This window comes from Tyto alba, unplaced genomic scaffold (genome assembly GCF_018691265.1).
Source record: "Tyto alba isolate M040663 unplaced genomic scaffold, T.alba_DEE_v4.0 Super-Scaffold_13, whole genome shotgun sequence".
NCBI lineage: Eukaryota > Metazoa > Chordata > Aves > Strigiformes > Tytonidae > Tyto > Tyto alba.
In genome coordinates, this window is record NW_024881275.1 from 26049261 (window position 1) to 26315291 (window position 266031).

At 38.1% G+C, this 266031-nt stretch overlaps 1 protein-coding gene across 2 annotated transcripts; it reads left to right on the forward strand.

Moving 5' to 3' along the window:
- Positions 1–15380: 15380 nt before the first annotated feature.
- On the forward strand, positions 15381–234143 carry EFNA5 (ephrin A5). 2 transcript variants are annotated; one of them, XM_042787895.1, is made up of 6 exons: positions 15381–15531; positions 16023–17350; positions 192371–192663; positions 224459–224524; positions 224911–224991; positions 229944–234143. In XM_042787895.1, the coding sequence occupies exons 2-6, from the start codon at positions 17226–17228 to the stop codon at positions 230063–230065; spliced, it is 687 nt and encodes a 228-aa protein (XP_042643829.1). In that variant the 5' UTR covers positions 15381–15531; positions 16023–17225; the 3' UTR covers positions 230066–234143. The 2 variants fall into 2 exon arrangements, with proteins under 2 accessions (XP_042643829.1, XP_042643828.1); XM_042787894.1 differs by lacking the exon at positions 15381–15531 and having other exon boundaries at positions 15551–17350.
- Positions 234144–266031: the final 31888 nt, after the last annotated feature.

Sequence of the window (266031 nt, forward strand, 5' to 3'; positions counted from 1 at the left end):
AACAAAAGGTTTGTCATGTCCAGTGTCTTGTCACAAGAATGTCACTGGGGACACTTCAAAAAAAGTGTCAGGAAAGGACAAGCAGAAAAAAATCCTGGGTGGAAAATGCATTCTGACTTCACTGTTAGAAGTACTTAGTTTAATGTATAGATCTCAAATGTATTTTTATTATACTATCTGCTTCTTGAAAATGGTGTGATATGGGCCTAACAGCCTATGACATCCTTGCTGTTTTCATTTCTGATGACTTCACTAGTGCATTAGCTAAAGTGCATATATCTTGACATAATTTTCCTCTCTCTGTGGAAATAACTGCCAAATCACTATGGGTCAAGTCACATCAACTGTAACTAATCAGCGAACTCCCACAATGGAAGAAGGTTCAGAGGGGATGGGCAAAGACGTGTGCTCATGAAGGTCAGGGAAGAACACAAGGGGTCACCACAGATGTTGTAAAGAAAGCTGAGCTTATCCCAACAAAAAGGAGACATAAGGGTGGCCTTTGGTTTAGATCAGTGTCTCTATCAGTTGAGTGGATCGACTAGTTGTGTAAATGGCCTTCCCTGAGTTAATCAGAAAGGTGTGAATGTCTCCCTAAACCAGTCAGACCAGCATGGGGGCGGTGTACAAGTGCCTCAGTCCAACATAGAGTATAAAAACTAAGCAATCAACAAAATTAACTTTGAACAAAGCAGCAGGCTTGAGCTGGCTTCAACCATATATTGTTTCCCAGAGACTTGGGGATGCCCAGCACCGTGATGGTGAGCATACAGGGACTGGTGACAGGAATCACATTTTTATTTGACTATATATTGCAATTGCTTTATTATCCTTGTGTTGTGATTTCAGCAAATTGCTATATTACTCCACCAAATCAAAATCTCAGACAACATTAAATATATTAAAATAAGTAAATTTGATATTGAAACATGAAAACTGTCATCTTGTGGATTATCTAAAAGAGCCTGGTCAGAAAGTATTGGACTCTAATGTCAGCCTAGTCCAATAAAACAGAGGCAAAACTAATTTTGATTATTTTAATTTGAAACATCTTCTAATTAAAGTCAAAGACATACATTGGAAGATTGTAAATCCTATGAAGAAAGAGCAATTTTTTGTGGATACAGCTAGCAAGGATGGTGCAAGATTAAAGTACGAGGAAATGTAGTTTGAATGTCAGAATAAAAATCTTCATGGTTAGATCTGCAATATTATGGAATAGCTTCTGAAGAGAAGGTGAAGTTTCAACACTTGGCACTTGAAACTCTACTGGCAAAATCACTAGTGACTACACCAGAGGAATTTTGTCCATCTCTGTCTTCATTTACTCTGCATGTAATTTATTTAAAATCTACTGTATATGATTACAATACATCTTCTTTCTAACTCTAATAAAAATCTTTGGTTTTGTTGTCATTCAAGTCTTTACCTTAAAAAAGGGACAAAGAAAGTCAGAAACATAATTTATGTTATTAAATGGGAAATGTACATATTTTCAGGTGGAAAAATTAGGTTACAGTGATCTAACTAATGCAGAATAAAAACACAGTTTACTCATTGTTCAGATGAGTATAATGATGGAGGTCCCAGAGGAACAGAGGAAGGAAATAGTTCTTTAGGATTGTTCTAGTCAGTTTGAAAGAAAGCAAAATGCAAGAAATGAGCAAAGAAATGTGGGGAAGAAAAAAAAACGGATATGTGAAAGAAATTCTTGCAAGATGCGGTTACTGCCTGGGGATCACAGAGTGCTAAAGCATGTAAAACTATAAAAATATGGTGCATAGAAAGGCTACTGACTCATACCTTCAGTCTCCCCAAAATTTTAAATCTATCCCTGCAATAGGAGAACACATAAAATTTTACATGCTACTTCTGTGAATAAAGAGTCTGATATTCCTACATATGATGCTTGAGCGGATGAAAATGTAGCAATGCATTCATTTATGCTACTCTTATATAACGCACAAGCAATGGAATAGAGAAAATGTTGGTAATTTTGTCAGACAAATAAGATTAAAGGCTTCTTTAAAAACCACTGATCTTCTCTTTAGGGTGAATAATCACGTGCTTATGAGGCTTCATTTATTTGATTCAACTTTACTCATAGAGGTAATGCAATAGTCAGAGGTGTGGGTAGAGAAATACTTATCTGTGAGAAGTGAGAGGATCTGTTACCTATATGTTGCTTGCTGAGTCCATCTGCGTCCAATTCTAGTATCCACACCAAAATATGCTGAAAATCATAATATTGTTCTGTGAAGAACTACAGAAATTAATGGAAAACTGAAAAGCAGGTTATTACTGACCTCCTAGAGTCACTCGGTCCAGTTTATCAAAGAGATTTTTCAGAGGGAAACATAAGCATCAACTAGAAGAGAAGATACAGAATGATAACAGAGCACTTATACATAGGAGACAAAGGCTAGATGAAATCAAAAGGGATAAAAGCTGTAGCTCTGTAAATTTAAACCAGTTGTGTAACAACTGGGTTTATAGTATCACCAGGTTACAGCTGTAGAGGGATATAAGATATCCCTCAAACTTTTAAAATCCAAGACTAGACATGATTTGAAGAGAGAGACTTCAGCAATGACATGAGCAAATGCAGTGAATTTATAGGGACTGTAGTATTTAAGGTCAGATGAATTATGTCCTTTCTGACATTTCAAATTCTGAGCCTAAAAGTAATTTTTTTTTTTTTAATTTAGTGCCTTTCATCCAAGGGATTTTAAGTGCTTAACAAACACTAATTAATCAATCCCCTCCACTCTTGTGAAAAGTATGTAATTATTACTAAACCTGCTTTGCAGATATGTAAGCTGTGGATCAGAGAGGTAAAAATGATTTGTCAAACATTGCGCAACAAGCAAATATCAGATCTGGACTGCTGGAAAATCTAGGTTGTGAGTACTCTTATAACTACGATAACTGTATTATATTCTGGACAGAAAAACATGCATTTTTTAATTTCTTAGCAGTCAGGTGACATTAACTAAGTATTTGCAATGGTAAAGAAACAATTCTGAACAGAGGAGGTGAGAGACTAGAGTGCCGATCTGTGAAGCTGAGAAGTTAGTCAAAAGATACCAACGAGAGAATACAGTTTATTTAACAAAATCAAAAGCAGCTGATGATTATAAAGTTTGGGGTGCACTGCTTTTTCTTTGTCTAAAAAGGACAGTGGAACACATTTGTAAAGACTTTGAAATGCACTATTTATTGAAGTTACTCACCACAGACAGCATGCTCTGACTTTCCACTCCCTGTCTGATTAAATACAGCTTGGTGCTGCCTGGTATCAGCATGCAGGTTGTTCATAAATCCTGGCCAGGATTATGCTTCATTAAACCGGACAACATTCTGATTTCACTCAAGTCAGTAGTAAAACTCATCCAGACTTCAGTCTTTAAATTTGTGTCACTCCAAACTCTCAGTCCAAATTAGAGTTTTCATTGTTATTACATTCTATTTCTCCCCTTATGCTTGCCTGGGGAGTAATTTCTCCCTCTTGTTTGCAGCATCCTATTAAATTGGCCCACGGAGAACCTGTGAAAATTGAATGGAAGCTCTAAGGCATGCCTTTCACGGTGTTTTCTCTGCAGCATACTTCCTGAGTTGAGGTTGGTCCTACTGCAGTTCCTAACAGAAGAGTATTTTGGGTACTGCTGGAGAACAAAGCCAATACAGCAGTACTCAACATTTCTGGTTTCTTAATGGGGTGGCTCCTACAGAGACCATGATACCATTAAGCAAGTCTTCTTGTTGACTATTCAAGAACAGCTGAGGAAAGCACACAAAAATGAACTGTAGGTTTCAGAACTACAGTATCGGAATGTTGTATTTGTGGGTAACAACCTGCAGAGCTATCAGTGATCTGTAATACACAGCCATCCCTAACTTCAGGGACTTACAGAAGTCTCAGATACAGACTTGAAGCTAGTCACAGCTACAGAAAAGTCACAGCTAAAGATTCCTAGAAAAGTACCAAACTCAAATGCCTTGGACCTCCCAGCAAAAAAACAGGAGAAGGCAAAACTCTTCTCTACATTCCTTTGTAAAATACATTTAAATTGACGAGTACTTAAACACAGCATTTCAGAATTTTTGTTACACTCATGCTTCAGGGTGGATTGTCAGTGTCCAGTGGTGATTCTTAGAAACATAAGAATATGACAGAGGAAAGGATCTCCTAGGACTGAGACATTAATTTAATGCCTTCTACTGTAGGCAACCTTGCTTCACATTACTGCTTGAATAACCATGGGCTAGTTCATCACTGCTACGTTGTTTTGACTTCTATGCCTGCTTGAATCATCTCCTGTTTGCATATAATGTCAAGTAAAAATGCTAATGTAAGAGTGAATGTAAAGCGTTATTTCATTCCAACTCACATTCAGCCTCATATATTTTCCCTAGTTTACAACCAGCTATATTTTTCATATATTCTTCTGCACTCTCCTTGACTAAGCAAGATCTATATTCGTACCTGCAGAATGTAACAAATCAGATAATTTTTTTATACTTTGGAGTGAAATTTGCAAGCTTTTGAAATCCATTAAAATACATACTGGCACAATATTCTGAGATTTAACACCATTGAGTTGCATATTGCAGATATTCTGTTTGGTGCTGTTAGGTTGCTTACTCACTGTAAGTGAAATCCAGATCTCACTGAAGTCCGTGAGGAATTTTCCCTCTATCTTTCTAAGAAGACCAGTTAAAAAACTCCAACTGTAAAAGGTCTAGGCCCATACATGTAGCTGAGAAGTTATTGGCAAGCAAGGCTGAATACTTTCAAACAATTGTTATTCGTATGCAGTACAAACAATGGTATATTGTGCACGTGGAAACTTTGTGCAAGTCTGAGACCTTTACTGCTTCTGTATCTTTTGATGTTAAACTGCCTTTTCTTTTAAAATGCATGTTACTAAATTACAGACAGCTTTTATAAATCAGTAACGAACACTAAGAAAAGCTAGAGAATATCAGGGTAATACAGCTGTCAAATATAACCTGACTTGCTTTTTAAGTGCAGTTGCTTAAATGAGCATAAGAAAAATAGATAAATACAGTAGATGAGGAGAAGGAGAAAGGACAGTAGAAGTATCCTAGGAAAACAATACAACAAAGCACTTGTTTTTTTTCAGTTCTCTAAAGGGCTGACATGCAGGGTACTGTTCTTTTTCAACTTGTTTTCTTTTTAAATGCTTCCAAATAGCTTTAATGTATTCCATCCATGCTTAGAGAAAATAATGAACTGATGAGCAGATGATACTTTGAAGGTATTAACTGACTGCTATGGAAGAAACTAGATCAACTCCAAACTAACCCAAAATCTTAGTGAACTTGTTATTTATAGGTCCTTTCCGAGAGAAAACCAATATAGTCAAAATTAAGTAGTCTTTCTTTGAAAATTGTAGTTATTTTGATAAACAGTCCTGTCTAAGCAACAAACACGAATGCCACAAACTCTAGTTCATTCACTTTCATGTCAGGTTTACAAGGATACTTGTGAGAATACTTCATAGTTAAAGTATGTCTTTCCTTGGGGATCACACAAGCATTTAATTTTTATTTTGGCATTAGGCCTATTGTGTTTATGAGGTTCTTTAGAGAAGTGGAATTGATGACCACAAAGGAAAAATTGAGTTACTTATTTTAAACCATGATTATAACCTTTCCAGATTTTCAGAAAAAATATGCTTTCTTCCAGATATGTATGTATAAAAAGGGACTTTGTTGCAAAAAAGCTTTAGTGTTCCATATTTAGCTTACCAATATAAACATGCATATCAGGCTTTATACTAAAGGGTTATTTATCATGCTATAATGATACCCTTTGCTGTTTTGCCCAGTTACACTAAATACCATGTGCTATACTTTCTTGATCTACAATGCACAGTGTTTTTGATGACAAGCATAAGTTTGCAGGTAAAACTTCAACTCAGTTGAATATTCTTTGATTTCTCACATAGGCTTTTCAATTATTGATGAAAATTTATTAGACAGTTTATTGTGATTTCTGATCTGTCACATGTCTGAATTTATACTACAGATACAAGAATACCTTAAATCCTAAAGCCCATGCACTACAGCATGATCTTACAGGTACAAGCCATACAAGAGAATCCCTGCTGTGGCATGTCTGTATGATACTGTCAGTACTGTGTTAAGTATGTTGCTCTAACCTTTTTCAGAAGGGACTTGCAAGACACTCTTTCTGACAATCTGAGTGGATTCTGGGCACAATCAGTTATATTTTATATGATATGCTAGTTTTGTTTTAATGTAACTCATGGAAAATTTAGGTGCTGTAGGCCTAATCCTCTTGAATTCAGTCCCATAAAAATCTAGGCATCCTTTACTGCACCAAAGATCACGAGAAATTAATGTGCCTAGTGTGTGACAGTCTCACCAGTGCCTTCCAGGAGCGGGATGTTTACCTGAGCACTACTGTACTTTAGTTGCAATGTTAGTGGTGCATTGTATTTGAATAAAGAAGATCTATTCTGCTGCTTGTTAGGTCATGTAGACAAATGTGCAATTTAACCTCGAGGATCTGTTAAAAGGGAAAATGTGACAAGAAATTACATGGCAAATTCCTCCTGATAAAGTTCTGATATTCTAATACATATTAAAGGAATGTCAAACTGGTCAAATCCTAGGTAACTTAGTAATAAAACCCCCACTGTGATGGTTGACTTCAGACATCAAGTGTCACATTCTAGTTTGATTTGTCTGGGGTTTTTTTCCCTTTCCCTTTTTTTTTTTTTTTTTTTCCCTCTAAAGTAAGGTTTAATAGTTACACAGAATTAATTGTTACTTCTATTAATTTGCTCGTAGAAGATGCAATGACATTTGCACAGCAGAAAATATCGTCACTCAAAATGAAAATATTTTTGCTGTCATAAGTGATAGCAGATCTGTTGGTTTCATCAGCAGTCTTTAGAGTAACATGATTTTCCACTCTGTTTCTGTCATATACCTATTGACAAAGGATTTCAGAAGTATAAAACAATTAGCATTTGTTTTCTTTTGTTTATGCAGAAACACTAAATTTTCTAATGCAAAGAATACACAGTAGATTTTACAATATATTAATAACCCCTTCTAATTAAGAAATCCGGCTATGGATTCTTTTCATGACTGTATTTCTACCCTTTTATGATTTACCAGTAATTGCTTAATTCTTGACTTTTGCATTTCCCCTCCACAACTGTAAGATTGTTTTACATTTCAGAACTGTTCTTTAGTCACCTGTTAGCTGGATTCCACTACCTCCGATGGTTTCTTCACTTTGAAATGGAAGTCTGATATAATTAGTTCTGAGAACACCTTTCCAATGTCAAATATAAGATGTATGCCTTTAGAGTGCATATGGCAAAGGTCCAAAATGAAGGACAGTAAAAGCAAATGATTGCCAAAAAGATGTGAAATTAATTTCATAACTGTACAAGCTTTCTGTAACTTCATTTTCAAAAAGTAATATTTTCATGAACAATTTTCATTAAGCAGTGCAAAGTCTGTACAAAAGCTAAGCTGAGATAGAACTCATATAAAAAAAATCATAATGAAACAAGGGGTATTATGAGTGCCAAAACAGCACTTTCTCTCATCTAAGTTTTTGACATTACGGTCTGAGAAAATAAAATTCTCATATTTTTTTTCACTAACAGCACAATGCTTTGAAAGGCTATGTCATGGCTGAAGATAAGGAGAAAAATTCACTTAGGACTGACACAAAGTAGACAATGTCATTCAAACTTCTGCAGTGTTTTCATAAATTAATTCTCTGCTACATCCACAGCAGTTTCACTGACAATGAGACTATAATCAAAGTCTTGCAAAATGAGCCTAAAAAATTTTAACCTTATTCCTTTTCTGCTTCTGGCTTTCCATGACAATTATCAGACTAGCATTTGTCAAGCTGACGTCTGTTTTGTTGGCATAGAGCACACACAGCAGCTAATTCTGCTGTGTTCTTGTTTGGCTGAGTCTAATCTACTGGAATTCAAGAGTCAGCCAAACTTGGTATACTGTATGTAATGGAAAAGGCTGCCTATGAAATCTACAACAGAAGAGCTATGTTAACAGACCTTTCTGATTTTGGAATAAAGAGGGTTAAGAAAATGTTCTCCTAGCCCCTTCTCTCATGCCACTGTCTTGAAGGTTGCAGTTTAGTTGCTTTCCAAAAGATCGTTGATAACTCTCCTCTTTCTATTGTGTATTGGAATTGACACAAAACACAGGACTGCACATGCCAGGTGCCCAGTCATGAATATGAGATCTGCTATTTAAAAAACACTCAGGGTTCATTCTTCAAACTCTACTCTGCAAATCATGCAGAAATGTATTTTTTAAATGAAAGGGTGGATTTTCTCTTAGTCACATGATTCTAAGAACTGGCTTTCTCATTAAAGACACTGTTGTAGTACAAACAGTATAGCTAAAGACACTGCAAGTGTCTTCCGCATTGCTTAAAGTAAATCAGCATTTCATCACTGAAACCTCTGAGATTTCTTTCATCTAACTAAGACTCTCCCAAGCACATAGCTGTGCACAGACTTCTCCAGAATTTGCTTGCTAATTAACTGTAATAATATCTATCAGTCTTGTTTCTGTTTGTTCTCTTAACCAGATAAGATTTTCTCCACAACACAAAGGACCTTGTTCTATTGATACAATATCCGTGGAACTCTTGTTCTACAAAGTAAACAGCACCAGTGGAGAAGCTACACCCAGTACCCACTGAGGCAACTTTTATGCCATGCCAACAGCCATTCTGAAGATCGCCATCTGCATGGACCATGTGTCATCCCTGGTACATAACAACTCGCTGTCAGGTCCGTTGCTTCTGCTGAGAAAGCAGCTCCTCTGCAAACGGCTCTCCAGCATGTAATGCACACAAAGCTTGCATTAGCAAAGGAGCTCTGAAGTTTCCTAAATGGAAGGACTATCTTGTGCCATTTAGCTAGCTTTGCATACAAACTTCTCAGAGCTGCCTTTAGACTATAAAACTCTACCTATTACTTATCAAGGCAAGTGCCTCCAGTGCTAACAGAGCAGAGTTGTAGCACGATCTGTAATAACCTACTTTGCAGCATTTTGGAGTTTTGTTTTGTTTTTTTTTTTTTTTTTCTTTTGATTCATTTTCACTAATATGAGTAATGTTGGTTGATGGGTGGTGCTGTGTGAGGAGGGAATGGTGTCAAAGTCTAAGACTTTGTTATGCACTAGAAGATACGCACAAGGAAGAACAGAGTTTTGCAACAGATAGGAACTGTTTATGATTTTATGGCTTATGATTCATATATGAAATGGGCAGCAAGAATAATGGTTGCAGTATTGAAAACTTAAATTGAAAATGATCCTGGATGTTGATTAAATTCTGAAAAGTGTTAAATGCTATCCTGGACATTTTTTTACTCTTGTAAAGTGTGTTATTAATAACAAAAATTAATAATCATGTTTACTACATAGGCCTTGAAGGCAATCAAGTACAGGATTTCCATCATGTTTCCAGATGATAACAGTAGTCCACCCCACCTTGACCTTTCTTCTAACTTGTTTGTCTTCACTTATCTGGACATAGACAGAAAAAAGCCCTGCTAGCTGTCCATCCCATGCAACAAGACTTTAAAAAGCAACAAACAAAGGACAGCATGCCCACAAACAAGACCAATTATTTGTCCATTAATCAATGTATTATTGAAAAACAAAGACCTCCACACACCTTCAAACACCTTTTCTTGTCATATATTATTTTTTATCCAGTTTTACCCACCAGTGTACCTCTCATTTTCTGTTGTTTTGCTTGTCTGTTGGTTTTTTAATCTCCTGTCTATTTTGAAAAGACTGCTTAAAAACAGGGTTTCTAAGCAAACACTGATTTTCTAGACCACTGGCTGCAGTTACTCAGTACAAAGAACGTATCCTGAAAAGCTAATTTACACCAAGAGGACTCTGAAAAAATGCAGTCTCAGCATGGGCATTTGAACAGCACGCAACACAAAATTTAATTTAAAAATATCACAAGGTCAAACAACATTATTATTTACCTTAACTGATTTCAATCCTGCCATGTCATCATAGGAGATGCACAGATGCTGAAATGAGAGCCTACTCATGTAACATAATCTATATAATGTGCATAGTGTATCTGCTCAATACAGAGCTTTTTGCAGAAGTGAATAGCAATCTTTGGGATAGCTATATTCATACTGTCCACTGTATCTGATTATATTTTTTTTTTTTATTGTCTTATATTTTGATTTTACAGTATTTATTCTTTCTTGTACCTACAAGCTTTAAGTACTTGTTTCCACACTGGTAATACCGAAATTGGAGCTTTTGTAAGATACGGGCTCTGAAATAAATTAAGATTGAGCAATAGCTTTCAAAAGTCTTTTCAAGAGATCTTTAAATTGATGTCTAATTTGGAGTGTGGAAGAACTGAAGCGGATGGCAAAAATGAAAGCTATACATTTATCCTGGGGCCATGGGTTCTCTTGCTTTGCCTTTATTCCTGGGCTATTTCAGTTATTCCTACTGACTCAATATTAATGACAAATCAGTGCAATGCGCTTTACTTTTTGTAAAGCCAGAAACTATACATAAGATCTTGACTGGGTAGAAACAAATGCTTTTATTTGGCCTTTCAAAACAACGGTATTAAAAATATTTTAACTTCACATAGACATAAATTTAGAGCTCATTAAAGTGTGCCAACAAACAAATTCCTCATAATTAGATGTTTAGCAAACATGAACAAAAGTATTTGTAAAGGCGAATAGAAACGTGAATGGCAACACACTATATTTAAATTACTACCTGTATATATGGACGAACATCACACTGAACTTCAAAGTGGATTCTTTTATTGTCTCAAGGGCTAGATAAATACCCTGCTTCCATTTATGTTTTTGAAAATCTCCTACCTTGCAATTCTTTTTGTTGCAAACTTTGAAAAAAAAAAAATCATAAAATGTCAATATGAAGCCAGGATATCTTTTGTTTTCTTCTGAAAGTTTTCTTCAATGTATTAAACTTCTGAAGTTTCCAGGCTAACATCCAAATAATTATGTGCTGAAGAGGTCTTACGTAATTTGTGAGCTGAAGCTCTTTTGACTGCTTAGCCAGATACATAGATTTTGAACTTACATGGAACTTTGAAATGGAAACAAAGCTGGTAACTAGATAATTTTCATTAAAAATAATAGCAAATTTTTAAGAACCGTATGCAAAAAGAAGTATGTACGAACTCTAGATGCAATAACAAGCCTGAAAATGCCTCTGGACAATATCCCCCCTGAAGCTGCCTAGAATTCATTACTGTATTTTGTGTTAAGCATTTTATTTTTTTATACAAGGATCTCAAAGTTACACCTTTGAACATCAAAAACATTAAGTTACTGAGCCTCAGTATATCACAGTACAAAGTAAGCATATATGTTTTCTCTGGTTGGTAGAGTGGAAAATGAGGGTTAGAGAAGTGAGGGAGTTGCCAGACAGTTTAATAAAATGAGTATCAAAAATCTTCATTTAATTCCTCTGTTCTAGTCAGCCAAAAATACTCACACACACAAGTAAATACTGGGACAGGTTTGTCTGCAGCCATTTCATTCTGTTCTCTTCCACAAGATTATTTCTTCCTCCTAGGACAAAAAAAAAAAAAAAAAAAAAATCAAAAAATCCTGTGTATGCAGTACATACACAGTCTCTCACAGGTAAAAATATCTGAGAGGGAAAAAATATCTTTAAGTTAGAGAAATCTCCTAGAAAGAAAGCTCTTATCTTACTCGAGAATATTTGCAATCAAACAATGAATACATTTCTCTATAAAGAATTCAGTGATTCTCTCTAACCATATTATTTATGCCTTTGGTACCTACTCCTGTCATATGGAAATTAGTCTGAGATTTTGTTTTGTATTACTCTTTGACAGTTTACAGTATCAGGGATTACAATAAAAGATGAGAGAATTTGTAATGATTAACCATTCTGTTCAGTTATTAATTTGAAACTGAGGTTGCTTCTAAGTAATTTTTCAGCAACATATTTATGGGATCAGAAAGCATGATGTTTTCAAGTCCTGAAAAACATATTCCTAGGGATACCACCAATAAACAAAAAGGCTGCATTTTTGTACAGTCCTTTTAACAAAACATCAAAGATGATTTAAACACAGACCAACCAGAGGATTATAGGTTTTTCTGCATGGCTACCTTTAATCAAATTCTACTGAAATGTTAACTCATGATGTAAAAATAAAAATTTTCATAAAATTTAGCCAAAAAGAGTTTTGAAATACAGCTGTATTCTTCATTGATTTGCAGTATTCATCTGTTTTTCCAGAAGAGTCTTTTCTTAATTCTCTGGATATGAACAAACGGAAAAAAACCCAAGTGATTTACTTGTTTAACTCATTTAAAGTCACTGGAGTTAACGTCAGAAAAAGCTGGATTGGGCCCTACTATCTAGTTTTACTTCTGAAGCACTACTCATATTTGTAAAAGATAAAAATAATACACAAAAGTAGATATATCTTTGTTATGTTCTGTGTTTCATAGGTGCTAAAGTATCTTTGAATGGCAAAGTAAGTTAGGTAAATTATTAAATTATTTTAACAATACTACCTACATTGTAACACCAGAAGTAATTTGTATCTGTTGAAGATACTAAGGATTGATGAACAACCATGGAAATACTATGTGTATTTTTAAGGGAAATCAGCAAAGAAAGGAAATCTACAGATTTATCCCTTTTCCCTGAGATAGTCTTGAACTGTGCTTAGTTCAATTATTTTGAGGTATGTGGTCAATTATAGTAACTGTAGCACAGCATATCAATAGACTGAAATTCTGTGCAACTACTGAGAAAGTACGTGCTGTACAGTGGATGTTAAGGACTCATTTATGCTGTGAAGCTGGAGATACAGAGGCAGCTACAGAGGCTTGTCAGAGGCAGTTTCAGACATTTACTGTGCATATGTACTATTATTTCTAAAAACTGTATTCAAAATAGTTTACCTGATGTTGAATCACTTTGCTAACAGTCTCTACCTTTCTGCCAAACGAAGGCTAATGCCAGAGGCCATTGGTATACAGAAGCAGTTTACAATTATGATATCAATAATTCTTTAATCATATAGTCCCAAAAATGGAGAGTGGACTAGAAGCTGTCATGCTTCTGGGTATAGGGTATTTGATGGGTTCATATGAATTGGTTATGATGTAACAAAAAGCTCACTTTCTGTTCATTAAAGTATTACTTTTTTGTTTTTTTCCCCACAGAATTTGCTTCTTGAATCCAAATTATTTATGTCTTTGTATTGTTTATCAACGAATAAGATACAGCCACCTACAGCTTGTTTGCTAAGTAAAGCAGGAAAAAAATATCTTCCTGCTACAGTTAGTCTTTTTTGGAGGTTTGTAGTTTTGGGTTTTTTTTTTTTTTTTTTTTTTTTTTTTTCCCTCTTAATAAGAGTTTGACTCTTTCCACAGCTTTGTGTGTGTTAAAGAAAACCCCAAATACTATAGTCCTGCAAGGATATTTTCTGTACTAGAATAAGCTCTGACTGCTAATAAGAGGTGCTTTAAGTTGTACAAACCAACCCCTCACCCCCTCACTCTTTCCCTATGGTGCTTCTCACAAGGCATGAACAAAGAAGAAAAAAAAAAAATCATGAAGCTTTCCTTATAAATGTAGCTGAGGAGATTCTTCAGAGGGGAAAAAAAAAAAAAGAAAAGGTTACTTATTCTTCTTCGTGTGATGGCAGTGATTTCCACACATCTGCCTGTACCAGAGTAAAAAGACTGAGGAAACATTGGATGTGCCCATTCCTATTCAAAAAACTCAGTTCAAAGATGGCAAAAAATCAGAAATGATGGGGATTTTTTTAATGAACAGGAATTAAAAAAGTTTGGGTTTATGGTGCCTGTTACATCTGGGGTATTTGGCTGATGTACTTTGTATCCTACCAAGACCAATCTACAGACATCAACATACTAAAAACAAGGCTGAAAGAGACCATGGGAAGACAAAATTTAGAGACGATTTTAGGCCTTTGATAATAAAGATTTGAAAACTGTACCGATCCATTGCTAGAAAGAAAAAAAAATAACAAAATCAAGGAATTCGAGGGCTTGTTTTTCACTTCAGTCGGCTCAATCACTTCCGAGGCGAGGGCAAAGAGCTCAAATTCCACCGTTCCCTGGCGAAAGGCAGGACACACCGGTGGTGCGACCGGTGGAGATCAACCTGGAACCTGCGTCCAGGCTGAGAAAATGCACACCGAAATCCCCAGAAAAAAAAAAAAAAACCAAAACAACAAAACCAAAAACAAACCAGAAGAAAGGCCGGGACAGCCCGGCCCCCTCCCGCGCGGCCCGGCGCCCCCGGTGTGAGGACGCGGGGCCTCGGCCCGCCCCGCCCGCGGCCCCCCTCACCCCCCGCCGCCCCTCCCGCCGCCGCTGGGGGGCGTCGGGGCGCTTCCGAACGGCGGCGGGGCGGCCGGCGCGGCGCGCCCCAGCCCAGGCCCGCGGGCCCCGGCGGCGGGCCGCCGTCACCCCGGCAACGCCGGCGGGAGCGCCCTCCCCCCCCGGAGGCGGCCCCGGACGCCCGCCCCGCCCCGCCCCGCCCCGCCCCGCCCGCGGGAGCCGCTCACCTGACCGCGCCGCGCGGTCCCGCCGCGGCCGGCGGCGCTTGGGTGACGGGGAGCGGCGCCTCGCTGCCGCCTCCTCCTCCTCGGGGCGGATGGTTTTTTGGCGGCGAAGCCCACCGGCCGCTTTGCCCTGGGCGGCAGGCGCTGCGGGAGGGGATGAAAGGCGAGGCAGCGCAGCGCAGCGCAGAGCGGGGCCCAGCCTCCTTCCCGGCCGCCCGCGTTTCGCTGGCTCACGCAACGCCCCAGCATACAGCTGCGGATTGCAGAGCGATGCAGCCGGTCCCGCCTTGCAGCCGGTGCAGCGCATCGCCCGCGGCGTGCGAGCCGAGCCCCGCCGCGGGGGAGAGTGGGGAAGGAGTTTTCTTTTACGGTTGAATTACTCGGCATACTGTTTTCCGTGGCAGACGGAAACTCATCCGTACACTGCGCGCGTAAACCCTTTCACAGCACCCGGCATTGAAACGGTTACACGTAGCAGTAAGGCTGCACAGGAACCACTCCGATGTCTCAGTAATTCAATTAGTCAGGTTTCCAGAAGGTGGGGTTGGGTATTTTTTTGTCATGGAGGAGGAGAAGCCTGGGACGACGCCTCCTTTCTCGCGTTGCAAGCCAATCAGGTCGAGGTGTTAAAAAAAAAAAAAAAAAAAAAAAAAAAAAAAAAAAAAAAGGCAATCTGTAAGCAAACAGCAGGCTGTGCCCTGACTGGCTGCGCCGGCAAATCCCCCCCTTTCCCAAGTAAACTGCATGCGAAAATCCCACATGATCAAGCAGCAGCGCCTGTGCTCCGAGCTGGCTGCCTGCAGCTCCTCCTCGCCTCATTCCTCACGCGCACCGGCGCCAGATCCCGCCTCGGACACACGCGTGTGCATGTATGTATGCCTGTGTACATCTATATACCGCGTATATATCTCTGCGGCTGCCTATCGCACACACGCATGCACAGAGGCAACCCAGCACGCCAGGCTCCTAGCTTTTCCAGGTTGCTGATGTCGGATTTACACGCAGTGAAGGGACCGGTCATTGCAAAAGGGGGCGTGACTGTTTAAAGATATTTTTTTTTTTCTCCCATAAAGCTTTTTTTTTTTTTTTTTCCCAAAACTGACTTTTGCCCCTCCAATCCTCGTCGCTCTTTACGATCCCTCCCTGCCTGCCGCTGCATTCAAGTTTATTTATTTGCGTGCTGGCGTGGTATATTTTTCCTTGCTGCTCTTGCTGCTGCTTCAGAGGGAAAAGGAGAGCAGCTGTTGGGCAAGACCGAGAAGAACTGGGTTTTTTTTCGATCTCGTGTAGTCATCTGAGGGGTGGATTCTTTTTCTCTCACCCCCTCCCTTCTCTTTCAAATTGTTCTGTCCTTCCGCAGAAGTTGATGTTCCCGGGACTGGACCCTGCTTTATCACAGAGTGGCTCCGGGAGGCTGAAGCTGGACATTTCCGCACCTCGCCGTATCTCTCCATTCGTTCCTCGAGCAGAACAGGCCAGCGAAGACCATCATCATCAGAGGAGTTTGCAGGCTTGATTTTCCACTTCTCCGAGGTTTTGCTTTTTTCCACGCCCTCTCATAAAACATTTTTTTTACTTCCATCTCCTTGGTTTCCACACCGCAATATTTCTTGGATTGGCCGTTCTTTTTTTCCTACCCCCCTCCCCCTTTTTTTTTTTTTCCCCTTGACTTTTTTTTTTTTTTTTTTTTTTTTTCCGCCTTTGCTGTTGTTCAGTCCTTGGTGCATCCACCGCCCAGGAACAGGAAGGACAAGAAAACCACTCCACAAAGTCTCCTTCAAGACACTGTGCTGCAGAACAGGCTCCTCAACTCCGTCAGCGCATCAAACAAACTCCTCGGGGCTTCTCCTTTCTCTCCTTTTTTTTTTTTTTTTTTTTTTTTTTTTTTTTTTTTTTTTTCCTCTCGTTTGCGGGCAGCGGAGGGCCGAGAAGGAAGACACAAACTTTGTACTTTAAGATCTGTTGGTACTTCTCGCCCCTCTCCCAGCCGGCGGCCTTTAATATACTGCCAGGACACCCCGCGGGCTTCCAGGGGGAAGATCTCCCTCCCCTCTACTCCCCTCTTCTCCCCACTCTCCCGCTCGCTCGCTCCCTCCGTCCCCGCCTCCCCCGACCCGCGGGGCCGCTCGCAGGGGGCGGAGGAGCGGCGCCCCTCGCCCTCCCGCCGCGCCGGCGGGCCGGTGTATGCCGTGCCGTGGGCTCCGCGCGGGACTCCCGGCGAATGAGCACCGCCCGCCGCCTGCCGCCGCCCGCCTCGGTCCCCACCTCCCCTTGCCGGGGTGAGGCTCCCTGAGGGACCGCGGATCGCGCCTCCCTGCCGGCTGCCTGTCTGCGGCGGCAGGCGCCTTGCGCTCGCTGCGGCGCGGCACGCCGCGGAGCCCACCCGCCTCTGCGCCTCGCTTTTTACTTATTGGACACCCCACCCCGCCCCCACCCCCCTCCCCGCGCCCCGGCTTGCTCCTGACTGCCCCCCACCCGTTTTTTTTTTTTTTTTTTTTTTTTTCCCTTCCCCCTTCCTTAATTTTTTCCGCATCCCGTCTCGCCGCGCCGCCGGCCGGGCGCGATGCCGCACGTGGAGATGCTGCTGGTGGCGGCCGCGGCGCTGTGGGTGTGCGTGCGCGGGCAGGAGCCCGGCGCCAAGGCGGTGGCCGACCGCTACGCCGTCTACTGGAACAGCACCAACCCCAGGTACGCGGGGCGGCCGCGGCCGCGCACCGGGCGGGGGGGGGGCGGGGAGCGGATCCGAGCGCTGGCGGCTCTGAACCAGCGCCTGCAGAAACTACGCCGGCTGCAAGACGGGATGGAAAACTTTTTTTTTTTTTTTTTTTTTTTTTCCGGGGAGGGTGGGGGTTAGGGTTACAGGCAGCGACGGTGAGGCGGTGGTATTTTTCTCCGCTTCCACCCCCCCGCCTCCCAATCCCCCTTTCCCAACGCTGCAGCACGCCAGCCGCTTCCCCGGGCTCGGCCGCCGCCGGTCTGCGGGCGCCGAATGGATGCGCCCCTGCTGCGGCGTGGGCGCCCCTCGCAGCGGGGCAGACCGCGCCTGCGGCCGAGCCTGCTCCAGGGGTTTCGGTGGGATGAGGGGGGCGCAGGTAGCGGCCCCCCGCTTCTGCTCTGGCGGGGTCTTGTGGCAGGCGGGGCGCGGCCCCGAGCCGCAGACCGGTAGCGGGGAGCCAGCCCCACGCAGGAAGGAGGGTGTGTGTGTGTGTGTGTGTGGAGGGTCTCCCTCCCCGGCGGGACGGAGCGGGGCGGCCGGCCCCGGCCTCGCGGCAGTCCCAGAAGGGATCGCTGGCGGGGGCGGCAGCGGCGGGGCGGCTTTCCCCCTGCCCGGCCGTGCCCTGCCCTGCCCGCCCGGCGGGGGGCTCTCCCGGGCAGGTAACCGTGAGGAAGCGGGGTAGGTAGGCAGTCCCAGGCCGGGGGGGTGCCGGTGCCGGTGCACCGGGGACGGGACGGCGAATCGCCGGTATCCCCGTCGGGGCTGAGCGGTGCGGACACAGCCTTCCCGCTCCCCTCGAGCCGAGGCGCGACAGAGGGTTTTAGACACTAGCCTTTGCATGCAGTTCAACGAGTCTTCTACTGGAAAGGAAGGTTTCATTTTATTTTTTGTCTGGAGTTTTCCCTCATGTTTAGTATCAGAAAATTCCAGCCCTGCTCAAAACGGTATCCATGTGTTTGGGTAAAGAGTCACCTAGGTATGAAATTTTTTGCCTTGTTAAAGTGCATGTAAGCAGACTTACTTTTTTTTTTTTTTTTTTTTTTTTTTTTAAACCAAAACTGTCAGGCTAGTCTAAATTTTGGGATATTTATCTTAGGTTATTTCATTTTTTATGCTTCTGATACTGTTTGGTTTGAGATTACCACATTGATTTTTGTCACAGGTCATGTTTTTTAATAGATACGTGTTCCCTGCAGACAACTCCTCTACTTGGTATTCCAGAGTGGCTGCAAAATAGGTGATGCAGAAGTTAACAGGCAGAATTTTCAAGTGCCCAGAGTTAGCTTGTCTGTCCACCACTTTAATACTGTGATCCTGGTAACAATGCCTCAGCTATGTATAGTTCGCACAAAAAGCTTGAGACAAAGAGGATTTATCTGAACTAATGATCATGCTTGGGAATGACGAGCATCTACAATTTTAGATCTCTACATTTTCCTCTTTTTACATGTGTTATTTGAAAAAAAATTGCTCAGAGTAAATAAGATGGAAAGTTACATCTCACATCACACATCAAAGAGCAGACATCCCCCAAAATTGCTTGCCTCTCAAAATAAGAGTTTTTACTGTTGTTAGGTAAAATGAAATGTAACTGCTGGGGGAAAAAATAAAAAGTAATATGCTCAAATCCCACTGGGCAGAAGGACGATTGTTGAAAGAAACAGGTTTGATTAAATGCACACGTTATTGTCATAACAGCTAAAATACTTAAAAAATAACCTTACGGTCAAGATTTTTCACTTCTGCACTCTTGTGTGTGATGAGTTTACACAATAACTGCACATAGGTAAAGATAGTTGAAAGTACAAGCAACACTCACCTTGTTGGTAGGTATTACGCACTGAACAGATTTGGAAGGATTCTAGCAAGTTTAACTATCTTTTTACTGTTTATGAAATCTTAGGCCAACATTAAACAGCAGCAGACTGCAAAGAAAACGTAGGGTTTTTATTCTTCCCAACACTAGAGGAAGAGTTAATTGCAGGTTTCTAAACCTTCCCTTTTAAAAACAAACATTTCTTGGTGTCTTAAAATATTCACTGTGCTCTCACAATGGAAGTAGCTATTTGGACATGTCGTGTTCGTCCATGAGTTAGAAATATGAGAGAGCAGGGTGCAGATGTATTTCTCCTTTGTTTTATACAGTGTGCCAGTTTTTGTATGCTTTCCAAGTTACACGATCATTACAGGAAAACAGGCAAACACCTGAATGGTAGGTGTAGGAGTCCCAAAGAAAAGAAGACACTTATGTTTTGAATTTGTTCCATCAGCATCTAAGCTGAAGGCAAAATTCACTTGAGTTATAAAAATTTTTAGAGCAGTTAACAATGGTGCAGGAGTAACTTCTCAATGATGTATCTGCTTTTTATACAAGTAGAAGTAAGTAGGGGTGCGTTCTTGGTGATAATTTGAAATTAAAAGACAAAATATGCTGTCATTCTTTAAATACAAATGTCACCATTGTGCTGTAGCTTACTTCTTCATTGTATTTATTCAGAATTAACAAACTGCTCTGGAACTAATTATTTCACTTTAAAAGTGAAATGTGGTTCATTTTGATAGTGAATAAAGGCACTCTAAAGATCTAATAAAAACTTTGAAAAATTTAATTATGATTGTACTTCCCTCACATACTGTGATATTTAGGTTTTTAGAATGAAACTCCAGCAATTTATTGAAATACATAAAGATCTCATCCTTATTAAATGACACCTTAGTAAATTGATGAGTGGCCCAACTGATAAGTGTTCCTGGTGTGAACAATATTTGGTAAATAAAAAGTCCTAATAGTCTATCAGCAAAATTCACATTACATTTGTTGATTAGTTGCTGGAACAGTTAAAAAATGTTCTGTATTCGTTATCGTTAGCATATATGAGTTGTGTATTCTTACAGAGACTAAACTTCTTATAAATGTTTTAAGTATTCCCGTGCCTTGTTTTCGTAATGTATTTAATTATCAGTGTCCATGAAGTATCATAAATGCTGTAGTCCAATTTCAGATGAGACTATGTTTGAGTATTAGGATTTTGAAGTATAATAAAATAAGGTTTTTTAATCCTTTTTTTGTGGATTGGAAATTAATCCTCATGTAAGCCTGAAAATGTGTTCTAATATTTTTGTTATTTATGTAGGCTTAGAATTAAGTGTACATAAATTCTAATTATCACCTTAAGGTGCATTAGTTTTTCAGCACTGTTTGCATATTTGTTCTTATATGGGACAGCAAAATATTATTGTCAAATAATATTATTCTGAATCCAAAACTTAAAATAGTTTGGGGAGTTCGTTTTGTAATGGAGCATATTAATTTAATCCTGATTACTAGTGTCCTTGTAATTAGAATTCAGACAAAATGTCATGTACCTGGACCAAATTTTGAAGCGGTTTGCTTGCTTAGTGCTTGCTACTGCTTTTAATCTTTTCAGAGTTCAATTCGAACTACTTGTAATTATGACTACATTCTTCTACTTGCAGGATTTTGCTTCAAGATTGTGATTTATATTTAGGTATTTCCCTGTAAGTTGTTTCAGCAGCAGGTTATGTAGCTTCATGAATTGTTACTATTTTCAAGGTGGTTAAAAATACTTGCATTTCAAGTCTAGTTCCAGTCATATACAGAGACCAAACCTTGTAGTCTCATGAAAGGAAATATTTTTTTATGAGGAGTGTTACTAGATTTGGCTGTATTTTATACAAGAAAATTGTGTATAAAGTTACATCCGCAAGAGAATTATTATAAAGACATAGGATGCTGATATATTTTCTGTTTGTGTATTTATGTGGATAATAAAATCAGGAAATCAGATGGTAATTAGAGAGTTTGGATACAGAAAAATCATTTCAGCTTCAACTGGTGAGTTCCCATAATTAATCTGGCTACCACAATTTGATAATATTGCTAGAGGGTTTTTTTTTAAGATAGATACTTGGAAGCAGTGAACAGAAGAATGAATGGATGCTTTCCAAAATTCTATACATGGACTAGAATTTCACAACCTGGATGTCTAAACTTAGGCGAATTTTATAGCTGAGTATTTATTTAGCCACTGATTTAGAAAAGCATCTAACTTCCCTGAAGTGCATACTGACACACTTAAGTTTTGTTATGGTTGTGTGAATGAATGGATGTGTACTTAAATGTTTCCCTGAACCAGCCAAGTGCATAGACTTAATTTTGAGAAGCTCTGACTGTGGCTGCTCATGCATGCTTGGCACTTTTCGGGAGTACGCTGGCTGGCTGGCTGAATGTCTGAGTATCCTACCATTCATTTATATGTGTTTGCAGATTTCACCAGGGCATGTTGGTTGTATGTGATGAGGTCATGTGTCTGTTCTTTGGTTTGGTTTGGCTTGTTTTCTATCTAGAAGTAGTTCTGCCTATGTAGAGATTAGGAATACCATACAAAAATGGTTGAAATAGGAAGAAGGCAGTTATGTGTGTTAGGAACAGCTAAGAACTTGGTGTAGAACAGGGTCAAAATCAAGACGTTCGCTCTGGTTTTGGTATTCCATATAATTTTTATATGTCAAGGGATGCATAAGAGCTCAAGTACTTGGGATACACACACACACGTATGTAGTATATATGTAACTATTTTGAAACAGCATAGCTTGTATTTTGAAAGCATTTTATCTAGCAGCTTGCTATGAGAACTGAAGAAATCTCTGACTGATTTATTGTAATTAAAAGATCAGCGGTAGAGCTTTCAATTATTTGCACCTAGTTTCTGTGCTTTTAATAGTTTCACTAACATCTTGTGTCTCCAGAAGAGTATTGCTATTTATTTTAAAAGTGGCTTTTTGAAACGGTTTGAAAAATTCTATGGAAAAACTTCACAAAAACCAGTAGTTTCTATGGCTTCCACCTTTATGTGAAAGGCACCTTGTAAAGTGGTACATGTTCTTCATGAAATGATGCTTATTAAATCCTTTCCAAATGTGCATAGTGAGGACACTTTGCTGCATTCTTTCTGCTAGCCCTGTATCCTTTTGGGAAGGCACAGATAAAGATGAACCTTCCTTTCTCTCCCCTGTTGCTATGATCCCAGCAATCTACTAGCTTCATGCTGGGCTGAGAAAATGAATGAATGCAATTAGTCTTTTAGGAGTCACGGTCTTTGTGTTCATATGGAGAGCAGTATGTAATATATATACATTCATATATGTGCAAATGCACGTATTTATTTGTGTAAGTGCAAATAGGTATGCATTTCCATGTATGTGTATGTATATTTAGGTATATATATGTATATACATATGCACGTATGTATCCATTTAAGTGTATCATTAGAAGGTGATGTGGTGTAGAGTGAATCATGAATGTTGTGTGAGGAAAAAACTCTGAAAATTAAATTTTTTAAGGGATGAACTCTGAAGTGTTTAGAAAATTAATAGCTTTACAAACTAATTCCCATGTCTCATCTTGCAGCTAAGATCTTTTGTTTTAAAATTAAAAATAATAATTTAAAAATACTTGTAGAACCTGTGTCTTAGTTCTTGGCCATCTTTCCACTATGCTGTTTCTTCACATGGTAGTAGTCCCTGGGTCAGTAGGTGGGCAGGTAGATAAGCAAGTACTCAGGCACACATATGTAAAATGGAACAGGTAAGATTACAGGGATGTGCTTTGAGAACATTTTGGGTTTCCTAGAGTACCTTGTTACTGCTTCTTCCTAAGCCAGTCTGTTGCTGGGGCAGAGTACTGCATTGCTGAAAGAAATTTTAAGAAAGCATGTAAAAGAAGACTGGTCATTTGGACCGCTTCAGAGAAGATGCTAACAAAGATGCAACCTTTCCTGGAGAAAGCATGAGGAAACAGTAGTTTGACCATAGCTGTGAGATGTACCTCTCTGGCTGTGGTTCACTGTTTTTCAGTTTTTTTAATGCAATTAGAAATACTTCGGAACAGAGATTTTCTTTGAATAATCACTCTTGGCTCTGCTATCCAGTTCTGAGCATTGTTTTTTAAAAAATATCTTTAGTCTCATGATTAATATTCCAGTGTTTCTGAATGGTGTCATTCACTGTTGAGAATAAAGGGCCTTGTTTTGTTTAAGTTTTTGTTGCACTTGTGCTTAAAATGTAGTCAGTTAGCAGCACATCAGTGTAATGAAATGGAAATGTTTGGTTTAAAATAAACAGACATGTTATTGAAATTGTTTTCTGGTGGTATTACAGTTATTGTGAGTAAGCCATACTGTAATGTACTTCAGAGAAGAAGAACAGAATCCTTCACACAGTAGAAGTCTTCCTTGCATTTTTGCATTCCTCCTATTCATTGTAGTCTCTACAAGCTAGATTACAGTTGAGCTCATTTAAAATGGTGGATTTTTTTTATCGTGTACAAACATATATAGAGGTCTGAAATCCTCATTTTTTAAGAAACTAAGCATAGATTGTTAATTACAAAACTGCAATTTCCCACTCCTACACATTTCTTTAAAATAATTTGTGTTAAAATCAAGTATTTGAAAACATATTTTAAAAGTATGCTGTTCGATGAGGATTGAGACTGTATTTCTCTTCTTTAGAAGGTTTCCAATAAAAGAAAAATATCCCCCTGATTTATATATATTTATTTTTAAAAAAATATTTTTTTTCTTTTTCAGCTGAGGAAATATCCTTCATATTTTACTGCTGACACGTTGATGAAAATACATTGTTAGATCCTAGTTTTATGAAAAAAAAAAGAGTTTGTTTATTTTTGACTGCTGCAATGTGTAGAGAGATTGTTTGATGCGCATGTTGTTAACTGGTATGCTAGGAGTTTTATGGCCATTTTTCTGTTTAAATGCATGACCAATAAAAATGCTGTCAAAAGAAAAATCAGCTAGTGAGAAGATACACAGTAGTTCTGTTAATTGGCAAGATCTGCTTGAATTGCTAATATCAAATTACAGCAAATTCTTCAGGTTCGTCAATTTTTTCAAAAAGCCTTGAAAATTACAGTTCTTATTGTCGCTTGCGTTATAATCTAGTGAAAGAGTTTACCTGTCTGTGCTGGTATATGGCATGGAAAAAAAGGATCTTAGTATGACAAAACCTTTAAGTACTGTACCAGTTAATTTGCACTTTTAAAATTTTCTTTTCTGTCATTAAGACAGCATATGTGGAACTATTCAACAGTAATACCTATAATAAAAAGAATTACTTCATGTTTATCACTGAGTAACTTTATATTTTTTGTTTTCATTGGACTCTCGAAGAACCACCTTACTTGATAAGCACCATTTTTAGTTTTTGATGACAGTAATTAAATGGTGCTAAAATATCTTCTTGTTCATTCTGAAAGATAAAATTTGGCCTTGTGACATTTAAAAGGATGAATATTTTGACAGAATGTATTTTGCGCTTTAATGAATGTTTGCTGTGTATCATTGACATTCTTTATGTGTTAAAGTAATATAATTTTTCCTCCCTGAAATTATTTTTTTTGCTTGGGGTTGGATGCTGGCCAGTGGTGGGCATATTCACGTTGTGTGAGTTGTTCATTGGTAGGAGTCCATTGCGGCCTTTCTCTATTGGGTAGCAAGGAAGCACTACCTTTTTGCTTTCATGGACTTCAAAGTAGCATTTTTCATATTTAAGTTACAGTTTAGAAGGACTTCCTTCTCTGTACAGACATTCAGATCACATTATATCACACAGAGAATTGCTAAGAAATATATATACATTTTTATTATAATGCTAGTACTGTACATAGGATTTTTTGTTTTAATTTTTACTTCACATTTGTTTTAATTTTGTAAAAAAATTTGAGTGGCTTATCTTAGTCCGTGCCTTTGAAACTGGAGCAGTTTCATCAAAACTAAACAAAAAAATGCCAAATCGCTCAATGTCTAGTATTTTGTTGTTTTGGTAGTGCTGTATGAATAAAATACAGATGCATTTTTTTGTTAGGAAGCAGAGAAAGGTAAGTATTTCACTTTAATGATAGATTTGATGATGATCTTTGTAGCACAGTTATCAGTTTGCGATGACAGTTGACCAGCATTAGGTAAAGACTACTATCAGCTTTAATGATGTTGGGTCCCCTGGAATTGTTAAAAGTTCTTCCAAAGAAATTTGCTAATTAATGTTGTTAATGAGCAGGAAAGCCAGCTGCAATGTAGTGGGGTTTTTGTTGTTGTTGTTTGTGTTTTTTTTGTTGTTGCTTGGTGGTTTGGTGTGGGTTTTTTTTTGTTTTTTTTTTTTTTTTTTGCTTGATGTCTAAGCAGATTTTAAAAAAATAGTTATGTATTCATTCAGGCAGTGCACTTGGTGAGCAGAAGTTAACAAAGTAGGAGCTATCAATCCTGCTCTCTTTCTTATTGTTTCCAGAAAAGAAGGAAATAAAGAGAGACTCTGGAATTTGAAAGTATTGACCTTCTGACATGCACACACAGCATGGTCATTGCACTGGCACACAGTGCCTTAAGCCACCATAATGGCAAACTGCATTTTTGAAGCTACTGATACGAGAGCCAGCTGGATGGGGGATGGACTGCCAACACTGATTCTGCAGCTATTTGCAAGTTACCACTTTAGGGCCAGACAGCTTCACTTTTATATTCCCAAATTTACCACTTAGGAATAATGTTGCTTTGTTCAGTTTAGCCAGGGATTTTTGACTGCTACATAGACTTAGAACCGTTTGGTCCAGAATTGTATGGTCATTCTTCATAGAGATCTGTTGCACAGAGTAATTTCATTCATGTGGTGGTGGGGGAGGGATGAGAAACAGTGAAGGGACATTCAGATAAAACATTCTTCCAGGAAAATGTGCATCCACATTATCTAGTCACTTTTTTTAAAGCTTTTTAAAGATACAGGCAGAGTCTTGGATCAGGTAATTAAAAGCTGATTCAGACCCATGTCTTCTGACTGCATACGGTCTCCAGGATAGGCTTTTGATGCATAGTCTGGAAAAGACCTAATATTTTATGTGCTGCAACAGCTCTTTCACCTGCTTTTTTTTTGTTTGTTTGTTTACAGTTATTGCTCTAGTATACTTACACATCTTTCTGCAGTTCTCTTGGGGCTTAGTTTATTAAAAATTAGTGATCCATCCCTAAGCGGGGTACAGTACAAATACTGGTACTCCCAAAGGGGAGTTTTTGTGCCAAACCAGAAGAAATAATAGGGATACAAAAGCTGCCAAAAAGCGTGTCTCCCAGTTGCTAATTAATCAGGCAAAGAAGCACCTCAACAACTACAGTTGAATGTGGGACAATTTAATGTAAATATCGAATAAATTATGTTAAGGAGGCATAGTATCTTTTTGTTTGTAGCTATGTATAATCTAAAAAAAGTGTCAACTACCTGCCAGAAGTGGTGAGGATTTCTTTTATATTGATGGCATTATCAGTGGATAGACCTCTTTCAAAAACCTCATGCTACTTTTGGACAAAAAAAAAAATACTATTTTGTGTATTTTTTCTATCTGTTTTTAAAGTGGTGGTTATTAATAATAATATATATAGACAAGAAGCAAAGCTATAGAACAGATACTTTTAAAAACGTATCTCAGATCTTGAGTAATGTGGCTTACAAGGTATGGGAGAAAAAGAACCATTGCTGTGAGTATCTGGTATCCAAAGCTGCCAGTCACTTCTGGCACAGCTCCCATCGTGGTCGCTGTGCCCATAATTAAATGCCTGTCATTAGTGTATTTTTCCATAACATTTACAATGGAAAAGGCGAGGGGTCTTTGCAGAGCTATGGCTGTTAGGGGAACAATAAAAACTAATTACACACTCTTCTGTCACCATTGTCAGCTCTGCTTTTGGGGGGAAAGAACATGGAAAGTGTGTGCCTAATAATTATATATATAAAGTTATATATATACAATACCCACTTGGGGAAACTCAGTCATGATGAAGTGACATTTACGTGGAAGTTTATTATTCCTGCATTCAAAAGATCTTAATTTCATGGTTGTATTTGTCCTTTCACTTATGTCCAAGTTGCATATACTTTTCTCTTTGCATTTCAGTCACTTTTGCCTTTCTTTCTGTCTTGCACACTTTCTGGTGAACTCAGCTTTCCAATAAAATTGTTGAGATCAAAGCCAGTATTTGCCTGCAATTATTAAGTGGATGCAAATCATTCTATCCATTGTATGCTTTTGCTTATGTCCTGCATAGTAAGCTGGATTAAAAAAAAAAAAAAAAGCTGAATGAAAGCAGCTAGTTTGCATGTTCACCTTTTTTTTCTGTTTTCAGCCCATAGTGTGCATCTTCAGTGAAATCAGGTTAAGATTTTGGAGTACTGCAGTAGTGGCTTTGGTGAAATGTGCACCAGTATCAATGAACAAATAATTCCAAATGTACATATAAGTGCATAATTGCAGAGTGAATTATCTTGAATGCTGTCTTTAAAGACATTGAAAGAGTGAAGTGTCTTCCTATTAATATTTACTATTTTTTTTTTTGTAGCCTATAAAATGAGTAATTTATTTAAGCAGGATTTTTAGCCCACTGATCTAAAAAATAATAGACCCTCCGAAGCAAAATTTTGAATATATTTAGGTACCTAAATTTGCAGAGAGGAGCCATGTGGGATTTTTGATTCTGCTTGGTGCCTTACTGTCTTAGATTTTCTTTCTGCTTTTTTACACCAGCAAGTTCTTTAAAACCTTTTAAAAAATGGTCCCTAAAGCTGATTAAGGAATGTAGTGTAAGTAAATATCGTAGGTTTTAAAAGTTGCTAAAATCAGTGGGAGCTGATAGTTTCCAATGAGGAATAGAAGTCCATCTATTTATTTGAATTGTATGCCTCAGTAGATGCTATGGGATCTAATGTTGTTGTTTTTTTGTTTGTTTGTTTGTTTGTTGTTTTTTTTAATACACCACCTTTTGATACTTTTTTTATTGCAGTATTTTCAGCAGTGTTCATATCCAACACTACTGAAGTAAAAAGATTCTCCCACAGACTTTCCCACTGCTTTGGATGGGAGTTGATTTAGGTCCTGTATTGATGATTTTATGATATGATTCATGAATAAGAGTTTCAGTAGTTAGGCTTGTCAATTTTTGTGAGGCTACACAACCTGTATTTGTGTGATTAGGTCCATATAAGTTGTAGACTGAGAGTTTTTGGACAGTTTTTGCGGAGTTTTAGTACCTCTACCTTTGGGAGGCCGAAGGTAAGAGTGAACCTGGTAGAAGGAGCAGTTGTGTTGCTGTCAGCAGTTTCAAAAGTGAGAATTGGGTTATCCTGATGCGGTTAGTAGGTAGGCATTAGTGAAACTGTGAGGTGTTGGTCAATTTATATAGTGGATGGCAGTTTCGTATGTGCCAAAAAAAAAAAAAAAAAAAAGATCATGTAGGTAAAATTGATCAAATGTAGTAGTACACCATTGAGACACTGGTTATGTATTGTCCAAAGCACTATATGCAATACATTGCTCTCTTTTAGATAAGATAATCCTTAAAGATGAGATAGATCTTGTGTATGCCTGAATAGGATAGAATGGTTTCTCTGAAATAATTAAAACACCGTATTCAGGAAAGAAGTCTCTATTTTCTAAAAAATAGAGTAATAGTCTTCTACAAAACAGAAGTCTCGATTTTGCTGGAGAATGCTACTTCTCCTTGCAAATGTAAACTTTTCAATATATAAATTGTGTAATTTATTACTTGTTTACCCAAGTGGTGAGCAGCCATTATTGTGTGGCATGTCACTGTATTTTGAGGCTGCTGGGAGAATGGGAAGGCAATTTTTATTGAAGTAATTTCATTTAATGGAGTACCAGATTTTAAATTTTTTTTTGATTTCCAGTGGACTTGCTGATGTCTGGTGGCTGTGAGATACAGTGTAATGAGAGGAAGACACATCTTGCAGGAAATGTGGCACATGTTTAATTTTGGAAGACACATGTTGATGAAATGAACAACTTCTTAAAATAGAGTATTGAAAAAAAAATCAAGTTCTAATTATTGAACTGTATCCATCATGTATACATTTGAAAATTGATCGTATTTTGTAGTCTTCATGTTGGCAGATGCAGTTGCAAAACATTGGGCCCAGTTTAACATTACTCATATGTATCCGTAGCAAGTTGCCTGCAAGGTTCCCAGAAATCTTTGAAAATTTTCTGTGAAGTTGATTTTTAAAATGTATTTCAGAAATGTCCTGTGAATGTTTAATAGCTTTTTATGTCAAGTTCACAAATGTTGTAAAGGAATGCATACACAATTGTATGAAAGAATTTATGTCTTAAACAGTCCTAAGACAAACTACCTTTGCAAAAAATGCTAGGAACACTTCCTGCAGAGAACATGATCATTTTTTAACATGCTTAATAGCATAATTCTCACTTTAAGAAGCGAAATTCAGATCAGTCTCTCAGAAGTTGTATTGTAGATAGGAACTTCACTAGCACAAATTCCATACATTTTTGAGGGTTTTGAGACTATAAAGAGATTCTTCATTAAAATAAAAACAATATAAAAAGAGAAAGTTCTTTGCAGTGTCTTTAATCAAGGTGGTATGAAATTTCTCATTAAGGTTAAGATTCACATTATCATAACAACTGACTGTGGGTGAATAAGGAAAATTAATTAGAGAGGTAGATCATACTTTTTTCTCATTGAATTATGTATATTCACTGCTTTCAAATTCAAAGCAAATATTTTTTTTGTATCTCAATTACATAAAACTTACCTGTGAGGAACACTTTATGAAGAGAATCTTCATATTCACCGTTTCTAGACCAAAGCATGGTAGTTAGCTTTAAAAAAAAAAAAAAAAAAAAAAAAAATTTAAGTGATTTACAGCATCACTTTAATATTACTTTTTCAGACCCTGTCTCTGACTGAATTACATTTTATAGCTTACTGTAAAAAGAAATCTCCATTTTCCATATTTCATACTAGCTGTCTTGATTTAGTGCTGATATAATGGCCTTCTTCAGAACAAAGCATTTGGAAGTTTCCTAAGCACTTTATTTCAGATGTAGAGTTTGGAGCTAATATATTATTATCGATGAAAGCAATTTTGCCTTTGTAACTTCTGTGAGTAAATCAGACCATTGCAGTGCCCAATTAGCACTTCTGTACTGTTTTTTTTCTTATGTATGACAGGAATGATTGCATCTTTGTGTTTGCGTAGTTAAGTTCTTCATAAAACTAGTACAGTGGATGACGATGAGTTGATTTTTAGATGAAAATTAGTATCAGGTAGGTTTGACCCAATCTTCATGAATTATCTGTTTTCTTTCATATTCTGCCCTACCGTTAAGACAAAATGTCCTCTGCTTTCCACACTGTATTGAAAATGTCAGAGACAAAGCAAGTCTTCGTAGTGTCTTAGTCCCAAAAGTATGGTGAGGTACCCAGGTGAAAAAGTTCTGTGGTTTTCAGTTAAATGTGGTAGAGATTAGTGCTGTTATTTGTGATTCCTGTTAGGGATATTATTTTTAATGGTTTTTGGTCCGAGAAACATTCCCACTTTTGTGAAAGAAAAGAATTTTTTTTTTTCCTTAAGATAAATTCATAGGTTTTAGAGACAATCTTTTCTGCACTCTACTTACTGTGGTCCACATCACTGCAGTAATGTTCTTATTTAAATAATATCTCAGAAGCAAGAATAGTGGTTAGACAAATACAGCATGTCAGTTTAGAAATTACTTGATTAATACAGAATATCCTGATTTATTATAATATGGTATTACTAATTACCTTTTTTTGCAGCATTCCATAATAGTTTGATCGGGAATAGACTGTAAGTAGAATTCTGCAATTTTATCTACCCTACGGAGGGTAAAAGATACCTTGTTAACATACTCTGACCAGATGCTGGGCTATATTTGCATGAAATTCCCATTGAGTTTACTGAATCACTGAGGATGTTATTGTATAAGTTGCAGTAATAGAGGAGAATGAAGTATCATCTGTTCAGTCGACAATACTTTATTGTGCCTCATTCTCTTTAATTTCTCTCAAAATTTCAAAAACTATTACTAATGCTAAACTATTTTTAAATATAAAGCATGGTTAAATCTCTAAAAATATTTACTGTGTGTTTTCATTTACCATTTCTGCAAAGCCCATTTTACTTTTTTATTTTGGTTGTTTTTTACTGAATGTTTTTTTCTTCATAACTTTGATTCCATCTTAGTTGCTGGTTTGGGCATGATAACATACTTATTTTTTTTATATATTAAAGTTTATTTATCCATATATTGATTAAAATTCTCACCCTGTATTTGGGGTTAGGAGAAGGTAATACAAAAGATAGGTAAGAGAGATTTGTTACGAACTGATTTTGGTACAAAGGAGGCTATACTTCCTTCCTTAGGACTGGAAAGCCTCATAACTTTGTTCTTTTGAATTCTGTTTGGGAAACAAGCATTTCTCTGTTACTCAGGAGTCTTACTTCTATTGCAGATGTGTTTGTGTTTTCCTTTAATTGTACTGGTTCTTTCTAGCTGTCTTTTGTTGCTTATAAGCTTTTCTGCATTCCCTTAAAATGAGAGGAGTGGAATTGGGAATCTCATCTGATGTTACCAAATTTTAAAAATCAAACAAATGCCATGGCAATAATGCAGTGTTCTGAAATAAAGCAACTCAAACAATCAAACCTGCATGCATCTGAAAATTGAACAAGTGAGGTGGAAAGTTGCATCCGTTCTGCTGTTGCATGCCCTTTAACCCCAGGGCTGACATTAAAAGTGTTTTTCAAAAGATCCTGACACATCTGATGCTAAAGCTATAATTTTTCCTGTTTTAACAGTGACTTGTCAGACTCTTTGACTCAAAACTTTCAGTGGAGTCTAACATGAGAAAACGTGTTCAGACAGGACTCCAACCACTCTAAACAAAAAATTATACATCTACCTGTCAGTTTGAGTAGGTAAATTATGATTGTCAATCCAGTTGTATTTCACTGTCAGAAATGTGGTTTTGGGAGGGTTTTTTTTGTATAATATGGATGCTTATGGAGAGTAAGGGAAGGAGCTGAAGAAGAAGCTGGGATGAGATTCCACAAATTACAACCTCAGTTTTCTACTAGGACGCTTCTTTTGATTTTGTTGGTTTTGCTTCAGTTCAGCAAGCTTCTGGAAATAGATGAATACTTCTACAGAATCATGATTACAATGCAAAAAAAAAATCCTGAGTTTTTAATACAAAGATGTTTATGTAAAAACTTCTAATTGTACTTCCATTGTGTGTGAAGTCATCCTTTTTTCTGGGCAGGTATTTACATTTTGCATACGAATTAGGTCCTTAACATTAAAAATGTAAATTCTTAACCCTTTTTCTATCTTTGTTCTCTTGATAAACTGATAGTGTGTTTTTTACTTCCATTTTTTAAACATCAGAAGTTTATACCTCTGCAAAAGCTGCATTGCTATAATCTATGGTCGTGCTATAATCTGTGGTCACGCTGTGACCTAGGTGTTGCAAAGGGAATGAGATCTTTAGGTAGTTGATGAGATTGGTTTCTTTGCATGCTTTGTTTGCTTGCGTCACTTCAAATGGATGTGCATATAGGAGCTATGTGATGTCTGATTTTTAAACTTTGCTAATTAGATTTACTTTCCTAATTATAAGTGGCTGATAACTCTTCAAACATAAATTGTGGTATTGTTCAGTGTCCTCTATATCTTTCATTTGCTTTTCCTTTTTTTCTTTTTGTCCTGTGACCATGAGTAGTTTCAATAAAACATTTTGGTTATAATCTGTTTCTCCCCTTATTTTTACCTTATTAGAATAAAATGAAGGAAGGTCTTGGGGTTCTCAACTAGTACATTCTGCTTGGAAGGAGCCATGAAACAGTGGCTTCAAACTGCAGTAAATATTGACTGGGTCTCTGAACTGAGCCTTGCTTAAAGCTCACTCTGAAGACTTGAAAGGCTCCTATTGTTCCTTCGAAGTCAGCACTCCATAGCCAAGGCTAAAGTATGCATGTGTTAGGAGAAGAAAGGCAGTGGGGGAAATTAAACAGTGAACACAGCTGAAGGCATAATTGCTCAGTGCAGAGGAAAGGGAAGACTCCGACAAAAATGGGGAAGGGACTGCCATGGGTTGCATAAAGCTTTGCAGAAGTGTAGTGTCCAACAGCATCCACCCTCTTTCTATGTGGGGTGCTAGATGAACGTAACTTTATCACCATTTAGGTAGGTTGTGGAGAAGAGGTACCAACTTTTTGCTTCAGGGGATGGTTCCTGCCAAGGATTCTGCAGTGAAGGTGGATTCTTGGGCAACTCTCACAGGCTCTAATCAGAGCAGCAGTGGATGAAGTATTCTGAAGAGTAACCACTGTTGTTCTGTTCCATGTAGCTGTTGTCTTGGTTGTGAAGGAAGACAAGATGCAGAGGACGTAGTTTAATTAGACCACCATTTTTTATTAATTCATTTGGGAACACAGCTTGGTAATAAAACACTGACTGCAGATTGTAGTGCTTTCCTTTGTCCAGTCCATTCTCATTGTAGAAGCTTCTGCCAGCCAGTGCCAGGTGGGTGATGGACCCTTGCTCTGAGGTAGGATGGGGAGCTGTTTCGCCTGTTTGTACCCTCATGTTCCCTGTGTTCCTTAGGAGTGTTTTTTCTAAGTTAATTTGAAATTCTCGTTTGCCAGGATATTTCACCTCTTTATAGGCTGAGCACTTGTGTTGACTGGGTGGGTAGTACAGCCTGCTACATTACGTTCTCCTGAACCGAATCTCTGTATGCATATAGATCCCTGACTTGATGCGATGAAAGTGAAATTCATCTCACTAGGTTTCCTAGCTCCCTCTCTCCCTTCCCACACAAGAAAAGCCTTCAGAGAAAAATGATTAGCAGTATACCTGCTGCCAGTCTTAAAAAAAAAAAAAAAAAAAAAATCTTTCCTGCTGATTCATTTTTGCTTCTGGCTGGGTGCTCCTTGAATGTGATGAGATGTGTCTCAGACATTTCACAATGGTCAGCTGCCCTCTTCCCTTTCTATTTTCTGTCAGTTATGTTCTGCATTCCCTCCTGTCCTTCAGTCTAGATGATGTAAGGAAACTTCAAAGGACCCCTGACCTCCTTTTCTTCCTATGCGAAAAAGAAAGCCTTGCTCTCTGCGTTTAAGATTACGGAAATGACAGTGTATCTATCTCATTATTGTAAAACATACTAGGATATTTTGAATATGAAAGGAGCTGTGTTAAAGGAAATTCTGTTTACTCTCCTCAGATGGGAATAGGATTGTCTTATTAGTGCACTGGTCCTTTATCTAGCAAGGAGAAGTGCTTGACACCATGCTAGTGATGTTTGCACTGTGCTTTGCTTGTATCCTCTAGCAGTGCTATAGCAGAAAGAAACCTGGTCTTCAGGGGTGTGGTAGAAGTTGAAACAGGGATGGGAATTACCTGAATTGTAAATATACTGTTGATAATAAAGTAGAGTGCCTTAAAGCTAGCAAAGGCGTTTTTCAAGCTTACAGAGAGCAATACTATTTCAAAGCCAGAAAAAAATGGCTCTTGATAAGTAGGTAACACATTATTATAAACAGCTGTGGAGCAATGTGATTGAATTTTAGTTAACCAGGATTTTCATTTCACTAGAGATAGTCAATTTGGTGTGTAGAAAACTTAAGAATATAAAATCTGTTAGGCTGAAGTAGGTTGCCTCTCCCCAGCAAACAATTTTTTCATTTTTTTTTCCCTAATGAGAAGAATAGTCTATGAAAATATTTTATGCTGATCGCCAGATCTTGTTCAAATTCCTGTATCTGTTGTGAAGACAGAAATGGGTATTTGAGGCATTCGTACTTGTGATACAGAAGAGGAAGGGTTATGATTTTTTTTCTACAGTGAACCTGTTCTCCACTGAACTAGTATTTTAAACACAACAGATTTATGTATTCTTTGTTTTCCGATTTTAACCATTACTTCTGTTTTATTCTGTGTTGAAGTTTAATCCAACGGTTTGAAAATATATATTACTGAAAACCACTGCATCACAAACACCAACTTGAAAAAGTTAAACATCATTAGAAGGAATTTTCGTATATGCCTCAAATGTAAAGCGGCTTTCAGTAAAGCCAGTATAAGGAAACAAGTAACCAGACTCTTGTCTGGGCCACTTCTCTTTCCATCCCTTTTTTAATATCCTCCTCATTTGTGTGTATGCCTCCCTTCCTCCTTCCTCAACTAACAGAACAATTTTAATATTATGATTGATATTTTACAGACAGGAAAATTCAGAGTTACTGCTTCATTCAGAACACTTCTCTATTACATTAGCTATAAGATTTTTATTCTAACCTTAAAGCCTGTATATATGAGAAGGTGTAAAATGCCTGCAATTTGGAAGGCTTTATCATTCAGATAAAAACCAACATATTGTACAAATTATCCCTCTTCTATTTTTAACACTTAGTGTAGAGTTGTTTCTTTGTCCTTGCCAAATGAACTGTTCTAAATGACACTCATTTGTGAATTGGCTGGCTTTTATTAAACAAGAATGACTAATCAAAATTGTAATGTATTTATGTGCCCTTTTTTTCAGTCTCATGCTAAAAAAATGAAAAATTGTGTTCCTTCACTATGGTAGTTGATATTTCAACTGTAACTGTGAGTTTTTTAGAAAGCTTATAAGTCTTGGTAGAAATATAATCTTACTTTTTTTTTTTTTTTGTCTCTGAATGTTGTGTTTGCCTGACAGCTCTATAATGCAGCTTTATTTTGTACGCTAACATTTTAACCAGCTGTTTCCCATTGTAGCAGAAGTCAGTTTGAAAAAAAGGTAGTTGTTGGTGCTTACCACTGTGCACTGAGTTACATCTGTTTTCTTCAAACTTTTTTGATGCTTTTATTCTCTAAGCATTTATCCAAATTTCAAATGAATACAATAACTGTACCACATTAATGCAAAATACTCTTCTTCATATGCAGCCATGCCTCCCTGTTTCTCTTAGAAGTTCTACATTTATCTTTGCTGTTTTATAATAACAAAATTTTATGATGGACAAATATTATCACAAAATTGAATGGGTTTATTGCAATCTTTTATTTTATAAAATCTGTTTCTACCAGTGTTTTCTTAGAAGGACTTAAAGAATTAAAATGTTACAAGAGCTGGGAAGAGTTGAATTTCTGCAATGCTCTTCTCAAGAAGAGTGTTTTATTTAGCAGTAAGCCTCTGCGAAGAACAAAATAAAATCATAGGAAGACCTGCTAGGCATGTCTCCGTGAAGACTGGACTAACTGATATGAGGGCAAACGTCAACATAGAATTACACTGCCTAGTGCACTGCTAACCATGTACACCTTTCATGTTGAAAAAGACCTGCTTGAGGACAAAGGGAAGAGAAACCCTCATCATCTGTGCAGGTACTGATCTTCAGTTAAGCTTTGTCATAATCAGTTTCCTGCTTTGATTGATGCAGACGGTTTCCTATGGCAGTGTGGCCTTTTGATGAATTAATTGAAATCACAAAACATGATAGCTGTTCTCCTAGAGCATGGAGATTGCGCCCAGCCAGTCCATTGCTTTACGTATATTAATCAGGCATGTGCACAACCTCCTAACTGAACACAGTTCATGTATCTTTGCCTCTGTGTTTTGGAATCAGAAAGGAGTTTAATTTTATGTTCTTCTGTATTTGTTTGTTAACCAGATTCTGCATTGACTTGTTCACTTGTGACTAATGAGAAATGTAAAGTTGAGGTTTAGCAGAGTTTAACTTGGCTTGATTAGACAGGATCAACAGCAAACAAGGGTACTGTAATTGGGCAACATAATTTTATTTCTTGACAATCCAATCCTGGGTTTCATTGTTATATTTTAACTGTAAAGAGAGGATAATTTAGGACATGGAATTCAGGACAATATATGGGGTGTATATTTTTATTATGATACGTTTCACTTATTCTTGAGAAGGATTACTGGAGTTGCTGCTTTTGCTCACACTGAGAATATGTGTATATATCCTGTATGTATATTTCATATTTCTGTTAAAAAAAACCCCAAACCAATTGTAACTTACACCAATGCAATAAAAGCAGTTCTTACCGAACTGTTATGATCAAGCCAGTTTCCTTCTATTTTTCTATATGCTTCACATTTGTGTGTATGCCTTACTTCCATATTTCTCATTTAACATAACATTTTTAATATTATGATTGGCATTTTACAGTCAGGAAAATTCTGGATGCATAAAAGAAAGTTCTTTTTGAAGCATTAAAATTAGCTTATTTATAGAGTAGAGTCCATAAGACGCACGGGCATTTTCTTTTGCATAATTGCTCATCCTATTGCAAAGTATTAGAATGGCTCTACCAAACAGGGCATAACAAAATATGAACCCAACAGGTTCCTGAAGGTCTGCATTGTAGTTCATAGTCTTTTTTCTGAGAGAACTAAAAGTTCAGAACAACACAGTTTTATATCTATAGTTTCTGTAAACAGAACAAAAAAATAATCTCTATGGATGTTAGATATGAGTCCAAATCATACTTAAAAAGCAGATGCCTGGAGAGGATACTCACTGGTTTGACACAAAGATTCTTAATAAGTCCACAGTAACTCTGCCTTGTGGAATTTCAAAATTTATGCATGTTTTGCAAGTTTTAGCAGGTAAGATTCATTATATCTGGTCTAGCACTCTGCTTTAATGGAGAATAAAGAAAATGATATAGACTCATATATGGACATATATGCATGTGAGTTACTCTTATTGGTCACATTTTTGAATGTCCTGAAATTCTGATCTAATATCTGTAAAAATACTTCGAACATGTTACTTAAGTGCTTGTATGATCAGACATCTCTCTAAATACAGGGACATTGTAGGATTTTAGAAAAGTATGAAATTGTGGGGGGCTGGTTTTATTTGTATTAATGAAGATACTGTGATGTTTGTGCTTAAAATAGTTTAAAGAAATTTGTAATTTGTTATAGGGTCTGTCATGAATAGTCAGGAAACAGGTAGAAGTGATTTGATATTTCAACCTGATCTTTTACTTGAGCAGTCAACCTCCAACGTACTGGGAAAAAATATTTATTTTCAGAAATTTATTTTGGAAATATCATACCTCAAAATACAAAATTGATCATTTTCAGCTAGAAAACAGATGTTATTTTGTCCTTAGGGCCCTAGATGATGAATTAACATTCATTCATAGTATTTAAAAAAATGAATATGTGTAATGGCTTTCAACTTTATTAATGAAGAAGTTTTAAATTCTGGCCTCCAGAATATTATTTAAAACCCTATTTAAGTTGTATCAGTTTTTGAAGATATGCAAATTGCACATTCAATTACAGCTTTGAGAGCATTTTGTACTAAAATACAGCAATTGACCAGCTCATATTTTTAATTTTCTACAGCCTCTGTTTTCCAGATAGGTGTTCAATAATGCCTTTTCAACAGCTTGTCTAAATAATTGCTGAAATGAGAGAAAGCTTTCATGTACGTGATGAATTATAAAACACACACACAAAAATCCCTGCACTGTGGAAGGGTTAAAGCTTTTCATGAAGGTTAATAGAAAATAAAGCAGTGTAGCAATGTAGTGTTTGTCTGCAGAATTTGAGCCAAGGTGTCTATTTATTTCTAATGGAGGATAACAACAAAGGATTTAAGAAGTCATCCCACCTATTGTCTCTAATACAAAAACCTTCCGCCTGCTTCTTTCAACTTGCTTCACCACTTCTGAAGAAGCAAAGGGCAGACTGCTGAATTTTTATTAATCAGCTTAACCTAATGAGTTGAAAAGACCTTTTCAGAATTACAGGGGGAGAGATATGCACATACAGAGAAAACAGTTTTGGAATGCTTTGACATGTAGAAATTTTCTTCATACCAGCTGAGAAAAGGGAGACCTCAGTTCTGCTTCTGGCTCCCTCACCTGCCTTCCTCATTTTGCTTTCCTACCTGTTTTTAGATCTTCTGTAAGCATATGTTCGTGAGGTGTTCCCTCCTTTACCCCTTTGGGAACAAGGAAAAGGAAGACTTAATGTGGGTTTGGGGTGGAGATACCTTTGGGAACTCGGGCAAGAAAGCCTAAGCTGATAAAAAGTGACTCTTCGGATGGGGGTCCTCTTTGGTTAACTTGCCTCTTCTAAATTCCCATTTTGCCTTCCCTCCCTTCCCCCACCTCCCTCTCCTTTTTTCTCTCTTGTCAAGCCCACTTCATAAACGGTAGCAGCTGGAGATCTTTTTAGTGGCATTTGGGGATTACTGCCCTTCAGGATTTTAATAAGCCCCACTGCCTGAAATGCCTATGAGGGTGCTCCCTGAGACAATTACTATTCAGGGCTGGGATTGAGGGCCCTTCATGGCCCAGATGGCCCAGGGGCTGCACACGGGCAGATAGCATTCCCCAAACAACAGATCACTGGAGCAAAGAGAGAGTGGGGGGTTTTTTGTGTGTAGTTTGTGGTTTGTTTGTGTTTTTTTTTTTTTTTTTTTTTTTTTTTTCTCGTCACGGGTTAGGATGAGGAGTGGGGAGAGGGAGAAAAGGAAGCGAATAAGGGGGTTCTATGACGTTGCAGCTAATCAAAACTAAGTTTGCTCATCCTCCTATACATAACTGGATTTAAATTGTGACCTCTTAAGAACCGCAATTTGAGGTTACATAACCCTATTCACTGTAAAGCAGCTCTTCTTTGTAATTTAAAAACACAATACCCCTGATTATGAGGAGTATTTGTTAGCTGCCCCCACAGGAAGAAATAACCTGCAAATAGCTAGAATGAGATCTCTTCTTACTTTAGTACTGGGAACAGAGTACAGAAAGTGCAGGCAGAACTGATTGGTAGTTGTGGATGTCTGGGAAAGTCTAGAAAATACATCTGATTAAGAGAGGGCAAATGTTTAGCCAGAAGGAATTACTCATTTAGGTTTGCTTCTACCTGCAGTATGCCATGGTTTCTAGACGAAGCACATGGAAATGAAGTGATGGTTTTCCGAAAAGACTTTTTCCTTGGATAAAATTTTAGCCACTGAAATAAGGGAAGTGCATAGTTTAAGAGAGAAGGTCTGGAGTGGTTTTTTGCAAGGAGCACTGCTTAGTGACTTAAGTGTTTGCAAAGCTAATTTCAACACAGCCACAGTTTTTGGGTCTTGCAGTCCTATGCAAAAAGTGGGAAATGTGGGTTTTTAGCTGAACAGCTGTTCTCTATCTGGATGGACAGACATGGACCTGCTGATGTCAGAAAAAACAATTTGTGCCTCTTCATATTGAAGTTAATATCTGTGATACAGAGCTCAGTTGCTGCCCGTTTGCTTTTGACTTCTACAATGAATACTTAATTTTTTAAAATCATATTTAATAAGAAAATAAAATGCATCATGCACCATAAAAGAGAGAAATTGCCTTAAATAAAAAGTATACAGCTGGACTGTTTTATGGCTGATTAGCTTGGATGAATGGGACTAATTCTATAGTTATTGATCTTGAGGTTTATTTTCCCATACCCCAGTAAGCTATAGCAAGTTAATTTGTGAAACTCCAATTTGTCGCTGAAACTCCAATTCACACTTTTAAAAGATTATTTGATTGAGAAAAATAATAGATAGGAATTGGTAGTAGAATCTTGCATGCTGATAATGTGTATGTAAACAGCTCTGCTTCATAAATGGTTGGCTTCAAAGAATTACACCAAATTAAAGTAGGATGATAAAGTCTTACTCTAGAACTGTGGTGATGTCTAGGGCACAGAGATAGGTGCTCCTGTTTGTTTTAACACTACTGAACTTCTTCCTCTGAACATTCAGGCTTCTCAAGTAGAGTAGCTGTGTTGAGGGATAGCACTGTGGTAAAGAAATAATTTGTAACAGAAATAGTAATACAGGAAACTTTACTTTCATTAGCCCCTTTGAAACTGATAAGCATGATTGCTTGGATATATTCCCATTATGAAACTGAATGATCAGCTTTTATTTGATCTCCTGCAGTCCCATCAGACCTTTTTTTCCTCTGCACTTGTGTTACTAGGATATCAAAAATAAATAAATTGTTTATAACTCAGAGAGGACTTGACTTAATAATGGATGTAGGTTGCTGATGTGTTAACAACTCTGGTATCAATGACCAAGTGATCCAAACAGTCCAGTGCTTATAGCAGTTTCTAAGTGTTACGGGTATTGAAACAAATTCTGCTTGCCACGTTTGATGGGTAGACTCATTGAAATAATTGGCATAATCATTGAAGTGGATAAGGTGAGTAAAATTTGTGCAGTTTTAAGAAATAAGTTTTACATATTGAGTCCTCAAATTCAGTGTGCATGAGAGACAGCATTATAAATTAGAATAATGTATTTAACGTTGAAACTTGAGTCTTCTATTCAATCTGAATTTATAAAACTGGAAAACTTCAGCTAGAGATTACTTGTGTATACATAAACAGTGCTTCAAACTCTGGTGTATGGTCTGACATTTCTGAGAACATACAGTGTATGTTCTGCTGCATTTCAGCTGTGGGTTGTAGAATGTGCAGTTTCATGCTGGACCATCTAGGCTTTTATTTTGATAATAGATGCATGTGTAATGTTACATATAATAGCAATTGTGCTCTTTAGGTACATCAGTATGATTCACTAATTGTCCTAGAATTGGGTGAATATGAGACTGGACTAACGGTTCCGTCACAAATCAGGCTAAAACTTTAGCTAGGATGTGCAGAACTATTTAGAAAAATGGTACAGTATTTGTTTGTGTGAATGTAATATTAGAGTTGCTTTATGGGGTCTTGGTTTTGATTATCATTTCAAATAATTTCAAGATATTTCCAGCTTTTGATATATGTGATTTATGTCAAAAATTATGTATTTTCAGAAGGACTTCTGGTCTGTAAGTTAGTGCCATGTGCATCTCTTCACCTCTGAGTATTGCTGCAATGTCCAAATATTGATCAAAATAAATATTGAAGATCCTATGTGATATTTCATGTATAAGACCTATGATTCCTCAGACCGTGTTCAATATCTAGGTTCCTTCTCAATGTTCAAGGTTTTGACAGATATTTTTGGTTTCTTATTTTTTTTCCTAATACTAGGATAGGTCTAATTTTTAGATCCATTAAGAGATTAATTTCACACTCATTGTTTTCTGTCAGGTTTCTTTGTTAATCGTAAAGCATGCAAGAGATATATCCAAAGACAGGACTTAAAGAACAGAGAACATATTTGAAGGCCTATTTCTAACATATAAAAGCATATAGTGCTGGAATATTTTTATTCCCTTTCCTCTATCTTCCAGCATGATGTGTCTGATTTTAGCCTTTTCAAATTTTTCTGTTTCACTGTCATCAGACCGTTTAGGCGCAGTAATGTACCTGACAGTGTCTGCTGCTGCCAGGTCTAGAAGCCTGATGGAGTCATGGAACAGCATTATAGTGGTTGTCATTCTAAATGTCATGGGCATTTAGCTAAGGGCTCCTACAGCCTGGATGGATTCTCTCTGGTTTTTGTTTTTAAAATGTGCAACCCTTAATTAGAATTTATGCATTTTTCCTGGTTAATAATATATGCCCTGAAGTAATTATATGATCCCAGTATCATAAAGGCAGGTGTGTAAAAATTTGTTTTCCTTCTATTTATCAACAGTGTTCACTGGCCTTCTGTGTGTTTTGTATTCCTGAATACTTGTAGAAATCATTGTAGAAATACTTCTAATAAGTTTTGATCAGCTGGATAAAATAAAAACAGTTAAAAGGTGGTTGATAGGTCATTATTATAATCTGTAGGTACTATTTATAAACATAACCATCAATTTTGAATCTCCTTCTAGTGGAAGTAATAGTTTAACATTCAAATGTAAATTATTTTATTTACATGTATTTCCTTCAACTATTGTTCTCTTAGCTACAGAATCACATTCTGTAAGTGATAAACTATTAAGTAATTTCACTTCAGAACTTCTAAAATTTTGGATTTACGTCTTACGTGTTTCATGAAGTCTGTGGTTTTAGATTTCTGTTAAAGGAGAAGGATGTTGCTGTCTAAATGGCTCCATGAGCAGATCCAGACCATACTGTTCAAAGTGCTGTCCCCAAGACAATCTGATACATTGTAAATGGCCAGTATTTTCATGTGTCCTTTAGTGAAATGAGATGGTAATGTTAGTCTCAGTACGTTGGAAAATTAAGGCAATCCTAAGAACATAGTGACATTTATCAGTCAATGGGAATTTTTTTAAAACATTCAATGCATAGTTTCCCATTTATATGTTAGGTTGGATATGTTAAATTAGCAGTGGTTTTTCCATTTCAGTAATTAAACCTATTTCCTCGTGAAAAAACATGAGAAAAATATTTTTTAATGACATGTACAGAGCTAGAGGGAAATACTGTTTTAGAGAATTCATCAGAGTAAAAGTACTCGGGTAACCAGTTGGGTCCTTGAAATTGAGTCTAGTTTTATGCATCAGTGAAAAAAAGGCACTTAGTTGGTGTTCATTCACTCCAAGTATCCCAAACACTGAACCGGAAAAAAGTGTTCAGAAGTGTCTGCACATCATTTCCTCACAACTTGTCGTGTCTCCCTGGTGTTTCTGGTTTTGTTGGATTATTAATCCGTGAAAGAAGAGATAAAGCATTTCATTGTAGTGAATTTGAGCATGCTCTGTGCTTTGGGCTGAATGGAATATTAAATGCTGTTTGTGATCTCACAGATGACTACGGCAGGCAGACTTTCGCATGGCGGGCAGCAGGGCGTGGGCTGATGTAGGGGCATCCATAGATTCCTGAATTTAGGAGACTTGTTCATGGTTGCTGGAAGTATTTCCTTCCCACATACAAGGACACTCCACCCACATGGTTTGAATTACTACTTCTAATTATTTTTGTAAGCATCTCTGCACCATATGTACTTGTTAATCCTTCCATTGACTGTGGCTACTTAAACAATTTCATAAACATAGTAAACATCACTAATTGTAGTGAACAATCTCATTCCCAGTTTAGCATTCCTGAAAGCATAGAACCTGCAAGATGTGCTCCTATGAATGAGAGGGCGTAAAAGTACTGCTCTCATTTTCATCAATAGAACAGACTAATTACAGGTGGGAAGGAGAGCAATAAATGTTATAGTCCACTTGGGAAAGTAAAATTCTTTGTGATACTGTGTAGTGGTTAAATTGTAAAGGGTTGAGCATATCATCAGTCTTTATTTCTCATTTTTTTGTAAATATGTATACTTTGCATACACACTTAGAGAATAGCGTGCTGTCATTACATATATAGCGAGATGGTCAGAGAAGGATTTCTACAGTGTTGACTAATGTTGTTAATACTGTGTAATACTACACAAATGGTAAATGTCCTATAGAGAGATGTTGTCCATGGCAATCCTTCTTGATTAAAATTACCTTACACACTGGCTCACTGCTGAGACCTTTCATCCCATGGATGGCTGGTTTTACAAGTTTGGCCTTATCTGTCAGCGTGCCTGTGTGGAACTGAACTGAAATATATCTGTGTTACTTAATGAGAAACTTTATCTTAAGTGTAGGGAAGTCTCCTACTATGAGGCTGTCAGCTACCTAAGCCCTAAAATCCATGATAATTACCGTGTCTATAAAATGCCCCTCGTTATGGCCCATAAAATGCTTGACTGCAAAGAACTGTGTGAAGATTGTGTGCTGTGTACCAGTGAGCATAAAATAAAACTACTAGGTTAAAAATAAATAAATAGACATTATACTTGGTTTCATTTGTATATTTTGTGATGATTTCCAAGTTGTCTGGCAGTGGTACAGCAACAGTTTCATGTATGCAGTCTTCACCACAGAGGAATTTAGTGGCACTCCTAGAGTCTGGTGTCCCCTTATACTCTGTTACAAATAAATATGCTGGCCCTAGGAGAAAATGGTACACAAGGAGTTAAGCAAGTCTATTTGCTGTCGATCAATACTGGAAAAAAAGATGCAGTAAGAACCTAGTAACCTTCCAAAGAAGCTGCTTTGAAATATTCATAGAAAATAAAGGTGCAAATTCTCCTCTTTATTTCAAGGGAACTTAGCAAAGATGCATCTAACAGGCGGAAATATGAGAACACTTTTCCTCAATTACCGATCGTTAGTTCGAAGTAAGTAATGAAATTGTTTCAGAAAATAACTGCATGATTATTTATTGACTTTGGCCACACTGATTTGCTAAATCATATGGATGCTATTAAGGTTTGCTGTTTTAAGCAACAACATCCACTGCCCTCTTCACCCCTCTCTTTCAATTGACATAGTCAAATCCCAACACAGTTTTTAAACCACTGTTTGAAAGATTGTGTATTTCAGTTATACATGTAATGGTTTCATATTTCTTAATTCTGTCCCCTTTGTCATCCCCACGCTTTGAATTTAAAGTTTTTCTGTGTAGCATGACCCTCAGCTCAGATATGAAACTATGAACTGTGTTACGGTATGTGTGCTTTTGGTTCAAAAGTTATTTAACTGGAGTGTACTATGTTTTTCAAGTGGAAACATTCCATGTATCCTGCATTACAATTTCAAATTATTAGTGGATTTTCAGAGCAAACAAAAAATGTAATTTAAAGCCATCTCTCTCAACTGCAGGTTTTTATAACAGTCCCCTGGTTGTTTTAAAATAGCATGTGTTAGAGCTGTCCCGTATCTTATTACTGTGAAGTCTGGTGACAGAAATGCTGAATCATGCAAAGGATATTATAAAAAACTCAGAGCATACTTAAACTAATCCAGATATTGAAAACTTGTTCCTTAGTCATTTTTATTTGAGGACAGCCCCATTTTGACCTTCTATGCATTTTGCAGGAGGTACCAGGTGCTTGATCTTTGTCTGTTTGTGAGATAGCTCTGAGTGCCATACTAAGAGCAAAATGAAACTCTCTGGAATAGGAGTTGTAAAATTTGTGGCAGCACCAGTGTACTGAATGGCCTAGCAGAGAAAAAATGGACTTTCCACGGTTAATAGCACAAAACAAAATTTTCTAATATACTGTTCCTTAAAAAGACAGGTTTCTCTTCCAGTCTTAAGTAGAATAAGTTTGCTTTATATCTGCCTTCTGTAACTTCAACATTTAATTCCCTGACTGAAACCACATTTTTAACCTTTCTTTTGGATGAGTTAGAGGTGAGGGAGTCTATGTACCAGAGATGTAAACAGAGCTCGCCAACTTCTCTGTACCATAGACTTTGAAACTTGCATCTTCTCACATGTGTGACTCTCAGTTTTCTAATTAAGAGACTTTTTTTAACCCTCTCTGTTGTTAGACCAACAGCAGCACTGCAGCAGGCCCTCCCCATCATCTGAATGGTAGAGTTGTCAGTATATTGAAAGGCTGAGCCTTCCCTATGAGTGCATTGCATCTGCCAGCCACATATCAGTGCGAAAAGAAATATGGCATGCAGGTGTTTAAATCATTTACATTCATAATTGGCCTTTATGTTACACTGCTGGGCCAAGCCTGTGTTATTCTAGTGCATAATTGATGGTGCTCAGTAGTGGAAAAGTTAGAAAAGCGAAAGTAATGTGATGCAAAAGTTGAGTGAGGCATCTCCAGCTGGCTCAGCCTGTCTGGAGAGGGCAGGGTAACGGGCTGGGATCAGGCACCATGCGAGGCTTGATTTGGCGTTTGAGCGGGAAAGGATTTCTTCAGCTGAGCCATGTGACTAACGAGGACTTGGAGGCTTTAGTAGTTTGTCGGAAACCACTTCCATAAAGTTTTCAGAGCAATTAGAAGTTTGTATTCTCAAAAAGGGGTAGTGTACCTTGAATCCTGCATGATTTTGGATGGTCTGATGACACGTGTCAGTGGATGGCAAAAGGGTCATAATGCCCTAGTCATTCTAGCACAGAGAATTGCATAACGAGGCATATTTAATAAAGACTGCAGACCCTGAGAAATTCTGATCATTTTATCATACACAGGAATCTCTCACACACAGAAGTAATCCAAAGACTGCCCTATTTTGGAATGACTTTTGTAATAGTCTGGCTATCTTGGATGCAAATTAGTAAAATATAGAATGCACCCAATTATTTGAAAATATCAATTATGTTCTTTCCAGAAGCCTCTGCTTATTTATAAAGCAAATTAATATCTCATTTCTAACATAAATACTGAAATATTTTGTGAAGAATGTATGTGACTTCGAAATATGAGCTCACTTTAAAGGTTCACTTCTGCCCTCCCCTCCCTTTGTTGGGCTTTTTTTTTTTTAATTTTAAGTCAGCAGTTTTATTTTTCTCTCTCCCTAGCATGCTACATATGTGCCTTGTATTGTAATGCACTTCACACCATGATATGACAGAGGAAGGATGGTTGTTTCTCCAGTATGAAAATAAATAATAGTTTTATTAAACAATAATGATAATTGGTTTGGACTTTGGCCTGTATCTAACTAAAGGTTAGTACTTTTATAATTAAAAGTTTAGTAGTAAATTATTTTGGAACAGCAGCAATTCCTTTGTTGCTAGTTTTCTAGATGAATGTCCTAATCACCAAAACCCCCCGCATTTCTTGGTTGTTAACCTTTAGGATGAAAAAGGATATTTCAATAGAAAAACAAGGAAGGTGGTCAGAGTCACAAGTTAGTCAGGAAGTTACTGTGGTTTGTGTTCTTGATCTCTAGGTACATTTGAATTTTTTTGTTGCAGTATTTGTCTTTGAGTCAACTAGTATTTAGCCACATGGTGCAGTTGCAAGTAGACCTCTTGTGTAACTGCCAACTAATAGTGCTAATGAGCAGGACTTTCTCCACTCTTGTGAAAACAAGGGCTGCAGCTTGTGTAAACACTACTGGTGTAGCTGAAATGAACATATTGTGACAAGGGACGCATGGCTGAAATAATGAAACATTTGTGCACCTCACTTTTATTTTGGTGGAAATTGATGCACTTCTAGTAATTGCAGCCCTTGACACAAACGCAGTGTTTTAACGCACTTGAACTGATTATATATTTTTATAATAAGAAGTAACACACTTTTCTGTGAATTTACATTCTGTGAATGACCACACACTATTTAACTAAATCTCTGCTTATCTTACATTCATACACAGAGGTAGTGCTCACACTGGCATTTGCATGATAAATGCTCACTCTGTTAACAATTCTTCAGGTGATAAAGTGTCTTAAAACTTTTATTACTATTTCTGAGCAGAGAAAATGAATGTTTTGTCCCCATTCATTGTTAAGAGTAGTGCAGAGATCCCAGTTCATATCATCCCTATGCTTTAATAAGCTTGTCTCATTAATATTTCCTATATTAATTCTGCCAAAAAGACCCAAACAAACAAACATCAAGAAAAGAAAAAAAGAAATTAAGGGAATCTTGCAAAGATTATTATGACAATAACAATGACAAAAAATGTACTAAATTATATTTCATATTGAATATGCAGCCTTGTAACATTTAATGAAGCAACACAAATCCTTACAGCTTCTTTGATGATGGTGCTATAAAATACCCTAATAAGCTATAAAGAAGGGAACCTGTGTCCTGTTGAAAATAATGACTGTAGCAAAGTCCCATACCACAACATCAGGGAGACAAAGCCAGAGAGAAAAGTAATTAGACACCGAGGAAGAAAAATCGTGAAGCAATCTTTGTCTGGCACTGCATTAACCAAGAGCTGTAAGGATGTGTTATTAAGAAGTACATTTTTTTCAATTAGAAAACATTCTGAAGAATGTTATTTTGTCAAAGTTATTTGCACACTGGAAATTACTTTTGTGTTCCCAAACAAGGCAACCAGTGTTTTCAGATAGGTACATACCATTTATATGTTTATATCTATTTGTATAGATACATGATCTTGTGTTTGAGTGTATATAACTGCTATACAGAATCACATTTTTTTAGACTCTATACCACAAGTATATGAATATCAGTGTCTAAATCAAGAATCCAACCTACCTTTGGCTTTGGAAAAGAATGAGGAAGAAAAGACTGTGGTATGAATTGGGTTCTGTTCTTCCTTGGCTTCCATCTTTTAATTCATTATTGAAAACATCTACTTTGAATAAAAAGATTTGTAGTCATCTAGGTGAATAAAGGATTTAGCACTGGCAGAAATTCACATCCCAGCTGCTGAGGCTTAATGGCAATGGTGACAGACTGAGTTTTAAAGGTTGTCAGGGAAGTTCTTTCATGCCAACACTTCAAAAATCCAGATGTGTAGTCTGCTTTGATAACATAAAATGCAGTTACCGTTTCTTGTGCATTATACATCTTAGTGAGTCAGCAAATATAAGTAGTTGCAATTTAAGAAGCTGGGTATTCAATCAGAAGTTCTTAAGATGGGATATATCAATCTATTAAACATCTTCAGGTATGGGCTACTAAAATATCTGGGTTTCTTAATGCATCATTTACATTACAGGACTTCAGTACTCCAAGGTTTTGTGTCTTATTTTGAGTTACCTCCTGTTTTGGGATACTTTTTGTAAGATAGCTATATATATATTATTTGTAATAGAAATTTGTACTTATGTATATATGTAATGTATATTTGTAAGATAGCTATATATTTAGTAGATATAAATATGTAAGGCTATGAAATTAAAGAGTATCCTTGCTCCTTCCCCAGAATAAAGAAGGGCTCTGTCCAGCCATGTGCCCTGTTAGACTGTAGGGAGAAAGCCCGCTCCTTTTGTTATAATTGTTAAATAGCACTAAGTTATAGTGAATCTTGTCTTGTAGATCTACATTTCTTATTGACCCAAAATTAAACTGTTAATCATAGAACCATAGAATCATTTACGTTGGAAAAGACCTTCAAGATCATCAAGTCCAATCCTGAACCTAACACTGCCAAGTCCACCACTAAACCGTGTCCCTGGGTGTCACATTTACGCGGCTTTTAAATATCGCAAGGGATGACGATTCAACCACCATCAGCCTGTTCCACTGCTTGACAACCCTTTAGGTGAAGAAATTTTTCATAATATCCAATCCAAATCTCCCCTGTTACAACTTGAGGCCATTTCCTCATGTGCTATTGCTTGTTACTTGGGAGAAGAGACCAACACTTACCTCGCTACAACCTCCTTTCAGGTAATCATAAGAGCGCAATAAGGTCTCCCCTCAGCCTCCTTTTCTCCATGCTAAACAACCCCAGTTCCCTCAGCTGCTCCTCATAAAACTTGTTCTCTAGACCTTTCATCAGCTTTGTTGCCCTTCTGTAGACACAATCCAGCACCTCAATATCTTTCTTGTAGTCAGGGGCCCGAAACTGAACACAGTATTCAAGGTGTGGGCTCACCAGTGCCAAGTACAGGGGGACAATCACTTCCCCAGTCCTGCTGGCCATACTGTTTCTGATACAAGCCAGGATGCTGTTGGCCTTCATGGCCATCTGGACACTATGCCAGCTTATATTCAGCCAGATGTTGACCAGCACCCCCAGGACCTTTTCTGCCCCCAAGCCTGTAGCGTTGCATAGGACTGTTGTGACCCAAATGCAGAACCTAGGACTTAGCCTTGTTGAACCTCACATAACTATCATCAGCCCATCGATCCAACCTGTCCAGGTCCTTCTTTAGAGCCTTTCTACCCTCAAGCAGATCAACACTCCTGCCAAACTTGGTGTCATTTACAGAGCTGTTGAGAGTAGACTTGATCTCCTCATCCAGATTGCCAGGACTGCTGATAAATGATGGAAAGTGGCTTGGTGAGCACTTCTTCTAGCTCTCTCAGTACCCTTGAGCAGATCTCCTATGGCCCCATACATAGACTTGTGTATGTCTAAGTGGTATAGCAGGTCACTAATCATGCTTACTACTTAGTAAATAGTAGCAGGCATTTATGAGTGGAGTTAACACTAGGGAATGTTGTGAAATCTTTCATTTTTGGTTTGGTTGGAGAGGTGTGCTTTGGGGTGGCTGGTGAGAGTCCAGCCTGAGACATGGTGGTAGATGGTTAATGAGCTGTCAAAAGGATGACAATTAAATCTTGGATCATGGGACCATCCAGGGTGGAAGGGACCTCAGGAGGTCTCTGGTGCTCTGAGGTGCCCCTGAAACCATCGCTGTTCCTGGTGGACCTGCCCAGCTCCCTTGACCTCTCTTCACAGGGCCTGTGCTGCTGCCATGATGGTCTCTGTAAAATCCAGCTTAACTCACTTCAGTCTAGGGCAATAATACATGAGAGAATTGCACATAATGTACATAAAACACAAGATCTTTTAGTGCTGTGCCCAGAGGGGTCTGTGCACTGTGTCCAAACCACCCATCTATTGCACTGAAGCAGGAGGCACTGAGGGTGTACTTCTAAGATGGTGTATCCACCTCCCAACACCATCTCAACTGCACCCAAGAAAGAAATTAACCCAGCATTGTCAGTCCTGCAGTTAGTCAGCTCACTGTGCAGGAGACGGAGGCTTCTAACAAGTGTTTTGCTCTTCTTAAATAAATTTAAATGTAATTTTTTATTTTAATCCTTGGGGTTGTTTTCAGTCTCTTTTATGAATTTTTCACATAATACTGCTTGGTGTAATCCACTTGCAGGTGTAAATCTCAAAATGTATTGATACCAAAAGTTTATTTGTTTGCTTGTATAGGTTTTGCTTGTTTGTTTTTGTTTTGTTTTGTTTGTGTGTGTCTGCCTGCTTTTGTGTGCTTCCTAGGTCAAAAAAAAAAAAAATTGAGACAGTAATTCCAGCAGCAGATTAAATTATGAAAGCTGCCAGTTGCTTTCGTGGCTACTTTTAAAACCATACTATTTATCTCAGAAACTTGTCTATGATGTGCATTTGAATAGGTACCTTATGTCACATGTAGTTTTTCTTTCTTTCTTTCTTGGTCCTTGTATTTTTTCTTTTTGTGTCCAACAATATAGTTCTGTGCTGATTCTGGAGAGAGGGGTGTCTTTAGGGGGAGGACAGATACATCAAAGTGTACAGACTGTTTCTAGGGAATTGCATATCTGGATCGTCTGGGTAATTCTGCAGAGTTTACCTGAATTCTTACTGGCCTTATTTATGACTTGTACTTGTGGAGACAACATAAATAGCTGGTGAAAAAAACATGCAGGGAATATCCTGCAGATAAATGGAGGAGCTTATCTTTTTTTTTTTTTTTTTTACTGGAGGAGGAAGAATTAGTGCATCCTTCAGGGACATAAAAGATTTTTCTGCCAGAGTAATTTATAGCATGGAATAAGTATTTTTTTGTAGCTGCCAAGTGTTTTTTTCAATGTTTTTGGAAGTAATAAGGCAAGATTACAAACTATAAATTATTGTAGTGGTAGCTGCTTACAAGCTTGCCCACCCATTCATGCTGCATAGGGCATAGTATTTTATGGAAAGTTATGTTTAATTTCACTTAATGAGTACTTAGGACTGAGTCCTCAGATGCTTTGATGGGCTGTTGAATTTACAAATGTCCTGCAGCTATAAATTACCAATAAAGATTAGTAGAAAGAGCACATTGCCATATATTTCACAGGATTTACTTAATGTCACAGTCCTTTCTTCTTTTTTTTTTTTTCCCCCCAAACTGGAGTCCCACAAATTGTGCAGCAGGTTATGCCCACCTCTGTGAGGATTGTTACTTCTACATTAAGGTTTAACTACTTTTTGATGTTTTGAATTTTTTTCTGTTTGTTTTTCTCATAAGTAATGAGCAGAAGGGTGTGTGTACGTTTTTTAACTCATGGACAACAAATGGGAATATGATAATTGCTGTAATTAATAATATGGCATAATAATTAAACAGATAAAAATACCTTTTCGCCTACAAAAGGAAGTCAGGTAATATTTTTTATTCTCAAATACTATTGAATGTTGCTTCTAACAAGAGAACATGCTAACCGAACTTAAAGGCTTAGGCAAGGAAATTATTTGTGTATTCAAGTAGCCATAATTCTTTGACTTCACTGTTACTGTTTTAAGCGTAAAGGGATTGTTTTCACTAGTCTGTGGATTTTGGAGTTGGGTCCAAAAATAATTTGCTTTGTATATTTAACTGAGGGGCAAATGCAGTTTTTTCCTTTTGAAACAGATTTTTTGTAAAATCTTTGAAGGGAACAGCTTGGGCAGCACATGAAATAATTCCATTTTTTTCTCCTCATTCTTTTCCAAATTTGTATGAAATAGCTATCAATCTCTAGAACGAATTGTTCTCCTTTATATATTCTTGGATTCAGTTGAGTTTTAGATAAATAAATCTGGATTATTTGATTACTTTTTATCTTTAACATGTCATGTTGTCCTCCCTTCATTTCCTAAAGGTAATCTTTCATTGCACTTGCTTTAATAAATGTGAAATCTGCGGGTAATAGATTACAACTAAAAATGGTACTGATTGATAACTATGTGTGAACATCTCACTTAGGCAATAATAAATGTGCTTTCCTAACAGTATTTTAAATAAGATACTTATTCAGAAATTGTTGATTATTTTTCTATAAATGTATATCTGAAAATGATAGCTCTGTAGTTTTGTATGACTAAGATTTTGTGGAGGGGGAAGACTGTTGTGGTTTTGTGTTTTTCAGGAGAGCTCAGTGTGCCTGTGAGGACTTTTTAAAAATATCGCTGTGTCTTTTGTAGGACAGTAGAAATTTGTTGGAATATGTTATATGTTATAAAATGTGAGAGCTTATTCATTTCTCAAGAAAACATTTATTGTCTTCAGGAGAACCTAAGAGAAAAAAGGCAAAAAAAGCAAAGCAATTTACCAAAAAAATTCTAGTTTGAAAGATATCCCATATATGGTTCATCCTCCTTCATTTAAATTAAATGAACATCAACATCATTTCTGATTTAAAGGACTGTTCTGGAAAGATGGTAGGTAATTTTTCAGAGCAGTTGTGTGGCACTTTTTTCACTTTATATGGGAAATGCAGCAAAATCCTTCAGCTTTACCTTCAAGTGCTGGGTTTTTTTGTTAGGTGGGAGGTAGTGGTGAATTCTTCTTTGTATCCAATGTTCATCTCGGGTTTTGACACTGAGATGTGAGATATATTTCAGATATATTTCAGAGTTTACTCAATCTGAGATTTGTTTCTTTTGATTGTTTGGACAGTTGGCCTGAGACAAATAGATATTACTGTGACTGATGTAGAATAGCAGTTGGGGAGCAGGACTACATGGCAAATTGTATGATGCCTGTCTTTGAAAATTGAAAAGGACACTTAGTATGTACCAAAGGAAACCTCAGAAAGGACAATATTTAAAAGTATTTGTAGATCAGTATGTTAAGATTGCTGGCAAGTTGGTAAGGTCCTTGAACTGTGAGCACCTCCAGATATTATGATGAATAGTTTGCTGAATAAACTATTGCAAATCACTTGAAATTCTCTCTGCTGGGAATCTCAACTGCAAAAACTGACATTAAAAGCAGAGCTATATACAGTTCTTGAGAACTGCTGCCAAATAATGACTTTAAAACCTGTATTTGTGTTCTGGTACCAGTAAAAGAGTGGGAAAATATGGTAAAGGAGATGAGTGAAGCCAGAAACCCGTTAAGGCTAATCTAAGCCTGGTAGATTTTTCTAAAGGCAGATAATTCTTTAGAAGCTGTTAATACAAGCCAGGTGGAGTAATATCTGAATATTCTGAAATCTGCAAGCTAGACACTAGACTTTGGCTCTTCATTTAGTTAAGTAAAACAAAAACAGAGTAATATCTGAATGTTCTGAAACGAGCACGCTGGACACCAGAATTTAGCTCTTCATTTAGTTAAGTAAAACAAGAACAAAAAAGACCGTTTTTTGACCTTTAGTTTTGGAGGGAGAGAACCTAAGGAGAGAGCTAACTGTATTTTCTCCTTCTTAAAGGTGCCATTTTCTGAAGTTCTGCTGTCCCAATTTGGACAACTATACTTCTCAGTGATTAGTCATTTCTGAAAGAGCATAGTTGAAGATTAACTAAGATATTATTAATGTCATTAACATACAGTCTTACATTTTAGAGCATTAGTGGTAGATTTTTACTTGAAAACGAACAATTCTGCCTTGTAGATAGTTTCACTTTTTAAAAAACTATCTGAACATCTCCTTACATTTTTTATTTTTGATTGTGGATAATTCAACATGTTATTAATTGGAGGTATCCACCCAGGGGAAGCCACACCGGTATTGATTGCACCTTTTGGAAAGTGAGAATTTAAATGTTGGGTATTGTAGAGCACCAAGTGTGGTATTTAAGGTCCAAAAATTGTGTCTGTTGAAGTATGGTTTTAGTATCTTCTTTAGAAGTATGAGAGGAGAAGTAGCAGTTTGCCACACTTACAGTTTGGTAAAGATCTAATCTTTTTTAATTCACTGCTTGTGAGTTATTATTTCTAATCACATGCTTGAACGACTCCAGCAAAATGACTCTGAAAAGGCTAGGAGTTAAATCTAAAATTGTAAGTATGTATTTTACCTGAAAATAGGGATCATCATGGAATGTGTTCTCAATCAGCACTTGACATTCATCTGAATATATAGCCTAAAAGAAAAAGAAAAAAAAAAAGGAAAAAAGTAAGTACTGTTCTATCCTTGGACAGTAGCAGTGTGTGAAAAACTGTGATTGAGCTCTGAGGATGAAAATGGAAGTCCTGGAGGGTACATAGAAATAATAAAATTGAGGCCCATAATGGTGTTTGTTCCAAAGTGTGGTGAATATTGCAAATGTACTATGAGAGGAAAATCAAGTGACCCTTTGGAATCTTTTCTCAGACTGCCAAGTCATTTTGAAGTTTCAGAAAGATACCTAAACATGAGCTAATGAAAGAACTGATTTTTAGACTAAAATGGGAATATATACAAATGTTACCAATGTTTGGAAGATTCACACTACAGTCTTGCCAAACTGTTTCTCAGATGAGATCTTAGACAGATGAGTGGTCTTGTTTTTTCCATGAGAGAAACTCCTGAGGAGGATCTTTTCAGTTGCTCCTAAATTGAAAGGAATTAGAGATCATTACACTGGAATAGTTAAAATGTAAATTACTTTATTTTCAGGAAGAACATGCAAGAGATATTTTTTTTTTGGTTTGGTTACTGTTTTTAAATAAGGGAAACGTAATGCTACTTGCAGATTCTCTTTTTACAGGTATTAGAGTTGTTTTTTTCCCTGTTCTTCAGACATTTGACTTTGTAGTTTTTGTTTTATCTCATAATGCAGATGGAGACTGAGGATTTTAAGATACTGATGGAGCTCCTTGTAGATTCAGCAATTTCTTGTTCTTTTACAATTTAATGATGAACAAAACAGTTTATGCCCCTGCAAAACTGCTGTGGAGTATCCAAGATGACAGAAGGAATTTGGCTTTTATAAAAAATGTGAACGTATTTGAAGCTGGTAACCACAATTAAGAACAAAATTGGCAAAGTGAATAATTTACAAGGCGTAACAATGAAAATCTTTTCTGTTTTCTTTTTAAGAGAAAAAGTTGGCAGCAAGTGTGGATAATAAATTATGAGATGTGTTATTTTGCAGTTTTTAAGCCCAACTCATGATCTTACTGATGTCAGTGGAAACAACTGCCATTGTCTTAAGAATTAAAATCAGAGGGATGATCTTTCTGAGAACAAAAATTGATTTAACCTCTCATAATTCCAGGTGTTGTTTTTGTTGGTGTTTTGTTTTGGTTTGTTTGTTTTTTAAGGCCAGTCACATATGCTCAATTTTTGCTTTGCTGATTACTGTTTCTGTGAGATGTAACAATTTAAAAGTGAGGTGATTTATAAAGAGGTATCAAATGTTTTGACTTGGTCGGAGTATTTGGTTTTCTTGCAGGTAGGGGATGCTGATGGAATGTTGAATCATAACAGCATTGTTTTACCTTTGCACATTGCTGGATGTTATAAATGAGAGTAAAATATGGTTTGTGTTAGTTAATGTGGTAGATGGTCCCATACTGGGAAGAGTATTTTAGTGAAGGTTGTCAGATAGTGACCACAGACAGGTGCTTGAGTGGCTGTGGGTTCTTCTGGGATCAAAAGGTTAGACAAACTGCCCCTAGGATTTGAACAGGGCAGTTGTTTCATGTCAGTTTAATTATCCTTATGTTTTGTGAGGCAGTCACTCAAGTGGTCTGGAAATATTAGGAAATTGGAGGCTTTCACAGGTTTCAGGGCAAAGTGGTGATTGGATTTGTTTGATATTTGTTCACTTTGTGATAGTCTTAATGCAAGTGGTGGGCTGTTAGAACCACAAGGCATGCTTAGTGCCAATACAAGATCTAATCGAGACACTATTATTCAGTGGGAAATGCCTTTCAGTCCAATTTTATTTATATGAATTTACTCTGCAACTCAGTAATCTCTGCTTGGGGTCATTACTTTGATTTTAACTTGGCAATTTAAGTCCTGAAGTGCTTCAAGTAAAAATATCCTTGAAAGAGTAATAAGTTTAAATAGCTCTGAATCAGTTGAAAATAGTTTTTTAATTTAGTTCAGGCTGGGAGCGCAAACTGTCAAGAAAGCAAGTAGATGGAGGAGGAAAAAAGAGATTAAGTATAAATAGTCACACTGTGCCATACAGTTAAAGAATTTCGAGATGGGGCAAACAGGTTAAATATACCCCTTTCTAGCATCCTGGTATTAATAAATAACTAGTGACAATAAATAAAATGTAATCGCCTAAATAATATTTACTTTAATACTTGGTGGTTTTGTGTGTTTGGCTTTGATTATTTTGATGGCATTACTAATACAGGAGATATAAAAATGTAACTACTGCTTTCTAAATTAACAATTTAGTTACTAAATGAGGGGAAAATATCTTAACATAAATAAAATAAAAATCTCTAGTAATTTCAGCCAACCCCATTGCTTTATAAAGCATTTGAGATTTTATTTTCATTAGCACTGAGAGGCACTTTGAAATGAGTAACTAGCAAATAAACAAACTGAGATAATTCAAGTTTATATCGTTGAGTTAATAAAACTAATAAAATCTCTACATTTCCCAAGATTTTCCATTATTACTATTTTTTTTTTTTTACTGCAGAAGAAAATTGTTAGGGTTATATAGTCTTAGACATCATGGAAATTTTCTTTACCAGTTTTATGTTCTTTTATGACTTGATGAAGAAAATGAGGCTTGTTTTGCAGCTCGTGAACAAGTAAAATGTGTCTTTTTAGTGGTTTCATCTGGGTGATTGTTTGGCTCCTCATTGTCTTTTGCCTGATGGTGTGTGCTTGAAGGTTTGTTTCTTCAGAAGCTTTCCCTCTAAGAGGATTCTGACAGAGTAGTGTAGATTTTACAGGATAGTAAACAGAAAGTTTCTTAGGAGCTTCTTTCCTTTACCAATTACTCCATGGTATTAATACCATGACTGATACAAATACCAGGAGTTGCAATTCCACATAAGGTGCCTAGTCAGTCAGTTTTGTACAGCATTGTGATTTGCTGTACTTTTGGCAGCTTTCCTCCTGTGCAGCTGCAGAAATGTTTAGATTTTTATTTTTTTAATAACTGCTTTAATCTCTGCCCCCATCTTCTTTCCCCTACATTGTTTTCAGGTTTGTGGTGGCTTTCCCTTCTTTCCCTTTTCCTTTCCTTTTCCCTTCATGCAGACTTGAAGTAAACTGAGGAAGGGGAAAGCTCTTATGTCAGTTAGAAATATGAAAGCCCGATTTAAGAGTATATTGATTGTTTTTCTAACAGAAGTTTAAAAGAAGCATTTTTTACCTTACCATGTGCCTTTCTTGTGCTTATTTGGATCGCTGCCCTGTAATATGCACTCTCTAGTAACAAGAAACCGTCTCTTTAACTAAACAAACACTCTGGGAATAGATCATATAATTTGGAAAGGTGACTTAAGGATTGTTCAGTAAGGTGTGATACTGAAGATACTTTATGAGAGGATATTTTGCATTATGCCAGCTAGCTTTTTCTCCCATATACAGTTATACTGTAATTTGCATTCATTACCTGATACAGTTATTAACTATGTGACACTTAAATCTCAGTAAACATCAAATGAGAATACAACATGAATGCGAGCAGAGCAAAAATGCACACAAAATAGCCTATCAAAGTTTAAATAATCCAAAAATATGAATATGTAATGAAATATTTGTATGTTTTTTTAATTAAGTCATGAATTTTCTTTAGTTTTTAAAATAAATGCACATCTAATTTATTTACTTTCCAGTCTCCATGGCTAGTAATACAATTCTATGATCTGTATATTGTACGCATGAATTAAGTGACATTGAATTTAAATAAATGTCATTTGTATATAATTATACAAATTATTTGTAAAACATTATAATTAATTTTCACTGCTTATATGGCAGCATTTCAGAGGGAGGAAGCGGAAGAGCTGAAACCACACTCTGCTTAATGCTCCTTATTTTGATTTTCCTCTACTTTTCATTGTAGCCAAAATCCAGAGAGAACATTTTGTGCAGAAGAGGGAGAACAGCACTTCTTGAATGAGCAGATGTTTTGTTTTTTTCCACTTTGTCTTGCTGGTAGCAAGGTGGTATCCTGAACAAAGCTTTGGATTGGGATGAGTGAGCCTTGTAGTGGAGATAATTTCATTTCACTGTACAACTGAAGAAGAGATTTCCTCCCCTCCCCGCACCTCCCCCCCCCCCCCCCCCCCCCCTTCTATTTTGGGTGCAGGTCAATTCCAGTGTTTGCCATTTCACACCATGCAGGGTTATGAGTGATTTATGGCTCATGCCCCATCATCAGTCCCCTCTCTTTCCCCTTTATTTTTTTTTTGCTTTGTTTGAACATCATATAAGTCAGTGAAGAGTTAATTTCCAATGAGTACTAGGAAGGAGCTCCTCCACAACGTCTGTCACTGCCCCTCTTTCGTGCTTCTGTGGGCATGGAATGATTTGAGGCAGAGTGGGGAGTGGGCACCAGGCTCGGTGCTGCAGGCTGGTGACTGCCTGGTGCATCACCCACTGCCAGTGCCTCCCTCGTGCTCCTCTGCTGTTCCTCACATGCAGTGCTCCGGGGAATGCAGCAGTGCTGGCCCAAATCCACCCTGCCAGAACCTTCTCTCCACAGCCAAGCTCTCTTCCCTCCCAGGGAGGGGAAACACCCCTAAGTGACAGTGTTGGGGCCATTGTAAAAGTGCCAGCCAACACAGTGATAAAACATGGGCAACGACAGTAGTCGGTCACATAATTGTGTTTTGTTGCGCTTGGTTTTTAATAGTCTTAGACTTGATGCCCAAAACCTGTGTGCTGCATTGAAAATAGCAGCTAGCCTTTTTTGTGAAACTCTCATTAAGAGCATAGCTCTCTGACCGATCTGCGTGGTTTTTATTTTCTGTCCAACTCTCAGCAAAGTAAAACCCAAAACACTGGAAAAGAAGCACCCATGAAGCAATGAGGAAAGGGAGTGGTTCAGCATGTTTTTGTGATAAGATGCAAGGGGTAATAGCTCAGCAGATTAAGGGTTTGTTTTGCTTTCTAACTAGATTTATTGTATGTCTTTGTTGTGAAGACTGTCTTTGAATAGCAAAGCCCATTCATACATTTGTTACACTGTTTAGCCTTTCAAAACTTCATTTATTGGAAAATATGGAAATACCAGTGGTGCAATGTTTACTAGATTGTCTGAAATGGGTTTGTAGCATCTGAACCTGAAAGAAAAAAACAAGTCATACTTCCTAAAACTATTGTGCTCAGAAGAAATTCTCTGTATATTACATTGTCTTTGTATGTTCAGAAATGGAAGAATCTAATAACAGTATTGTAATGAAAGAAAAAAAGCTCTGAAAGTCGGTATGGCTGGCACAGAGTGCTGTAATTTTTTCCCCAAGTGAAAATTGTCTAAGCATGTTGTTTCACTCTATAAAAAATTACAGTGCTGTGTTGTGTTTTGTACCCATATCAATCTGTCTATTTAAGCTTGGAAATAAAAGAAAGAGTATAATTTAAGCGTATGTTTTGAACAGAAGGGAGTTTCTTTCTTTTATGTTGCTATCTTATGGGGCATTACCTATCCTTTACTGTCCTTCCTGGTCACATTCATTTTTTTATTTGCTACTTTGCTTTTATTCCTGTTTCTTCACTTTATTTTTTTCTTCTGGCAGTAATAAATTGGATTTGTTACTTGTAATATTCTAAAATGTTCAATTTGGTCATCTTTTATTACTTAGCCGTTTAGTGTGGAAATGAGGAAAAAGAATACAGGTTAGTTTCATACACAAGTATTTTGTTGTCTAAAAAGTTAAGTCCAAATGAATAAACAAAACACCGTTTTTTTTTTTAAAAAATTGTTGCTTATGATTGTTCAAGATTAGCTGTGGTTGACTGTATGCTGACAGAAAGCTGTTTTGCCGGTGATTTAGCATTGATGCATTTTGTTGGGATTATTTGGAGTGGTAAGTACAAAAATTGTTATTGTTATTACTGTTACTTTTTCTGAACAGTTCAGGCTGACATCTCGGCTGCTTGCCAGTTTCGGCTTCATTCCACTCAGGAATCATTTACTTCATTCCTACTTGAACCTGCCACTCCTGCAACTAATATTTGTAACAGACACATCAAAGGAATCAGAGCCCCAAGAAGAGGGAGGTAGGGCAGTCCTCATTGCCACAAAAGGCAATTAATTTTAATTGTTAGGATTATTATTTCTTTAATCTATATGAAAGCTTTAGTAATGAAAATTGTATTAATTAAGTAAGTATTATCAATGATAAATTATGATGGTTTAAGAAGAGTAGTTCTTTGTGTGCTGACTTGGAGCCCTATCCCAATCCTGAAAACAATATGAGCGAGGGTGCTGGCATCCCACCTGGTGAATGGGAGGACTCAGGGTAGTAGGTGCCATGCTGAATACCATGAGTTGTTGTCACAGGGCTGAGTTCACAGAAACTACCGAAGAGTTAGGCCCATATGTAATGTATGAACCAAGTGCTTGAAGGACCTGCTGTGGAGGAGCAAGTTTTTAGCCAAAACCGATATAATAACTGTTTTAGATTAACATCAAAGAAAGATACTTGGTGTTGGAATGATTTGTCCCAGATGCTACTGTGCATAGGCCTGCACTCTACATTTTTAGTGCAGTGAATGTTTTGGTCAGAGCCAAAACCAGAAACAAACAGTAAGGAGGAAGAACTGCATCCTTTGGAAGGAGATGGGGATCCTTGCCTTTAATTAGCACGCTGTTCCTTCCCTCCCTCCCCCACCCCTCCCCTCCTCTGTAAGTTACATGATCAGTTTCCTTTTTAAAATTCCTTGTTTCAGGAGTAGTAGAATTACTCCAGCCATTGCCCTTCTTCATTCCTTCTGCATCCCAAGGTGGGTTGCAGTTGTGCTGCTTCTCTTTACTGCCACGCTGTGGAAAAAGAAGCCTGGGTTGGTTGCTGTCCCATGTTTTCCCCAGCATGTCAGTAAAGCAAAACATTGCAGCTTTACTTAACTCACAAGCAGGGTTTGCTTTTTCCACCCCTACCCCCCCCCCCCCCCCCCCCTTTCTTCCCACTCACACTAAGCAGCCAGTACACACATCCTTACAGTTTTTGTATGGGGTAGGGATGGATGTGCCACTCTCCTCCCATACTGTGTCACTGTGTTCACTGATAAAATCACTATTGAAATAAATAAGTTTTAAATAAAGTAATGTGCTTCTCAATTAACCACGTAGATGTGAATTTAATTGTCAGCACCATATTTGGGAGTCTGTCCGGGTAAGAGTGGTGTTGAGTCACATTTCAGAGCCTCAGACTGAAAGGAATCACGCAGCAAGGGGTGCATTCCAACGGAGGAGAGCTTGGTGCTGTGCAGTGCGTGGGTTGGCTCAGCTGTGGGTCGGAAATCTCACGAGGAGAGGTCTGTTCAGGAGGGAGCAAATGTGCTCAGACATGGCCTGCGTGGAGCGAGCTTTGATTCCTGAGACTAGGGCTCTTGACAGATGAGCTTTTGATGAGCAGCTGGACAGATTTACTGAATGACATAGATAATAAAAAACTGCTAGCTGTTTAATTTTAAGTGTCTGATCCACTGCATCCGTACTGTAGATGTAACTTGTCAGACAGCAGTGTTTGCCAACCACAGTAGGAAACACACTGGCTACTTTCTTCAGTGAAGAAAGGTTCTGCCAATGTCTGCTTTGGCTGCTCTGCTGCTCTTTCATGCACCATTTTTTGAGGTAGTTATTTAGAAGGTTTTGTCTTATCCCTGTGCATCTTCTATTTCCCCTTCCTCCATTTTCCCTTTCCTTTCCAATTATAGGAATACAGGAGTAAGGATTGCAGGAACTCTCAGCTCTCTCAGTCAGTCTGGTTTTGTCCTTTTCGGGAGAGGAAGCACTGAAGGAAATGTTTGGTAGGTCAAGCCTGCGCTAGGTTACTGCCATTTAAGGGCCATTTACATGCACATGAAAAATTTTTGTTTCTCTTGCTTGCAAGTTCTCTCAGTGATACTAGCTAATATTTCTTTCTTTTTTTATTAAACTCATGCAGATGAGGACTAATTGATGCCTTTAATGTAACAACAAATGGGCATAGCTGTCTAGAAAAATTTAAATTTGCTTTGTCACAAGACAGTGTCTTTTCAGGTGTCAGCCTCTACAGCCTCAGCTGCCTGTGAACATCTGGCAGAATAAATAAATGTGACAACAAAGCTAAGACAACTATGTTCTTTTCATTCTTTTGTTGTGTGACCTTTTTTTGGTGTTTTGCATTTTTTTTGTTGTTGGGGTTTTTGTTTTGTTTTGGTTTTGTTTGTTTGGGGTTTTTTTGTTCTGGTTTGGGTTTTGCCTTTGTTTTGTTTTGTTTTTGTTTTTGTTTTTTTTTTCCTTGAGAGTCATAGGGATAGCTCAGTGGCTTACCTCTCATTCTGTTTTTTTGCATTCTACCAGACAAGTCTTAATTAAATGTGTGTCAGAGTGCTTTGTTGAACATTACACCTTATGAAGGTGAAGGGATTCAAATAAATACAAGTACTAAAAAGACTGAGAGAGCATGGTGTTTTCCTATATAAGTATGTAGAAAATGCTCTCTTTTCCCAGAGGTCATTAGATGTCACGTTAAGAGTGGTAGTTCAAAAAACACATTTAGAGATTTTGGAATTACTCCTGTGTCATAAAAGTAGCAGTAGGAATAGTAGTTACTTCAAGAAGAACCTGTAGTTTGGTGTGGAAAACAGTCTTTTCTGTTCTGTGTGTTCTTGGCAAGAAATACCTTTCCTGCCTAAAGTTTTAAGGGTCTTATGGTGGGATTGTGAGTGAGTGAGTTAACTTTCTCAAGAAATCAGAAACCAGGTGAATGAAATGCAATCGAATGAAATGCAATGGGTATATTTTCTATGGTTTATTGCAAAGCATTTGAAGGCAAAAGTTTCAGAAAAAAATCTTTCTCATTTTCCTTTTTCACCGCTCATAGACTAGATGATTTTTGTCTTCTTTTTTTTTTTTTTTTAACTTACAAATTTTGGTTTTGAGAATGAAACTGAAAGGTATGATCATTTATTTCAAAAGAAATTATAATATATTTAATCACATACAATAACAAACTGAGGAGCAGCCTCTGACTGGGGTCCCCAGCTTGCTGCTGGGGATGTTGGATTTAGAACTTTATACCGGTGTCACTGACAAAACCTCATTGTTTTTTTGTTCATATCACTTGTGGACATGCTCACAGCAACCTGAGAGCCTACTTCTAGGTGACTGCTAGACTACAGAAAGACATATTGTTATAGTATTGTCTTTGTGAGCATCACCTGTTGAGGCACTTAATGCAATAATACACCAGCGAGCTAGGACCAAAGCACATAATTACACAGAAAATGTGGACTGTGAAAGGCACATTCATTCTCCCAGCAGGGAGAGTCAAACCACTTGAACAGTTAGAGGAAAATCATTCTTGATTGCATCTGTCAGCTTTGTCCTGGCACTTGTGTTTTGTTTTTCTGTGATTGCACATAAAACTTTTTATGTTCTTTTGCTTCTAAATATGTTGATCACCCATGGAGTCATCTTTTCTGATGTATTCCTTCTTAAGAGGAACAGAAAGAGTGAAGGAGACTTCTTTGACTCCTGTGTAACTTGGTTTCTGTGCAATTCTGATTTGCCTGGAAGTTTGAAATTCACATATTTGCCATTTCATGTATGGCTTTATAGATGGAATAATCATGGAGGGAGAAATAAGAGGCAAAGTGGAGAATAAAAATGGGAAGAGGGAGAACTATATATGGAGGAACTGGGGATTGTCAGCTGTTCAGTGGTTTGGAACTAGCAGTCTCTGCTGTGTCCCATTCATTTGTTCCTCCTGTCTCCTACTGTCTGTGACTTTGGTGTTCATCCTACCCTATAATGACCTGAGCTGATATGACATGAAGGTGAAGATTGTGGTAAGGGATGGGGGGCTGATATCCCCAGGAGTACTGATTTAGCTATTAGTTAACAATAGCTATTGAACTTGTTCTTCTTGAGTGCATTATGTGGAGTATTAACAGTAGTAAATGAGGAGGTAGTCATGACTTCTTTATCTTTCACATTTTTGGTACCATGTGTGCATTACTGTATGTTAAAACTCAAACTACTGAGATTTTTTTTTTTTTTTTTAATTTTTCTGAATAAACAACACTGCTGCTGTACATGGCAATGTGCCGTGTTAACAGTTGATGTTTTGGTATGTAGAGAGGGAGGTGAATGAGGGAGTATAAGGAAAGTTTGGTCCAGCAACAGGACTGTCATTCACAAGACCAAAGAGGAGCATTAGGTCTCCAGTTCCAGACTGCAGCTCACTTAATAATTAAAACTGATGTTCTAAAATTTTAATTTTACAGCATGTTATGATACTTGGATAAGAAAAGAAAGTTAGTTTTTTCTTATGTAAGTGGTTCTACCGGTTGCTTTTATTTCTGTGACCAGATTGCCTCTCTCACACAGATTACATTCTATTCTCATGCCTTTTCTGTGGAGGTGTTGCATGAGTGCTCATTTGCTCCTGCTTGTGCATACACACATCCACATATTTACTTTCCCTGCTAATACCCATAAGGGGGTTAAGGGCGGGAAGGAGAAGAATATAAACAGAAAAACCACATCCTGACAGCTGCCTCCAGTTAGTCCTGTTTTTCCCCCAGACTTCTAAATCTTACAGTGGCTCCTAATTTGTCCCACATGAATCTTCTCCCAGTGGGGCTGTTTTCCGTTTCCTTTTTGCTTTCATTTGATCCAAAGTAAACAGTTAACAAAGAATAAACCAATTCAGTGGTAAGAGGACCATCAGCTTTCAGGTGTCTCAGACAGGAAGAAGAGGGCAAATTATTTTGAAGGTAAGATGGGAAAATGAGACTGAAACCTGATGCCTGTGTTGACCAGAAAAGTATTTCCATGCCAAGTCTGCTTAAGACAATGTGGTCGCAGTTTGTCCAGGAGATAAATTCTGGGACAGCTGATTTTGGTTTTTAAATATATGTACAAACCTCTTAATGTAAGAAGCCTTTTAGATTAAGAATACACTGGCTGCATGACTCAAGGGAACAAATCACAACACTTTACTAGTAATTCATGAGATCTCAAGACCCTTTTCACAGAGACTTGCTGGAGTATGCAGACATTGCAGCTGACAAATATGGTGATGTTGCTTTTGTTTGCTGATATTTAAGATGAGGTTTCCTACAAAGTCTGAATGTATCTTTCTTTTTATGTAAAGCAGTGTCTAGGCTCAGGGGAGATAACCCACCTTTCTCTTAGAGATGTATAGAGCATGTCAGAGCAGCTTTCTCCTGCCTGTCCAGTTAGGTTAATCTTTTCTAAGTACAAATTGCTTATCATTCCTGCAAAACTCAACAAAGTAATTTACCGTGTCACTTGAAAACTTCTCTAGTCTATGTTTAGGAAGGATCTAAAGGATTCCCATGGCATTTCCTGCAAAAAAAAAAACCAAAACAAGAACTGATGCCAAAATATTACACTTTATATTGAGGGCTCCAAAATAAATGGCATTGCAACTAGTTGCCTGAAGGTCATTATTGGCTGTGCCTCGCAGTATTGGAGTAAAACCTATACAGCTGGCTATCTATGTCCGTTTGCAAAGACCTATCACTCTATTATTGAAACTCTGCTTCCACAGAAATTTGGAGGTATGTCTACATAGACTTTTCCTGTCATTTTCTAGCTTTGATGGCTTTTTTGTGGGGGGCGTGAAGGGGAATGATAAGGGTTGAGTGGAGACAGGAAAGGAGGACTAGTTAAGATTTTCTCCATCTTGTCTACAGTTTGTATGAGAATGACTTTCAGGAAGATGATTCCTGCTGTAATGATATGTGGTGCATTTGTGTAATGCAGCTCTCGGGTCTTAGTGCAGTGTTCTGCAAGTTCTCCCATTTCTCAAAAACACCTGATCCATTAGAAAAAAGTGAGCTGTGTTTCTTAATTTTGCTTTTACAATTTTCCATTATGTTGAAATAACTAATATCAAAGTCATTCTCTAATGATAAAGAATAATGCAATGGTCTTTGAACATCTAATTCTTTCTCAAGCAAATAGTTCTGTTGGCTTCATCTGAACTTCAGGGAAAAGAGGATTTCAAGGGAGACTCAGGCTTCTGAAAGGTAAAATAAGCTCTAGGTCTTGCCGTAGTCCTGTAGGAAGTCATTGTAGTAAGGTCTGGCTGGGGTTTGTATGTGTTTGCCAGGAAAAGTTAGATCTGAAAATGAGGAGACAAGTGTATGTCAGAAATGGACTCCAAAATCAGTCAGGCCTATTGAGAGGGAACAAGTAGGTTAGAGGGAGCTTGGGGTCAGGACACCTCTGGGAAGACTTCTGGAGGGAGGTTGGAGCTTGGAGGCAGTCAAGGTTGTGAGAGGATAGATGGAGTCAGGCTTAAATGAACACTGAATTTCAGAGAAAAAGCAGTAGAGCCTGTAGGTGGCACAAGGTGCCTCATATGTGTTTTTTCATGAAATTGCAGGGCTTCCTAGTGAAATTTCAGAGAAACATAGAAATCTGTGCATGTGATGACTGCTGCTGGGTTGCCAGTGGGAGGCTGAGCTTAGGGGCAAATACAGATGTCTTTGGGGATGGGGGCAGCTGAGATATTGAACTGTAGTTCAGTATAGATAGTAGGTGTGCTGGCTATATGCTGCTCACTGTTAACAGTACCAATTTTTAATTTTACTCTACTTTTTTAAAGAAGGAATTTGGACTCTTTCTGTTTGGAGTGACTGATGGACCTAACACATTTCACAGCATTTGCTGTGAGTACTTCCATTACCATCTTGCCATAACATGTATCTGTGTAAATTTTTATCTAAGTAAAAATACCTCAAATTCCTCCCTGCCCTCCCAATATTTTGGAACTGTCTCAGTGTTTGTTTTGGTAAAATACTGCAGTAGGGTTACTTTTTTTTCCTCTTCCCAAAATTATGTAAATGAAAGAGCAGTCCCTGTGATGTTTCATACTAGGGAACAGTGTGTATATACACACATTCTGATTATTCATATTTTTAAAATTCTGTTGAGGCATGAAATCAGTCCACACCTTACCAGAAGCACTTGAATCTCCAGTTTTCTGCTGCTTTCGCAGTTGTAAAAATAGAGTATATATGTCTCATCCCATAGAAGATTTCTTGTTTAACATTTATTGAAATGGATCTTATCATGTGTATCTTGTGGACAAGCAACAGGGGACCTTCAGGGCCAGAGTTGCTCTCCCTGAGGTTTTGGTTTCCTTTTATCACTTCTACTTAGCATAAGTGTTGGAGTGTTTTTAATTTCTGCTATTTTATTGTCAAAATTGAGTGTCTGTGCATGCTCTGATTTGTTTCTGTGCTTTGTTGAGAGGATATGGCATACTGTTTCAGCAAGCCTATCAGCACATACACTAAGAAAAGTTCAGTTCTGGGAAAAAAACAAAACAAAACAAAACAAACAAAACAACAACAAAACCAGAAAACAGGAGTTAGAAAAAACTTCCAGTAATCAGATAGCTAAGTTGAAGAAGTATTTCTGTTAGAGGTTTATGTCTAAGTGAACAAGTTACGTTTTGACCTATATGTAAATTTCCTTCATTACAGTTTTTGCTAAAGAGCAAAAGAAAATATGAGTGAGAGGGAGGTGGGCAGAGCTGGTGAGTGGGCTGGGAGGGAGGGGAGGTGTCCTCTGCAGGAGTTGGGAGCTGGAGTAGAAATAAGGAGGCAGCCATGAACAAGCACTTTGTCACAGAGAGAGAAAGCAGCACATGCACCACATGCACACAAAATGTGTGCATTGTGTATATTTATGCTACTGTGAAGGGTTAGTTTATATTTATGCTACTATGACAGAGGTAGGTGTTGAAATAAGTATCAGTGATTCATTTTATGGGATTTTTATCACTGGCACCAGTGTTTGCCCAACTGGATATATTAACACATGCTTGTCTCCTACAAAACATTCCTTTCATCTCCAGCTAATGCTGTTTAATGGGCCTGGATAAGGACTGCATAAACAGAAGCAGAAGCTGCGTGGTTTGTGTATGTGTGTATGTGTATGTATTTAGCTTTCACTGTTTTTAGTTTCTCACTTGGTAAAAAAGCAGTTAGGAAAACATTGTGTGGAATGGAGGAAGAGCCTTGTGTGGCTGTCATCTCTGACCTGTTTTTATATTCTTTTACTTCAGCTGTATCATTGCATCCTCAAGAGCTGCCTTAGAATTAAACCTAGCACTGCTGGAATAAGAGGAGTAAGTCACCTGTATCTCTATGTATTTGCTGATTTTTATGCTAAAGCATGGGAAAAGAGAAGAGGATCAGGTACAGATACTCCCAGCTGATTTTTGGGAAGATGAATGTGAGGCACCTAGCTGGGAATGAGATCTTTTGCTCTGTTACTTACTTTTTCCCCCTTGAAGTATCTTAACATTTTTCCAAATAAAACATAAGTTTTCTTGACATGGCAGAGGCTTAGTAAGAAAACAGGGTGTTTGATGAGATCTTTGGTTTGGGTTTTCTCTTTAGATGTTTCTAAGATGGTATTTATGCCCATCTACCTATCTGCCTGTCTACTTCCCCATCCCCAATCTTCTCTTCAGCAGAAAGAACAAAAATGCCTCTCCTTCCCATGTTCTTAAAAATCCTCTTCCTGCCTTCTACTCTGTCTGGTACCCTTAGCTGTATGAGGGGAAGTCAGTCCAACAATGAAGGCATGTGTCTACTGCCTTGCAGTATTTGTTAGAAGGACAGACTAATGTGAGTTCTTCAGAGATTTTAATGAAGTTGGCGTGAAGGTAACTAAAACAAATAAAATTTCCTGCATGGTCTTTCTGTGTATACTAAGCTGAGGATGCAGTCAGGCCACAGCAGTCATGTATGGTGAAACTGCCACTGTTTGCTGTTACTCTTGTTTCTTGTCTATTCAGAGCCTTAAGCCACAAATAATAGATCGTCTCCTGTGTGAGGTGTATCTATTTCCCAATGAGTCCCTGGTCTAGTTAGTTGTTTCTGCATATATTAAATGACAGAGGACCTTCATTTGCAAAGAGTTGTTGCCTTTCCCACTCCTTATGAAGATGAATTAATAATTTCTCTCTCTTAATTAGGTTCCATCTGCTGTTCCTGTCTTGAATTCTAAAGGTTATAGTTATTACCATATTAATAAAATCGCCCAACTGTGTAAGAGAACTTTAACAACAATTTTAAAGCCAAGTTCCTCTATTATGCCTCATTCAGGGTATATTTTGCCATCAGTGGTAGGGAAGCTGATCATGTGGGACAAGTCCTGAAAATGCTTTTCTGTTGTCTTATAGCAGAAACATGCCACCCTGCTAAGAAAAGTATGTTTGTATTTCAATAAAATACAAACTAGATCATCCATATACAAAAATGACCAAATATCCACAGGTTTTGGAGGAAAATCTTTTTAATATTCTAGCTTCCTCTAAATCTGTAGCGCTCGGTATCTTGTTGCTCACTATTATAAATTGAATGCCTAAGAATAAATACTGGCTTTTAGTTGAGAGTAGATTTGGCATGAAGAGGCAGCTTTGGCTTTCTGGCTCAAGAAATCTGAAAAGAAAGCCTAAGATAAATACTATGTGAGGGTAGAGTGATGATTTATTTTTCTGCAAGGGGCAAAGGGCACTGGGGATCTGATCTTAATGTGCATGTCATTTCAGGTACAAGACCTGCAACTACAAGATAATTGCATTGCAGTGCTTGGTACAAGGTTAAGTTTTCCTTTTCTCTCACCCTGTATGTCCACACCTTTTCTTTCCTTTCTCTGCTTTTCTCCTCTGTGTTCTCTGTAGCAAGTACCAGAAGATAAAGCTTACTTGCATCTGCTTCCAAGCTATCCATTCCTTCTGATCTAGGCTTACGCTGGTTATCTTTTAAATGATAGTATGTTTACAAGAAGAAAGAAAGACATCTCTGGATTGCTTGCTTGACATAATCCTTTTCTTTAAGGAATACCTGGTTGTTCCGCTGATAGCTGAATAGTATGGTCACTGTCTGAAGTCAGCTTTTAGAAATCGATTCCTCATCTTGCCTTGTGGGTGATTCCTCACCTCATCCAGTGGGTGGTTGTCTTTGTTTTTGCCCTGGCTTCTCTTTCCCCTCGCAGTCTGCAATCCTGTGCAATACACTGTGCTCCTAGGTTGATCTGAATGAACATACAGCATGACAGATGATCTTCAGCATGAGTATCAGGCAATTCATGCAAATCAGAGATATGGGGGTCTGAGAGCTGATATCTAACAGTTCTTTTCTGGTCAATTTTATTAGCTTATTTTCCCTGGCATCTTCACCCCTTCACTCAAAATTACTGCCTGTCCAGTGTGATGTCCACTTAATCCTCTGCCAGAGGTTACCAGCTTTGTACCAAAGTGCTAAAAGGGAGCATGTACCTCTTCCCCCTTCACAGGTCAGTGCATTAGTCTGAGCTGCTGAGGCGAGCAGATGCACTGAAGGCTGTGGGTGAAGATGGCTGAGAGGTGGCTCAGAGATGAAGGGGCAGGCGGGCAGCTGGTATTCAGCCATCCCAGCATGGTTTGCTAGAGACATCTGTCAGTACCCTCAGTCCTTTGTTACAAAGGTGGTAATTTTTTGCTTGCCTGCAGTGGTGAATTACAGTGCTCTACCCCTGCCTGTGTTCTTTTTTGGATCTATTTCAGAGGTTTTGTCTTTGTGTTATTTGAGAATGGCCAGGGAACTCTGGACCAAAGTGGGTTAAATGTTTGTTAATCACTGTTAGTACTCTTTTTGCAGTTGAAAATGATGCATGCTTGATTCCTCTCTACCTTATATATCAGTTGGTTCCCTACCATGCTGCTTGTCATGTTCTTTACAGAGACAGACATGCTGTCTGTGGACTGAGAACCAGTATGAACTGTGTGCATGTAGTGTGCAGACTAAGTCAGTTTGTGTACTTGAAGTGACAGTCCATTCAAATACTGAGGTACTGGAGAAATAATTTTAGCTCTGTTGCCATTTAATTAACTCTTGATGTAGCTGGGAAAGTATGCACAACTGTATAATTTACATACTGACATCTATTTCAGAAAGTAGCAATATATTCTGGAAGCTAAAAATGAGACCACATTTAGTGTCAGGTTTTGGTGATACGGGGTTTTTTTGAGTCTGTTGCTAATGGTAAAGGAGCTGTAGGCATCTCCTCAGTGGATTTGTTTGTGTAGCATAAACTGTACTCAGACTTGAGAAGAGACCCCTGGGACGTGGATATTTGACACTGAGCTATAAATTTCCTTTATCTAACAGGCATTTGAATGTATTTCTTTGAGCACTTCAAGAATCCCATCCTTGCCTTTAGAGTTTAAGATTTCAGAGAAGCAATGCATCCCAGGAGGAGGGTCTAATTCCATTTACATTTGTGAAACTCAAGTACATATTTAGGGATTGGTAACTCTCTGCAGTTTGTGTCTGATTATTTTTTTAAGCTTGACAAAATATGTGGTTATTGCCAAATGTATTTTTTCCCTAAGGCCTTTTGTGGGTGGGTAATATCTGCCTCTTCTTCTGTCCTCAGGAGACAAGAGTATATTTTGACAGATTAGTCAAAAGTGTCTGTTGCTAACCTCTTGTCAAGTTGCTGCATCCATCCCTGTCTCCATTGTCTCTTGCTGTCTTTAAGGACCTCTTGGAATTGCAATAATTCTAGGAAATATCTCCTGGGAGGTGGGCAATAAATAGGAAGTACCTCAGCCTCCCTATATCACCTTAATTGCAGTTATTCTCGGGTTTTGGATTTTCCTGTGTGTCTTCCCTCTCCAGTTTTTGGTTGTTATTCCAGAATTTGGTGAGGAGCTGCTTTAGCGTTTTGCATTTTACTTAACTGAGCAAGTCTGCCTGGACAAGGGTTCAGTGCATGTATATGTGGGCAGATGATGGCTTTGTATTTCTTTTTGAATTTAAGATGCTGCTGTAGTAACTTGGGTTGGTTTTGAATAAGCAGCAGGGTTTTTGGTAGCAGGGAGAGGGGGCTACAGTGGTTGGCTCTGTGAGAAGCTTCTTGAAGCTCCCCTGGCTCCAAGTCAGACCCACCTCTGGCCAAGGCTGATCCAATTAGCAATAGTGGCTGTGCCTCTGTGATAACATATTCAAGAAGGGGAACCTGGGAGGAGGAGTGGGAGTTGTGAGGGAGACACCTGTGCAAACACTGAGGTCAGTGGAAGAAAGGAGGAGGAGGAGGAGCAGGGGGGAGGTGGGCCAGAGCAGAGATCCCCTCTGCAGCCCATGGTGAGATGACAGGCTGTGCCTCTGCAGCCCATGGAGGTCACCAGTGGAGCAGATGCCCACCTGCAGCCTGTGGAGGACCCCACACCAGAGCAGGTGGCTGAGCCTGAAGAAGGCCGGGACTCTGAGAAGAGCCCCCACTGACGTAGTTTGGTGCTGGGAGGATTGCAAAATGTGGAAGGGACCCATGCCAGAGCAGCTTGGAAGGAGTTGCAGCCTGTGGGAGGCACGCACGCTGGAGCAGTTTGGGAAGAGCTGCAGCCTGTGGAAAGGATTCATGTCAGAGAAAGTTCAAGGAGGACTGTCTCCTGTGACAGGGACTCCACACTGGAGCAGGGGAGGAGTGTGAGGAGTCCTCTCTCTGAGGAGGAAGGAGCATCAAAAACAATGTGTGAGGAACTGACCACAACCCCCATTCCCTGCCTCCTGTGCCATTGAGGGGGAGGAAGTAGGGAAATCAGGAGCAAAGCTGGAAGAAAGGAGGGGTGAGGTGTTTTTAAGATGAGGTTATACTTCCGACTGTCCTACTCCATTTGTTAAGTGTTGTTGTTGTTGTTACTGTTTGAATTAAATTTATGTTCTTTTTCTTATTTTCTTCACCTAGTCTGTCTTTTGCTTGTGGCCGTAATGGGTGAGTCATCCCACCCTGTCCTTATCTTGATTCCTGAGCCTTTTGCTTTATTTTCCCCTTCCCATTCCTAAGGAGGGAAGGAGTGAATGAGCAGCTGCATGGTGTTTGGTTGCCAGTTGGGTTTAAACCACAACACAACTATAGATTTTTTTTTTTTTTTAATAGAATTACCAGCTCCATAGTTTAGGAGGCTGCTAAACTGTTGAATTTATAAAGGAACATATATTTTTAAAATTTAGATACCTTTTATTTGTAATTGAAAATTATAACAATTTAGATCTTATTTTAAGTGTAATATACAAGAAAACATAGATTAATACTCCCTCTTCTGTGCTGGTGTCTCCTTTATTTTATGTAAGATGAATGGATGGAAAGCAAACCATCAACACTTCTTTTTTCTGATTTGGCTCATAGTTCTAGAAAATTAGGAATTAGCAACTGGGAAAGACTAACATAATTTTTGGTTTACTTACTGGAGGAGTTGTGGTGGGGATGACCCCCAGCAAAGTTGACTGCTGACATTCAGAATGAAATTCTGCTCTTTTGGGATTAGTAGCAGTTGCTAAATCAATGAATAAACAAGGAGTTAAAGACTGGTCATTTTTGACTGTTTTAAAACAATGAGGAAACAGCAGAAAAGGATTCACCTTCTCTCCCAACAAATGGAAGAAGTGCCCCTCCTTCCTTCTGCTGGAATTCTTGTAAAGTGGGAAAGTGTTAACCAAAACCTAGGTAGAAAAATGTGTTTGTCTTGTACTGAAGTATGCTTATATAAAATTATCATGTATTCTCTGCCATAAAATAGGCTCTCAGGTTTGGGTACTGTGTATAGCTTAGGGCCTCATGTGTGACTGCACATGTTGCTGATCATAGGAGAAAATGAAAACTTTTGCCCCTCTCCCCCAAACAAGGGAATTCCGATGCAAAGCCGACCAATGAAATGCTGCCTGCACCACAAAAGCCAGAATGCTGTATGCATTTGTGCTTTGTCATAGAGGCAAAGCACCTGCTCCACAAGAGAGATCAGTGAAATTACTAGATGTAATTGATGTTTGCGCAAAGCAGGGAGCATTTGTTTTTTTTCCTTCTTATAGTTAATGTTCAGTGTAATAATGCAAATGAGTCCTCCATGCTGCTCCCTACTCTGTCCTCTCACATGCACTTTTTATCTTTTTCCTTTGTCTTGTGGGTACTAGCAGTTGCTAAATGGCTTTTATGGAGGATAATATATTTAGGAAGCAATTTCCATTTGAGATTTTTACTGCTACCTCTCATTCTCTGTGTCCTAGGGAGTGGAAGCCTGATATAATACAGTTATCTTTCCAAGTTGAGTCACTTTAAAGCATGTGCTTTTAATATATGTTTTTTAATAATCTCTCCTGCCACAGAGCAGAAACTGGTCTCTGATTGAGGACAACCAGATGAAACATGCTTCCGTGTAAACATTGCTTGGGCAGAATCAGCCAATTTCAAGGTGGGTTAGTGTCAGCACAATGAAAACAGGATGAGGAAAGTATGAATATGGGGACAACTTGAGCCTCACTTGTAAAAAAAGAAAACTGTGTGTGATTGTTTCCCTTCCTCAGACCCCCCAGCTCCAAAATCTTGTCCTGTCTCATGAGCCTTTTGTTCTCTAAGGGTAGGGCAAAAAACAAAACAGGACAAAAAAAATGAAGGGAGAGTCGATCTCCTGTGCAGGCGAGCAGAGTGTTATCACTGGCTGCTCTCTTGTTCTGATCTGCAAGATTGCAGGTCCAAATCAACAGGTTTCAGCTCCTGGTACTACCTCTGCTGTCCTGTTTTTGACCAACCTGTGTTTTTTATTTTAAGCATGTTGGTGTCCAGGCTGAGAAAGATATATTTTGAAGAAAAAAGGCCTTGTAGGGTACAAATTTTGAGAGATTTGTACCAGCTGCATTGGCAGTGAGTCCTTAAGCCTGGGATATCTGGGCAGCTGCAGAGACCAATTTTTCTTAGAGGTCCATCCTGTGAATAACCTTTCACCGGGAATGCTGTTTGGGCTGGGGATGCACCTTTTTGGCTCTTGGGAGAGGTCCCAGGAGCTGCTGCTCAACTTGCAGCAGTGAGTTGTATAAAAACTTGTATGTATTGCAAATTTACCCTTGAGACCCTGGCTGAGCAGCCTGGAGTTCATGTTGTCGCTAACATTTGTTTTACCCTTTACATCTGTGTTACGATAGTCCAGGACATGCTGTGTGGTTAAATGGGTTTCTGCTGCAGGTTTGATGAATGGTGCTGGTTTAACAGGGCCTGAATATTTTCCTCCTCCAAATTATCTTTACCAATGAAAACAGTAAACAGTGCAATTTACCTAGGAAATCGTATTTTATGGGGTTTACAAACATCTTACTCATTCTTAGCACTTCTCTCAGATGTGAATTTTTTTAAATAGACTGCTAAAATTATCTGAGAATGAAGCTATAAAAAGCTGAGGGCTTGCACATCTCAAATGATGGAGAAAAAGAAACCCACAGAAATTTCATTGTGATTTTCATGTTGGGAGTGATAGCTGGGGGTTTTGCCTTCAGGAACAAAAGATTAGCAAGAGTCAAAGATTTTTGTAGGAGTTTTGAAGTAATGATGTGGTCGTCCCAATTTGCTCATTGAAAAGCATGAAATATATTACTGGATCAGATTGCTCCTGAACTATGTAATTTAGGATAGCATAAATGTGTTTCATATTAAGTGGGAACTTATGTTGATTTATTACCTGACTTATGTCATCCTTCCTATCCAAAGTTGTGTGTTTCCAAATTCCATTTCCTACTGATTGTTAGTACATAGTTTATCTAGGACAGTAATATGGAGGGAGTTTTCTCTTGGGGTGAAACATTTCTGGAAGAAGGCTTCTTTTTGCTGAGGAGCCACATGTTGATTTGCAATGTTTTCTAAGCATGTTCAGCCAACAGGATCCACATACTCAAATCTGCAGAGATTTCTGTGAAAGATCAATTCTTTTTAACAGTTGCTTTCAGTCCCCCCAGCTTTCATTTTGCCCCTTTTGCAAATGTAAGTCATCCCAAAAAGTTTCTTTTTTTTTTTTCTCCTCCTAGAAAAATGTATGCAAGCCAAAAAATGAGGCATTTCTGCTGTAATATTTTGGATAAGATTGTAGCTTTACTAACCCTATTTTATTTTAATCTTCTGTCATACACTGTTGATCTTGGCAAGCTGAAAGTTGTGGTTCAGCTGTTGTCTCTGTTTTATTTTCTAAGGAAGTGTGATATGTTTACCCAAATAATGAAGAGCTGTGAAAAGAGCATGATAAACTCTTTTCCTGCACCTCCTTTATTTCATTGAAGTATTTTAGGGTTATATAAAATATGAAATAATTACCCTGCACCTCATGAAGTACCCAGCTACTTTCTTATGGTGGGGTAGATATAGCATGGGGACTCCTATTCTTCTCTGAAACCGTAAAAGGAAATATGATTGTAAGTTATTTAAGCTATTTGTCCAAAAATCCAAAATTCTCCTTGTCTGTTGTTTAAAATGACTGGATGGCTGTTTATGAGTTTTGTTTTGTGTGTCTCATGCTTTTTTAATACCGCAAACTGTGGCTGTAAAGTAATTCTTTGTTGTAATATGGAAGCAAAGAAGCAGTGATTTTACAGGAATTATTTTTTGCAGAGAAGACTCTCTTGAACACTTAAGCTTGTTGGCACTTTAGAATTGAGTGCATGCACTATAAGCAATAAAATTTCCAATTCAGTGGTAAACAGTCTCTTTGAACTGAGCTGGGGAGCAGGCTGTCTAATTTAGGTCCTGAGCATGACTGTTGATAAAGGTAGGAAAACATTGTGCTGGAAGGGTTATTTTCCAGTTGCCTGATATCACTGAGGTCTCTGAAAGGAGCTCAGAGGAGCCTAGTTCTGTTCTAGCTATTCTAGTGTTATGCAAAATTGGTAACAACAGCTTGCTTTCTTCTGCTGCTAATTTTGGTCTGTACTTACGCACCTGGCATTGCCACAATTGCTTTGTCAGTTTTATAAACTTGCAAGGAAGGAGTCATTAAGCATCTGTTTGTAATTGTGGAAGAAACACCGTTGATGCTTTCACAGAGAATCAATTTTTTTTTTTTTTTTTTTTTTTTACTTTGGGTGTGCACAGATTAGTTTTGATAATAAAAGCAGTAGTATTGTCTCTGTCTTGCACAGAATCAAATCTTTGACTCTGGTAGTAACAGCACGAAAGGCTTCTAAGAAAGTTTAGATAAATCAATATATTTTCTTGTTGCGCTAGCCTAACTTTTGGCAGTTGGTGACTTAGATAAAAAAAAAAAAAATGACATGGAGATTCGGTTAAAATACTGGTTAAGAATGAGATTTGGGAGCGTTTTAACTTACTGTGATTTTGAACAGACACTAGGCTTCTTTTCTGTGTGGGGATACTTTCATAAATACTTCTGATGGTCTAAAACTGCATAAAATCATTCTTTTAGTTGCCCAAAGGTTGTAAATAGTGAAAAAACAGAAGGAAAAACTGCTAGGCCTCTAGTGAAAAATATTACTCACCTTCCTATGTGCTTTACTGTGTCTGTGCAGAGTCTTCTGTAAACGATTTCATGTATTTAATTTTCTGTAGGAGTAGGGATGTAAGTTGTTCAACTCATCAAAGTGTATTTTGATCTTGGAAAAAATGCTATATTATTTGAAAATACCTTTATCCCAAAGCCAGTTAGTACACAGATTGTTATATTTTGGTGGCAATAAAATTTCGGAAACTAAAGTTCTTCACACTATTCAAAAAGTACAGGGAAAAAAAAATAGTAGAAGCAGATTAAATATTTAAAATGTTATTTTTATGAATGTTGCAATGAAATCAAAACAGCCGGAGAATTGAACTTCAGTACAAAATTGACCCAGAGATGAATACACTGGAAAGGTATTTATAGGGGTAATTTTTTATTTTTAAATCAATGGACCTTAAGTAGTAAGCAGTGCTCCAGCTGCTGTGTGGCTGTCAGAAGCTGTTACGTGGATGTGTGTGTTGCTAAATATGCTTTCTTGCAGCTTCAAGAATGTGAGTATGTAGCTGACTAATACGTTGTCTTTATGACAGGACTGAGGTATTGCTGCACTCCTTGTCCAGAACACATCAGATCAGTTTTTAGGTTCCATATAGTTAATGATATACTTTAAACTTCTGAAAGATTTATTAACAAAGACTCCAAGAGTGATCATTCTGTGTTGTTTATTTGATAAGGCATTTACTTCCTCACAAGTTACAATTACTATAAACAGGAAAAGTGAAAATAACCATAATATAAAATTATTGAACAAAGCAACAGATTTACGTCTTAATACAGTCTTATATGTGATGTAAGAGATCACAGACTGCGTCTTTTAAAACAGATAGGTAATGTGCAGCTGGTGCTCCAGTAGCCTCCTGGGGCTTGCTGTTGCTCCTTTTCAATTTCCCCTCATCCTGAGTTTCCAGGTTTAGTCTGGTGAGGATTTGAAGGACTTCTGCAGCTCACTGCAGGGATCTTTCAAAGATATGCATGGGAGCAGCTGAGCCATTTGAGCACAGAGAAAGCTTGAAAATGAGCTGACCTTGAACAAAACATTTTGCTTTGGTTATCATTGAAGGTAGGAGGGCTACTTGTTATATTCTGGCAGACAGCTCACCCGTTGAAGTGAGAACCTTAGCTCCCCCTTGGATTAACTCTGAAGCTGGTTTACTAAGCACTCCGCTGCAGTGTGTGTAGAGGTTTCTGTTTACTAGTGCAAAGTCGATTTACTTGCTGCTTCCCAATTTGAAGATTGTCTTCTGCCTGACCAAAGGTTTATGAAGAGTTTAGCACAAATTTCTGCTAAGCAGGTTGGAGTAGTGCAGTTCATTTTTTCCTTTAAAAACAAAGTGTTTGTATGTATAAAGAGAACAATACTTTTCTAATTGAAGGCATACCTAAAATCTGCAGTTAGAAAAGAGTGTCCCCATGCTCCACTCCAGCCAAATCCCAATGGAAAAGCATAGCCTGAAAGTTTGAAATGGGGCACTTATGTTGTTTTAAGCTCCAGCGAACTGAGATTTTTCTTAGTTTTAGGGTGGTAAACAAGATCTGTGATTTCTGTCGAAGATATAATTTAACTTTTGGCAAGGTATGGTTCAGAAAGGAGACATGAGCTCTGTGGCTGAAGCTACTGAGGGACATGTTAAAAGATCACCCAACTAACGTGTATTTTTAGGTCTCCACAAAAGCTGCTCTTTATGGAGCTTAGAAATCTAAAATAAAATCATCTTTGCCTTTCCAAAACTTGGCAAAACCCAGTGCCCAGATTTCTTCTAAGCAGGGAGAGGCCAAGCTGATCTCTCTTTATATTTTCTAATGATTTCCTTTCTTGTTCTGTGTTGGACAAGTGGATTTTGGATGCAGTCCACCTGGAATGTTACATACATCGTAGAAACAGCCCACTGTTGTGAAGACCTGCTGTAATTTCCAAGTGCTACTAAATAAATTGCAACTCTGGTTCTGTCAACATTATCTCTTGGGAGTTTAATAGATAGGGGAGACTATCCTTGAGACAAAGGCATGTGTGCTTTTCTCCTGTACTGAAAACCCTGTTGTATAAACAGCATCTATGTAAAAATACACAAACAGACCCTTTGCCAGAATCCCAGGGGGATACTTACTGTTCATATATTTGTGATTCATATTTTCAAGAAAACAGTAACCAAATATGAATTATAACTTCATATGAAGTCTGAAGGACATAGGAAATGAGAACACTGTTTGCTGCTTTGAAAGTGAGGATCTTGGCTTAGGTTTTGTGACCTGAAAAGAAGTGCTGGCAATGAAAGGTAAAAACCTGTTTGATTAGCCTGTTGTCTTTTTGATCTGTGGACACAGTTTAGCATACCATCTGGGAAAAATGTCTTCTACTGGCACAGAGAGGAAGTAGACAGCCCAAGAACAATGTCCTAATGTACTTTAATTTCTGTTGCTCTTGAACTTGTTTAGTCTCATTTTCATTAAGGGACTAGAATTGTATATCTGCAAGGTACAATGCACAGCTCTCCCAGCCACTGAGTACTAGATTACAAGTTTATATTTGATCATATCTCTACTACAATCTATTACCAGGGCTTTAAAGTTGCCCCCCACACTTCGCCCTTAGCTCTTCCCCCTACCCCCCTCCAAAAAAAAAAACCAGAAACTTGTTTTAGATACTTGTACAGCTGCCTTTTTTCTGAAGGAGAGCACTGCAAGCTAGCAAAGAAAAAATTAGGTTTGCTACTGTTAATAATATTACTTATTTTTAGTTAGTTATTGATAATGTGTGCACTGCTGTCTAGATTGCATAGGAATCATATTTGAGTCTTGCATCAAAATATGTATTAATTAAGTGGATAACAGAGTTATCAGAGTTCATTTGTTAGATTGTACTATACTAGTGTTTTTTGTAGAACTTTAGTTTGTTTTTCTTGACTATTTTTTTGACAAATCTATAGCTTTCTCTGTTGAGAGAGGGTCTTCTAATTTAATCCTAATGAGACTGACTTTTTGGAACTGAAAGACAAAATATATCCAAGTCATTTTCAGCTGTCCCAATCATGTTTAGAATATAGTGCTCCCTCAATAGCAAATACCAGATCTTTTCTCCCTGTAAAATCCCTTACAGACAGGGAGTAATTTAGACTCACCTTTTCTTCTGTTTTTGCATGTCTCTTCTGAGTATGCCTGGAAAACATGAAATAAACAATTATGAATTACAGATTGGAGTAGAAATGCAGTTCAGTGTATCTAAAGAGAAAACAAATCTGGATGTACGGAAACTGAGGGATATTTGAGAACGAAAAGGGGATGAGCTTGAAGTACACTTAAACAGAGATGGAGCTGAGTCTTCATGAAGATTTGAAGAAATTTGTCTTTTCAAAGGGCATGCAGAAATACTGGGCAGATGATACATTTTTGAAGGCAGAAAAAGATGCAGACATAAGTAAGTTGAACATTAAAAGGCAGTTAGATCTGTATGGCTTCCTTCCATCCTTCTTCTGAATCTTCCTTATTTGTTAAACAAATTAAACAAATCACATCCTCTCTGAGCATTTGAGAAATACCAGAAACTTCATGGTTTGTTTTTAGCTAAAGCTTAGCAAGCTTAAGGAATTGCTCCCCTAGTTGCTTTTCACCACTTTGATGCTCTTACAGAAGGTACTGCTGCCACAGAATTTTTGGAATAAATGTTCATGCTTTGGTTGTAATAGTCAGTTTAAAACAAAATCCTACCAGTAAAGGTGTACATATCTGCCCCGACTTACTTGAGCCTTACCAGGCTGTATTACAGAAGCAGCAAAGGTGTGGTGGAAGTAGCAGAGGGGCTGTCATCTGGAGCAGCAGTATGGGAAAAGTGCGTGAAGAGTTTGAGAGTGTTTGTTTCTGAATCATCATGAAACTGATTTACCCTTCTTACTTGGTGCAGACCTGTCCTCTGCTAGTGAGCAGGTGGGGGTAGGAGTTTGGGAGGATTTACTGTCCACATCTGCTGGACAGGATCAGTGTAACCTGAGACTGCCCAAGAGTGGGACTGAAAAGCAATGTCATTTACGAGTGTGTCAAACCCCTCAGTTTTTCTAATTTGATAATCACAGAAGATTCCAGAATTGGTGCAAAATGGTAAAATACCTTACCTGGGAAGAAATCTCCTGTCTTTTGTAAGAGACCACTTTATGGCAAATATTCTTACGCCCATGAGCCCTACTACTAATTCTAGTATTTGACCATTCCTCAAATTATTTTACAAACAAAACTGTAAATTTTACTCCTTCCAAAGGGAAGTCTATAATATAATCACTTGTTATATTATCAAATTATTTTTTTTCTTTTTGTTTTTGGCAATCAAGGGAAACCTGACACTATGATGTAATCCTTGTAGCTCCCTTCCTTAAATAACATTCTAAAGTTATATAATTGCAGGACTGTTACAGCATATGAGTCTGACTGACGTAACTGTTACGTTGAAAGTACCGTTAATTTATCTGTACCAGTTTATGTGTTTGAGCATGAAAGATGATCGTGTGTAGTATGACTTACCAAAGGCAGGGGGGAAAAAGGGGGTTAGGTAAGAAAACAATGTCATGGTAATAGTTGCTGTGTTTCTCTACATCTTGGACTGAGCCAAAATGTTGATCACTTTAAAATCTGTTCTGTGTAGAGCACTTGTTAAGCTTACATTTGGAGATGATCCTTTAATGACTGAGGTCCAGTGTATGTTGAATGTTTGAATTTACTGTGAGTCTTCAGAGACAAGTCAATTTATACGGCACTGCGTATGAGGTGTTGAATGCATGTGCTAGAGGGGGTGGTGGCCCCTGGGGAATATTTCTTGCAGGGAAAGTGTTACTATGGTGATGCCAGTAAAGCAAGAAATGAGGTAATACTTTGTGATGGTTGGAGGGAGAAGTGAACAACTCTCGCAGATTACTTTTTTGATACCTTAGGCATGGAAGAATATATTCTGATTATTTTTATTTTAATGTTTAATCTGACTAATCGGTTACAAATTTCTGTCTGCAAGACTTATATTTCAGACAGTATATTTCCACCTTACGGTCCACTGTGATTAATTATCCATGGCTTCCCCTGGATGAGAGCAATGAAAGAGTCCAGTTTCCTTCTTTGCTGTATTTCAAGGATTAATGGGAAATAGTGTCATGCTTTGTCAAGGGATGATTTTTCATATTAACATTTGCAAAGCAGAGACAGTACCCTGTGCTGTGGCTCTTTACCATATTAAACAGGAATGTCCTTCAGAGTCTTTGTCAATGATGGGTATAAATCAAAGTGAGAAGAATGGTACATACTGAATTTAACATAACTGCATTTTTTAATATGTAAGTAAGCTTAACTTTTTCCCTACGTCCATCAAGATCAAACTCAAGCAGGTGTTCACATCCCCAGTTGAAACTTGCCAACCTTTTCCTTTAAGTTAATGATAGTCCAAACTCTCCCCCACTGCTTTTGTCAATATATATTTTAAAGGCAAGCATTAAACTTAAGTTTCCCTTAATCTTCCTTTTCTTTTTCTTCTTCAGAGCTTCAGGCCCAAAGATTTCTTTTAATAGACATTAGTTAAGGCCTGGAATTGAGTAGACGTTTGTGAAGGAGACTTGGAAGTTTGGAACAGAATTGTCCTTTATTGTTTTTTCATGGAGGAAAAAAAAATCTTATGAGAATAAAGACTTTAGGCTAATCTCTTGCCATCTGGAAAATGTAGAAGCCAGAGGTTGTTGGCATTAGGTCACATCCCTTATGTAAACTGTCAAATTCTTTTCATATTAATGGCATATCAAGTTAAACCCATGAGGTTTGTCACTGGCCAGACCTAATTTATTGATTTTTTTTTTTTTTTTTTTTTTTTAATTTTGATTCTGTCCAATTCGTATCCGGATAGCATTGACGGCCTTTATAAATACTGATAATTTCTGTTTAGTATAGAATATTGCAGTCTTTTCCAGTTCCTCAGTTCTTTAGTAGGTGATGATGCTTTTTAGAGGCCTTTACCTGAAATCCCCATAAAGGGGAGAATTTTCTCAAGTGGCTTTTGCAACTAATTAGCTTGAAATGAAGCTGGAGACAACTGTTACGTGCAGTGAGATGGCCTGACACATGCCACCATATATAATTCTAACGCTTCAAATTTCTGGATATGTGCCAGCATCCAGCATGGTAGTTATCTGTGGAAGAGTCCTCCACAGCCTTAAGCACAATCAATCAAATTAAGAGTTTTTTTCCCCTCTCACCCAAAAGATTTAGCATGGTGTTTGTTGTTGCTGTTTGTTTGTTTGTTTGCTTGTTAATTTTACAAGCATGTGGGCTGGGGGGGGTAGGGTTGCCATCACATCACACTCCCCTTCTTTGTGGTCACACATGCACATAAAAGTGACAGCTTGCTTCTGCCGATTACCACAGAAAAACAAAGAGTGTGGGGATGGAGCAGAGACAAAGAATGCTTATAATCATGAATTTTGTAGTCTGGGAAGGTAACTCTTTCTGGAAGTTGGCCCTTAAGCTCCTAGCTGTTTTGACAGCTTTATTCAAAGAAGGAACACTTGCCAACAGCTGCTGTTACCAAAGTTGATACGTATTGATTTTTTTTTTTCTTTTCTGAAATTTTTCACAGCTTCCTTCCCATCCCCGTATAAAAGAGAAACCGTGAACTGTGTTTCAGACCTTTTGGTGGGCTAAAACATTGCACCAGTGAAACCCCCAAAGACTTATTTTTGCAGAAAACAGACTTCCATGTTGCATGCTGAGAATAATGGCCAATAGAAGGAAAAATAATGTTTTATTGCCAGACACTTCATACCCATAATATTTTGCCAGAAGGTAAGATGTGTTTGGGAGAGAACGGCATACTTGCTTTCACAAGTACTTTCTTCTTCCCTTTCCCCCTTCCCATGTGATTTGTGTCTTACCTAAAGTAGAACAGTAAAACAAGGCTAGACAAACTAAAGGTTGTTATGACTTCTGATTTGTTTTAGCCACTATGTCTCTGCTCACTTGTAGATCCCACCTTCTCTTCAGGATGTTTGGGGGAGAGAGATGGGAGCAGGCGGAGGGCAGAGGTTCCCAAGGCAGGTTTTTCTCCCCACAAGTGATGAACAGAAGGGGTGTTTTTTTGCCCTGGAATAGCACATCTGAGGTAAGGTGGTTAGGGGAAGCTTTCAGGGGTGGCAGCGGCAGCCTGTGCAGTAAGTTGCCTGGTGCTGGTTTCCAGCAGTTGGTGTTGCTGTCAGATCAGGCAAAGCTGAGTGGAACATATTGGCAGATTTTCCTAAGTAAGCGTTTCCAATTGATGATGCTGGGAATGTACTGGCAGACAAGCTTGCTGCCTGACTTACACAGGATTTTTTGTCAATACCCTGAGGTACTACAGGGGCCTTGATAAAAGGGGCCCCACTCTGGTGGTACAAGAAACTGTTGCTACAAAATATCTCTGTCAATCCCCAGTCACAAAACAATGTGAAAAGGGAGGGTTAAATTAAGTGTGAATGTGGGACGAAGAATAGGAGCATGATGGAAGGGAGAGAAAGAGCTACAAAACTCTTATGCTCAGTTCCTATACAGAGCTCTTATTCTGTATTACACTAACTCCATATAATGTGCCCTAGTGTTGACTAGCAGGATGTAAAATTGTTTTATGACTGTGCCTCATAAATATTAGCTTATAAAACTTCAGCATTTGCTTAACTGCCTAGTTTTCAGTGAAGGAGATGTGTGTTTCTCTCAACACTGTGGCTCTGATGCCAGGATGCAGAGCCATAGGACTGCCAGCTGCTGGTGACAGCTTGGGTTGCATTGGCTTTGAAGGGAACTGGGGCTGGAAAAGTATTATGGCTTAAGGTTTGATATTTTACCAAGCCATTTTATTTTCTTTTATCCCTTGGTAAGATCTTGCAGTGGCACAGTTGGTCAGGATACAGCCGATCAGGTTAAGGATTTCTCTGGCAAGGGAGAGTACCCATGTTGAGGAAGACAGCAGGAGGTGCCCTGAGCAATTAAAGACAGATGTGAGAAGGGTACCGGATCAGAGGAGAAAGGAGGAGTTCACACAATTTAGTTTTCTCTCTTTTTACTAAATTATTCAGCACTGAAGCAATTCCAGATTTTTTCCCCATATTTCCCACCCCTTCTCCGCCCTCTCATGCCCACCCCAGTTGGACTGTTTTACTCTTGACAGAAGCCAGGAAATTGAGCATTCTTTATAATATTTAGTACTCTGTGTCTATTCAAAATGTATTTCAGTAGGCAGGTTCTCTTTCGTACTGCTCTCACAGAGATTTTGCAGAGCTGTAGGGAAATTGCTGTGCATGAATAAAAAACATCATATTTAGTGAACAGCCATTACTTTTCAGACAGTAATATTCCCAAGTTATGTAGTTGCTGAAATATATCAAGCGTTTCATTTCTCTGGAGTCAGGGAAACTTGTTCCTCTGATGTGTATTCTTCCACATGCAATGGTGTATGTACACTCCCTTGTCAATATAAGAACCATTCACTACCCTTGCATTTGAAATAGGCTAGAAATTCTAGCAGGAGTATCCCACTGCATTTCTTGTAATGTGGAGGGGAATGTGGATTATTAGTTGTGATACAATTTTATTCAGAAAGCAAAGTGCTGACATAAGTTTGTTTGCTGTTTCAGTTTAAATGGCCATTGTAGATTTCTCCCTCTGCAGTTCGTGAGTGGCATGATTTAGCAGCATCCCCCTCCAAAACATGCACATCACAAAATAATAAAATAAAATAAAATAAAATTTAAAAAAGTCAAAACAGAGATTCGTTTTACTGGTTTTAGGTGTGTAATGCAGTACTCAGCAAACTATCTGTACAGTGAAAAGTTCACTGGTTGTGCACTTAGAGCTTGTAACTATAATATGTTGTTTTATCACTAAGTGTCTTGGCTTGAATGAATGACCCAGTGGGTTCCCATGCACTATCCCCCATGTTGGGTTATGTGCATCCCTGATGCTGGAGCACTTCCCATTCTAATTGAGGCAAACCAGAAGAACAGAAGCCACGCAGCAGGCTGCAAAGCTTTTGATGAAGCTTTTTGCTCAGACCACTTTCTTTTTAACTGGGAATGATCCCTAATAACAGCTGCTGCCAGTTCTACTATTTGTCACTCAGTTTCACTTACAGACAAATTAATCCAAGAAGGTAATGTTAACAAAATGTGCATACTGTTGGAGCAGTTGAAATTACATGCTGTAGACAATTAGTTACTCTTTCAGTAGGTTTTTTTTGTCAGATTTTTTGTATATCATTGATGCAAATTTCTTTTGCTTTAATTTTTAATTGTTTCCCTTTGAAAATAGTCTTGTGAACACTATTAAGTCCGGGTAAAGTTCACACCCTAATGTGCTCACAATTAATGAAAATATGTATACTGTATGCAAAGTCACCTGTTAAAATTCCCCAATACACAGGCTTTTATTGTTCACAAATTAATGTCATGAATCCATTTGAACACCAACCAGGAACTTGTTGTAATTGCTCACACATAAGTAAAAGCTTTCCCTGTGTTTTAATTAGTTGATGCAAGGGATTAAGATGATTAGGTGGAAGGCAGTGCAGTTTCTCTCTTAATAAATCAGGCAGTGTGGGTGCCAAATCAGCCCTCAATCCCATTTGTGCAAAGTGCTTTAGTAAAGGCACCAATCAGACTGTTAAGGCTTCCTGTGGCAGCAGCAGTGTAGATCATTTGGGTTTGCTGATACTGTTGATGTGCAATGTGGGATATTAATCAGGACTAATTATATGCATTGGCTATGAAACAAATTCAAGGCCAATGCAGGGCATGCTTCTGTATGTAATTACTGACTTTAAGGTACTGGGTTAATTGATAGAAATTAAGAGGACCTTCCATTTACTGACACTGCCTTTCAGAATACCAGCTCACTACACTGACTCCTTCTTTGCAATTTGGTCCAGTTACTTTCAAACATGTGCTAGTATATGATTGAAATATACATCCATTACAGTTTGCCTATTTTTTGCTTTTCTGTTCTGTAACTTTTAACTTTCTCTTGAGCTATAACAAAGAGGCAGCAAACAATTAAATGCTTTTAATAATAATAGTTGTCATTCTCTGAGACTGCTGTGTAGAATGCCATTAGCTTATGTTAGACATTCAGAAGAAATGCAAACCTCAGTTTTGTGAATAACACTGAAGGCTGCTTTTTTTTGATAAAGGTTAGAATGTGGCATGTTTACTGTATGCATCTGATAATGCAGTTTATGTGTTTTGTTAGGCCAGGAAGTGTGTATATTTAGGAGATAAGATCTCAGTCCAGTGTACTCTTATATTTATGTATCTATGTATAAATTTGAGTCAGTACGTCTTTCAGATACATGGTAGAACTGAGCTTATTCAGGACGGCTGAGAGGTGATCTTCAACACTTACCTGTACAAAAGGGATATTGGAATGAAGAAAGTTTGAATATTCTTTGATGGAGATAAATGATAGATGCTTTGAATTTTTACTGTCTCAATCCATCAAAGGTAAGCTGAGATTGATTACAGAATTGGATAGGACTGTCATTCAGGGTTTTAGCCAGAACAATATACCAAGAGAATAGAATTCAACAAATATTTCTCTTGCTATTTATTAACTTTACAGTTCTGCAACAGTAATTGTAAATGCAAGAGGGAGGTCAGAGTATCTGAGTTAAAGCAGATATTTCTATTCGGGTTTCATGTCCCTACTTCCTTAGTTCCTATTGTTTGCTGGATGAATCAAAGAAAATGTAAGAATCAGGTTTTGCCTTTTTAATGTGTTTTGTTGTCATCTCTGCAGCTATGAGAAGAATGCTATTCTGTCTCTATCAGGTCTGTTTTAATAATAATTGGTGCTAATGGTAATAGAACTATCTTCTTTTCACAGAAATACTTGATTGCAGTTCACTTAGCACCATCCATAACAAGCAGGAAACTTGCTACTGTCAAAGCCCTTTTTCTTTAAGTCTGAACTTCTGTGGCATAAATTGCTTGTAGATGGGGTTTGAGCCAGTCCATTCCCATTGTCTGTGCAGAACTAGCCACATGAATGCCACAAATTAATCACATCTAGCACGAGAATAGAAAGCTCTCACCCACTAATGCATTTGTGAAAGCAGCTTTGAATCTGAGGGAAAGAACCTCTCAAATGAACATGAAAAATGTTGGGCTTTTGAAGGCCGGGAAATTGTGCAGCCTGACCGGACCTGCCTGCTACCATGTGGGGGGAGTGAGGGATGGGAAGACAACCAGCCTGGGAGGTTTTCTGCTACGTGACTGACTGATGCTGGGGTCATAAATGAGCTGCTGGCTGCGGCTGGGTTGGTGCTCAGAGTGCAGTGCCAGCTGTCTGCCTTGCTGGGGAACAATAGCAGTACCCTTTGGTGTGTGAGAAAGGGACATTCAGGCATAATGTTTTATTAGACTTTGGGGTAACCTTTCCTTTTGCAAACCTCAGGATTCTTCGATAGGAATTAAACAGTGTCATTTATAGTTAACCTTTTTTCTCCACACCCATTTGTGCATAGGAGTTCCTTAAAAGGTATCTGTGAATGGCCATCATCACACATTCTGATTTCGTCTTTCTTATTCTCTTTTATGTTTCCTGTCTGAAAACTGAGGTGATTTTGAATCATTGCCTTTTTGTAATTTATGAGGGGGAAAGAAAACCTAAAACATCCAATAACCAAGTCAGGAGTACGGTCAAGAATGATTACTATAATTCTTCGGGGCACACTTGTAATGCTGAGCCTGAATAGAGGGATATTGATGCCCTTTCCCTCCCTTCTCCTCAAGTCCCTTAGCCATAAAGGGATGATAGATGGAGAACTTTTGAGCCCCTTTGTTTCATGGGATTCTTGGAGTACACATTCTTTGGAACAGAAACAGTTTCTATTTAGGTGCATGCATGAAAGCAGACACATACCAGCTGCTGTCAGACCATACACGTAATTATTATATTTATAGTTTATGATAACAGAGATGAATATGAACTGAAACACTAGCTAAAGGATGACTTTTTAAGTGGTGTGTTAAAAGCATGGTGTTTGCATCATCAAAAAACTGCAGTCGAATGCTGTTTTCCCTAGTCTTTTGTTTAAACATTTGCCCTGAGATGCTAAAAAAATCTTGTCTAACAGAAAAAGTGTAATTCTGACAAACACAGACTTCACTGTGGAAGGCCAGAAATTGTATTAGTAAAGAAAACAGAAGATGCTGTGACATTTACATAAAGATTATAATAAATACAGAGCATCAAGTGTTCATATCTTTTGTGTTTTTTTCTGATCACCTAACTTCTGATCACCTTAACATCCTAGCTAAATTGAAAGTAATTTCTAGTGTGCAGCCTGAGTTCCTGGGCTGGATGTTTTGTATTGTTTTCCTTCTTAAACCATCATAAGGCTTGTTTTGTGTATCATGTGTACTTTTCTTTCTTCTTTACTTTTTTGTGTGTAGAAAGCACACAGACTGTGGCAGGAGGTGGGGTTGGGGAGGGGCACACATATCCTATGCAGCATCATTTAGGCCCATCATGGACTTTCTTCATGGCTTTGCCGTGCAACTGCTGTCACACCACTGCAGCCATTCAGATCTGCTACAGCATCTGTACTTTTCCAACCTCAAGCCTCAAGTCATTCTGAAGGACACATTACAGCTAACCCCAGAGAGTAAAACATGAAGTAAAGGGTATAGAGTTTCTCAAAGAGATGACCCTTCTGCACTTGGCCTCTGGGAAGTTCTGGTATAATGACAGAGCTTAGCAGCTTGTGCAAGCACTAGTGGATTGGGGTTAGCCCTGTCAGACAAATGGCTGGCTCACATTACTCGCTGTCCCTATCATATTCATAACTTGCTATTCATGAAGCATCCTGTAGGAAGTTCTGAAAAAGGAGGAAATAGAAGAATTGCAGAGACTGTGGTGGTTCATTCCTCACAGATGTTATTTAGAAATTTGTCAGTGTATCCTTTTTTCATCTCTATCTGAAAGTAGCTTGAGGAATCTCCTGTATAACAAAATGAGCAGCACTATTGTTTGAAATGCTGAAAATGCTAGAAAAGTGTGCCTTGCAGGTACTCCAGAACTAACTGAAAGACATAGATTTCTGAAAGCAGGTCAGCCCTGAGCCACCACCATTGTAGGTACATCATTTTTACCCCAAATTGAAATGAAGTGTCATTTTAAGAAGGAATATATGAGTTGAAGTGGGGAAATCCTGATTTTGTCACTGAGTAAGATAGAATTAGCAGTATGATAACGGCTACTGTTGTAGTTGTTAACTGCTCCTGTCACCAGAACAAGTTCAGCACTGCATGCATCTTCAGGGCTGTTGACAGCTGATGCTTGATTTCTATTCATATATTATTTTGGACCACTCATATTATCACAAGCTCTCACTAGTCTTATCATTTTTTGTTGAGAAACCATAGTATTCAGAAAACTGTGGAAACCCTGATAGTGCTCTAAAGGTACTAAATACTGTCTTGATCGCTGATGGACTGTAATTCCTGTTCCCTAAGTAGACTAATAAACAGATCTGGAAACCAGTACCAATTCCATTTACAGTGATCTGAAGGAGTCCTTGATAAGTCAAAAATGTAGTTGACATATCAGAGCAGTATCCAGTGTCTGGACTTACAGGATACCTGTGAAAAGAAGAATCTGGAAGATTGTCACTTGCTGAATAGTTCATGTAGTATCTTAGCAAGAATTTAGTATAGGCTATCAGAGCATGTGGTGAAGCATTTCTGTAGTAAAATGTTCACAATAAAGTAGTGGTGTTACTGCAAAAGGTGATCTGTCCTTCCCCCATCTTTTCCCTTCTCATTACCTCTTCCTCTGTGTCAGCAGAAACATCTGTTTGCAGCACTGTGGACCTAAGCCAGTTCAAAGGAATTGTGAACTTGTATCATAAGTCAAGCTGTCTCTGTAGTAAAGGTATAAATAGCTACTGGAATAGTCCAGCATATTTTCAAAGGCAGGAAAGGAAGAATGTTTGTTATTTCAAAACCCCCTTGTCTAAACTTCAGAATTTGGTTCACTTACTCTGAAAGATTTGATTAGGATTTTTTTGTTGGTTGAGGATTTTCTATTGTTCTTTGTTTGTTTGTTTGTTTAAGTATGGTTAGCAAAAATGTAGCAAATATGTAATCACTGCACAACTGTCAGAGGACAATGTAATTTTTTATAGTCTCAGGGATGATTTATTGCTGTGGTTGTTTTTTGTTTTTTAATGTAGTTAAAACTGAAATGCCCTTTTGCAACTACTTGCAATTGTACCATTATATTTATTTATATATTATATTTTGGTTAACTGTCAATTATTCTAGCCTTTACAAAAGTGCATCTGCCTCTTGTAGGTTACCTAGATCCTGAGGTAGTACAGATCTTCACAGGTGTGCTGTTAAACTCAGGGGAATGCTGTTCAGCAGTAAGACTTCTCCATGCTTTTGTATTAAATCCAGGCCCGTATTATAGGGACTTATACAGTATGTGAGCTGAATACCTGATTATTTCTTGTTGCCCATTATGCAAATATTTATTATGTCATTGCTTTATTATGAATAGATAATTTGTACTGTAATTTATTTCATAATGCAAGAAAAATCTTTTTTTTTTTTTTAAAAAAAGTTAAGTGCAACGAACTTAAACCGCAGAGGTAGGAAACTAAGCAATTTAAAGTAAATTTTATACAGCATCTTCCAACTTTTTTTGAATTTCAGAGTACTTCACAATAATTGGTTAGTGGCTAGAACCAATCTGAATACATTATATCAAAAGCTAGTCTACTTATCTTGTCAATTTCAAAACATATGTTGAGGTAAGCTATATATATATGTGCGTTTCAGTTTAAAGCATTCTGGATTTTTCTATTTTGAAGTTGCAAATCTAAATAAGTTTATTTTCTAAAGGATAATGGGCTTTAGAGATGTATCAGCAACTATCTTTGCTGTTTATGTTTGAGTTATAATGTGTCTGACATTCTCTCCTAGTAATTCCACTCATCATACTGCAAAGATCATTATGGAAGCCTCCCTCTTCAGTGAGGCAGAGACTTGTTTTAAGAAAACTTCTTTTCAATAATTTATTTCCCCTGCTTTGAGAGAAAATGTTCTTTCTACTCGTTATGTTATTTAACTCAATGTACATGCTGATGAAATCCTTGAGAGACAGTCACTCTACATTTAGTCACAGATGGATCAGCAGTGCCACAGATTATTACTAGATTTTGGACTAAGGAATTGAAGAATTCACTGTATATGCATTTTCTGAAAAGGACAGATGGCATTTGTGCTATGTTTCTAGCATTGTTTTAAAATATCCTTTAAGCAATTGTTGTATAGGAAAATAAGTACTTAGTCATACTTGTTTTAATGGAATGTGCTTGGAAACAAGCACACTGATTCTCGTTATTAAAAACCTATGGAGCAGGGCTCCCACGGAGCTACATTTGACCTTATCTTTTGCTCTATACCCTAGTTTCTTTCCTTTTTGAAAATAATGTTACTATATTATTTAATTTCTTTAATAAAAGAATGGAACTGTTGGGGGGGATATTCAATGGCTAACATATGGCTTTCCAGATTCAAAATTACTGTCAGACATGGTATTTGTATGCTGGGTTTCTGCATATCTGATGGACTACTGTCTTAGTTGGTGAACTCTTGAAGATCTTTTTTATCTTTGTAGGTAAGACTTACTCTGTATGGCATATAGCATGGCTGGACAGCTAGATGGCTTTGAGTTTTCTTTCTGTATCTGTGGTCTAAAATGCTCAATATTATTGCCGTGTTTGGGTTTCTTCAAGAAGCATGCAAATGCAAAACTCAGAACTGAGGAGTCAGTAGAAATAAGGGATTGTTATATTTGTCATCCTAGTCCAAGAGTTTTGAGATTTGGGGATTATTCTAGCTTTGTGCCATCATTCCCCACAATCTTTTAATGTGAGACTGTTGTCCAGTCCCTGCCTGCAGCCTTGATGACTGTAAGGTTCCTCAGTGCCACAGGCAGAACATTTTTCAAAGAGAAGTTACAGAGCGGCTTTCTATTGCTCTTGACGTATATCCACTGCAAGAGTAATGCATAGTGGTGCAAGGTTCTGCTTTAGATGACTGTCATCCCTTTTGATATGTAAAAAATTGTGAGCAGATACGAAGATTTTACCCTAGCAATCCCCAAGGCCTCCCACAAGGCAAAAATGACACAGCTATTATTTTCTGAGTCCTGCTGGAGGCAGAAAAATATTCATATAGGAATAATCAGGATATATTAGAATATGGTGCATTTCTATTTTCTTCTTTCCTTAAAAAAAAGGCGAGGGAATGTGTTAACTTGATTAGTGTCAGGGGCATGCATGATCTTTATCTCCGCAGGTACAGCTGAGGACAAGCTTTTCCTAGCCATTAGTATTAGCTGGGATCAAGTAACATTTTGTCTACAATATGAAGATCGGGGTTTCTTCAATTCTCAGCTGTGAAGAGAAAAATACATAACATCTGTACATCCTCATTTCATAACCATTCCTCAGCAGTGCTCTGTACATACCAGTTCCTCAGCAGGCAAAAACTATAGCTCGGTTTCCTTACAATTTATACAACACTTAGCAGCTGAAATATATTAAGATGACTGAGCCTGATAAAATGCAGTAGAATGCCTTTAAGCTGTTGATACTCACTTTAAATACAATATCATGATAATGCTCCAAGCAGCACCTTTGTTTTTGTGGCAAGGATGTCAAACAGTAAACTGCCACAGCTCTGCAGGCTGAAGTTCAGTTTATTGTGGGTGGGAGAGACAAAGAAGTCACAGTAAAAATATCTAGAAAGCTAAGAGAGAATAGGCCCTTGCTCCCAGGACCACACAGATCTGCTTGCTGGATATCCTGACAGATCATGGGGGAGGATAGCTGTCTGAAGGTTTTTCAGGTTTTATCAGAGCAGCTTAATAGAATTGACTGTCTGGCAGACAATCTGATTTGGGAATTCCAGCCAGCCACACACCCTTGTGTTGACTAATAAGTCAGTGGCTTGCTAAGCCTTGTCGTTACCTATTGTTTAACAATTTGGGGCCTTGCAGGAGAGCCCTGTTTACATTGTAGTCACTCGCTGTTATACTCCTTTTCCCCTGCCTCAGAGCTCTGCTGGTCTCACAGACCAGGGCTCTCGACAGGTGATGTGCTTTCATTTCTGGTGCGCTTGCAGTACAGTTGTTTGATTGTGTTACTGAGTAGGCAGTCTGAACTGTTGACATCACAGAAGTGAAGTGGAGGCAATATTATGACCAGTATCACCACTTAGAGACTTCATAATTACTCAGTCAATATAATTACTTGATCTGTGTTACTGAACCAAATTGCTGTTGGCACTCATTTTTATAAAGTAGGAATTCTTTTAAAGCCTTTTAAAAGGAGATTTCTTAGCATCTAAATTTTAACATTTGATTTAGGTTTCTTGGTACAACATACTATGAATATGCAAATATAGTCCAGGATTTTTAGAAATCTGCTAAACTTTGTCATTCACAAGCAGCTGCACAGTTTTTGATAGTGTTTTTTATGGTTTGATATGCCAGTACTTTGACGTCTAAATACTTGTTTGTATGGCTAAGCCTGATGATTTTAGTAATATGCATCACTGATTCATTACAGACAGAAAACTCTGACAGCAGATATTTATGCTTGCAAAATTTAAGGCCTAGTCAAGCCCCAGCCTAAGTTCAGATATTTAATTGCTTGTGTGTTTGCTCTCCTTTGAAATTCATTCTCTGTTGCATAGGAAATAATTTTTCACATCTTATACAAAAAATCAAAAGAGTGTTCCCTCTCAGAGTAAGGTTTTTTTCTTTTTATGTGAAATGGCTCATGTTTTTCCTATCAAAGAGCAAGGTAGCCAACAGAGGGAGCACAAATTCTGTCATGTTCCCTATCTTGCATGCTGGTGATTGGCTGGTAGGACAACCAGGAGCCAGGTCTCATAACAGCTGTGGCACAGAGAGCAGTGTTAAAATGTTGTATCAGTGCAATGATATTTGACTACATATGGAGTGTTGTTACTTTTCATTGGTAAAATCGATCTTGATTTTTACTCTTTCTTTTTTGGATGAATTATCCTTAGGACACAAAGTATTGCTGAGGAAATAACACTTAAAAGATAATTAATGGATGTAGAATCAGTACACATATTTGGTTCTGAATTTTGTTGCTGTCTTTAGATGGATCTGACTGAATACAACACTGCAAATGTAATGCATGCATTATTTATTAATTATTTTCAAGATTCATGAGGGCAGGGACAAAAGGGTAGCATCTGTGCATAATTTGAAAACGTGATTAAGGGCCATAATCTCCTTCAATTTATCTCTCCAGAAAAGTTGGGAAAAAATGAGGCTCTGTGTCCCTTCCATTAAATGGACTTGGGAACAAATGCCTACAATATATAGATGCTGTCTCTGATCTCTGTGATATATTGTTACTATGATGTTCTGTAGTTAGAAGGTAGTATATTAGTCTAGCTATTATCATTGTTATTATTGCTGTAGTATTTATTAAATCAATTTTCCTTGAGAATATAAGGTTCTCCTTTCAACTGTATATTCAGTTGCATGCACTGTTTATGCACTTGAGTGTTAAATTATTATTTTGACAGTCTGCTTCACATTTACTCATTTTAGCCTAATCATGCAAATGTCTAAGCACGTGTATGACTGAACTCGTATGAGTGATTTCTCTGAAGTAAGTGAATAGGATTGATTGTTTGGGCAAAGGTTTGGGCATGCGTAACTTAAAGCATACTGCAATTCTACTGCTTAAAGAGACAAGGAAGGCAGGTTTATTAACTTTAATTTAAAATGTGCATTTCCCCATAGACTTTTTTTTAACCTCTGAATTTACAGGATGTTGCGATGAGATTGTAATGCAGAGTGGGAACAGAGGCTTGGCAATCTCCTATGTATTTAGAGAGACTGCTGAGTATAGAAATGACTGGATTGGTCTGGTTTTGAACTGGGGAAATCCATAGATGCAACAAAAAAGTCTTCGTAGCTTTCTAGCAATGCTCTGAGACACCCAGCCACCCAGCAAGTGCTAGTGTTAAACCTCAGAATGGAGTCTGCTTTCTTGGCAGGGAATTTATTAAATCAAACACTGACCTTTTTAAATCCAGTAAAGGCAAGTGTTTCCTCTATCTGAATATACAAACAAAATCTTCAGCATTATGCTCTTGCAAGCACACTGCACAACCTGCTTCCCTACCCTTTTGTCGAAGAGGCACCACATGGTGATGACACAATGGTGATGACACAAATAGTGTAGAAATCCTGTAATGGTCTCCTAAAGACCTTCCTGTCCCAAGTGTGCTATTAATTTGTACTGAAGGAGCAACTTTTGGCTACACAATAAAAAGAGGAAAACATTGCTGTAACAGTAAGGACTCCTGTTAGTAGTAGTGAAAAGTCACAACAGTATTGTCTGGCAGGAGCTTGAGCCTCTGCATGTGTGAGCAGCATGGTTTAAGCTGCAGTTTTGCAGATCAGCTTGGTATGTTTATTCTGAAAGGTAGTGGGCACAAGTCTTTGTCTTGTCCTGAAAGAACATGGGGATCTATGCTCAGTTCTCCCTGAATGAAGTTGATGCAATATATTAGCTTCCTTAATTGTGGAAGAAATGTGTTTCTTGCCTTCTGGACTGCTGTGAAAATTTTGGCACTTTTGAAACTTGGATATTGAACTGCATGATGATTTTTACATTGCCCAGTAGAGGAGACAAAACCAGAATTCCTGGACTGCAAAGCAGGCAAGAATTGTGCTGTGAGTGTATGGAGCAGAGATGCAGGTATTTATCTCAGTGTTTTTACCACTGTAACATTCTCCTTTAGCTTGTTTATTTGGAATGCAAAGAGGAAGAAATTTCTGCAGCATGTAGAAAATAAATACATTCTGTACTTCTAACTGAACTGGTTTCTTAAGGTCAAATTTTACTCCTCTGACTTGCATGAGCAATGATAATAAACTTGGGGAAAACACAGTGCTTAAATTTGACACTTAGAATTGTATTTAAGTGCTTTCTCATATTTACAGGTTTTGGAAAACAATGGAAATATCAGTGAGTGCTATGAAAGTATAATGGGCCGTGGATAATGTAGCCTGTAAGGGTAGCTAAGGTTTAGAAACAAGTGGCAGCTTTACCTTTTAGTTAAGTTTATAAGGAGAGCATTTTATATTTCATCCTCTTTCAACATTTGGATCATTTATTTCCCCCAGAGCAATATGAGACTGTAATGTGAAAAGGTTCTGGCCCTTCTTCCCCATCCATATTAGTGATTAACAGAGTGAGTAATGACTTCAGGTGCCTTTGTGACACAGTGATCACGGGAACACAGTCCCACTGTAGTGAAATGTGGTAACAACTGTAGTGAAGTAGGAGGAAAGCAAAACAATGTCTGCTTTGCTTTTTGTTTGTATTTTAAGCACAGCCAAAGCCCAGATAATATCTTTGTCTTTTTGTTGTTCTTCACTAAAATGAACAGTGATTTCTTAAATCTGTCTTTTAAGAAAACCACCGAACTTCCCTGGTTTAGAAAAGAAAGAAAAACAGTTTAAGATCATCTGGGGGTTTGCAAACCTTTTTATTATTGAGCTGTTCTGTAAAAGTCCTATTTTCCCTTCATGGTAATTTTTAAAATTTCTCAAAATTTATGTGCAAGAAAATCTTTGAGGAAAATCCCTATTAATCTCAAGCTAGGGAAAAAACAAAACAAACCTGAATAGGCCTAAGGACTAAGAATAGGCAGGAGGTTGGGGTGGGGAGAAAAACAAATTAAAAATGCCATCTTAGCAAACAGTCATCTGTGTGATGGAAATTCCAGTTGTAATTGGAGAGAACTCTGTAACTATGCAGCACTACTCACATCTGTTTTAATAACTTTGAATTAACTTATTTCAGTAACTCATGTTCAGATTGTTATGGAAGAGCACTGACCTATGGTTAGCACTGATCAGTGCTAAAATACACAGGCAGACTGTGAAGAATTTCATGGTTTCCTTGTGTGCTGAGCTGTATTTTAAATGCAACTAATTGTTCTGTCATCTAAACCCCACTTCTCAGTTAGGATTTCGGAACTCGATTATATGAAATTGTATGCCCACTTGGAGCTTTGACTTCTGTCAGAACAGGAAAAACTGGTTTACAGTTTGCGTGCCTATGTAGTTGGTGTATACAGCCAAGTTTGTTAAAAGTTAACAGTCGGCATGCTTCTAGATGTCCCTCTGAAGTGAGCTGATGGGCTTAGATGAAACCGCAAGAGACATTGTTGAAGTCTACCTTTTATCCACAGACTACATTTATCCCAAATACTACAACAAATGGTTCGGCTCACTGCACAGCTTTCTTGTCTGGCTTTTAAAGCACTTATGTGAATGAGGCAAGTGGGAGATCAGTTTATTCATGCATGGACTTCTTTGCAGAAGACTATTAGCAACGCTTAGGACTATTAAAAAAGTAATGGTAGCTCCTGTGCATTTGTACCTGTCTGGATGAAGATCACCAACTTACTTCCTGTAGTTACTAAGATATGTTATCTGAAAGGAGGCCTTATGTGTTTTGTCACTGTGCTTGAGGAACTTCTTGAAGTAATTCTGTGTTGCTTCTAAACTGTTACAGCAGCATAGTCCCATGTTTCAAGAAACGTCAAGGCTAAAAATAAAATCTGTTATACCTTTATGGGAAGAATGTACTTACACCATTCCTGGGCATTACCAGTGTTAAGTCCTTTTGCCCAGGAAGGACCTCTGAAAAAAGAACTCATTCATTTTATTTATTTCCTCTCTTTCATATATATTTACAGGCAAGTGCAGTAGACAAGTATTACACAGGATTAATAGCCCTGGAGATGATGCCTTGTACGTGTGGTGGCTCCCTGCCCATCTTGTGAAGCACACTGCAGCAACATGATGCATTACTCGCTCACTCAGGTCCATGGTCTGCAGTTGCTGTTGCAGCATGCTGTCCCAGGCCCTCTGTGTAGCACAGGGTGTGGGAAGTATGATTTACTCAGGTAGTGAAGGAAGCTCAGCCTGTACATTCATTCTATTTTTGGTTGCTCGGCAAAGTTGTCTTATAAATACACTAATTAATGCCATGCTTGATAGTTTTTTTTCTCTATCTGGTTGATTGTTTTCTTTCTGTGCCATGCTTTCAGTTTCTTGCCAGTAGGAATAAGCTTGGAATCACTGATTAATTTTGTACAGATCAGTAGCCTGTATTTTTAGCCATATTTTATTTGATTAGCAGCAACCAGGACTGTACTGAGATCAGGTGCCTTGAGATTACTCCACCTCTGAGCCCTCCTGCACACCATTAACTGTGTGCTTACTCCGTATGTTCCACCTTTTCTCAGGAACAAAGTGTATTTTCTCACCGTCAAAGAAGATTTTGGCTAGATATGCTTGAATTGCACTGATTACAATTATCACTGAAAGCAGGAAACTAAGGGCAGTAGTTAAATATCACAGAACTGTCTCAGTGGCAGCTAATGCAGCTTCCCTTCTCCAGCTCTGAGCCTCCCTTTGGGACCTTCCTCCTCTCTCAAAAAACTCTGCTAACACTGGTGGCAAGATTTGTGGTTGTGCCCTGGAGGTCATACCATTACTGTATAGTAACTGTATTACTTCAGTGATGACACAAAAAGAAGTACAGCTCTTGATTCTGGTGACAGAAATTTCACATCTCCTGCTCCTCCATGCTGGGTGCATGTGTTTGAGAGCATACCATGGGAGGTGCTTCTAACCACAGCAGAAACTTGCCCATCTATCACGAACCAAGAGGTGCTAGCAGGATTTTATCCTCTGTGAAAGAGAGACACTGGATCAAGACAGATTATTGTGTGTGTGTGTGTGTCCCCCCCCAGGACTGACTGCCAGTTATGCAGTGTCACCAGTCTGCTGAGCAGTGATCTCTTTGCTATCATAGAATCATAGAATGGATTGCGTTGGAAGGGACCTTTAAAGGTCATCGAGCCCAACCCCTTTGCAATGAGCAGGGACATCTTCAACTAGATCAAGTTGCTCAATACCCTGTCCAGCCTGACCTTGAATGTGTCCAAGGATGGGACATCTTCTACTTCTCAGGGCAACCGGTTCCAGTGTTTCACCACCTTCATTGTAAAAAATTCCTTCCTTATATCTAGTCATAATATACCCTTTTTTAGTTTAAAACGATTACCCCTTGTCACATTGCTACAGATCCTACTAAAAAATCTGTCCCCATCTTTCTTACAAGCTCCCTTTAAGTATTGAAATGCTGCTATAAGGTCTCTCAGAGCCTTCTCTTCTCCAGGCTAAACAACCCCAACTCTCTCCGTCTGTCCTCACAGGGTAGTTGCTCCACCCTTCTTACCATTTTTGTGGCCCTCTTCTGGATGTGCTCCAACAGGTCTGTGTCTCTCCTGAACTGGGGGCCCCAGAACTGGACATAGTACTTCAGGTGGGGTCTCACAAGAGCAGAGTAGAGCAGGAGAATCACCTTTCATGAGCTGTTGGTCAAGCTTCCCTTTATTCAGCCCAGGATATGGTTGGCTTTCTGGGCTGCAAGCACACATTGCCAGCTCGTCTCCAGTTTTTCATCCACCAGTACCCCCAAAGTCCCTCCCCACAGGGCTGCTCTCAATCCCTTCATCCTTCAGCCTGTATGGATACCAGGGGTTGCCCTGACCCATGTGCAGGACCTTGTACTTGGTCTTGTTGAACCTCATGAGATTTACATGGGCCCACTTCTTGATCTTGTCCAGGTGCCTCTGAATGGCATCCCGAATCTATGTCTAAGCCTCTCTATCCGTATCCCCATTAGAATTAGAGGAGTGCATGTGTTTAGTGGACAGTGCGATCTATCTCCTGGGAAACAGCTAATTGGATTTATTAGATATTCCTGTTAAATTAATGAAAACTTGCATATCGATAATTACTTTCTGTTGTCCATGATTTGTGAGTAAGTACTATTACAGTATGAAATACGGATGATGTAGGCACTGGATGGTAGGATATAAGTCATCAGCCTACTCTAGGAGACGGAAATATGACTTTGCACTTACAAACTAATGAATCCGTGTGTACCCCAGCATCTTTGTTGGCATTACAAGTAGGTCATAAGTCAGGGTTTATATGAAGCTGCCTTTGTTAAAAGAGTCTTTTTTGTGTCTCAGGGTGTGGGGGGTGACCATTTGTGTTATTTTCAACGTGTCACAATTTTCAGACAGAGAAGTGTGATGCAGTATTTCCCATGTTCTATGTTTGCAATAAGAGAACAAGACTAGACGAATAATGCAAAGAGATGCTATTTTTCACAGTTCGAGCAAAACAATCCTGCTTGTATCTGCTAGGTTGTCAGCTCAGGCTGGTCTCCAACTCTTTTCCTGCCTCATTTTTCCATCCATCATTCCTGAGAGCACAGAAGGAGGAATAGATACAGTGTTCTGTGCTTGCTTAGGCCTTGGCAAATAACAATTCATCAACATCCTAGCTTTAAATAAGACCACTCTTTGGCTTGGAAGAGCATTACAGTTTACCTAGTGTACCCTGGTATCAGGAAAATCACATGACCGGATCTAAAACAAAGAGAATCCTGCAGTATATTATTGGAGTTATTAATAGAAATAGCTGTTCTGTTGAAGGGAAAGTGCATGAAAGCCCTTGTTGGATGACCTTGATATTTCTTGGAGAAAAATGTTCAAAATAATATTCCCTTTGCATCCCACCCCCCTCCAAAGCAAGAACAAAAAAATTAAACCCCACAAAACGTCGCTAGTGGGTTTTCTTCGTATAGAGGCTCTTTTACTATTTTTGTTTCAGAGTTGTTTTTGCACTGGGGAAGAGTAATGCAATCAAACCAATTGGCTGCCAGAGATCTTCTTTAATGCACTGCTTTGAACACAGTACATAGGCTCTGCAAATAAATACAAAATTAGTGTTCCTGTTGGAAGCACTTAGTGAGAATGAGTGATTTGTCTTCCTTATGAAAGGTGCATATATTTCTTCTGTTAGCTGTTTATCAAAATGTTGGTTTTCTGCTTATGGATTCTGAGGTGGGATTCATCATTTGTCAGCTTGTGAGCAGATGTTCTGGAGACAACCAAATTGATCACAAGGATGAACTGAACAGCAGTACCAGTGTTGGAGGGTAGCCTTTTCAAACTGTATCTCTATCCTGTTCTGGCCCCTCCATCCTCCTCTTATTTTCAGTTATTAACTGTCCTCCAGAAAGTTACAGGGGAAAAGAAAAACCCGTTTCACGTGTGTGTGCAAGTTTATTTTTATTTTGTACTGGAGAGACATTCTCCAGTACAAGACAAAAAGAAGGCAAAGACTGAGTCTGTACTGAAATGTCTCCTCTGCAAACCAATGTATAATGCTGTCAGGGAAGGCAACATTTAGTCTTGCTGGTCTCTTTTTAACAAAACAAAACAAAATCCCTATCACAGAAAATGAAGAATTACAACTCTTTAGGAAGTATTGCTTGCTGTTTTATCAAGCTGTTGCCATGATGATTTATTTAATTGTTGTTTGTCTTGTGTGCATATCAGTGTTTCAGCAAAGTTGATGGGAAGCGAGAGGTAACATTACTTGTCAAAACTGAGTTTGAAAAGTTTGAATTGCTCTTAGCAGATACAGAGAAGAACTGCTAGAGCTGTGTTGATTACACAGCCATTAAGGACCTTTCTTGCAAAAAAAAAAAAATAAAACTCCTTTTGCACTTGCGTGCAGTTGAAAATTGTGGGCTGGTGCCAAAGGATTGAAGAGTTAAACACATGCTGCTGAAGAGCTACATGTGGCTTAAAAAACCACAGGTTTCTGACCCCAGCCTTAAGTAATTAACAACTGCCTCTGGAATGATGCAGCACTCAGTAAGAATTGCTAAGAAAAAATAACTGTCCTTCTTCAAAAAATTGAAAGGTTTGGAAGCAGACATTCTTTATTTACCACTGGGAGCAGAAATGGACTTCTTTGTAACCTTTGTAAATGGATTGAGGAAGAGGGGGAGAAGGTTTATTGTGAAGTGTCCTGGTCAGAATGGTGGATGAGGGAGGACACTGTGTTCAGTGCTCTATAAACAAGACTGATATAAGAAACTTACATAAAAAAAGTTGAATGTTTTTCCTTCAGAAACTGGAAATCCAGTACATAGTTGTGTATTTAATACAGGTCTGAATATTTTCTGCAGCGTGGGGTTTTTATTTCATAATGCTTTTCTTCATTTATGCCAAAATAAGGAGGATGAACTGCTTAACCTCTTTGATACCAGTAATGTTTCATGTTCCACTGAAGATGCACAAACATTAGGCTTTTGATATATCAGCTAATGGGGTAAATATATATTTGGCTAGCAGCTGAGATCACAAAATGACGTTTGGCATGCCAACGCCTGATGTTTTGACAGACAAGTGATATTTATGAAAGATGTGGTTTTGATGTGTTAAGAAACGTGAGAGATTCAATGCATAGTTTTTATTTCTTCATTTACTAGGGACTGAAGAAAGTATTTGGATAACAGAGAAGGACATATGTTCCAAGCCGGGTGTTCAGCTCAGGGTTGCTGCATACTGTCAGATACATTTGTTACCACTGCATTAAAGCACATTTGTTAAAAATAGTAAATATCATAGGTGGACTTACGTGAAGCCACAGTTTAAAAATTAAGAGGAGATTATCACTTTTCAGATGTGACTTTTAAGAATTATGTCTGCCCACAGGAAAACAGGGTCCTTCAAAAGGTTTATTCATGCTGTCTTGATCCACAGTCTGTTTTTCAGGGGGTTAAAAAGAGTTACTTTTGAAGTTCACAAAAATCCAGTATTTGCTTTTTCCCAAGATCTTCTTGTGCCTACTTTAAAACCTGGAGTTCTGCAAGAAATCACAAGAGTCTCTGAGGAGCAGACGTTTTCACATGGTGAGAGGGATGGATGTGGTTTGGTACCCACACAGACTGCAGAGGAAGAAGCTCATCTGTGGTCTGACCAGCAGTGGGGCTCTGAGAGGCTGCCGTCGATGTCAGATTTCAGGAGCTCTGTACTGCTTATTACTGTGTTCTTCAGAGGTAGAAAGGCCTCTTGTATCTACAAGCACTGCAGCTTTCTCCCTTGCCTGCCTTTCTAACTTAACAAATACCAGATTCAGTCTGCATTGTCTGAACTGTGGTGAGTGGTCATGACTTACCGCTCTCCATTTCTCTGTGGACTTCCTTCTCTGTTACCTAGCACAGAGGCTTCATTCAGAGGTTTCTTTCAGTGCTAGCTACCTTTCCTTAAATGAACCAATACTAAATTCAGTGTCTTGCATTCAATTTTAAATTAATATCAGGCCCACCTTAGTCTCTGACTCACATGTATCAATAGCAATCCCTTCAAAAAATGTTTCTAAAATTGAATGTTTTTAAATTTTTATCACCGTGCCAAACTTCAGATATTTTTCTCAGATGCTTTTTATGATGGGTGTTGGCTTTCACAGGAGCCAAGGGTCCTCAGAGTATCTTACGGCCTCTTTTTCAGTGTCTCAATTTGAGCACTCCAAACTGATGCAGAGAATTAATGGACACTTTGGAAATACAGCTTTTCATCTCTGTGCCCTAGTTTCATCTTGTAAAATGCAGGTTTATAATACTTGACTGCATCAGATGGGAATATGGGGTTGTGAAGATTAATTAGTTAATTTTTAAAAGTAGTTTACATGTGTGAAGTGCCATATAAATGCTGATAGGAGTTCCTGCTGTTGCTGTTTTTTTTCCCTTCTGCCTCCTACCTTTCGTTAGTTTGACCTGGTTAAAGAGAATAGAAATCAGTCATCTAACCAAATTCTCCCTGTGCATTCAGTCCTATATGTCTTATCTGTCTTACGCCTTTTTTGCTGTTCTTTACCTTACTATGTACAGACTTTCCATGAACCATTAATAGTCATAGCCAAGTGCTTGGGGTTATCTGAAGGATTCTTGGGTCCTTCTCTTTCAAAGTAAAAACACTGCTTCAGTTAGAAATTCTGTTGTTGAGTGGTTTATTATTTCATTGATTTCCTTTACGAGGTAGAATTAGTTGCAGTGACATCTTCTTGGACGAAAGTGGTACAGTTTATTATATAGTAATAAGCTACTTTATCCCCAGGGCGTAATTCTTCACTAGTGCTTGGAAGGAACTGGGCACAGGAAGAATATGATTTATTGAGTGAAGTAAACTTTTTAAAAAGCGTTTTTGTGTGGTTTTAGGCAAATGGCTTTACCTAGAGTTTTCACAGATGATTACTAACGACACGTTCCTCATTTTCTGGGTGACTTGAGTTGAAACTATGGGATCTGGTCTGCAAAAGTGCTGAACTCTCACAGGTGCAATTATAGTCAGTGGGTACTATGCTTTGAACATGTGTGACCCCAAACCACTGTGAATTGTGGGGGTCCAAATTGTTGGTCACTCTTGGCATTAACCTTTTTCTGCCTCAATTCCATCTCTGTACAGTACAGTTAATAACACCCTTCAACTGACAGAACTGTTAAAATTAAAGGTTTGTCAATATTTTTAACCTAAGTAACTGGAGTAAGAGGCAATGAGAAGCTTCTGACACTTTTTGTTGCAAAACTGATTTTTAAATAGGGAAAAAAACCCCCTCAGTTCTGTTAATGGAAATGTTTTCTACTGAAAAAAATTAACTGTTCCCTGAATAGATTCTACTCACTCTGACTGAATGAGGCAGGGCTCCCATAGAACAAATTGTACTATGATCATGTAGTTATGGACTGTATTGTAGTAGATACAAACTGATACCAAGGTAAAATGCCAACTTTTCGGCATTTCCTAACCTTGAAAAGCTTGACTTTGCAACCTCACAAATGTTTTTAACACTCTTCTGAATTGTTCAAGTGCATCTTTTTCTATAACAAATCAACTGTTGGGGATCATTGGGAATGCTGAAATTTTTAATTCACTCCATAGTTAACTGTTGTTTGAGCTAACTGAATAAATGGTAACAGCAGCAGGTTGTCATCTTTTTCATAGTAGCACTGTGCAAGGAGAGATTTGCTGATGGGCTTTGATACCTTCTGACAGCAGGGTAGTGGTGGGAGTTGGGAATCTTCATGCCAGGCTCTATAGGGAGGCATTTTCTAATGGACACAGATTCTGCTATCCTTCTTTCTGCCTTCTCATCTGTACTGTCCAATGTCAGTCTTTTTTTCCCATTTAAAATACCCAACAGAAATGTTCCAATTGTGGAAAGTTTGGCAAAACAAGAATGTGAAAAATTGGGTCTTACAAATGGGAAATACTGGATATCTTCATAGGTGTTGCCTCCAGTGTTACTTTCAGCGTAAATGATTTTGCATTTTGAAAGATCTGGTGTATTTCTCAGTTGCAGTAGTAAGTTCTGTATGTTACTGTTCAGTTCTGGTACCAGCATTGTAGTAATAATACAGAACAAATGAATAAAGAAATGAATGGAAATCCCATACGTCATGTTCCCATCTTCAGAATAGTAGCTGATCTTCTGTTATGGAAGCAGATGTATTGCTTATATTATTTAGCTTGCTGTTTTGGGACTTGAATTACTGAGAAGACTATCCTCAAATGTATGTGATCCTAAACTTGAAAAAAATAGGCAATATCCATACCAATTAAGATATCTGAAGACCATGTACATTTTCCAAACAAAATCCTTAACGTAGCTCTTTTAAAATCTCATTCTTCCCTCTCCACACCACCATTTAGATGCAAAGATAGGGTGTGGAATAGCACATTTTATATATATATATATATATATATAAAATGGGCACATTAAAATAAATTACAGAGTTGCTGATGCTACTTGCAAGTGATTCAAGAGCAGGAGTGATAAGTTTTTTTCCTGTCTTCTATTTTTATATGTGCAAGTTAGTTTTGTACTTAAGAAAGTGAGAGACAGAGAACACCTGTGTTGAAGAGACACCTTTGTCAGTGCATGCTGATTATGCTCTTCAGAGCCCCAGCTGTTTTCATCTTGGACCTCTCCTGCGAAGAAACTGCCAGATGTCAGCTTGCTTTAAGCCTTTTTTTTTTATTATTATTTTTTATTTATTTGGCATGAGGTACACCAGTGAAGAATTAAATTTTCCTATTAGTATCCCTTCTAACTGTCGTAAGCCTCAATTCTTCCAGTGTTTGTGTGAGCTTGACTGACTTAGTTTTCCAAATGAGTTCTGCTGAAATTTCTTACATGAACAAATTCATAGGCCTTTGTGTCAGTGGGATCTGAGTGAGGAAGAAAGAGCAAAGAAGGCAGGGAAGTTAATTTTTGTTCAGCTCTTCAGTCCTGGACACTGACAGTAAAGAATGCTATCTTGCCCCTCTAAGGGTACAATGATACATGCTTGAATTGGATTAAAAAAAAACATTAAGTAGATGAAACTAAGAAATTGATATCTTAGATATTTTCTAAGATGCTTCACTGGGTTTCTGAGTCTTGCTGCATTGATATGTCAAGTGGTTTTGAATCATGCTGTTTGGTGGTCATGAGAACACGGGCCTGGGTTCCTTTTCCTTAGTCAAGCACAGGCTGTTTGCTGCTAGTAGAGAAGGCATGTCTTTTTCTATCTGCCTGCATGATGCAGGCTTTTTACATAGATTTGAGTTTAGCATTCCTGTCTCCACTTGACCGGGTCCTGGAATCTGCATCTTCCCTTTTTTACCCCCTTCTGTGGACATGGAGACTCCTAGTCCTCTGCACAGCAAGCTCTTTTTGTGCCTAAAGGACTGCATAAAAAAGAATATTTTACATTCAGTTCTCCTCATCAGTACCATAATTTACTTTTGTCAAAGTATTTTTTTACTTAATTCCTGATGTCCTTTGTCATTGCTTCCAGTCATAAAACAAAAGCATAGGCAAAACTGCTCTTTCAGAAGAAAATGGCTAAAAAAAATGGAAGAATTAAGATACAAAACACACTCTTCTAATGTGTTTCTTCCTTATTCTTTCATTCTTTCAGTGTTGAGTTGTAGTTCAGGGCCTCTGACTAATACCTAGTTGAAATCATAACCTGTGAAAATGCTGACAAAATAGTGAAGGACAAGGAGGATTGTTAGCAAAAGTGGAAAGTTTAACGTTGAGTATGGTGAAGTCACATTAACTTGTAGTCCTCATTAATGGACATCAGTTACACCGGTCTTCACATGCCGAATATTGTGCTGAGATTTGTGTAATGAAAACCTAAAAGAGAGTAGGTCTCAGACTTAGTCTTGAACTAGGACACACAACATTGTTTTCTTCAAATTTAGACAAATAATAATAGTAAGTGAATAAAACTTCAAGAAAATCCTGTTTGAAGTCTCCTGTTTGAAGATGTGGCTTGGAAGGATTTATTATCCTTTTATGCTTATCACACCTGTCAATTCAGGGTTTGCAGCTGAAAAGAATAGTTCAGATAGAGTCAGATAGTAGTTCTGCGTATGTCCACATGCATAGGAATTATATTTCAGCATAGACAATATTTCATAGCATAAGAAGTGGCTGGAAATTTTTTGAAATTCCATCATTTCTGTTGTTTCATCTCAGCCTGTCAGGCCATCTGTTTCGGTGCACAGAATTTCCTAGCCTTCCTAAAATAATCTGGAACAGTCATGGCCGTAAGATAGCTAATGAGTCTTTTAGTGTGAAATGCCGTGTAGTAACTGTGGCTGGTACCTAAGCAACTAAAGCTATAGAGTTGGTTGTTTTGTTTTGTTGTTTGTCTGTTTTTTTTGTTTGGTGTTTTTTTTTTTTTTTTTTTTTGTTTTGTTTTGTTTTTGTTTTGTTTTTTTTTTTTTTTAAAGGTTGTTTTGAACACTTATGGCATGAAACTGTTCAAATAGCAAAAATAGCATAGCCATTGCCTGTAGTAGTACATCCATATTCGGTATGAGTTTGTCTAATTATTTAGTGAAGAGATGGTCCAGATGTTTTCAGGATCCTTATAAAGCCCAGGAAGATTATTCTTAAATCTCTTCTGTGTATGGGAGTAGCTTCTTTGCAAGACAGTGATCGTGAATTAAGAACACTCCCAGGAAACTGAACTGATGTTCATTGCTGCCTCTTGTAGCTCTTCCATTAGCTCTTGAAAGAAGGACATAGTGCTTTGTGCATGCAGTGCAAACTATAACCCCTTGCATTTTCTCTGTAAAAGCTTCAGCTCCCCTAAAAACATAAATTAAATTAGCATGTGTTGTGCCCTTAAACAGTCCAGACATGTAAAGCATAGTTATCTTGCTGAGAAAATGATCACAACATTCACAGAGCCCCGTGTCTCCCAGCAATCTCCCAAGGACATCTCAATGTGGCATGACCTTTTCAGGATAAATGGGATTTTAAATTCAGCCTTTTCATTAGTGTTCTTTCTGTGTATTATGTCTTGCAAGTTGGAGTGAGCTTTGAAGCCGTGAATGTTGTGACAGTGGCTATTGTTTCTGTACATGCATTGTTAATTGTAACAGTAGGAAATGTGCAAGCCATATCAAAACAAGTGAGAAGAGGGCAGAGACGGGAGAAGCCTGAAGAGAGAAAACTTCAAAATGAATGTAAACAGAAAAGGTGCAAAACCTGCAATTACGTTATAGAGGAGTAAAAATCTGTATAGACAAACTGAGTTGTTCCTCCCCCCTCCTGCCCCCCCCAGAGAGTAATATGGAAGCATTAGCAGCCAAACTATCTTCATTCCTGAAACATGTTTTGCTCTGAAGGGAGTATTTAATTCTCTCTGAAGAGGTAAAAAAGAGCAAGCCATTGATCTCAGTAAGATGCAGAGCAGTGGTTTGAATGCTGAAGAGTTGTAGTATACATATCTGAAATAGTGTGTTGCTCACAGGGTTGCACTGCATATATCTGGTACCAGACATGCTTTTGTAGTTAAATGAGCAAAACTAGAATCATAAAATAAGTGGCTGGAATAGTTCAGTAAGCCTTCCTGATGGCTACATTTTTGGGAAAAGGGGTAGTGATCCAAGAATTACTTCGCTGAATCAAATGAGGCAGACCAAAGGATCAAAACAGACTAAAAGAGCAAACCATGGTGATACAGAAATTATACGAATACAGACATAAATAATGCTATTATTTTGATTAAGGTAAAAGGGGGTGCTTAAGGAAAAACATTTCTATAAATGGACTAAAAAATACCTGAAAACATTTTAAATCACCTATACTAAATAGCAGAATTGTAGCTCAAATGTAACATTTGCAAATAAGACTTGTAGTTCTGTTAAGCTTTTATTAATCTGTTATCTGTGTTTTGATTTCTATGTGCTCAATGAGAATGTAGATAATGAAAGTTAAGGCACAGTGCTCCTTGAAGGCTAAAAAGAAGTTGCAAGAAGAGTGGGATTTTAGGAACGATCTTTAAGCAATGTCATTTAAAAAACACTGTCATTTGTATTTTTAAGGCCCCTTACAACATGATCAATCACTTTATTCCCCCCTTTCTGTTCTCTTGAGTGAGTTATGCTCACAAGGCAAGAGACAGGGAGGCGTAATATGAAGGACGCGGCAGATGTTCATGTGGGTAGGCTCATACAAACAAAATCTTTAGCTATAGAAAAAAAAATTTGGGGGGGATTTGGGGATTTTTTTTTTTTTTTATTTACATGTGTAGGTTATTTGCAAGGGTGGTAGTGAAGGGGGAAGAAAAGTGCATATTCTTGCTTTCTGATTTGCACAAGCTTCATCTGAAATTGAAACAGTATGTAAAATATTGTCTACATAATGTCACTTAGAGTATTCGCTTTGCAAGGTTTAAATAACTTTATTAAATCATTGAATAACATCACAAAAATGCAGTATTTAAAAAGGGAAAGAAAAGAAAATGGTAGTCATCACTTTTGTACTTTTAATTCTGGTACTCAGTCCATGTTTATATGGAGAAGTCACAGTTAAGTAGAGATTAGTAGCACTAAAAAAATAATGTATAAATTTTAAAGTTTTTTTTTCACTGTTCAACTCAGATGAAGTGAACACATTTTCTAATGACTTCTCAATTATAAAGGTCTAACCGAATTTTGAGAGAAACTGGGGTGGAGGGGAAGGTGTTCTAAGCAACACTACGTTGCATGGTGCTCTTTTAGCCTTTCTTTTGTTAAAGTTGAAATTTTATTTCTTAATGTCCATGATTCATTTAAACAGACTTTCCTTATTAACTCTAGTTCCCAGTAGTCAATTATGGTTTTGCCCTGTGGGATCCATTAGTTAGATTTGATATCAATCCTCCCATTTTGCTCTCTCCCTGTGTTCCTGCCTTTTCCTGCCAAATGAACAAAATTTTATACACTTCCTAAGAAATTCTTGTTCACTGTCCCTTTTATGTGCAACATCTTTGCTGTATTCCTTAGTTGCTGAGTGTGTAAAAATATAAAAGTTACAGCCTTATTGGATGATTTTGGCAGCAGCACTGAGAGATAAATCATGAAGTAAATTAGGGTATGAACAATACCAGACAGAGATGCGAGTGGATTTGCATGAACTGGAAAGCGTAAGTTGCTCAAATAAGAGGCAAAACAAAAATACATGCCCTGTAGTTCTCTTGGAATATTCATGCTGGTGGCTGAAGCTGTAAACATCTTCCTAAATTTAAAATGAACCTATCTCTGCTATTGGCATCAGCATTTGCAACCCAGCAGTGTTCATAAAAGTCATTAACAGCTGCTATGTTTAGTCCTGAATATGCAGTGTTTTTCTTCATTCACACTATGCTATTCCCTCAGCTATGCATATGCCTCCTTCCAGTATAGAAGTCAGGTCCTCGGCTGTGTTCTTGGTGTAACAGAGAGCACATTATATCTTGCTACTTATGTGTGTTAAACTGTATTTATGATGAAAGTCAGGGTCTTGATATGCTCACTGTTACCCATTTTAATTGGTTTGATCTGCTGCTATCGTAACAGTCTTACCTATGCAGACAATTGCATGGATAGTATTTGGAGATCAGAATTCAAGTCCAGCCATCCAGCATCATCCAGCTATTAAGTGTTATTTGATAGTTCTGTCTGTGGCTCAGGTGCTGAGGAGCTCTCGTCTCTGGTTGACAGTCTTTATAGCATCATAAAACATTTCTCAGGGGAAATCTGGATATGGAAGGCTTTCCAAATGGAAATGGGTTGAAAAGCCTGGGCAAAGTGCAGTTCGAGCTCTAGTGGCGGTTCAAATCATTGACTGTTGGCTAATGACTATACAGTTCAGGTCTGGAAGTTGTTTAATTATTTCAGTTATTGCATTTGGTGAAGGAATAAAAAAGCTTCTGTCTCCGTGACATAAGTGCTTATATGTACTATGAGGGAGAATGTTAAGTGTTTCAGTATTGTTTTTCTCATGGCTAATTTAATCTTTTGTATGAGAACTATGTAGAAAACATGCTAGGTGTATGGGAATACTGAATGACCGCAGTCTAACTGCAGAAACCCAGTTAATTGTAGTTGAATCTCCCCAGGTGGTTCACTGGTTGATTAGATAGTGGCTCTGTTATTTTGTTGGGGTTTTGGCTTTTTTTTTTTCTACTATATGTTGAGAGAAACAAAAACATTTCATAAAGAAGCTATGAAGGGAACATGACACTTGACATAAGTAGAGGTTGCAGTGACTGTAGCATTTTTTCAGTTTCTTTTTGATACTAAGGCTCAGTTTCTCAGTTCTCCCTGACTGTCATATGGAGAGATACAAAGAAACTCAGTGTGTCTGGTTTTGAGGTAGATATGCTAAGGTTCTGTGCCTTAGGTGTTTTAATTCATCACTGTACCTTATAGGTGGATTAACTATTGTAGAGCCTGATTATATCATTCTTTCCGTCTAGTGCAGATGAGGGCAGAGACAAAGGAATGACAAATGAGGATTGCTAAGTGGAGCACTGATCAATAGAGAGTGCTGTTCATTTGGGTAATGGACATCTCTGTCATATCAGCTGTTAAAGAATTCAGTTGAGATGGGTCCCCATAGATCTACAAACCGTAAACCATCCAATACAAGAACCATTACTCTACACCCCTAATATGTAGAAGTAAATCTCAGGAGCTCTGTCTTTGAGAAGCTAGAAGCTCTCATTTGCTAAATTTATTAGATTTTGTTTTTTATTTTAAACCATCCTTTGCTTGGAGACAGCACTTCTTTTCTTGAAAGAAAAGATATATTCACATACGCGATACGAAGATCATTGTGCTAGTTTTGTTTAATAGAAGCAATAGCTCTCCAGTTCCCCTGTAGCCAAGGAAAGTAATAGCATTCTTTAAGAAGACTGATAAATAGCTTCATACTCTCAGAGCAGTTGTGAATAACTAGTACGACAGATTCTAGTGATTATTCAGGAGTCCCCTTTTGTCTAAAGGTGGCTACCTTCCTACTAAGTTTTGCCAACTGAGTTTTCATCGTCACCTTGTGAAGTACGTAAACCAATGACATTGAGATTGGCTCTAGAATAAATCTTTTCTGATGATCATGACATAAATCCTTTCCTGTCCATGAATGGGCAGATTTTCTGGAACTGCACTCTCCATGGCCCCTTTGGACTGCACCAGTCAGAGGGTTGCATAACACAGTGGTTCTGGCCTGACACTCCCCATCTCTGGAGATCTAAAAGCCCATGCTCCAGTACAGTTAGGTCAGCTCAGGAAGATCTACCAGGAGAAAGATTTCCTTGGCAGACAACTGAAGAATTCTGATGTGAGAAAACAGCTCTGTATCTCTCCATCCTGGGTCACCTTTTCAGAGTTTTGTATGGTGGGCTCTACTTGTTGTCTGCTGCTTTTAAAACGCGGTGTAGTCTTTCACATGTGACTTTACTTGAACTGTCATGATTAGTTGGAGCTTTCCTGTCATTTGCTTTCCTTTACTCCCATTCGCCTTCAGAGTACAGAACTACTTTTGGTCTTGCTTCTCTACTGCTTATCACCTCTGTCGTTGTTAATTTCTCAGGGCAATATATGCCATCAATGGCTTTCCTGTAATTGCTCTCCCACAGTAGGGAAGACAAGAACCAGGAATATTCTTCCTTCCAGATCTTACTAAACAGAGCAAATGGAAGAATTCCCTCCCACTTCAGAAATCAGGACAGCAGGATGTGCTTTGTTTCTCCTAAATTTGGTGGCAAATCTACAACAGTCCAGAAGATCTACCAAGAAAGGGTCCTGCAGTGTGTAAGAAAAAAAAAAGTTACAAGAAAATCTGTAAACAAAGGGAGCTAAAATATGTAGGTAAAAGTTTAAATTTGCATACATTTATAAAGGAAATAACATTAGCATTTAATTTCAGTGGGAGTGGATTTGGATTAATGTTACTACATGCTATCATGCCATTTTGGAGAGGAGGCTTCTTGTTGCATGTGGTAACTGTTTTCTGTGCTGATTATTCTCTCAAATACAAATCTTCCTCTGAAGTAAGCTCTGAGTCCAAAACAGTAAGGTTTTGTTACGAGGTTATTAGTTACCTATGGGGTACACCTTATTTTTAGGATGTTGATTAATCCTCAAATGAAAAATGGAGGAAGACATGGAATAAAATGAGCTGTGTAACAGTGCAGAACCAAAACTGCACTTAGCTAGAACCTTAGTTACACCTTCTTTTCCTTTCTTCACTTCTTTTATTTCCTGTTTCTTTTCATCATTCTTCAGTGTTACCATCCCATCTTTATCTGATATCAGATTATCCACAGTTATCCCCAAACTACTGTGTTCATATATAAGAAAATGTGTCAGAAGTGATGGAAGAGGCAGAGATGACGCTCTTACAATGTTGCAAATACAGTGTTGGTACAAATTAGGAAAAAAGGGAGGGAAGAGCATCAAAGAAAAGGAATGAGGTGTTCTTACTCGTTTTTGAAGCTGAAGGCCAAGCTTTTGTGTTTCCCTAATTGAATTCAATGGGATAAAGTTTTAGTTTGATTCAGAGAAAATAGTTGGAAAATAGGATTTATTTTGTTTTTATCAAGTTTTTTCCTACCTCTACCTGTTTTTCTCTTTCTCTAATTTTTCTGCATCGGTTTATTCAATTAGAAACTTTTTGTTTGAGGACATTTCTCCTGCTCTTCATTAGCTAGAAAATCCAGGTTAGAAGCATCAAATGAAGCAAAGGTAGGTTAGTAGTCTAAGTACACAGGGTGTGGTTAGTGGAAAATAATTCTACTATACTGATTATTTGCTTATTTCATCACTTTAAATCATACCTTATCTGAATGAATTAACATAATGATTACATTAAAAAATACCTACCTGGAGGTTAATAATTATGTGGTGTACCCTTGGACCTTAAGCAGTTTAAATAGTTTGGTATAAGCATAATGCCAAAAAGATGTGGTTAGTATTTTTGTGTTTAAAGGAGTACATTGTTCTCATTTACCTCATGGCTTCTGATACATTCTGTGATGTAAAGCACCCAGTTTGCTGTGTACTTTATCACTGATATCCTGTAAAGGCCTACGGATTGTTGTTTACGGATTAGATGGTGTGCATCAGTGTGCGAGGCGTTGAATGTCATACATGGTTTTCTGTGTTCTGCAAGGAGGGGCTGAGTCAATGAAAGCTTTCATGAGCTTTATGGTTGCATCTCCATCCAAATCCTTCCATCTTCTGCAACAAATTAGGGAGTACACAGAATGTAATTTTTATTTCTTCTGTTTTAATGCTTTCTAGTTAAAATTAGTTACTCTCAAGTAGTCTACAGTAACTGCTACCTGCTAGATCCATTCTCAAATGGGTTTTTAAATGTTGTGGAGAGTAGATTTTCAAGGGGCAGTCAGCTGCAAGTCATTAATTTTCAGCACTGCTGTTTGACTGTTAATGAGGTCATGACCCAAATGGCAAGAGTGATTTTACCTATCAAATGTCCTACATATCCCAACATGCTGCTCACTTTCAGCCAGGGGTCTTCACCAGTAATTGTCCCATATAGCTTTCACACTCTGTTGCTTTGTCTTTTAAGCTTACCTTCTAAATAGTAGATAATTCCTTATGCTCCTCTCTACAATCATTTATCTCCAGCAGGACCTGTAAAACACAGCTGCAGCACACAGTTTTGTATACTTGAGAGGGCTGGTGCATATTACACTCTCCTTCTTAAAACTCTTTACACTCAAAAGGGAGCAAAAGGATGGTGGTGTGGGTCCTGTGGCTAGAAGAGCATTGAAAATAATTTGGTTTGCTTTGTATTCTGTAGCAGACTTGGTGCATAACCATGGATAAGCCACTTACTTTTTTTGTTCCTCAGTTCTCTGTGTAGTTAAATAGAAGTGATTTTCATTCCTTTTTGTCTCCACTAGTGGTGTGAAACAGTTTGTAGATGTGTGTGGTAAGTGAATGCTAAATATGGCACTGGAGCTATCCAGACACACATATGAACTTAAATACTGAAATCCTGATGAGGCAGTCCCAGCAAAATAGCCTCCTCTTCCCACAGCAGTAGTCAGTATTCTGCAGTTCTTAAAGAGAGCTTTTGAATTTTAAATTATGAAATGTCTTAATTTAAAACCACAAACACCACCACCACCACCACCCCCACACACACCCCCTCCTGACAAAACGGGTATCTCAGACTTGGCCAATAAAGTCCAAACAATTCCTCTTGTAAAAATAGGGAGAAAGTACGTTCTAGGCTAAACTTGTCTTGGAGTTGGAGACTGCTTCGGTTTTGTTGTGAGAAGAAGAATGGTGCTGAAGACACAGTAAAATCCTTACATTGACTTTCCTCATTAAAAACATGTGATATCCAGTAAAAACCACCTTTCCTTATGGTTAAGCATGTGGATTCAGTGGAGTATGAAGAAAGAGTAATAAAAGTGAGATATTTGTTTATGTGGATTTGGCCTGTTTTTCAGCTGAACTGCAGTATATTTATCAGCTGAGTGTATTATTATTTTCTAGTTAATATATACCTACTTCCACAGTACTGCTCTTACAAATATGTGTGATATAATTTGTACATTAAAAAAAGGCTTCAGCATGCAAATACATTGTAATCTGGAAAACAAAGAAGCTTAAAAATAATAAATCCAACTACATAATCAGGTTTTTATATTTCAACAATATATACATACATTTAAATTACTGCGTGTAATACTGTCTTGTGTGCTATTTTAAGCATACAGGAAAGGTGTTCCTTGCAATAATAATATTTGTCAAATATTAAACTTTTTTTTATGTTACCATGGGAACTATTACCGAACCATGTATATATTACAGAATTTATTTTCTAAAAGAGGATTAACAAGTTTAAATGGAGCCCCACTTGTATTATTGGGACCTATTCATATAGGTAAAAACAAAATTGTCAGAAGAGGAAATAAAAATATGACTAATAAAACCATAAAATCTCCATATTGGGAATCCATACTTTAGTTCTCACTGTGAATTTCCAAAGGAATCCTAAAAACAAGTATTTAAAAATACAATTTAGATTTATATGCCTGCATTCCAGCTTTCCTTAGCTCAGCTGCAAAATAAAACCATTATTATAGTTTTATTACAGCTAAGCATTTTGGAGGCGAGCTTTCCTAGCATTTGTGTGATGGTCTTCTGCAAGTGCATTTAGAGCAGGCTGCAGATAAATTCACTTAATGATGACTGCAGTGCAAAATAAAAAAAAAAAAAAAAAAACAAAAACCAACCAACCAAACAAACAAAAAAAAACCTCAAAGTTTTTTGTTTACCTTGCAGAGCACACTTGTTCCGTGCAGCATATAGTATGAAAATAATAACATGTCAGTATTTTTGCCTTGCCACACTGTTCAATACATTCTGTAATTTATGGAATGCTGCAGTTACCTATTTTTCTGCTTATCTGTAGCTTTCCATAACAAGGAAAGACTCTATTTAAAATTCAGGACTTTCCTGTGAGAGACCTCATGTTATCCTTTTTCAAAGCAGTCTCCCTATAGTGGTGATTTGACATTATATTGGGTGACACTAGCAGCTTTGGGTCAGCCAGTTTTATTTGCTTGTAAGATTATTTTCCAAAATAGAATAAAGTAGCTCTGATCATGATCCTTTAGAATATACACCTTTCACAGGTTAATAAATACTTTAAGAAATCCTGGTTTGATTCCAGTATTTTTATTCCATTCATGCTTTCTGTTCTGTTCTCATTCAGTTCTCTTGAGAAATAATGCTGTTCCATTTACCTTATTTGGACTTGTAATTATCATTTTTTGTCTTAAAAGAAAACAATTGTAAAGAACTGTCCACACATATTTAGCGTAATATGTGCTGGTTTGTGGAATCAGATCCTGATAGAGGAAGAATAAGAAAAATCTGTGAAACATGACACAAAAAATCATTCTTAAGGTGTCATCAGTCTCAGCATTTGGTATATTTTAGGGAACTTAATCTTGCCAGTGACTGTGAAGCCTAGGCTGTTCCAATAACATGGGAGGCCACTTGCTGGAGTAGATTTTTGCTGTTATTGGAAAGGTGATATTCATGCTGATGGAGATGAGCAATGTTTTCTCCAGAACACGACAAGCTTTCATCTGTTGTGTGCAGGACATGCTTAGTTATTAATGACTTTTCCAAGTGTTGTTCTTAGGAGTTCCAGTTCAACATATGTGACCTACCAGTTGCATGTACTAACTTCAGGGTTTAACTTCTATGTCATGTGCTACTGATTTTTTATCTTCTGAGTGCATAGCACAGCACTGTGGAAAAAATGGAAGCAATAGGAAAACTTTAACAATAGGAATGCTATAGCTAAGACTGGTGTTGCGTAAAGGAAGGTGACAAAAGCTCCAGTGTTTTGAGAGCACAGCTCTCAGTACCTCTCAGGAGCTTCATGAGGACAGGAAAATGTCCAGAGAATTTTAGACTTGCTATTTGTATTGTAAAGGATTGTAAACTGAGCAAAAATTGGTCCAAGAATTTTAGATGTCTGTGGGTCTGTCAAAACAGAGAGCCTGGCTATTGCCACCTGTGCCCCCAGCATCAAGTGCGGATTAAATACTGCTTTTGCCAGTACTTACTGAGCTTGTGGAAATTTCAGCCTCTGCGCGTTTTTTGGGGGTAGGGGAGTTGGAATTTTTGTTAACTTTTTTTTTTTTTTTTTGGTATGTCTGCTAACACACTTTTCTTAACTTCATGAGATTTATTTTAAGCTGGACTAAGGCATAAGTGCACCAGGTGTATTCTGAGGGTCTCAGCCTCTGGCATCCTATGTTTACATTTGTCCCTCATGACTGTGAAAAAAGGTTTGCCTGAGTATTAATCTCAGTGCAGTGGTGTTTGCTGAAGTCTGTAGTTAAGAGTTGTGAACTGACCCATTCATGTCAGTGATGATACAATTAAATTGTAAGACTTGCTATGTAAAGGGAGAAGAAGATGCCATTAGAAAGGCAAGCCTGTAATTTCAAAAGATTTTTTTTCTCCAGTCTCTGTAAGGCACACTATGAAACTTTGTTTTTTAGGAGGAGAAAGAGGCTTCCAAGCACTGCATTTGCTGCTTTGAGGAAGAGTAAGATGCTGGTGAAATTTCAGGGGGGCAGAAAGAGTTCCTTGATTCACTGTGAAGCAAAAGCACTTCTGTGCCCTTCTACCACCCCTGCTGGGAGGCAGGTATCCAGGCTGCACTGGCTTTACAGCTTTGATCACATCCTCCAACCCTCCAGAAAGTTTGCTGTGCTAAGAAATTTCATCAGAGTTCAGATTTAAAATGCACGTTCCCAATTTGTGTCACAGTTCAATCTGTTAATATTCACCGTGAAAACCTATTACAGAGCTGCACAGGCTTGATGGCTTTCATGTCTGAGCTCTTACAAGCTAAAATTCTAAGACAGCCCCAAACATCACATTCTGATAAGATTTTTCCAGTCTAGAACCATATAATAGCTTTTTAAAATGAACTCTTTTGCATAAAAAATTACCTGTTACTTTTAGACTAATGGCTATAGGCCTAATTCACCTGCTCTATAAACACACGAGTTCTTACAACATGAACAATCTGAGTTTGATTGAAGACAATGAGTCAAATTCTCAGACATGTTACTAAATCTGTTTATTAGAATATTGTAATTGAGGTGATTCACAGTAACGTGCCTTTCCTAGATAGGTATCACGCTACAGACTGTAAATGCTGAAAAGGTAAACAAATTTATTAAAAAAAAAAATAATCAGGAAAAAATGCAACACCTCAATATTTGATTTGAGTAATGGTAGCAAAATTAATGCCTGAAGCAGATTTACTGATATTTTAGTCCACAGTGTTTGGTTTATTTTCGAGAGGTAAGTATTATTGGTATGCAACAGTATTTTGTTCTGGCGAAGATGGATAGGAATATATTTGCAGTTAGTCTGCATATATCAACCATTTAATTCTAGAGACAATGTTTTCTATGTTTCTTGCAAGATGAAGAAATGGATGTAGAGAAGGGGACACCTGTTGGATGCATCTATCAAATTTCTAATGCTGAGAGCAGTTGTATATTGATTACTCTATGTCTTGATATCAGAATATGATTAACACCTTAGACCATGGAATTTCTTTCTGGTAATGATCTGTATGCCAGGAAAAATGTGGAAGTTTTAGGCTGTTCTGGGTGTTAGATAATTATGCATATGATTATTGTCATCAGATCATAATTTATGTTGATCATAAAGGGATGTGATCGCCAATGTATTTCTCTGAACTCTTTTCAGCTGCTGTGTTCTCAGTATTCAGACAGTCCACTTGTCTGTAAGTGCAGATTTCAAAACAGAATATAAAATGTGACTGACCAGAACTTTTTCAGGAACCACAGGTGTACAGAAGGAAGGAAATATATTAATGTATTAAACTAGATAGCATATATGGAAGGTATGTTAGACGTGCTGTTCCAAGTGCACCTGACTGAGGTTAAAGGGGTTATTGCTTCTAGATGTGCTGCTGATATTGCTGCATTTGTGGCTGTGCTCCAGCATGGTTCTACCTGTCTACTTTCTAAAATGCTAAGTGTATAAACTAACCCAGGTGATACTGAGGAATTAAGGTCTAGTTACACGCTGGTTTATGCTAAGGATGGAGGAGAAGGTCTGCTACGGCAGAGAGCTGGAAGTGAGGATTGCATGAAATGTCTTTTTATCTGGCTCAGCTTCAACTTCTCATCATTCATATGGTCTATTCACCATGACAATATTACTGAAACCATTATGCAGCTCCACTTCAGTCATATGAAAGAAGACCATATATAGGTAGGACTAAAGTTAATGGCTGTCATAGTAGTTCTTAAAGTCAACTCTTTTAATGATGATTTTCAGATAAGAAATGTGTAAAACTCTCTGATGATTCAGCAACACAGTTCTAGTTCTTCTTCTTGTGTACATTTTCTTTTCATTTTACACAATTAAAGAAGACCTTCAGTGTTTCTCCAGACATTGTTTTGAGACATAAATTTTTCTAGGTATCTTGTTGGTACCATGTTTGAAAACTAAGAGCGGTAGATACCTGTCCTACACAGCAAAACTCTGTGAGTTCAGGGCATTGGAAATACACAATTCAGGAACTTTTAAATTGGTTATTACTTTAGTTGTTCTTTACTTGAGAATCCCTAAAATTTCCTCAAAGGTGTTCCAGATGGTCAAGTATATATAAAGGAATATACGCTGTTAGTCTTGCGATTTAGTATTTTTCTGTATGCTGGTTGGGTTTGTAAACTGTGTTCATAAGGTTTTATATGCTATTTTAACTGAGAGAAAATGTACAGATACTGTAGCCCATTATTGAACAAGATTGCATCTTTTATGTTAAGAGTATCCATGCTAAGCTGGAAGAAGCCCAATTTAATTACATAGTCCCTTACCAAATAAAAAAAATGGTAGGATGTATCTTTAAAATATTCCTAGTGCTTATGATCTCCTGCAGGGAGGAAGGTTGTTAGACTGGCACTGCACTGAAGGACAGATTAAGAAGCCTAATAGGAAATCATGGACAGTAGACTAAAAATGTTACAGTTTTATTTCACATACATATGGTAATAAATGAGAGTACTATTGTAGGAAAAGAAAGAGATGGAAAGAAATTCCAAACCACAAACTTGTGTTGATAACCTGGATAAATACCTGATTTACTTGTAAATTCTGTAGGCAAAGTGTGTTGTCAGAATAACATTAGGGTATTCGAATCAGCATAAATGGTGGGTGGGGGTTTTGTTTATATATTTATATATATTTATTTTGTCCTGGAGCATTTATTTAGCCCTTTATGATTTCTGTATATGGATATATGTTTCAAAGTTTAAGTCTTTATATAAATACTTACTAAATGCTCAAGAGAAGGAAGGTAAAGCCATGTTTATCTCTTCAGTTTGTTTATTTTTTTCTTAGTTATGATGCTTTTGAGGTTATTTAATTCTGAGCATGCACAGACTGTGCAGAGTGATTTACTAATTTTGAGTTGGTGTGTAAAACATTCAGGCTTTTAAACTGCAGAGGAAACTTGTGTTATTTGTTTTATAACAGACAATTCATCATTTTGGAACTAATCCTTTATCAACTTTACTCATGTGAATGTCCCCTTTGTCTTCAAGCCCCACATGATAGAAATCACAGATGCAGTCAAGACCTCTGTGGCCTTGCTGAATGAAATCTCAGGCTATTTCTGTAGCTTTTAAAATATTATAAAATTTTTCCAGCAGTTTTTTTTGTAACTTTCTAATTTCTATGTTTACTGAAAAACACATAATTTATAAGTTGCCATCTAAGGAATATATAAATAGATTCAGGAAATCCTTTTTATATAATAAGCTTTTGGTCATCCTCCCCTCCTCCCTCCCCCCCCCCCCCCCCCCCCCCCCCCCCCCCCCCCCCCCCTTTATTTCTAATAACGACAATGAACATCTGTATTCCTCGTCACAGCCAATTTTTTAAAAGCATTCCTAAGCTGGTGAACTGTAGGGTATCCTGACCTCTGTAGATGACTTATGCCTTTGAAAGACTATGTCAGGACTGCAGGAACTGGCTCTGTATAAATAATCTGAAACCACTCCCCTCACTCCTTGTTTCTGACAACTCCAAGTCTGGGACTGTGTTCTAAAAACCCACTAATTTAAACATAATTTAAATAAAACTACAGTTGCCAAAATCATATAGAAAGCTGTAGCTTCAAATCACTGTGCATTGGAATTACTCTGTTATAATAAGAAGGGTTAAAGAACTTAGTGGGCAAGGGGGGGAAACAGGGACATCCATTTAGTTAATTTTGTCTGTAATCCCTAAATAGTTCATGCTACCTGTATGGACTGTTTTGCCAGCCATATGTAAAAGCAGCTCTGTCCCTCCTCATCTGCATACTGCCTAAGTAGCAAGTCTCGTTTGTTATTACAAAGGGATTTATTTCAATGAAGAAATGAAACAGGGGGTTGGCAGATAAGGGCACTTAAGCCCTTTGAGCATTACAGTGAGCTTGTAGAATATGGGCACTGAGCATGATAAGCTTTGCCTTCTTTGTTAGCAGTGGAGCCTCACTGAGAAAATATGATGTGGCCTGTCCTGTGGTCTCCTTTCATGCTTCTCTGGAAGCACTGATCCTTGCAGAACGCCTAGTCTGCAGGTACACTGCTGAGATTTCCTTCTGCTTACCTATGAAAACAAGGACATGCTGCTTCCAGCAATATAATCCATGGCATATGTTTTACATTCACACATATACAAGCAAGCACTTCCACCTTTTTTTTTTTTTGCATCTCGGTTTGGGACCTGGAGGAGATTTCTTCATTGCAGAGCTGTCTATGTGGTAGACAGATTTAAGTGACTGGTAAAAACATCTGATGGCTTGATTCTTATAAAAAGGGAAAGTCATGCAACTGCCTTTTGGCTCTTTGTGTACCCTGAGAACCATAGTAGCTGAGCTGATTTAAGTCACTACCTCTACCTTTCCAAAACCAGACATGCTGCAGTTGGCACATATGAGGAGCCTTTGCCCATCACCTGCTTGGATATGGCAGGATGAGCATAGTGCTAAAAATTTAAATTTCAAACTCCAAGAAAAAAAATTTTAAATTGAGCTTTCTTGCCTTTGCACCACCTGCATAGAAGGTATTTTTGATTGTGGAAGGAAAAAATCCACAATGGTGCATTTGTGAAGAGGTGACCTGGAGTTAGCATTTTCTGTTTGCAAAATGGACGGCATCTTCTGAGGGGATGTGCTTGGGTAATGGCAGTACAGGAGCTAATATTAAGCATGTTGGTACATAAATGAGGCAAAGGGACTAAGAAAAGGAAGGACTGTCAAGAGTTTTACAAAATTATGTTCAGTGGAATTGTATCACACAAGTTGAGAGCTATTCCAGTGTTGATATAGACATTTAACACATGCCCTTAAAATACATTTTTATATATCCTGTTGTATTAAGAGTATTTGTTGAGTTTGAAAATTATGACAGGCTGTTTGTCAGTTTCTGTTATTTTTACGTTCTCAGACCAACATCTGTTAACTGATCTGAGCAGATTATTATAATGGATTCTGTGGTTTTGCAATCTTTATTTTTCAGAAGACGACCAATGAGTCATATTCATAGATATGTTTGTATCCTAATTCAGACGGTCCACCTGCTTTAAATACCCAATAAAATACAAGTGCAAATGTTAGTAAGTGTAAAAATAGGATAAAACAGTATGTGAATACACTTCGTAAATTAAGGCAGGTGTCACCTGTTAATGTCAGAAGAATGTGAAACATTAATATCTAATTCAGTTTGCCTCATTTGTCCTTTAATGGATCTTTGTTTATTTAATTTTAAAAAGGTATGCTTAAGTATACATATGTTCTATAAATATTTTTGTTATGTCTGCCAGCCACACTGCTACCAAAATTAAATAATGTTGTAGCCAGCGGGAAGCTTCAGATAATGGACAAAATCATGTAGCTTTCAGTTACATGAAAGAAATTTTACATCATTTTAGAGGTTTTAATTGTTTCTCATGAGCTTACCATACTTAGATTTGTGGTAACTGAAAATAAATTTAAAAAAATCTAAAATGAGTTCTCTCGATCAGGGAAAAAAAAAAAAAAAAAAGGGTCCTTATCTTTAAACTATGCAGAGATTAGAAAGTGATGTTTTTACCATGTCATAGAAATTTCTAGGTGTGAAGGTTTACAAGAAATCAGACCTTTAAATCTGTCCACTTTTTCAGGACAAAATTATGCTGGGCTCAACACTAGAGTAATTTGGAATGGATTTTTTTTCATAGTTGAAAATGAAGACAAATTTCTCTTCTGGTAGTTTGAAGCTACTCAAAGACTTGAAACTTAGGGAAAGATACAACAGTTTGGATTAATGGGCAGGCCAGAAATTAAATACTCCGAAATGAATGATGAACCTAATTTACTGCATGGACATGACCATCATGTATGTATACGTGTGAATAAATAAACAACCAAGACTTGGAGAACAACAGAAGTGTAGTGGAAATAAAAGATAGACTAGAAAATGTAATTTGCAGAAATGGGTGAAGGTCCTTTTTTTCATAAACTTGCCGTAAAGTGGCTGTGTCATTTGTTGATGTAATATGGGAATGATTTTGGAGAGGGTTTCTTTCACCTCATTTCTTCTTCCGCACTGCCTCAATATGTATAGGTAAGTTTTCCTTCTAGATTGCCATATTCTAACTGGTTTACCAGTTAAATATATTTTAATTATTTTGAAGTCTGTGGTATGGTGTAGGCCAGAGACTTTGGAGGAGGGGAAACTAAGGCCCTGCTTGCAAACTTTAAAGCATTATGTTTGACTGCCTGCGGCAGCTGATGATTACTCATGATATTGAGCTGGAATAAAAGTGAATTTTCAGAAGTATCACCAAGACCCCACCTATCCTTTATCACTGTTAAACTAGATTAGATTGGATGAAATTATGTAGGAAAAAAATGTGCTTTAAAACACTTGAAAATTAAGAGACTTAGTTGACAACCTTGATGGAAGTGTTCATGGTAGCACAGTGGAGCAGGTCCACGACAGTATCAGTGGTGTGGAACACGCTGACAAAACAGGCCTCGTGAGGGTCTTGTAATTTGAGCCATTATCTTGAACCTGGTAATCAGGGCTGGTAATACCTCACGTGGTCTGTGTCTGTGAAAGCTGTCTGTAACAGAGCATATCAAGAACTGGGAAACAATCTCTTGGTTTATTCCATTTATAGTAGTTAGTGACAAGCCAGCTGTGGTATTTGCAAACTTTATCTACTAGCCCATACACAGAGGGATAACCCAGAGTATGTTACAAGAGGGCAGTCGTTGTTGTAATACAGTGACACTGTGATTTATGAAACATCTGACAAACATGCCACTGAAGAAGTCTGTTCTTTGTATCTGTCTTTTGTGCTTACTTGTGTTATCCTTGTGACATCCTATCCCTTTACCTCCTGAAATGCTTCTGTGCCCCTGTTGGAAATGAATGGCAGGCCTCTCTTTCCAAGTAGGAAAAACCAAGCTATGAATTAGAAACAGGGAGAGAGTGGGAAAATGAGTCACTGTGCTTTGTCACAGTTGCACTCATTTTATCATACCTGACACAAGCTGAGCAGTATTTACAGTTCAAAGGAGAAAACCAGTCCTTACTCTGGTATAATTTAGTTTCAGTTCCAGAGCTGCTGAAATATTAAAATGCTTCTCAAATGTGTACATGCCCTTTTTTGTTTGTTTTTGCTTTCAAAGGAAATATCCAAACGAAGCTGTTGAAGCAAGACTCCATTTTTCTTTAACCCCAAGCATTTTTAGCAAGTCTGTGAAATAACTGTGGCACTTACTTAAGATCTTAATTTCACTTTTAAGAGGTACACCCATATTTTATTCCTTTTTTGTGCTACATGCTTTTCCAGGAATGCCTGTGTTTTGCCAAAAGTAATTACCCAGCCAAGCTTTCTAACAATATATTTTTTTTTCTAAAAAGTATATTAAAAAATAGCCTTTGCTGGCTCTGGCATCAATTTTGTTGTAGTATTGAATGTATTATTTTTTCTGCGGAACTTTTTTGCTACACCTACCTCTGACTTGCTTCCATATCCCACTTGAACTGAACACTAGGCTTTCACAACAATAGGTGAAATTAAATAGATGAACACAGCCCTACTAGTGGAGCTCAGTCACACAACAGCGGTGCTCCCATTGTCTCCAGTACTGGACCAAGCCCCAGATCCTTTTTGTATAGAAAAGGCCAGCTGTTGGTGAATGGGTAAAAGATGAGGGCCCAGCAAGTCTTTGAAAGATAACTGTGCCAAGGCTCTGTGATATTTACTAGATTTTTTTTTTTTCAATTTATCACAAAAGCACTTGAAAAGGTACATGAAAAGAAATTAACAGTCGTTCTTTGTGCAGTAATGGTACCCTATATGTAAGTGGCAATGCCAACTTCCTTTGTAAAATACTATTGAGTTTTACTAGTGAAAAGTGCTAAGATTAAAGTATTACTCTTATATGTGGTACATAAGGTGACTTTAGTAAAATAAAATGACACTGATTCTTTTTTCTTGCCACCTACTGTTATTGAAAGTTTAATCACATTCATAATATTCCTCTAGCCTATGTAGAGGTTCAGTAAAGCTTGAAAAGCATAGTCGATATTATTGGTCAATTGTTCTGTTCATTGAAGGTATATGTTTGAACACTGAATGGAGCTGGTTTTCCTTTGCTAAAGAGGCACAGCTGTCTTTAAAATGCTAGCTGAAGTTCAATGCAGCTTGAAGTGTAGCCTAATGAGTTATACCATGCCTTCAGTACAGCAAGGAAAAGTTAAAACAGCTGCAGAAGTAGACAAGCACATACACAGGAGGACAAATCCATAGAGTCACACCATAAAACACTATTATAGGTGCGCCTGTGGAAACAATTTGCTGTCTTTAACTATACATAGAACAAACACAAGAACTCCATGAGACCTGGTTTCGAAAGAGTTAGAAAAAGGGAAAGTCACTGTCTGCCTCCCCCAATGGTGTTTCTTCTTCACGCTGCCCAAGGGAAGACTAGGGACTGGCAGGGGAGCCATTGTGGCAATGCACGGCTGATGCTTGTGTGAGGCTGCAGTGAGTGCTTGGGGTGGGATTCATTTGGAAGGAGCCATGTCTGGCTTCAGGCTGTGGTTTCCTGTCTCTGTCACACCTTATGAAAACACAGTTTTAGCACTTAGGTTATGCTAGGATGTAGAAACTTAAGCCTGCGTGCCCTGGCTCAAATTGCTTTTCTAAACAACTTTAGTGCTCTGGTAACACGTACAGCAAATTCCCTCATGGGAGCCAATGCATGTGTGTACAGCAGTAAGGTGCATGCTAAGAAGTGCCAACAAAGCTGGCTTTATGAAAATATCTTGGACTAAGGGGAGATCTTTATGTGCATGTTATACCATACCCTCCTGCTTTCTAATTGATGGTGAATACAACTTGCTATCTTTCAGCCAGCCTTAGTTCATGAGGGTTTTCGTGCTACGTTGTTTAGCTTACTATCTGCCCTTTGCTTATTAGGCATGGTCAGTACACAGAGCTTGGCTCTCAAGTGATGTGTATGCATTAGCAGCCCTTCTACAGGCACCAAAGGCTTGTCAATCACAGTGACCTCCAGAGTCCTCTAACAAGCCCAGCAAACAAGGCATGGAGTTACCCAGTGTGGTTTTTTTTTTTTTTTTTTTTTTTTAATTTCAGTCAGGCTTTTTGGAGTGGGTTTCGCTAATTATTTGAAAGTGTATGCAAACACTGAAGGAGAATTAGGAGCATCAAGTGGGACCTCTGCTTTTATTAGGAGACTTTTCTAAATAGATGTCAAACATATTCTTTACTCTTTAGACAGTTAAACTTTCATCTCTCCTGTAGCAGAAATTCCCCTCTGAGATATGCTAATTTGCTACTTGCAGTATTCTAAAGTAGATGGAAAATGTTATTTGCAATACCTTCATTAAAAAGCCTTTTATCCAGATTTTACACCTCTTTTGCATTCTGGTTAGTTACATTTTATGAAATAAAACCAACCATCTACTGCCCTTCTTCCCCCGCAAAAAAAAAACAACCAACCAACCAAACAAAAACCACCTACAAAAAAAATTGAAGATGAATCCTAGCCATGAATGACTTTCCCAGGCTTGAATTCATCATGAAGTATCCCCTGACTTCATTTACTAAGAGATAGGATGCAAAAGTCCCCCACCATCTCCAGTTTTCCTTCTGTCCTTACTCCAGGCTGGAACTACAAAGCCTTCTTCCACAGCTCAGTTACTGTTGTTAAATAAATGTCTTTTATGCAAAACAGAGTGTTAGAAGGGATAAAACTGGGAAGTAGGAGGCACAAGAAGGCAAGGCTTGTGTAAAGAAGTGAAGCTGCTGTTGCCTCTCTCCAAAGTGACCTTCTGTCTTTTTCCTGTTCTCTTGGTCTGTGTGATACAGTAAGATGTCTGAGCCAGCTCTGGCTGCACAAAGGAAGCGATACCTGTCCACCTGAACTGGTCTGCTCAGACATACTGCAGTTTGAGCTAGCACAGGTTTCTCTGTATGATACTTTGCCACCAGTAGTATTGGTACCATGTCAGGTGTAGAGGAGAGAGAAAACTCGTTTGCCCTGCAGCATGTTGGCAGTGCTGGTTTTCTTACAGCATCAGGAACGCCTATGCTGCCTTCTTCTGATTTTAATTTTAGTTGATTTGAAAAAGGAAAGTCATAGGAGAGTGAAAGGGGACTCTCTGGTCCTTGTCAAATTTGGGCAAATATGCTGTGGTGTCCATCAAATTAGCTAGTGTGTTACCTGTGGCTGCCTCCAGCACAGGTATTTTTGCACCTGTGTACAAGTTCACAGCTGCTGTAGGAAGAGGAGAGCTGTAGTTACAGGCTCTCTCAGGCAGACAGTGGGGAGGAGACTCGCACCAAGCTGGGGAGATGGACCCTTCAAGCTGTGCTATTGTTTGTGACAGAGATGTGCCTCCAGAAAAACAATAGCCCTTGCTGCATCTTTGAGGTAATCTGTCAAGAGATAAATGCAGCAGAATTTGTTAATTTTTTTATGCCTTTCCCTGACATTTTCCATACTCCTCATGAAGAGGCTCATGTTCAGGGGGAACAGAGCTATTCCAAGTTATTTAGTGCCCAGGATTTTATCTCAAGGGAGAAAAGATACCGTCTCCCCAAACCATTTGGTAATTTGAATAACTTTTCTTCTCTGTCTCCTCTCACAATATAGTTATTTTATTCATAGTACTTCCTTCTTTCATCCTTTCTTTTGTTTTATAGTAAGTAATGTACACATTTTTCTACCAGCTTCTGTTAGAAAGCTAAGCCAGATTTGTGTTTTGAAAGCATGCTTTTGTGGGAATCCTTTCATTTTGCCAGAATAAAGCCTTTTGGGAGGTGATTATTTTTTAAATATATACTTTTAATAAATACTTTTTTTGAAATTTTAAATTTTTAAGCCCAAGTGCTTAAAAAAATGTTCCAGTCACTAAAAAGCAGTCAATCACTTGGAAAATATCAGGTGCAGTAGACAGGTTTGAAGAATTTTTAGGATATATACTTTACTTGTTTCATTTTTTTAAGCAAGGAGTTTGTTTTCTGGACAAGGTAAGAGAATCTCTCTTGTTTGGGTTACTTCTTTAGGCGCTGAAGGCACTCATGTTCTTGGGCAAATTAATTTAGCTCTTCACATGTGAACGGTCGTTCCTCAGTACCTTTGCTTTGTATGCAGCTAAGTGAAAAATTAAATCTTTGTAAATGAATTCAGTTTGAGGTGCTGGTAAGCTGTTCCATATGCTTACCCTGAGAATAGGAAGGATGAAAATGGGGGAGAAATAATTATGGGCAAAACAGTAACCTTTTCTTCTCCCAGACAAAGAAAAACACACAAAGAATTCCTTGCCTAGGACATTTTTTTAAGATGGATCTTTGTGGATTCCTGGGAGGACACTCCAATTTGTATTTAGTCTGAAGTACCGGGACGGGCGGGGTGGGGGTGGAGATGGGGGCAGGGGGGTGGGTAGGGAACAGAAGCCCTGTTCATTGTTCCTCCTTTGTTTTGGTCTGGAAAACTGGCTCTGTTAAGGTCTCAACAGGGGGATGTTTCCAAACAGTTTCAGGGAAAGCAGGATTATTATTTTCTTTAATGATGTGGCAAAACACACAGCTTAAACCAGGAAATTAGGAACAGAGCATCCAGTGAATATGATAGTCACAGAAAAAACTTTTGTTTGCTTTTGTGTTGTTTTGTTGGCTGGTTTGCTCCATGCAATGTGAGATGTGTTATTTTTTGCTCCCTCATTGGTACTGCAAGTTGTTTTTTATGTTTGCTGCAGATGTTCAGGAAACTAATTCCAAGGCTTGCACCTGTGCGACACTGACCTAGGTCTACCTTGCCACATCCGGCTTTTATTCTGCTTCACAGATCAATTTGCAGTTTATTCCTCATCCCTCTCTCTTTTGTCCACAAAACCATCCATCAACCCCCTCCCTCCTCCCCACATGTCCTAGGTGGGGGAGGAACTGCGCCTTTCTGTGTCTCAAGGCTGCTTTGACAGAGGGATGGAGGCCAAATTTCTGTCAGGTGAAGGTGCCATCTATTAAAACAGCGTTCACATTTTCATTATGAGACCCTGTTCAAGGGATTTACAACGTGGTGGCATAAATTTGCTGCAGGCTGAACTTGTCATACATAGTTTTATCTGGGGAAGTAGTTACTGGTGTCTCCTAGATTCTCAGCCAAAACCCGTATAGGCTCTGCTTCTTCCCCCACCAGGAGGTGGAGACAGTGGCATTACTAGAGAACATTTTCGGTTTTGATTTGTTTTTAGATACCTGGTGAGTCTCAGATGTGCTAATGGTTTTAGCCAAGACCGTGTTTTGGCAGGCTCTCACTGACTTTCTGAAAGCCAGAAGTCAGGCTGCTGCCGCTGCCAGCTTCCTCCTCCTGTTTTTATATCGCTTATAACCTGAGCCTAAATTACCTTTATTTTACATTGACGTCAGAATAACAAAGAACAAAAAGTAAAGCCTCTGCTTGAGGCTTGCTGCATGAAGCTGGAAGTGTGCAGAAGCAAGATGGCTTCTGCACAGTGCTTTTGTGGCTGGGAACCTTCAAAGCCTCCGCAGAAGCAAAGTGGTTGTGGTGGGAAGCACTCCTGAAGCCGAGGGCTACGAGGAAGACATCTCCTCCCACCTAGTCAGCCTCACTTTGCCTACCCAGCAAGGCACGGCTGACATAGCCACAGATGCCCTGGATATGCAGAGACACTTCATATACCGCATTTTTATGAAGCAGCCTGGTTTTGTGGCATGCAAAAGAAAGGGACCAAACTGGGGAGTGAGGTGAGACAGGAGAGAGGGACAGAAATAAGCACCTGTGGTGTGCTCCTGCCTGTGTTTTTGTGGATCCAGTTACATGTGAGACCTCAGGGAATGCAAGCAAGAAGAGATCGGCATTGCTAAAAAATTCTTCACTGATCCCACAACTAGAAACAAAGATTGGGGTCTCATTAGGCAATTCCTTATCTTCCTAAATACCAGCTATCACAGACTTAAGAATGGGCAAATGAAAAGCTCTGCACCCTTAATACTGAAAATGTCCTTTTGAACTTCCCAGAGGCTGCGTTTGTTGCTGGTAGATCCACCTACCAGGAATTTAATAACATGTTGGTGATAATTCTTTTACTTCAGCTGGGCAGATTTTCTGTGATCAGCAGTGTAATGGAGCGCCTCAAATCGAGGAATCTCCTTATCCAAGGCTATGAAGCCAAGCTGTATTTTGGAGAGAGGAGGCCTGCCACTTTAGTAACTTTCTTAAATAGAAGTCTTTTGAATAAGTCACTGTGCATTTTTTCTGGCTTCTATATATGAGCACACACTTTAGTCAAAGAATAAAAGCTACTGCTAATGATTATGTAGTCTTGCTAACTTTACAGATTTACAAAATTAAAGGAGAGAAAATTATTCAATGCCAAATTTAGAAAATACCACAAAGGACACTTTAATTTCCCTTTTTGATTTAGGAACAGAAAAACAGCACAAGTTACAGAAAAATCCACGTAGGACTCAGTTATGAGCTTTATCATCTAGATTTTGTAATCAGATAGATGGATGGTAGGTTTTGGATTTACAAATAACACATTCCTTAGGTGGATTGAGTACATGATCTGCAGTTCACACACAATACATCTCAAGCTGCTCTATGCAGTCCTGAGGTTATTTCTTTATTATCTTTTTTCCAAGTAAGTGGTAAGACTTATGGCTTGGTCCTTTTACTCTGCTCCATTAAATTTCTATGATAATGCTGGTGCTACGGAGGTAGACATCAGCTTGCAGTTTACAGAGTCTACTGCAAGTGTAAGTATTCACCACTTCTCTTCATACAAAAATAATTTTGCTCTAAAAACAGAACATTAATACTAGTTACAAAGTACATATGATAAATGTAGAAAAAATTACACAGTAATGAATACAGTTCTAAATCTGAAACAGCTATCTCTCAGGGAAGATGTACTTCTCCACCTTATTTTCTATTACTCTGGAATATATCTGTTCTTTTCTGAAAAATGCTACTGTATCATTCCTATAGTATCTCCTGGTTCTTTTTCATTAACTTGGGCTGTCTTTATTTCTGGCTATTAGCACTGTGCTAACTCTTAATAATTTTAGTGAAATGAATAGAAAATGTTTTGCTTTTATGCAGAGGCTTGTGTTACACAAAGCTGCAATTGTATTTGGCCATGTGTTGTATGTAGTGGGTAACTAGTCTGCACCTCTTGAATCGTTCAAGTGTGGTTTCTAATCCAGGATAACCCAGTTTTAGCTCTTGGTGAATCCGCAGCGGTGACTGGATGTGGTAGTTGCTGCCCATCTATGGACTACTGGAAACACCTCCTTTTCCATAGCTCACTAGGAGGTGTTGGGTGTGCCTCTGGTATTCATGAAGGACTACAGGCTGTGTGAGGGATTTGGCATGCAGTGCACATTTTCTGTCGAAGTACTTAAGCATTTGCCACAGTTGCCATTATAAACTGATCAACATTTATTATCAGCTAAATCAGAGCACTTAGATCTTTATTGTTTTTTAAAGTATAAATATCTATAGCTACTTTTAACAAAAAAAAAAAAAAAGAAAAAAGATAAAAGGAAGTCTTTGACTAGGTACCTTTTCTAATTTGATTTTTAAAATATTTCTGGTATTGACAAGTATTTAGATCAAAGGCAATATTTGTTATATAACTAAACTGAATAAGAATGTAGCTGTGATCTTGGCAAGAATTAAAAATCACTTTTGTAGGTTGCTTTTAAAAAAAATAAAATAAAAATTCATAGTTCTAGTCATTTTCAGTGTAGGTATTTGTAGCAACAAGATGTAGTAGATTGTAATTATGCAGAAGGAGAGTTTCTGGTCCATAAGGGCAGTAAGCTCTGACATAGTTTTACAGGCAGAAGTAGTAGCTGTGAAGGAGCTCTTAATAGCAAGCATTCAGTACTAAAAAGGGGTTATACAAGTGACAGCACAAATGATGGTGCAAGCTTCAAGGCTGATATTGCGATGTACAGCCGAGCCCCAAAAGTTCTTTTCTAAGCCACAGCTCCATGGTGTGAAGGGTTTTGGCAGATCAGCTGGTTTTAGGTATAGTTTCTTACTCCTCAGCTGACTGCTAAGATCTCCCTGTAGTTGAGCATTTGTCATTCTCAGTTGTGCTGACAGCTTGCACACTATGAAATGGTTCAAGAGACTGTTCAAGATCAAAAATAACTCTGCTATGGGCCACCTGTTGTGATTTTAACTGAATCACTTCATCTATCTGGGCTGCAAAAGCAGTTGTTTTGGTACAATTAGGGGGAAGTACACCGCCCTGAGACTGAAGTTTAGGGACTCCTTTACTTGAACAACCGTGGTGAAAACCTTGTGTTGCTGAAGAGCTACAGCCTCAAGAGGCCATTCTTCATCATCAGTTGTGTAAATAGCCTAAATTTTACAAGGTAAACAAAGTTACTTAATTATTTAAAAGCTAGCTTGAAGAAATTAGCTTTTATTGTGCGTTCACTGTTAAGACAGATTTTGCCATCTGAAGGCAGTGGAATCACATAAAATGGAGCAATGCTACCATTCACAGGTGTAGTTTTTAACCATAGAGCAGCACTGGCATGTCATCTTCAGCAATGACACTCATGACTTCAGTATTCCATGTTTTTTGTCACCTGGACAATTTGCCCTTCAAGTGAGCAAAGTAATACATTAGATGGTGGTCAGTTCTGCTACAAATGAAATTTGTCCAATCGCTGACACACAAATGCATGTTATTTTGCATGCTGTTACTGTATGAAATTCATTGGCAAGGTAAGATCTGCAGTTAAACTGGTGCAGCCTACTAACATGCTGTGTATTATTTTACACGCGTATGCCAGTCTGTAGAAGATAACTGGTTTTTCTCTGGTACAACTTGCTAAAGGACTCTCTTGAGGCAGTTGAGGCAGTGATTTTTATTAAATATTCTTATATGCTGTGTGACTACAAGAAGGTAGCATATTTAAAATCTTATTTTTGTCATTAGAGTCAGCAGATAGGTCTTAACATCTCTAACAATAAGATATATTGCCAAATAAGGTGAGGTTGTATGAACTTTCGTTTAAAAAGATAACGTTTGTTGTCTGCACAGTGAATGTAAATTCAGATATTAAATCTTGATACAGAACCTGCATTGAAACTAATCTTTTTTTTCCTTTGCTTCGGCTTGGAATTACTATTAGTAAATTGTAACAGGGCATGATTCCAAACTTAAATGCTTCATTCAACAAAACAGCATATAACTTCAAGATAATGATGCTTTCAAGGCATCTACACATCTAAGCCTATGTTATAACATAGTTTTCTGTCTTGGTAAAGGCTTTTTCAATTTTAGTAGTAGTTTTTATTTTCTTAATTGAGTAAAAAGTCAACATAACAAAATACTCATGAGTAAAAGGTGATGAAAGTGTAGATTCTGCATTAAAACATTTTTAGCAGGGTATATCCTGAGGGGAAAGGAGGACTGTAGGAGGTAAATGACTTAATCAGGGTACAGCTAAAAATTCTCTCAAAATAAGCATCTATTGTATAAGCTGAGACAATAAGCAGCATGAGTATAAATATGGAACTTCAGGGCAGAGCTCATTTTCACTGACAACTTCAGATCATCATTTTGGGATGTACTCATGTTAACACTCTCTGTACCATACAAATTCCCAATTCAGTTCAGATTCAGCAAAAGCCTATAATTCTATTTGGGGTAAATTTAGCAAGCTGCTTCCGATTACACCTTAGTCTGGGACCATCTGTTGATGGTGAGTGGAGTTGTTCCTGCAGGCAATGAATGGGAAAAGGAGTGGAGCACCAATGCTGTTAGTAAGCAGATGTGTGCTATCAGTGAATGTCCTTCCCGCCCTTCAATCTGCCAGCTCTTGGTATTGATGGAGTGTTGTATGCCTGCAAGCCATTGCAGCCAAAGGCAAGGAGAAGTGCTCTCTCGGGGCCCATTCATCAAGTATTTCTGCTGGGGTTTGATGGGGAGAGGAGTTCTGAAGGCACAGTTTTGTATGTGAACAGAAGAAAGGACTTAGTTCTAATGTGCTGTTCCCTAACTTGCGCAAGACCATGTGTGTGCTTTCCAGCAGTGGGCTGTCAAAAGAGTCCCATCACAAATAACAGGATACAGCTGCTATTCATAACAAACTAAGCAAACCCCAAAGTGTCAGGGTTAGCTTATTTTAATTCCATTTCCACTACTGAGGTTCCTGCTAGTTAATTTACTTCAGATGAAAAAGATGCCGGATGAAATACAGCATTTTAGGAGACGATGTTTAGGAAATCCATCCTTGACATGCTGGAGGATTTGTAACTGCTTGTTGCTGACGATAGCGCTGTTAAGGTGCTGTAAGTAAGTTTGCTGTTGTTGTGGGGTTTTTGTTGTGTTTCGGATTTTTTTTCCCTTCAGTTCGATGTGAGCAGCAGCTTTCTTTTACAGGGAAACTCAGAAAGCAGGTTGTATAAGATAGCATGAGTTGCTTCACCCTGTGTCTTGAAACAATTGGAGGAAAGAGGTAGACAAGACAGTGTGATGGACTGTATAGTGAGTTGTCTGTTAAACCCTGGGAAGCCCGAACAAGGTAAGTGAAGTGAAATGACTAGTTTACAGTTTGATTCTAAGTGGTGTATAGCACCGGTGTGCTACTCATTAGTTAGCAGTTTCATTTAAATGTCCTTTCTGAGTCAGTAAGGGTGGAAGGAGAATTTACCAGTCCAGATAGCATTAATCCTGCTCAGATAATAGGGTATGCTCCTGTTGTGAGGCTCCTGTATGATCCTGTTGATCAAGTGGTGGTTCCACTTGATCAACAATTCTGTTGATTAACCATGCAATCTGTGCACTTCCAGTAGCTCTCAACTTTTTGAACCAGGAAAAGCAGGGGAAAGAAACGAGTAAGAAATTGTACTTATATCTTCCTGAATCATACCCACTGCATACATTTAAAATCTATGTGTCCTGGTTCAAGAAAAAGGAAAGTAGTAAGAGTCACTAAATCTTATGCTGCTGCCAGAAGTTCCTGGAATCATGAATTAACAATTTAATGAATGTGTATTTGATTTAGTTTTATGACAAAATGTTATGACTGCATATTTAGTATAAAATGTGTGGCTAAGGAGTTAAGATTGCTGACCTGTATTCATTATCACCTGTCAGTAGTTCGATGAGTATTTTGCCTTCTTAAAGTGGAATAAAAAGTGAAAGTACTTGGGATTTCCGAATAGCCTGATATGGTTCTGTTTATAATTCTGGAATTTAAGAAATGCAAGATGTACTCTTCAGTGATAGTTGCACTAGTCCAGTAATGAGCACAATTTCTGACACAGCACCATGGTACAAGGTGTAATTCCATGCAGAAACTTCAAAAGTTTATAGAGTGCACAAAAGAAGTAGGGCAAGAGTTAAATGTGTGTGTTGGAGCTGATGCTTCACTAGCTTTTTCGTTTTTTCTTTCTGAAGTCAAATCTTACGTTTAGTTATGGTAGCCAGTGATTCCAAAAACAAATGTCAAGCTATTTCTACAAAGGATAGGAATTATTTGTATAGCAGTGTCCTTTGGAGTCATAAACTGGATTCATCAGTGGTAAATGTGGTGTATTGGAGGGCTGGGCAATGTGCAGGAGAGGCACAAGACAAGGTGGGGGAAACAGAGGTATAAAGCAGCATGTTATCCAGGGTCACAGAACGTGTTACTGATCAAACTGGGATATGGACATAGATGACTATGCTGAATCCAGTGGCCAGTTTGCTAGATTATCTGCCTTTCCTATCCAGCTGTACCTCAAGCAAATTAGAAAAATAACCAAAATCTTTGTAATAGAACTTTTCACCTTGGATACTAGATTTTGACTGTACAGCTGCTCACTGACTCCAAAACAAGGTGTTTGTAGGTGTGACTGCTAGTTGGGTTCAGATTTCCCCACTAATCTCACTCAGTTTTCATTGACATCAACATAAAAAATCGCTCTGATTTTTGGATGGAGCTGGTCTTGATCTCTTTGTAGATTTAACTGTGGCTTTTCAGGTCAGTTCTAGCTACTGATCCTTATGAAATGGTGCTCAGTATCTTCCTTGAAGATTTCCATAAGCAATAGCCTAAATCATAAAACCATCTGAATAAATTTGTGCACCAGGCCATGCTTGAAGAGTCACTTAGCTGCATCTAAAGGAATTGGTTTTTTCCAGGTCATGGCAGCTGGCTGTTCATGAGAGTGTTTCAGTAGCACTCTGTTCCTCTGCTGCATCTGGTTTGGTAATGCATGAAGAACAGTTCAATGTTTATTTCTGGTCAGGTAGTGTCAAGGTTACATGGTGCAGCATGGCCCTTGCCTTGACATATTTAAGGATCGTAGTTGTAGCAGAGGACTGCTTCTCAAATTCTTGACTGTTCAACACAGTGTAAAGCTACAGATAAACAATGTGTGTGTCATAGACCTTAAGCATGGGTGAAGTTGTCACATATCTAAGTTCAGCTTTTATGCCTGGCAGTATGATACAAAAGAGAAAAGAGAGAAACTTTTAGAAATGTAACTAGACAACAGCAGAACAAACCCATTCGTTTTGAACATTTCTTAAGGTGGTCTGTTGCATGAAATGTCAACATGTGATAGAACATAAGAGTACTTGGTCAGGTAGGAAAATAAAGATTAATGACATCCTGCTTTTTTCATCATAATGGAAACACATGATAGAAGTGCCAGCATGCATTCTGTACCAAGTTACAAATAATAATCTTTTTTTTGCACCCCTTTATTCCCGTATGTGGCCTTTTTTCATAGAAGCCAACCAAAACAAAGCTCAAAAAGCAGACTGCTTGTTTATGATGAGCTGTTACAATCAGGAGATAATGTCAACATCTGCTGATGGGACCTTGCAGCCTGGGTCAGGCTGCAAAAGTATGGCATTCAGATTAAGGAAGAAAAAAAGGGCTCTAGTCAATAGATTGTCACAGAGCCAAGTCACAGCTGCCTTGGAGCTATTGAGCAGTATGATTTCACCAGGCAAATTGTCTCTACCAGAATGGCTGTAGAGCACAGCAGAACTCAGTCACTGACCTGTTTTTGTTTATTTAGCTTTCTCCAGATACTCTGTATGGTTTACCTGCTTTGTGATCTGTGTCATTCCATGCTTAGAAGATTGATCCATCTGTGCTGGTAATGCTTCCACCTTAGGGCATTCATATATTTTCTCCCATGTTGAACTAAAGCATTACAATAAAGTGATTTACACTAACCAGGGAAGAGTGAGTGTGGAAAAAATAAACTCCCTGTTATGGCAGCTTTAATTAAAAACAGAAAAAATATTTTATTCTGGTGTAGTCATTAGTTGATACCTCTATATTTAGCATACATCTGGGCTAAAACTTTTGCCAGGCATTTGCTTCAAGTATTAGGGTTTGTGGGATTTTTCATCATTGTCTGTGCCTGTTAGCTTCAAAAGATGATCATCTCAGCTGCAGGGTGAAAATATGCCAGGATTTTTATGCCACAAAAGACGTAAAGCAAAGGTGATGTGAACGTGGAGAAAATGCTTCTGTATAAAAGAAGTACAAACAAGTGCTAACAGAAAAAAGGATTGTTTGCTGCTAAATTTAAACTGCTGTTTGCCGATACACTGTATCTTGTTAATATGAATTAACCTGGATACTATTCAGTGCTCCCTAATGATATCTCCCTTGACCCTGTAAGTGAACAATAGATTGTGGGTGAGAAACAAAGTTCTTTAACACAAACAGCACGGGATTTTTGTCATGGGATTTAGAGGACTGGCTCTATACTACTTCCAGTCAGCTGGTATTCTGAAGGAGAAGCTGTATGAGTATTTATTTAAATCAGATCCAGGTATTAAACTGTTACTAAAGAGCCTGCAGGCTGAAGTCAAACCGGAAAAGATGTTACAAAACTGGAATGGCTGTTGTAATATTTTTTTTGACAAACCTGAGCATTAGGTCTGTTACGTATGATTTTTACGGTGATACCATAATTAATGTATGCCAGCAGGAGAAAACAGAAAAGTTTTTTCCTCCAGACAGAGCACCCTGAAGAACAGAGGGGCAAAGAATATGCCATTAGAAAAGTGCCATATTTCTGTTTTAGTTGTCATTGTTTCTAGGTCTGCTATGTGACAATGGAACTGGAAATTATATTTTAGTCCCCATGCTGTCTTTTTGTCATATATTTGGAAGTATCTTCCATTGGAAGGGCTACTTTACCTTATAACACTTCATTATGGCTGTCTGGCCGAGTAGACCCAGACTTCAGAAAAGAAGCATTTTAAAACTCCTTATCTTGAGAAAACTTGGGGGAAAAGCGGGGCACTCAGAAGTGGACATGAATAATCTTTTAAGTATAAAGCCTTTTTGAATGTAACTTTTTGATTTATTTATTCATTCCCTCCCAAAGTAAAACCAAAGCCCACCCCTGCTGAATGATTTTAGACTGTAGTAGCTGTGTTGGAACACAGCAATTTCACTTCAAATTCATAGCCTGTTATATTTGGGAATAATTTTTCCATGTAGACAAGACCCAAGGAAGATAGCAGCAGATGCTCAGTTTACCCATGCAATTAGGAAGATATTTTTTTACAGAACTCCTCAGGCAGGACAGACACTTTACAAGTATTGATCCTGGTGTAGACTAGAGAAGAACTCGTAAGGTCCAGATGTAATAATCTGAAATAGAGCTTTTTATGAAACAGAGTTCTTTTTTTTTTCTTCCTGGATCTCTTCCTCATTTAACAAGCTGAGATAGGTAAGATGTACCAAATTCTTTGATAGAAAAATACAATGAGAATTTTATGTAAAGATTATGGAGTAGATTTCAGGAGCTCTGGTTTATACATGTGGAAAAACCTATAATGTTGTTGAAACATGCTTTGGGTTGCTTAAAAAAAAAAAAAATCTAAAATCAGTACCATACCCTGCTAAATATTAACAGTTTTATAGTTAGTCCATTTTGCCTTTCTTGTAGGCTCTTAAGTAGCTGATACATAATTTTAACAAAAGAAGTGTTCTGGAGGATTCAGAGTAGTGGTGAGATAAGCCCCTCTTACTTAGAATGCCTATCAGTTTGACATACGAGATTTAGAAAAAGATCAATTGACATTGCTAGTTTGTTTGTGCAAGAAATTTTACTGATATAAAACCCCCTGAATTTAGGCCATTCAAGAAAACTTAGCTGACGTTTCAGGAGGAGGACTCATACTTTCCATTCTGCTTGCTCAGCTGTGAGAGTGACTACAGGGTTTTGGCTCACCAGTGCACATTCTTACTACAGAATAAAACAGATTAACTTCATTGCTCTTTTAGTTCATGTTGTTTGGGGTTTTAAAAATTTTATTATTATTACTTCTTTTGTCCAGCAGTGATTTCCAGCCTTAGCTATGATTGATATTCAGAGTATATTGGTTTAGCTGAGAGGCAAAGAGATGTGAGAGCTGGGGTCTAGCTACTTAACACATTCTGCTGCTGAGCATTTTACTGTAAATGTTTAAAAAAAACCCCAAAACTATTCTGTCTGTAGTGAACAAACACACATAGCAAGTGAGGTCGATACAGATGGAAATGTGTTCGTCTTTCCTTGGTCTTTGGCCCTGACCTTTCTTTGCTCCTTGTCACCATGGCTGTCTTCATGTCTAGCAGTCCAATGAACAGCTACTTAAGGCTAACCCTTTTTTCTGCTCGGGGCAAGACATTAGGGCCTGCCCTGCCCTTGCTCTAATTTGTATTAACTTCATTTTTTTAACAACTCTGCTCCCAGAGCAGAGCATTATATTGGGAGAAAAGCATATGAGAGGATCATTAAGGGAAGCCAAGAGGTTCCTGTTTTGGACCTGCAATTATGATGATAGTTAAGTAGTTGAGGAGAAATTGCAACGCTACAGAAAGATTAATTACGATTCTCTGCACACTGATGACTTCAAATAAGAGTACTTACCTAGCTTTTTTTTGTTGTTGTTGATGGAAAATAATGATTATAGTGATCATGTAATCTTCCTTTTTCACATGATGAGATGGTGCTTGTGATAGTGTAGGGGTACTTGGGATGATGAGTGGTGGAAGGGTGTAATTAACAAGCAGCTAGGTAATTTATTAATTTACCACATAGAGAACTCTGTACCTTTCTTGAAGAGTTGAGACTTTTTTTTCTTTTGCATGGCTGTTGAAGAAGTTAAGGTTCTAGAAAGACAATATAGATTCGTAAGTGTAAGGCAGCCAGCCAGCCCTTTTCACTGACCATTTTGCATGTGGTGGCTGCTTCTTTATAATTTTTCATCTCTCTTGTTGTCTCTTTGCATAGTTTTGCAAGTTGTGCTTATTTAAGAAGTGCAGCTGCAGTTAGAAAGGAAAGCACATCTTCTTTGGTATTGCAGTCTGCTTAAGTGCATTTGCTCTCCAAATCTTTAGTTTTGCAAGTACAGGCAGGACCAGAGAGCAGCTGTATTATTTTCTGTAATTTATCAAAAGTAATAAAGTTTTTAAAATTATTTCACAGCCAGATTCTGCTGTCAGAAGCACCTGTGCGTTGACAGTAAAAACACACAAGTGCTTCTATGCCTAAATTTTCATTTACTCGGCTATTTCTTGCTACTGAAGATTTCTCTCTTCCTTTCTAAACACGGGACTGGCTTCTAGAAGAAATACCTGTTCAGTATGCATGCTGCTCTGGTTTTCTCTGAAAGACACTGAAAAACACAAAAAGACAAAATTGGAATTTTTCAAAGTTATCTTAAAGCTGACTCACGTACTAAGCCAAAATATTTTTTCTGTATCATTAGAATGTCTTTGAGTGAGATGGTCCAGATAATTTGAAAGGTAACTTGGAAAAGAAATTGCATTGTGGTTGTTCTAACTTACTCTAAGCAGAACATACTTACTGGGTACTTTAAAAAGATTAAATTCTTTGTCAGCTATCATATGTATCAGATATGATTTGGATTCAATCATATGAATATCATATCATTCAGTCATCCTGAGAGACAGAATATTGGAGTCAAGCTGAATCTTTCCAATTCGTATTGTGACATAAAGAAGGTGAAAGATTAGAATATTTCATTAAATGAAAAGGATCTATAATAACAAGGAAACAGCATGTTCATATACTGATAAATACATTTTTTTTTAAATATTCTCAAAGAAGAAGGGGAAAAACTAGGGAGAAGTCTGTAGTTGATACAGTCTACATATTACAAAATAAATTTGCAGAATTACTACTTCAGAATTTTTCTGATCAAATATTTGCACACTGACTTAGCAACTCACAGGGTACCTGCTGTCATAAAACATTTCACAATATTCTAGTTTGATTGACAGATTTTATGTATATATATATTTTTTCCCCGATGAAAAGAGACAGTTTAGTACAAGAAAATGTTAAAAGTGCATCCATTTCTGAATACATGTTGGATTATTATGAGTTATACCTTGTAGGTTGTTAAGGTAGAAATATTATTTCTGATCATTATTGTTATGACCAAACCCACAGGTAATGGCTAATAGGAACATAATTGTTCTTGTGACTCACTAGCAAAATAAGAACTTATGCCATATTGTTACTACACTAGGCTAATGAAATTTATGCTGTGAGTCATTTCAAGTAAAGAAAATGCCCATTTATTCTTTCCAGTCATACAGGTCTTAAATGTTTTTAACACTGTTCTTATTCACATGCATACAAATGTGAGCATGTTTGACATGTTATTGCTTAGTGGCTTTTTTACATAAACCTTCTTTATGTCTCTTAACATTTTTAGCTTATGTTCCCTTTATTTGTGAAACCTACAATATCTTTTTAGTTACAGTAGTTACTACATGAGCTGGTAAAAGTAATCAAGTTCATGCATTAAATACTACATTAGCCACCACCAGTGTTATGACCTAACAGTTTTCTTTTTACCAGGTAGGAAGAGTACCAGCTGTCGCTTATTTGGAATAGTTTGAAAAATCGCAGAGCATCAACTCGGCCAGAAACACAATTCACAGCAGCAACTTCAGTCTAGTTTAGTAGCTTTTGGGCACTCAGCTTTGAAGATAACCTGTACATGTCTGAATAAAGTCCTGCACTTTTTCTTCATGGTAATCATTTTCAAAAGGGGGACTTTATGGAAAAGAGAAGATGGTATGTTACTGAAAATACAGGTGGGATGGTTTTGATAATGTTTTTAAAGGTCAAAATACAGCTTTGAGAAGGAAGCCTTACTGTAGGAGTGCTGTTCTTCTATTGGTATAAAGCAAATAGTTTTCAAATACCAAGTGAAAAGCTGAAATGAGGCTGTACGGGTTGATAACAGACAGCAGTAGAGAGGAAGTTTAAGATGAATGTTCAAATTAAATAAGTTTATTTTAAAACACCTTGCAGCATTTTTTTACTTCAGTAGTCCTTTGGGAAAAATATGTGGCATCTATTTTTTCTTGTAGGTAAAGTTGTAATAAGCTACAGACTGTTATGAGTTTGAGATTTTTATTAGTGTTCACCAAGCACCTTTGACTAATACCTGTGAACCAGCTTGATTACTAATTAACAATCTGATGCCCATAAACACAGAGTGCAAACCCCAGTGGTGTTGCTTTGTGGTAAAACTGAATCAGGAGAGGACAAGTAACACTTCCTTGCAGTCTTTCTCAAGTATATCTCAATTACCTGTTTTATTTTTAATTTTTTTTTTAATAATGTACCTGAGGAGCTGCATTAGTTGCCTGTGTGTGTGTGGGGGGGTGTGTGTGTGTGCAGAGAGTGAAAATTCCTTTGGGAAAGAGCGGCTATAGCACAACATCTGTAACACAGAGCTTTGTAAAGGATTTCTTAAGGAGAATCTAGTAGTTTTTTTTCAGCTGTGATCAGGCTGAAATCCTTCCTATCGGCATTCTACATCATTCAATTTATGTTTTATTTCCTAATATTGTGCACTGGATAACAATAGCTGTAGGTGGATACATATTTTCTAGTAACAGCTCTGTTTGGAATACTATTTCAGGGCTTAATCTGTATTTGTAGGACTCTGTTAGCAGTTACGACTGGAGTCAGTCTTGAAGCAGGCCACTGTCAGTCAAGTGAGAAAGTGTTAGCAGTAGCTACAGCTAACCTGGGAGAGTTCCAGGTGTAGTACATGCACATGTTTTAAACTTTAATAGCAAGTGCAGTCACAGAAAGCAGTCATCAGGTGCAAAGCACCATTCATGCTTTGTAAAAAAACCCAAAAGGTAGAAAAAACCTCTAAGAAAAGGTAGTGGGATGTCACACACATGGCATCTAGCCAGACTTTGGCTAGTGATTTAAAAAAAAAAAAAAAATAAAAAAATGGAATTGAGCCAGATATTGAGTGGTGGTTTTGGTTGACTGCAAAGTAGGTAGATTGAGGGGTTGCATTTATTAAGAATGGTGTTTGATGGATTTCTATCACATGGACATGTAATGAGAAGTCTTGCTTGTAGACTTTAACTGAAGAGAAGCAAGAACATCTGAGCTCTTCTAGATGTTTTCTAGCCACAGTAAATCATGTAGCCATTTACTCTTAAATAAAATAGAAAAAACTTACCAGGAATATGACAGGATGAAGTTGAAAAATAAAACAAAACATGAAATATTGTGTAAGAATATTTCATCCACTTAAGTACATTTAATATGCCACTTCATAATCTTTTATCAGTCATGGTAATATGTTCAGAAAAATGAGCAAAAAACAAGCTGAAAAACCCCTCTGTGAAGATGAGCCTATGGAGCCTTGACTTTTCCGCTGCAGAATTAAAAAATTCTTGCAGTATGAAAAAAATTCTTTCCAAACTCGTCTCTTCCAGACTTAGCTGATGCAGTTAATTCTCTTAAGAAGTATTGCAAACATCAAAACTTTACCTGTTTCATCAGCTCCCACGAGTCACAAACACTGTTTTTTCTAGGAAGAAAACTCCTTTATGAAATAACAGTTAAAACTTTCTGGAGGATATTGGGATACACTGATTAAGAGCAATAAGAGGTCTGATTCATATATTGCTAAATAATATGTGTATGTTGAAAAAAATGCATGCTTTTTGCTTTAAATGAAAGGAAGTGGGAAAAATCCAACATCTTTCATCCCTCTCCAATCCTCATTAAATTAGTCCAAAACTAAACCATAAAATGAGGAGAGAAATTAAGAAGCTTGCAAAATCTTCCTGCAAATAAAGGGTTAAAGATTTATGTGCTTAGGCAGCTTTGTAATTTCTCATCTTTCATTCCTCCCATCCTGTTTACTGGTACCAGTCTGTGCTGAATAGAAAAGCCTGCATATATTTAACATTAGACAATTCTGGGATTGCATTTATTTGTAAAGAGAAAATTTTTGAGCAAAACTTCAACCCATAAAGTTTTAACCCAGTAGTTTAGGATGTAAATTGAAGGTTAATGGAAATTAATATAATATTAATTTTTTTCACACTTTTCACTCATTTACTAAATCTGTTTCTGTAACCTTTCAGGCATTCAGAAATAATACAGGTGATCTGCAGTCACTGCTAAATCCTCGAGTAGCTGGGAGATTTCAGGTATCTTAAGCAGCCTGTGTAGCTGCTAGCTCTCAGGGGAGTTACAGGCTTTAACCTTGGGGAAGAAGGGAGAAGTCCCTGGAGCACAACAGAACAGAGCTCTCACTGGTGGTCTTGAACTGGTGAAGCTGCAGTGGTGTGACCTCTTTGTACTAATTAAGAGTTACTGGGAGTCTGACAGCTAAGGACAGTGTGAACTGTAACGTGGAAAGCATGGGAGAACAGCAGACGGTTCTAAAGCAAGCAAAGAATCGGAAAGGAAAATAATGTTGACTGTGTGGATTCCACCTATGTGCATTAAATAAATACCAAGTAGAGGACTTGGTCACTGTTCACAAATGATGCCTCCTTGTGAGAGAGCAAGATCAAGGAAAAAGTTTAAGAACTTACCAACTAAACACTGAGGTGTCTGACATCTTGCTTAGAAATAAAGGCTGTTAAAAAATATTCTATACTTTCTTCTCTCTCACCATGTGGCTGGAATATTGGTTTCCTGTTTCCAGGACGGTTTGTGCATTTTACATTAATCAGCCTTTGTATAAAACCGGAAATAATACCAAAGGCAGGAATTAAACCAGTAATATGTACATTGCTGGTAGAACATGCCACTAAACTACTGGATAAAAGGCCTGTACTACAATCTCCCTTTCCATACTTTAAAAAGACAGTGGCTATGACGGTGTGTTGCAAAAAGTCCAATCCTGGCTATACATGTTGCGCATCAAAGACAATCTTCCCATGACCTTGGTTGGAGTCACTTAAAAAGCTGCTGTCCCCAGCTCTCTATTAATATCCTTGAGCATATGTTTTGACTTGAAAATCTAACTAGCTCTGAGAAAATCTAATCTTTCAGTGTAGGTATACTTAACCCACCTTCAGTGTTGGTTGAAGTTAGCTTGGCCGTCTTGATGTGGATGCAGCTCAGTACACACCTGACTGGTTTTTGCTGGTTTTGCTTATCAGGTGGTAATGACAAGAGGCAGAATAACTGGATGGGGACAGTAATGTCTTGGCCTCCTGCAGGTTTTGTACTATATCCCTACTGGGTCAAGCCTTTTAAAGGACTTCCTTATGTTTTTGGACCCTGGTGTGAAATAGGGAGGGTAATAGTCAGCTGCTGTGATTGAGCCAGCTCCAGACACACTGGTGGTCCTGGACATCACTATAGGCATGTTTAAGGGAATCAGGAAATAGACATGCTGCTAGGCTCCTGAACAGGGGTTATTTGGTTCGTTTATTCATATGTTTTCTTCTAATTCAAGCTAGTCACTGCTGATGAAAATAAAAAGATGAACCTGTTTCAGATTTAAAGGCTTGCTTGGTTTATTTTTTAACTAGTTATTATTCGCTTTTCCATACTTTTTAAACAAGTTGAACAAAGATTGTAAGCTAGGGACACTTCAATTACTAGGACCCATGAGGGGGAGGAACAGTTGTTTTATTTTCAGAGGAAGGCACTGTTGCTTTCTGAGGGATAGCAAAAAATGAGAAATTAATTGAATTCGATAAGATTAAAAAAAAAAAAAAAGGAAAAAAGTATAGCATAATCTTGAAGATCTTTGAAAAACAAATGAATCAGTGGTGTTTATATTGTTCTCCCCAAGAAGACAAAAAGGGAGGGTAGTTTGATGTCTAAATGAAGTAATCTCCAGGAAGAGAAAAGATTATATTTGTTAAACTGTATAAGGAAAAATATCAGAAGATAATATGGCTTTGTTCGCAGTATTACATAAAGAAGATTAAAGATGGAGAACAAGCTGCTTAAATACTGTAAACTAATTAGTTCCACGAAATGTTTTCCCAAGGTTCATGAGATATGAAACATTGGCACCAGTGCATGAAATACACTCTGCCTCAGTGCTCTTTTCAATTTATTTTTCTGTTAGTGTCATATGCTTATATAAAAAAAGAGCAGCCAAAAAGAAAGAGGTTACAGAGGGAGACCAAAGCCTGTCAGATGATTGAAGCTGACATTATGTCATCTTAAGCCTGATATGGGAGTGCCCCATTCTAATGCCCATGTATAAATACCAGCTTCATTTTCTGCTATCACAGTCTACGCTGCTGAAATGATGTCCTGATGAAGCCCAAAGGGTTTCCTGCTGTTGCCCTGTGCCCAACTCCATGCTAAGCTATGCACAAGCAAGCTGACAAGTCACTAATTAGCTCAGACAACGTCGGTGTGGTTGTGCGGGAGACGGGCGAGCAGGACACTGCACAGGATTTGACTCTGTGCATTGGGGGAGGTTGGCTGGATGGGGCAATAGCAATGACAGGTGTTAGCCATACTAAGTGTTTCAGCAGCTTTGGATTTTTGTCTTTCTCTGTTAGTTTACATATGAATTGGGTGACAGGCCAAATTGTGCAAGTGTTCAGATAGACAAATGTGTGTTCTAGAGACTATGTACTGTGTACTGAAGTGGCTTTCCATTAGGAAGCCTGTAGCTTTAGTGAATGTAATGATTTATCATTATAATTTGATAAATATAAGTTGATAAATTGGTTTGATAAGTTATTCTTTTGTTCTGAACCATACCTACATATTTGATCAGATGTGTCCAGTACTGTCGTGTTAGTAAGAAGATACTCCTACTGCTTGATATTGGAAAAAATACCCATGATTTTGCCACTCTACAGAAATACAACAATGTAGATTCCTCTTTTTTAACTTTTTTTTTTTTTATTTTATTTTAAGTATATATAACAGTATGTGGGATATGACTTTGTGGAGCCCTACATAAACTTTCGTAGTGGATAAGAACATCAGAGAATAGTGCTGGGCAGTGCCTGCACAAGTATAAGAATAGAGAGAAATTGAGAAGAGAGAGATCCCACTGTGAATTCAGGTTGTATTTTTAACAGTACTGAAACACTGAGGATACTGAACATTTCAATTTAGACAGTAGCCCAAGGGTTTTTAAGTAATATCTGAGGGGCACTGAATATATAGGTGAGATAACGTAATAAGGACACATCATTTAGCTGAGGCTTCATCAGTTGCTTTCTTGAGGGGAGGGGAGGAAGAGATCTGTTCTTTCGTCTGGGTTTCATAATGATTTTTGCTCTACATGGGACACGTGACATTCTATTGTATATAACCAGTGCAGAACTTGCGAGTTGTTGATATTTATGCTATTACTTATGAAAAGAAGTCTGACTGTTTAGCTTGTTTGGGTTTGTTATGTTTTTAATGAATACAAATATTTTTGCAAATATTATGTCTTAGATGGTAATCAGGTGCTGTGTTTGAAGTTGAACTTCTTAAGTATGCTACTATGGAGTATAGGTTTGTAGCTCAAAAACCAAAACAATAGGTTTGGAAAGGGAAAAAATAACCAGGAAAAGGAAGGGAGGAGGGAAAGACACTCAAAATCAATTATTCTGTCATGTCCTACTCTCTAAAGCTCCCTAGTAATGCCCTTTTTGGCAGGAGGGGTACCCAACCAGTTCTGCAGTGGCACCTTCAGCAAAAAAAAAGAACCTCACTTGAACATAAATCATTATTAGGCCAAAGTAACATAGGGCAGGGGTAAATTTACAAACCTGTTGCTTCCACTCACTCTTTTCATCAGCTGAGGTCAGTACATTAGTTCCTAAAAAGTGAAACTAGCCTGAGAGTCTTGGTAGTATGGATTCTGCTGTATTATGGCTTTTAAGTAGGCAAATCAGATTCTAATTAGCACCACAGTCAGAACAAAGTGCTATTTTTATTACCCATTACAATGCATTTGCTTACATATGTACCTTGCAGTTGCAGATGCATTATTCATTATTTGTTTTTGTTGGTCACAAAGGTAGCATTTTTTACTTACGATTTCTGAAGTTACCAACATAAGCAACACTATAAAATCATTGTTCACAAAAACATGAACAAGCAGCACTTGTCAATTTTATGTCAGGCCCAATGAACTAAAAATCTTCGTAGTGAGGAAGAGGAAGATGATTGTCTCCTCGTAAAGGTGACAGTGTAGCCCTGTCTTTCCCCTGGCAATGTGATAGAAAAGATGTTTTTGTAGTCTTCAGTAACGTAGAAATTTATAAGTGAAAGCTCTTGATCTTAATCAGACATTTTCTTCAAAATGTGGAGCTACTGTATGGCCTGATGCCGTGACCAATTTTGTTATGTACTTCTCATAAGAAATACATTTTGTGTTACTTCTATTAGGATGTAGTTGTCAATACTGTTTAGTAATACTCCATTGGAAGAACATATGCTAAACAGTATTCTATCATGTCAATAAGAAAAGAGCCTTAGCTTCTTAAAAGGAGTATATTTCGGTTTAGAATAGTATCTGATGAAGAATGAGCTAATCTGTTGAGGAATAGAACGGAATAAAACCTCAGACTTTTTTTCAGAAATAATTAGATACTTAGGGACCTTTATGGTTCCAGAAGTAAACCCGTGTGACCCTGTCCTATTTATTAAGACTGATGAACTCTTGTTAGTGTGTTTACCATTTCCCTCTTGCATTACTACTGTTTTACAAGCTGTTTAGAAGTTTGCAACTTCTATGCTATAATTTTTTTTACCATCTGACTTTCATGTCTTTTTCCATAAAATTTATTGGTTGTGGGAGTCTTAGAAATTCTAAACTACTTAATGGTTCTGGCTGCATCCATTATATAGCCTTTTTTTTTTTTTTTGTTCCCCAGACATCTGTGTAGATATCTTCTAAAATTTACAAAACCTTTGTGACTAATCCCATAGGCTGACCTACACACTAAAATCCTACCACTGTTTGTTGCTGCTAATTATTCTTGTTCAACCTGTGGGAATCAGGCCCTTTCTTAATGAGTTTGAAAAAGCAACTAAAAATTTAATTCACTCCCAAGAAGATTACTTACCTCATCATTGTGACTTGAGTTTAGAGTAAAACTTGTGTTCTGAATAGATGGGGTGCCCACAATACTGCTAGTTTAGTTTTGTTCTTTCTTAATTTAAAGTGAGAGGGAGAGAGAAAAGGGACTGGGACTGTATTTGGCCCTGCAGTGTAACAAAAACAGCTGTATAATGTGGCACAAGTGGGTTATTAGATATGACATAATGTATAGTATTTCTATCATGACATTATATATCTGTCAGGGCTTTTGGCAGTCAATTTTTTCCGAGTTTGAAATCCTTCTCATGTATTTTCAGTGGGTATCAGTTAAAATGTCCAGAAATCCCTCTGCAACCAATCAGTTTTGCTTCCTCTAAATACCTGCCTTTAATTGATGGCTTGTTAAACTGAGTTAGGAAGCCATGGGGAGCTCAGCCTACACTGTGTGGGCACAGCTGTAACTTGACACAGAGAGTATGGATTTGGAAAGGCTTAGGCAGCATGGTTACATCTAGATTTTTTTTTTTTTTTTTTTGTAATTAGAAATCTGTATAATTGAACACCTGACAAAATTTTAATTTCTGTTTTGGTCAGGAATACATCCTGTATCTGCATGTTTTGAAAATATTATACATGCCTATTTTCTAATGACTGTTAAAGAAGAAACACATTAACAGCAGCCTTTTTGTAATTGTCCAGACACTTAGTTTTGAAAGCAGTTGAAACAGCCATCAGTCTCTGATGGTGTGAAAAAAAAAGAGATTTTCCTTCTGTAGGGTACACCTTTTTTGCAGAAGGAAGATACCAAAAAAAAAGAAAACCCAAAACCAAGCCCCTGAAAAATCTGTTCTTACTTTTTCATATCTTTGCTTTAAGTAACCTGTGTATCAGCAAGTGTCTTGTTTAGGCACCTTATTAAGTCACACACCAATATTGTTGTTGGTTTAAGTATTTCTGCAGCGGTATATGATGCAGACAGGTCAGCAGAAGTGATCTGGAAAAGGAAAGTGTTATTCCATTTCAGCACAGGCTGTTGGATTTCTTACAGGATGTACCTTACATGTAATAGCATATTAAAGGAGTGTCTGAATACTAAGGTCCTTCTTGACTTTGTGCCAGGGATTTTAGGGCCACACACTCCAAATTTGAATAAACCGTCAAGATTTTACCCATACAAAACTGTTAATGGCATTTTTAGGATGAAAATGAAACACTGAAAACCATAATCTTTGCATTCTGCTCAACCACTCTGCAGTTTTGCATTGCTGCAGGCTGTACTGCAGCATTTGGTAACATTCACACTTGGAGTTACCAGTAACCAAAGCGGATAAATCTTTGCAATCTTGAGTTATTAGCTCCCAGCTTTACCAAGTACTAATGTGGTTACTTCCAGCTGTTATTTCATGCAGCTCTGTATATTGCTCTTAAGTGCTGAGAGCTTTTCTTTTATATATAAAAAAAAAAAAAAAAGCTCTTTTTAAGACATGTATATATGTCAAAATCTGATAACTAGTTGTTTAAGTACTGGGACTATAAATTGTTCCTTGGCAATGTGGTAATACAAACCTCTATAAATTTCCAAGTGGTTAAGCAGAAGAAATCGGGATTGAAAGAAAAAAAGAGCTATTTGAGTAGTAAGTACAAATGGACCAAAGAAGAGCTGGGACTTCTTGAGCTTTGGAACAGAAGACTCTCTGGTGGGACTGATGGACATGAGGGGGAGGGAGGAGGACTACTGTCAGCAAACAGGCGTTTCTCTGGAAGTTGGGGGGGTGATCTTTTCACAAAAATCCTCAGGGAAATTAGTATTTCTAACAAATTACTGTTAACAAATTTAGCTTTGATGATTTGAGGTCTTGCTGGCCAACATACCTTGCTGTCAACCCTGGTGCAGCAGTGGGGGTGGTAGAAGGTGCCCATACGCTGGGCTTACCTCATCAGGCAGCCCGTGAAATCTGCTTGCGCTAAGATTATGGACAGACATGCCCGAAGTGTGGACCTACTGATTCATGGGGAAGTGTTTCTGCATGCCACCACTCACATGGTAACAGGCAGTTTGTGAGGGCTGAGGTGTGCTGGGGTGACAGTCACATAAACAGCTTCAACTGCTTGGGGAATATGTGCTGGGGGCCAAAGGGTCAGCAACGTATCAAATTAAAACTAAGTAGAGGATGAGTGGTTCAGAAAGTGCCTGCCTAAAATTGTTTACAGATTTATATTTGGATCATGTATCATGTAATTTGATTATGCAATTCTTCATGCTTACTTCGAGGACACTGCGTCCTGTTTTTCTTTAATCATGTATCTTACAGATTAAACAAAATTGATTCTTTTTTTTTTTTTTTTTTTCACTTTGATTCTTTTCTCTAACAAGTTTTCAAGTGCCCAGGCACAGAAGCATTCTGAGTGGTTGCAAAGAGGAGGGATTAGTCTAAAAGTCTGCAGCTATCCTGTACTAATTTATTGAAAGCTCATGGTTTCTAACTGGAATGTAAGAGGATGGAGTTGTAGGAATGCAACTCTGAGTTGTATTTGTGCATATGCGCAACTCTGCCAAGTTCTCTTTCAGCCATAAACTTATTTTACCATTTGAATTTCTTTAATTCTCTTTGGCGTATAATATTAAATCATTCATCCCCAAATTGTAGCATATTATTTTGGATAGAGTGAAAGATCTGTGCTTTGGGAATGGCAGAAATAAAAATTGTAGTTCCACCTGTAACTTTTCCCAAAGTACATTTTGTTTTGGGAGGGAGGAGAGAAACTTGCCATAAACTGCAGCATCAGGAACTGTGAATAAACAAATTAGCATTTTTAGCTTGTCCTAAGGTCATTAGCAAAAATACAAGGTGAAAGCAACATAGTTTGCTTTTCAGAGGAACATGTGGAGCAGCCTGTGCCATAATGCCAGAACAGATGAATGGCATTTTGCATGTCATTGGAGACACATTGTCACTGTAAAGATTTCAGTAAGTCAGTTTTCCAGTGTTAAAGCTTTTCATCAGTCTTGCATTTTTGTTACTTAGGTGGTTTTATTTCAGAAGTGCATATAGCTCAGATAACTGATGGGGTTCATGTAACTGATTTGTATCTGTTTGTGATTCTACCCTCTTTACCTCCCACATGAGTTGTACCTTTCTTGTGCAAATAGGCTGCCGCTACTGCCACTGCTTGATCTCAGTACCACAGATGTTTCTAATTAACTCTACTGTGACAGGCCAGGAGGATATACAGAGGTTGATGGGTCTCAGAGTCCTTAGAGGCACTGTTCTGTCACCTGACACATTCCTTGTGCTAACATCTTTTTGGCAAGTTTTCCTAATTATTACAGCCAACCAGTACCTTTGTGTTTAATACAGAGAGTGTGGAGTGATAGCATCTAAAAGTCAGCAAAGAATGCAGACCTCTGATGGAAGGGTTCCAGTATCTGGTTTGTGGTTAGAGGCACCAGTTATGCCTGATTTCAGTTTTTCCTATGTTCTATTTTGCTTTGCAGCAAAAATGCACTTAGACTTTGCTGTTTAAAGTCACAAATGAGATTCTCTCCCTCCACCCTCCATTTACTATCAAAGCTTAAGAACCCACAGGAAAGACTGTGATATTCTTGTTTTCTGGGAAGATTAGACTGTAAAGATCATTGGTAGCCAAGGATTGGCATAAAGTTACTATGGGCCAACTTCCTTGTATTGCAGATTTTAAGTGGTGATTGTGCTATGTGATGCACTTATACCTGTCCCCACATGAGGTTTTTCCTCAGTTGGAGTACTTGCATACACATAAGGAATCTCTTATGCTAAATGAGCATTAGTGGTCATTGGCTCTGGGTGAACTTTGCATTTAGAGTCATCTGGAAGAGGTGAACAGTGTTCATGAAGAGGATATTGTACCTACATCTGGAGATAGATGGATATCCTGAAGACGTCTTCAGCCCACTGCTTGATATGATCAAACAGAAGTGAAGGTGTATTCACACTTCAGTAATGAAAGATAGGTGATGCCTTTCCAATAAAGAAAGCCTGATTCTTTCTTAGTGTAGGAAATGAGAGCTGGCTGTCTAATGAATTTAAGATTGGGAATCTCATTCTCTTAGATCTATCACATGAGAATAAGAGTAATTATTTCCTATTGCTCTTTATGGAATACAGTTATAATTGCCTTACTGTAACAATGTTCACATTAACACTTAATTGTTAATGTCTTCCTAATTTGAGGAAATCATCTCCTCTTCATATTTCATCACCAGAGGACGTTCTTACATTTGAAGAGCATTTGGAATCACTGAATAGGGAAAGACTACATATGATATATCTTTAGCTGGGAGGTATAATTTAGGTATATAACTTTATTTTCGTGAAATCTGTTTCCATTGTCTTTTGGGTAGTCAAGCTTCTTTTAGATGCTAAATTGCATTGGCAAAACTGTTTATTGTACAGAAACAGAAACTCCTGCGTAGTATAAATACTATAATGTTGTTCACTGGCAGAGAAGGGAATTGGCTTTCTCTGTGTCATTTGTACATTCTGCCTTGTGCTGAAAGACATATTAGTAAGGATGGGAAAATACACAGGGGTTAGGTCTGGCTGACAGCGGTGGTCAGCAACTTGTTCCTTTGTACCAGAGTCAAGTTTTTATGAAAACAACCCTTAGGCATGGATTTGACTGTCCACCAAGCACCAACATTTATGTATTCAGCTTTACTGTAGAAACATAGGGAATGGTCACAGTGTCTCTTCACTTTATCAAAATAAGCAAATACTTGCCTTGAAAGCATTGAATTGCTATCTTCAGTCATTAAAGCAGTTCAAAGTAGTAAGATCATCTCATCAATCTTAGTGATAGCCACATGGTTTGAGTGCCATTTTGTCTGGTGAGACTGATCTAAGAGAAAAAAAAAATGTGAAGGTCTGTAAGTGTAAGTAGGTGTACATCACAGCAACCCACATTTAACACAGTCCACTTCCTAAATACAGTAGAGGAACTATTCATGAAGGTGGCAGTGAAGCAGCATATTCCTCTTGTTTTTGTACCAGCCTCTGGACTGTGCATTGCTGCTGTCTGGACCACTTAGGGTGGAAGTTTTGTGCCAAACTAGCACCAAGTACAAATGCATGACAGTTTATGAAGTGTTTCCCTCTTCTATTCGCTGTTCAAAAGAAAATTTGTCAAAAATACAGTTTGAGTCTTTCTCTCTAACATGACGGAGGGCCATAGGATGCTGGAAAAGTAAGTAGAAAGAAAGATTGATATGAGATTTCTTGACTGGAAAAAATCCTTTCTTCCCCTTGAAGTTGCCTTACCCACTAGCTGGAGAGGTTCTCTGAAGTTGGTGCCCTCCTGTTGTGCTGCTTATTCAGACTTCCTTCAGTAAGGTGTTCTGCCATAAATAACTGCCTGAGATGGGAAAACTGCTAAAGGAGCGGAGTTTTCCAGGACAGGGAAGAACAAGAAAGAAAGGGAAAACAGAGGAGAGGGCAAAGCCATCCTCATCTTACTTGCTTTTATTAACTTCCTTCTTGTCAACTGGAGATTAGCAGACATCACATTGTGAAGATATTAATTTAAAAAAAAAAAGCGTTTGTCCACTGGCTGTCTAGGGCCAATGCTCTGTAGTGCTATGCACAGTAGTGTTCAGTTATACTTCAGCAATTCCCTTTTGGGTCCATTCTCACTAAATCACTAAAGCACAATGCAGCTGTGTTCTCTTTTGTTGGAGTACAAATGGTTAATCTTCAGTCATGTGGATTTTAGCCTACAATTTCTGTTCTTAGATCTGTGAAAGTTGCTGATTCAAAGTTGGTTCCTAAAAACAAAATACATATGTAAGAGGGAGAAGGAGGAAAGGTTTTATTGTAGGACCCCAGGGAAGTCCTTGTAATGTAGGCGTGTGGTAGCTGAGTACTGGAGTATTTCAACAACACCTTTGGAAATTGAGCCCACTCCTCTAAGTAATATTGATTGACGCAATTATGATTCAGGAGTGTCTGTGAAAGGATCACTTCTAGCATGAACTGATATGTTATGAAGTAGCTTGCTGACAAGTAAGAAACTACAAAATTATATTTCTTTTTCTCTCATAATACAATTATTAGTTTGTTTTCTTATAAATATCTTCTCTCCCCACCTTTTCTTGAAAATATACGCTAAAAATATTATCATTAAAAGCAAATTGTTTCATCTCTGCCTAAGGAAAATTGTTTAAAATGAAATCTTCAATTTTTTTATTATATGGGTCTTGCCTGTTTAAATCTATGTTATAATTCTGTTTAATTTGGTGATAAACTGTTTTTCAACTTTGGGAGAAAAAGCATCTACTTAAATAAATGAATAATCATCTATGTTTTAATGTTCCTTTAAATATCACTCAAGACAGATTTTTATGTAGATATATTTGTTCCATCTAATCTATACTGATCTGTGCACCTGACATGCGTATTAGTTTTCTTTTTCAAGGCAAACACACCTGGAATTCTGCAGAGACCATAAGAGAAATAGTGAAACACATCCTTCTCATTAAAAAAGCCAGGAAGGGCAAATAGTCACATATCAACAACCTATTAAACCTGCTTCTTACAGAATACATGTAAAAAAAGCTGAGAAGTAGATGCTAATCACATGAGATACGAAAAGAGAATTTAAGAAACAGGCACCATACATTTTTCCAGCTTCAGTCCTTTAGTAATATGTGCTTTCCTACTCTAGGAAGTTCAGTCTGGAAAAAATCTGTTGTCGTAAACCAAGCATTTATTTCTTTTCCTCCTAATTCTCTATGAGTTGTGCTTTACTGTTTCACCTGCTGGAACACTCTTTTCTAACGTCCATGCAAATTGTAATTTGTGCTGGCTTCATGATTGTTCAGATGATTGTCACAGCAAATGCTAGATGAATATGCTATGTGTGTTTGTGTGTGTGCAGGTAAGCACAATATATCCTAACCAACATAAAAGAGAAGTAATCCCCAATAAGAAATATTCAAAAATAAAGATCAGTACATGCACATTTTGACTTTCCATATTTGAGGTAGCAGGTCTACGTGGGGTGTTTCTTTGGCTGTGCTTAGGCTTGTTCATAGCCCCTGACAAGATATGTATGAAATCTTTAACAAGTACAGGGAGTCTGATCTGAGATTTTCTACCACTGCAGATATGAGTGTATATGTCGTTGCTCAATCACTCTCTCTCAACTTCTTCATTTTCTGGGCCCCAGTTGCAGTTTCATAAGTATTATTATAGTCACAAGATACACAGTGTGATCTGTGCAACTTTCTCCAGTGGATGGTTTAGAAGGCAAGAGGTGTAAAGAGCATGGCTATGCATTCCCTCCCTGGGAGTCTGGGAGGACTGTTTTGCCATGACCTTGGTCTGGTTTTTCTCTACATTCTTTGCTGTCTCCAGTCTGTGAGGCTGATGTGTTTGGACAAACTCATTTTGTTAAGTGGAAAACCCCTTAGAAAAGTAGGAATAGAAATGGATGGGAACTCTACATGATTAAGGGTTCAGTGAATTTCTTCTGCAACCTATGATGAATTTAGTTAGGAACAAAGTCTAATAAGTATTTTGATTATCTGATTCATATTCTTTCAGTTAGAGTGGTCTGAATTCTTTATATAGTTACTATGACACAATACTTAACAGTCTGGCTTGGCCAATGTGTTAAGCTATATTTACAAGAGGAGTACATCAATGATTTTCCTTTGCCATAGGTTTTGTTTTCAGTTCTAAATAGCTATCTTAAGACAAATATGTTGCATTTCAATCTATTTTTTTAAAGAGGAGAAAGAAGCTGAAGTTTTCAGTGGAACAGAAAGAGGGGTAGAGGGAAGTGCCAGTTAATTTCTGTGTTGTTCTTAAGCCAAATAAAGACTATGCTAGCCTATAGAAGGAGCAATGCAATCAGTACAAGAAGGGGCTGTATATTTTAATAGCAACAGTCTCAGCAATGTTCCTTTGTTTAGGGGACACATATTAGTCACCTTCTTGTTCTGTGACAATACCAGCCTGGTAGAGAGCAAATTTGTATTATAAAATGGTCACTGAAGAAAACATGGGTTGGTTATGTTTCGGTCAGAGGTACAAACCTTTTGGTGCTGTTTTGCCCACAGTTCAATGAATTGACACCAAGGACAAACCAGAAAAGTTTTACATTCCCAACAGATATCATCCTTCAGTGAGGGACATACAGGCCACCATGAAATGGGATCCCATCCCTGTTAAACAAAAGAGCTTGGAATGAGAAGTAGTAAACTGTTCTCCAGATGTTTATCTCTTGGGTTTACATTCCTTCTTTTATGTGTGAGACAATTACTTGCCATGTACAGTATCTGGTTTAATCCCAGGTTCTGCTGAAGCAAGTGATAATTGAGTAATTGAGGAATGAAGTTTATTTCAACTGAAGTTTGCTTCAGTTTGAGGAGATGCAACCTGCAGAAACTTTCTTCCCAATTTCAGGACAGCTGAGAGTGTGGTAAAAGCCCGAGTCATATCGGCTTGCTCCAGTACCTCAGTCAAGAAGTAGAATTATGTGCTCAGCAGGGAATGGAAAGCTACAACAATTTAGGGGTGAAACCAGGGCCAAAATACTTTGTAGTACCTTACTTCAGTGCAAGAGTGACTCTTATTTGTCTCTCAGTGAAATTGCGTGTAATAAATTTCCTACTGATGCTGTATCAGCAAGTAATTGCTTTTACTGTATCTTAAAAGCTTCTCATACTTTAAATTCTTCAGTGCTCTTTAAATTTTATGTATTGCTTTGAGTAACTTTCCTTCACACTTAAACCCCGTCTTGCTTCCAACCTTACTGAAAGTGGACCCTGCATAAGAAAATCACTGCTGTGCCTAGAAGAGGTTTGCCAGCTAAACACTTCATTCCAAGATATATAGCTCAATAACTGCATCCTTACACCTTTAAAACAGATCATGAGTCATGTACAACTGTAGCATTTTCTGATGAAAGCCTCTTGCTCTCCTCCACATATTGCTTCTCTCCCCCTTCTTCCAAAGAAAAGAGTAAATGGGATGTGTGTGTGAGGGGGTTGTGGATTTATTTGAAACTGTAAAATGTAATATTTGGCGGTTGTGTAGGGAAACACACCCAGCTATATCATTCACAGATCAATTCTGGCAGAAGTTTTTTCAACCATATACTCTAGATCTAGTCATTGGTTACAGTTCCATTTTGTATCAGTATTACATTCTTGTACTGTCTGCAGTGTTAAGCCAAAGTGATTTTATTTCTGAAAGCTTTTTTTAGAAAACATATTTTTAGCTTAATCTATTTCCCTGCTCTTTAGTGGTTTAAGAGGTATTTGATCCTTTTCTCTAATTTTTGGCTGGGAAGGGGCTTTTGGGATTGTTCAGAGAAAGGTCATACAGTTAAAAATGACAATAAGTTTCAAGATACAGAAAGAGGATTACTCCTTAAGGGAAGCAATTCAAAGTGAATACCTCCTTGTATTTGCTAAGACAACCTATTTTTTTGTAGGGTTGGGTTATATTGGTTTTCTGTTTTCCTTTTCTTCAAGCTGCCTTAGTGAAAGGAAAAGAGTTCTTCCATTTTGTAAAATGACCAGAAGCTAAACATGCAAGAAAAGAGAGCTTTAAAAGCACACTTGAGACTCATCAGAAAATCACAAGTAAAATTCTAGCCACCTAGGTGCTGATTTTATTTTTTATTTTTGTTATCTGCAGAAAAAAAACACAAAAAGTTTTGTGGAATCTTATTTAAGATAGTGGTAGAATTCCCAGTGACAATAACAGAAACAGGTTCAGACCTTCTATATCATATTGTCTCTTGTGCGGTGTTGTGGGTGTCTTGCTTGGAACAAAGTTTACAATTGAATTTACAGTACTAAATCCAACTTGCCAGTGGAGCAGATGTTTTATTTTCTGTTTATTTGCTACATTCTTCAATGCAAACCGTGGTGCTTTGTCCAAAAGCTTATTACATGCATCTAAAATGCTTGTGTCTTAGTCTGTCAAATAACTGCATACAGTTAAGATCTTCAGCATGAAGTATAATTATTGTAGTTTCATTGATCTCCTGATATACCAAATGCATATCAAGGCAAATCTAAAAAAGAACATTTTGGGAAGTTGCAGGAAATAATTGATCAGTGTGTCACACATACTGTAACTTCTTGGAATTTGTGTAGCCTGAAGCAGAAAGTTTCTTCTTTTCAAGCCCTTTGCAAACCTTTAAAAATACTTGGTGAGGAATTCGGAACTCCACTTAACTTTCTTTGAGTCTACAGTATTTCAGGAGCCATTGCATAAGTTAGATGGTTATTTAAAGGTATTGCCTGTATTAGATAATTGATTTTTTTACAAAACAGCTTGATTAAATCAGTTAATTGGTTTATTGCTGTATTTGTTTAATATCCATTGTGTAATTGATTGTTACTGTGATCTTCTGCATATGAAGGCAGCCTCAATTCCATTGTCACTACACTTTCCAGTGGTACTACACTTTTCAGCTAAAGTGACAGCTAATGCAGTGGGATAATCAGCTAGGGGTCAGTGTAGTTTGCTTGGATGCAAGCATGGCTACCTAACCAAGCAGCAAGTAGCTGGCTTGGTCTTGGAATGTCCCCTCCTTTCTGTGAGTCTCTGACTGGTGCAGGGGGTGAATGGGGGGAGCTGCTCTCCTGGTGTTTAAGCTGGGTGGGTCACAGTCAAGCCAATTACCTGGTGCAATAACTTGAGCTGTGCGTGGCAGCAGGAGAGCTGTGCTGGGCTGCAGAGTAGGGAGACTGATCAGGAGCTGTGCTACCCTCGGCCTTTGTCACCACATTGGGTTGGGGGTTTCCTTCTGGACTGGAGATGGAGAGGCTAAGCAGCACTTCCAAGCATGAGCTACCAAGGAGACAGTATTTCTGGAGCAGAAAGCTAGCAAAAAGACACTTGCCCTTCGTTCAAGTTTATCTAACGTGTCTAAGACCTAAGAGATTGATATAATGTCTGATGAGTGCCCCTGGAGCCAGTGCTGGGCTGACAAAGCCATGCTAATGCATGGCTAGTGGAACTTCATGAACTCAAGTGAATGAAGTAAAGCATCATGTGGTAGGTTACCCAGGCTTTTCTGTCACCCATAGTATTTTCTTGCCTCTTACCTTAGGTAATTCAGAGATGACAGCAGTTGCCCAACTGTACTGAACAGCTTGAATGGTTAGTCAGAGGAAAATACTGTCCGTGAATATGTAAAAGGACTACATCCTTGACTGAGAATAAAGGGGTGTCCAGTGTGCATAGCCTGTGAATTGGTCCAAACAAAACAATGTTGCTTACCATTCTCATTTTGAGTAATGACCTTGTCTGAGTTTAGAAATAGCTGTGAAGGATCTAGATAACTGGAAGTTAAAGGCTGAAGATATTCAGATGGAGCAACTGCTTTTCCCAGAGTGTTTCACGCCAACGAATAAGCTCTTTCAGAAGAACTTGAATTTAGCTGGTAATAAAGATTACCTGGGCAAGATGGTCTCAGTTTTTCATCTGAAGGTATCAGAATTAATGATAAGGAGAATATGATTCAGAATAACTTTAAATACTAATTTTTGCAGCAAACAATTTCTTAAAAGTGCAAAGAAAATTTATATGGAGTAGATGTTATTTTTTATATTTTTCCTTTGATGAATTATGTGTTACTGGTCAGTTGACTTTTCAAAAAATCAGTTACTCTAATACACTTCCTGTATGACAGGCTGCAACTGAACCTCATTATTCATACAATATGTCTGTGTGATGTTACCAAATGTCCTGGGTTTGAGTGGTGGGGTTTTTTGGTAGCAGGGGAGGGGGCTATAGGGATGGCCCGCTGTGAGAAGCTTCTCGAAGCTCCCTCAGCTCCACCTCTGCACCAAAACTGAGCCAATCAGCTGCGCCTCTGCGATAACGTATTTAAGAAGGGACGTGGTGACGGGCGGTGGGACTTGTGAGGAGGAGTTGCTGCAGCTGCGTGAACACCAAGGTCAGTGGAGGAACGGAGGAAGAAGGGAGGGGGGAGGTGTGCTGGAGCAGAGACCCCCCTGTATCCTGTGGTGAGATGGCAGGGCGGCCCCCCCCGCCACCCATGAAGATCTGCGGTGGAGCAGACACTGATTTATTGCCTGTGTTTTTCACCTGGTTGATCAAGGTGCTGTGCCCGAAGGCGGCTGGGGTCTTGTGGGAAAAGGCAGCCCCTGCTGTTGTGGTTCAGCGCTGGGAGGATTGCAGCATGCAGGAGTGTCCCACGCCAGAGCAGTGTAAGCAAATGCTGCAGCCCGTGGGAGGGACTCATATTGGAGAAAGTTTGTGGAGGACTGTCTCCTGTGAGAGGGGGACCACGATGGAGCAGGGGAAACAAGTTCCAGAAGCTCCCCCACCCCCCAAAGATAGAAGAAGCAGCAACAGTGACTGCACCCCCATTTCCTGCCCCTGTGCTGCTGGGGGAGGAGGTAGAGATATCGGGAGCAGAGTTGAGCCTGGGAAGAAGGGAGGGTTGGGGGGAAGGTGTTCTCAAGATGTGGCAATTCTTCTCACTGTCCTACTCTGTTATGTGTTGTTAGTGTCTGTAATAAATGTATGTTCTTTTTTTTTCTTCCCCTAACGAATCTGCCTTTTTCTAGTGACCATAATGGGTGATTTGCCCCTCGCAGTCCTATCTTGAATCCCAAGCTTGGCTCATTTGTCCCTTCTCATTGATGGAGAAGGGGGAGTGAGTAGCTGCGTGGCATTTGGCTGCCGACCAGGCCCAAACCATGACACCAAATCAGTTTGTGCTGTATCCACTTTTCACTTACGGATAGTTTGTGCTCTCTTATGAGCTGAAACAGTCATCTGACAGCAGTAAAAGACAGAGAAAGAAATGTATGGCCTCTACAAGCTCTTTCTTTGTGGTGGTGGGTCCCTCTTTCATCTTTGTTTTTAACTTGTCTCATCAATATGTACAAAGCAGATGCTAAATCAAAAAGCAGATACATTCTTAGTTCTTTATAAGTCAATCCTTTTACATTGTAACAGGCAGAAAGTTAAATGAGGGTAGGGAAAGGTCTCTATCTTGTCCCATTAGCAGAAAAGGGCCGTGCCTAGCTGTAATTGCTTATTGGATGTAACTCTATTCAAAGGCATTGTCTTGGCAGACCAGTCTTCCCAGAGCCCAGCCTAGTGCAATACAGAGCACAAGGTATTTCTTGTGTTGCTGAGATGCAGTTCATAGCATGAAGGAAGGAGCAATATGTTGCTGCAAGCTCAGTAAATAAGGAGAAAAAGAAATCTAGATGTCACTTGCTGGTGTATTGCACATATTTAGGAATTGGGGAATGCATGTTCTGTGATAATTTCATACTTTTACTGTCCAGTTCTGTTCCCTGATTTATCTCAGAAACATTTTTTCATGAGTTGGAAATGGCAGCTTGAGAGAACAGGATATGAAATCAATCAGAAAAGGAAGTCAGATGGAATTCTGCAGTTATGTGACTGAATTTGAATGCAGTGCAGCTCCTCTCTGCCTTGTCCCTTGTTTGCTTTCCTTGTAAAGTACACAGGCACACTTACTGACCTTTGGCAGCTGATACTATAAATGATCCACTGACTGCAAATTCCAGTATAGCCCTTTACTACCAGTTGTCACCCACCTCTCTCGTGCATGGAACTAATGCATTCCCTTTGCTATTCCCTTTCTGGAGTGGGCTTCACTGCCCCTCATTAAAAAGACAAAAAGTTTTGTCTTTAATTTCCCTCATTGCCTGATGAAACTTGCTCTCTGAAAATTAGTTTGATTTTATTTCTAATACTCAACTGTGCTAAATGCAGTGGGAATTAAATTACAAAGCCAATGTTACCTCATGTTCTGCAAACTAGCTCCCCAAGGCATTTCATCACAGTGCACACTTGAGACTTCACATCGTTGCAGCAGGGCCATAAAGTGCCTAAACAAAACACTATGCAGTTATTAAAAACAAAATAAAATAATGGTAAAAAAAAATAGGTTAAAAGGGAGAGACTCTTCCAGCCAGGTTTCTAGGCAGAACTGCCAAGTGCTGCATATCGCTGGTGATGTGCATTTGGCAAGCATGTCCTGGAGTCCTGAAGCATCTGCAGGGAGGCAGCAAGGATTCCTGTGTGACTCAACCTGCCTACCAAGCAGTGCTGTTCTCCTGCTGGGTCCCACCCATCATGTTAAAGCCACAGCCAGAAGTGTGGAGGGAGTAGGAGAGGAACATAAGATGCTGCCCTTTGGAGGTGTCCCTAGCCATGATGCAGGAAGGCAGCTGGAGTGGAGGTTAGCCCCAGTCATTGCTTCTGGGGTGAAACACAGTGCAGAAGCAGGTATGGAGAAAGGGGAGGAGGACGTTTTGGACTCCTTTTGACCATTGAGCCCTTGCCCTGCTGAAACCGATCTCTGTCACCGCAAGTTCTAGTCCTCTGTTAATATAATCTTATCCTCCAGCTTCTCATTGCTCCTTTTATGTATTATTATCACCCACTAATACGGATCCTGAATATTTTTTTGTTATTTCTCCTATTAAACTCTCACCCACGTTCCCCACTTGTATGAGGGGAGTTCTGCCTGTTTTGAAAGGAGATGACTTCTGTTATGTTTGGTTCCCGAAGTGTCTGTTTAGAATTTATTGGGAGAGGAAGAAGCTAAAATTGTGTGTTTCACTGAGTTCTATTTTTCAGCTGGTTTTCTTTGCATTAAAATAATCATTAAAAAATCAGACTCAGGAGGACTAAAGGTATTCATAAATTCATGTTCAATTCATTGAATGGTTTTAGGGAGAACAATTGCAAAAGGTGAAACAGTAATTTTGGCATTTAAGAAAAAAATTTAATTTTTAAAAAGTGTTAATTAAATTATAAGAGTTAAGCTTTTCCAGTGTCCCAAAACCAAAAGTTATTGCACAGCAGTAATGCTTACCTGTTTATTCATCCTACACACTACAGCTTTTTCCTTCCAGCTAATTCCTGTTGTGACTGCTTCAGCAAGGAAATTCTGTAAGCCCCTTTATCTTCTGACTGTACAAAGAGATTTGGGTGAAGTTCATGTGGCAGAAGCTACTCCTGGTGTTGGCAGGTCTCCTGCCTGCGCAGCTGCTCAAAATTCATTGCAGAAAATAAAACCGATGTTGAAATTGCAGGAATAGCAGATAAATCTGAAAGTTGGATGTACTGCTCATCTCATCTTCTTAATTAGATATTTATGTGGCTTCATAGTTTTCAAATGGCTTAGTCATCAGTGGTTATTTTGCCAAAGCAGAGAAATACTCCTTTTTTTGCCAGGGAAAACCTGAGATAGGACAGTATACAGAAATCTGTTATTAGACCAAAACCGGACCACGCTGTTCAGGTCCCTAATGTACTGCTCCATGCCTTGTTTTCTCTCATGGAGGCTATCTAACCACCTTTTTGTTGCAGGCCATAATGGACAGGAATGAGTAATATTAAGGAAACAGTGTGGATAGTCATAATTGTGTCTAACTTTATGTATTTATTAATGCATCTTGCTCTTCCAGTGTCTCAAAATACCTTGATGATCTTCTTTGTTAAAACTGTGCAGAAATCCACTTCTTTGCAGGAGAAGACGGGGAGCCCCTACAGTAACAATGTCATCATAATATTGTAACGCTCTGTGCTCATCAGCTGATGGGTCTCAGTGTAATATGTAGTCGGGTGCTAAGTGACAGGGAGATGCTGTCCTCAGTGCATTCAAGTTCCTGATAGGAAATCCGTAGGTGTGGGGAAAGGCTTCTTCGCCTTAAAAGCTGTCTTCTGTCGCTTACCTTTCCTGCTGTGAGAACTCTGTTGTCAAACGAGCTCTGCTCTGGAGAATGCCGTCTGGATGGAAAATAACACAGACTGGAGATGTCAAAGCCTTAGACCAGAACAGAGAAGAGTGTGGAACTATTGTCCATCCTAAGATTAGGACACAGTATCTTACAGCCCCTAGCTGCAAATAGTGAAATAGTAGGACTCTACACAGGTATTCTTCTGACTGAGTATCAATGAAAATTGCTGCTGACCTGTAAAATCCTTCAGAGCAGACTGGAAACAAAAATGAGAGTAATACTGTAGATGCTGGATGTAACCCTGCCAGCCCAATCCAGACCATTTTTGCAGAACATTTATCAGTGACGTAAATCTAAGGCTTACTGACAGGGGGGATTTACAGTGCAAAAACCTAAATTATTTCCTGAAGTTGTAATAAGTCAGCAATGAAGGCAACTCTTCTGCACTGATCCTTGTATGAGACTGCTTTTGGGTCATCAGTGGTTTGATTAAGCTCACAGGAAAATCTGTTTACACTGAATTTTTACTATTTGTTCAGAGAGGATGTTTAAATTTTCTACAGTCTTAATGGACACTGAAAGGTCTGGGATGTGTCTTTTAGCTGAAGCAGACATTGATCATATATGGGTACTGTTAGGAACCTTGAAATGAGTGCAACTTCATGCTCTACTTGTTCAGACAAACCCTTCTTTGCTACATGGCAGGTCTGAGAGCAAACGGCTCTTCTGCTGTCTGTACTGTTGCTGTGTACTTCCACTACTGTACACTGCTTTTGAGAGGACAGGGAAGCCATTAGCCCAGAGACCAATTTTGGGATTTAAAGGCTACAAAAAGTTTTGCAGAAGAGGTCCGCCAGCATCTCTATGGAGGCTGGGATCTTGAGCTGGCTCAGATTCTGCCAGTGGCCTGGCTTTGTAGGAGCACGGACAGTGCCCTTGAGTATTACTTTCAATCACATCAATGTAAACCATCAGGTATCAACAAAGTTAGTAAATTAAAAAAGCAATGCAATCAGAAGTTTATTTAATTAGCTATTGGTTCTGATTACAGTGTTGTTGAGTGTTTTATTGGATTTCATATCAGAAGAGTAGTTGGAGTAGTATATATATGTTTACTAAGGTAAGGTATAGGAGGTAGATATGTATATATGCGTTAAAAATGGACTGAAAATCCTGCTAGCAAAACAAAAAGATGCAGGTGAAATCTACATGCTGAAGACTCAAACCCAGAGATTCTGCTTCAGTCGGTGTGGTCATTTATTATGGGAGCTGGGATGCTGATGTTAACTGAACCAAAATGTTGGGTTTACAGTTCATTAGCAGCCTTGCTGAAATGAGCAGCTCACACTGTGACATCAGAAAAAGTTTCTGTTTCTAGAATACTCTGAGCCCCAACTACAATGTTGAGGAGAGACAGCTGATCTTTTGTCAGTTGACATTTGAATGGAGGGAATTGGGGTTGAGAAAAAAAGTATTTTCTCTTTCAGTACTTGCACAGTATTCTGAGAGCAGGGGACAGTTATTGTTTCAAGACAATTTCTAGTTGGCAAAGACATATGGTCTCTGGACATGTAGAGGATCTATAAACTAGGTCTGCAGTAAACTCTTTCACACACTTACTCAATTCCTTCTTTGGTTAAATGATTTCCAGCAACATGCTTGACAGCTGCAAATGTAAGGGTCCTGCACATGTCTCCCCAGACAAGACCCATTAGCAGTATGAGTGGGTCTGGGTGCAGATATGCACAGCTAGCTGATTCTTGCTTGTCCTGACAAGAAGAATGTAAAAAATGTGCCAGCTTTCAAGGGTCAAAGGCTAAAATATGGATGTGTTTATTGCATATTTTGGTTGTCCCTTTAATAGACAGTTTGACACATTCTTTCAGTGAACTTTCTGGAAGACAAATAGCTCAAAACAGACACTGGAGAAATCTCTCCTGTCAGGACTCCCATACATGTAATTACCTTCAGGTGTGAAGTGTACTTAGTGACTGTTGATTTTAATTTTTTTTTGCTGTTAAGACATTTATTTATACCTGGTTGTCAGTAAGGTATTTGATTTTATTAGTGTAGACATTCTTAAAGAGAGGACGTGGAAGATCAGTTATTTCAGACTTCACTTTCCCATATGAAATGGCTGGTATCACATTATAGAAACTTCTTTTGAAGATATGCTTTTGGTCTGCTTTTTCAGTCAGCTGTGTGGAAAGATGCCTAGATCTACTTTTGTAACTTAAGCACTGAAAGCAGCTCTTAAGCCCTTCCTTCGATGTGTATGATAGAGTGTTACAAAAAAACTGTTTTGAGCTCCTTTGTTTCTTTGCTTTTAAGCTTTTTGTGTGTGATATGTTTCACAGTTTTGGAAGTTGTTAGATCAGCTAATCTACCACAGTGCAAAAATGGTAGCAAGATGTGCTTCTTAAAATTACTAGCCTGGGAATATAATTGTCAATACATATTACTCTGCATTCAAATGAATACTTGCATTTTCTTACAGCAGCAAGCAACTAATGGGAGGATTAAATTATTGTAGTCAAACCAAAAGTCTCAGAATACAGAAGAGAGCAGTACCAAGAAAACATAGTATGAAATCTGTTTTGATTATGTCTGGCTTGAAGTTTTCCTAGTGACTGGGAATGTAAATCATATACTGAAAAAATTGGGAGAGATGGAAGACACTTACAGACTAGATAAAATCAGTCAAAACACCACTAAAAAATAATTACAATTAATGTGTCATATGTAGCCAGCTCTTAATAATTTAATTTAATATTAGATAGGCTTTTGCTGATCCAGGGGCTGCTGGAATTTCACAGCTCTTATTTTTCAGTCACAAAGTGTGACTGGTTCTCTATATCCAAGAAAAACTGGAGATCAGCATTTTTTTTAGTGTATATGAATACAGTCTCAAAATGACAGAATGTTCAAGCTAGTTCAGAAGGAAATACTGGCTTTGTTCATATAGGACCCCCTTTAATAGTTGGAAGAGTGGTTTGATGATGTGATCTGGCATTCATTCTGCAGTGCCTCATCATCAAACAAACAAAAAGAAAAACCCTGGTTGGCATTTTTGCCTAAGGGCTGCTGAGAGCTGATTATTCTTCTAATCAGAACCATCACAATCAAGGGAGACAATTAGCTAGGTTAGGTCTCTGCTGATTCCTCCTGTGGCCCTAAGCATCAGATGGCCTTGAGCACTCTTGAATCCTATCAACAAGTATTTGAGTAATACCTAGTTTGCTCCACTTGTTGTCATTAAGACCCTCTTTTCTTCTATTGAAGTGTTTGGTTGTGTGCATCCTTATTTATATTACACTGATAACCAGAAGGCATTAGCTGTCCTTCAAAAGAGAAAGCATACTAACCTAGACAATACAGAGTTTAAGTTTCTAGTGTGTACTATCAAATTATAGAAATTATTTTGATATACCACGTATGTGTTTGTGAGTGTGTACCTAATTCTGTATTTTTATCAGTAACACCTATTTTCATACATAGAGTAAGCACATCTATTTAAAGTCAGCTATGTAATTGAATATACAACTTGGGCATGTCATGTGGTGAGCCTTTATAAATGGCAGTGTGCTTCGTCTGCCAGCAGCCTGCTTCAGTCATTAATTCTGGCTTTCCCCTACTATTTTTGCACATAGCCGATGCTGTGCTGCTTAGCTGGAGTTTATCTACCCAAGTGGTCTACTTGATATCTAAATGAACAACATATTATAGGTAGTAGGCCTGATTTTGTCTTTTTCATCCCATGTAATTCATGTGCTGAAACCAGCCAGTTGCTCCCCGGTTTGCCCTACTGTGACAGAAGGTGAAACTTGATCCAGCAGCTTTCATGGGGTGGACATTTTTGTCTGCAGATACAGTGTGTAACTGAAATAAATTGCAAGCTGTCACATTAACTCAGTTACCCCTTTTTTTTCTGCTGTATTCTTAAAAACCCTTAATAAGTCAATAATGCTTTTCTCCCTTCAGTTTTTTGGTCTCCTTTTGTATAGTGTGTGGTTTACTGTTGTTAAAAAAATTTTAAAAGCCCAATGATTTTAAAACATAAAAGGCATGTCATGTTTAGCTTATACCTAACTTAGGCAAAAGTAGACCAATGTATGCCATGACTCGCTGAATCTTGTTGGTACTCTTAATGCAAATTTCATTACATTTCTCTAAAATAAAAATTTGTAAGGTGTAATTTTTTTTTTTTTTTCAGAATATGGATTCCTTCAGTTATTATTGAATATGCTTCTTGGGAAAATCTGGGAGTTTTGCACCAAATTTAATCAATTCTTAAAATTAATTATTCATGTCAAGATGATTCTTTTTCTGTATTGGTTGATGGAAGAACTCAGCATGCTAAGTGGCTGTTTTTCAGTAGTGTGATCTTGCTACCTTTGAAGCTGAACAGAATTTTGGGAACAGGAGCTGGTTTTTGTCGTGTTGGACAGCAGTATGGAGATTTTTGAGTTTTAGCTATGTTGAAGAATATAAATAACAATGTTCAGCAGAAAAGAAGTCTAATTTTAAGGGCATAGAAATGAGTGAAACAATCTTTAGCCAGTCAACCCCAACATTTTGAGAAGCCATCTTCTCTGCTGCACTGGAAAGTGATCCGTGTATTTCAGGTTGAGAAGTTTAAAATAATTGATTTTGAAAGGTAGAACAGATTTCAATTACCTTTAATGCAAGTTTACTCATTTGTAATGCATTAATGAGAGTAGATATCCCATGCCCAGTGTGTTAGGAGCACACACATTTGAACAACAGACTGTTTCTGTTTAACACACACATATAACTGATGCTAACCAGTGGAGCTGATTTAGTCTCTTGCTGTCTGGGTGTTTAATCAAAAGCATCATCTCAGCATGTAAAAGCAAGAAACTTACACGGGTGAAGTGAATTAAGCTTTAGTTTTTGAACATACAGGAATTACATGCTGCCATCTACATTCGGATTACTGGTAAAATCAATGCTAGATTATTGATAAAGTTTCAGGTCATTTATCTTGCTTAATGTGTGGGTAGTGGTGGTGATGTCATGACCTTCTAGTGGACCAAAGAACCATATTTAAAATGTTAATCCTGGTAAGAAATATTTTTTTTGTGTGCTATAAAAGGTGTCTGCTCATTAAAGTAAAAGCTATTTAACCCTTTCCCTCTATGGATTAAGAGTCAAGTATTGACCGCTAAGATATCTGTAGTTGAGTTTCCCGGAGATAGAATAATGAAATGAATGTCATAAGAGGAATTACTGTAATAATATTTCTAATGAATGATTCTCAATATGAAGTTATTCATTATCATGTTTCATATCGTAAAATGCTGTGTTCACATATTCTCCTTTGGCTGAGGTAGTTTTCCTCTGACATCAGCATAATAATGAAAAATTTTACACCACTGTGTAGTCCATGCAGATTCACTGCTTTGTTGAATGCTTTCTGCACAGTTGGGCCTCAATTCAGGAAAGCATTTAACCATTTACATAAATCCTTTGCTTTAGTATGTGCTTAATGTTAAAGCATCAGTTTAATTGCTGTCTTGAACGGAGCTGCTTAGTAGAAAAGAGAACCCTAATAGCCACATATCTTGAACCTTCTGGGAACTTTGGAGCTACTGTGTCAGGATGTATTTTTTTACATCAGTCATAGCTGTGATTTAAATAAAGAATAAATATTAATGTGCGGTTAGTCAGACCATTCTATAATCTAACAAAAGATCTCTTAACATATGTTTAAGTGCATTTAAATGTCTGAGTTAAAGCATGCCAAGGTGTGAGTAAGGGGGAAAATGCACTAAAAAGCTGAAGATGCTTGATCATTAACAGAGCTAGTCCATTAATAAAGGCAAAATACCTGATGAAATGGAAAAAAAAAAAAACAAACAGTTACAGAGCTTGGTTCAGCAATGCAGCAAGAACAGTCTAATACTTTAGCAAAAGGCAGTAGTTTTCTGTTGGCTTATTTCCTTCTGTAATCCAAGGAACTGTTAACTTTTTTAAAAGGGTTTGGAAGGTTCAGGCTTCATTGTTTCTTTGATGTAAAAGCTAAACTACATAGATACATTACTATACTTAAGTTAGTGTCTTAATAAATCAAAACTCATTGATATTGTATTTTAAATCATTATTTGTATTTCATTTGACATAAGTAATTCACAAAATAATTAAGATTAGACTTAATTGATGAAGGGAAAAGTTGGGGAAACAAAGCAAATCAGCTCCAGTTGTTCAGTGTGTTGTCTGCAAGTTTGGTGAACACCAAAGCTGTCAATTGCCTTTTGCTCATAAGAGGCATAATTTAGGAGAAGGTTCTTCATTTGAAGGAAGAAAGTGGGGGTCTCTGCAGACGTTTCTTGCCATGTGGTAGGAAAAAGCAGGTGCAAACCAAGTTTGATTACATTTGCTTCAACTGTAAATATTCTTGCAACACATCTTTGGGCATAGATAACCTCTCAACAACCTTAGAGAGCAAGCTTGCCTTACAAGGGCAGGACAAACAAGTCTAAGATATCTTTGAAGTGCAATAAAAGACTTTTCAGTTGTATTATTTTTGTTATGAGTTAGAACATACAAAACGAAAGGAGAAATCTTGGTCTGTATTCTGTTGCAGTCAATCCTTAGCTAAACTTGTATTGCAGACAGTAGAAAACTAGGCAGTCTTCATTTGCAGACAAGATCACCATTCAGTTGTGAATGAAGCAATTTCACTACATGTTGAAGATTAGATTGCGTCTAAGATTAATTTGGAAACACTTAGGAGAAATTTGATGGGGAAATTAAAATAATATCTTCAGTTTTACCTCCTTAAAATTTCTGATTGATCTGAGAGCAATGCATTTTTTTTCTCCATATTTTTCTCCTATATGAATATTTTACATATGCATATAAAAGTAAATGAGCAGGTTTTGCACCTTCTGTCAGTTCAAGCTTTATTTATTTATTGAAAAACTGTATCACTCTTGAAGAAATTAGAAATCCGAAACCCCGTAATAGGAACCACCTTATGGGAGCTTCATAATTTGAAAAGGAGGGGTGGCGAATAATATAGAAGCTTCACTGAATTCCACAATTTGTTGATCGCACTCAGTTTAAAAAAAAAAAAAAAGTTGCCCATAAGATTGTAATCTTTGTAATGACTTAGGTGTTTTATAGACTAATTGGCAGTTTGTAGTGCAAAGCTGTTCAGATTATACTTGGATCAGGACCTATCTTGCTCATATGATACGCAAAGCTTAATATAAAATGTTTCAGAGACCATGTGTGTCAAGGTTAAACCTGATGGAAAATGTAGTCTATGTGTTAGAAGTCTTTAGAACAAATTACAGGAATGCAAATAAAAAATTTTCAACATGAATAGTAGCTGTGATACTTGGTGCTGCTGCAGTCTGTAATCTAAAGCTCTAGCAGTTCTTCTTTTCCTAGTTTGCCTGGCATAAGAAAGCAACTAATAGGGAAGGATAGCAGGAACAAGATTAAATTACTACATTTCTCCATAGATCTTTCTATAAAAAGGCATTTCCATGTCAGCAAAGGAAATATTTTTCCTGAGTCTCTTAAATAAACAAGACTATTGTGTAGCAAGAAATAAATTCATTGATTGAAGCCCACTTTCCTGATAGCAAATTGTCTGCAAATATATTTATGCACTTGTTAGCTATCCTAACTTTGTTTTTATGTGAACAAGTTCAAATAGCTTTTGAGAATGTATTTGAATATATAGGTTTTCCATGTTAGTAGCAAGTTGTGGTTTGATAGTAGAATTTCTTGTTATGTTTCTGGGTCTGTTTGTCTGTGATAGTGGTTTTTTTCCTCTATGTTTTGTTCAGGCTATTTTCTATTACATCTGGATTGATTCCTTTTAGCTGGAGAATGTGGATTGTGACCATAGTTTATTAAAACAGACACAGTTTACTAAACATAGAAGTACTGTGAAACTTCTTGAGAATTAGTTTCAATTTATACACCTACATACTGGAAATTAAGGGGTATATTTTACCAATTACAACTTATTAGGGTGTCTGTGTCTCCAAATTTTAATTTGATCACAAAATATTTTATAGTGTTTGTTGACAGAGTAACAGATTAATAATGAACTGCTATAGCTTAATGTCAGAGAAAAGCATTTCTAATGCAACAGAAGTGTATGTGTATATGAAACATGCACTTCTATCAAAATGTATGTTTTTTCTCAAATACTTTCCATATATTTACTGGTACAAATAGATGCAGCATTTTTTCCTTAGGAGTATGGAAGAGATGGAGATTTCAGTTTATACAAGTTAACCATCACTTTGCTTTTAATATATTAGTGGGAAAATAAATTGGCAAAGCTGACTTGTGTTATGTACACTTCCTCCTGGAAACAGACTGCAGTTTATCTGTATTATTCAGTGTGCAGGTCAACATGCTTGTTAGGCAAGTGTTCTTTCATTTTGTGAGTGTGAGATGCAAGACCTTTCTGCAGATAGGGCATTGTTCTCCATATCCATTAACAGATGTCAGCACATGCCTCGGGCAGGGTTAGCAAATACCAGTCACAGAATCACATTCCATCAAGGCTGATAGACTGTATTCTGGGTTAGGCACATGGTCAACACATGTTTCTTAGAGTCCAGTTCAGACTCTTCAGTAATACTCCTACCTGTGGGATTTTTTAATTATTATTTTGGTTTGGTTTTTAAGAATTTAAACTCTGAATAGTTTTGGTTTGTTTTTTTTTTTTTTTCTCCCAAGTGTGTCTGATAACAGTGTGTGTTAGTACAGCAGAAATCAGACAGGACTATTGCTTTTTTAAGAAAGGTAGATATGCTGATGAATCATCAAACTGCATTTTTTCTGGTATAGACCAGAGGTAGCTGAGGTAGGTTTTGTATTTTCAAGAAAAAGCATGGAGTAAAAAATGAAGCTGATATCTTGTGTGGTGTTTGTGTCTGAAGTAGACAAATGGAGGGTCATTTGTGAATGGTATTGATGCCACATTTGAAAATATGTGAGTAGTAATTACGAGATCTCTTCATTCCAGCTCAGATAAAGTGGGATAAAAGTTGCTGGTGAACTTCAGAGTAGTAATAATGTGAACACAATTAATGAGTTTGTGTCCATAGATCAATTTAACAAAGAGACTGGCTTCAGCCCAGAGATTTTGGATTCACAGTGTGAATAATGGGTCCAAACACAAATTGCAGGATGCCTATAGTATTTGTTTGGGTGTGGCACCTTTCAGATTATGTTACCAGGGTCTTCATTTTGCCCTGTAAATCTAAATGCTGTCTTTGACCTAACAGTAAGTCTTCCTTTACCTTCCTTTCCCTCCTCCTCTCTTCATCATCTCCACAAGTTAAATGCCCACAGGAATAGAAAATCAATAGGCAGGTAGAGCTGTAGTCATGGGGATTAAAGCTATATCGGAGTTGGGACAGCAGAGAATGAGAGCCAGACCTCTTTGGGAGCAATGCTGTGGCTTGTTGTACCCCTTTATCACCCTTATCATGCACAACATGACTGTGTCACCGAAGCCCCCAAGATGCAGCGAGGGCATTGCTTCAGAAGTTGAGGCAAAAGAGAAATTCTGAGAGGTCAGGTGAAAGTCATATGAGCCAGCATTGAATAAATTTTACAGATGCAGAGTCTGAGGAAGCAGTTTTAATAAACAGAATAAAAAATGTCCAGCTCATCGATTAGAAGGTGCAGAATGATGGGAAGTTAAGTGGGTGAGGGTGTTGCAGTAGTTGGGAATCTCTAGAGTACTCAGATTTATAGGTGGGAAATAAATGTTGATTTGTTTATTCCCTCCCTCCCTCATATCTACTCAGGGAAGAGCAATTAGTGTCTGTTTTTTAATGTTTGCATTATCATTGAACATATATCTTTCTGCAGTGCCAGCTATAAAAAGTCAATACAGGACCCTGATGTGCAAATAAACACATTTATGAGTGTAAGGCGGAAATTATTAACATTAAGTGGAGTAAACACATTTTTGCAGAATTTATTTCTTAAAAAGATTTTAAAGCATAAAAAACAAATAAAAGATGTGTCTATGCTTTAAATTCAGTGTCATTGTTAACTGTTATGATACCACTGACATTTTTCTTCAGCAACAGAATCAGATAAAAAGGTATTTCAGTTCTCTCAGGTTAATGGAATTAGCACAACAGATATCAATCAAAGAACTCTTACATTTTAAATAGGATTCAAACCTACTCCTTTCCTGCTGTGTTTTGCAGTCTTTTTTGCCATGAATCTGCTATTAGAAGTCTTCTCCTTCTGAATGTAGGCTCTCTTTGTTTTGCAAAGAATGTGTTTCAGTCAAGGCACATTAGGAAGTTTTCAACAATCAGTTTTTATTTTAAAAAAGTAAAAACGAGTGGAGGGAGTTTTGTGGTATTTTTTGTTGTTATTTGTTTATTTGTTTGTTGTTTTGTCTTTTCCAGAAGGTTAGAGACCTTAAGCAGACTGATTTTGAGGAGGTTTCTTGGGTCTGGAAGTTAAGAGAATTAAAAGGTTGTTAAGTGGTCACCTGCAGGATAGCTGTAAATTTGATAGCATGGGAAAAATTAAGCTCAAGAAAGTGAAGCTTGACCAGTTTCTTTACCAGTGTTGTACACCTTGGCCTGTTGTGTCTAAGTACAGTTTCCAGATCAATTGCCTATGTAGGGGTGGGTGTTTCTGACATTTCAAAAGGTCTAGTTTTTGTATCAGCGCTGAATAAAAACATTATAATGAGTTTAGTATCTTTTGGTGAATTTCTTCTGTTCTGGCCAAAAATTCTTTGACTCTTCAGAGCTACTCAGTGCTTAATGAGTTCTTTTTTTTTTTTTAATAAAACCTAAATGTTAGTGCAAAAGGATTTGTTTCATGTTTCTTCATGTGTTCTAGACCCTGTAGTAGATCACTTGTTTGTCTCATTTAATAGGCAGTATGAAGTACTAGATACAATAGTATGGTAACTGATCAAAATTCTGTTACTTAACAAGAAAAAAAAACCCAGCTCTCCAAATAGGAAGGCACAATGTCTCTTTTGTACTGTTGGCTGATAAGAAAGGCTAAAAAGCATGAGATTCTCCAGAGAGACAAGCTACCTAAAACCAATGATTTTTTTCATGAAGTCCAGCTTAATGCAGATCTGTTCTTTCTGATTTTCATTCGTTTGGGGTTTTTGATTTTGGACCCATCCAAGTCGTGTGAAAAATTTCCCAAGCAGGAGGGATATAGAATAAAAGGAGAAGGTTGCTCTCTAACAGATGCATGTGAAGTGAAACACAGGAAGGTCACACAGGTCTTTCAAGAAATGTGATAGGCTCTTGCAGTTGGTTAAGTGCAGGAGCCTGATTCTGCTCAGCTGTGTAATTGTGATGAAAGGGAGCTAGCCAAAGGCAGAAACCTGGGTGCAACCTTTTGGAAGGCTTGTTCTGGCAGAACAGGTGGAAGAGTAAAATGAAGGTTACAAATAATAAGTTTCTCTGCCTGATTGATAATGAACTAGTAATAAGTGGCCTTATTATAGTAATAAGTTTCCTATAGAAGCCCAATGATTGCAGAGAAGCTTTAGCTGAACGTGTGTGACTACATTTTATTTTGATCAGCTGTAGCACAGCAAAGCTGGGTAATTATCATAATCTAACAATTAGCCTGGCATCCTTTCCCAGTGTTTAATTACTCCAATAAGTGGTAATTGAATAGAGGACTTAATGACAAGAGAATAAATTTCCTTCTGCATTGTGTATTTAACTTGCAGTCTTTTATAGGCATAATTTTTGAATACTGTTTTCCTGAACAACAGCCTGGATTAGTTGTTTCTCTTTTGTTTTGTCATTCAGTAGTTTGTTTCCTTCGTAATGTTTTCTCATGGTGTTTTGAACTTGTCTTAACTTGTGAAACTGTAACCTAAGGACTAAAAGGTCGTAAACAGCTTCTTTATATTACAGGGGTTTTTTGTTTGCTTGCTCAGGGTAACAATATCCTGCTAGAGATCTAAGATGTCACTGGCTTGCTACTGTTAGCAAACCCACTTCTCTCACATCTGGAGAATGCTGAATTTTCTTTTGCTTTGAATAGAGCTAAAATTAAAATAGCTCTTTGATTACTTCATTGTTTGTGCATCAGAATCATTGTTGATGTCAGCCAAGCTATGGGTACAGAGTTTATTAAATGTTGTGACAAAGCCAGTAAAAAGAGCAGAAAAGCATTAAAGAGGTTATTTTTGCATAGTACAAAAATAGTATCTTTAAAATTATCTGCAGTAAAATGGTACACTTAATCCCACAACCCCTCAGATAATTAACAACCACAAGATTTCCCTGATCACACATAACAGCTTTAAGTCACATGGACTGTCTAAAAGAATAACAAGGCACACTGCACCCTGTTGTGTTCCAGTCACAGCATGTGCGTAGAACTTGGTGGTCTAATGCACTACACTTGCCACCTAAAGTGAGGCAAAAGCTGTGAGCAAGCTCAGTAGTGCAGAATGGTAAATAACTGACATCATCACATCCCAAAAACAATTAAAATGTCCTTTTAAAGGATGTTAATGTTTTCCAGAAAGTGTTTGGGGTTTTTGTATTATTGCATATAGCAATATATACTCATTTCTCTGTTACCAATAATTTAAGTAAATAGTTTCGTACCTAGCTAACAGAAATAAACTTAATTTTCAACCTATTACTGTATTTTTCCAGTTGAAGCTTTTCCTATGTCTAGAGTATTTGTAAGAGATGTTTCTATTTTCTAATAACATTTAATCTACTGGTGGTTCAGCCTTTTTTGGGATAGTTAGAGGATCTTCTCACCTGGCTGCTTTTTTTCATGATACATGTAGGAATGGGCTTCTCTCTGAGACCTGTCTCCATTAAATTTAGTTATAACTGGCTTAGTGGCCACAATAGTAAAAAGGAGGAGCTGAGTTTGTTAAAGGAGACTCGAACTCCGTCGTGGGTTACTCTAGGATTTTATTCAGGTCCAGCAGCGTTGGGTCACCTCCGCAGAGAGTGACAGCTTACATGAGTTCGCATACATGTATTTATGCACCTACAAAGCATTACCTAATCCAGAATACACAGAATTATACTTTATCAGTCATTATTATCTTGACAATGGGTTTCACATCTTGTTCTGGAGTCCGACCACTTCGTTGTTTGTTTTCTTTTAGTCTTCAAGGGCGATTACCTCAAGTTCTGTACGTCTCAGTTCTTAGTAGTCACAATGATAGCATTATTATCTTGACAATGGGTTTCACATCTTGTTCTGGAGTCCGACCACTTCGTTGTTTGTTTTCTTTTAGTCTTCAAGGGCGATTACCTCAAGTTCTGTACGTCTCAGTTCTTAGTAGTCACAATGATAGATCTCCCATTGCTTCGGTAGCTAAGGGCCAGTTTCTCATACATCAACATCCTTTGAACTGTCAGGCACATCATTACCTTTGTTACAACATTTTATTAATGTTCTATTCAGTTGACTGCGCATGCAGCCCTGGGCTGGGGCTATACAGGGAACAGAGCTGATAGAACAGCTTGTGCAGCAGCACTGCATTGCAACATTTTCTCAACAGTCCCCCCTTTTCTTTTTTAGGATACTCACTATCCTATCGGATACAATAGGGTCTGGTGGGTATACGAGATAAACACGAGACACAACACTGACATACAAACATTACCATGATCAAAATGATTATGACTAAAACGACTACCATTAGAATCTTCTTGATTAAAGTTGGAAAATCAGGAATCCAAGAAGTAGCCCATTGCCATAAATCACTAACATCCCAGGATACATTGTCTCGTTGTACAACTTGCATCATATGGCTTACTTCCTATTTTGGCAACATCTTATTCTTTCGTTTAAATGTTTTTACCAACACTTCATCTCCCACTTTATAATCATGAACCTGTACTTCTGGTGTCACACCTTGGTATCAATATGCATATTTTCTAATTTTCTGAAAGGAATCTTGTAAATATAATAAATATTGAGTGACATTCTCATCTCCATCCAGTAGTGCAGTTTTTGCTGAAATATATGAACCAGGTACAGCTAAAACTCGTCCAAATAGGACCTCTGCTGGGCTAATTCCTAACGGCTGCTTTGGAGTAGTTCTAAGATCCCATAAAACTAAATTTAATGCCTCTGGCCACTTTAATCCAGTTTCACTGCATACTTTCGCTAACTTCTCCTTAATTGTTCTATTCATTCTTTCTACTTGCCCTGATGAAGGTGGGTGATACGGAGTATGAAACTGTCCTTTGATGTCTAGGGTTACATAAACTTGTAATAAAATAGATGCTGTAAAATGCGGTCCACGGTCAGAGTCTATCACCTCAGGTACGCCATATCGAGGAATGATTTCCTTAAGCAAGATTTTTACAACTATTTTTGAATCATTCTTCCGGGTCGGGAAAGCTTCTACCCACCCAGAGAGTTGATCTACTATTACCAGCAAGTATTTATATCCGAGAGCGGCTGGCATTTCCGCAAAGTCAATCTGAAGTTTCTGAAAAGGATAGACTGCTGGCGGCCTCTTCCCTGGCGTTACTTTTGGCCTTATATCTCCATATCTCTTACACAAAGAGCATCCTTCAGTCAGTTTCTTAGCTGCTGAAAAGATTCCTGGTGCTGCCCATAGCTGCGTTACCTTTGAGGCTACTGCTTCGGGACCTCCATGCCCCTTCTCATGGTACCAACGCGCAAGCGGCAGTACATACCTTCTGGGCAATAGAGGTTTACCATTCAGGGTCCAGATCCCTTTATCTTGCACAGCTTGCATCTTCTTCCATTCGTGAAGATAAAAGGAAGATCCGTCAGTAAAGAGATTCAAATCAGGGTGTTCCACCGGAGTGTCCCTCAAATCTTCTCTAGTCTTGCTTATGGTTTTCAAGACAGCTACACAGTCGTGTGATCTTTCAGGTTCAGTCACTGGGAGTAAGGTAGCAGGGTTAAGAGTCTTTGATCTCTCAAGTTTGACATTCTCTGTTAGCAAAAGGATAATTTCATATCTGTGTGTCCTTTGTGCAGAAAGCGCTTTTTCTGCATATTTAGTTAGTAAAAGTTCAACCTCATGGGGAACAGCAACTATGAGATAATGGCCTAGCACAATATTCCTTGCCTTTTCCACCAGCTCAGCAGCTGCGGCAATAGATCGCAGACAGTATGGAGATCCTCTGATAACTGGGTCCAAGGTGACAGAATAGTATGCTACAGGACGTTCGTAGGGTCCATGCTTCTGAATTAATACTCCCTTCGCAATTCCTCTGTTCTCTGTTACATATAATTTAAAAGGTTTTTTGTAATCTGGTAACCCAAGAGCTGGAGCATTTACCAAGGCAGTCTTCATGGACATAAAAGCTGTTTCCAATTCTTCCGTCCATGGTATGGGTTCTGGGCTCACATCTTTAGTAGTCTCTACCAAAGGTTTTGCAATCTCTGAAAAACCCAGTATCCACGGTCTACAATATCCAGCTTGTCCAAGAAAGGCTCTCATTTGTTTCTTAGTCAAAGGTCTAGCGATTTCCTGAATTGCCTGTACCCTATCTGGATCTAATTTCCTAGTACCTTCGGCTAGTATAAACCCTAAATATTTTACCTCAGGCTCACAAAACTGCAATTTGGAGAGAGATGCTTTATGTCCTTTCTCATATAATCTAAGACATACATATTTAGTATCTTTTACACAACTGTCATAATCTTTACTTGCAATTAACAAATCATCCACATATTGTATCAATTCTGACCCAGCCGGTAGTTCCAGATCTTGTAAGTCTCTCTTTAATATTTGAGAGAACAAAGTTGGTGAAGCAGTAAATCCTTGAGGAAGTCTGGTCCAGGTATACTGGCGACCTTCCCATGTAAAGGCAAATAAATTCTGGCTGTCAGGGTCAATTGGTATTGTAAAGAAAGCTCCGGTCAAATCCAAAACAGTATAGTATTTCGCCCAAATTGGTATTTTTGTAAGGATAGTAGAAGGATCGGGAACTACTGGATGTGGGGGTTCTACATATTCATTTACAGCTCGTAAATCCTGAACAAACCGATACTCAGGATTTCCATCCTCATCCTTTCGATTTTTATTTACAGGTAAAATGGGAGTATTAAAAGGACTAACAGTAGGTCTTAAAATGCCCTTATCCAAAAAATTCTGTATTTGTTTAGTGATACTAGGAATAGCTTCTGCTACGATAGGATACTGCTTAACTGCTGGGGGTATACCACCTTTAGTCTTAATTTTTACGGGGGTTGCAGATTTCAGAAGTCCCACATCTTTACTAGATTGACTCCATAGGGCACTGGGAACTTCTCTCAATTCCCATGGTATTGAGGGAACTTATTGGACTTCTCCCTTTACAACTACAGCTGACCCTATAAAAACCAGGAAAAGTCCTTTCTCTCTCTTCATTTGTAAACAACTCCTGCAATAAAGTTTGCATATCCTCCCAATTGGGCTTATAGTCTCTAATAATACTAGACAAAAACTTAGCACATTTTTCAGCATTGTCCCTTAACCTTGGCATTTTCTCTTGCCACAACATCAAATCACCAGGTTTCCAGGGTTGGTGTGTGGAAACTGCAATAACTGGAGGAACTTCAGGTCCTGAGTTGGGGCCTACTCTAGGATTGGAATGAAATTCCACTACCATAGGATATTGTCCTACAACAGATTTCCCTTCTGATTGTGGATGGGAACTCTGGTTCTGATTCTTTCCCTGATGATCATCAAGGAAGGCAATTAATTCTTCTCTTTTCATAGGTTTCTTTAGAGCCATACGATTTCTCAAATCGGCCCATTCCAGCCATAAAAATAAATAATTCATCTGCTGCGGATTCCTATCTTCTAATATCAATCTCAAACATTTCAACCTAGTTTCATCGAAGGTACCTTCAGGTGGCCATACTTCTTGGGGACCTGCCCCTCTAATTCTGGTTAAAAATGGCCAGTCATCTTGACATAACACTATAATTTTACTTTTACTCAACCCTGCTGTCCCAGAAAGTTTATTCCAATTTGCTAATAATTCTGCCAAGGGAGATCCTTTAGGTACTGAAGGATATCCTCCCATTCTGCAATTTTCTTTGTGAGGGGTATTTCAGAGTGATCCTTTCCTATTCCAACCCACAAACACAGACAAGGGGAGACTTGAACTCACCTTTCTGTAGCCGGCAGTTTGTAGGATGTAATATCGGGATCCTCTTTTATTCGTCCTCCCCGTCACAGCCTAGAGTCCCATCTGGGGTGCCAAAACTGTTAAAGGAGACTCGAACTCCGTCGTGGGTTACTCTAGGATTTTATTCAGGTCCAGCAGCGTTGGGTCACCTCCGCAGAGAGTGACAGCTTACATGAGTTCGCATACATGTATTTATGCACCTACAAAGCATTACCTAATCCAGAATACACAGAATTATACTTTATCAGTCATTATTATCTTGACAATGGGTTTCACATCTTGTTCTGGAGTCCGACCACTTCGTTGTTTGTTTTCTTTTAGTCTTCAAGGGCGATTACCTCAAGTTCTGTACGTCTCAGTTCTTAGTAGTCACAATGATAGCATTATTATCTTGACAATGGGTTTCACATCTTGTTCTGGAGTCCGACCACTTCGTTGTTTGTTTTCTTTTAGTCTTCAAGGGCGATTACCTCAAGTTCTGTACGTCTCAGTTCTTAGTAGTCACAATGATAGATCTCCCATTGCTTCGGTAGCTAAGGGCCAGTTTCTCATACATCAACATCCTTTGAACTGTCAGGCACATCATTACCTTTGTTACAACATTTTATTAATGTTCTATTCAGTTGACTGCGCATGCAGCCCTGGGCTGGGGCTATACAGGGAACAGAGCTGATAGAACAGCTTGTGCAGCAGCACTGCATTGCAACATTTTCTCAACAGAGTTACCAGCAGTTGAAGTGGTATGCACATGTTCTGCTCACAGAAGCATTTTTTCCTTAGGAAACAGAAAAAGTAACTTTTTGCAGTGCTGTTTCTGAAGAACTGTGGGTAATTATGGTTTGTATTTACCCCAAAAATAAATCAGTTCAGTGAATTTTGTTGATGTTGCTTTGCATTTCAGATTATCATTTGAGAGCAAGGCAACTGGTGTAAAGCGTTCAGCAGTGGCAGTGTCCTCTGCACATTGGTTTTACAGGCTGTGCAGGCTTCAGGTAGTAGAATTGCCATTTACATCCAACCCCTTCTCATGCCAGACTGTAGACCAGAATTTCATAATTCATTGTTAGAGTAGTTATTTGAAGTCTTTTCTGGTTCACAATGAAGCCTTGCCATATGCATTTGACAGAACATACTTAAAATAAAGAAAGGTTGACCTAGTAAAAGGAAGATTTTCCAATACACTTATCTTGGAGTATCTGCTATGTCGAATTTACAGGAAGGGTGTTAGAATATATCTAAAAAGATTTGTATGGGAAGCAACAAGCATAAGCTATTGCAATTTTTTATCTATCTAAATGATAATGGGCAATTAGAGTTATTTGTGCTGTTCTTAAACTGGATTTTTATAGTTTGTATTCCAAGAAAGAAAGGAACAAAAAAAACAGAATTGTTACTGCATTCTAAACAGCTGTTTAAATAATTTGTCGCTTGTTTCAGTGACCAGCAAAGTTATTAAATTCAAGTCATATAAGCGTCAGAACTTCAAATGATGAAAAGAAGCATGCGCACTGACTGTGTGGTTTCACTTGTGTTAGTGGATAAGCAGAATACAGAAGATATTCATTACTTTGAAAATGTTTTCATAGTCTTGTGTTTCTGTGGTTAAAATTACCATGAATTTCTTTCTCTGCAACATGACTACCTGGTCATCAGTGGCACTTGAGCACAGCAACATTCATATAACTGTCTTTGCTGGAAGCAGCATACAAGTTTTATGTAGCAAGCTGATGTTTGTTGCTTATGGAAATGTTTAGGTTTAGAAGCTACTTAACTGTCTGTCTTCAAAATGGCTTTTATACCCCTAACTGCCTAATAGCTATCTTTGTAGTATGAAGGTTTACAAGACACTGTTTGAATGCCATCTGACAGAAAAGAAAGGTTAATTATGTTTGAAGAGTAGCTGTGTTTTGCTCTGTGTAAGCCAGCGAGCAGGGAGACTAATGACATTATGTGCAAGAAGGTTTGTAGATCCTGTCAGATATTTGGAGAAGCATTTTTGGTTGTTTTCTACCACAACACGGTGTTCTGTTATGCAAAATCTAGATAGGACTGTTTTCTTCCTCATAGTGGGTTTTATATAAAGTTCCTGGTTACTGTGTGATTCCAAAAGGGCATGGGAGGCCGGATGAGGATCTGCCAGAACAGGATGAAGACCTAACTGAGAAAAGGAAAAGTACATCAGTAGCATTACTAGAGAGTGTAGGAAAGCAAGTTTTCTATTCTGAACAGGACTGGAAAAAGGGACAAACTTATTAAATGCAGTCAACAGGAGATCTGCTATTCCTGTCATCTCTACAAATACATCTGTTAATGAATTCCCCCTTGCCTTTACATGCTGTGCTCCTCAACACATGTAGGTGGCTAAACATTGATAAATGCTTTCATTTGAAGTGGAACTTTTGTTTCATTGTAATACCTGACATTGCACTACTAATAAGAGGTTTTCAGCCTGTAAATGTTAAGTGTTTTGCTCTTGGATATGGTTTAAAATTCTCGGAAGTGTGTTTCTGAAGTGTTTCTTTTAATAGCTTTGAGGAGCCTGAGCTGATGACTTTTTTTGTGAGTTATTCATGGCCATCCCTTGCCTTTCTGTTCAGGTTAGAGGCCTTTCTGTTTCTTCATTGAAAAGGTAAATACAACACATTGCCCTGTGGCTGGACAAACAAGAATGGTCTACATTCACTACAAGAGGCATGTTGGAGATGTTGTAGCATCTTTTGGAAAAATAAAATTAGTTCTACATCTCTTCAGTTCACATGCTGAGGTTTTGATTACCAGCTTCTTTAAGATATTACAAGAGAGGAAATAAATACATACTTTCTGCTTCTTAGTTGGCTAATAACCTCTTTCAGTACTGTTTTTACTATATGGAGTGCAGAGACTTTACTCAGAGCTGCTTGATAAAATACCTTGGTATGTGTTTTCCCTGGAGCAGGTTCACTGCTGTGCCAGCATTATTGGCCAAGGTCCAGTTTAGATCACTTAAAATATGCACCATCTTATTTCTTTTTTAGATGCATAAGTGTAAACACTTTCTGGCTATGACAGATGTCTGTGGAATGAAAATACTGACAGAGTAGGGAACTGGGGCGGGAAGGACATTGGGATAAAAAGGACTTGCTTGTGTGCTTCACCCTCAGACCTGCTTTGCAGACACTACTTGCTTCTATTCATGTGTTTGACAGGCAAGGGTGTGATGGGGTGAATGAAGACTCTGAACTGCTTCAGCACTTAGGGAAGCAGTAATAAGAATGAATCTAGTAAAATACCAGTGATCAAAGAGGATGTTGTGTTGTGGTTTTGTTTGTTTAACAAGAATACATAGGGGACTGCCAAAAGGGAGTCAGATGATCTCTTTGCAGTATTGGGTAGAAGAGCTCACTGGTGCAGATTACAAGTTTGATTTAATTTCTAATGCGAATTTAAGGCATGATCACAAATGTAGTTGTCTGTCTCTTTGCATTTATCATCTTCATTATCACAGACTGTGCGGTCAGATTCTTCCCTTCAAATTCAGCTATTTACAATGCAGACTCTCAGAAATGTCTGTCAAGACTCTCCTTTTGGTTAAAGAAGAGAAATAGCTCTTTCTGGAGCATGATCGATGTCATTCCAGTGTGCCTTGGGCCTAAGCAGTCCAGATGAATTGGACTCAAGAAGTTCCTATTTCCACTGACTTAAAGAGAATATGGAGAAGCAGTTCACACAAAGTTAATTGTGTTGTAAAAGTCTAATGTTAAGGAGACCATTCTGATCCTAAATGTCTACAGCTACATAAGTGTAGTTCTGAAAGCATATAGTTTCAAAATTGTCACAAAATTGTAATTGGACATTATTATGAGGGCACAGGCTAATATAAGAGGTAACCTTGAGAATCCCATGAGAAAACTGCATTGTCACCTGCATGGTAAAAAAAAGTGTGCAAACACAAACACACATGTGCTCACACACACGCATATAAATATACATCAATTTTTACTTACAAGAACTGTAATTAAAAAAAAAAAACATTTCCTCAATGTGGCTTTCCTATTTAGAATTTACTTAGAAGATACTCTTTTTCATTACCTGTAAGAAATGTCATACTTTAACTGATACAGAGAACAGACACCAATTTGAAAACAATACATTTTTGCAAATGTGTTAAGACAGTATCTGTTCAGGTGACAGGTTTTGAAAGCACTGGAGTACAAAAATATTTTTTTAACTAATGATTTTGATAAATGTAAATTCTGAAAGTACTGTGGTTCAGAAAGGCTTTTCTGTGTTACAGGATGGAACCATGAGGCTGTGCACTGGCCAAAATTATACAGATATATCATGCTTTAATGCATGTTCAGTTTTTCTCCTTTAAAAAGCTATTTTATTGAAGTTAAATTATTGTGGGGATATGAAAAGGTGTAGTTTGCTCTGAATTTATCCTTGGAGGGCCAGCAGATCATTGCTTTTTCTCTGAAATTAGATAGAAGGATCCAGATGGCAGATTTCAAGCCCATCAGGTGTTTAAAATATCCCCCTCAGCTAAATAGAAGTATTATAGTTAAATCTGTCATGGCCTTTTTATTGCTCTGTGGTACACTTGACAACTGCAGCCATGAAAGAGAGGAGCTACAAGTAGCCCAGTCAGCCTGAAGTGGAGTAGGTCAGTGGTTTGTTTCTTTGGTTGCCCCAGGGACTTTGACAGACATACGGACCTGGTTTATGGAATCATTAAATCCATTATGGTATAAGCTCCCATGGAGGCAGACAATTTGTTTCCATAGTTTCTTCCAGATACTATGGTTGGCATTCGAGAAGTAATGTAAGAGAAATGTGGAGGGGAGAAAAAAAGGACACCCTCCCCACCCCCAACAAAACAAGAATCCCACATCTCTAAGGAGTCCCCAGTAATAATAAAGTGTATCTGGGCTAGTGCCTTGCGCTGTGTTTCTCAGCTGGCACTCGTTCAGAACTGTCACATTAGGCTGAGTGCTGATAATTCATATTCCAGAATCCTTTTATCTGAACAGAGCAACTTCTCTACTGTGTACTTTTGGCAAAGGAGATGCACTCCTTTTGAAATATCTTTAAAAAGCAATACAGGCTTTTCTTTCCATCTTGACAAACTGCTGTTAATCATGAAGAAAGAGTAAACCTGTTTGTGCCCTTGAGTAAATATAAGCACTTGCAGTCAAATCAGCTTTCAGCACAGGGGTGATTACTGCCTGATTCAGAGAAGAATATATGTTTGGGTTATTTATTTGCATGCATATGTAGGTGTTTATATAGATAGTGATTTGGGGAGGCTGATACAGTTTTGGCTTCTTTGCTTCTTCTTGCTTCTTTCTCCAATTTAAAAAAAAAATACAAAAACACCTCACAACTAAATAAAGCAGACGCTTTCTTATTTGTTTATTCAATAAACCGTAGCAAAAGACAGCCTATAACTTGCTGTGCATTAGCAACAGACTCATTTTGTGAGAGAATAGAGCAAACCTTTATCCAGAAGGTCATATGATCATAGTCCTGCATAAACAGTCTCTGATAGCTCTGATGAATTGTAAAGGTTATTTTTGACAGTGAATGTGCATGGCTGGAGTGAAATGAAGTGCCATTAGTGATGCCTCTTTTATGAGAATGTTACTCTGCAACAAGGTCATCCTGATTTAACTGTGCTTATGTCTGAACTCTTCCTGTGATTTCAGATTCCAGCAGGGCGACTACCACATTGATGTCTGCATCAATGACTACCTGGATGTGTTCTGCCCTCACTACGAAGACTCAGTGCCAGAAGATAAGACCGAACGCTATGTTCTGTACATGGTGAACTTTGATGGCTACAGCTCCTGTGATCACACCTCCAAAGGGTTCAAGAGATGGGAGTGTAATCGGCCGCATTCCCCGAATGGACCATTGAAGTTCTCAGAAAAGTTCCAGCTCTTCACACCTTTTTCATTAGGATTTGAGTTCAGGCCAGGCCGGGAGTATTTCTACATCTGTGAGTATATAGAGTTTTACCACTATTGCACGGCAGGTGCAAGAACCCAGCTAATTTTTCACCTATGCTGTGTGGAAATACAGAGGGCCAAACAGTGTATAATGCAGATAGATGTCTTACAGTGGATGCAGGCTTAAATATCCCCACATACATTAGCTAGGAATCTAGCTAGTGAAAATTAGATTAAATCACAGCTTCTTTTCTCACATGAAATAGCATGTCAGCCTGTTCACTGAACCATGGCTGACTTTTAAACCAAAACACGCTATTACATTTGTTCCAGCACTTTGAGGTGGAGGAAGAAAGGGCGAGAAGAGTAGGATGGAAGCTGTCCCCAAATATGGGGAAAAATAATTCATCCTTTGCATGTGAAATTCTGGATTTTCTTATGTGCTCAGAAGAAATACTCTTGTCTCTGTAATATTACCCAAGGAAAGTGAGGTCTGGGTAGTTTGTAAGTAATATGGCTGCTGATGTCAGTAGTCCATCTGTATTTAAAATTGTAATTTATTACGGTAAATACTCCTAACATCAAGCCAAGTGTCACCTTTTTTCTTCCTTCCTTTTTTCCCCCACTTTTTCTTGGACAAGCTGCTCATGACAGCATGGGGTGATGTGGGGTGCTGTAGGAGCAGGCGGCAGGCAGGGGAATGTGCATGGGCTCACACACCTTCATACCTGCTCCCCAAAGCAATGGGGAGCACCCTCCCAGAGCTCTGCACTCTCCTTCGCAGAGGCCTGTGTTGGGGTTGCTGTGGGCACCCAGAGGAGATGCAGTATAACATCTGGGACTAAGGAAGTAAAAACATCAGGAGGTTAAAAACCCAGTGGCTTAAGCAAACTGATTTCCTGACTCGACTGTGCAGTTGATACTGCTTCATATGTTTCATTTGTTTAATCCTCCAATGAAGACCTTTTTTAATCAATTTAGTTTGTACCCAAATCTTCCACTCCTAACAAGTTTTGACTGCTTCAGCAATATTTTTTTTCTGTTTGTAGTGTTAGACTAGAGAGCTGAAAGCTTTAGACAGACTAGATTCCAATAAATACTGCCTTCATATGTATAGCTGGCCTTTCTACTGCGAAACAATCATTCCACCTCATTTCTCCAGAGAAAGTGAGTATGTATGATCCCTGTTTTTCAGCCTCATTTCTTCAACATTGAGATTTTTCTTTTCCCTTTCTAAATCTACAAGGAAATACATTCTTAGTGGATAGTTTTCCATTCATTTGTTTTTCTTTCAGCAAATAAAAACCTCTACTGATTGGTGGTTCAGTGTCAGGAGAATGGTGCCTTGTTCTTGTGCTGAAGAGCAGTAATAACAGTAATATTAAAATCAATTTTAAAAACCAAACTCTACTGTTACTTAAAACTGGTTTTTAACATGGTAATGAGAAATCATGTAAAGATATCAGAGTTAAGTGGAAAATGTTCTAGGATAAATAAATCTGTACTGTGTAGGCCCAATACTACTCATGTCACTCACAAAAGCTTCCCATTAACTTCAACAAGAGTTCTGTGTCACGGAATCTGGCTCCCCTGGAACACTGGATTTTTTTGGTGTTTTTTTTTTTGTTTGGTTTTGTTGGTTTCTTTTTGTTTGGTTGGTTTTGGTTTTGTTTTTTTTTTAATTCAGTAGCTGAGCATCATCAGTAAAACAAGTAGGAATACTTAAGCTGAGGAATGCAGTCTTTGCCATCACATGGCCATAATAAAACGTAATGGAGACATGGCATCAGTAGCTGCAAGCATAAAAAAACCCAAACCAAAACAAAATGAAAAACAAAGCAACAAAACATTGCTTTTCTGAATTTTAAAAAAGAAGGAAAGAGAAATGTTTCATTAAAGTGAAAACCAAACATGATAGTAAAGGAAAAAAATATGAGAAATATCAGCTTGGTATGTCTAGCTATTAACTTCATTGTTAGAACATAGAAAATCCATTGAACTCTCAGGCAAGACATTATCATTCAAATACAGCAGGGTTGCATATTCCTGGTTTTCCTTATTTGTGGTTAAATTGAATATTTCACTAAAAATCATTATTTATCTTTGATAACGTTAATTTAACTGAGTCATTTACCTGTCAGAGGCTCCCTTCAAAATAATTGTTCCAAAGTGCTTTAAAATATCAAGAACTTTATGATATTTAACTGCATCTAGATGGAATTATTTTTTTAATGAAAAGTAAAATAGCAAAAAAATAACAGCAAAGAGATGTTCATTTACTAGTAGTTTATTGGCCTGGTGTTCACTGAGATTAAATTGTTAGGCATGTTTCAGAGACAGAAAAACTTTGTTCCTCCTTTTCTGTAGTTTAAATATTTTTTGCCTTCATCCTTAGCTCTGCTGAGGACAGTAACAAGGTTGGCATTGCAGCAGTTGCAGGGAAGCATTGTACACTACGTTAGAAATTATATGCAAACCTTCTCAGGGAAGAGTTGTCCATCCTGGAATGTTCTTCTCTTAGTTTGTGCTGAAGAAACAAGATGGTGGAATGTTGTTCCTTGTTTCCTCATCAAAATTGAAAGCAGGCTGCAGTCCAGGCTACAGAGAATGCCTTTGTTACTTTTCTGTATCTGCATGTTAAAGAAATTACTGCTTCACCAGGGAAGTTTTCCTTTCCTCAGCAGATCTGAAGCCTTTGCCCTCTCTGCAGAAGAGGTGGGGAAGGCTGACTATGTAGCATCAGTCTGGTATATTCTATTTAAGGGTTACAAAATATGTCATGTAGGCTAGACCACTGAAAAGACAGAAATATTAAGTGGTCATTTAGGTGTTTAGCTTAATTAGTCTGGTCCTTTTTTGAAAATCTTTATGGTTTGCCTTTTAAGGATATGACTTGCCTGCCTCTCTTGCTTCCATTATTTTCAGAAAATGCAATAATTTTAGAACAATCCCTGTCTCTGTTTCTGAACGGTTGGCCACTTTTCTTTGTTATGACATTGCCTTCGTATATTGCTCAGATAACTTGGATGTTCGTCTTTGCATGTTCAGTGTAGGAAAATGCGAGAAAAATAAATATCTTTCTGGTACCAGATTTATATTGAAGAAGTGAATTCAACATTCCAGACATGCAATCAACAAGTACTGATTGGGTTTACTTTTGAAAGAAGAATATATTACTAAATATTTACAGAAAAATTAATTTTTATGTAGTTAAGGAGTGCACAGTGGGGGGCTGGGGAAAGTAAATAATAGATCATGACCTGAAGTCTCAATTTTTACTTAGTTCTTAGCAGGTGCTCACCTCAGGTTACTGTATGTTAGCCTGAAAATAGACAAAATAGTATTACTGCTGAATCAGAAGCAAATAAAATGCAGAGAAAACAGAAACTAAATACTTACGGGTATGACAGTGATTTTAATGTCCTTCAGAAGGGAACATAAGTTTGGGTATGCAGGTTAGGGTGGGCTATTCTGCAAGAGGAGATGAACATGAAAGCAACGAAGGGCAGAAAAAAAAGATCTTAAAATTATATAATTTGTATAAAATTATATAATTCAAATTGAGGGTATCATTTTTATTAACTTAACTATGGGTGTTTTATTTTTATTAATGTGCTTAAGTATTGAATTAAATACCAGTAACAACTTGGTAAATACACATCAGAGCTGTTGAAATTAAAAAATGAAGACACAGCTAGAACCAGACTGTTACAGATTACTGCAGAATCCTGACCACAGTTTCAAAACCAAGCTCCTGTGTCAGTTTAAGCTAGACCACATTGCTCTTTTTTTAAAAGCAATGTATCGTTGGTGTAGTGTCAGAAGTTGTACTAATGTTAAGGTGTAGCACATGCTTTCTACTCTGAGCAATTAGTCCAGTTGTTCCATCAAATAATTCGGTATTTGGCATGATTTATCCTTAAGAAATCTGTGCTGTTTTTATCATCTTCCAAGATATTATATATATTGTTTATTTAATCTTTTCATCACTGTGAATATTGTCATTTATATATGCTTATACCGTTTTCCTAGAAAGACCAGGTAGGTTTGCTCTTCACAGTCCTCTGGCTGCTCTCCTGTTCTCCGCAAGATCTTGAAGGTTTTTGCTAGAAGTTAGCAGGCTTTACATGTGATGTATCTAAACATAACTGTTTCTTTCTCCATTCTTACTGAGAAAAGAGCTCCTTTTATCGTTTAAAAATCCTGTTATCTGTGCTTTATTTGTGTAACCTTTTTTGTTGCTGTTTCTTGCTAGTTTTATCTCATGAATGTGTCTTTCTGATTTTATTTCAAAATGCTTATGCTGTTTCTTTGTATAACCTGTAATGATGTGTCATTATCACTGGATCTTTGTTGTCACCATTTATTTTCGTGAGGCTTCTGACTATCAATTCAGGAAGCTTTTGTTGTAACCATATTGCTCCTGACCACATCAGGATAGTATGCTTTTACAATTGGAATTTAATTATGGTGATAAACAATATTTCTTAATCATTCTTAAATTTGTAATTAAATTAAGAAACTGAGTCTGTGAAGTTGTACTTACAGTTGTACATGCTTACTAACATCCAGCTCTCCAGTACTACTTTTCCTCATAGAATATATTCTCAGGGAACCTGCTGTTACTTATTCCCTTGATTTTCTTAATGTTTGCCTTTTGTTCCCTGTCATCCTTGTCTCTCTGCACTGATTCCTTCTCTTCCTGAAATTTCTTACTCTTCTTTCCTGAGGGCTTTTATTCAAATGACATTCTACCCTGATGGTTTTAGCTGCTGCTTCTACAGGAAAACTTGTGATTTTCATAATTTCAATTATAAAATCGTCTCTCTTCTGTTAGCTTGTTCCATCTCTGTGACTGGATGTTGTCCTCACAATGTTCCAAAAACTGTGAAACAGCTTGAATCCTGCAGTCACTTTTCTCTAACAGCTGCCAGGTAGTTGAACCATCTCTCTGAAACCATCTGCACACCTATGGACGCTTCTCTGATTCAAAAGATCTTAAGGAAAAAACAGTAGTAAAAAAAAGTGTTTATAATACCTGTACTTCTTTTTGTCTTACTTTTGCCTGATAATTAGGTAGTTAGCTTATCTTATTAATAAGGTGTCTAGTTGAACTCTTATTGGGTCAGTAACAGTGTGTGATGACAGGTGAGCTGAACTTACTCTCTATTCTTCCTTCTGCCATGTTTCGTGAGTGTGTGTTTAAGTGTAGAGTGTTTGTTTGTGCTATTATTTTTCTTTGTCTCTCTTACAGTCCTCTAGCAGTTTCTCTGTCCTGTGGAATTCCATTTTTCATGACGAGGTTAATTTTTGGAAGGACTATTGGCTTTTTGTCTAAAAGCTCTAACCGTATTTTAAAATCGTTATAAAGTTGCCTCATTTCTGTTCCCTCCATTCTACCTGAGATGCTTGTGAAGAACCTGTACTGAAATACTTTCTCCAGGTGGCCTAGCCACTGAATTTGCGGAGATGAAAGAGGACACAAAACCATCACTGCTTGGTGGTGGTGGTGCTAAGGATTTTTGGTTATTAATGGAGAAATATTGACAGAGTTTAGAAGTCTTAACTTACACGGAAGAACTGTACATAGCCCTATACAAATCAGCAGTTAGCGTGGGAAAGGCACTGTTCACTTTTTATGGAATAAATAATAGTAAATATAAACCTAATAAAAGCTTTCCATGACTAAGAACCTGGAATAGCTTCCCAGAGTGCCATCTTGGCTGTTATTCTTTTAGGATTGGTTTTAGTATAGCAGGAATTAAGAGAGGGGTCTCTGAAGAGGCAACGTTGAATAGGCTGTAATATTATGTGGGAAAAAACTACCGAGAAATCTTTACGCTATAATTTATTAACAGTTACTTGGTGTTCTTCATGTGCTTAAACAGCTGCACAGAGCTCGTTGCTCTTGCCCAAGCACCAGCTTAATATTAGTGAATATCAATGTTTTGTATGAATAGGCACAACTCACTCTAAGATGATTATTTGATTTAGGGATTGCCACATGTTTGCCAGTGGTTTAGTTCAGTTTAATGGGAACACAAAACCAAGACTGTGAACTGTAATCTTGGCCTATCAGAAAAGGTAAATGTGAATCCCACCAAAAAACTACAATTTTCTCTCTTATTTCATCCTGTTAAATCCCAGCTGGGGTAGCACAGTAATATTTAACTAGTAATACTCTAGAAACACTTTTTTTTTTTTTTAAATCCAACACTTAGAATGTATTGTTTCTCTGTCATACTTGTAAAGACAAATGTCTTAACCAGCAGGCCGATCTTAGCATAAATAGCAAATTATACCATCATGGAAATCCAAAGAAAGCACAGTGAATGCTTTATCTATGCATTTACCGATGTAAATGTAAAGACGCTGTCAGCCTGATTTTAAAGTTGCCTTTCTGTAAAGGAGAACTGCTTGTTGATGTTCACCAATGCACATAATACTGATTCTTCTTCAGAGAGTCCTTACAGTTGTCCTCTACAGTTCCCTTTACAGGGAAGAAATTTGTTTCCATTTTAATAGCAATACTCTGTATTTCTGGGAGTTTCTGTTCTTCTGTTTGTAGTTACGATAAAGACTGGACATCTCTTGCAATCACCCATTGTGTACCTTGTTGTCATGGTTTGAACCCAGAGGACAACTGAGTACCATGCATCCGCTCACTCACCCCTTCCCCCTCAGGAATGCAAAGGAGAAAATAAAACAAAAGGCTTGGGAATCGAGATAAGGACAGGGAGGAGTCACTCACCCATTATAGTTACATGGAAAAGACAGACTCATTAGGAGAAGGAAAAAAAAAAAGTACATCCCTTTAATTCAAACACTAATAACAACAACACTTAAGAGACAGAGTGGGACAGCAAGAAGCATTACCACATCTTAAAAACACCTCCCCCCACTCCTAGCCTTTTTCCTAGGCTCAGTTTTGCTCCCAGTATCTCTACCTTCTCTCTGCCAATGGCACAGGGGGCAGGGAATGAGGGGGTTATGGTCAGTTTGCTGCTCCTTTCTCCTCAAGCTGGGGGGAACTTGCATCCTTCTTCTCTAGTGTGGCTCCCCCCTCGAGGGAGACTGTCCTCCATGGACCTTCTCCGACATGACTTCTTCCCAAAGCCTGCATTCCCATGCTGCTCTGGCGTAGGTCACCCCCACAGGTTGCGATCCTCCCACCACCAAACTACAACAGTGAGTGGCTCCTTCTTCCCTCAGAGTCCCAGCCTCCTTTAAGTTCAGCCACCTGTCCTGTTGTGGGATCCTTCACAGGCTGCAGGTCGGCCTCTGCTCCACCACAGATCTTCATGGGTGGCAGGCTTCAGCGCACCTCCCCTGCCTTCCTCCTTCCTTCCACTGACCTCAGTGTTTGCATAGGCATTCTCCTCTCAACTCCTCATCAGAAGTCCCAATCCCCTCTCAGGTTCCTTTTCTTAAATATGTTATTGCAGTGGTGCACCCACCATCGCTAAGTGGCTCAGCCTTGGCCAGACTTGGAGCTGGGGGAGCTTCAAGAAGCTTCTCACAGGGGACGACTGCTGTAACACCCTCCCCTGCTACCAAAAACCCTGCCACACAAACCTAGCACACTTGTGTATGTGCTTGTTCAGGCAGTTGGTTGTTTTGTACACTTCTAACACTACTTGTCTCAGAAAGTCGTTGGCTGAATCTGTATTTTACTTCTTGACCAATACCCATGGTAAATTTTTTTGTAGGGTAGAATAAGACTATCTATACATGAAAACATACTATTTTGCTTTTTCCACTGTGCACAGTCTGCAGTTGTATGAGATATTCTGGCAAAACCTGTATTTGGGTGGTTTTTTTCCATCATATCAATAACTTATATGCTCTAAGAGTCCTGCTTTGGATATTTTTCCCTCTTGAATCTGACAAACTGGGACTTAAAGATTTGTCTTGGGGCAAAGTTTGGACTTTAGCGTTATAGAGTTAGGCAAGCTCTAGAGAAATTAGTAGAACAGATTGACGGTATGTCTTGTCATGCCTTTACTCAGCTTACACTTGTCGTGGTTTGAGCCTGGTCAGCAGCCAGACACCACGCAGCTACTCACTCCCCCTTCTATTCCGGCAGTGAGAAGGGACAGATGAGCCAGGTTTGGGGTTTGAGATAGGACTGGGAGGGTAAATCACGCTTTATGGTCACGAGCAAAAAGCAGACTCGTTAGGGGAAGAAAAAAAAAGAACATATATTTATTACAGACACTAACAACACTTAACAGAGTAGGACAGTGAGAAGCATTGCCACATCTTGAGAACACCTTCTCCCCACCCCTCCCTTCTTCCCAGGGTCAGCTCTGCTCCTGATATCTCTACCTCCTGCCCCCAGCAGCACAGGGGCCGGGGAAGGGGGGGGCCGGATGCAGTCAGTGCTGCTGCTTCTTCCGTCTACAGGGGGGGAACTTCTGGAACTTTTTCTCCCTGCTCCATCGTGGTCCCTCTCTCACAGGAGACAGTCCTCCACAAACTTTATCCGACGTGAGTCCCTCCCACGGGCCGCAGCGTTTCCTTACACTTTTCTGTCGTGGGTCACCAACTTTCTCCAACAGGAGTCCCTCCCACGGCTGCAGCCCTTCCTGAGCTGCTCCGGTGTGGGACACCCCCGCATGCTGCAGTCCTCCCAGCGCTGAACTAAAACAGTGGGGCTACCTTTTCCCACAAGACCCCGGCCTTCTTCGGGCACAGCATGTTGATCAGCTGGGCAAAAACCACAGGCCATAAATCACTATCTGCTCCACCGCAGATCTTCATGGGTGGCAGGGGGGGGCCGCCCTGCTGTCTCACCACAGGATACAGGGGGGTCTCTGCTCCGGCACACCTCCCCCCTCCTTTCTTCTTCCGTTCCTCCACTGACCTTGGTGTTCATGCAGCTGCAGCAACTCTTCCTCACAAGTCCGACTTTTCACCTCATCCTTTCTTAAATACGTTAATGCAGAGGCGCAGCTGATTGGCTCAGTTTTTGCAGAGGTGGAGCTGAGGGAGCTTCGAGAAGCTTCTCACAGCGGGCCATCCCTATAGCCCCCTTCCCTGCTACCAAAAAACCCACCACTCACTCAAACCCAGGACACACTGGAGACAGTGGAGTCACTGTGTTTACTTTGTAGGTTGAACTTTTATTACAATTTATTTCTACTTAGGGAAATTGTTGACTTAAGTAGCAGGTATTTTGCTTTGAAAACGAAGACTGGATTTGTCTTTCAGAAAGTGAAAAAAGGCTGTCTGTCTTCTATTCAACAGGTGTTAGTGCAGGTACTGCTGGTATTTGTGTTTTCTCTTTGCTTTTTGAAGACATGAGGTCAGAAGATCCCTTTTGGAACTCTCCCTCCAAGCATTCTGGTTTGCACCAAAAGCTAAAAAATTAAGGTCTACTGGAGAACGTTATTAAAAGATGCTGAGGGAATTACAAATGTTTTTCGTGTGTTAATTGCATTTTCTTTTGCAGAAACATTGTTTTTTGCCAGGTCCCTCATTAACCTTTCAATCAAGATCTGATCAGCATAAACACTGATGCCACTTTAACAGCAGTGGGCTCAGACATGCTACTCTACTACGAATCCTGCTTTGATAGCTGGTTTACCAGAATCACTTGAGATGTTTGGAATGAAATCAAAGCAATTGAAAGGGTTTGATAAATGTGTACTTTAAAAGATATTTTTGTGTGATAGCATTAGACAGACAGAGAAGGTGATCTTTAAAAGGGAATTCATGCTTAGCCCAGTGTATAGATTAGAAGACTGGTTTCTGTTGGAAAGCATCAGAAGAATTAAGTGCTGGTGCTGCTAAAAAGAAAGCAGAAACAATCACCAGTATCTAATACATTTTGATGTTAGTAGTGTTCTTAGAATCCTCAAAGGATGCATTAAAAGCTGGTGAATAATTTGGGACTTGGGAGAAATCCATATAAGAAAATGAAGAGAGAACCCATAGAAGTGCTGGTCTCTATTGTTTGGCTTTTTCAAAGGGAATGAATGTCTTTCACGTAACAAGTTGAAAGAAGATGGTTTGGATTCATGTGCTTCAAAAAATTCAAGTGCCATTAAGACCCTGATAGCAGCAGAAATATAAAAGAGGGGAAAATATACTATATATATGCAACTTTGAAAGCTGTCTCATGAACATACTTTATAAGGTCTTCATCCCTGTAGGAAGACCAGCGACTTGTGTTTCTTTCTATCGAAATACTGATTTTGGACTTTAGAAGAATGAAGGAATGCCCACAAACAGGAAAGATGAAGGATACAGTTTTCTTTCCTCTGTCTTTTTTTCTTTCTCATCTAACATGCTCAACAAAGGCCAGATCATTTTGTAGGAAAATAAAGCATGTATTGAATGTTGTTATGTGATAATCAAATTACAAAAGTTAAAAAGATAGATTGGTTAGACCTTGGATAAAAAACCCTCAAGGAGCATTAGGAAGTTGATAAGGACATATGTGGCACACCTACCTTAAGGGAAATGGTGACTAATTGTTTCATACTGGTGGCTCTGGACTACTGTAATTTTTAACATTTGTGATTCTTGCAACTTTCTTAAAAGTAAGTGTTTAAATTCCAGTGTTCTGCTGGAAATACAATTGAATTAATTTTACACAGCCCTTCAAATCCTGATGGAGCATTCATCGTTCCTTGCTTTAAATGAGTTTTGATGTTCAGTAGCTACAACGTAACATCTTAGAGGTGGCTGCATTTCAGTTGTGGGTGAGGTTCTTTGCAGTCTACTTCACTGGGATATTATGAGATTAATAAAGTGAAGCATGTAGATTCTTTGGATGAAAGAACTCATAGAGGTGGAGAGTATAATTAATAGTTGTCTGAGAATTTATAACTCTGTAACAGTGTTCTAATTTGATTTCTGAGCAAACCGAAACCTGTTTAATGAGCTGTTGTATTGGAAGTATGGGTTTTGTAACATGGGGCAGATGCCAACAGAAATGGAAATAACGTAGCAATGACATTTGAAATAACACTGCTGTATCATTTCCTCCATGTTATCAGCATTTTAGTCTCCCTGTTCCTCAGACTGACTCACCAAGGCAGTACTTTTTCTGCTGATACTGTGTATCATGATACAGAGTATGTATGCATGCCTGCAACTAGTAGACTGAAACAAAACTTCATCAATTCCACATGCTGAGCAATTGGCCGATGATCTTGTTTTATAAGTTCATTTTCAACATTCAACTCTATATTTTCATAAATATTCGGATTTAAAAGAAGCAAATTTGTTTCTAAGCTATCTAACCCTCTGATATTAGAGGATCTCAATAACTTTTTTTTTTTTTTTATTGCCCAGCAATGCATACTATTCAAACAAGGTGTCCAAGACTGTGGGCTCAAAGTGGCACATGCAGATGATCTTCAAGTTTCTTGGCAAGTCCATATAAATTAGATAGAATAAGATTTTTCACACAATGTTCAGAAATATGTAGAAGTGATTTCTTCTGAAAAACTACAGAAAAATCTTTTTAGACTTCCAAATGTTTCCACTTACCCTCAGGAAAGCAGTAGGTCATCCTCAGATCTACATTACTGGCCAAATGAGATTTTTACTGCCTCTAAAATCTCCCTGACTTCCCTTTTACATCACTGATATTTAATATTTAAAGTATCAAGTGGTATAACCAGCTAGATATAGCACTGCTTTAGGGAATTAAGAATGGCTTGAAGGTGTATCAGAATCTTACTTATGCCATACCCCTATGCACCAGAGTAACCAGGCTCCTGATGATGGATATGGGGAATAACGTTGGTGTTGCTGATCTTCTGGGGGTGAAATTATCTTAATTATTTGAAGGATAATCAGAATGGCAGTGTATTAATCAACTTAAGCAGCCCTGACAATCCAGTCATGGTGGTGTTCAAATTGTGTTCAGGGAAAAATACACCAGCATAACTTAATGTACATTATGTTTGAAGAGTTGTAGGTGGGGATATTGTGAAGACAGGAGCTTGGATTTCTTCTTACGTGTTTTTTGACACATTTGCCTTTGGTAATAATGGGTCATCTTCCTGTGTCTTGATGCATGTATTATTAAATATTGCATGTGAACTGTTTATCTCTTAATAATTCAGGGTTTTACAGAAGATGTTGAGCTGTGAGTCACTGAAGAATGCACTATCCTACAGCATAGAAGCCTGTATTGGGACTGAAGTCACAATCTCTAGCAGCAGCTAGATCAGGGTTTGCTGTCTGTACACATGTGAATGTATTCCTGCCCAAATAATCTTGAGAAGAAATAAAATAGCCTTAGGCTGAAAAAGATGTGTCTTTCATCAGCATCATGGGGACTGTAAAAGAATGCAAAGTCTTCTGCTGAAGAGAGCTTAGTATTAACAGTTCTCTGCTTCTGATTCACAGAAAGAAGTAATGAATTTGCTTCATGAAGGTGGGATCTGACTCCCTAAGGTCCTTTATGTAAACAGCATCAAGAAGTAGAAGGGAGGAATGGCATAGTCAAACCTCCATAGGCACATCAGCAAGGTAGACAATGTGTTTCTTTCTCAAGAGAGAGGTGCAGAAGCAAAGCATATGTTTGTTCAGAAATTAAGGTGTGTTCCTGTGAGGGTGATGAGAGTGTTGTGCATTCAGACATGAGCAACTGACATGAGTAGGTTATAGTTTAGCAATCACTTTTGTCAAATTTTCTTACATGTCACAAAACTTTTAAAATTATTTTATTAGCGGTTGAATATAAGCAGGAAAATTATAATGCTACTGGAGTTTCAAATTAATAATCATATATAATAGACTTAAATTACATTTATAACAAGATAAGGGTATTAATTGTTCAACTAGTTGCCTGAAGCCTTGAAATATGAATATTACTTACTTTTCACTATTGATTTCTTACCTGGGCCTCACAGGAGTATTCTGTGCTATCACAAGACTGCCTCTGAGGAGTGAAGCATCTCCTTGACAGCTGTTTAGCAGTGTGCTGTGAAGCGCCCGCATTCTAGCCCACATGCTTTGCTGCAGTACTGAGTTTTGAACCTAAATTGGGAGGAGTTTAGTTGTCTCTCAATGTAGCACTAAAAAATGCTGACAACTAGGTACCAGAAGCAACAGCTACCTCACAGCCTCACAGTTTGTTGTAACTGGCTTCCAACATCTGTACCAAATGTGCCACTTACAACAGACAAAAGGGTGGTGTTAGGTAGCTTTCACCGATGACCCTTTCCCCACAGCCTGAGCAGAGTGCACAGCCAATATGGTTAGAAATTACTGCCAGAGACAGGGTTCCTCATCTGTAGCACTGCACCTGTGGTAGTTTTGCTTAGAAACATACACTAGTGCAACAGCATTTTTTGTTCACAGTCCCTCTTGAAATACTCAGTGGCAATTCAAGCAAAACTCTGTAAACCAGTCACTGTCACGTTTAAGCATTAAAAGTGGAATTAGTAATTTGTATTAATCACATATGTTTCTCCAGGTTTTATTAACAAGCAGATTGGCTGCCAAAATGTTTTCTGGAAGACATTTTTTTCTCCCAACTGCCACAGAGAACAAAACAGTTACGGGCTTTTAGATAAAGATTAACAGTTTTGGCAATTCATTTAAGGAAAACTGTATTTTACTATACATTCCACTCCAGCACGGACCATCACTGCCTGCATGATTTGCCTCCTTGATAAAATTATACAGTGGAGACACAAGATGGTGTAATTCATTTTAAGAGCAGAAACAGGTTAATCAACAAAGAAAAATGAGATTAAAAAACAAGGCAGACCCACATGACTTAATTTTTTGGCTAGTCCACATTTCCAATAGGAGAAGTAAGATGTCTATCTAACTACCATTTTAGCACATTTTGGTTCATTTTATCTTCATGTTTTTTTCTTTCTTTGCCCGCATCATGCCTTTTTTTCCTCGAGACACTTCATGTCCACTATTTAGATCTCCAGGAAAGAGTAGTACAGGTGACCACTTCATATTCTGTGAACCTGCAGGTAGTTCTGTGGAATACTGTAGGAGCAGCCCATGAACTTGGTACAGGGTGTGAAGAAGCGACTAGGATTACAAGAAAGAGGTCAAAATTAGTATTGCAGTGTTTAGCAGCAATGCAGGGCAGACTGCCAACATGGCCTTCGCACTTTCATGTTTTGGATAGACAAAATCAATTTCCTAGCATACTACTTCTTGTGCTTATTATGTTCCAAGGAATTAAAGAATAGACATGCTATATTTTGTTCTGTTATGGCTAGCTCCCTTTTTTCTTCCACTTCTGCATTTTAGGATGGCATAGAATGAAGGAAATCAAAATGTGTGAAAAATCAGCTGTTTGCTACAAAGGAGAAAAACAAGGGTTGAAAAAGAAAAAAGCTCTTTACAGAAAGATTAGAAAATTAATTGATTGGTGGCTCTGACGGTTCCCATTGGATGTGTAAAGATCCTGTGAAAAGACAGTGTAGTCTCAAACATAACATTTTTTCGTGTTATTTCTTTCTCTTTCATTGAGACTCCTCTGAAGGATCATTAAGTTCCAGTTATTTTAAGTGAAATATTTCACAAGAAAAGGGCATGATAAAATCAGTAGAGGTAGTGTTATTCCCCCAAACAACTTGTTATGGGTAATACTCAAACTGTAATAGGGAAGACTTCTGCAGCATCGAACTTAAGAGATTTCTGTAGGGGTGATTCTGTTTCATGGAGGTTTTGTAAGTCCTGTGACACAGAGTAATGTGCCCCCTCTTTCTCCAGAATTAGCATGGGGCAGCTGATGAATTCAGTGGGTTCTGAGAACTTGATCAGATCCATGACTCAGTATAAGCACATACGAAACTTGCAGAGAATCTATTTAGTGAAGTAGTGAAGGATCTCTTTTTTTTTTTTTTTTTTTTTTCTTCATAAGGCCAAGCATTGGCTTAGAGGTACTGCTCTTTCAAAAATGACAAAATATTTCTAACAATGTTTTCTCTGCTGACTGACCTTTTTTCCTATATCTATCAAGTATTTATTTAGCAGCTATATGTGTATGAATTCTGTGCTCTTATATGTGCATATGTGTACACATATATATAAAAATAAGTCATATATTGGCTAAATTTTTTATTAAAGAGAATGTTTTTGTGTTAAAGGCTTTAGCTATTGTGATTATGAAAATGCTATTTTTTTCAAACTAAAAATATACATAATTTTAACTCCACTGAAAGACAAGATGTTTGTAATATAAAATGCCAGTGAAGTGCCTCCTGAGTATTGTATTATACTTTCACTAGATTGTAATTTTCCTCTATGGACTGAGCTGACCAGTTCTTCTTTCTTGCTCTCCATGTGACATAAACATACTATTATCACTACATGTCACTTACACTTTCCAAAATGAAAATAAGGTTAAAGATAAATTCAGTCCTAGTTTAGACAGGGGACTGCTTGTGATGATTCTCAGAGTAGAGTGTGACTATTATCTCTTTAACTTTACTTCCCTGCTGTGCCTAGTTCCCCTTCACTCCTTGGCAACTGAAGTGGTAATGGATGTGCCTTAAAGGAGAAACATTCCAACTGAAATCTCACATGCTGAAGAAAATGGCAGAAGGAGCCATTCACTACAAATGTGCTCCAGCTTCCATAAGGAAATATGTCCACTTTTCAGAAAGTTTGCCACCGGAGTCTTTGAGATGCAAAATATAAAATGTTCATTTTCACTGGAGTTCTCCAGACGATGTGTCATGCCATGCTATCGATGCTGTCTTAATTGAGGTAGAAACTGTCTTCTCCAATAGCTTTGCAGTTACCTAGCATCTAATTTTATGTAAGGTCAGTGTTTACTTTGAGGGTGCTGTGTACTCTCAGGCCCTTGAACCACTCTCTGCTCAGCCACATCAGGTACTTGTTCTCATCAGAAACAATAACATTGCTTCTAACCAAATTATGGGATAATTTGAAAATCCAATAATCTGTTCTAGATTTTACACAGGTCTAAAAGATGTACATTAAGATTTAGCTTGGGAAAAGCCCTTATAAAGGACTGCCTGGGCAGAATATTTCTTAATATGATAACCTAGCTGAGAAATAGCCTTAAACCAAAAATAAATCTCTTGGGGAACCTGGTGCCACATCGAAGTTGTAGGTAGAAAAGGAATAGAAAATTTTTGGAACTGTATCAACTACGAGGATGAGGAACATTGTGCTTTAGTAATGTAAATTAAAATTACATGTTAGGTACTTGTGTGAGTACAGCTGGATTTTCACAAGGATGTATGCCATTCCACAGAGTGCCAACATGGCCTTCGCACTTTCATGTTTTGGATAGACAAAATCAATTTCCTAGCATACTACTTCTTGTGCTTATTATGTTCCAAGGAATTAAAGAATGGTATTCTGTGTGCTAATGTGTTCATAATAAATCTGCACTCCACCCTTCTAAATATGAGATGAAATTATAAGCACATGTACATTCTACAAAAGTTAGTAATGAAAGCCACATAAATAAAACAGCAACAGAAAGTCCTACAAAATTGCCCTAGCTCTTCAGCAACAGTATTTTAGGCTGAAGAAGGAAGACCCTGAAATACTAGCTTTCTGTGAGGGGAATGGGGAAAAAAGACTAACAATAGTGGCAATTTTTTTTCTGTGCCATTTCATGAAGAAACAGCTTTTTTTATTTATAGACATAAATTTCCCACTGATGGATTTGCTTCAGATTTGAAAAGTAAATAGAGATTGTGTATGTACATTGAATGCTAAAAATGTTTTGTTTGATTCATTTTAACTGGATTTCCAAAAAAAATGTTAACAACTGTGCACACAGATTACTTGATCATCATTATCTTTTTTGACTTGACCATCAGTGTAAATGACACTGATTTTGGTGCATCTACATTTAAGTGGAATCTTTAGGCTTTAGGGGACTGTTCTGAAATACACCTGAACACACAGATTTTCAAAAAAGAAAAACCAAAAACGGCAACCAACCTAAACCCAGAGTAGATACAAGATTTATGATTTATCATATGTAAATTGCACATACACATCTTCAATCCTGTCTTCCTTGATCCCAGTCCAGAAGTAGGTAAAATAAATAGATTGCATATTTCAGGCCATATGTCAAAAGTGGTTAGCATTTCCAACTAGAGTCATAATTTTAGAAGTACTTAGCTCATTCAGGTATCCACATAGTTGGCCAGATTTCTAAAATGCTTTGCACATTAAGCACAGAGTTCCAAACATGTGATCTCTATTGGAGATTGTAAAGCTTGTCAGTAGGTTTTTTTGAATGGTATAGTTGTGTTTTACCAAGTTTTTTTGTTTGTTTTAAGTCCAAATACAATATTCTAATCAACTTGAACCCAATTTCTGCTCTGCCATAATCAAGGGCTAAGTTAGTCTAGTATTGTTAGCTGTTCCTTCCTTTTAACACAAAGTACAACTTTTAGCTTAGAAAGTGATAAAAGAGTCATTGTAGTGTTGATGTAGATAGAAACTGACTTGAAAGTACAAGGTTTCTTTCACATTTAACTATGTTTAATGTTTTAGACAGCTATCTCTCAAGAGTAAGTGTGTATCTCTAGACAGGTAATGCTTTAATTAGACAGAAACATCTAGATGGAGAGATCAATAACAGAGGGAGCTGCAGGATCGGGCTGTCTTGGCCTTTTGCTCAGGTGCCACCAGAGTCCTGCCATGCTCCTCAGAGGTGGTGGGAGCAGTGCTGGTACCCTCTCTTGGTATGGAGGTGATCCACTTCTTAACAGTGGGATTTCCTGTAGGGGTTTTGTTGTAAATTGTGTAGCAGCTGATGGAAACTTGTCTTTACAAACGTCATCACCTTCCCTTGGAGGTGGCTCCCACATGTCACTGCTTAGTCTTGGGCTGAAAAGCAGACTTAATGAAGGACTTTTCCAGCCCTTGGTGCACTTGCTCTCCCTGCTGTGCTGCATAGCATACTGGCCATTTGTTGGTAAGTTCATATTTCACACTGCAGGGAATTTAAATGATTGAACAGACAGAAGAAGAGTTTTATTTGCAGTAGCCTGTGTATCCCTTGACTCTGATTTGGCATAAAACATCTGCTTCATGATCGGTTTCAAGGCCAATTCCCTTCTGCCAACAAAGGTTATGACTTCAGGCAAGCTGTGCCTTTGCTGGCAGGGGGAGATTTGCCTGAAGACTTGATTTAGTCATAATCAAAGCATCCTGCCAAAGAAATCCTTTTTTCAATTACTTCTGAAAAAGCAGCCAGACGGTAAATGTATTAACATACTAAACAGTGAGTAAAGGAGGCCCCTGACTTCTGTTGTATGGGGTTTTTTGTGAGAAGTTGATATAAACCATATCTATGTGTATGTGTTCATGTGTGGCTAAGAATAAACGTTCACTATTGTTCTGACAGTAAGAGAAGTGACAGATAATCTGCATGTACCTACTTAACTCTGCTGCCAAGGAGCAGAGTCAGTAAGTGAATCTATTGGTTTCAGCTACAATTTATGCATAGTTTTAATTTGCAATGTTAATTGGCATAATATTGGTGTAGTTTCTATTAAAGTCTTAGGAAATAGGCCCTACAATATATGATGTTTGGAGATAAAATCATGTATTAAATCTTTTCTGAATTCCTGGTGGGAACCTAATTTCAGGGGGTTTTGTCTCCTACCAAAAAGTAAATTTTTGAAAGACTGATGCAGCTTTATTTGCAGAAGTGTCATCTTGATCCACACTTACATATGTACAAATAAAATCTATGTTCCTTCTTGTAATAGCATGGTTAGGTTCAACCTTTTTTATAGTAGTGTATTACCATCTATGTACTTCACATTGATGCACAGTCTTTATAACATATGGCTATTTTTCCTTCTCAGAAAAAATCCTTCCTCTAGCTTAAAAAAAGTAGTAATTGAATATTTGCATATCTCCAAGGAGCCATGAGGGTTAAACTTGGCATTCATCTTCTGCAGTTCTTAGGCTGCTTTTGGTTTAAGAGTAAGAACTATTGCTTTTATGAAGTGCCTTTTTCTATAAAGTCAAAACCTCACAGCAGTGCACAAAAAGCCAGTGCTATAAAGGAGCTAAGTAGAGTCTTTAATAGAGAGAGCTAGGTTGTAAGTGTTTTTGTTCCTATGGAGCAGATAGATTTGGTTCCATCTGTTCCATATTCATAACAAAGGAGCTCACTTGCAGGAGGACTGACTTCCCGGGAGTAGCATGGTAATGATCTTTTCACCACAGATTGAAAGGATCTGAAAATGGTCACTTCAGCTCAGCAGAAAGCAGCTGCACTGGTAGTGCTTCAGACCTGCTATTTTTCTGCAGCCATGTTTCAAGAAGCATGTTTTTTTCTGAATAAAACAAAACAAAAACCTTGGTCTTCACCCTCCCACCCTGGCCCTCTCCTCCCTCTGCCCCCCCATGTCACTTCTCCTTCTGAGGAGTTCAAGATGTTTTCTCAAACAAAATGGAATGACATGTTACAAGTACAGGGTCAATTTTTCTTTATTTGATCTTGGTATTAAAGGCAGAAGTGAAAAATGATGGGTTCTGTCTCCTGAACTTTACTCATGATCTTTACTTTCTCAACAAGAAGATTCCGTGAATGAGAAATCTAAGTCCAGAAAATGTGTGCAAAAGTTCCTTGCTGGGTTTCATAATTAGGATTCTCCAGTGCCGGCTTTGATTACACACCTTCTGGGCTTTCAAAAAAACCAAAACAATCTAGCTTGATCCAAGAAAAAAAAATCTTGTCTCTGCAGGATATTTCACAAGGGGAAAACAGAAAAATGCAGGAGTGTATCACAAGCACTCTTACTTGACTAAAGAACAGATTATTCAGTGACCCCTAAAAGGTGAACTGGAAGTTTATAGACGTCTTAAAAATTGACTAGGAACACAAAATGAGGAGAATCCTTCTGTGCCATTGGTTCTAGCTATGCAGTATCTGAAAGAAGCCACGAGACAGGCTGAGATTTACTGTTGTCCTGGCTGGAAGTCCTGCTGAGGCATGCTGGACCCCATGTGTCTCCATGCTCCAGGATGACTGGCGCCTGAGGCAGCCATGGGAGTGGGATGGGCAAGCAGCAGGCATGCATAGCCTGCCTTAGCTGGTAATGCACCATCCATAGAGACATACTTCGGGCTTTTTTGACCTTCCAGCCAACAAAACCATATTGTGTAATTCATAGATGTGTATGAAAGCATCTGCTACCCTTGTTGTACCCAGATCAAACAGTACACATGTATTTGCAGATACGATGCTTCCCCCCACCCCAAAATGAGAGATTTGATCTCAAACTGAGGTTTGTGGTTTTGTTTGGTTGAAGTTTTTTTGAGTGCTGCATGTTCTGCTGTGGTAACTCAAGGAGAAAATGCATGCATTTCAAGTGACTCTATTCCTAACTAACGTAAATGAGAGTGTATCCGGGTTTCTCTGGAGAAATTTAGCACACTGAACCCTCTTTTAAATGTGAGAGGAAAGAAGCATCTGATGCACAGTCATGCAGCTCTACACAGCTACCAGAACTGTATCCAGTGCAGATGTTCATTGGTATGGACTAATCAGGAACCGAGATACAAGTGTAAGTAGATCTTCATGATTACAGAATGTGGGATAGGGATTGTGCACTTCACCAGCAGGGTTGCTCTAATATGACCAGGCTTGAGGTCTTCACCCACTGAGGAGTGGAGACACCACATTAGGTTCGAGGCACTTAAACCAAGCAGTGGTGGATACTGTGTGGTTGAGAGAAGTTAATTCGGCAGAATTCTTGTCCATCTCTTTCGAAGTGACATATGTGACACCCAGGAGGTTTCAACTAAGTAGTTTTTTGTTATCCCATACTGTTTTCCATATATATTGTCTTACACACACATGAGAAGCACCATTAGAAGCTGCTTACAACTTGGTTACGTGAGTTCCTTAACTGGTTAACATGTAAAGAGTAGAGGAGCAAGCTTGCGGTGGGGAGGTGCTTGCTTAGGTCAGAAAGTACTGAGTGGAAAATAGAGATGAGAATTTCCTGGTCTGCTTTGGAAGATTGTTAGTGTGAAACAGGGACTTTTCTGGAAGAGAGGTGGATAAATGCTTCAGTTCTGAGTGAACAATTGTTACAGCATTCAGGAAGATAAAAGTGTGAGAGGTACCTGTGTGTTTCAACAGTCTGATGCAGTGTTCATTGCTTTTAAGAAATGGTTTTCAAACCACCAGGGCTTTTGAGTGCCAGATACGGAAAAGTATACTCATATATATCTAATTTTGAGTTCATCTGGGAGTGGTCACTGGAATAAGGCTAAACATCCTGTGGTATACATTAATTAAAAAAAAAAAAAAAAGAAAAGTTTGCAGAAGGAAATAATTTGTGTCAGAGTGAAATGAAAGATTAGCTATCCCATGGGTGATTTAGACTTTCCCACAGTCATACTTACGCCAGTCTACAGTCCTTTCCTGGCATAGGTGAGACATGTCAGATTTCTGACGAGGCAGCAGTTCTTGACAAGGCTGTGGCTATTCTCACATAGGTTGGCTTTTCTGAAATACAGATTTCAAAGTTTGAGTGCGACCTGTAGCACTGAACACAAGCTAGACAAGTGAAAGACGGGTGAAAAATTTCTGGCTTGTATGGTGGACTGATTGAAGTTTCAATATTCACTCTGCAGGACTTACGCAAACTGGGAGTTGACCTGATAAAGATGTACTGTTACTTATGCAGTGCTGATGTTTGTACTCTACAGAGTCATGGCCTGAAACCCCACTATAGTAAATGTAGTGAAACAGAAGGTCTCTGCCCTGAGAATCTTTACTTGTCAGAATCAGAGCTTGAGATACAGTGGACTATTGTGTGTTTTACAAACTTTTCTATTTCATATCTGGTTTTCATCCTGCACAAATTTGGATTTATATATGTAAGAGCTGACTGTGTGCATAAAAACATTTTTTGTAAAGTCTGTGCCAAGTTGCTGTTAGAACTTCGCCAAGAGAAAAAGCCCTCCAGGAATCTTCTGAGCAATGGTATTCTCTCTAGGCAGTGCATTTGCAAACTTTTGGGCATTCACGTGTGCTCAAAACACATTCAAACTTGCATTATTCTCACTGTTTGCATTCATTTTAAGTAACAGTAAAATACAACCCACAGTCTGTGCTTTTTTCTAAATTTCCCCTGATCTTAAGGCAGCTTCTCAAAGACCTCTTCCTGCCTTTACCTTTTCTCCCTCCTCCACAAGACATAAGAAATTTTGTTGCTTTGCTTAGGTGAGTCAGCAGAAGTAACTTTTCATGTCTACGTATGTGTCACACTCAGCACAATACATTTATAATTACTTTTGTATTTTTGTAAACTGACAGAATTCACAAGGATAGCACAGGAATCTAGATATGCTTTAAAATATTTTAAAGGTATTGGCAAGCCCATGAAGATGGAGTGGAATGGAATTCTTCTCTGCTTTAATTATAGTGTCAGCAGTGGTAAAGCTAGACATGGATAATATGAAGTCCATTAAAGTATATGAGGTTTAGTAACATGATACAATACCCACAAATTCCATGTGGTGAGCATGTTGCTTTAAAGATCAAAAAGAGAAGGTTATTACTAACAAGACTGTAATGTCTGTTCAAAGGATTTTCCTATGTCTAGTTCTTAGAGATGGAAATCAGCAAAATGGATAGCCTGCTTGAAGAAAAACATTTTATTTCTAGTGATACCAAGGGAAAATCAAAGTACAAAAGTGCTTATGAAAAGTATGAGGAGGATATCTTTTTTCCTAAGTGCTCTATTTGATAGTATTAACTTGTTTTATTAGCAATTTACTCTAATACAGTCTTAATGTTGTACAATAACTGTATTTGGTTTTGTTAATGCCACTGAAAACAGTAATGAGATCTGAGGTTTTTATTTCATTCTAGTTAATAAGTGTTGGTTTGTTGAGATAGAAAAGTATGACATTGGTCATTTATATTGTGCTAGCACAGAAATGTTAGCCCTTATTTTATGGTATGTAGTACAGTTTGCATTTATGAAAGAGAAACCTTGTTATATGAGAGAAAGGCCTGCTAATATTTCTTACGAGAACAACTATATGATCTATTCTTCATCTATAAGTTCTTACATTTCACAGTAGCTTACATGCAACTAGAAGTCTGTTCAAAGTAGAATATGCCTTTTGTTTATTTCCAGATGAGCTTTGCGTTTATTTTTAATGAGAATAAACACCACCGATGCAAAACTGATTCTCTGGGAAGCTCAAGCTGCAGTTAGATGACAGGTTTGCTCTGGTTCATAAACAAGCATAACTGTTCTTGCTTTTATGAAAATAATATATGTCTTTTCAAAGAACAGCTGAGCTTGGCTCTTGTATTGGTTCAGGGCTTGGTTCAGGGGAATAGCTCAGACAGGGTAGGGTTTTTCTGCAGCTGAAACGTCTGTTTTGTTGTTCTTCTGAAGACATGAAGGGTACAGGCTGCCCTGTACTGAGTTGATTTTGTGTTTTCCTGAACTTAACTGGACTCAGCGACTTGGAAGGACAGATGATAACAGTATGACTATAATAAACCTTTGGACTGGATCCAAAGTGATGCTGTCTGCTTCATATGATGAGCCCTCAGCCACTGCTCTCCTCTGGAGGTGCTCAGAGCTGTGAAGGACTGGACTTTGGGATGCTTTGTCGTTCTGCACTAAAATAGTCTTACTCCAGTGCACCAGCCAGGCCAACAGGAGAGAAGTCTTGCCATTAAATGACCATCTAGAGCAGGTAATGGACCTGCCTGAGAGACATACAGGGCTAGCCCACGCTAAGAGGAAATACTGGATAAATTGCTTAGTTACACTGGAAGTCGATGGTTTACATCTCTTACCATACACAGTTTGATTTTGTTTTGTATGACTTTGATATGAAACCTACTTTTCAATCCATGCAGCCTTCAATCAGAAATATAAACTGCAATGGATTGAAAACCGCAAGTAAAATCATATTCTTCTTGGACAAGCAGTTGCAATGGGACAGTTAATTCAGCATTAAGTGCTAATGCAGAAACAGTAACTATATATTACTTTCTTCCAAGAAGTCTCACTAAAATAGCATTTGTCTGGCAAGTAATTTCCATTTGCTAGGCTATAGAAATAGTCTGAGAAATAGTCACTTGTGAGATAGGCCATAATAATCCCATATTTTTACACAGTGCAAAGCCAGTGCAAATTAGGTATAAGACATTAGGAAATGAGAGTAGTATTTCACAATCTGTTTGTTGTTCTGCACACAGCTTTTATCAAGTCTTTTTCTCCATTGCTATGCACATTGTGATTTATATGTTGCATGAAGTGCAGACTGTAAGTCTGTGTTTGTGTGTAGGCACCTATGTGCATAGATACAGAGGTGAGTACAGAAATGCGCTGCGATTGTTTTTACCTTAACTTCATGCAGATGTAGTTGAGCATGTGGGAGTAAAGGAAAATATGCACTTGTATTAGGTGCCCTTTTAATACTGTGGATTTTAAAACTTCATTTGGAAATACTAGTATCCACAGTACTTTTGCCCGTATTAAGCCATAGGCAGTATTAGCTATGACCTTGCATCGGTTTCTTTGTTTATTTATTTATTTTCCTTGTTCGGTAATTTTTCTTAGTTTTCAAGTATTGTTGACAGTCCTAGATCAGGTGGTTTTCCAGATGGGATTATTGCCCTGTCTATTGGTTTGAGATTTCTGAGTCAAGATTACTTGCTCAGAAATTTTTTTTGGTGATATCATCTTGGTGATGACTAAATGCAGAAAGATGGTGGATTTGGCAATAGCAAATGTACAAATAAGTTTAGTCATGATGTACTGAGGACATGTGCTTAATTATTAGCTCTGAGGAATGAGTAAGTCATGGACATTCAGTATTTTAATTTTCTCAGAACGGAGTTGTGTTTATGCTCCCAGAACAAAACTTTTACTGATATGTTGGAATGAAAGAGCAGACATGCAAAGACTCTTTTTTAAATTAAACTCAAGTATTGGTGAAAGCTGGGACTTCCATAGGACCAGTATTTGTTGATTTTTAATTTTTTATTTTAATACTTACCAGGAGAAAATGTTCAGTAAATCCTTTCAGATAGCTTCTTTTTTGATTAATAATTTTGAAGACCCCTTTGTTCTCCTTAGATATGGGTCTTAATTCATGTATGCACACAAAGGAGTGTTTTATTGAATCATGAAATTCTAGCTGATTTTTTCAGTTGTACCATTTATGCAAATTTGTAACTTTTTCAATCTAAACTGTGAGAAGAATATTAATAACTAATTCTGCATTTACCTGGCTAATTTGCATACATTTGTGTTATATGGTAAATCACATGAAAACCTACAGGGGAAACACTCAGCTCTTCTAACAACTAATGGGCTATTTTTTCTTTTGACTTGCACAAATTGAGAAATATTGCCTGTGGCAAATATAATGGAAAACTGCATTTTTAATGGTCTCACACATACTCATTTCTTTCTAAAGAAAGCAGCGGATGACTGTTCTTAAAAATAAAACTTTCCGAAGCTCTGTAGCTGACACAGGATATTGGATGCTAAAACATTTCAGGTTGGTGGAATTATGATTTGCAAGTGGAATTATGATTTGCAGGTTGTATAAAGTTACCTGGATATTATATTTGACTAATGGGGGTGGTGGTGTGCCTGAAAGAGCTAGAGGCAAATCACAGCTATAAATATTTTCTCCTGAAGAGATTGTCTGTAGCTTACAGGACTAAGAGAGTGGAAGGACTGCGTAAACATAAGTTTCTGATTTACAACACACAGTGTCCTGTGTATGGTGTTGCTGCAGGTTCTGTCTTTGTGATGTTTCTCCAGGTGATTATAGAAGGTAACACGTGCAACCCTTTTGACAGGGCAGTAAGTGTTAGGTGTTTATTCCAGCTATATGAGGCATCTCAATTTAGTGATCTGGGGAGAGGTTAAAAATAAATTATCTATTGGCTTCCCAGTCTGAGCCAATACTTCTGTTAGTGCTTGTGGTTGGGAAGCACTTATTGGTGCCAATATTTGTTAACTCACAGAGGGTGCTGGTAGTAGTATATCTGCAAAGAATTGAGGTAGATCTTGGTGTGATTTCTCAGATCTTCTCTACAAGGAGACCCTGTTTGCTGGACATAGCAGAGAGCAGAAGAAAACATTCATCACAGTTTCCAAAAAAGTAGTGAGAGCAGACTTGTATTCACAGTGTTTCATGAGCACTGCTTTATAATCCTTCAGAGAATACTCCAAGTGAACTTGTAGTAGAAACCTGAGATACAAAATAGTAAGAGAATTATCAGTTGCAGAGTATCTGCAGCATGTTGTATCAGGGCAGCGAGGAGATGCGGTGAGGGGTTGTTGGGTTTCTGCATAAAGAAAGGATGCTCCTTTACCAGTGTCCCTCTGTTCTAAAACAAAGATGCTGTCTGAGTGACTTAGATAAATGTAGTGCTATTTGTACACCGAATGGTTCCCGTTTTGCTGTCTAATAGGGCCCATAGTGGATTGTGCCTTGAATATTAAATATATTTGTAGTGCTAAATGAGGATTTGAATTGCATTTATGATTTTTTTTTCCTATATCAGGACTTGTGTTTTAGGAAAAGGTGCAATGCTGTAATTAGAAATCCAAGAATGAGTGACGAGGCAAGCAGAGGAAACCAATTACATGTGAATACCAGTAAATAGGATGTTGAGACACTTCTAATGTGACATCCTATTAACCTGCTCTTAGGTTAGAAACTGAGCCTCAGATAGTCGCCAGCCAAACTGCTACCTGTCTCAGGAAAGAAAATACTTAATTACAGCTTTTGTCACATGACTAACAGGACCTGATAACCAAGTTACTTTTGAAATTTGAATACTATTTCCATTTTATAATTTTTCTTTTTAATTAGTTACTTTGTTGGTTGTTTGGGCCATATCTTGATGACTCCTTTAAAGGAGTTTTGGGGATTTAACGTAGTAAATTCAGCTGCAAAATTGTTGGGGAAAATACCCACAGTTTACTTTGTATGTTACTTTTTGTTTATCTGTGGCCTCCTGCAGTCACTGAATAACTCTTGTAAGCCTTATCAGACTGAGGAGGACCTAACCTGTTATTTATATCTAATATATTAATAATGTACCATGTGTTTTCTAGCAGAGAACTGCTTAGGAGTGGGATGAAGGGAGCTGGTTTTTGTTTTTTCAGTATTTAAATATAGCTAGCAAATACTGAAATATTTATGGTTTGGCTCTAGATGAGGAGAGAATAATTTCCTTCACTCTCTTTCCTTTCCTTACAGGGTATAAAAATGGTAACCAGAAGTGATTCAGAGAAGAGAAATTTTCTCATCTACTTTGTCTGTATGAGCCATTTTTGGATCCAGCTTGGATCTAGTCCTATGTGTAGTAGTTCATTGCATGTTTTTTTTTTCTAGTTCAACTACTGGAAATGGAATTTTCATCTCAAGAATACAGAGATCATGACATGAATTTCTTCTCAATTATGGAATTTTCCTATTAAATAAAAAATAAAATATAAAAAAAAAAAATAAGAAGAGACCAAACCAGTTATTTTTATAATCAAGGTGTTTTTATACACCTTGTGACTTCAGAGGGATTTTGGTCTGCACTTCCTTCTGACTTCATGTCTTTGTGTAACTTTGAAGTCTAAAACATGTTCTTTAAAAGAGAGACCCTGGAGATTGTCATTCAGTTGCTGGTAAAGGTGAGATAGGGCAGGGGAGGAGTGAAGTATCATAGGAATTGTAAGGACATATAGGAACTAGCAATACTGCAGTGTTCCTCTTCTGTTTTACATTGTGATTCTTCTTGACACAACCTAAACCAGTCAGACCTTTTCTATTCTAATTCATGGAAAAAAGAGGATATAACCTCTTTCACTCTGTATAAGTGATCTGTTTTTTCAATGGTTGCTTTTTGTTGTGCAGCAAAATTTCAATTGCCTTTTTTATTTTCTTGTGAATTTTGGCTTTTGAAGTGGAAGGTGTTTCTTGGGACAGGTTCCATTAGCATCAGAGGCTTCCTGCTTTCAGAACTGGCCTCTAATTTATAGCTAATATCACCTTTAAAATCGGCAAATAGAAGATCCTTATACAAAGCCTTAGGGGCTAACCTGGTTTTGTGCATAAAGGAGAATGAAATTTCTCTTGTTACCACCTAGAAAGGATGTATTTTCTTGTGCTATAGCTAATTTCAGTGAAATGTAGCAACAACAGCAATGGTCTACCTGGGAAGCAACTTTAACAGATCCCACCCAACAAAGAGCAGTTCTCTTTCTCTTTTCCGGAGTTCAGCAACGTTGCTCTTTCAAGTGTACAAGAGAGTATCGTGGAGTTTGCCAGACTGTGCTCTGTTGTAAACCCACCTTTGCTTTAAACTTAAAACCACTGGACTTTCTTCTGGTAATGCTTTGCTCTTTCCTACCCTTAGGTCCTGAAGTCAAGACATGAATTTTTCCAGTTGCAGTCAGTTTCATAGAGGATTTTTGGTTCAAACTGATCCACAGAATTCTTCATGTAAGCCTCAGCATTTGTTAGGTCCTAGCTGCAGCATTACTTCTGCTCCAGAAAAAGCATATTTAGCATTTATTCTTAGTAAATATTAATATGTGCCATTTATCCTTTCTACTGTGATGCTTTGGTTGTTTGGTGTTTGTAGCTGTTAGTCAAATGCTGTCAACAGTGTCACCCTGATTTGGAGTTTTGTCCCATTCATCAAGAGTTTGTCATTAAAGCTACTTTCATGTAGAAGGATAGGACTTCAAACTTCAACTTGAGTTAAAGCTTCGAGTCATTAACTTACAAAAAAACACAGACTTAATGAGGACTCTTGGCTTTCCATAGTAGAGGGCAAGTATTATGTGCCTAACATTCAGAGAAAAGGTATCTTGAGCTTGTTGCCAAACGAGGGGGAAAAAAAAAAAAAAACAAATCCCAGCTGTTGCCATCATATCCTGCCTCACCACAGGTGTCTCTGCTCCAGCACACCTCCTCCCCCACCTTTTCGCTTCCATTCTTCCACTGACCTTTGTGTTCACATAGATGCGGCAACTCCTCCTCACAACTCCAACTCCTCTTCCCAGATCCCTTCTTAAGTGTGTTATTGCAGAGGCGCAGCTAAGTGTCTCAGCCTTGGTGCAGAGGTGGGTCTGACTTGGAGCTGGGGGAGCTTTGAGAAGCTTCTCACTGGGGGCCACCACTGTAGCCCCCTCCCCTGCTACCAAAAACCCCACCACTCACTCAAACCCAGGACACTCAGGAAGGCCAAAGAGGTTTCAGTGTATCCCTTCATCACCTTGGTCTTAGTTGTTGAGGCAGATGTGAGAGCAAAACAGTATGTCACTTGATTTATTTAGTTTTATTCATTATTATTCCTTCTGAAGGAGTAAAACACTGATTAAAGAGGAATCTTTCTGGGTTTACTGCAAACAATGACAGTACATGATTTCCCTGGAAGGGAAAAAAACACTTTTTCATACTTACTACTGAAACTGAGTCAGTTTCTGGGATGATGATTTAAATGCAACTGCTGTGAGGGATTGCAGTTCATGGTATAGTCTATAGTTGTAAACCTGTATGAGGGCTGGTGGAAAAAGATTTAAGCAGGGAACAGATTTTAATATTTTTATTCCAAAGAACATGGCCAATCACTAGCTATTGTTTGGTCTTAAATGTGTGCTAGTATGATGTGCACATAAACTTTATATGTGCAAAGCATTAATTTTCTGTTTTCCCAGATAGAATATTATTAACACTTACCTATCCTAACTAGTTAGTGGTATCCTAGTTAGTCACTGACTAACAGAGTATTCTAATAAACAGCAGTGAGCAAAACATGCTTATTTTATAGACATAAATAACAGCATGTAAGCATCAAAGCTAAAACTTACCTTTAAATAAATGTGTGTCATGAAGCACTTCTGAAATAATTTCTGAGCAGGAAAATTCTGTTAATGATAAAATTACTGTAGGGACTCTATTCTGGCTAACGTTGCAAATGTTATCTCCACCTTTATGCTAGTAATGTAGTAGTGACTATGTGATTCTTATCTTTTGAGAAATCTACAACTGCCTGTTTAGTCTGAGCAAAGCATTTAGCCCATTGTGTATATTCAGAGGGCCACAGAGAGGACACAATTTCCTGAATACACCCACAGATTGCAAATATTGTGCCCTAAATAACACACCACTTACTGTAAATGTCAGTAGAGGGAGTTTTTCTGACTTTGATTTAGTAAGAGCCTATAGCAAAGCCAGCTGTTAACACTTCTTAAATGCTTGTCATTGGGAAGGGCGGAGCATCACTTCTACATACTTTTGTGTTTTGATTAAAAGAGGGAAACAATATTTCAAGCACTTCATAACAGGTGCAGAACCAGTCTTAGCTGTGTTGGACTCTTTAATTTGCTCCTTTTTTGTGTTTGTACTGAATTTTCTAGTTCTTAGTAAGTTCTTCTAGAAGTAAGCTGTTGCCTGGCTTGGAAACACATCGTCAAAGACTATTTATTTCAAGTTAATTGAGAAGCCTTTCAAGTGTGAGCTTAGCATGAAGATAAAGAGTGTGCATTCATGTCTGTGTATAAATCATTTTAGTTATTTGTCACAAACAGGGGCAGAATTAATAAAAATGGATGAAACAGTGATAAACAGAACAAACTAACATCTTGCTAGCCCAATCATCTTTTGTAAATCAAGACATCTTCCAATAGTTGCTATTTGCTGCAAAAGACAACTTGTTCTGCTCTAATACACAGGTTTTTGAGTGATGGGGTAGACTATGCAATGAAATAAAAATTTCTTTGCAGTCCTTCAGGCAATATTTTTCAGCTACAACTTTTGAGGGTTTTTGCAAGGGCAAAAAAAAGTGTATATGAATGGTCTTTCACAAGTGAAGATCTGCATGTCTGTGTCCAGTTGCTTGATTGCTAGTGTGCATGTTGAACTGCAGACCAATGTACAATTTCATAATTGCAGACATTGATGAAAGTTACCAATGTGTTCAGACTGGCATACAATACACTAGTGAATCCAGGCTATGGTGACAGGCAGGCATATTTCCCTATGATCATGTGTTTTGAGGCAAGCACAGTTCTAGAAAGGAAGTTTTCACAGCAGCACTTGTTCCTGGGAAATAAGTAGGTGCTGAAACTAGTCTTATGTGTATGATCTTTTGCATTCGTGCTAGACATGTTGCTTCCACATATTCTTTTCCTCCTAATACAGTAAGTACTCTAAAAATTAAATACTTTGCATGGGAAATGGTGAGGGAGGGAAGAAAAAGGAATAAGCTGGTTTTGGATTGTTACTTATATAACATGGGGGATCATGTTTTGACCAAAGCAAGATTTTCTCAACAAAGGCAGATGTATTGGAGCGTATGGAGGCTGACTTTGCTGTGGAATTTAACATTGTGTATTTCTTCCTTTGTGGGAGTATACACATAGTTATTTATGCTTTTTACATTGTCACCCTGAGTGTCATTTTGTTTTTTTGCTGAAGCCTATAGCCTAGTATTTCAAGACCAGCTTTTCTCTAAGTGATCTTAATTATTCTGAAGTGTAATTTTTCAGCGTAGACTCCTGCATTACAGCAGAAACCATATTAAACAATCTCTTGAGAAAAAGGTGTGGAAAGGTAAAAGGAGATAATGAAAAATTGACAATACCATGTGTTTCACTTCTTCCATGTAAAAATAAAAAAAGCAATTAGAATAAAATCTGCATTCGATCCCTGCTTTGGCATAGTCAAGCTACTTTGTGCACTTGAAGACATTGCATGCAGAGGCTGAAATCTGTCCAGCCCTTCAGATGAAGGGAAGAAAAAGGATATTTTATTTTAGCACAAAAGATGATTTTCATTTTCACTCTTTTACTCTTCTCCTTGTCTTTCCTTCTTCCCCATTTACAGCTTCTGCAATCCCAGATAACGGAAGGAGATCCTGTCTAAAGCTTAAGGTCTTTGTGCGACCAGCAAGTAAGTTCTTTAGATTAAGCTTTCGAGGGTGGCTTTGTAGCGCATGCTTTACTGTATGGTCTAGTAAGCAGCAGTGAATCCTTTTTTTTTTTTTTTACTGCTAAATCTTGTGTATCTGTTCTGTACAGCAACATTTGTGTTACTATTTTCATTGTATTTTCTTATAATTTTTCATAAAGCTTTGTTTTAAGTACATGGCAGTTGCTAACTTGTTGTTTCTTAAACTGTTGTACAAATGGAAGACTATACTGGCATTTGGACAAGTGCCACTTTATAAATATGCTTAATTTTATATAGTAAATAAAAAGAAAAAAAGAGAAAAAAAAGTGGGGATTTTAAGGATGTCTCACTAACATATTTGGCTGTTATTTCTATTTTTGTTATAGACAGCTGTATGAAAACTATAGGTGTTCATGATCGTGTTTTCGATGTTAACGACAAAGTAGAAAATTCATTAGAACCAGCAGGTTAGTATGCTTAGAAAATCTCTTTTAACAAACGCGTGTATCCCTGTGGTGCTTCAGTACTTTTTTTCTTCTCTCTGCATGCTTTGCATGGTACAACTGCTCTGCTTTTGCACATTTCTAGCAGTGCTAATGTTGCTTATTGTGTATTTCCTATATCCTTGTAATTCAGGGGAGGAAAAACATTGCTTTATTTGCTTTTTAGGTGATGTGGTTTAATAAAATATGGTGTGTGCCAGTGTAAAATTTTCACCAGTATCCTGGAGTCACAAGACCATCCAAGCCAAACACCCAGCATGTTGGCAAAACGCTCTGTTTACTAACAGGGCCCAAAGTTTTAGAAATAAAGTCAATGGACACAATTTATTATGTGGTTTCAAGAGACTTTCAGAAAAAGAGAACCACTGCTTGTTTAATGCTGGTGCACAACACGGGCATGCAAGTGACAGAGTTAATATTTAAGTAAGAAATCAGTCCTTTAAAATGATACATATCTATATATATGTATGTATATATGGCTAGACAAAGTATCATTTTTACATATGTTCATGCACACATGCATGCACACTCTCTGATATATAAAAATTCTTGTTCTGTTTTTATTGAAAAAAACTTAAGTTTTGGGGGACTTTCCTGTCTTTTTTTGCAAAACACATCCTAAAGAATAATGCTTGCTATGATAAAGCCCCTCATCTGCCCAGGGCTAAGTTACATTAACCTCCATCATCAATCAAGCTGCTGTGTCTCTGTGGAGAAAGTGCATGTGTATTGTTTGTATGGCTCATGTTTAGGACAGATAAATGTTTAATTCTAGAGGTGCGAGTAATCCCACCAACTTCAACAGGATGGCTCATGACATTAAAATTAGGTGAATATGTAGAAAATTATTTGCAATACTTATTAACTGTTTGATTTATATGTACCTATACACTACTCACACATTGTATTCAAGCCTCAATAATTAAAACACACAGTTAAATAAACAAATTATACCAGAAAAAATGACACACATATCATTTAGTATATACCCTGAAGAACAGATTACCAAGATCTTTTTGGGTTTTTTTCCTCTTACTGTGTTTGAGGCTTCCCCTTTGGTATGAAGCAGCATTCTATTTCTTTGTTCTTTGATATTTGCAGTATAAATAAGACTTTCACAAGTTATCCAGTTTTAATTATTTACCTATGGGTACACAATAGACATTATTTTTAAGAGGATTTTCAGAACTCTCCTAAAAATTTTGGTTTTGAGAATCAAAGATGTTCTCTAAATAAATCTAAATGTAAGGAAGGTGCATTTACATTAGGTACATTTGTACATTTATTAACAACATTTTTTTACAGAAGGCATTATGGTGATCTTTCCTTGTCTCTAGATAACCAATAAGTATAGAAACTCAATGCACATTTTTACATTTCGTGATTTGGTTGAACATGGGCTAATTAATGTGTATTTATCCTGTTACTGCTTTGCAAAAGAGATCATCCACGTAATAAATGCCTGATTTTAGTGAACTTGCTGAGCATTTTTTCTCAGCAGTGCTACTCACTTCCAATTAAATAGCTATACCTAACTAGCACCATCACAAAAGCATATCGTTAGAAAGCACCAGGCAAACCAGGGAACCAAAATCATAGAAAGAGCATCCTGCAGTCTGAGATTAAATACTGTTTGTGCTACCAGGAGGAAACAATAACTTTAACGACAAGGTTTGGAACCAAAAAGTTCCCACTCCTGACATCAGTGTATATTTGCATTATTATTTGGACCAGTCACCATCAGATAATCAATCATTCCCAGATCTGCCAACTGCTGTCACACTTTTATGATACTGAGCTGTTAGATTTGCCACTGCCTTGGTGGATCTTGCTGCATGCGATCTGTGTCATGTACTTATTTATCTGCCTCTGATGTGCATCTTCTACTTCTGTGCTCTTCCCTAGCCTGCCACTGTCTTCTTCCACAGCACACAGAAGAATTGCAAGGCAGGAAGGTCATGTTGAGCAGATTACTTACTGTCACCTTTCTTTTAAAAATCACCATTTGTGTGGCTTTTGAACCCTTGTAGTTTCACTGGTTTTGTTCACGACTTTTTAAGAAACGGATCTAGAGAGATCACACATTCACACAGAATTTTGAAAGTAATTGGCCCTGTTCCTGTCCCCCCCTTCTCTTCTTCCTTAATAATAAAAATAAAAAGTCCCTAAGCAAATTTGCAGCCGTGCATATCTGGAAAAAATTATACCTGAAGCATGTGATGTAAAGTTATGTGATCTGGAAAATTCATGGCTGTCAAATTTTTTTTTTCTAATTACTGCTGGCATTCCCAGCCCTTAGCAGTGACCTTAAAGATTTTAGTCGGGAATTTTGGCCTCACCATCACTTGCCTTCAGTGTTTAAAATAAAGTAAAACCTCTTCCTCAAGCATTAAAGACTGTGCAGTGTTAAAACTCTACATGTCCAGGGAAGATCATATTTGTAAAGTGGTCTTGAGAACCACAGATGAATCATGTGCTTAAATATACTAGTGCAGAAACCATGGGACTCCATTGACAGAAAACCCAAATGATTTCTTGAAAAGAACCCCTTAATGTTACATGAAAAATAATTCTTCTATGAAGAATGGCTTTATAAAAATGATATCATAGAAGATCTCCATATTTTTCATTTAAGAGAAGTAACCTTTTTAGCTTAGGGCTTTTTCGTTGAGTTTATTTAGCAGTGGCCAGTGTCGCACTCATGGCAGTATCTGATAGTCAAAGAGAATGAGGATTTATTACTGCTTTACACTAGTTCTACCCTATTGTGTTTTAATACTGACTCACGGATGTAATTAGGACAAAACTGTTGACATTCAATGTTGCAAATTCAGACTTATTTGCAATTCTATTGATGATGCAAGAAGTAGAAGGTAATGTAGATCATTCTCCTCTGTAGTTTTAGTTCATCAGCAGTGAGTAAACATTTCGAAGTTGGGAAGAGCTGACTAAATATATGAAAGGAGGTAGAGCTGACAGTTAGAACAGGGATATTTTTCCCTTTAACATCTTAGAGTATGATTTAATGGGGAAGCTGCTTTTCTGTAATACTGCATTCTCATTGCAGCATCACCAGTGTACAAGAGTGTAACTTAGAAATTAAATGTGAAATGACTTTTGGTATTGACAACCACTGGAACGGCACTTTTCAGTAGCTAGCATCCACTGAAATGTTTAGATTCCTTTGGAACAATTCTGGAAGAAAAATATTAGGGCCTTGTTCAGTGCCAAAGTGCCTGGGAGTGTCTTCCTGCTGTACGTGGTGAGGAGCTGTAACCAGTCATTCCAGTCAGTCTTTCCCACTGACATCAGTGGGACTTTCATCTAGTGATGTTCTGTTCTTACAAACATGAACGTATTTACAGCCGATCAGTTCTTGCTTTTCATACTTTTGCCTTGAGCAGCACCAAAGACTTGTTGATAAGTCTGATGCAATTGTAGCATCAATAAGTGCTGGAAAAAAAAAATGTGATAAATTGCTGATCTGGTTTACTGTGCATCTTTATGTGCAACCAAACTGGGGCTGAATAGCCTATTAGTCTAAATTATGCTAAGAGCTCTACGTACTTTCGTGCTAGGTGTCAGGGGTATGAAGGGAAAGGAGCTTGTTTCTAGCTAAAGCTAAGTAACATGAAAGGCTCCATGCCAAAGCAGTATGGTGATCCCAGTGTCCTGACTCCTGTTTCCCTTAGTGCCTCTAATTGGAATTGCACAGCTCTCACACACTGTAATCCCAGCAGTGAAATTTGTTGAGATGGGAGCTACAAAACAGATACATCATAGATATGTTGGCATCTCTCATAAAATAGGAAAGCTTATTTCACTAAGTAGTGAGATACTATTAATTTTCCTGGAAGCTTAGGCACTCTAAAATAACTTACAAATACATTTTGAGGCCACTTCACACTTCCTAAAAAGGTTTAGCTTATTTCATTCATTTAGTACTAAGAAAATTCAAACCCAGAGCTGACTTTTTATGGCAAGCCTCAGACAGATTACTTTTAAAATAGCCAAATTAGATAACTGTGGATATGGAAAGCTCTGAATTTGACTTTACCCACCTTTTTTTATGTTGCAAGCTGTGGCTTTAAGGCTGATTTATAGTTTACAAAAGCTAAACAGAGCTTTATAAGGTATCATAAATTTAGTATTTGCTGCTGTGTTTTCTCCTGCCACTAATGTATAAGCATGTTTTCCCAACTCAGCTGGTTCTTTTTTTCATTAGTTTTAGCAGCATATTTGTGAATCTGTATTTTGTGTACCATACAAAGTAGTCTGTTACCTGTGAGGTTTTCCAGATTAAGAATGTGTTCTATAAAATTGGAGGTTGTTACGTATTATCCTTTAAAATTCTGTTTCAATAGGAGACTGGTCTTATATCCCCTGAACATCCCCAGATGCAATGTGCTTCAGTGGAAATTTTATACATGGAAGTAGAAAGTATTTCCTGGGCTTACAGGCTGTTGTTTCAAATTCAGGAGCCAAAATCTGTAACTCAGTAAGGAGATTAATTGCAAAATTAATTCTGAGCATGTCCAACTCTTCTTCAAGCCCTTTTGAAAATCAGGTGTTTTTATTTAGCTGCCTCCCTATTGACAGTGCTATCTGTTAAGCCATCCAAAGCCAGAGCTACAGTGTTTTTTTAGAAGATGAATCGTTCATTCCTCAATCTGCTGAAATCAGACTTACTTTCTGCTCCTCTGGTCTTCAGTGGGAGTTTTGCCAGTAAGAAACACAGAACTTGGCCCCAAGTTGGTTACATAATGAGGTATTACACGCTTGTGAAAGTCAATGACAGCACAAGGTTCATTGCCCTATTTCATAAAGGCACTGAAATCTACTTACAGTTGTCGGCTCAGTGAGAGTTTATTAAGGATGCAAAATCTCATTGGAATGTATGCTTTCTGTTTGAACAGATGATACTGTACATGAATCAGCCGAGCCATCCCGTGGTGAGAACGCGGCACAGACACCAAGGATACCCATCCGGCTTTTGGCAACTCTATTGTTCCTCCTGGCAATGCTTTTGATATTATAGCACAGTATGCTTCAGCAACCTGTCGCAGAAAATATCAGGGTCTTGGAACATCAAAGATCCACCTAACTGCTTATCCCAGGAAAGGGACTTCATTGTTTTTGCAGATGTCAAATTGTTATTTTTCCCTTTTCCCTTTTCTTCTCCCTTTTAGCCTGAACTCAGCAAAAATTTGAAGGGGATAACTAGCTTCAGCACCCATCCCTACCTACCCTGTGACTTTCTTAACCCCTCCATATAAATAAAAGGACTCCAAATGAAAATGCCAAACTATAATAGTGACACTAGTGATTCTTATTTTCCTCTGCATTCTCCTTTAAGAAGTCACCTCTGTTAGCTCACTGTGTCATCCGTATGTGTACAAGGAAGAATAGTGGCAGATACAGTAAGTGAAGGATAAAGAAAGTGAGTGAAAGCCTGGGAGAGTTTTTCTCTCTGATACAATATTTATGCCTTCTCATTCAGCACTGTAAGACGACCATGCAAGATCTCGTGTCACCATGTCAGGACTGGAGGGGAAATATCAAGAATAGATATACTATCTGTAACACCATTTCCTCCAGGAGTTTCTAAATGAACAGGCTTCTGAAAGGGAAAAATGATGTTTCTTATAGGACTATCTTGAAGCATCTCTGACAATAAAATTTGTGCTCATGAGTAGAAATGCTGTCTTTGGTAAGAAGTTAGTATTTGGGAATGTTAGCACACAGCAGGCAAGGTCAAATTTAGGAAACTTCACTGGGGGTGTGAGTGCCTCTGTTATTTCGTTTTAAGGGGATAATGCACACCGGATTATTTTATTTTAAAACAAATCACCGTGGTGCTACAATTTTTTTCTAGAAATGCAGAGGCACTTTTGAGAATAAAGTGACCTTCCCCAGCGCTGACTTAGTAGCTGATAGCCTTGGATGCTGCTCTGGGTGTTAATACCTGCTAAGAGAGGACATCAGTGGCCAGAGGAAACATGTTTGGGACACGGGATCTCCAGTGTGCTCTTGATTTGTCTCTCCGCAAGTTCCTCAATCATGGGAATAAACCACATGTAGAAGAAACCAAGACAGTCTAGTAGCGTTGCTTGGTGTGGGGAAAGAAAAGAAGTGTGGAATACAAAATCAAGTGTTGATTTTTCATCTTCTCCCCTTCCAACACAGTTTGAAGAGTAGAGGAAACATGTTTATCAGCTGGAGATAAACTAGATGGGCTCCCAAAGACTTAACAAAATATTTTTTTAAAAATCCACTAGAATAGAAAATACATTATTTAGATATACTTTATGCTGAGAGTGAGTATATATGCTTGTCCTATTTAAACATGTGAGAGAAGTGGTAACCCTTGATGCAATTAGGAAATGGGACTGTCTTGTTTGTTGGAATTAGGAGTGACCCTGTTTAAGGAATCTGAGCCTTGGCTAATGTAGAACTTTGAAAAGTCATTTGCCAGGAAATGCAAGCCTTGGGGTATTTTTTGGTTAGGCTGCCATGAAATTTGGACTGCTAAGCATAATTGGGGAAGTATCAGACCAAGACTGAAACAGAGCTTTTCTTTCAGAAACTGTGATAATTATATCAAATGTGAAACAAAACACAGAGTGAATTCAAGCAAAACAAGGGGTTTCTATATTAATTCTGAAGAAAAAGTCTGCCGTAACAAAATTGAGTGATACTGTTAATGGACAGCACTTTGTGGACTTTGTTTTAATGAAGAAAAGCTTTCCAGAACTTGAAGCAGCCCGCTATTCAAAAAAGAGGAAAGGAGGGAAATAAATTTAAGATGTAAGGGGAGGTATATGCATGCTGAAGTATGATCTGGGCTTGCATGATATCATACAACACAGTCATTAATGCAGGGCCTGTGCTTACAGGAGGAATGTAGGAAATTCCCTCTAGTGTGAGGTGCGTACCATAAAGTTGTGCAGTCTGAACAGTGAGGGAAGTCCTCATCTCATTACAGGCTATGTGGTACTTCTCCCTCTTTAATGTAGATGTGCTTGCTACCCACACTAATACTTCTTGTAGGAATTAAAAAGCTTTGGATGAGGTGATCTTAATCAAAATGCACCTTATCAAATGGATTATTAATCAGATTACAGATAATATTGCATGATAGGTAAGCATATTAAAATTATTCATCACAATTGCAGTCAGTCATGCCAGTAGCACCAATTTAATGTAGAAATGGTGACTTCATTTTTCATCCTTTGTCTCTGAATGATGTTAGTTGAAGACATACATTTATCCACAACAAAGGATTTTCATTAGTTTTACTCGTGGTGAAATTGACCCTTTCGTTTTATTACAGAGCCCTGCTGGGTAGATGAGGAACATCATGAGTGATGCAGCTGCAAGGCAGGTCCCTGCACTGCCCGGCATGGTGTGACTGGTAGTGTACCAGACACTTTCAGTTTGAGACTTGATGGCATCAGGCAATCCCAGTCATGCCAAGTACATAAATGCTGATGGACTTTGTGTTGTGTTGCAAATCTCTGGATGCTTTAAATGCAGCTGTTGGTGCAAATTAAGGAGATTTCTGTCCCCTTACCTTTTATCTGCCCCAGCTCAAGTCTGAGGGACTAATTCTCCCTCAGCCTAGGTGGTTTACTTACCCCTATGACCTCCACTCCTGGCTGCCAAGGTTATTGCAATGTCAAGCAGGGAAAATAGGGATCAGTCAGTTTAGTGGATACTGTGTATCCTTTAATAGACAAGGTAACATTTTGTGTTAGTTTAGAATATTGTTTTGTACTGTACTTACTTGGATGGCAAAGGAAAGACAAGTGAAACTTAAAACTATGTTCTTTAAATTCTGTATTATTAGCAACCTCTGTTGTATATAGTGTTTGATAATAAAGTATTAATTTGATTCTTATGTCTTTTGTAAGTGAGAACAATAGACTTTCAGGATATTAAAATCATGCGTTGATTACAAGACAGAGCTTTGAAGCATCAAGTGTGATCATGGCTGAGAACTGAGAGACAAGTGGCCATGACACTGCAGCATACAGGACTCATCTTTGAAAATTGTTCATCTATTGCAAGACTTCACAATGTCAAGACCTGGAACAACATGACTTTTGATAATCAATGTTTTGTCCGCAGTGTTTAAAGGTCTGATGTTGGAGCCCTGTGGTTTCTATGTTAGTTTTTGTTCTCTTGTATCATGTTTGTTTCTAAAAAGGCTTTGGGGATATAACAACTCTTCTGTTATTTTGTTTGTTTCTTTTTTTTTCTTTATTTTTTTCCCCTCTTGTTTTCCTTCTGGTTTTGTTTCCATGAATAGTTTTTTCCAGAAAGGATCTTGCCAGTGTCATGTGCGATATATGTATATATATATGTACTTGGTTCCAAAAGAACTAGAAACAAATTTGGGAGGTACTGAGAGTAGATGAGTAGATTGTTTCCTTTCCTATATAACTGTGAAAGGAAAATGGTTGTATTTGTACCTGTTGATTCCCACTCCTAACCCTCAAAACTGAACTTAATCCATTGCCTTGTGAGAGTAAGGGTTCAGTCACTTTCAGAGGCTTAGAGTGTTAACTCTTCTCCTTTCATTACACTTGGATTTTGTAATCACCAGTTTTCATGTACAACCCTCCACACTTCCCTCTTCCTGCCCTTCCTCCTCTCCTTTTTTAATTCGGAGCTGTGAATGGGCAGATCTGTTTCTGGTCTGGCATCACTGAGTTTTTCCCATGCATTTGCCCTCGAGCTTCTCGGATGTGAGACAAATCTCCCTACAATAGACTTGCTGCCATTGTCTGTACAGTTTAATAGATGCTGGCATGTTGGAGGTTACCCATGAGTCTGCGAAATCCGCTTTCCATGCTTACTCTTGACACCCCATTGAAGACACTTATTGTGTATGCATCTGGGTATGAAAGTCCAGCTCAGTGTGGTCCTGTGCTTGTACTGCCCTGCTTTGCAGTTTCTTTGCACTTATTCATTGAGTGCTGTTTTTGAAATGCTTACATTATATGAACTAAAAAGAAAATGTTAAAAAAAACCCCAACCTGCCCCATAAGATCTGTATTTGTATATACATGTGTCCGTACAATTAAATAAAATTAAAGATTTTCATCATTTTAGTTGGTTCTCTTAGGCTAAATTTTTGTTCAATTAATTACATCTTTATTTTGGGGTCTATTTTTACCTACCTTGCGTATTTGTAGGCAATGAAAAGCAATGAGGTGTATGAGCGGGTAAGTGTGAAGAATGCAGTGGACACAATGACTGACTATCTAGAGCTGGAGCTACCAACATCCTGGCTGATCTAAAGCCTGGCTGCTCTGCTCTTCACCTTTTTTTATGTGTTCATATCTCTTTCTAATACTTAGGAGGGTAAGGAACTGTCAACCAAGTGCTGGAACATTACATGGTTTCCATCATCACCTTTGCCCTGCCCTGTCTCTCCCAGCCAATATCCCTTACTCCCTTGGGTAACAGGTGGTTGTACGGTGTAACTCATTCTTCTTGAGGAATAGATCCAGACCCAGAGTTGTGCAAACAGGGCAGTTGCACATGGTGCCCATCTATCCAGGTTGACCCTCAGACTGTCAAAGAAATGGGGTTGGAAATGGCTTTGAAATATCAGCCATGTTTTTCTTCACAAAAGGGAGGAAAAGGGCTGAGAGCAGTGGAAGCCTCATGGATGGGAGAATTTGAGCAATGGTACCTCCTGAAGAGAAGAACGGGAAGTAAACTGGAGGGCTGTTTCAACTTCCTTGATGTAGTACCTCTAAAAATGCACAGGACTGGATTGGGGTTGACTTGTATTTAGGTCTCAAATGGTTGTCTTTGGCAGTGCCTGCTCACTAGTCATATGACAGGTTTAAACCTGGGAATTTAGGTCACAGAAGGTGGGGGGGGCACATACTGAAACCTATAATACATACATCATGCATTCAAAACTCAGCCGTAATTACACCATGTTAACATAAAACTCACTGGAAGCTTTTTATTACATTTAATTAGTTGACAGGGCAGAAAGTACTAATTATAACTTACTCAAACCTTCCTTACAAATTAAAAGTGGCAGCCCAGTGAGACAGAAGTGTGTGTGAGTATCTGATGTAAAGAATTGATGCACCAGACTTTTTACCTCTGGAGCTGTGATGTTACAACCAGGGCAGGGTTGTAAGTGACACATGTTCAGTATGTGTTAACATAATAGCTGTGTCCAGAAAATATCCTGCAGTCTAACACACTTAATAGCCTTTGCTCAGAAGACACTGCTTTTGCTGAGAATGGTATTTTATTTCATTTTTCTGCATTTGCGTGCACAACAGGCCTTTGTGCTCCGTCATCTTTCCTTCTGCAGGATAATTCTGCTCAGAGAGTACCTCTGAGGGCATTCTTAGGAATATTCAGGCATGTGTCATACCACTGTGATATGGTTGTGTGCCGAGGTGCCTTATTCATTCAAAACAAAGCTTTGATTTACATAGGTTGGAGATATGGTAACCAAGTGGGATGGTTACATCTTTTACAGGCTTTAATAGCACAAGATTGAGAAGTGCCTCCTTCCTTATAAGTCTAATTTTTGTTATCATTTGCCCTTACTAGGAAGTTTAGTTTAAAACATTGAACACTGTATTACAGGTGTGTGCCTAAGAGCCCAGATCAAGAGTCAGTCTTCACTGTAAAGGCTGAAGTACAGAGAGCACTTGTATGAGATGGCTGTTTATGATTGCTTTCAGTACCATTTCAACTTGTTGCTATGAATTAAAGTAAGCTGAAGTATCACCAATTTAAAATTTTTCTTAACATTTTTTTCCAGGTCACATGGAAGTTTTTAAAGTATTTGTTAGATGCAAAAATATCCTTTAAAGAAAATTCAAAATAGAAGTGATATTGCAAAATATGTTGATGAGCTAAGCAGGTTTTTTGTTGGTTCTCTCACCCCAGATAAATCTGTAAGCTGACTGATACTGTCAGTAATATTTAATTCAGAAGAATTCAAGCCACACATTAACTATTGCAGCCAACAGTGCATCTTAAAGCACTCATTTTTCCTATGATGGTTCTTCAATCAAGTTCTCATTTGGTTACAATAGGAGGAATATAAATATGAGAAATTGCAGGGCAGCAAGCTAGATGCCTACTTGAATTTTCTGTTTTGCCTGGAACTTTATGAAAACATACGCTGCATTCAAGATCAAGAGTATACAGTGATTTCTAGATGCTTATCTAGCTTGTAATATATCTCTGAAATAAAGGAAGGAAGGAAGATACTTCTTTCTCTATATACAATGTTAAGTGAACTCTTACACACAGCTTTCAGTTCTTATGTTCAAAGCCTGCTCTAAGTGCTATTTTTTGGGACACACTTGCTCACATAGCAGTATACATTTCCTAGTATTAATTCTAACATTTAGACACATTTCTTTAACCACAGACAAAACTGCTCTTGGCAAAACTGAAGTGTTTTTCTGGATGGTATTTGTGAAAGGAAAGGTCAAGTAAATCAATAGGATACTGTAGCATCCCTCTGTTTCTTCTACTGCTGAGAATCCACTGCCTTTTGTTCTCATGTACTGTAACTTGCATTATCTTAACTAAAGGTTCAACTAATCACTGACCACCTAGTCCAAGAAGTTTAGAAAGCTTTTTTTTTTTCCTTACTGTCACTTTACCTATTGCAAAACACAGGAATAAGAAGTCTAGAAACTGCATGCTACAAAAGCAAAGCATCTTTAGGCCTGAAGTTGCAACCCTGATGCGATCCTGAAGTTCCAATCATTTATATTTAGGTTTTGGGAATAAAAGGAGAGCTAAATATTGCAAATTACAAGCTGTGGTCCTGCAGCTACTGTTCTTGTTTGAGGAGGGTCAGAAGAATCAGGTCCTTTGACTAGGTGTGAATGCTTTAGTGGAAACTTGGCATTCTATGCATTACATTGCACTGTGTATATCCCAATGCTTCTGTTTGCTACAAGGGGGATGGAGAAGGAATGGGGATGAAAGAGAGAGCTCATTCAGTTACAGATGGCTAAGCACCAGTGGGAATTGGATAGTAAAATTTAAGTCAAGAAAACAGCTATTGGTGTAAGTGGTCCATACGTATAAGTCTTGCTTATTTGCTGAAATTCATAAAAACATTAAATAGAAAACCTGAAAGGTGTCAGATGATGTTCCCTAGAAGTGATTCCCTAGTCAATCACTACACTCGTGGAAGTCAGGGGAATACTTTTCAATCAAGCCAACACACAGCAGTTTTGAAACTCACTGGCATTTAGAAACATATACTTCACCTTACTATTCTAAAAAAGTAAAAACTTGAAATCTTGCACCATGCAAGGCTCCTTGAGGCTGTATCTGGAGCTGTTGCATGTGGAGCAACTGGCAGCTCAGGATTTTGAAGAATCAGGACTTTGTGAGAGGTCTGTCTCCTTTGCTGAGCACTCTGTGTTACAGATACTTTAATGGTCATTTCTAAGCTTGGTTTGAGGAGTAACTTTATTATTGTAGTTGTTGTTTTATCTTTGCCAATTAAAGGATCCTGAAGCTGAATCAGGCGTGGAGAGTACAGATAAACTGACTTTCAGGGGGCAGGCTACTGCTGCATTTCGGTTTAGAATGACTGCAAAGAGGATGACTGCTCTGCATTTAAAAGGATTGAACAAGAGCAAGGATCATGCACAGTAGTAATGATTAGGCATTAAAGATGAGGTAAAGCCGGATGAACCCATGTAGTGATGCTTATCAGGCTTTGTACATTAGTTTTTGAATATCCTGGTTCTTACATACACCTGCATTACAAAGGCCTTGTGTTCTCCTTGACACAGAAGCCAAAACAAGTGTGCATGTCATCCTTACTACTGAATATGTTCCCCTTTTGTTGTTGTTTATTAATTATTCTGCATTTATTTGCAGGTAAAAAGAAAGAAAAACCCATGAACGCTTCCTGTGCTCTGGTCTCATTAGCCATATTTCCTAAAAACTCTTGTACTACAGAGAAGTTTTGCCAAGTGGCTAAATGAAGTGCACACAGTATGAATATTTATGCTGTTTTAATGAAGGGATTTTTGCATCTGTGAATAACTAAGGTTTTAACAGGAAAAGGTAACAAGATTGGCACAAAGCAGTGGTGTAGTTAATATAGAAACCTCTCTGTGTGGGGACTCCATTGAGAGCAGCAGGCAGTGCATACTCTCTCCCTCTAGCACCAAAATTAGTCTGATGGGACATGCAGATTTTCCAGATAGCTTTGCAGAAAGCAGGTGGTTGATCTACGCTTTGTGCTGCAGCCACTTCTTACATGCTTCATTTGAGGAAGCTCATGGTTTTGGACTAGAAAAGGACCTTCAACTTTTGAACACTATTTCAGATACTCTCCAACAGTGTTTGCATTTGAATCCGAAGCTGCCACTTTACTTTGTCTGACAGGAATTTACAAGACAAGAAGACTTGGGGGCTGCAAGTCAAAGCAGCATGGTTTTCATGAGCTGAGGCAGGAAAGAGGATTCTCTGCTCCTTCCTGCTCTAGCTGTACTATGATAACGAGAGATCACTTCAAGTTCTCATCTTTATTGAGGTACAGGGAAGCTGTAAGATCCTGAAGACCACAGCCCTCTTTGTACTTGTCTATAACTACAACTACTAAAAGCGTCTTTGGTGTCAAAGTGCCATGCTGTAAAGTCATTGTAATGGCACTCTTGGAGGGAACACCGAGCAATTTACCCTCTGATGAATTTTAGGGTAAGAGTTTATTACATGTTTACTATACTTAGGTGTGCTGGACCTGTGGGAGCAGGTGTCAGACAACGCACGTGTAGATAAGCAATGTCAAACAAACACCCAGTTAAAAGACCTGTGTACTCACTCTTTCTGCCTTAGCCAACAACTCGCTGTGCTGTTCTGTTGTCAGACTGCTTTGCTGCCATCCCTGCTGCCACTCTCCCAGTAAAAATGCTCAATTCAGGGACTGATTTAGATCCTGGGTAAGTGCTATCCATTCCGTATTTTTTTCCACTTGGAGATACCAAAAACCATTTACCAGAATTTTGACCTTTGCCCAAACCTGTCTTTCAAGGCTGATGTTCAGGGTTGTGCCCCACTGCTTATTGCGAGGTTGCCTGCCACAATTCATTACATGTCTGATGAAGGTCAGGCCTCAAACTGGGCCACTGACAGCAGACTTGCTCTCAAAGTAGGAGCTAAAAGATGTTTCAGGTAAGAGCTGGACTGGACAATCTGCCTAGGGCTAGGCACTGAGGTCTATGTGACTCAGAGAGACACATGATATCATATACACTTGAGGCAAAATAAAGAATTTTATTATAGTAAAACTGCTTTTCTATTTAAAAAAAAAAAAAAAAGGAAATAAAATTTAAAATAAAATAGTAACTGGAAAGAAATCACAGCTGAGTGATTTTAAAAAGATTTATTTAATTTGCATGGATAGACATTCAGGGAAATAAAAGAAGACTTTTGAACTTCAGTGCAGACTAAAATAAATCAACACAGATCATACGTTATTTTCTTTCAATCTTCTCCATATAGAAGTTTATCTGGTGTTATATCTAACACTGTCAAAGAGAACAAAAGAAAAATTCTTTCAGGTTTTAAACAGCTAAACTATTTTTTAACTATTTAAGAAACTTCATCAGGGACAATAAGCTTGCTATGAAACTGGTAGGTCCTTTTCTTTGTGTGTTTATACATGACACAAAACCACTCTCATGGAGCAAGTTATCCCTGACAGTATTATCTGGATGTCTTGTCACTTCTTTTCAACTGTTTGCTCTTTTTGCATCCTTTCAGTGAAACTTGTCCAAGTAGCCACCAAGAAAGCTATTTACTTTGTTTCAGACGTAATTAAAACAGGAAAATCACAAATGAGTAAATTAAAGATCACAGACACTACCCTAGTTTCAGCTCTTTCAGGCAACAAGTATCTGTCTTAAATGTGTGGTTTAATACACTGAAGAATAACAAAACTCTTCTGTTTTGAGATATAATGCAGCTTGCTAGTTGCTTGTACTTCAGGAGGCTGAGTACATTACAAAAACTCTGAATTTCCCTCTTCCCCTCCTGAATAAATTGTGAAATCTGAGTAAGTTGCTGTGGAAGTGACCAGAATGAAAATACATACCTCTGCCATGTGAAGCACCTGGTTTTTTCTGCAGGGGCAGGGATAGATTAACTCAGGGCAAGTCCTCAGAATAAATATCCCAGGCATGAAATCTGGGATTGAGGAATTGGAAAACATGATGTTTTCAGAAATGGAAAAAGAAAATAATGCATGCAATCTTGCAATGCAGTTTGGGGGAAAAAAAAAAAAAAAAAAAAAAAAAAAAGGCAAAGCAAAAGAATGTCCTAATTGCGTGTCCTACAGAGAAATGAAAAAAGAAAATCTTTCTTGTGGTATAGCAGCAGGGCGTGGCGATTCCGGAGAAGAATCTTCTGAGGGAGGGAGAAAACACACAGTGACTCACTGGGCAAGCAGTTTCCATTTGGAAAAATTAGGCAAGAAATATTAACACACCAGATTTGGGAGCTGTTTACATCAACACAATGCGCTGCTATTGCCTATATAGAGTGAGTGATACCAAGCCTGGAAACCGTCATGTCTCATCTAACCTCAGAGTACTCACTGTTAGTTGAGAAGGGCAAGACACAATGCAAGTGATTGAAATCTAGAAATAAAGAGAAACTTTATGAATTGGGCACCTGATGCTGTGCTGTGACCCCTGGGTTTTGACTTCTGGTCTGTCTCCAACTAAATTAGAAGAAAAGGTATCATATCTAGTAGCAATTCTGTCTGTAGGGCATGTTGGAAAGAACAGAATTTAAGCACTGTATTTTGACACAAAGTGTGTCTTACAGACAGCCCTTCTAGTTCAGCTACTAACAAATATACTCACACATTACTGTGCTGTATGTAGTCAGTTATGTAATTTTCCTGTATATTTTCAGGGCACTGTTAACTCCGCCATCAAGAATTAAAATGAAAACCTAGGGGCAGAAGTTGAATCTTTTAAAACACAGTTGTTGGATGGACTGGGAGCAAGAATGGGTCAGAAACCACAGCAGAATTAAGGAAATACATTGGCTCCTCCTTGTGAGCCAGTATACTCTCTCCCTTTTGCCCAACCCCAGCCGCCAGTCATTTTAGTAAATATACTTGAAAGAATTCCCTTCATTACCTAGTGCTGTAGGATAGGTGGCCAGGAGAGATGCTGTGACAAACTTGTTTGGGCAGAGTACTAGGTGTGGATACATATATGTGGTTGAAAAGCCTTTGCACAGGCAAAGACTCATATGATTATACTATTTTTAACAGAGGAGGGTGACCATGGCTGTGACTACATATTCACGGGTAAGAGTGCTCCAGTCTCTGAGAAACATTGTAAACAGGTTGTCAGCCAGTGCAAGCCTGGCCATTGAACATAAGAAACAGAGCTCCGATTTGCCCCAAACTGTTAACTGCAATAGGCTGTGGGTCCATTGAGACATGCTGGAAGATCGAGGACAGAGGCAACAGGCACTGTGGGGACTGCTGAGTTTCCTGTTCATCCCAACCTGAGATTTTCCCCTATGAACCCTGTCTGGCCCTCTATACAGAAACAGGGAGACAGGAAAGTCCCCTAAGCCAAACATACTTTAAGATCAGCAGCTGGCATTGCTCCCTGGCTAGTTCCCAAAAACTTTTCTAACATACAATTTTTCTTCTCTCTCTCCCCCTCCCTCCACCCAGCCCTGTTTCTTTGAAACTATATATAGTAATTAACTCTGCCTTGGCCAGATTTCTGTGAGAGTGAAGGGAAGGATGGAGCATTTTGTCTGGCAGAAAGATGCTCCCCAGATCAAGAAGGTCTCCTTGTAAGTCATATGTTACATGGATTAAAGGACAGACACAGCTAGAAAAGGACAGTGACAAGTAGTGTGGTCTCTTTAAATGGTTCCTAGTCACTGTCTCTTTCCAGTCCACAGATCTGGGTTTTTCTTCTTAACCAGAATTCATTGACCTCTCACTAAATTTGTTCATCCAGCGTGATTTCCATCAGATGGATAGCAGCCTTGTTTTCTTCTTCAAACCTTTTCTTTAAGTGTTGTTTCAAACTTAATTCTGTGCTGTCACATCACATGCAGCTTTTGCCAACCCCATCTGCTGAGAAACACAGCTGGGAGGCTAAAACCACTTGTGATGCCTCACACTCAAGAAACACTCATCTTAAAACAAATCTCTCTAAAATATTCTGCCAAATGACAACTTTGTAAATCTTTCTGTCTAGTGTCACAGAAAAAAGTAGATACCAGAAGCTGTGTGCACAAGAAGCAGCAGTCACTAGATACCCACCTGAAGCAAATGAGAAATGTTAATTAGAAAAATTCTGTAACTCAGAATACTTTACAGATCTGCCCACTTCTATTTTTATATGGCAATATAAATCCTTTCTTAATGACTGTTAAAACTAAAGACTTGGAGTAATAGGAATGGTTTAAAGGGGTAAAAAATGAAGTAAGGGTTTGAATAATACTATATAATTCTTTACTCACTCTGTAGGCAGTCAGATTGAGCTATTTTAATATTAACTGTAATTTGCATAGCATATTTTACTGTTATAATTCATTATCTGTATTTATAGCTATGTCATAACAATCTAGGGATTTCTTTTTATTTTTTTCCTTTGGCTGAAGTTTATGATGTGTATGAAAACTGAGTCTAAATCATGCACTGTTCCAAAAGTGCAAGCCAGGTGAAAAGACATTGGGTTGTGGCAAGTTTAGAGCACTGTTTGATATGATAATTCCAGCCTTCAGGAATTAGCCTCACCAACTTCTGTTTTTTGCCTCATAACTATACAGAAGCAAACCTTTTGGAGTGACTGATAGTTTGAAATAACAAACTATGCTCACACACTCCAGTTCTAAATTAAGGCTGGCCAGAAATCTGTTCAAATAACATGACACTCTTGTTTTTACATATTCATCCAGAAACAAAGAAGTCACTGAATGCCAATGTCCTGCAGAAATAGTCAGCTACAAGGCCTGAAAATCACTACATGAACATACTTCTGCAACAGAACAAACAGAAGAAAAATTAATTTCACTGCATCTTATATTTGGGGGGGATTTAAGTTCCCACAGCAAAGACAGGTCTTTGCTTTCCATTAGAACGGCCCCGTAGCAACAGTTTTGAAGCTTACGTCAACAAAGATGGCTGGACAGGAATTGCCAGAACAAAATTCTCAGAGGCCATGCGTGGAGGCTTCAAACTCTAAAAGCTGTATTGGTGAAACCTCTCAGCCTGTTGAGACATGAAGCATAAGTGTATGTTGGTGAGACAGATTAAAACTATTTTTTGATTGATTTGTGTGAAGCTTTCACGTATGTGTTCAGCATTAGTACAGCTTTTAATATATGTTTCAAACAAATATGTTTATTAGCATCTCCATAACTTGCTGTTCTTCAGCATTCCTCTGCCTGCCTACCAAATGTGTTAAAAGAGAAGCTGTGAAAGTGTTTCTGAGAAGTCTTTGGTATGTCTTCTCTATTTTTCTGAGAAGTTGTTATAATTTTAGTGACACATGTGTGAAGATGGAAGGTTGATCTGCCCAACAGCACGAGGACATACCAGGGTTACTTCCTATGGAAAGAAACATTTAGGAGGAAACAAGTCTTTCAGAATGTGTCTGATAAACACAGACAGGTCTCTCATTCTCCTTTGTTCACTGTGGCCTTGATCATTCAAGGGACAGGTAAAGAATGCAAAATAAAAGCAGACAGAACAACAAACTGAGAGAAATAGGTAGGATGTACATATTTTGTCAGGTTTTAATTTCATTATTTGACCAACTAACAGTGCTCCCTTGGATATATTGAGGCAGTATGATACTGGGATCTGTGCCATATTGTTCACTGGGATAATGGCAACAGCATAATTGTGCTAAGGTAGCAAAAAAAATCACCTGAGAAGACCTTCCTGATGTCTTGCTAACCAAGTGTGTCGGACTGGTTGCTGTATTAACACAGACATACTAGTGCCTAAAACTGTCCTGTTCACAGGTATCTTTGATGTTTTTTCACGACATTGTATTTCTACGAAGACATGCTCTTTGTTCTCTACATTCCACTGTTCATGGAATAAGCCAGTTTTGTTCTGGCAGAAAAGCCTCTGGAAACCAGATGTATAAGGTTGATTGCAGGTCGTAATCCTACTGTGTTAAATGTTCATTTGCAGGTACAGAGGTATACACATTTTTGCGAAAGTAGTCAAGCAGAGGAGAAGATGATAGCCACCTCTAAATCCTGTTTCAGTAATATTTTCTTAGCTAATGAGGTATGTGGGGAGAAACATAAAGTAATTTCTAATGTGCAACTCAAATGTTGGGCCTATGTCCTTCCTTCCTTCCTGTCTGAAACCCAAATAAGTAAAAGAAACAAAACAAAACAAGCTCAGACCCTTACATACCAAGAGATAATTGGTCAAAATGAAAAACAAAACAAAACAAAACAAAACCAAAACCAAAAACTATGGAGCACCCTGCCAAATTTGAAGAAGCCCAGCAGGGGGTTAGACAATGAATTACAGTGCAGTCGGCACCAAGACCATTCTAAGAATCTGATGTCTCCTATGATCTCATTATCTTGTGCAAAACTTCCTTGGGATGAAATTACAAGCTGTGGTGGGTTGACCCTGACTGGATGTCAGGTGCTCACCAAGCTTCTCTATCACTCCCTCACCTCAACTGGACAAAGGGAGAAAAATACGACAAAAGGCTTGTGGGTCAAGATAAGGACAGTGAGATCACTCACCAGTTACCACCACAGGCAAAACAGACTTAACGTAGGAAATTAATTTAATATATTGCCAATCAAATCAAAGTAGGTCAGTGAGAAATAAAACCAAATCTTAAAACCCCCATCCCTTCCTTCTTCCTGGGCTCAACTTCACTCCTGATTTTCTCTACCTCCTCCCCCTGAGTGGTGCAGGGGGATGGGGAACACGGATTGTGGTCACTTAGTTACATGTTGTCTCTGCTGTTCCTTCCTCCTCATATTCTTCCCCAGCTCCAGCATGGAGTCCTCCACCACCTTCTCCAACATGGATCCGTCCCACAGGCTGCAGTTCTTCATGAACTGCTCCAGTGTGGGTCCTCTCCATGGGGTGTAGTCCTTCAGGACCAGACTGCTCCAGTGTGGGTCCCCCACAGTGTCACAGGTCTTGTCAACACCCCTGCTCCAGTATGGGCTCATCTCTCCAGAGGGTCACAGCCTGCTTTGGGCACCCACCTGCTCCAGTGTGGGTTCCTCCATGAGCTGCAAGTGGACATCTGCTCCACCATTAAGCCCCATGGGCTGCAGGGGCACAGCCTGTCTCACCATGGTCTTCACCACTGGCTTCAGGGGCATCTCTCCTCTGGCACTTGGAACACCTCCTCCCCCTTCTTCCTCACTGACCTTGTTATCTGCAGAGTTTTTTGTCTCACATATTCCCACTCCTCTCCTCTGGATACTGTTGTACAGCAGTTTCCCCCCCTTCTTAAATATGTTATCACAGAGGAGCTACCACCGTTGTTAATGGGCTCATCTTTGGCCAGCGGTGGGTCCATCTTGGAACTGGCTGGCCTTGGCTCTAGTGGAAATGGGGGAAGGTTCTAGCAGCTTCTCACAGAAGCCACCCCTTTATCCCCACCCCCCTGCCTACTACCAAAACCTTGACACACAAACACAATATCCAACATTGAAAGTCAAGAGTATGACTATTTAGGGGCATACTCTGACAGGATATTGAGAGCTGTTTGCTGTCCACAGATTCAGCCTAGAGTTCCTAAAAGACGTTCCTTTTTGACCCTTGGGAATTTGACATTGCTTATCATAAAAATTACAATTTGAATGCCTAAGGAACTTGCTAAGTTAACCTGCTGAATACAGCTTTTTTCCTCTTCTTTATCTTCCTCATGCATATGAATATGTAGTTTTTTATTTTCACATGATGAACACTGAATAGATTCTTGTTACATGCCTACAATGTGTGTCCCTGCTCAGTGTCAACTGGTGTAAAAAATTAAAATATGAAATGTAATCTAAGAGCTATAGCCTGGTATAAATCTGTATGTCAGTGGAGTTCCCTCAATTTACCTTGAAAACTGTAAGCAATTATTCTATTTCTGTGTCTTGTGCTAGCATTTTAACTCTTAGATAACTTAGGTGACCTTCATGTTGTGGGAAGACAGCTATCAGAGACCAAATTCCTCACATGCACCAAAAAAAGTGAGAATTTTCATTCTATTTCTGAGAGATGATCATACACATGGTGACTTCTAGCCATTAATGTATCTGAGGTAATTCAGGATAAAAGCCTTCCACTGCAGCAGTGTTCATGGGCTTGTAAAGTTCAGTTCATATTTTGAGGATGAAGCCCTCTGTGAAATATAGTGTCCAGGGCACTAAATTGTTAACACCAATCAATCTTGCACATGCTAATTTTGATTTGATCTCATGACCTCTGAACAGCCAAGCAGTGCTCAACAGGTGACATTAAGCCAGATGTGACCACTTCATCCGGCTTTTGGACAGCAAACATGCTGACTGGGTGGGATATTCGGAAACTGGGGATGATCGGGAGTGGGAACTTGAGTATAGTGTGTCAATTCCACATTGTTATATGGGACACACTAGAAGATCTAAGGAGGCCATGTTTAAAAATATAATAATAAAATTAGTACAGTGCTGTCTACCCTGCAGGGCTGACATGACCTGACTTGATGAAGCTGCACATACAGAATAGCTTTTATTTTTAGGGCACTCTATCTGGGATAACAATGACTTTGCTGTTAGTGAAGCAGTGGGTGCAGTTTGTCTTGATGGCTGGCGCTTATGCTTGAAAAGAACAGAATAGCATATTTAAACTGTCAGACCTTAATTGTTTCATTAGATGGTGGTACCTTTTGCACAAAAGGAGCAAGGAAACTGCTGAAAGAAAGAATAATGAACAGCAATTCTAGCAGGGCACAAAGGTGCTGCAGGAGTTACTTCTCTTTCTTTGTTTCTTCCCAGTTCATCTCTGACACAAGGAGAAGTTTCATTTTTTAACATAATGACTGTTATTAAAATCAGCTTAAAGAATTTCATGAGCACTGTGGTGCTCATATTTTTCTCCCATATTTTTAGATATAAAAGATACTAAAAAAATGTTCATGCCTCTGAACTTGGCTTTTGTGTCTTCAACATCCAATTTATTGATGATAATGATGACTTGCATTTCTAAACGTGTCTTTTATTCTGTAAGATCCCAAGGTGTTTTTAGAGACATAATATATGTGCATGAATCACTTCACTTACCATGTGAAGTTTAGCCATCACTTGGGTGTCAGCTGCCTGACTGTGCAAAGTAACACAAGAAAACAGCTTAAGCTAGAAAGCAACAAACATTAATCATATTTAAATGAAATTATTACAGAGCACCCCCACATCTGAGAGACCTAATAACACAGGCGCTAATTGGGTGGTGGCACCAGCACTGACCATCAAAGCTCTCAGTTTTCATACTGTGTGAAAGGACAGCTTAACAATATATTCAGACTGCAAGAAGTCTGTAGATAATTTAACATCCATTGCTGGGGGGTATCCTGAGACAGAGAGTTTTGATGGGAATCTTTCCCTCTGTAAAATAGAGAAACACAGCTATCTTTCCACTTACACAGATGCAGGAATTCAGAACCTCTCCAACAAAGAGGTGGTTATACTTCATCACAAAATCTGATCACAAAGGTAGGTGTTTTTTTCTCAGTCATAGTATTCCCCCCACAGACTTTTTTTTTTTTTTTTTTTGTCCTCAGATATAAAGGGTGGAATGTGCTTAATGTCTTCCTGAACCCACACTCACTACTCTGGAGAAACTGAAGGGAGGACTTTTCACAGAGGTCCTCTTTTATCCTCCGGAAGGAGGGTGGCAGTAGTTTGGGTGCTTCTGCATGGGCTGTGCTTCTTTGCTTTTCACGATGATTTATTTTGCATTCCATTTTTAAATTAATTTTCTTTAAGTAGTGAAGTATCTTCTCAGTCCAGTATCATTCTTAGTTAAGACTTAGTGCTTTCAGACATATCCAGAGCTGAGTTATACAAGACTGAGAGCATCTTGGGTCTGATTCTTGTCTATACCAAATGCTTGACTATATTGTTCTGACAGTGTTAATTTGGTTAAGATCATCCCTACCATTCATCCTACACATTCTGGAGTTCTGGAAAAGACCTGGTTGTAGAAAAAAATTTGGCTCTCTGACACTTGGAGAATAATTTTTAAAATCAGTTGTGTTGCTTCTGGGTTGTATGGTGTATTTTCAGTCTGGTTTCAGTACTGGGTCTCCAAAAGACATGGGAAGAAAAGCTTGTTCTGACTCTGCTTTACAGAGCAAGCAGAAGAGCAGATGCAGGAGAGCTAGACAGATCCTGCAGCTTTCCACCAAGTGTCCACTTCTCACAGACTCAAACTCAGGGAATCTTGGACTCGGTTTAGTTGCTTACAATTTAAAATAATGAGAGGACTGAACAAATCAGAGAGGGGATGAATAACCTGGAGAAGGTTGGTCAAATGACTTAAGAATGCTTTTGGAATCTGCCTCTGGGAGTGCTGTGCCTGAAAACAGTTTTCAGAAAGCTGCTGCAGAGAGCAAAGCAAATAAAAATGGAAAGACTGCTGCAGAGAGAGAAACTGTGTTCACATGTTATAATGGTATTAGCTGTTGCATTTGCATTTACATTGAAAGAGACCATAGGAAAAGAAGGTGACTTGCAAGAATAGTCCCTAGATTAGTAATACAAGATACTGGGCAATGCTGGGTTTCTATAATGAGCTTGCTACATATAAAAGCTGATGTTAGTATTTTATGGCTCACTCCACCCAGAGGTCCAAGCCACTAATTTTTGCTTTGAAGTTGAGTTGCAGTTTCTACCAGGTGATTCACAATGTTTCATTGTGTTGCCTAGACCAGCATTATGCTTACTTGCTAATTTAAAATCTTCACAGCCCTTTATATCTGCAATTTTAATGCTTAAAGTATTGCACCTTATTAAGATTTTAGGTTTCTGTCTAAATAGGTGTGAGCATTATTTGGTAGTCAGATTGCTCCAAGTTAACAAAATGGTGCATGCTGTGCCATGATTAGGAAATTATATTGTTGTATATCTTAGTTAGTGTGTGAATCTATCTATAGGCAGACCAAAGCAGTTGTTAAGCTTAAAGATGCAAAACCATTGAAGTTCACAAACTGAAAAAGGTTGATAAACATGGTGAGAACTTGATTTATAACAGATTATTCTTTTTGTTCTTGTGTTCTCTCTTTCCCAAGTGGCATAGGGTTTGTTCTGATTAATTCAGTAATTTTGAACACTTAAGATTTTTGGGTTGAAAATTAGTCATTTGGTCTTGGACACACTACTTCTGTTCTGTGCTCTGAATTCCTAAGAGTTAGTTTCATATGTTTCTGACTAGGTTCCTGTACATTAGTTTCCACTGTTGTTGTATCTTTTTCTTTGGATATGTAGCATGGGATTATTACCCAGATTAAAATATCTGAAATTTGTTATCTGTAATATCTCTCTTACAGTAGACCTAATGTTGGTGCCTACTTTAAAGTGTGTGTGTGGTTTTCTAGACTCTGCTGGCTAGATTCTCATTGACTAAAATGGGATTTTGGACAGTGGGGTTTCTGCATAGATGTGGCTCACATTTAACTGTGTGTACTTTGTGTCTTGGAGCCAAAATGAACTCTTAGGTGAATTAAGTTGAAAATTTGAGGGTTGAATGTGTTGTTTAAGCATAGGTATTTAGACACCTGGATCTACCTAAGACATCTGCCTGACATGGTAGACACAACACAAGAAGAGGCCTGTAGCCTTCTGGAGAGACAGATGGAGGTCAAGTGGGATACAGCACCACTTCTTATGTGGAACCAGATGTCTAAGCGATGGTAACTGAGTCAGGGCTTTGGAGCCCATTTAAATAGCCTCACTCAGCTGGCACTTCTTCTGGAGCTAAATGCCCTTGGCTTTCACATTTAGGCCTGTTATTTTTAACTCATCCAATAATTGAAATAAGGACATTATTATTTTTAAAAACTTTATTCTGAGAATAAAGGTGGTCAGCACTTTGTTGAGGACATTGCACTGATCATACTTCTTGAAGTGAAAGCAGGACACTTGGATGTTGCCAGTTCCTGTACAGAGCATAACTCACAGCTGGATCATGCAATGGAGCCTGTCAAAAATTGAAGGCAAAAACCTGTAAACAGATGGCTAATCATCAATCAGCATTGAGCCTTACTTACAGACACAAACCTAGAAAGGATTTATTATCAGGCAAAGTGGGACCATAGAAATATGTGAACTGGATACTTCAGGTAAGATTCTCTTCCCTGAATGTTTTTAGATTAGTAATGGATTTCTTGATGTTATCTCTCTCTCTGTCAGTCACATATATAAAATATATGTGCATGAGAGTAAATGAAATGGGTTTTGGTCACCACCAAAGCCACTGCTCAAGGCACATGACATCATTCCACATGATGCAATGACTCCTTCCTTACATCTGAGTTGCACCTGCGTTTCTGCAAACCACACCAGTTTGATCCCTGCCAGTTTGAACAAAGTTATTAGCTTTATGACCAACATGCTTAATAAGATACAGCCATTGTGTGAGACACAGAATACCCTCTGCATGGTGGCTAAGGCTTTCAGAAAGTTTAGGGTTGGCAGCCTGCCCTGGGAGAAGGTATACCTTCTGGAGCTGCTCCACTGGGATTTTTCCACTTGTGAAATTATTCTGCAGTCAGCTTAAGTTTTCTCTTGTCTTTCTCTAGATAAGCGATGAGCTCCTAATTTACAGTTCCTCATACACTACTCTTAAGACACTATCCTTATCTTTGTTCACTTCGTTACTTTCAATTTATCATAGCTTTTCTTTCCTATATAGTCCATTAGTCTTTCTCTAAGCACTTCAACATAGGCATGCTGCAGCAGAAAACATCCTACAGCAATTTTGCATATTCCAAAGCTTCAGCATGATAATTTTTCTGTTTTCTCTAAGTTCTTTACATCTGATCTCCACCTCATCTATTTGTAAAGCATCATCTCTTGGGTTTGATAGAAACTATATTAAACTCAGTTTTATAACCTTTACAGTTATTCTTTAATGTGTACTTAGCGTTGTCTTTTCTTTGACAGCTTCCTTCTACTTTGAAAGCATTTCTCAGAACAACTATGAGGACTGGTAAGAACTCAGTATTTTAAATATATGAAGACATAGTCATTAAGTTGGATAATAAAAACTTGCAGATATGCAAAACAACATTTTGAGTGACAATTACAGGAGGCCAGTGATTTTTAAAAACACATATTGTTGAACTTAAATCTGATAAAGTTATTTACATTGCGGTGATGATCTGAGACCTAAACAACTGTTTATATATGCAGAAGATAACTGCTGTTCAGTTTTCCTTTGCTTCTTTAAAGTTAACAGAAGATAGCAGTTGAAAGCAAAGCAAAAGAAGAAAAAAATATTTGAGAATTTCATTGAGTTTCTAAAAAATTTGAATGAGACAACATGTTGCAGCACATTTTTTTTCGTGTGGTTATTTATGATGATTACGTATATATGCATACTATATACATACTTTTCTAATCACACAGTGCACTGCAGGAATATAATATTAAATTGCAAATTATTAGAGGTGAACAAAACAAGGACTGTTGCTTGACTATAAGTATAAATTACTGTGTTCAATGTACTTTTAAAAGTCCTGTCATACAATTGCTGATCTGATAAATTTTATGAAGGTTGATTTGAACTAGAACTCCCAAGGGAATTTAGAAGCAAACAATTAGACAACTTATTTTAGGATGCAAGAAGTGTTAGAAATCTATGTGAGTTTTTGTCAATACATTTACTTGATCCTCTAAATTGTTCTCTTCTTCTGCTTCTATGAAGTAACTGCTGACAAGTAGAGGTAAGCTTTCTCTTTCTGTAAAAAAAAAAATAGAAAGAAAAAATCATTTTTCCTCTAGGGCTAGGTCACTGGGAAATGACAGGCAAGGGACACAGTTTATGGCATACAAAGAAACCCAAGACGGTGAGAGGCTGCATTCTTGGATCATTTATATGCCCCATCTCTGCCTTACCTGGCATTGAGCATGGCTTTTTTCAGCCACTGTGGTATCACTGACTCCCTTGAAAAGCATCCAGCAAGACTCCAGGACTGCATAACTGAAGTTAATGGCTGTGTCTTTTCCTATTAGCTTAAGATGGACTTGCCAGAGTTAATAGCCAGCATCCATTTTTTTCTCTAGTTAGTCATAGTTTTCTATAGCTGTTCATTTAATATTTTCTCCAAGCAAGCTACTCATGGTTTACTGAACACTTTGATTCCAGAAGAATAAAAAAATTTAAATAGCTTTGTGGTGGAATATTTATGAACAAAGAGACTTCTCAGCCAGTATATATTATGCATTGTCCTTTATGTTTTAGTTCAGATTTCGTACCACCTCTCTTGTCAAATCAAACTAGTCTGAAAATAACTGGATGGTATAAAGATTAATTGCATTTTCATACTGTAAGGGTTTGTCTGAAGGACTGAAACCACAACATGCCAAATTGAAACCCTTCTCTAAGTCTTGAGCAAATAAAATTCATAGTTATATGAGTAGACTTTTGTCTTACTGAAAGCCACATAAAGATCTTGAGATTTGGCTCTGAATCAACACAGAGGATTACAGGTACCACTAATGAAGTTCCTGGCTGTCTGAGTTTAATTAATTTGTGACATCCAGTTGTCTCTGTCTCCCAATGATTCAAACTGGAAGAGAATAACCTGCTCTCCCAATACTATAATGCTGCAAATGTAAGTTAATTTCCTGTAAGATCTATTTGTAGTTATAAAGAGAAATATTAAAGTGAGAATTTGAATGTGACTAACAGATTTACTAACATACCTACAAAATAAAGGCTAGGGAAGTAAACTGCAATAGCAAATGTAATGATACTGTGCAGAAACATTTATGTCTACGCCAAAAGCAGTGATTCAAGTAGCAAACTTAGTAGCAGAATTTTATTTTCTTCTCCTTACTAATAAGTTTTTTCTAGTATGTCTTTAGCAGTGGTAAATGAACATTCAAAAATGTGCTCAAAAGACTTCTTTATGTATATTGTCATCCTGAAGAAAGCTATTAACCAGCCTATCCGGGCAGCTAGGCCATGGTAATGGTCAGCTATGGGACAGCCCCTCATTAACTTATCACATGGATGTCATATATGTCTCCACAACAGGTTAGCTGAACTTCAGATTTTTTTCCTTGGTTCTTAAAATTAAAGAAATCAACCTGAAATAATACCAAGGCAAACAGTCCAACCCGAAACATCTAGCATATCCATGTAGAGACTTTCTCTTATGAACTTTTGTCCTTTGTGTTCATTCAAATACATCTCAAATATATCAGACAAGAAAAATTCAGTATTATCTCTTTGGAAGGAAAGGTAAGCACGTAGCTCTAAAAGGTACTATTTTTCTTCCATATAATATTGCCGAGGTATAATTTTAGTGTATTATTACTAAACATAAAACTGTCTTAAATTGCATATAAGAGAAAAACCAACTTGTGTAGACCACAAGCAGAATTCCACACAAAAAAAGCTCCCAAAATTTGATCTGTCCCAGGTTTCAAACAAGGCCCTGGGGACAACATTTAGATAATGGTATAGTTCTGATTTCCTCAATTGTCAAATGTCCAGCCTCAGGTAGACTCTATTTTTCTTTCCTGCTTATTCACTCATGCAAGCTGAAATTCTTCAGTATTCAGGTATCATCACTTTTTGAAAGCTTCTTGTGGTTGAATATTTAAGTGCTCTAAGAGCTAAAAGGTATTTAAATGTTATAATGATTCCTTGTAATTAGATTTACTCTCTTTAATCAAGTGTGCAAAACAGTATTTCTAGCTCTCAATGAAGCTTCTGGTTGAGACAGCAAATGTGTAAAACCAACTGAATCTGCCTTTGCACATTAGAAACTCTGTATCACTTGAATAATTCTTATTATTCCCTAATGTTCTTCCTGGTGAAAAATTATTTTTAGGGATGATTTCATACCTACATATATATGTACATATGTATATTTGTGTATATGAACACCTCCTACCAAAAATTTCAGCTAAGAGAAATGTTGGCCTAGAAGCAATGTGGCTGTGTACCATGAACAGAATGATCTTTGACCAGGCAAAGAGAGTGAGGACAATACTAGCAAGAAGAACAAGATGATGTTTTTGAGAAACTTCGAGCTGCTTCTAGCCATTACATTTACAAGATTCAACACTTGTCACAGGAAAGCCAACAGAAGCAGGATATTAGAATGCAAAATTCTTGTTTCTTTTAGAGCATTATGGACTGAATAAAGATCTCTTTCCTAAAACATTCATTTTAGTTAGAATGAATTTGTCAGTTTCATCAACCAGTTTCTAGCTCCAGATGAAAAATAATCTTGTTTTGATTTATGTATTTAATATTTCACACTGAAAATGTAAAACTACAGCAGTTATTTTATAGTGACTGAGATCAGGAAATATAGGCACAATTTATTATATTTATTATTTTCCTTTATAAAACTCTAAATCAACATTATTGAAAATTAAATGTACATTAGACTGTGAGAGACTTTTGAGGTGTAACAGTGTTTTACATACGACTTTTAGAAGTATGATGTTAACCTGAATTATTCATGGAAACTTTGGATTTTCCTTTGACTTAACCAAATTAATAGAATAATTTAATTTCTAAAACATATTAATGCTCTGCAGGAGGAAAGCAACAGTAATGAATTTATCTTTAGTGGGATTTTTTTTTTTGGTTTTGTTTTATATAGGACTGTAAACAAACAAAGGAAAATGCAGTAATCCTAGGAGTTTTGTACTTTCCTTTGTAGTAGAACCTGATCACAGGGCTACAGTTTAGGATCTGTCATTGGTCCTGTTATAAACTCTATAGATCAGGAGTTATTTCAGCTGTAAAAGCTGATCTGGACAGAAACTACAACAGAGGTCTCAGACCAAGAGCATTTTTTCAAATCAATTATTAAAACCCCCATATTCATTTATAAATGTCAGTATACTTTTACTAGGGAGCTTGGTTGCTTCATGTGTTCCATTGTTGTTGGTTTGTTTGGTTTTTTTTTTTTTTTTTTGGGGGGGGGGTGTTTTTTTTTTTTTGTTTTTTTTTGTTTAGTTTGGTTTGGTTTGATTTTTTTAATTGTGGGAATGTTTTACTGTCTTCGTAGAGAAGTGATATGAGCTACAAAAGCAGCTCACCCTGTGCTGCCCCAGGTTTAGGTACAATATTGCCACTGTGTTTTCAAATTTGGCCTGTAACACTCAGGCCATTCTGGTTATAAGTTTCTTATACTTGCACACTCAGACATGTTATTTTTAATTCCTGTATGTCCTATGCTGAAGTCAGATCAAATCTGCAACTATCTAAACTGGGCCTTTAAAAGGTTCTGCAGATGTAGCTTTGCTACGACATATATTCATCTCTATCACATCTTATACTGCAAAAGAGTAACATATCCAGGAGTACAACACATGTAATTTTGAGCCTATTTTAATTTAAAAAGATGGTAGTCCACATTCAGGTATTCTATATATTTAAAATGACTAATACAATTAAAAGTGTCACATGTATGATTAGAGACAAAACTTCTAAAGATACATGTCTGATGTTAAACTTTAAATTTTGTTAAATCTTTTTTTTTTTTTTTTTTTAATTTTAAATTTTAAAATTTTTTTTACACTTTGTTAAAATTTACACTTTGGCTCCAGGACCCATATTTACCCAAATCTCAGAGCTGTTAGGGATTTAAATACTGAAAAACCGCACTAATTATTTTGATGCTTTACATATTTAAGACAAAATCCTGGGACTGTGGAAATCAGTGGGAATTTGTTGCAGATTCAAACAGATGTACCATTTTAACCTTAGTTCTTAAAAAACAGAATTTAAAGGTACCTAGCAGTTAAACATACAGGCAGACATGTATTAGGATTTTCAGTACCCTGCTGATTATATCCATGTAATATCAAAAGGAACTGAATACCCATATGCTTTTGAAAATCTTGCCCCACCTTTATCTACACTGTCAAAAACCTAAATACTGTGAGTAATTTTACATAGCTATAGGTCTCATTCAGAACATGATTATGGGAATTTAAGTTTTAACCTCTCGCTTTTTTGAAATGTTGGTCATGTAGCCTTTCACAACATGACATCATAAGAAAGGCTTCGCTTATCCCCCATGTGCCCTTTGTGGTGAGAAGTTGAGCAGAGGTGGGATAACCTCACTGAGAGAGAAGCCTGTGGGATATCTCCTCCATGTTGTACAGAAGGGATGCTCTCAGAGGATGAACGGATGCTCAGAAGAAACATGTAAGCCATCCCATACAGTGGAAGACATTGCCTGCGAGTGACACCTGCTCTGAGTGAGCTATCATCTGTAAGCAATATTTCACACTGAGCAAAGATCTGTGCAGGCTGGTGGAGCAGAGCACCCTGGTGTAAACAGACATATATGCTGACCTGCTGCTGGACCCACAGTTGTGGAATTGCAGAAGATTGGATAGTGCTCTGGATCAGCAGCTGGAGCCATGGGGAATTGGTGCCAAGTAGATATGATGGGAGCTGTGCCTTTGCTCTTACACTGTATTCAGAATTTGAGATTTTTTTTTTTTTTTTAATTAAATCAGGCAGAAATTCCCTTCTGGATCACTGCTAGAACACAGTTCTATACAACTTTTCTGTGATTTGGACTTTCTGTTTAAGGCAGGTTTGGATACATTGCATTGTTACTGGGATTTTATGGGCAAACACCCTTTAATATTATCTCTTCCTGATTGCTGTGTTATCTCTTCCCTTCAGATGGCAGTAGCACCTGTCTGTACGGCATCGTTACACCTAAAATCATTCCTGGCACTCCCCAGAGTTGCATAAGGGAGTCCAGAAAAGACCAATGTACCCCACCTCTACAGCCTGATCTGCAGTTTTGGGGTTTAAAAACTATAGTGTGAACTTCAGTTTTGTGTTTGCAGAGAGAAAACTGGGCTGAGCAAGAAAAGGATTCTCCAAATGCCTTCCTGTGCTCTAACTGATTTCAGTAGAATTATTCCTCAGAGATGATTTGTCAGCTGTCCATCACATCATTGGTTGCACTCAAATGTAAGATTCTTTTAGGCATATGCTCCATACTGCAATCTCTTAGCTGATAATTAAACTCGCATTTCCAAAAAATTTCCACTAGTTGCAGCATGTTTTGTAATTTTAAGGGACTTATTTCAACTTGGCATGGCTGCTGGAAAAGAAAAGGAACTGAATGATTAGCTACAGTCTTCCCAGTAATTCAGAAGCATTGGTGAACACTAGCTCAAATTGGAGTGAATACTGGAGGAAGAGTAATATACTGAAAGTTTGACTGTTGTTTTTAATGTAAATCAGAAAAATAATAAATCTTCTATGATAGCCATTATCTTTCTTTTTATATAAATCATGTTTCTAATACTTAAAAGGGGTTTTCTACTTCTGTGCAAAAATGAAATCATAACAATCTATTCGAGCAGGCTACGTAATCCATCACTACAACTCCCCTGTGGAGTCTTGAAATGGGAATGCTGACAAGCAGAAGTTAGTCTAGGTTTGCTGGGATGTGGGCAAAAGTGAGTGCTGGAAAGGTACAATGTCTAAGGGTCAATCTCTGCTAGAAGAACACATGGTCCTGGAGTCCACTGGTGGAGAGCCAGCTGGCTTTGACTCTCCTGATTTTTTCTTTTCAGGTATACATGGTGCCTTGCATGCTGACTTAGGTATAGTTGTAGCAGTCCAGGCATATAGACAACTCTTGCATTTCTTCTCATACCTATCTCTTCTGTCAGTTTAGGTGAAGCAGGCAAGCCTTTACTGGGGTTATCTTGCTTCTGCTGTCAATAAGCTGCCTAAACAACTTGCTTTTGCCTGCACTTTTGCTTTGTTTCATTCTTCACTATTTAGTGTCATCTTAGTGGTAGTGTCTTTCAACTCCTGTTTGTGATGCACTAAGTAACAATGTTACTCTTGTTTTTCTTTTTCCTTCTTACAGTCCACTGGTTTCTTGAGCATTAACCATACTACTAAGTCTGCCATTTGATTTGGACATTGAAATTTTTGGGTAAAATGAGAGGGGAAATCACTAGGTCTGAAAGCACCTGATAAAGGTACAAGACCACAGAACCACTTGATTTCCCCCAAAGATGGCAAATTCAACATAGGAAAAAAAAAAAAAAATCACCTTTGTCTGCCTTGCAGAGTTAGCTTTTATTACCATAGGACTCTGTTGAGGTCTAGAATTCAGAGACAATTCAGTATTAAACAGCTAAATTTATATGGATATATAATACAGTTCAAAAGCCAATAGTAACAGAAAATCTTATACTTGAGAGTTTATCTCTGAGTATCAAGATTAGAATACAATCTTGATTGCCAGGAAGAAGTGAACAAGATACTCTGTCATGGAGGAGATAATGACAGCTGCCTACCTCTGAAATTTCTGATATTGACCACTGCTGGAGATGGAGAACTGAGGTAGATGGACGACATTTCTATTTTTTGTGTGAAAGAGTTCTTCTAATATGAAAGGTGAAAATTTGATTATCTAAAACCAGCTGTATCTAAATAGTTAAATCTTCAACATAAAAGAAACATGCACTTTCATGCAGTTCTTTGAACAGCAATTTTCCTTTTTCTTTCCCCAAATACAATGAGATAGATAAAACCATTTGGTTAACCCTCACAATTAGTCACTGTTACACTGAAAGAATTAGTGTTAGTGTTAGTGTCATGCCCTGAAGTAAGATCATGGGTGGAGTCCCTTCAGTATACTGTAATACTAGTATCATAACAGTAATGTCATAGAATATTTTCCTATCAGTGAGTTGTAGACAAATTTTGATGTGTTTCAGAACTGATTCTTTGCCTTTTTTTTCTCAAAACTTGGGTAATTGGCTAAGTCTTGTGAACGATTCTGGAATTAGCAATTTTGAAGTGAGAGCATTTCACACTTTCATTCTGTAGGAAAAAAAAAAAAAAGAAAAAAAAAAGTTAAATTCCTGTAAATGCTTGATGAAGCAACAAAGTGAGGAAACTCCTAATTGCCTCTCAGCTAGTCTAAACGTGCTTTGATATTACAGCATGCAGATTGCATTAAGAATGGTTCAAAGATTTCAGACTACATGGAGGGAATCTCAGGATCTCTGTGTGTACATATGCTTTACAAGCAAATGTTGAGTAGCTTTGTTGTGGTTCCATGCCCCTGTATAGCAAGGAAAATACTTTCATGTACACATTGTAATAGAGTGACTAGCTGTAAAAGCTACCAGTGGCTTGTTTTTTCATTTTGCCCACAGAGTAGTCTTCTTAACTGTGTCTAGTTTGTTTTTAATGTAGGTGAAGGAACAAGAAGGCTTGCATGTCTGTGATGCATTAAGGCTCACAGAAGAAGAAATTCAGAACAGGCTATGGAGGCTAGGATTGTGCTATGGACCTTGTTCACTTGGGCTCCTGAAAAATTGCTTGCGGGGAGAGTCCTAGTCCCTGTGTTCTGCAACCATATGGCAGATCTCCTCCCTATATATGTTTTCCCTACTGAATATTGACCTGTGCTACCTACCCAAATATGCAGTGCAAATGAATAATGAATGTAATTTCTTCTAGACTTTATGCCACATTATGGAGCTCAGACGAAACAGAGAACTTTCTACTGACTTTTTGCAGCAGCTAATTTTAACTCTTTAAATATCTGAAGGGGAAAATGTATGCACATTTCACAGAAAGCAGGCTATGCTTTTTGACTGAAATTCTGGAGTAAACTACCAGTCATGGAAATGACATTGAGGGAGGAATATGAGGCAGGCAAATCTAATTGCAGCCTAGGTAGGAGGTGAGATATGTAGGGACTGAGGAAGTTCCCTAACCAATAACCCTATACATGGGTTATCCATGCCTCCATTTGTTTATTCTTCATTATTTATATTACATGCTATAGTCCCATGGCAGTGAGATAATGAAATCCTTGTATTGGATTGACTGGTGCGAGAGAAGCATGAAAGATCATCTAAAAATGCTCTTAGACAGAGACTCATGACAGAAAACCAAAACTCCTACTGCTTCCTTGCAGGCTCCCTGTCAGCCAACTATTATGAAGAGGGCTTCTCACTAGGATATGACTGGTGCACAGCAATGCCTCTTACCACACTTTAGGCAGATTTTGCTGAATTTGGCCTGCTGCATCAATGGAATCACCTGGTTTAGTATGAACCAGACAAATATAGCAGGTTTGGAACATTTTTCTCCCCCTCAGAAATATGTATTTTTTAAGTAAAATGCTAGAGTATATAGAAATTTACCTTAAGCTGTGATAGCCAGTGGTCTATTTCTAACCAACACCAAGAAGAAAAATGTGATAGATCAGCTATCATGTAAAAAATTGGACAATGACTTTTTCTTTTCTTTCAAGCTAATTTGACTCCCTTCACTTCATCTCCTATTCAGATGGTACTGAACTTTTGGGCCTATCCACAATTTCCTCTAATCACAGTCAGCCCATGGTGATTTAAGCCAGGGTATCTGATCTTCTTTGTCTATATCATTTAGCCAGCAAACAACCAATGAATCATCTTTCCTAAGAAATCAATGGGTTTATAAAAAAAACAGGGCAGAGTGGACTGGCAGCTCTTAGAAAAGTGTTTCTTAATCAATCAGGGATGGTTTGCTAACTGATACACCTCCAGTGAAGAAAGGTGCAGTGTTATTGATTAAAGTACAAGTATAATATACTTGACTGGAGTTTTTGTAAATTTCACTGCTCTTTTGTTTCACTTTAACCTTAGGAGGATATACATGACATACTGTTTTTAGGGACACTGTTTGTTCCTTAAGGGAACAAAGAGAAAGTCTTCTTCTTTGACCTGATCCTCTATTTCCAGAGGGGTATACTTTTATCTGAGTTGCCAAATTAAATTCCTGGCAACCTGTTGTAATATTATTAATTAAAAAAGTGAATGCTTCAAGTAATAATCTTGATGGTGTCTATTGCCTTCTCAGCTCAGTTAGACAGGTTTATTTATATCATGTACAAAAATATTTTTATCAATAATTGAACACTGCTAAATACCTCTAGGAATAAGTAACATCTATAATTGTTTGTTTTTCAAAGTCAGGCTGTTTTACTTACTTTTAGACTTGGTGCCAAGAAAGACATGAGGATAGGAGAATGGATGCCTGTCATTAGCAGTAACATAGAGGCTGCCAGAACTGATTTACCTTTGTCAAACTTGTGCTTGTTCATATAGGGCAAAGCACTATTTTTTTTGTTTGAAAATGTATGTTGGGAAATGGGCAGGGAATATATTTTCCCTTTCTCTTTGTTCTCTTCAATTTATTTACTTTTTGTTTTTGTATTTTTTTTTAACAGATTTGAGTTTTACAGGATGACTGCAGTGGACTTGGAAGGTAGATACCACTGTGCAGCCTGTAAGACTCGGTGCTGCTGCAGAAAGAGGAGGAGGAGGAAGGAGGAGTCCTTCTGTTTTTCTTTAATTTAGATTTGTTGCATGTTTACCAAGGTGAGAAGATTAGTGCCCTGGAGATCATTTGCTTTCATAAGCTTTAAACTAGAGTAGAAAAAGTTTCATGTCTTGATTCTCTTCCAACAGCTCTCTCTCTCAGCAAGGAATATAGGAGCAAGCTGAGACATATTGATTGCCAGCAGACTCTTCCAACAAAATTGCCCTGTCTGAATCAGTTAAACTGGGTGGGAAAAGATAACTTCTGCCAGTTTTTTCCCATCATCTCTCCTAGCATGTGGTGAAACACCCAGGGCATTCCTTAGGGTTTTATAATCAAGACAAAATGCTCCAGATTTCTCTATCCAAATAATGACAAAATACTAGCCCAAACGTAGCCGTATTTCACATAGCTTATAGCTTTTTTTTGTGTTTTATACAGACTCGTTGTGAAATATTGTTTCTCTTCATGGTTCATGGAGGAAAAAGACTTTAAAACCAGACAGGAAATAGAAACTTTTAGTTGCATATTGTCCCTATTTAAACCTAGTGAGAAGGGTAAGTAATAATGTTTAAATCTTTGTTCTCCTGAAATACACTTCTAGTGTGATGGCTGTGTGACTGACAACAATGAAAAAAAAATCCCAAACTTAAATCATAAAAACTATCTGAGTCACACAACGTTAAATGCATCCAGAACACACTGAGCCCCGGAGCAACAAACTTAAAATGAACTAAATTTAACCAGATTGCTTTCTCTGACTAACATTTTCGGAAAATTACCAGAATGTTTTTCATGATGATCTTTTTAAAGCAACAGTCAGTAACAAGTTAATTTACTGATCTGGAACAAAACACTATGAAGGTATTTAAAGGACAGTAGGAGGAACCCCTTGATTTAGTAGGGAATAATCCAATTTCCAGCTCCCAAGTGGATTAACTAACAGTTTGATGGTCAGATATCTCACCTAAACTAGTTTGTTTGATCACTGCTGAGGAAATCAGATCTGCCTTTTTGCTTTTGGTACTATATAACAGGCCAAGTTCTTCTTATTGAAAGCAAAAATAAGATTCATTGCAACCAGATTGTCCATTGCATTTGTAATGCTCAATGATAACACTAATTTTTTTTTGCCTCTACTGTGGCAGAGAGAAAACCTCAACACAAGGGGTCTGGAGGAAGGAACAACACTATAAAAGTAAAACAGTCTAGAGTTCTGTACATCAGGCAGTTTAGTCTTGGCAGTAGGGAGACAGGAGTATCCAAGTTCTGCTTACAGTTTAGCCACTGATTTGCTGGAGCTCTTTTCAAGTCGTTGCCTCTCTGCTGCTCTCTGTGTGTCTCTAGAATATCAATAACAATGCCAAGCTGTCCCTCGGTAATGTTAAGCAGGTTAATTAAATGCTTTATAAATCGGTTGCCATGACTCAGTCTGAACAGTTCTTTCCTACATCAAGAGCCCCAGATCACTACCTGATTCAAACCCGGAGTAGTGCACTGAAAAATTATTGATATCATAATGTCTTATAAACTCACTGGTAGCTTCTCAACAGGGATGGAGGATACCTGCCACCTACATTCTAACATAAAGAATATAGAGTATTGTAGAAATTAATGACAATTATTTTTCTGATTGTATAGTAATGATGGAGAACCGTTTCTTATGAGGCAATTTATGAGTCAAAGATGGCTCAAAGCCAGAATTTGAATAGTGTTCTTTTTCCTGTTTTGTTCCTTATTTGTTATCTTTTTAGAGCACTCTGGTTTAAAAGTGATCATGGGAGAGCTTCCACAGCTTACCAGGTCAAAAGGTATTGACTTTTTGTCTATTATATAGTTTAGCTTCTTTGTTACTGCAGAAAAAAAAAATTAGCCTAGTGTAGAAAGATTTCTCAAAAAGGTCTTGTAAATTACATTTCTACTGACCAAGACTAAAGTAGCTGAGCTAGGACAAAGCACATTACTGTAGACATAATATGGTTTTATTTACAGTTACTCATTGTGAAGAACACTCCCCCCCACACATACTTAATTCTAACTACAGTTTCATGTATCATGGCTGCATTCTGAATAGAAAGATACAATAGGGATTACATTATTGTTTTATGTGTAAGAAGAAATACCAAAGTCAGCAGATATTTAAATCTGAGGAGACGTTTTCTCTACAGAGAAGTTAGATTCTGCAAATACTTACTCATTTTCTCTAAGAAGTTGTTAAATGGAAACTTCATACTAAAAATTATTTGCATCCTGGTGCAATCTGTGCTAGACTTGTTAGTGGTTTAAACTTAATTACCCTATCACTAAGGTGGCAATGACTCTCCAGGTGTTGAATTTTCAGGATAGCAGATTATCCAGAGTTATTCAGCAAATATTGAGGCATTGTCCTGTATTTAAACCTCCTCATTTTTTCCTTCAATGACTGTGAAGGTAGTCTTTGCTCAGTAAATCAATATGCTGCGGTTTTGTTGGTTCCACAGTCAGGAGATTGAAACAAAAGGTGTGAAGTTACCCCATTCATCTTAATGGGGTGTTAATGACTTCAAAGGCTAGTTGTGACCATTTAAATGTGAATGCTATTAATCAACAGGATAAAACACAAACACCCCGCTTGAGTCATGGAAATGTAATTGCATAGGGGTCTAGTTTTTGTTGCTGAGTGAAGATGCATGTTTAGAAATAGAAAAGGGGGTTCTGGAAGTCCCTACTTCTCTGCTTTGACAAAATTAAGGGGAAAAAAAAACCCAAAATTAAGGGGAAAAAAAACTTCACTGCAGTTCTAGAAACATATTGCTACCACAATCACAAATTAGGTAGTCTGCAGGAAATTAGTAACTCTCAGCAGTGTTGTCATTTTGATTATTGCTATAAAACAGCAACTTACAAAATTAAATTTCCTTCCAAACAGTTCTCCTGTGTACTTTGATCACAAAGTTAATTTTAATAGCCACCTCCCCTACAGCCCCCCTTTTGGGATTGGTAGGGAAGATTTTACTAGCCTTTATCTGTGTGGTAATTTTTTAATGCCATATAGACTCAGTCACTCCAACCAGTCCTATGCTTGCAACATCATATGGTTTGAGGAGGCGGGGGGCATGATGTTGGTATTTTCCCTTTGTGAATTTGGATATGCAGGGTGCACCAGTGTTTACTTTTCAAGAGCAGCAGTGTTTGGAAAGTTTTCAGGTGGGCAGCAGAAGTCAGCAGCTATGCTATCATGGTTTCTTAATGCACTTATTGTGGTTATTCTGTTCTATTTTGTCCTCCTCCCACCTGATGTTAGTTCTTGGGCTGTGTTTGCTGGAAGTCTCTCCCCTTTCCGCTGTCATCTGCTGGCACAAGAAGGAGGGAAATGACTGGTCATTGTGAGGTCCACAGCTGTGCCATTAGTAAAAACAACTATACATTTCATATTTTTTTTTTCTCTGTCTTTTTCTCCTTTTCTGTGTAAGCTTGGTTGAATCATGTAACTATTTCAACTTCACTTTCCTCTGAACATAATGCATCTGTCACAGTTTCAATATTCTGCAGAGTCACAGCCTTTTTAAAGGAACAGAATTACAATTTATACAAACTGTGGGTGGTCAGGAATATATTCTACATGCAGTTTAGGCAGAAGAATGAAAAAAAGCAGAAACACTTATCCTGCACAGATGACAAAGATAGGATGCCACATGAAGTGATGCTAGTACAGTGTGGTAGAACAAAGCTGCTTTGTCCTCCTCACAGGTTTGTTTAGAAGTGACAGAATCTGCTGCAGTTCAGTGCCATGAGTCTTCTGCAACAACAGCTCCTACCCTTCTTTTTTTTTTTGTTTTTTTGTTTTTTTTTTTTTTTTTTTTTTTTTCCATGGACAGGATTTACTGTGGGAACTCTCCCTGCCTGAGCTCCTCAGTTCGCAAGGTAGCTGGTCTACGCCCAGGCTGTCTTCACCATGGGTGCTGGGAGTCTCCGCTCCTCTCTGTGACTGCTTGTGCACCCTGTTTAGTGGGTGTCCTCTCAATCCCACTCTGTCCTCCTTCCCTGGCTTTTCCTCAATCCCTGGATGAAGTTTCTAGCATCAATTTTTCCAAGACATTTCCATTCTGACATGCTTATTGTTTATCATATTAATGTACTATTCCTGAACAAACACTTGGTATTATTTTTGGTATGGAGCCAAGTACATTGCAAGAGGGATTTGCCTGAGGACTCTGGTGTCATCTTTTGCCAGGTGATACAGCCTGTAGCCTCTCCCTTGTGATTGAGACTGGACCGCATTCCATGTTTTAAAGGAAACTATGTTCTTTTCAACAAATATACCTATATAGAATCACATTATGACAGTCTTTTTCTCTGTGTTTATGCCCAGTATGAGGACCTGAAAGGGCTATTAGCAAACACCTACCTTAAATAATTGCTGTAAT

Excerpts from the sequence above, each read along its gene's own strand:
- EFNA5 (XM_042787895.1), top strand. The coding sequence starts at position 17,226 with ATGCCGCACGTGGAGATGCTGCTGGTGGCGGCCGCGGCGCTGTGGGTG. Across the intron at positions 224,525-224,910 it reads GGTCTTTGTGCGACCAGCAA|ACAGCTGTATGAAAACTATA; the intron begins GTAAGTTCTTTA and ends TTTTTGTTATAG. Across the intron at positions 224,992-229,943 it reads AAATTCATTAGAACCAGCAG|ATGATACTGTACATGAATCA; the intron begins GTTAGTATGCTT and ends CTGTTTGAACAG.